At 41.2% G+C, this 257,312-nt stretch overlaps 4 protein-coding genes, 3 long non-coding RNA genes and 1 pseudogene across 10 annotated transcripts; 5 read left to right on the forward strand and 3 right to left on the reverse strand.

Annotated features, from left to right (window-relative positions):
* The first annotated feature begins 108,642 nt into the window (after positions 1-108,642).
* LOC119769434 lies at positions 108,643-109,225 on the forward strand. The gene is made up of 2 exons (XR_005278347.1): positions 108,643-108,828; positions 108,900-109,225. It is a non-coding gene; the product is annotated as an uncharacterized LOC119769434 (long non-coding RNA).
* Positions 109,226-113,401: 4,176 nt separating this feature from the next.
* Positions 113,402-116,332, reverse strand: LOC119769030 (annotated as a pseudogene).
* Positions 116,333-118,671: 2,339 nt separating this feature from the next.
* Positions 118,672-127,643, forward strand: LOC119769031 (poly(A) polymerase type 3-like). The gene is made up of 5 exons (XM_038260911.1): positions 118,672-118,692; positions 123,862-124,203; positions 124,256-124,633; positions 124,760-124,871; positions 127,591-127,643. Exons 1-5 carry the CDS (start codon positions 118,672-118,674, stop codon positions 127,641-127,643), a joined length of 906 nt encoding a protein of 301 aa, XP_038116839.1.
* Positions 127,644-130,669: 3,026 nt separating this feature from the next.
* On the reverse strand, positions 130,670-243,450 carry LOC119769430 (innexin inx1). Of its 3 annotated transcripts, XM_038261829.1 has the most exons (6): positions 243,329-243,450; positions 187,853-188,196; positions 144,088-144,195; positions 132,065-132,220; positions 131,653-132,005; positions 130,683-131,595 (listed from the first exon to the last, which is right to left on the reverse strand). In XM_038261829.1, the coding sequence occupies exons 2-6, from the start codon at positions 188,099-188,101 to the stop codon at positions 131,373-131,375; spliced, it is 1,089 nt and encodes a 362-aa protein (XP_038117757.1). In that variant the 5' UTR covers positions 188,102-188,196; positions 243,329-243,450; the 3' UTR covers positions 130,683-131,372. The 3 variants fall into 3 exon arrangements, with proteins under 3 accessions (XP_038117759.1, XP_038117758.1, XP_038117757.1); XM_038261831.1 differs by lacking the exon at positions 144,088-144,195 and having other exon boundaries at positions 130,670-131,595; XM_038261830.1 differs by lacking the exon at positions 243,329-243,450 and having other exon boundaries at positions 130,682-131,595.
* Positions 153,275-155,273, reverse strand: LOC119769433. The gene is made up of 3 exons (XR_005278346.1): positions 154,891-155,273; positions 154,586-154,823; positions 153,275-154,512 (listed from the first exon to the last, which is right to left on the reverse strand). It is a non-coding gene; the product is annotated as an uncharacterized LOC119769433 (long non-coding RNA).
* Positions 165,876-166,502, forward strand: LOC119769431. The gene is made up of 2 exons (XM_038261832.1): positions 165,876-166,109; positions 166,175-166,502. Exons 1-2 carry the CDS (start codon positions 166,038-166,040, stop codon positions 166,445-166,447), a joined length of 345 nt encoding a protein of 114 aa, XP_038117760.1. The 5' UTR covers positions 165,876-166,037; the 3' UTR covers positions 166,448-166,502.
* Positions 210,244-212,436, forward strand: LOC119769032. Its single transcript, XM_038260912.1, has 3 exons — positions 210,244-211,199; positions 211,276-211,786; positions 212,167-212,436. The coding sequence occupies exons 1-3, from the start codon at positions 210,244-210,246 to the stop codon at positions 212,434-212,436; spliced, it is 1,737 nt and encodes a 578-aa protein (XP_038116840.1).
* Positions 240,283-242,199, forward strand: LOC119769435. 2 transcript variants are annotated; one of them, XR_005278349.1, is made up of 6 exons: positions 240,283-240,501; positions 240,589-240,660; positions 240,732-240,832; positions 240,900-240,985; positions 241,041-241,121; positions 241,180-242,199. It is a non-coding gene; the product is annotated as an uncharacterized LOC119769435 (long non-coding RNA). The 2 variants fall into 2 exon arrangements; XR_005278350.1 differs by having other exon boundaries at positions 240,592-240,660.
* Positions 243,451-257,312: the final 13,862 nt, after the last annotated feature.

Genomic DNA, 257,312 nt, shown 5'->3' on the forward strand with positions numbered 1-257,312 from the left:
AGGAATTTGAACTTTAAATATGAACAAAACGAAAATGAATCAGGTGGGATTCGAACTCGCACCTCTGGATTGGTGGTCTGGGACTGCTAAGCAGTCGGCCATCAGAAGGTTTACACTCTAGCAGTGAATTTATACGTAGTGTTGAAACATGTTATCTTCTCATATTAAATGCGCGTTGATCCCTGATTTGCCTGACGGGATTGGAAGTCTAAATATAGATCGAGTTTCCTTCAGATGCTTGCTTCTATGTTTAGGCGGGGCCGAACAATGCCCAGCGATCTCGGAATTGGACCGCAAGGAGCTCTGTCATTCTGAAACGGGTCGCTGAAAGCAGCGCGAGAGCTATCACCACCTAATACCCGGGACTGAGATAAGTTGTATCAGCATTCGGCATATACAAAGCCTGATACAAACTATACTTTCCCATAATATCGCTACCGGTTAGCGGGTATTGGATTGGATCACACACTCACACACACACTCCTAGTTCAAAATATTCTAGCATAAATGGATCTAAGATCGTTAAAAAATATAAGCATGATCCATTTCTAAACGTTTCAAAAGTTAAACTAGATTTATTCAATGAAAAGTTCTTAAATGTTGAGATAGTTGCAATAACTTAACTATTCAATAATATCATTTTGAGTAAGAATCTGTTTTATCTGAAAATCTGTACAAATCAGTACGGTGACCCAAATATCTGTCATCTGTACGTACAGATTCTGTACTCAGATCTTTGCTGAAAATCTGTACCATGACAGATAAATCTGTACATGTGGCAACGCTGGCGCAACCAAAGCCGAACGTTCAATCTTCAATCTTCTATCTCTTTCATTCTCCCCCAAAATGAAATGTCATACCCACTCAAGCGCCACAGTGTTGTCAGAATCACGTTAGACAATTAAAATGTCTGTACACTCAACATAAAATACCTTCTACAGTATTATTACAAATTACCTAAAAGTCCGTTTGAAGTTTATGTTACCAAATTATTATCAAATCAACTGTATTCTCCACATGGACTTTATTGCATAAACTACTACTTTGATTGTTTTTTGGAGACGCGTTGTTCCGCGATCGGGAAGGAAATCGTTCGATTTTCGGTGTAAAACCTGACCGATTCGGGTTTAATACGTGCTTGTCGACGCGCCGTGGAGTGTTCTTTCGAAATAGTGTCGAGTATTGCGTGAAATTAATAAAATAGGGTGTTTTTGGGCCATTTTAGTGTTGGCTGTGTTTAATTTTGTTGCTTTGGTCGGCCATTGTGCAAATGTTTTGGTGCTCAGCGGGTAGAGAGAGTGAGAGGGGACATTTGCCAAGAGAATGACTTCTCTGAGTGCTTTTTTTTGTGCTTATACTGGTTATGGTGATAGTGGTTGTCTTTGGCCGGAGGATGACCGCGAATTGGCAGAGGAGGGAATCAAGAAGGAATGTTGACGTGACCCTGGTGCGGAGGAAAGCAGGAATGGCCTGCTGCCCTGGAGGAGATTTCAATCGGGTGAGTGCGTTCCTTGACGGAAAAAGTGACACTCTCGCCGCGAGAGATGTCATTTGGCTTATGTGTGTATGTGTAGGAACCCTGGTGGCAGATTTAACGTCTGGCATCTGACGTCTGACAGATTGGAGTAAGTGTTGCCAAAATACCAGCAAAAACATTGAATCTGCAGGCTTACAGACTTGTGGTGTTTAGGATTGTAGAGATGATAACGATAGTATTTAAATCCAACGTTGTTTATGTTTTGTTCTACGTTTGAATGACTTCAAATAAAGTGAAGAAAAATCAGGATTGTGCCTGCAAGAATGGTGGGTGAAGGGACGTGTTGGTTGGGGAAATTATTCAATTATGTTCCACCAGTGCAAGCGGATGGTTGTGTTTGTGTGCAAAGTGAAAAAAAAAGAAAAAAATGAAAGAAAAAACAAATCAGGATTGTGAGATGGACTTTTGCGGTGTTCGTTTTGTGCTGTTTTCGGGATCGTGAAAATCAGGAGTGAGTCGCGCTGTAGTTATAAAACAAAGTCGATCTTGAAAATTATTTATATTAATCGGTGAGTTATTTTGTGCTTCAAGCCCTTTCTTCATCATCGCTGATTGGATGGCAAGTTGACGATTGAGTTCGTTAGGTTTATCGTGTAACAAAATTATTTTGATTCATCAAGAACGTCGTGTGGTGCGCGAGTCTTTTTTTGTGTTGAAAAGACCTTCCCATAGCTCCGTAGCTCGGAGGGCTCGACGCACGGGGTGGTCACTATACATATATAGCATATTTCGCATGTATTTACTACGGTAAATCCGTATGTGCATCCATATTCACGAGATAGAAAAAAACACGAAATTCTACTTTACGATTTATTTCAGTGGTGCAGGTTGTCAGTTGTCGTCGTCGCGCGCTGCATATTGTTTACAAACAAGAAAAAAGGAAAACGCACACGAAAAGTAGCGATTGCGTTCCCGGTCCTGCTACAGACGGCGTTCAAGACAGCGCACCCGGTTCCATCGCCGCCACTAGCATTCCAAGGAACCGGCAAATAAAACCGGGACCGAGTTCTTTATCAAGTATCAAGCTGGTTCGCAGTCCCAACAGACGGAAGTCACAATCACTTTCCGGTAAAATTAAGATGCACCCCAGGAAAATTTCCTGTAGCCGGAGTTGAACCTGCTTGAGTGGATTCCGGAACAGTGGCCCAGAAATGGTTCTTCGACAAGCAAGTGACTGCCGGATACAACCTATCTATGGAATGGGAGCTGCCACGGAACGGGACGTGTGGGTGAGTACAAGGAGAAACGAATAAAAGCTATAGGTTATGTTTTTCAAATTCTTTCTTTTCCGTGAATTTTCAGGGCCAAGGAACGAACAGGAATCTTTACTAAAGTAGATCCAGACCAAGGAAGAGTCAATTTTGTCGCAATAGGATGATTTAGGGTTTGCTATGGTGACAACAACGGTCAAGAAGTTCGATCCGGCCTCGATGCGCCGCGGAAACCAACCTGCAGGGAACATTTCGTCACCAGGTAGACTACGACTTAGTTTCAACGACGTAACAGTAGTCCCTGCTGCTGCTCGTGCAAGGATTATCAACCGCCGGGACGCTATCTACGCAGCCGCCGCCACCTAAGGAACAGCGCTCCCTGTCGCTGATGGCCCGCTTCTTGTCAATGCTGATCGAGCACCGGCGGCAAGACGTTAGCGACCAAGCCATGAAGAAGGCGGATGCTGGAAGTGAGTTTCACGATTGAGTTATTCAAATTAAGCTTAAAATAAAACTAAATTTGTAATGTTTGCAGAAAATGGATCGGGTCTGGGCCGGTGAATACGTCGTCATAAGCATCGCGAGAAGAACGAGCTAAGTACTGTGCGAAGTACTCGTACATTCTGACCCTAGTGATAACACCTGTGGCAATTTAATTCAATTTAACATGTATTAATCAGTACCAAATAAAAAGGCTGGTCAGGGTGTTTTTTTTGCTCGGAGAGTCCAACTCTTTTCGCTACGCCTCCAATCGACGGCACCTTTTTTGTCGGTGAACAGGTTATGGCGAAAACGATAAGACATCAGCATTCGCTTTAGAAAAATTAGTCCCCAGGTTGATGTTCTGCAACTTGATAATCGCGAGGCGGACATGATCTGACGGTTGTGCACGGATAACGTAACCGACAATACAAGAGTGCCAAGTCCCACAGACGCAAGCGTGGTGATTATTGCATTCGATCGTAATATTACGATCGTAATTTCTCGACTCACGAACGAGATTTCTCGATAGTAAGATTACGACTTACCATCGACAAATCTCGATCTACTATCGACAAATTACGACTTACCATCGAGAAATTACGATCGTAATTTGACTGTTGAGAAATCTCGATCGTGGATCGAGAAATTACGATCGTAATTTGTAATACCGTTTTTTTGAATATTTTTCTATTTAAACAAAATATTTAAAAAAAATCTAAGTTCAATTTTTTAATATGAAAAATAAGAAAAATTAAGAAAAATCAAATTTCAAAAATTTCAAAAATTTCATAAATTTCAAAAATTTCAAAATCTTTAAAAATTTCAAAAGTTTTAAAAATTTCAAAAATTTCAAAAATTTAAAAAATTTCGAAAATTTAAAAAATTTCGAAAATTTCAAAAATTTCAGAAATTTCAAAAATTTCAAAAATTTCAAAAATATCAAAAATTTCAAAAATTTTAAAAATTTCAAAAATTTTAAAAATTTCAAAAATTTCAAAAATTTCAGAAATTTCAGAAATTTCAAAAATTTCAAGAATTTTAAAAATTTTAATTTTTTTTTAAATTTTTTTTTTAATTTTAAATTTTTGAAATTTTTGAAATTTTTGAAATTTTTGAAATTTTTGAAATTTTTGAAATTTTTGAAATTTTTGAAATTTTGAAATTTTTGAAATTTTTGAAATTTTTGAAATTTTTGAAATTTTTGAAATTTTTGAAATTTTTGAAATTTTTGAAATTTTTGAAATTTTTAAAATTTTTGAAATTTTTAAAGATTTTGAATTTTTTGAATTTTTTAATTTTTTGAAATTTTTGTTTTTTTTTTGAAAATCATGAATTAAATAAAAACATTTTCAAAACGAGCTTCGAACCCATATCGAGATTTTCTCGATCGTCGGTCGTAATTTGTCGATGGTAGATCGAGAAATTACGATCGAATGATCTCAATCTACTATCGACTAATTACGACTTACCATCGACAAATTACGACTTACCATTGACAAATTACGATCGTAATATTACGATCGAGAAATCTCGATCGTGAGTCGAGAAATTACGATCGAAATATTACGATCGAATGCAATAATCACCACGAAGGCCTTGTCCCAAGAGCCGGACAGGGCGTAGTTACCGCAAGAGCACTACGTCGCTGATGATGTGCGAAAGACCGTACAAGCGCTTCTTCGATACTTTAGTCGGGGTCGTCCCGGGTAAGCTTCGACACGATCAGCGGGGATGCTAGGTGCTACTTCGTGGGGGGAGGGGTTTGTTCCGGTTTTATAGGTGTCGAACACAGCATGCCAATTTTTTACCGTACACAACTGGATCAACGACAACCCAGTTCCATCACTAGGTAAACGACACCTTCGCCTTTGCCGCTCTATTCAGCAGGTGTTGTTTGACCAAAAATGATTTGGCCACATTCCTCAGCTTCCGGCTCCAGTCCGGGTAGTTCTAGTTTTTCTAGTTCCATCCGAATCTTCTTCGAAATACAAAACTAATCTAGGTGACAGTTGCCAATGACGTTTAGAAACGTCACAGCCCACACTGATCGAAATTTTCTCTCAAATGTTTAAGTTCATCCTCGTGAATCCGTATTTACCATTATTTACCATTATTTACTGGATTTGCTCCAAATGCCATACGGATCAAGCATGTGCCCAACCCCTTGGCTCGACGTCGGTTGTTTGTGTGCTAAGTCCTCTCCATAGCATCGTAGCTCGAGAGGCAACGAAAATCAATACCTTATCTAGCTAAAAGAAATAAGATCGGAAGGCACTTGATGGTTGAGTTCGTCGCGTCTATTCCGTAACAAATTTGTGAACTAAATGATTATATAATTAAAAATCAGACTACGCTATCATTGCAGCATTGCGTTTAACAACTCATTTTATAAATAAATATTATTTGGTTTTATCTTTCCACAGCCGGCTGTCTAAGATTAAACACATTTAATTAAAAAATTAACAACAGTTAAACGGGAAATGTCTCATCCGCAGCATCCGATTGTTTGCCTTGAGAATAATATATAACACCTTTTAACAAACACTATGATTTTGGGTCGCATCATAATCTTCTATGATGAATCCTGACCAAACACCCTATCCTACTACTCCATAGCATCGTAGCTCGAGAGGCAACGAAAATCAATACCTTATCTAGCTAAAAGAAATAAGATCGGAAGGCACTTGATGGTTGAGTTCGTCGCGTCTATTCCGTAACAAATTTGTGAACTAAATGATTATATAATTAAAAATCAGACTACGCTATCATTGCAGCATTGCGTTTAACAACTCATTTTATAAATAAATATTATTTGGTTTTATCTTTCCACAGCCGGCTGTCTAAGATTAAACACATTTAATTAAAAAATTAACAACAGTTAAACGGGAAATGTCTCATCCGCAGCATCCGATTGTTTGCCTTGAGAATAATATATAACACCTTTTAACAAACACTATGATTTTGGGTCGCATCATAATCTTCTATGATGAATCCTGACCAAACACCCTATCCTACTAACAAGTTTTCAGGCTCTACTGCGCACTGCGAATCATCGAGACCATGCCACCTGACCACTACTTCATCTTCACCGATAGCTTAGCTCTGTTGAGGCTATCCGGTCTCTGAAGCCGACCAGGAGTCTGCGTTTTCCTCACGGAAATACGCAAGACTTTAAACAACCTGGCGGCTCAGTCCTTCAGCATCACGGTGGTGTGGGTCCGCGCTCATTGCTCGATTCCGGGTAATGAGAAGGCGGACTTGCTCGCCAAGAAGGGTGCTGAGAGTGGAGACATTTTGAAAGGCCAATTAGCCTACAAGAATGCTACGGTTTTCCGAGGCAGCGTGCGCTTCTGGATTGGCAAAAACAATGGGACGACGACACCAAGGGACGTTGGATGTATTCCATACGACCTAAGGTGCAAAGAAAAGCCTGGTTCAAGGGAATGGACTTGACGCGTGGATTCATCAGAACGATGTCGCGCCTTATGTCGAACCATTACTCGTCCAAGGCTCATCTGTACCGTATCAACATGAGTGATACAAACTTATGCGACTGTGGGCAGGGTTATCAGGACATCGACCATCTCGTATGGGCGTGTCCAGATCACCAGGCTCACAGAATTAAGTTGAAAGATACCCTCAGGGCCCGAGGAAGACCACCAGAAATTCCGATGCGAGACGCGTTATTTCAACAAGACCTTGATGTTCTCTATCCGATCTATCAGTTCCTCTTAGATTCCAATATATCTATTTAGTTTTTCTTCCAGTTAGTTTTCCTTCAGTTAGTTTTCCTTCAGTTAGTATAACTCGCCTTCACACAAAGCCGTCGTTTCTGGTTGCACCGGAAGCAAAGCAAGAACGCCCCAGCAGCTGGACACCGAGTTGCGGCTGAGGACCAAACGCAAAGGCCAGCAGAGCCAACCAAGACCCCTACACAATCCCCCTTCCCTTCCCACGCCTTGTCTTTAACATCAATCCCTTCCCTACTAACCCCGAGTAGGCCGCGGGTAATCGGCTCCCCTTCCACTAACATTTACACACAAGATCCTCTGTAATTATTAAGTCAAATGTAATTACAAAAGCCGACTCGGTCCTAACCAGGTCCCAGTACCGAAAAGGACCTAATAAAAATAATTTTATGAAAAAAAAGTTTTCAGGCTCCTGGCGCTTGTGGGGTGTAAGCACAGAGTAAATCAGCTGCCCTAGTAGCAACCTGCGCTAACTAACATTCCCGTCCCTTAAAATCGAGGTCTACAAACTGACATGGCGGGCGCCGTTGGTGGCCAATGACTGTTACCTATTCGCAACTGATCTTGTTTTGGCAATCATGGTGTTTTATCTTTTCAGCGCATTCATACATGCTGTTGATAAGGGAAACACCACTTGATAGTCGAAGCCTATGATCAGTAGTGCTGAAAGGATATTACGGTTCTGTTCAGCAACGGAGAAGGACAACCATGGGTGGTCTCTCATGCTCATGCTCATGCTAAACTACTACTTTGATTGTTTTTTGTTGATTTTTTTCTGTTTGAGTATTAGATGTTTATTGTTTAGATGTTTATTGTTTATTCGTCAAGCTTATGTAGACTACTTACAATTTTCTTACATACACTCAACCCCCGGTGGTTGGTCACTTTTTCGTTTGACACTTTTTTAGTTTGTACCCCGTTGGTTGGTCAAAGTCAAACTAAAAAGTGACGAACTGTCGCTTTTTACACAGCGCTCTCGCATACTATCAAAACAAACGTTTGGTAGTGTGTGTGAACTCCGTGTAAAAGGGGTGTCAAACTAAAAAGTGACCCCGTTCGTTTGACAACAGTTGGTGTCAAACCATCGGGGTTTGAGTGTACTAGATATTATTTCTATTGTACAGATTTTTTCGTAGTTCCGGTTTAGACATGTCGAAATGTATGTACTGTGAATTTTCATTTTAAAAGCGCATCATTTGATTTAATGGCGAATTTTTTAAATAATTTGTCGTGTATGCAGTTATTCTAAAAAGTTGTGAATGTCTAAGAGTACGGCTTGGTTCATGAATACTATTGCGTATTACTGAAAATAATGCTGCTGACTGTATGCGTTGAGAAATAATGTCGTTGATGAAAGAGAGCATGGCAAATTTACGACGTTCTTGTAATGATTGTATGTTTATGAGCATGCAGCGTGCTTCATACAATGGGAGAGGAAATGCAGTCCAGTTAAGTTTACGTAGTGCGTACAGTAAGAATTGTTTTTGGACAGATTCAATACGTGCTTGGTGTACGGCATTAAGACACGGAATCCTGATTACAAGGACTATTGTATCATGTTACCCATTTTTACTGTTATTAAGCATTTCCAGATCTATAACACAGTTCCTGAGAGGAAAAGTACTGTTCCATTTTTTTTTTTCTTCACAACTTATTTTTATTAGGTCCTTTTAGGTGCTGCGACCAGGTTAGGACCGAGGATCAAAAGTACAACAAATAATAAATAATAAAAAAAAAAAAACCGTAACTGAATTAGATGATCATTTTCTCGTGCCATGGGTCAGCAAGTGTGCGATCACGTCAATCTGTTCTTCGGGTGTCTTGCACTGCCTCAAGCGAACTCTGTATTCTCGGTAAATGGCCCACAACTCCGACTCGCTGTACAGTATCCGTTCACCTTGTTGCTCCTTCGGGGTTGCACCGGCGTCGGCGCCAGTATTTCCTTGACTTCTTCCGGGACGAGGATGTTTCTCTTCCGGTACCGCTCCAGGTAGCGGAGGAAAATCCGCCGCGGTAAACACAGCTCCTGCCGGAGTCTGTTTGTCCTTCTTCCATGCTGGCTGCTTCGGCTTGGACGCCTGCTGCCTCGACTGGATGAACTGCGCACGTTTGGGACAGCTGCGGTCCAGACCCTCGTGGGATCCAGAACAGTTGACACATTTCTTGGCTTGGGTTTCTTCTGCTTTGCACTTTTCTGTGTTGTGGGGACCCCCACAGCTGCTGCACCTGGGCTTGAGATGGCAGTTACTGGTTCCGTGACCGAACTGCAAGCAGTTCTTGCACTGGGTCACGTGCGGTTCTTTGTTCCGGTAGGCCACCCACCGGACGATTACTGGTCCCACTTTCTTCACCTTCATACTCAACTCCTTGATACTGGTGTGCCCCTTGGGGAAGAGCACGATGAAAGGCGTCTCATCGATGGTGGGAAGCTGCTGCTTCCGCCTGATGGCGTGTACTGCCAAGACGTCCAGCTGATGTTCCGTCTTGAGCAGCTCCTTGACGTAATCCGGTTCCACGTTCGGGAGACCTCGCATTACTACCCGGTGCGGTCTCGCACTGCGCATTCCGTGCGTGTAGAACTGCACCTTGTTCTTCTTCAGGTGAGCTTGCACCGTGTCGAAGTCGTCGCTCGAGAAGCACGTAATTTTTGTGCCGTACCGCGTCAGTTTGTGTTCCGGCTGGACATCACATGACGACATCACCTTCGCAAGGCGGGCGAAGCTCGTTTCTTTCACCACCAGCGGCGGCTGCTTCTTCTCCCCGGCCGACTTGCCGGTTGCTGGTACCACGGGGATGGTTTTTTTCTGCTGCTGGGTTCGCATTGTTGTTGTTGTTGCTCTCCTCCGCTAGCGGGCTGAACTTGTTGTTGCTGAGCAGTTTCTCCACATCGCCGTCGTTGCCGCCATCGCCGACGTTGATCTCCTCCTTAGCCTTCCTGCGGCGAACCTTGACCACGGGACGAAATTCGCCCCCGTCCTCTTTTCCTCCTTCGGAGTCTTCCACCTCCATTCCCGTCGCCGCCTGCGTCTTGGGTTGAAACCCGTCCGGTTTCTCCCACACACTTTTCCTCAAGGCCGCGTTCCAGTAGAACGTCCTTCCATTCTCAGCCCTGTGCTCCGTCCACTCACTCTCCACCGTCGCGGCCGCCGCCATGGCCGTCGGCGAAAGTTAACAAAACACCGTCAAAAACGCGCTAAGCTAGCTCTAAAGACGACCAAACCCAACGAAAGTTGAACAGGGAGTGTGAAGTACTGTTCCATCCAGATGCTGTAAACTCCATTTCTTGTGCCTTGTGCGCTATGTATCGCTAGAACCGCGGTGACTATTTTTTATCGTCATTTTTCAAGCTCTTCCCAGCAGCTATTATTTGCCGCGCGGGGTCTTGTAAAGACAATTGTCTTTTTGCGGTGCTACTTTTGCGGTGTTCCCTTTGCTCTGATCTGGACAATGCAACTGGACTGCAGTGCAATACCGATCGGCTGGGCATTATTTACATGCGAAAACACGAGGAAAGTATTTTGGGAAAGAGGCGCAAAGGAATATCCCAAGATCGATCTTTGCCCTCTGATTTTTCAGACTATTTTTGAAAAGAAGGGCGACATAAACTATGAAACATATTTGCATCGACCTTTGTGATAGAATGTTAGCTAAAAAATAGGTAAATTTTATTTTGGAGTGTAACTATTTTTTCGTAATTGTCCTAACCAATTCGATTGATCAGAAATTTTCTTTAAAAGATACAGATTTTAGAAAATTTGCATACCATTTTTGAATGGATAGCTCCAGAAAATGTATGTGAATATCTCCATAAAGTTTTAGCCAAATAAAAAAAAATATTAATGAAATCGATTCCCAGTTCCTCTTGTGCTTTGGATGCATTCACTTTCTTGATGACAATCACGATGAACACTAGTATGCTTAGGAGTGAAGGAGGAGTGGTAAAATTTTACGTACATATGTAAAATATTATTTTCGTTTAGGTAAAATTTTATATACTTGCACGCAACAAAACGAAACTTGGACGCAAGATGTTACTCATGACACCTAAATGCTGGCGCAGTCGTGTTTTATTTCCAAAAAATAAATTGATTTAAAAAAATGTCAACGCAGTGCACGCGATTCAATAAATAAATTAAAAAAATTGTAACTAACCTGACAAATATTGAACAATGAATATGTTCATAAATTATATAAAATATATTGATAACTCCGACTCCAGCTCCAACTCCGGGTCTATCAGAAATTTACGACTCCGGCTCCGACTCCGACTCCAGCTCATAAAATTTAGCCAGCTCCGACTCCGACTCCGACTCCAGCTATTCGAGTTTTGACGACTCCGACTCCGACTCCATAGCCCTGGTAAAATCAAATTTGCAATCAAAAAGTACTTTAGTGAAATTTTGATGAAGTGCACCGTTTTCAAGTTAAAGCCATTTTTACATATGTTTCATGTTTTAAAATTGTAAATTGGTTGCTGAGATATCGACATTAGAAAATGGTGGGTCATCAATTTTCCTGTTTCTAAACACAATTTTGTACAGCAGTATTGAATTATTTGTATTTATTTATTGCTACAAGAGGACAATTTTAAATTAATTCAAACAATTATGAAAAAACACGACTGCGCCAGCATTAAGGTGTCATGAGTAACATCTTGCGTCCAAGTTTCGTTTTGTTGCGTGCAAGTATATAAAATTTTACCTAAACGAAAATAATATTTTACATATGTACGTAAAATTTTACCACTCCTACATAAAATTTTACCGCGATCTTTCTTGATCTTTCTTAAGTGAGGAAAATTGCTCTGCCCAGTTTTCTCACTCAATCACAGAAACATGTTTCTTTTAAGTTCAATCGTTTGTGTTATAACATTAATTTTTTGATTTGCTGTAATTAATTAACAAATTAAAACCGTTTGGACTTATTATATCCGTGCGATTATATACAATGGAAGAAACCCAAATCACGGAAACTTTTTCTACAAGTGACAATATTTTGCAGCATTATCCCGTTATGCCAATTTCATTATTTTATCCAGATGGACTTTATACACCAGAAAGTAATCTTCATATAAGTGGAAATAGTCAGTACGCCGATAGAAGTGATTGTGGATCAAAGAATGAAACAGTTTTTCCAAGTTGCTGTGAAGAAAACATAACTAATTCTGATCAAAATGCAAAATGCTCGGCAACAAAAAATACTGAAAACTTTAAACGCTTTTCTGTTGATAACATATTGCAAATAGCAGATCTAAGCAGCGGAAAAAAATCAACAGGTAAGTTTTGCACTAGAAAGCTATCCGATAAAAAATTACGATTACCCGAAACTGTGTAATCTCATTAACTTTATGGCGCATTTTGCACTTTACTACAGTCTTGCGCAATTATTTTCATCACAGTGATTTTTCATCACATTCATGACGAAGAACCCAGTTACCGAGGCAGGCTGTTTGTTTATTTATTTTGCGAAAGTTTTAAAAACGAATGGATTCTACAGTGCAGAGATAGTGACTCGGTCCGGTTAGTCCCAGGACTGGCAAGATACTAGGGTTTTTTTTTAAATAAGACGACTGCTTGTTCCGGCTGTGGAATTTAGGTCTTCGTACCGGCATCATGGCTTACGGCGGTTCTTAGTTGTTCCTGTGGAGTTTTGCAACCACGCGGTGTTGTTGTCATCTCGATGAACACTGAAAAAATCTGACATAGAAAATTCAAATGCTTTTTCACGTGAGCTGCTCAAAAAATCATTACGATGATTTGCCATGTTTTTCTTTTGACATAGATGTGGTTTTCATGTGACATTTAAATGATAATCATTAGAAATCAGCTGATTAAAAGCGAGATTTTTTCATTCTTTTATCGCGTGGTATTCACTTTGGAGTCAATAGAATTTCACTCAGATTTGCCCCATTTGACTTCTCCTTTCATTTCGAAGTGAAAATCACATGACATTGAAATGTGTTGGTTTCAAAGGTGGTTGATGAAAAAATACTTATTCGTAAGATGGCGACGGACGAAGACAGTCCAATTAGCTTTTTCTTTATCGAATAAAGTATTTTATAGTAAAACTCATATTTTTTAGAGTAAAATAAATTGTGCTAGAACTTTTTGGTAAGTATTTGATAGAAAAAGAGTGAATATTGACAAATGTACAAAAATACTAACAATGTCAATGAATTGGCAGGATTTCAAACTCCGGTGAAGGGTTGACTCCTGAACTCGTTTTTCCCGGACCGACACTGTATTGGCCGATTAATCCGGCAACTTCGGCATCTGGCTGCAGTATGACTTGCGTTCCGGAACGAACAAAATGTGCACCCGGCGGCAGTTCCGTGATGCGGTGCTGGGCGACACTTCTTCCCATACCCGTCCGTGGCAACTCCAGATCCAGATCAAGGTTGAGTCGATGGAGGCCTCCAAGAACCGTTGTCAAGCAGTTTGACGACTTCAAGAACCGGTTCCCGTTACCGGAAGCTATTCTCGTTCCGTCGCCCAGACATCTACTAGCTGTAAAATGTGCCGTTGCCTCCGGGTCGGGAAAGTAAGAAGTGAAAAATATATATAAAAAAAAGAAAGATCGTTGCCCGGTTGTTTTTGTGCGACAATTTGTATTTATTTCATGGGATACATATAATAAAAAGTTCTTTTTCAATAAAATTGATTTTTAATATTAATAAAAAAATTGAGATAATCATAAAACTGTATGCAATATTCAGTACACATGAATATCGCTGGAAAACCTTCAATTTACACTACAAAACCATTTGGAATGCATGTGCACTCCATTCCAATGTCATGTGAGCTTTCACTCAAGATTAACGTGTTTTGCATTTGGATTTGCAGGGTCGCTCGATGGATTCTTTCAAGTGATTTACACGTGAAGTTCACATGCTAAGTCGTATAGGGCAGATTCATGTGTGAAACATGTGATATTGCTATGTTGGTTTCTTTCAGTGAAAATGTTCAGAAGTTCTTGTGGTCACTACTGCCTTCATCCGTTGATGCTGGTTGGTTTTCTCTCGGTTGCTGACTGAAGCCAGGAGATGTTGTATTCTCTGCATTTTTTGCCGCTGATTCAACGGCAATGGCTGCAGATTTGGAACCACTCGAACAGATCCCGCTCCTGGTGACACCAAAGCAAGAAAATCTACGTCCGTGAAAGCTGATGGCGTCTTACGACGATTTGTGTTGGTGCCTCGTCGTCGCTTGCTGTCGAATTTTTACAAACTCAGCCCGTTTTGGGCAGCTCCGATTCTTGGTCTAATGGTCGCCGCCGCAATTGAAGTATTTGGCTTCGATGTTCTCGTTGATTGTTTCGCATGCTTAAGTTTTGTGCTCACCTCCGCAGGTTGCACAACGACTCTTGATGAAACAGTTCCTTCCACCATGTCCAAACTGCAAATGCAAACAGTTCGAACATTGGGTCACGTCACGGTGCACTGGACGATAACGTTCCCAAAACACGATGATGTTGAAAATTGCCCGAACTGCTTTCAGCTCAGACAGCGTTGTTGGCGTTGTTCTCAAGATGAACTTCTTGAAGACTTCGATCACGTTCAACTTAAAAGTTTTGAGCACACTCACATCCATGTCGTACTGGCCGCGGAGGACCTAAAATTTTAACTTTTTGTACTAATTTGTTTTTTTTGCAAGTTATTAAATTACTGTTAAAAAGCATAAAAACTAACTTTTAAACTGTTATTATAAAACATGTTAAGTTTGATTAATGTTTTAAAAAATTATATTAAACAAAGCATATTACAAATTTTGTTAAACATATTTAAAAAAGATTTCTCGTGAATTCCTTAAAAATAGAAACTGAGCAAAATGTTCACCAAATTTTAAGATTATATTTTTATTATGTTGTATAAAATTACTTACCATCACTGTGAGATCATCCGATAAGTCATCATCATCTACAACGGTCTCAGGTTTAGTTATTTTTCTTGTGGCTGGACACAGAATTTACACCAAAGCGAACCCTTTGCTTCAAAAAGACTTATGAAAATTATTAGTAATTTTATACAAAATTCTTAATTTCGGCTATAAACTGATAAAAGGAACGTAAATAAATGTAGTTATAATGAGGAAAGAAGAAATATCAATAATGTAGAGCAAGTTGTGGCGCTATAACCACGGCAAATAGTGTCCAGGGCATTTGTGGAAATACAATGTCCCATCCCCAAGGGTCCCTGAGCACCAAAACTCCTTAGCATGGTGCTTCCAACTAGAGGTGGGCAAAAAAAAGAGCGAGCCGCTCAAAGAGCCGGATCGTTTAAAAGAACGAACGAACCATGGCTCACAAAAAAAGAACCGCGGTTCTTTTTTAACTTCCGGTCTTTTGAAAGAATCGTTCCAAGATGAAATATTTTTTAAACTTGTTATAAATATAGTTTATTAAACCAACAAATTGTAATATTTAAATTGTTTTTGAGAATTTTAAATACAATTTCAAATATTTCAAAAAAAAAAAATAAAAGCTAAGCAATCCACTTTAACGACCCCGGGTCTTTAATGGTCTCTGTTGCAAGTTTCTGCTCATTTCTAGGCGTCCGAAGGTAATGTGTAGTGAGTCACCCAAAACCTCTTTTACGCAAATATTTAAATGCTAGTTAAAAAATACACCCAGCATTGGTCTCTTGGTGTACTTTCTCATCAATATACATTGAAAGACTCTCAAAAGCAATTGATGTTAATATTCGAAAACAACTTAATAGTTTTCAAGCTCATATTTTCAATTTCTTACTTTTTAAATTCCAAAAGTAAATGATTTCCTAAACAAAGTGAAGGAACTTTTCAGTGTACTGACCTTGATGTACGGTTTTAACCGAATAAAAATTTTAGCATTTCAAATTGTTTGTGAGCAATTCTCTACCAAAACCGGAAATGGATTTTATTTGTATTTTTGATTTGGCTCAAACTTTGTGGGGCCTTCCTATGACCAAATAAGCTATTTTGCGTCATTGGTTCACCCATACAAGTCTCCATACAATTTTGGCAGCTGTCCATACAAAAATGGTATGTAAATATTCAAACAGCTGTAACTTTTGAGTGAATTTTCTGATCAATTTGGTCTTCGGCAAAGTTGTAGGTATTGTTGAGGACTTTTGAGAAAAAATAGGTACACGGTAAAAAAATTGCAGATTTTTTTATCAACTTTTTTTTCACTAAAACTCAATTTCCCAAAATACGTATTTTTTGATTTTCGAGATTTTTTGATATGTTTTAGGGGACAAAATTCCGCAACTTTTGAGCCATAGAGAAACATGGTCAAAAAATCTGCCGCCGAGTTATGATTTTTTGAAAAAATAGTGATTTTTGGAAAAAATCGAAGTTTTATGCAAAAACAAGTTTGACATTATTTTTGTTCTAGGGGACAAAAATCCGCAACTTTTGAGCCATAGAGAAACATGGTCAAAAAATCTGCCGCCGAGTTATGATTTTTTGAAAAAATAGTGATTTTTGGAAAAAATCGAAGTTTTATGCAAAAACAAGTTTGACATTATTTTTTAATGCAAAATTGAATTTGCAATCGAAAAGTACTTTACAGATTTTTTGATAAAGGGCTCCGTTTTCAAGATATAGCCACCGAAAGTTTAATTTTAGCGAAATATTTGCAGTTTTTCAATTTTTAAAAATAGTGACCATGAGTCTAAGAGACATTGAAGATTGGACCTCGGGTTGCTGAGATACAGCGGCTTAAAGAAAGAGAAACAGGAAAATTGAAGTTTTCTAAGTCTCACCCAAACAGCCCACCATTTTCTTATGACGATATCTCAGCAATCAAAGGTCCGATTTTCAATTTTAATACATTAAACATTCGTGAAATTTTTTGATCTTTTCGAAAAAATATTTTGAATTTTTTAAAATCAAGACTAACATTTTTAAAGGGCCAAACATTGAATATTACGCCAATTTAAAATGCTAGTTTTGATTTAAAAATTTTCAAGAGATTTTTTTTCGAAAAGATCGGAAAGTTTCACGAATGTTTCATGTATTAACATTGAAAATCGGATCATTAGTTGCTGAGATATCGTCATTAGAAAATGGTGTGTTTTTTTGGTGATATTAAGAAAACTTCAATTTTCGTGTTTCTTTTTCTTAAAGCGGCTCTATCTCAGCAACCCGAGGTCCAATCTTCAATGTCTCTTAAACAATTTTATAGCAAATTTTCTTAACCTTTCAAAAAAAAAAAAAAATTAGGAATGGTCATTCATGGTCACTATTTTTTAAAATTGAAAAACTGCAAATATTTCGCAAAAATCAAACTTTCGGTGGCTATATCTTGAGAACGGAGCCCTTTAACAAAAAATCTGTAAAGTACTTTTCGATTGCAAATTCAACTTTGCATTAAAAAGTAATGTCAAACTTGTTTTTGCATGAAACTTCGATTTTTTCCAAAAATCACTATTTTTTCAAAAATTCATAACTCGGCGGCAGATTTTTTGACCATGTTTCTCTATGGCTCAAAAGTTGCGGATTTTTGTCCCCTAGAACATATCAAAAAATCTCGAAAATCAAAAAATACGTATTTTGGGAAATTGAGTTTTAGTGAAAAAAAAGTTGATAAAAAAATCTGCAAATTTTTTTACCGTGTACCTATTTTTTTCTCAAAAGTCCTTAACAATACCTACAACTTTGCCAAAGACACCAAATTGATCAGAAAATTCACTCAAAAGTTACAGCTGTTTGAATATTTACATATCATTTTTGTATGGACAGCAGCCAAAATTGTATGGAGACTTTTATGGGTGAACCAATGACGCAAAATAGCTTATTTGGTCATAGGGAAGGCCCCCACAAAGTTTGAGTCAAATCAAAAAATACAAAAAATAAAAATGGTCGAAATCGGCCGATTTCGTAGAGAGTTGCTCATGTAAATTATTACCAAAAAGCTACTAAGTAGCTGAAAGACTTTGTAAAAAAATTAAATCCTCTGGCCCGAATAAATTTCAGCGTTTATAGACTTTATCGATAGAATCAGAATGTAGATAAGAGTTAACAGAATATTTTCTCTAGATAAAATATCAGCATAAGTACAATTTTGGCAGTAATAAACGCAATTTAAATATGGAGGACCCGATTCGAGTGGTAGAAAAGATAGTTCTCCCATAATGAATACATTGTAGAAAAAAGCAAAAACTGCTGGAATGGAAGTGCTCCATTAAAAGAAATTTATCCAAAATCCTAGATTAAAGTTTGGATGTCATTCAATTATTCGAACGTTTAGGCTCGAGTAGAAATGTTGACACAGAGACCGCCAAGACCTATGGTTTTCAGGGCATCTTCTCGTTTTTGGTATTTTTTTTTCAAATAATTCATATCATTCCAATGCGAAATAGTTTTATTTTTAAAAAGAGCGAAAGAGCCGTTCAAAAGAGCGGCTCTTTTTAATGAGCGAACGAAAATGAGCGGCTCCTAAAAAAGAGCGATTTTGCCCACCTCTACTTCCAACGATTAATTGCCTAAACAAACAGGAACGTGAGCGGGGGATCCCCACGTTTCCTCCTCCCCTGTAGATTCAGAAATGTATTGTTGTTTGAACACTCGTGCTCAAACTCAATGCAATTCAACGAATCATCTTTGCGGTAAACTTTATGTTTGTGATGTTTCAATACAATTTATTGCATTGGGGCACTGCAATTGTTAATAATGACAAGAGGATGCTAGGCGTTAATCAACCTAAGGCATTATCCAGGATGCCCTCGAAAGACTGGCTGCGCTAGGGTTAGATTAGATTAGATTAGGAAAGAAGAAATATCAATAATGCTACTTACCAAGCTTGCATTAATTTAACAACTACTTTTGGCAACAAACTTTTATTGCATTTGATTCAATTTATTCAGCGTACTCCGATTCCTGAAAATCAATATTTTGAGTTTAACTTACCAGTTTATTGAGCAGTCTTCTTTAAACCGCATTTTTCAAATATTGATATATTCTTTTGTATATCTCTTATAAATTTTATTTATTGGATATATTCCATCATCGAATTTTTATGTTGATATTATGTGTACGCATATTCATGTATTTTATGGTTGATGATTCTGAAAAAATAATTGTTCATTAAAATTGTATCTATCGTAAGCACGAAGGTTTTTGATGATTCAGTTTTCTAATTAAAATCACAATAGATAAATTATTGTGCAAGAATAAACCCATACTTACTTAGATTAACCAACATTTTGTTAAATTTGCCCCCGTGCAAGTATTGTCGTGCAAGAGTTCGCCCGCATCTTCCTTTCACTGCCCTTCCCTTTCCTTCAAACATTGTCATGAAGTCCCCTCGCATCAGAGGTTCTCATTGCGAATGGCCTCGTCTTGCTCTTCATAGTTTATCACCTGCAAAGAAATCATCAACAAGCTTACTCACCAATTGCACTTCCACAGTTGCAACAGTGTGCACTTCGATTTGTCACCTCAACATTAGCCAAATAGTGTGATTTTCATCTTTCACACCCGCTCACTTCACAATTAACAACACAAACTCAACAAATCGACCGCTCTTGTTCGAATCCTGACTCCAAACGACAGACGTAAACAAACCCAAGTTCATCTTTTAAATATTCAACCAATTGTTAATTATATTCAACCAACAAAATTTTTGATTTTCCTAAAAACAAAGCTAACTGTCGAGCACGTTCATTCGAGTTCGGGAAATCTGTTAGCTTTTTGCCTTTAGCATTTTCAACAAACAGGTTATTAAATTAATACTGAATTTTGGTTAATTTAACTGAATATTGGCAGTAACAAGAACGTTTTTGTTAAAATTTACGAAAGTAAAATCAACAATTTTGATTTTAAAAATGTCTGGGCACAGTCTCTCCGTGCATTTGATTTTGTTGGGGTCAATTTTTCGAAAAAATGACAAACTTTGAAGGTCTGTATCATGCTCCAGAGTGTTCCAAATTTCAATGTTATATAAACCACAAAATTCGCAAAGATCTGGCCCACACGCCAATGATGTTGAAAATAAACGCTTCAGTGGCCAAATGCCTCAAAAGTGATTTTTTGAAAAATCTCTTTTTATGGGTTAACATCATTTAAAGTTCAAATGCAAAGCGCCAGCTCCGGTTACGTCCAATCAAGCTTATATTTTGGATTTGGGCTTAGTATGCCCACCGGAACAAACTGAGAGACCGGTTTGTGCTGTCATCGAGTGCGGTTCGTTGCGTCTCGCGCGCGCGTTTTTTGTTTGTTTTTACGAGTTTGTTGTTCCGTGTTTGGATGAATCGATCCGAGATTGATCGAGGATTGGTTTTCCGGTCGAGCTTTTAGGAAATTGTGTTTGATTCCAATAAGTTCGCCTTTAAAAAAAAAAAAAAAAATTGTCCATGTTGATGGTTTGCAAGGCGCTCGTTCTGTTCGGCTCGATATTGTTTGTGTTGGTGCCGGCGAAAAGGCACGCTGAATGCGTTCGGTTGTCTGAATGCGTGTGTGGTTCTCCGATGACACGGAGGTTACAGTGGGTTACAGCGTGTGTGGTTACGATGGTGTAAGTGCACACAGTTGTACCGACGACACGACAAGACACTCGGTGCAAAATCTGAGTAAAAAGAGGTCTCACCGTGAATCCCGTGAAATCGCCGTGATTGACAAAAGTCACGGTAAATTGAAAGACCCCTTGGGTTTTGCTTAAATTTAAATCAACACGCAACACTGTTTGAATGTAAATATTTACATTGGTCATAACCTCATTCATTCTTCTTTCGAAAATTCGCAGGTTTAGGATTCGTTCCCGGCGTTCCTAACGCCGGAATTCGGTCTCATTTGGGCATCGGCCGGTGCCCTGGCCAAGACGCGAAGAGGACGAAAATTCTGCATGGCAAATAACACGCATAGCGCAAAAAAGCATCCCTCCAGTGACTTTCACGGCCTCTTAAGAAACATTTCCGTTTTTAACAGCGACCACTCGGCTTGCAAGGAGGTGATTCCAGAAAACGTTGGAGGCCAAGGTACCAAAAAGCTTGGAGCAGCTCAGGCTGTACGAAGTTTCGGAACCTTTCCGAAGAAATATCAATTTTTGTCGTAATATTCTAGCTTTCTGCTGCCAGAACTAGAACTTATCAACAGCGTAACGGTTCGTTGAGGCTGGCGTAACCGGCTACGGGTACTGAAGCAGATCTAACACGAAAATCTGTACGGCGTTTATCGAGACTGGCCCTTGGAAGCTAGGAAGAGGAACGACTGTGGCGCGTCAGCTGTCGGAAGCCGTGGATAATTCACAGGATATTTGCTTCAGATAAACTAGCTATGCTACACCCAAACGAAAAATATATCTCAAAATCTGCAACAGTGGATTTGCTGCAGAAAATGTTATATTTTATTACATTTTTTGCAGCAAGCCCATCGATCATTTTTGCCCGCGTGTAAACACGTCAGCGATCTGCATTTCTCACCAACACATAGAATGCTAGCGCGTCCCCGAGCAACACTCTAGAGAGAACATTATGTTCGCGCTCTGTCCCTCACCATTCATCAAGCGTCCATGGCGCGGTGGTAGCGTGTCGGATCAGCATACTAGAAGTTGATGGTTCAATCCTCATTCTGTTAAGATTTTTTTTCTGCAATACAATCAATCTGCCGTCGGTAATGTCGATAATTGTCGGTAACGGGCAAAAATGTCATACCCCTATATCGCAAAAAATGCATGAGGACCTTGATGAGGACAGATTTCATGCAGATTCTGATATACTTTCATGCCGCCATGTATCACAATCATGCGACCGCCAGTTGGGTGTAGCAAAACTTTTTTCCCCGGAACGGTCAAGATTATGGGGGATTAGTTGATACTGCACCCAAACGAAAAATATATCTCAAAATCTGCAACAGTGGATTTGCTGCAGAAAATGTTATATTTTATTACATTTTTTGCAGCAAGCCCATAGATCATTTTTGCCCGCGTGTAAACACGTCAGCGATCTGCAGTTCTCACCAACACATCGAATGCTGGCGCGTCCCCGAGCAACACTCTAGAGAGAACATTATGTTCGCGCTCTGTCCCTCACCATTCATCAAGCGTCCATGGCGCGGTGGTAGCGTGTCGGATCAGCAACCTAGAAGTTGATGGTTCAATCCTCGTTCTGTTAAGATTTTATTTCTGCAATACAATCAATCTGCCGTCGGTAATGTCGATAATTGTCGGTAACGGGCAAAAATGTCATACCCCAATATCGCAAAAAATGCATGAGGACAGTTTTCATGCAGATTCTGATATACTTTCATGCTGCCATGCATCAAAATCATGCGACCGCCGGTTGGGTGTAGAGTCCTTTTGTCTATCACTCAGATTGCAGCTTCCATTTAGGGTATTGAGATCATTTGCTATCCCACACACATATGAGCACCAGTGGTGTCACGGTTCGCTCACTCGAATCGTGGTTCAAACGATACGTCATGACGCTCAAGTGTGGTTCGCTCATGATTGCGAACCAAGCACGAGCGAACCACGATCCGAACGCCTGCCGTGGTTCGCATGAACCCTTGCTCTCTCATCGCGAATGAGAGTGAGAGGGACCATCAATGAGCGGTTCGCAAGAAGAGCTAAAAAACAGCACTTAGAGAAAAATATTTCATGATTTTGGCAACAGAAGGTGACTATGGAGGGCTACAGAGCATGGCTTCAACAACTCATTGGGATGTCCTGGGTCTTCCAATGACTCCCTGGATTTATTATCCCTGGATTTATTATCGTAACAAGCAAGAGGTCTGCGGTTTATGACTGCAGATCATACCCGCATAGTGAGTATGGTAGACTTTTATTATATTCTGTTGTTATGTCCTGGATCAACAGAGGACTCCCTGGTTCCTTGGGGACCATCCACAAACGTGGACACTTTTTGGAAATCTCAACACCCCGCCCCCTCCCCGTCGTGGACAATTTCCATTCAAATTAATTTTTTTTCTATGGAGCGTGGTTAATCGCCATAGCCCCCCCTCCTCACCCCAAGGTTTCTACGTAGTTTATGGATGGTCCCTTGATAACTTTATCGTTAACAAATTTGAACAATTTTATGGGAGTGAAGAATAAAAACAAATAAGTTTTTCTATCAGTGCCTACATTCTCCGTTGGCGAACCGTTCGCTGAACGCTCTCTTTACTCCGTTCAGAGCGGAGCGGCAAGCGAGCAGAGAAATGATGATCGAAATTTTGGTTCGCGAACCGTTCAAACCCGCCGCTCTGAGCGTTCGATAAGCGCTCACCCGATAGGTTCGTCGATTGAGTGGCTATGATACGCTCAAAAGCGAACCGTGACACCACTGATGAGCACATAGGGTTAGAACCGCGCCCAGATTCGCGTTACTTTTGATCAAGCTTACATCATATGAGGCCCAAAGTGATCCCATGCGACATGTACACAGTAAAAAATCCGATGGTAAAATCGCATGCAAAAGCATGCACATCACCTTCGTCAAAATAAACACTTAATATTACACACTGCATGTACAATTTTTGCAAATACAAAAAAAAAGTTGCAACCGACGGGATTCAAACCCAGCACCAACAGTAAGGACTGGCGCCTTAGCCCACTCGGCCATCAGACCGATAAAAAGTTGTAAGGATAAACGCATATATGAACTTGACATTTCGGTCAAGTAGGTTTCCCATACTGATGGGCTACATATTTCAAGGTGTAAAATCACAAAACATTGCATAAAATAATGCAATATTTATTTTACACCCTGTGTGTGCGTGTGTGTGTGTGTGTGGTCCAATCCAATACCCGCTAACCGGTAGCGATATTATGGGAAAGTATAGTTTGTATCAGACTTTGTATATGCCGAATGCTGATACAACTTATCTCAGTCCCGGGTATTAGGTGGTGATAGCCCTCGCGCTGCTTCCAACGACCCGTTTCAGAATGACAGAGCTCCTTGCGGTCCAATTCCGAGGTCGCTGGGCATTGTTCGGCCCCGCCTAAACATAGAAGCAAGCATCTGAAGGAAACTCGATCTATATTTAGACTTCCAATCCCGTCAGGCAAATCAGGGATCAGCGCGTATTTAATATGAGAAGATAACATGTTTCAACACTACGGATCATTTCACTGCTAGAGTGTAAACCTTCTGATGGCCGACTGCTTAGCGTCCCAGACCACCAATCCAAAGGCATGAGTTCGAATCCTACCTAATTCATTTTCGTTTTTGTTCATATTCAAAGTTCAAATTTCTGATTCCAAATTTCAAAGATACCGACCGGGATTTGATCCCTAAACCTTCTGCTTGTGAGGCAGAAGCCGTAACCATTAAGCCACGGAGTCGGTCAATATTTATTTTACACCCTGGCCTTTTACACGCAGCTGGATTACTACTTTTTTAGCTGTGTACCGATAATGAAGATGGCCGGCCGTCATAACATGCTCTTCCTCACAGTACCGTCGTGGTTCACTTTTACTCCATCGGTCGTTGACGCACGAAATTCTTACACAAGTTTTTGAACTCGTTGATGTTCCTTGTGTTCTTTGCTGCTTCCGGTATCTGGTTGTACATGCTGTATCCTTTGTAGAACAGTGAATTCTGCGTACACGCCTTCCTGCACATCTGCAATCTGATATTTTCAGCTCCTCTGGTGTCGTGCTGATGGATATCCCTCCCGTATACCACCGTACCTGTCAAGTATTTCGGCGCCATCCCTTTAGTTACACGAAACACAAAAATTAACGTATTGTACTCGATCCTTTGACGAACAGACATCCATTGTAAACAATCCAGCATATTTTGCCTTGGTGTTAAACGATCACATTTCAAAATTAGTCGCATCACTTTGCTCTGCAGGACCTGCATTCTTTTCAGTTGTTGACGAGTTGCTAAAAACAGGATAGAGGCACAGTAGTCGAAGTGAGGAGCAATCAGGGATTTGTACACGTCTATTTTGGCTTCAGTCGTCAGGTAACGGTTAATTCTGCAGAGTACTCCAAATTTTCGGGCTGCTTTCCGTATTGTGTAGTCAATGTGGTCATTAAAGTTCAATTTTTCGTCCAGCATCACTCCGAGGTATTTGATCGTCTCGACCCTTTCGATTTCCTCGCCATCTATCCGAACCGCTCTGCTTACGCCGTCGCTTGGTCGTGTGGTCACTATCATGCATTTTGTTTTGCTAACATTCAGCTGTAGTTTCTTCCATCTCAGCCATTCGGTAAAACTGGCAAGCTCAGTATTCATCACGTTAAAGCACTCTTCAAAGCTAGTTCCGGTCAGAAACAGTACAGTATCATCAGCGAAAAGGTTTACTTGAACTCGTCTCAGTGCTTGCTTCAGGTCGTTGATATATAAAATAAAGAGAAGCGGTCCAAGCACACTGCCTTGAGGAACTCCAAGATCTACTGCCGTGGCTGCTGACGTGGAGCCGTTGTAACGAGTCACCTGCGTTCTGCTGTCCAAGTAGCTGCTAAACCATTTGAGCGCTGAACCGCGAACACCGTAGCGACGCAGTACTGCTTTCAGTTTGGTTCGGTCAATGGTCTCGAAAGCTCGCTTCAGGTCTACGAACACCGATAGGACAATTTTCCCTTCTTCAATTGCTGGTTTCCATTTCAGCAGTAACAGGTTGAGCGCTGACTCACAGGAGTGATGCTTTCGGAAACCAGACTGCTCTTCGAGTAAAACTTTCGTCCGATCCACAAACGCCAGGAGCTGCCCCTTTACTATGGTTTCCAAAACCTTTTCATAGAGTGGCAAAATGTTGATTGGTCTGTGATCTTCCGGGCGCGTCGATTTCGGTACCTTATAGGTATCGGTATCACCAAAGTCCGCTTCCAAGGTTGTGGGAATTCTCCGCTTTCCAGGGATCTGTTGACAATCGCCAATAGCTGCTCTCCAACAACGTCAAATGAATCCGTCATGACCCGTTTTGTCACGCTATCAACACCAGCGCAGTCTTTTAACGAGTAGACTGTTTCTTTCAGTTTCGTCAAGGTGATTGGTTGAAGCTCCGTTAATAAGTCCTCGCTGCCATCTTCGTTTAGCCTTACTTCTGTTGGTACTACTGCTGGTTCCACCTGGGCTGGTGGGATGTTTCTATGGATTGTCTCTACACTTTTCACGAAGAACTGATTCAAGCGTTCCGCCGTTTCCCTATCGCTTCGCGCTCCCTCGAAAACAATTTCCATTGGAGGTTCTCCACCAGGCCGAATCAGCGATTTCAGGCTTCTCCAAAGCTTCTTGGGATTTCCGTGACAACTTCGAATTTCCTCTTCTACTGCCAGATTCTTTGATGATCTCAATCCTCGGACGTAGCGGTTTCGAAGCACTTTATAAAGGTTCCAATTATCCAGCCTTTTTGTATGTGTTCGAGCCTGACAAGGTCAGCTCGAAGAAAATTTTGGTTTGATTTTGGCAGCACTGTGCCTGCTGCGACGAGAACGGAAAAGAAAGTGGCAACCCAGCCTGCGTTGTTGCCAACAACAACAAGAAGCGCGCGCAACGACTTGCGCGAGTTAGCACGACGACGCCCGAAAGGGAGAAAGAAGCGCACAAACGATGTGCGCGGCAACATCGCGCCGTTGATGACGACGGTGCTAGAAAGAGAGCGACAACCCGAACGACGACGAAGAGTGGAGAGTTTTTTGGCGCGCAACGGACGAGTTTGCGCGATCGTTCGGAGAAGCAGCAAGTCTATCGCAAGCAGCCGAACCGGTCGGACATCAAGTCGAGCGCGTCGCGATCGTCGGAGGAGACACTAGTTTTATTCACTTAATTTAGTTATAGTTATTAAATAGAAAGTAGTGAGAGAAAATCTAGTGTTTTGTTTGCTTGCGGTAATTCCAACCCTCCCAACTGGTTCCCCAAGTCCGCCTGAAGTGAAATGAATTACAGTCCGCTCCGGACATGGTCCAAACGAGCCGGATCTGGTGAACCGGAAGTGTGGAGACAAAAAAGGCGGAGGGTCGTTTCCATAGCGGCAAGTGGGCACAAGGCCCACAGAGTGAAAAGAGACGCCACGAAGGAAAAAGTGTGAAGTAGACGCCATCTTGGCTGAAAAAGTGTGCTCGTGGTGAACAAAAGGACGCCATTTGGGAAAAGTGCCCAGTGCAAAAAAGTCGACGCCATTTTGGAAACGTCCAGAATGCGTCCGAAGAACAAAGTGGAACGTTCCAGCAAGTGGAACGAGAAGTGAAGTTCCGGCCAAGAGGTCACAAAAGTTCCCCCAAGTACCGTGATTTCAGAACCCAAAAGTGTAGTGAAGGCGAACGGTTCCAGCAGCCGTTCCGAAACAGTGCCCTGTCACTGAAGCAACGGTGGTCGAAGAGCTTCGCCCGAAGAATTCACCGGAGAGGCTGGTGAACTCGGAGAAGGCGGCCACACCGAAGAAGACAAGTGAAGAAGACCGGCGGAAAAAGCCCTGTTGCTACGTGCACTGAGTGTTCCCCTGCGGAGCAAGCAGTGCAAAGGAGATGGCGGAGATAAAGCGGTTCAGCGACGTCGTCCACCAGCGTGAGCTGGCTCAAGGTAAGCTCGTTATCATTCTAGACAGCTTGAAAGATGCCACGACGCTCACATGGGCAGCGTTGAAGACGTGCCAGAAGGAGGTAGAAGCCGCGTACGATGCGTACCACACGGCGTACGGGCAGATCCTTGGCATGGTTCCGTCAACATCACGGGACGAGCAAGATGCCCTCTACGACGCCTTCGACGACCTGCACACAGAGGTCCTGACGGTCATCGAAGAGAAGCTGCTAGAAGTGAGCGAGCCCACACGACGAAGAAACGCGTACACGCCTGGTGTACCACAATGGGTGGACGAGACAACGAACCCAACAACCGCTAAGATCGTCGGATGCGCCAACGAGGCGGCCATCGACGAACCCCAGAAGCGTCCCGGGAAGCTGCTGGCAGAGCAGCTGGACACGGAAGATCGGGTACGACCGGAGTTTACCATCCCGCATGGTGAACGGTCCGAGAACAACCACCATATTGAGAAGCCCAAGACCGTCATCGAGACGAACAAGAACGCTGACGAGAAAGACTCGTCACAACTTTCCGAGAAGACACCCGGACAAACCGCAACGGACAACCCGGGCCAGCAGCAAATGGCCATGACCGCCGGAAGAGAGCCGGCACAGACGTGCGACGTGTGCGTACTAGGCCAGCACAAGAGCTGGAAGTGTCCGCAGTTCCTAGCGATGACAGCCCCCCAGCGGCTGATCAAGACGAAGGAGAAGCAACTCTGCTTCAATTGCCTCCGGACGGGACATACCTCGGCGCAGTGTGTCCACCGGAGCGTGCGCGACGTGCGAGGAGCGGCACCACACCCTGCTGCACGCCGAGTACCAGAGAAACTCAAAGCAATCGACAACACAAACGAAGGTGGAGCAACCTGGTGCTCCACAACAAGCCGACACGAGTACAGTGACGTCAGAGGCCAGCTCCTCTGGACAAGGACAACTAGCGCCCGACGCGCTGTTAGCCGTCGCGGACTTTCGGAATAAACCCTGCAGCCCACACCCCTGCCGTGGTTTATTAATAACAGCAACCAAGAATGAAGCACATTTGACGAAGGACACTCTGGACGGACACAACGCGAACGAGATGGCTGGCGTCGAGCAGATGCAGCCACGTTCCGACACATCGATGATTCCTGCTGGAGTTCAACTCGCCGTCAGAGTCAACTTGGTGGCTCTGCGCGAGACGAGCTTCAGCCAGGTCTTGGACGGCACGATTGGAAGTGGCGCAGCACACGAAGAAGCGGTCCTGATTCAAGGTACGGAGTTTGAGGATCGACCCAACTTGGAGCAGCACACCGAAGCCTGCGCACGAGAAGTTGGAATTTACAAGGAAGCAAGTGAGGTGAGTGATCCAGCGAATTTGAAGCAAGTTTACCTGCCGTTCCACGTGATACTGCGAACATTGGAAGACGACGCTGGCTTTTCAAGCCAAGCGATTCCTGACCAAGGACACAAGGTTCAAGGTCCCACGACGCAGCGCTCTGCTGCACTCAGCGTACTTGAGAAGACTACAAACCCATGTGGAGGAGTAACGGAGCGTATAAGGGCGGCCTCGGCGCCGCACAAGGCTGCTGCAGTTGACACACAGCTAAGCGATGAGCGATCGAAATATCCAGCAGCTGCAGCACCAGCATGGAAGAAGCAAAGGAGTGACACTGAAGGATTCGTTCCACACAAGCGGTCGGTAGACGCCGATCCACTAAAGCGAGCATCAGCTGGAGGCACTGGAGATGGTCCAAGTGGAAGCAGAACAAGATGCCGGTTTCCTACAATCGGCAAGCATCAACAAGCACTGGAGCACATCCCACGAGTCGGCCAGGCCTTTTGGCAGCCCCTGCGACTGTTAACTGCGCTGACCGGCGCATCCTGTAAGAACGCAACGAAGATTAGCCCGGTTCTGTACAACAGGGCGAAAGGGGTTCGCATCGACTTGCGGATCCCAAGAGCGCCCGGCGAAGAATTGAAAGAACACACACCTGGTCAAAGTACGGCCACACCTGGGAGGAGAAAGAATGACCTCTGGATCGCCTGGATATCAACGGCAGTTCTTCGCGGGTGGAGGATGTTCGAGCCTGACAAGGTCAGCTCGAAGAAAATTTTGGTTTGATTTTGGCAGCACTGTGCCTGCTGCGACGAGAACGGAAAAGAAGGTGGCAACCCAGCCTGCGTTGTTGCCAACAACAACAAGCGCGCGCAACGACTTGCGCGAGTTAGCACGACGACGCCCGAAAGGGAGAAAGAAGCGCACAAACGATGTGCGCGGCAACATCGCGCCGTTGATGACGACGGTGCTAGAAAGAGAGCGACAACCCGAACGACGACGAAGAGTGGAAAGTTTTTTGGCGCGCAACGGACGAGTTTGCGCGATCGTTCGGAGAAGCAGCAAGTCTATCGCAAGCAGCCGAACCGGTCGGACGTCAAGTCGAGCGCGTCGCGATCGTCGGAAGCAACACTAAATTATTCACTTAAGCTAAGTTTTAGTCGTAAAATAGAAAGTAGTGAGAGAAATTCTAGTGTTGTGTTTGTGTTTGCGATACTTCCGACCCTCCCAAACTGGTTCCCCAAGTCCGCCGGCAGTTAAGTGCAATAAATACAGTCCGCTCCGAACAGTATGTTTGAAGGTCCTGTAGGCATCATCCCGCTCGGTTTTCAGGTTTCTCAGCTGTTCTCCATACCACGCGTTTGAGACTTTCCGGTCATTGCTGCATAGATCGGTCAGCTCCGCAACCGCCGTCGCCAGTGTTGAGCCAAAAGTTTGTACAGCTTCTCCAACGGTCACTCCAGCGTCAACTCTCCTCAGTTTTGCTCGTAGCGCAGCTTGCAGTCGTTCCTTCGTATACCGTTTCCAGCTAACGTAACTCTTTTTCTGCTCCGGTAGGTTAATCGTGGTTTCTCCGACGTGAATACAGATGGTCTCGTGTTCAGTTATCTTAAGCTCTTCAGTGACGCGCGCCTCCACCCCCTCCAGGTTTGTAAAGACAAGGTCAATAATTGTACTGCTACTGGGACCCACACGCGTCGGTTCTGATACAATCTGCTTCATCCCTAAGGCTTCGGTAACGTTCTTCAGCTCACGTGCGTATCCCGGTTCGTTCCATCGGATGTTGAAGTCGCCAACGAGTAGATTTGTCCTGCAGTCCTGGTAGACCGTCCTCAGCCAACTCTCAAAGCTGTCTATGAAACCAACTTCACTGCTGCTGGGAGAATGGTAGATTCCTCCATAGATTCCATTGAGCGTTGTACTTTTCACGGCGATCGCCAAGAACCAGTTATCTCCTGCCACCGTATTCGAGACAATCTCATACTCCAAGCGGTCGTCTACATACACCATCACCCCACCCGTGTGTGCTGATCTGGACAGACAGCAACTGCATCGGTAATTCTGGATCTCAAATTAGTCTAGGTCGTGCTTTTCTGTCAAGTGTGTTTCCGTCAAAAATACTATTTTAGGTTTTGTGTTCTGCATCATCAGTTTCAGCTCGTCAAGATGTGATTTTATTCCAGCAATGTTCAGGTACAGTATTTCTCCGCGTTGTTTTGGTTGCTAGATTGTGAAATCCACCAATTTGTTCCGTTTTTCCTGCTCTTTGATGAATACTGGACATTCGCTGCTCCAAGCCGAGTGGTTGACATCAATGTTGAGTTTGCGTTGCACGCGTAGTTTCTCGCAGTTGGCACACTTCTCTGTTTCAGCGTTACAGTCCTTCCATTCGTGGTCTTCACTGCAGATTGGGCACACTAAAGTCTCGGCCTTGCAGTCCGCTCCCTTATGGCCGTATCCATTGCATTTGTAGCACCTTGTCGCTTGAATCCCGTCGAAAACACGACAACGATTCCAACCACAGTTGACTTTTCCCTGCTCCAAAACTTTGAAGAATGTCTCCGCGTCAAGCTCAACGAATGCAGCATGGTTGTTAAAGCGCCACTTCTCGATCTGGAAAGTTTTGCGCAACTTGAAGTGTTTCAGGTTCGCAAAGACGTCATTCTGCTCCACCAACGACGCTCTCAGCTCCTCTTCACTAAACTCGTCACTCATTCCGATGATTTTGATCGACGGCTTCATGCTTTCCCGTAAGCGAGCCTCAAAGCGACCTCCTAGCTGAGCATCCACGCTTGCTTTTAGCACTCCGACTGACGCTTCATCCTTCAGCTCGACGATAACTGAACCATTTTTGCTGCTGGTGACGCGTTGAACATTCAAGTTCTTGGCGCTGATTTTCTTCTGCACCTCTGCTCGCGCGTCTTCCACCTGTACCCCTTCTTTTGGCTTGATGACAACAACTGGATCTGGTTTTCTTGCCTGTTTCTTTTTGACCTCCTCCTCCGTGACTTTCACCCGCTTTCGAAGCGCTTCAGCAAAGCTTGTTTTCGGCGTCACAAATCCTATTCCGGTTTCCTCGACATCCTCTGCCCTGTCTTCCGCTTTCCGCTTGCCTGGCTGCTGCTTTTGCTGCCGATCGAGTAAGGATTTTACGCGCTACTTCCGGTTTTTCCTCCGTCACTGTTTTTTTCACATTCGCACGCACTAACTCTTCACGCACTATTTTTTTTGACAGCCGAATCAAAGTTTTTCACGAAATCAATCACGCTCGTCATATTGTTCAATTTCGCGTCAATATCTTGCAACATTTTCTCACAGTGTCTGTCGTCATAGTCTTGCAAAGCCAGACACGTATCGCACACAAATACTGCGTTAGGCATCTGGCGAAATATTGCTATCCCTTCTGCTGGTGCCCTAGGCAAGCATCTCACATGAATAGAGAGTCTGCACTTCCCAAAACAATCGACAGACTCGTCACCGTCCGCGATCGGTGCTGCGCATTGTCCACACGGGTACGAGGATACGTTTCTCTCTCCTCCTTCCCCTCGCCCGTGTCTATCGCCTCGGACATCGCGCCGGGGCAAAATAAACACACAATAGACGATCGTGATACTTAGCTTTGGGTTGCAGGTGAAAACTATTCGGCCAAGTAATCCACAGTATAGACCATTAGTCGATTAAACTCCGCCGTCCACTTGAAGCATTCACTTAATTCGTCACTTTGTACAAAAAATCTAGTCCTTCAGCGGAACAGAACACCCAGAAAATTATAATTAACGATCGGGCATTAAAACTGCAACTGTTGCTGAGTAACACAATGGCACAAAGTTTTCTTTTTCTGTTTCCGTTAACCGATTTAGCGTTCAAACGCTTCACCGACGTAACGACCAAATCTTCAGAAGATTTGCGTTTACCTTTGTTTTGACGCATTTTGCAAGCAAAGTTCTCTTAAAAAGATGGCTTCGTCTGTAAAATACAACAAAATTTCAGGTGGGGTTAGTCTTGAAAAGACTGTTTAGAATTTTGGAAAATAACACAGGTAGTCTTTAAAAAGACTGAATTTTGTTTGAAATAACTCTGAGCTTAGGTAGTAAATACCGCAGCTCTAGTGTCCGTTCACCCCGAAGGTTTGCAAGACACTGAGGAACAACGCAACGCAATAAATAATGTTCCAACAAATTCAACTGACAAACGAATTGCTCCAAATAAACAACAAGATTTTCCGCATTTATACCGGTTGTTGCGTTTGAAACGAAATTCGTATATGATGTGAATCGAACCAATTCAATTTTAGGTGATATACACAGAAAAAAAATATTTCTGTAAATTTACAGTATGGCCCATAAAAAAATGCGACATTGTTATTAGGTGAAAATGGGACCTTTTTTACAATTATGATGTATGTAATGCTTTTTTCTGCATTGATAATTATATTTCGCTTGTTTGGGCTCGTTTAAAGTTCAAAATATTTTTGATGAAATTACAATGTTAAGCACCGCTAAAACTTTTTTCTCACAAAAATAAAATTTATTTAGAAAGTTTGGCAACTTGTGATTGCAAAACAACTGGACAGGTGTATGATACATTTTAAAACACTTTTTGCCTTCCTCACCTTACTGAGGAAAGGCTTCTGGACATTCGGACCGCCACCATCGATGGCGGTGACATTTATTCTCGCTCCTTTTCTTATCAGCACCGCTAGCCCCCTTCGCTGGTTTCCTCGAGTCTTTCCCAAGTGCCACTGGTAATGTTCGGTGGACGTCCTAGAACAGCACAGGTTGACTTCCTGAAGGGCGGCAACGTGTATTCGGTTCGAGCTTAGGTAAAGGTCTATCGCATTGCGTTTAGCTGGCAACCGACAACCGTTGACGTTTAGGGTGGCAAAGCGCAGACCTGTTGTCTCCTCGATGGTAATCACTTCCGGTACAGGTTTTGGCGAAGAGTGGGTCTCGTTCTGGTGCACAGCTTGAGCAATGTCGTACGGATCAGGTTGGAGGGATTCTGGTTCTTCGATGAAGTTAATGCTTAGGTATCGGTAAGGGATCGTACTTTTGTCCTCAAGAATGTGAGCAAAAGATAGATGTCCACCTTGAGTAGGGTCGTAGCGCAGTGCGCTGCCGTCTATACTATGAGAGAATATCCGCACCTTGAGAAGCGCTGCAAGAGAGATGTAGGTCGCTGGGCCACCATCGATACGGCCAAGTCGCATCCGTAGCGTGTAATTATCCTGTTCGAGTTCATGAATGCCACAGTTGGTTAAGAATGAGGCTGGTCGTTTCTCGATATCTTCGGCGATGAGCCACCGCAGGATATTAACTTCGGTGGGGGGAAGGTACGGATCCGGTTATTTGCTGGAGCACGGACTGAATCTGTGTAGTCTCCTCCTGGCCGGGATTCTGAGCGTAAAAGGTTCTGGAACTGGCTCGAATCGCTATGTAGTCATTGTGGTTTTGTGGCATAGCTGCCGGTCGAACACATATGATACTATCATAATGGTTTCGATTCTGGGTACTGCCGCGGTAAAAGATTCGGTAGACTGCGGTCGGTTCGATGTCGGGCACAATTGAAATTGTGCCGTTGGTCTGATGAATGTCTATTCGCACAGCAAACAGGTTGGAAATGGCAGTAAGGCATTCTTCGCCCCCCCCCAGTATCCGGAAGTTTCAAGGCGGTCCAGATACACTCCCACTTTGCCCTGGATAGGAATCTCACCTTCAACCAGTTCAGCGGCAAAGGCTTCAAGATGGTGATTAAACTGCTCCAGGTGGGTCCGTAAGTGGCGAACAGCTAGTTTCCGTAGACTAGTGTTGTAGGCGTCGAAAAGCGGATTTGACGGAGTCACCCCGTGTCTTTGGTGAGTCAAAGCTCCGAAAAGACAATTCCCATCGCGAGGTATGTTGAGAAGCCAGTGAAGGTTCCCAGCACTGTCCTGCACAGAATCCGTATGGGTCTAGAAAGAAATCCGTTAGATCTGCTCGTAAAAGAACCTGGTTAAGAAAACTCACGTCGGTCATCGTGGTCGGAAGAACGGGAAACGGTCGCACAAATCGGTCAGGAAATTTTGGTTCGCGTGAACAGTCGAGAAAAACGAATGGAATTCACCGGTCCGCGCAAGTAGAAGCTCGAAATCGATCCGGGAACGGCGGTCAGCGTCAAAACGCAGCGTTTTTTAACTTCGGCGTGGCGCGTTTTAAAAATGCGTGTGTTTGTAAAAATGATTGACTACAGAACGGGAGTGATGATTCAAAAACACACCAACACATGTCCAAGCACAAACGCTTTGTTTTAAATTGAACGTTACAGAAACGCATAGTTTAGTGAAGGTTGAAGTTTTAGTTTGGATCAGTTAAACGCTTGAATAAATGTTTCAAAAAAAAAGGAAATCTAATTCTTGTTTTGTTTTAAGTAAAACCTCACTCTATAAATAACCCTCACAATTACAGTATTGCTCATTAAAACTTAAAAACTTAATATCAAAGAATATAAAAATCTCTTTCTAAATACACACTATGTTGGTCTCATTTTTCCGCAGCCGGCTGTCTAAGATTGAACCATTTCATTATTAAACAAACAACAGATAAACGGGAAATATCTCATCCGCAGCAACCGACTGCTTGCCTTGAGAATAAAATATAATACCTTTCAACAAACACTATGATTTTGGGTCGCATCATCATCTTCTATGATGAATCCTGACCAAACACCCTATCCTACTAACAAGTTTTCAGGTTCCTGGCGCTCGTGGGGTGTAAGCACAGAGTAAATCAGCTGCCCTAGTAGCAACCTGCGCTAACTAACATTCCCGTCCCTTAAAATCGAGGTCTACAAACTGACATGGCGAGCGCCGTTGGTGGCCAATGACTGTTACCTATTCGCAATTGATCTAGCTTTAGCAATCATGGTGTTTTATCTTTTCGGCGCATTCATACATGCTGTTGATAAGGGAAACACTACTAGATCGTCGAAGCTTATGATCAGTAGTGCTGAAAGGATATTACGGTTCTGTTCAGCAACGGAGGGGCAACCATGGGTGATCTCTCATGCTCATGCTCATGCTCATGCTCATGCTCATGCTCATGCTCATGCTCATGCTCCTCACCTTACTGAGGAAAGGCTATAAAATCACTCGAAAAATTAACTTCCTAGTCCAACCGTAGACCCACCTTCACGTATACCTATCAACTCAGAATCATAATCTGAACATATGTCTGTGCGTGTGTCTGGATGAGTGTTCGTGTACAAAAAAATGCACTCGACTATCTCCGGACTGGCTGAACCGATTTGGACCGTTTTGGTCTCATTTGATTAGTCTTGGGGTCCCGTAAGACCCTAGTTAATATTATGAAGTTTAGAAAAGTTCTTCGAAAGTTATGCTAAAAAACGATTTTAACAAGAGTCAGGAAGATTGTAAAAAGGTTGGTTATACATGTTATACAGTTTTAGAAAGGCATTCAAAAGACCTTTCCAACGAGTTCAAAAGATTGAAAATCTGACAACCCTATCAAAAGTTATTAGCACTTATGTGTTGTTTATTCACTCGTTTGAAGCCGGATCTCAGATTTTTCGATGAAAATTACTTGGAAAATGATGTCCGGGTCCATCGTTTAACAGGTCGTTATTTAGATAATTGAAAGACCTTTCGAATAAGCCTAAAAAATCGAAGATCTGATATAACCCTATCAAAAGTTATGATCACTTAAGTGTTGTTTATACACTCTTTTTCAGATTTTTCGATGAAAGTGATGTCCGGATTAATCATGCGACCTATCGTTGGATGCGTAATCTTAATACCTATCCAACGAGTCCAAAAAGATTAAATATCTGACAGCCCTATAAGGATTTATTTAGAGAATTTGCATTTGCAGGTAGAAATTTTTATTTTAATAAAAATAAAAACTATACTAATGTGAGGCAGGCATCAACCACGGTGGATTAAGCAACGTTTTCATCCAAATATTGAAACCGTTGCCTGTAATTTCTTTATTTAAACTTTTAATTTTTTTATTTTTTGTAGAGAAAAGAATGTTTTTTCATCATGCGAGAATGACAGTAATAGTAATTAGTTTCAAAACGGAATTGCAAAACACAATTAACTCCTCCATTGAAATAAAATTTTGTTCATATTTACTTGATTTTTTCATCACATTGCTTCGATTTGATATGTGAGCAACTCTCTACGAAATCGGCCGATTTCGACCATTTTTATTTTTGTATTTTTGATTTGGCTCAAACTTTGTGGGAGCCTTCCCCATGACCAAATAAGCTATTTTGCGTCATTGGTTAACCTATGCAAGTCTCCATACAATTTTGGCTGCTGTCCATACAAAAATGGTATGTAAATATTCAAACAGCTGTAACTTTTGAGTGAATTTTCTGATCAATTTGGTGTCTTCGGCAAAGTTGTAGGTATTGTTGAGGACTTTTGAGAAAACAATAGGTACACGGAAAAAAAAAATTGCAAATTTTTTAATCAACTTTTTTGCCTTCCTCACTGAGGTAAGGCTATAATCCTGCTCTAAAAATGAACTTTGTATAAAAACGTCGTAGACCCACCTTCATGTATACATATCGACTCAGAATCGAAAACTGAACAAATGTCTGTGTGTATGTGTGTGTGTATGTGTGTGTGTATGTGTGTGTGTATGTGTGTGTGTATGTATGTATGTGACCAACAAACTAGCTCATGTTTCTCGGCACTGGCTGAACCGATTTGATCCGAACCTGTTGCATTCGACATGGGTAAGGGTCCCATAGATCGAGTTTTATAAAGATTGAAGTTTCGATAAGTAGTTCAAAAGTTATGTATAAAAATGTGTTTTCACATATATCTGGATCTCACTTAAATGTATGTAAACTATGTCCGGATCCACCATCCGACCCATCGTTGGATAGGTTATCAAAAAATCTTTCCAACGAGTCCAAAACATTGAAGATCTGGCAACCCTGTCTCGAGATATGTCCACTTAAGTGATATTTATGTACTTTTTGTAGCCGGGTCTCATTTAAATGTATGTAAACTATGTTCGGATCCACCATCCGACCCATCGTTGGTTAGGTTATCAAAAGACCTTTCCAACGAGTCTAAAACATTGAAGATCTGGCAACCCTGTTTCGAGATATGTCCACTTAAGTGATATTTATGCATTTTTTGGAAGCCGGATCTCACTTAAATGTATGTAAACTATGTCCGGATCCACCATCCGACCCATCGTTGGTTAGGTTATCAAAAAATCTTTCCAACGAGTCCAAAACATTGAAGATCTGGCAACCCTGTCTCGAGATATGTCCACTTAAGTGATATTTATGTACTTTTTTGAAGCCGGATCTCACTTAAATGTATGTAAACTATGTCCGGATCCACCATCCGACCCATCGTTGGATAGGTTATCAAAAGACCTTTCCAACCAGTCTAAAACATTGAAGATCTGGCAACCCTGTCTCGAGATATGGTCACTTAAGTGATGTTTATGTACTTTTTTGTAGCCGGGTCTCATTTAAATGTATGTAAACTATGTTCGGATCCACCATCCGACCCATCGTTGGATAGGTTATCAAAAGACCTTTCCAACCAGTCTAAAACATTGAAGATCTGGTAACCCTGTCTCGAGATATGTCCACTTAAGTGATATTTATGCACTTTTTGGAAGCCGGATCTCACTTAAATGTATGTAAACTATGTCCGGATCCACCATCCGACCCATCGTTGGTTAGGTTATCAAAAGACCTTTCCAACGAGTCCTAAACATTGAAGATCTGGCAACCCTGTCTCGAGATATGGCCATTTAAGCGATATTTATGTACTTTTTTGAAGCCGGATCTCACTTAAATGTATGTAAACTATGTCTGGATCCACCATCCGACCCATCGTTGGATAGGTTATCAAAAGACCTTTCTAACGAGTTCAAAACATTGAAGATCTGGCAACCCTGTCTCGAGATATGGTCACTTAAGTGATGTTTATGTACTTTTTTGTAGCCGGGTCTCATTTAAATGTATGTAAACTATGTTCGGATCCACCATCCGACCCATCGTTGGATAGGTTATCAAAAGACCTTTCCAACCAGTCTAAAACATTGAAGATCTGGCAACCCTGTCTCGAGATATGTCCACTTAAGTGATATTTATGCACTTTTTGGAAGCCGGATCTCACTTAAATGTATGTAAACTATGCCCGGATTCACCATCCGACCCATCGTTAGATAGGTTATCAAAAGACCTTTCCAACCAGTCCAAAACATTGAAGATCTGGCAACCCTGTCTCGAGATATGTCCACTTAAGTGATATTTATGCACTTTTTGGAAGCCGGATCTCACTTAAATGTATGTAAACTATGTCCGGATCCACCATCTGACCCATCGTTGGGTAGGTTGTCAAAAGACCTTTCCAACGAGTCCAAAACATTGAAGATCTGGCAACCCTGTCTCGAGATATGCCCATTTTAGTGATATTTATGTACTTTTTTGTAGCCGGATCTCACTTAAATGTATGTAAACTATGTCCGGATCCATCATCCGACCCATCGTTGGATAGGTTATCAAAAGACCTTTCCAACAAGTCCAAAACATTGAAGATCTGGCAACCCTGTCTCGAGATATGGCCATTTAAGGGATATTTATGTACTTTCTTAATCCGAATCTAAAAAATAGATGAAATTTGTGTACAACCCCATCAAATCAACCATTGTTGGTAATGAGTGAGGAAGGCTCCAACCACATAGGTGGATCAAGTTAGTTTTTTTACTAAAACTCAATTTCCCAAAATACGTATTTTTGGATTTTCAAGATTTTTTGATATGTTTAAGGGACAAAAATCCGCAACTTTTGAGCCATAGAGAAACATGGTCAAAAAATCTGCCGCCGAGTTATGATCTTTTGAAAAAATAGTGATTTTTGGAAAAAATCGAAGTTTTATGCAAAAACAAATTTGACATTATTTTTTAATGCAAAATTGAATTTGCAATCGAAAAGTACTTTACAGATTTCTTGATAAAGGGATCCGTTTTCAAGATATAGTCACCGAATGTTTGATTTTAGCGAAATATTTGCTGTTTTTAGATTTTTAAAAATAGTGACCATGAGTGACCATTTCTAAAAATATTGTTTTTGAAAAGTTCAGAAAATTTGCTATGAAATTGTCTAAGAGACATTGACATTTTTCCAAAAATCACTATTTTTTCAAAAGATCATAACTCGGCGGCAGATTTTTTGACCATGTTTCTCTATGGCTCAAAAGTTGCGGATTTTTGTCCCCTAAAACATATCAAAAAATCTTGAAAATCCAAAAATACGTATTTTGGGAAATTGAGTTTTAGTAAAAAAAAAGTTGATTAAAAAATTTGCAAAAAATTTTTCCGTGTACCTATTTTTTTCTCAAAAGTCCTCAACAATACCTACAACTTTGCCGAAGACACCAAATTGATCAGAAAATTCACTCTAAAGTTACAGCTGTTTGAATATTTACATACCATTTTTGTATGGACAGCAGCCAAAATTGTATGGAGACTTGTATGGGTGAACCAATGACGCAAAATAGCTTATTTGGTCATAAGAAAGGCCCTCACAAAGTTTGAGCCAAATCAAAAAATACAAATAAAATCCATTTCCGGTTTTGGTAGAGAATTGCTCATGTTTTAGTAACTGCCATGCGCTTCGACAATTAAGAGCATTGAAGTAAATTGTGGTATCATGTTTCAAACTGAAATCGATACAGTCAAGTGATTTTAAAACGTATTTGTTTCAACCACATGAGTTCAAAAGAAATGCAGAATGGAAGGGTTCATAAGAAAAGAGAGAATTCAAAGAACAAAACAGAAACGTAAAGAGAGAGATTTTTTTGGTTTGGATGACATACAACATAATTTATTCTTTTGTTGCTTTGGACACATCTGTCGGCACTAAGATTTGTTCAGCCAATTTTATAGAATTTCCAAGAAACTTGGAACGTTTTCTTGGCAAAGAATTTACCGATAATTGTGTAAATTGGAGTGGCGCTGACTAGTCCAAAATGTTGAAGGGGCACGGTTGTTTTCCGAAATCGATAGATAAGAGTGGCGATTAGATGTTTAAAAGTTTTTGTACGTCACGAATTTTGCCGATTTGAATATCACGATGTGATACGAATTTTTTTTTTCATGCGGAATCGGATAAGATGCGGAAAAGATAATTAGATAAAACATGATTTAGAATGTTATTCGGAAGGATTTTTTATATGTTTGGAAGGCGAATTCCTTCTAATTGGGTACTAAAATTAAGCTCTAATTTGTGATATTATAGTTCAAAACGGTTAAGCTCATTAAGAATTTAAGAGTTTAAGAATTTAAGAATTTAAGAATTTAAGAATTTAAGAATTTAAGAATTTAAGAATTTAAGAATTTAAGAATTTAAGAATTTAAGAATTTAAGAATTTAAGAATTTAAGAATTTAAGAATTTAAGAATTTAAGAATTTAAGAATTTAAGAATTTAAGAATTTAAGAATTTAAGAATTTAAGAATTTAAGAATTTAAGAATTTAAGAATTTAAGAATTTAAGAATTTAAGAATTTAAGAATTTAAGAATTTAAGAATTTAAGAATTTAAGAATTTAAGAATTTAAGAATTTAAGAATTTAAGAATTTAAGAATTTAAGAATTTAAGAATTTAAGAATTTAAGAATTTAAGAATTTAAGAATTTAAGAATTTAAGAATTTAAGAATTTAAGAATTTAAGAATTTAAGAATTTAAGAATTTAAGAATTTAAGAATTTAAGAATTTAAGAATTTAAGAATTTAAGAATTTAAGAATTTAAGAATTTAAGAATTTAAGAATTTAAGAATTTAAGAATTTAAGAATTTAAGAATTTAAGAATTTAAGAATTTAAGAATTTAAGAATTTAAGAATTTAAGAATTTAAGAATTTAAGAATTTAAGAATTTAAGAATTTAAGAATTTAAGAATTTAAGAATTTAAGAATTTAAGAATTTAAGAATTTAAGAATTTAAGAATTTAAGAATTTAAGAATTTAAGAATTTAAGAATTTAAGAATTTAAGAATTTAAGAATTTAAGAATTTAAGAATTTAAGAATTTAAGAATTTAAGAATTTAAGAATTTAAGAATTTAAGAATTTAAGAATTTAAAATTTAAGAATTTAAGAATTTAAGAATTTAAGAATTTAAGAATTTAAGAATTTAAGAATTTAAGAATTTAAGAATTTAAGAATTTAAGAATTTAAGAATTTAAGAATTTAAGAATTTAAGAATTTAAGAATTTAAGAATTTAAGAATTTAAGAATTTAAGAATTTAAGAATTTAAGAATTTAAGAATTTAAGAATTTAAGAATTTAAGAATTTAAGAATTTAAGAATTTAAGAATTTAAGAATTTAAGAATTTAAGAATTTAAGAATTTAAGAATTTAAGAATTTAAAATTTAAGAATTTAAGAATTTAAGAATTTAAGAATTTAAGAATTTAAGAATTTAAGAATTTAAGAATTTAAGAATTTAAGAATTTAAGAATTTAAGAATTTAAGAATTTAAGAATTTAAGAATTTAAGAATTTAAGAATTTAAGAATTTAAGAATTTAAGAATTTAAGAATTTAAGAATTTAAGAATTTAAGAATTTAAGAATTTAAGAATTTAAGAATTTAAGAATTTAAGAATTTAAGAATTTAAGAATTTAAGAATTTAAGAATTTAAGAATTTAAGAATTTAAGAATTTAAGAATTTAAGAATTTAAGAATTTAAGAATTTAAGAATTTAAGAATTTAAGAATTTAAGAATTTAAGAATTTAAGAATTTAAGAATTTAAGAATTTAAGAATTTAAGAATTTAAGAATTTAAGAATTTAAGAATTTAAGAATTTAAGAATTTAAGAATTTAAGAATTTAAGAATTTAAGAATTTAAGAATTTAAGAATTTAAGAATTTAAGAATTTAAGAATTTAAGAATTTAAGAATTTAAGAATTTAAGAATTTAAGAATTTAAGAATTTAAGAATTTAAGAATTTAAGAATTTAAGAATTTAAGAATTTAAGAATTTAAGAATTTAAGAATTTAAGAATTTAAGAATTTAAGAATTTAAGAATTTAAGAATTTAAGAATTTAAGAATTTAAGAATTTAAGAATTTAAGAATTTAAGAATTTAAGAATTTAAGAATTTAAGAATTTAAGAATTTAAGAATTTAAGAATTTAAGAATTTAAGAATTTAAGAATTTAAGAATTTAAGAATTTAAAATTTAAGAATTTAAGAATTTAAGAATTTAAGAATTTAAGAATTTAAGAATTTAAGAATTTAAGAATTTAAGAATTTAAGAATTTAAGAATTTAAGAATTTAAGAATTTAAGAATTTAAGAATTTAAGAATTTAAGAATTTAAGAATTTAAGAATTTAAGAATTTAAGAATTTAAGAATTTAAGAATTTAAGAATTTAAGAATTTAAAATTTAAGAATTTAAGAATTTAAAAATTTAAGAATTTAAGAATTTAAGAATTTAAGAATTTAAGAATTTAAGAATTTAAGAATTTAAGAATTTAAAAATTTAAAAATTTAAGAATTTAAGAATTTAAGAATTTAAGAATTTAAGAATTTAAGAATTTAAGAATTTAAGAATTTAAGAATTTTAGAATTTAAGAATTTAAGAATTTAAGAATTTAAGAATTTGAGAATTTAAGAATTTAAGAATTTAAGAATTTAAGAATTTAAGAATTTAAGAATTTAAGAATTTAAGAATTTAAGAATTTAAGAATTTAAGAATTTAAGAATTTAAGAATTTAAGAATTTAAGAATTTAAGGGTTACATACATGTAAATCATCAAAAATGTCAGAGGTTGGTATGAGCACACATTTAACCTATTTTTAAATTTTTTGCAGGGCATTCAAATATACCGTAAAACGGGGTGACTTTAATAGCCGGGGTGACTTTGATAGGTTTGCGATTTTTCCGCAAAATGAAGAGTACAATTAAAATTCGTACGGAATGATTTAGATTCATACTGACCGTGGTAGATAAGTGTTCAAAGTACCTCAAAAAGAACTTTTCATAAAATTTTTGAAAGTTTAAAAAGTTAGTTAACTATAGTTAAGAAAATGTTGATGAAAGTCATTATTTTAAACTTCTCAAAGTGTCATGATTTTCTCAATGAACATGATTTTGAATCGGAAAACGGAAAGCATTTTCGGATTCTTTGGACAATTTTCCACTAGGAGAAGGTTAAATAAGTTTGGAAATAATAAATAATATGTGTTTTTGAAACACAATTAACAAAAATTCTCTAAATTTATAGGCAATTTCGGTTAAACAAATTTCATGTAAAATTTAAAAACTTGTGATTCGTGCTTCGAATTCAGTATGAAATGCAATTTAAATCGATAGTGTTATAAACAAAACTAGTTTTAACAAATTTCTGGCAAAATTCCGACTTTTAAGCAATTTTACTTAAAATTTATATGTATTTTATTAAAAAGCTTATTAACTTAGTTAACTAAATATAAACATGTTTTTTTTTCTTAAGACTATATCAGCTACTTTTGTGATGGTACATTTAACGTAAAAATAAAGTTTGAACATCTTTAATATGATTTTAATAAGAAAAACTATGACTATCAAAGTCACCCCGGAATTTAAACTAAGAATTTTTAACGTAACTATTTTTCTAAACACTATTGAAAAAAACTTTTTTCCAAAATAGTGCATGGACTTGGTGTGGCGTACCCCAGTACATGTTTTAGAAATAATAATCTTGAGAAAAACCTTTCCTGTTGGAAAACATTCCAAAAACAAATTGAAATCCTATCAAAGTCACCCCAGTTTACGGTACATTTTCATCTATTAACAAAATAAATATGAAGACATTTGGATATACCTTTGCCGAGATATAACTATTTTAAGTTAGCAGTTTCAAAAAACGGGTGCCACGATATCTCAACACTGCTTTGACCAAATCGGCTCTAAATTTTGGTGAATTTTGTTGAACCGGTCCTGTGTGCATGACGAAGACCGATTTTCAAAAACTTAATTCTAAAAAAAGATAAAAATATATAAATATATAATAAAATAAAATATATATAAAAAATCGTCAGTTTTGATTTTTGTATTTTTTAAAAAAGCAAGATTACAAAATCGGGATTCGTCATGCACACGGAATATGTCTCCAGAGTCTTCACCCCAAATTTCTTGCCTAGGTATTTAAAAACGTGGGTTTTATAGAAAACCTAGATGTATGGGTATCAAAAGATCGGAAATGTTATGCCCTTTCCGATGCCACATAGGTTGACTTGTGAATTGTGGACCGGTTCGGATGCCGGCGGATTTCCGACGACGAAATTCCGGGATGGTACGAAATTCCAACGAAAAATCTATTCTAGCGATACAAAGACCCCGAAAACGGTGTTATACCCACTCCAGAAGGTTTATTTAGCAATTCTATGGTAATATATTGACATTTAGCTAAATTGAAAGTTTGCAAAATTAAGTTTAGATAAGTTTTAGAATTCCCAGAGTTATATAAACTTTTATACGAAGTAATTAGTAAACTTTATATTCAATCCAATTTATATTTTTAATCAGTCAAGGATGCCTATTTGGAGTTGGAAGACTGGATTTATGGTGATTTGTCAACAAATAACTTTATTTATGTTAATTTTTCGAAAGGTGCACAATCTTTTTTTGCACCTTTTTTGATTTTGGTAATAGTATTTGTTATATAACTTTTTATACAAAACATCTTTTCATGAGCTTTTTGTAGCAAAATGTTGGCATGAGTTTCTGAACAAAACGTAGTACTAGGTTTCTGTCAATTTTTAAATTGTTACATGTTTCATCACAAAATGTGCATAGTGCTCAAGGGATGTAAATACTTTTTTTACATACTTTTTAGTATTTTTTCAAATTTCAAATGTTGGGACCAGATATCCAAAAAAGTGTATCCAAAAAAGGGTTCCCTCAACCAGGGCTGCGGAGTCGGGTCTTATTTCAGACGACTCCGACTTCAACTCCGACTCCGGCTTTCTGAGATTAGTAGACTCAGACTCCGACTCCGGCTCCGGCTCCGGCTTTCAGCTCCAACCGACTCCGTCTCCGACTCCAACTCTAGCTCACCAACTCTGGCCGACTCCGACTCCAGCTTTCAACAAATGATTGGCTCCGACTCCGACTCCATCTATTTTTAAATGTTTCAAAAGTTAGTTTACTATTATTTTGAAAACATTAATGGATAGGATTATTTAAATACTCTCTAAGCGGCATGTTTTTCTCAAGGGAAATAAGTTCGAATCACAAAACAGAAAAAAAGTTTCTAGGTTACAAGTTGTATACGTTATTGAAACAGAAATTTAAAAATATCTGTAGTTTTGAAAGCATTTTCAGAAGAACAGTTTTGTCAGTAAATTTGAATTTATTTACTTATCCGGGACCCGTGGTGTAGGAGTAAGCGTGATTGCCTCTCACCCAGTTGGCCTGCACGGAGAAAAATGAGTTCTCAAAATCGTGAACAAGCGTTCATAAAATTCGAAACCACGAACAAAGTGTTCAAATTTCATGGTACGTTTTTCAAAATCGTACCATGGAATTTGAACACTTTGTTCGTGGTTCCGAATTTCATGAACGCTTGTTCACGATTTTGGGAACTCTTTTTTCTCCGTGTGGGTTTGATCCCAGAAAGTCCCGGTGACATTTTTCGAGACGAGATTTGTCTGATCACGCCTTCCATCGAACGGGGAAGTAAATGTTGGCCCCGGACTAATCTTAAAAAAAAGGTTAGGTCGTTAGCTCAGTCCAGGTGTAGGAGTCGTCTCCCTGGGTCCTGTCTCGGTGGAGTCACTGGTAGGCAGTTGGACTCACAATCCAAAGGTCGTCAGTTCGAATCCCGGGGTGGATGGAAGCTTAGATGTAAAAAGAGGTTTGCAATTGCCTCAACAATCAAGGCTTCGGACATCTAAGTTCTCGCAATCGAGAACGCTATGCTGTAGAGCGAATAATTTGATTCGATTTTTTTTACTTAACCTCAAATTGAAATTTATTAAAATCTAATAAATTTAAATATCAAATTGTTTTTTTTTTAATGAATCATTAAAAGAATCCTGGCCTTAAAGAACGATTTATAAATTCAAAAGACGAAGCTTTATGAATGATCGTGCGCCTCCATCAAAATATATGAAGAAACTTAAAATTGGATAATAAATCAAAATCCACAGGTAACATATTTTCTAGGCCACGGATATTTCAAAATCACCCTTAAGCTACCTTTCCAAGAATATTTTGTTTAGGTACATTGATTTGCAATGATAATCACCTTCCGCCATTTTGGCGTGAAACGTTAAGTATGAGAAAATTCTGACCGATTTATTTTGATTTTTTTTAATAATATTTCAAAAATAAATCTAAATAAATCTTTTTGGTACTGAAATCTTGAGATTATTTGAACGATAAGTTGCAACGATATCAAAATAATTTGCCTAAAGGTCAACATTCTCAGATTTTACTAGAGATATACAGCAATTCCCCACGAAAACAGCATGATTTGAAAAAAAAGTTCTCCGATCGAGCTGAAATTTTTTATGGGGATCCTTGGCCGAAATAATTAGACCCGTATTTTTTTGTTTGGCCATTAGGGTGACCAAAATTTTCGTAATTAAAAGACGCAACTTTTGGTACCATAACAACTATAGGTCATCGCTGAAATTTTAAAGTTATCGCAGTTTTAGTGAAAAAAGTCGATTTTTTCCCGTTTTCGTCTTTTTTCCATTTTTGCGCGTGGGGCGTCGAAAATCCAGTTTTTATTTTCAAAAATCGTATCTCAGAGAATCGAAAACATAACTTCACCATTTTTTGATATGTTATGTAAAATTTTCCGAGGAATCTGATAAAAATATTTTCAGACATAGGCTTTTTGGTCCCGAGACCTTCAAAACAGCATTTTAAGCTTTCATACGACCTTTTCAAATGATAAACTAGATTTTTGAAACTTCTTACTATTTTTTCCCAAATAGCCAAACTAATCACCTTTCTTTTGCGTCTAGGACAGCTAAAATCGGATGAAATGGTGCGGAGATATGATTTTTTGAAAAAGTGGTTTTTGTGAAAATCGACGAAAATTGCCTTTTTTCGAACCACCCTAACACGGCGTAGGTCACCCTAATGGCCAAACAAAAAATACGGGTCTAATTATTTCGGCTAAGGATCCCCAGAAAAATTTTGAGCCCGATCGGAGATCTTTTTTTCGAATCATGCTGTTTTCGTGGGGAATTGCTGTATAGTAATCTTTAAGATAATCGATATATTTAACATATTCAATGAATATTTAAAAATTAGTTGCACTTTTTTTTTGTCCGATTCAATTATTTAAATTGCAACACTTTGATTTGCCAGTGATTATTATTTATAATCCTTTTATATACCTCGTAACTTTTTTTTCTGAAAATGATTTACTTAAAACCTCCAAGACAGTCGCTATCAGGGTAAAAGATGACTGGGTGTTAGGGTGCAATTAAACAAATCGACATCAGGGATACCGTCTGTTTCGATTCCTTAGGCAAAAATAAGTATGTGTACCAATTTTGAGCAAAATCGGTTAAAGGTTAAGGGTAGCTTTTATCGTTGAAGTTTATAAGGGAAAATCGCAAATATGTATGCACAAAAACATAGTTTCAGTATTTTTCTGCCAGGTGGCGCGGGTCTCGCTCAAAATTGTCTAATTGTGAAATTCCTGTAGGAAATTCAATTCCCTACAACTTTGCCGAAGGGTGCAAAACGATTCGAGTTGATCCTGATTTTTGGTAATTCTTTTTAGTAAAAAGCAAATTTAATTTTAAATCTCAAAAAAATTACAACTTAGTGCATGTGACTTAAGAAACAATTGATAATATAAAAAAGTTTTGTAAATTAAGCTGTTTATAGCAAATACAGAACAAAAAAAAAAACAATATTTTTTGTTGAATTTAAGTTAGCTCCGACTCCGACTCCGGGTTACCAGAAATTTTCGGCTCCGACTCTGACTCCGACTCCAGCTCATAAAATTTAGCCGACTCCGGCTCCGACTCCGACTCCAGCTGTTCGAGTTTTGACGACTCCAACTCCAGGACCCCAAAAAGACCCGACTCCACCGACTCCGGCTCCGAATCCGACTCTACAGCCCTGCCTCAACATTAAAACTTTAAATTTCTTTTGCATTTTTCATTCATCAACAATGTACTGAATGCTGTGACTCATTTTCATTGCTAGGTACTTAAATTTAATTGAGTATTGATTTTTATGGAACTTCTTTCAATTTGGGAGATTTGTAACAAATTAAGATATTTTTAGTTATTTATGTTCGCAACCAATAATGTTGCAAATGAGTGATAGAAGAAGCGATCATTTGATAATCTCTGCATCAAAACATCAGAGAGTATAGCGACCGTCACTATTAGGGAAATGAAATGTTCTGAATATTGAATAAACATGTGTTTTGTATTCATCCGGATGTTTGATAAATTACCGTAAATCGACTCAAATATTATTATGTTAATTGTTATACATCGTTGGTAAGGTAATCAATTAGGGCTAATGATTTTTCGCGATTTCGCGGAAGCCGGAAAATGGCAGTGTTTTTAAAACTTTGTTAGTGTTTTTTTTTCGATGAAAAATACGTTTTTTTCGGAATTCTGAGTACGCCATCAAATCGGGCGTCTAATATTACAAAAAAGTCCCATTGACACTAAATTTCTATCTCCTCACAGTTTCAGGCTGCCAATTTTTGAAAAACACCTTTTTTTTCGCATGCTCAAAAATGAAAGGGGTCGTATCGCCCCTCCGTCACGAGATATCAAAAAACGGACCTCGGATTCGTGATCAGGGACAAAAGTTACCCCTTAGGACAACGTTTCACGCAAATTTAAGAGGGGTCGGGGCAACTACGTCTGCCTGTGTGGATCAATCGGACCGCGCACTGGACTCACAATCCAGAGGTCGCCGGTTCGAATCCCGAGGCAGACATAAAAATTCTAAGTGTTATTATAGGTATTCGGTGCCCTCTCCCCGTGCCATACCTTCACACTTCACACTTAGGAGAATCGGGAGGCGGAGTTTTGTCGCAAAAAGAACGATACACGCCTGTGGATCCGTTGACGAAACCGCAAGGTTTGAGAGGGCCACATTATAAGGTGTTACGTCGATTCCGTCGTCCGTCGGGGCAACTTTTCTCGATTTCGTGTGAGTTGGTAGAGAGTTACCCCTATACTAAATGAATATTTAGGTCATTAATGATTTTTTTCATTCAATTTGATTTTAAAAACAATACGTCCTGTAAGAAAAAAGCAGTCTGTGCTAAAGCTGTTTGTTGAGTCGCGGGGGGATGCCGAACCGGGCACCGGTTCCGTGAGCGGAGTGGCGGAATAAAAACACTTATTTTCCACTCGCTACAGAACTGTAAGTGTTTATTCTATTAATTAATCACATTCACAGTTCACAATAATCTAAGACAACTTACAAATTCGGTGTTTTATCACAGCTGACCTGTCCAGCTGCGCCCGTGCTCCCGCTAACTCAATTTTATTTGTTCTGTTTTGACTTCTTAGCGACAGCACGGGCACCACATAAACAATAACAATCACTGACACTACGAAACCCAGGGGGTTGCTTCAGCGCCGTACGAGGGACGCGCTCCGTCGCAACACTCCCCCCCCTAAAACTACTGCTTTGCCGAAGCCGGAGTTTTACGCCCCGTCATCGCGGAGCGTCCCGATGATGCACCGCTGGTTCTGCTGCTGCTGACGACGTCTGCAACGTGAAGTGGATGAGCGCGTTTTGTCCAAAGTTTGTCTTTTGACCTCCGTCTCCCACCCGTGCCCGACCTCTTTAGGCTCGATTTATGGGCCACGGGTGGTCACATCGTCGCAACCTCCTTCGGACTTCTCTGCCTCACCGACTCCATTTTGTCGCACTCTTTCAGCCGCCATTGCACCAAATCCAAACGGTAGGTCACCGGAACTCGCTCCGGACGAAGATACGTCCTGCCACTTTCGCCGCGCCAGTTCCAGCCTACGGCCATGGGCTCAGGACCCCGGACTTCGGCACACCGTGTCGAATTTTTCTGTAGTGTTGAGTCGCGGGGGGATGCCGAACCGGGCACCGGTTCCGTGAGCGGAGTGGCGGAATAAAAACGCTTATTTTCCACTCGCTACAGAACTGTAAGTGTTTATTCTATTAATTAATCACATTCACAGTTCACAATAATCTAAGACAACTTACAAATTCGGTGTTTTATCACAGCTGACCTGTCCAGCTGCGCCCGTGCTCCCGCTAACTCAATTTTATTTGTTCTGTTTTGACTTCTTAGCGACAGCACGGGCACCACATAAACAATAACAATCACTGACACTACGAAACCCAGGGGTTGCTTCAGCGCCGTACGAGGACGCGCTCCGTCGCAACACTGTTCTAAAATGAAATTTTGCCTAATTTTTTTGAAATACTTAAATTTTGTATATTATTTTTATTTACAGCAAACAAAATTTTATTTCGCTTATTTTACTGATACTACTTTGGTGAATTCTTCGATTAAAATGTGCTTTGTTTAGAGATATTTTAACAAATTAAATTTCTAAAATCTAAATTTCACAAAAATGAGCTCATTTTTTTGTCAGAAATATTTTGTGTCAGGGGGTTATATTGTGTATCTTAAACTACTGTACCCTTAAATTACACATATTTGCGCTGATTTTGAGCAGATTTTGGAGAACCGAGAAATTACCGTGAAATTGTTTTGAAAATGGCATGCCACGTAATTTCAATTATTTTGCCGTGAAAAATCACTAGCCCTGGTAATCCAGAAACCTTTCCAACGAGTCCAAAACATTGAAGATCTGGCAACCCTGTCTCAAGTTAAGACAACTTTTGTGATATGTACGTACTTTTTTGGAGCCGAATCTCTCTTAAATGTATTTAAACTATGTCCGGATCCATTTCCGACCCACCGTTGGTTATGTAAACGAAAGAGTTTGAAACATTGAAGATCTTGCCACCCTGTCTCGAGTTTTGACCTCTCAAGTGATATTTGTGTACATTTTTATTGCGGATTTAAAAAAATAGGTGCAATTTGTGTTTAAACCGATCGAATCATCAATTGTTGATAAAGAGTGAGGAAGGTACCAACCACATAGGTGGATTAAGTTAGTTTTTATTTTGTGTTTTTATAACAGCTAAGCTGGGTGTTTTAATAGCTAATTCTGACCTCCTGTCAATAACAGAATTTGACTTTCCATCTGCTTGGGTGATAAATTTGCCTCATGTGTCCCGATTAGGCCTAGTTAACGGCATGCAAACTGCAAAAATATTTATTTTGAATGAATTGTAAGCAGTTTTTTTACACCAGTATATATAAACCGGATGTCTAGTCACCTAACATGCACTTGCTTCTAGATTGTCAATGTCTATTACAATTGAAATCAATCTGAAGTTTTACGCGTTCCCGATGCTCGTATGCCTTACTTACTGTGACATACGAAGTAAAAAAATACTTACGAAGAGCTAGACAATTCACAACATCTGGTGTCGTCTACGAGTTGTAAAATGGTCCTTCGCTTACAAATGAGATAATTTGAAATTTGAATTTTAGCTTGCATCAATGAGTAAGTTTTTCAGTCTGTAAAAATGTAATATTGCTGGAGCAACATTTGAAAAAGGCGCATAAGCATTTTGACAGCTGGAACTATTTTGCTAATTCTGGGACAATCGGTAACTATTTAACAAAACCCGCAATGTTGAAAGGTAGCTGAGGAGGCCCGCTATTGTTTTACACTTCAAGTTTTGTGGAAAAGTTACCGGTTGTCTAGGAATTCGCAAAATCGTTCCAGCTTTCAAAATGCTTATCCGCCCTTTTCAAATGATGCTCCAGATTTGAAATAAAAATTCATGGACTTTTTAATGATGCAGTCGCAGTCGGTAAAATACTAGTCGAAAATCATTAGTTAAATGGACCCACATACATTCCCACACTCAAGTAAGGCAGGAAGACTCATCTCGAAAAACGTTTAAAACAAATGAAAATCAAAGAGTAATTTAAAATTAACTCCCATGAAGCCTGTTGTGGTGAATTCTATGGAAATACATATTTACGCTTTTAATCTTTCTGTTGGTGATGTTACGTTTCTTTTTGCGACTATCTAAAAACCACCTGGTCGGAAACGGCGGGCGCATTTCTCGCGTTCGCCTGGAGTCTAGAGCTATCTAAGCCCGATCTCACGCACACTAGTTTACCATTTGTTTTTGCTGGCGGGTACAAATTTCAACCTAAAAACCCTTCGTGTACAAACACGCAATAGATGCGCACGTAGATAACTCTCTTGCGCCTGCCATCTGGCAGAATTTCCTCCAGATTTGCCCAACATTTCTGGCGAATATGCAACAAACCGGTCGTGCACGGTTCAACCGTTTGAACCGATTGATTTGTTTCCAGACAGCTGCAAATTTTGAATGCTGATTTCTCTGTAATAAATAATTATTATTTGGCTTAGTGATTGTTCACACTAAAAAATGCAAATATTACGGGGACCTTAATTTCAAAACACCACATTTCACGGAAAAATCGCGGAACGTGAAAAATGTAGAAATAACTCTGAAAATCATATAATAAAATAACAGAAACTACAAGTCCAATTCTAAATAATGACACTAAATTTCCATACTGTTAATGAACACCTCCCATTTTCGAGTACACAGAAAAAAAATGATGGTAATATTCATCAGGAAATGGTGACAGATTTTGTGGTAAAAAAAAATGATAAATTTTACCCCAGAAAATGATGAATTTTCATCACATTTTGATGAATATTCATCAGGTTCACATTTTTACACATTTTTTATGTAATATTACTTAAAAATAGAGGTAATATTCAACCTACCAAATTTTCAACATTCCAAAATCCAACTTTTTTTTTCTGTGTATGTAACGTGAAATTGTCCAAAAAACCCGATAAAAATATTTTCAGACATAGGCTCTTCGGTCCAGACACCGTCGAAACGGCATTTTAATGTTTCATTCGATCTTTTCAAATGTTAGGCTGGATTTTTAGGCCTTTAGACTAGAAAGAACAACTCATCATTTGCGTCCAAGACAACTGAAATCGGTTGACCTTCTGCAATTTCGGTTGACCTCCTGCAATTTGTTTGATTTTATCTTTGGATCTTTTATAACCTCCTGTTGTTTCTTCCTTGACTTGATATAAAGTGTTATGCTAACAAGTTGACGTGCCCAATAAAACAACAAATTACAATTGAAATGGCGTGGAGTTATGATTTTTTTGAAAAATGTGGTATTTGCTAAAAATTACGAAAATGGCAATTTTTGGGACCACCAACAAAAAAAAACAAATTATTCGCTCTACAGCATTGCCTTGGCGATCTCGATTACGAGATTCTTACTCGAAACTAGGTGTCCGAAGGCTTGATTGTTGAGGCAATTGCAAACCTCTTTTTACACCTCTGCTTCCATCCACCCCGGGATTCGAACTGACGACCTTTGGATTGTTAGTCCACCTGCCTACCAGCGACTCCACCAAGACAGGACCCAGGGATACGACGACTCCTACACCTGGACTGAGCTATCGACCTAACCTCTAGGTTAGACCGGGGCCAACATTTACTTCCCTGTCCGACGGAAGGCGTGATCAGACAAATCTCGTCTCAAAATTTGCCACCGAGACCTTCTGGGATCAAACCCAGGCCGACTGGTTGAGAGGCAATCACGCTTACCCCTACACCACGGTCCCGGCACACCAAACAAAAAAATACGGGTTTAATTATTTTGGAACCACAAGAATTTTGTTTAGCCCGATCGGCAACTTTTTTTCCGGTTTAGGCTTTTTCAAATGGAATTGCTGAAATTTAGTTAGTTTCCTAAGAAAACTTATAAACTATTATGGATACTCTAAATAGTCTAAATAGCAATCTATTTTTTCAATATTTTCTCTTTTTCAATGGAATTCATTTTTTCATTCTATCTTCTTATTGCTTACTCCTCCGATCAATGATACAGTGAAACCTCTTTTCACGCGGTGGCGTTACGCTCCAATTTCCCGGGGTTTCAAAATTCCCGGGAAACGGGAAATTTTCAACAAATTTCTCGGGAATTCCCGGGATATTTTAAATTTAACGAAAATTATTCTGATCCTGTTTCTGATTAATATTTTTCAACAGAATTGTCTAGAACAGCAACTTTAATGGTCAAAATGAGTGTGAGGATCAATTAATAACTTGACTGCTTGTAAAAAAATCATGCAACTTTGAGAAAATATATAAATTTTAAAATTTTTTGCTGTCTTTCACATGTCCACGCGGACTGACGAGAAGCTGGTAAATTTTTTAACATAAAAAAATCGAACAATTTAAAAAAAACTTGCGTCTCCTCCCAACTATATGAGCCATTAGGGTGTAATATCAAAATCGATTTTCCAGCACAGCAATTTTTCAGTTCCTTTTGGGGTCCTAAACAACTCCCCAAAGTTTGGGAACGATTGGTTTAGTCCTCACTTTGCGCAAAGCGATTCAATTTTCCATATAAATTTGTATGGGAAAAACAATTTTTTTGGATTTTAATATTTATAAAATTCACGTTTCACGCTGTACTAAAACCGGATTCATATTCGGATGCTCTAGAATGTGCTCTACAACTTTCCCGAAGAGAGTATGGTGCTAGCTTGTCCCTGAAAGAAGATACAGCGTCCTCAAAACTCGTCTAAAACGTGTTTTTTGCTCGAAAATCACGTTTTAGACGAGTTTTGAGGACACTGTATCTTCTTTCAGGGACAAGCTAGCACCATACTCTCTTCGGGAAAGTTGTAGAGCACATTCTAGAGCATCCGAATATGAATCCGGTTTTAGTACAGCGTGAAACGTGGATTTTATAAATATCAAAATCCAAAAAAATGGGTTTTCCCATACAAATTTATATGGAAAATTGAATCGTTTTGCGCAAAGTGAGGACTAAACCAATCGTTCCCAAACTTTGGGGGGTTGTTTAGGACCCCAAAAGGAACTGAAAAATGGTTGTGCTCGCTAAATTTGGACAACTTTATTTTTTTCCATACAACCATATTACACCCTAATGAGCCATCTACAAAAATATGGAGGCGCCTGGTGCATAGCCATTTCCTTTAAGCACAACGGAAACAACCAATACAAATGTATAAAAAAGTTGTCAAGTTCGGGGGGTCCACAGCTAGCATTTTTTGTACGATTATAAAAATAAATATTAAAAGTTTAAAATTAAAATATTTGAAAAACATTTTTTTTAAATATATTTGTTTACTAAAATTTTATGTTTCTCAAAGGTCTATGGGTACTTCGGGATGTCCATGGTAATCCAAGGACTCCCTGGAGTTAAGATCTACGAGTCTACCGCCGTAACAAGCAAGAGGTCGTCGGATTTTGACCCCGGATCATGTGCGTATAGCACCAGTGGATATGGTAGACTACTATATGAATGTAATGGGATGTCCATGGTCATCCAAGGACTCCCTGGAGTTAAGATCTATGAGTCTACCGCCGTAACAAGCAAGAGGTCGTCGGATTTTGACCCCGGATCATGTGCGTATAGCATCAGTGGATATGGTAGACTACTATATGAATGTAATGGGATGTACATGGTCATCCAAGGACTCCCTGGAGTTAAGATCTACGAGTCTACCGCCGTAACAAGCAAGAGGTCGTCGGATTTTGACCCCGGATCATGTGCGTATAGCACCAGTGGATATGGTAGACTACTATATGAATGTAATGGGATGTCCATGGTCATCCAAGGACTCCCTGGAGTTAAGATCTATGAGTCTACCGCCGTAACAAGCAAGAGGTCGTCGGATTTTGACCCCGGATCATGTGCGTATAGCATCAGTGGATATGGTAGACTACTATATGAATGTAATGGGATGTACATGGTCATCCAAGGACTCCCTGGAGTTAAGATCTACGAGTCTACCGCCGTAACAAGCAAGAGGTCGTCGGATTTTGACCCCGGATCATGTGCGTATAGCACCAGTGTATATGGTAGACTACTATATGAATGTAATGGGATGTCCATGGTCATCTAAGCACTCCCTGGAGTTAAGATCTATGAGTCTACCGCCGTAACAAGCAAGAGGTCGTCGGATTTTGACCCCGGATCATGTGCATATAGCACCAATGGATATGGTAGACTACTATATGAATGTAATGGGATGTCCATGGTCATCCAAGGACTCCCTGGAGTTAAGATCTATGAGTCTACCGCCGTAACAAGCAAGAGGTCGTCGGATTTTGACCCCGGATCATGTGAGTATAGCATCAGTGGATATGGTAGACTACTATATGAATGTAATGGGATGTACATGGTCATCCAAGGACTCCCTGGAGTTAAGATCTACGAGTCTACCGCCGTAACAAGCAAGAGGTCGTCGGATTTTGACCCCGGATCATGTGCGTATAGCATCAGTGGATATGGTAGACTACTATATGAATGTAATGGGATGTACATGGTCATCTAAGGACTACCTGGAGTTAAGATCTACGAGTCTACCGCCGTAACAAGCAAGAGGTCGTCGGATTTTGACCCCGGATTATGTGCGTATAGCATCAGTGGATATGGTAGACTACTATATGAATGTAATGGGATGTCCATGGTCATCTAAGGACTCCCTGGAGTTAAGATCTACGAGTCTACCGCCGTAACAAGCAAGAGGTCGTCGGATTTTGACCCCGGATCATGTGCGTATAGCACCAGTGGATATGGTAGACTACTATATGAATGTAATGGGATGTCCATGGTCACCCAAGGACTCCCTGGAGTTAAGATCTATGAGTCTACCGCCGTAACAAGCAAGAGGTCGTCGGATTTTGACCCCGGATCATGTGCGTATAGCATCAGTGGATATGGTAGACTACTATATGAATGTAATAGGATGTCCATGGTCACCCAAGGACTCCCTGGAGTTAAGATCTACGAGTCTACCGCCGTAACAAGCAAGAGGTCGTCGGATTTTGACCCCGGATCATGTGCGTATAGCATCAGTGGATATGGTAGACTACTATATGAATGTAATGTACATGGTCATCCAAGGACTCCCTGGAGTTAAGATCTACAATCGATGTAAAGTTATCGAAATATTTAAGTTTTAACGATGAACAAAAGTCCTTGCTTACCACTTTAGCCAAACGGCGACCTCTTTTTTGTTACGGCGGTAGACTCGTAGATCTTAACTCCAGGGAGCCCAACACATTTATATAGTAGTCTACCATATCCACTGATGCTATACGCACATGATCCGGGGTCAAAAGCCGATGACCTCTTGTTTGTTACGGCTGTAGACTCGTAGATCTTAACTCCAGGGAGTCCTTGGATGACCATGGACATCCCATTACATTCATATAGTAGTCTACCATATCCACTGATGCTATACGCACATAATCCGGGGTCAAAATCCGACGACCTATTGCTTGTTACGCCGGTAGACTCGTAGATCTTAACTCCAGGGAGTCCTTATATGACCATGTACATCCCATTACATTCATATAGTAGTCTACCATATCCACTGATGCTATACGCACATGATCCGGGGTCAAAATCCGACGACCTCTTGCTTGTTACGGCGGTAGACTCGTAGATCTTAACTCCAGGGAGTCCTTGGATGACCATGTACATCCCATTACATTCATATAGTAGTCTACCATATCCACTGATGCTATACGCACGTAATCCGGGGTCAAAATCCGACGACTTCGTGCTTGTTACGGCGGTAGACTCGTAGATCTTAACTCCAGGGAGTGCTTAGATGACCATGGACATCCCATTACATTCATATAGTAGTCTACCATATCCACTGGTGCTATACGCACATGATCCGGGGTCAAAATCCGACGACCTCTTGCTTGTTACGGCGGTAGGCTCGTAGATCTTAACTCCAGGGAGTCCTTGGATGACCATGTACATCCCATTACATTCATATAGTAGTCTACCATATCCACTGATGCTATACGCACATGATCCGGGGTCAAAATCCGACGACCTCTTGCTTGTTACGGCGGTAGACTCATAGATCTTAACTCCAGGGAGTCCTTGGATGACCATGGACATCCCATTACATTCATATAGTAGTCTACCATATCCATTGGTGCTATATGCACATGATCCGGGGTCAAAATCCGACGACCTCTTGCTTGTTACGGCGGTAGACTCATAGATCTTAACTCCAGGGAGTGCTTAGATGACCATAGACATCCCATTACATTCATATAGTAGTCTACCATATACACTGGTGCTATACGCACATGATCCGGGGTCAAAATCCGACGACCTCTTGCTTGTTACGGCGGTAGACTCGTAGATCTTAACTCCAGGGAGTCCTTGGATGACCATGTACATCCCATTACATTCATATAGTAGTCTACCATATCCACTGATGCTATACGCACATGATCCGGGGTCAAAATCCGACGACCTCTTGCTTGTTACGGCGGTAGACTCATAGATCTTAACTCCAGGGAGTCCTTGGATGACCATGGACATCCCATTACATTCATATAGTAGTCTACCATATCCACTGGTGCTATACGCACATGATCCGGGGTCAAAATCCGACGACCTCTTGCTTGTTACGGCGGTAGACTCGTAGATCTTAACTCCAGGGAGTCCTTGGATTACCATGGACATCCCGAAGTACCCATAGACCTTTGAGAAACATAAAATTTTAGTAAACAAATATATTTAAAAAAAATGTTTTTCAAATATTTTAATTTTAAACTTTTAATATTTATTTTTATAATCGTACAAAAAATGCTAGCTGTGGACCCCCCGAACTTGACAACTTTTTTATACAGTTGTATTGGTTGTTTCCGTTGTGCTTAAAGGAAATGGCTATGCACCAGGCGCCTCCATATTTTTGTAGATGGCTCATATAGTTGGGAGGAGACGCAAGTTTTTTTTAAATTGTTCGATTTTTTTATGTTAAAAAATTTACCAGCTTCTCGTCAGTCCGCGTGGACATAAAAGCAAATTCTGTCGATTGCATCGGATTCGGGGATGCCTTTTCTCTGAGGAACCGATGAGATATCGTCAATCCCTTGACACAAGTTTTGTTTTGTCGAAAGATAGTAATTTATGAAGTAGATAAAGAAATTAAAAATGGTTAATAAATAGAGGTAACAAACAAGCTTAGATTGTATTCAGGGTGAAAAGGCACATGATAAACAAAATTGACGAAAACGAAACGAAACTATTGGCACTACGCCCCCCGGGGCATGGCCTTCCTCTAACGTGGGATTTCTGCTCCAGCGCCTCTGACGAGACAGGAGAAACCGGGACCGACGTTTTACTTCACCATCCGATAGAAGCTCAGTGGATAAGGCGGGAATCGAACCCGCGTCTCATAGCATCATCGGGATCGGCTATGAGACGCGGGTTGACAATCGCTGCCAAATTAAGGGAAAGCAGACAGTTTGTTACAGCAGCATCAATTGGTAAAATAGAGTGGAAAAGCGTTGAGAAATAAGAGAATCAAATAAGTAAAATCGAAATCAAATAGAGGATAGTAAACAGAAGCCGTTTTAGAAAATCAGTGAAACAAAAATAAACCGAAAATAGCTGTTAGCTGAAATGGAAAGAAGAGAAACCCCGTTCTGCGATGCTCAGGTACATCCACAGCAGTTGACTCAACATACTGCGAATCAAAACAATACCGTCTACAATCACAAATTACTTCCCTTTCCCACATTGTCGCGCCCCTTTCTTTTAGCCGTCTCTACTCTGACCCTCGCTGGTCAAAGGTTTACGAGTCGTTTCCACAGGCCACCAGCTAGGTTACACCTTGTCATCATGATGACTAAACCAAGCCAACGTGGAGGTAAGAAAATAGGACACTTGCAAGGAACCAGAGCCATGCTGTTTTGTCCAAACAGCACTACGGATGTAGTTGGGCTCCTTACGGGATGTTCCTCGCCTAGGTGTGTCAACCGACGAGTATCATCAGTATCATGCACCCTTGGCCTGCATTTACCTCAGTGACCATAAAATTGAAATGGAAAAAAATCATGCAGAAATAATGTTTTTCATGACAAATAACTTATTCCAGAACAAGTATTTTCAACTAGTGAAAAAATAGATAATCATTGAATTTGCCTTAAAATCTAATTTCAATCGCTATTTAACTTGAAACACTATTTCATGAAATCACAACTCAAAGTTTTCAAATATTTGAAGCGAGTTTTGAAATATGGTTGCATTCATTGGGTAAATTTCATATGATACGAAGTTGTTTTTTAATGATTTTTCATGATTCCATTTATGGTATGATTTAAGTTAATTGGTTATATGGCCAAATAAATTGATTAGATTGAAATAATTTTCATAGTGTTAAAGTGGTTCAAAATAAACAATATTTTTCCATATTTAGCTCTCTTACGCCCTTGGTAGCTCACGTGCTTCATAAATTTATAACTTCAAGCAGTAATTTCTCGAACTCTTCTCGAACAACCCTTTTTGAAAAAAATCATTATATTAATTCAATTTTCATCCAATTTAGATAAAGTAAACAACAATGTTCAAATCTCAATTTTGATCTTGACCGGAAGATGTGAATATTTTATTTTCAAATGAAAAAAATCGTTCAACAGGTAGTCGAAAACAAAATAGTTAACATTAATTGCATAATAGCGTAATTTTTGTTGCCCAACATATAAGCAAACAATACTCCTAGTTGTGAATGCTTCAGAAATAAAAATTATCTGAATTAAACCCTGGGTGCAGAATAGTTGTCCGCAAAGCGGCCTCAATTTAGAACTGTCAAAGCGGAACCAATTTACTGTTCGCATAATTATACCAAGAAGTGGCAGGTATTGTGATCGATCTAAAATTTATTTAGTCAGGAATAAAAAAAAATCGATGGCTATTGAGGTATTCGAAGTCAAAACCTCTTAATAAGAGGGTTGAAATCGAGATTGGCATAATTCGTCGCTAAAATTTTATAATCGCTATGTCTCACGCAAAACCTATGTTTATGACGCTTTTTTAAATGTTAGCGACGAATTATCAATAACTATGAATAGTACTTTCCAAATAATATTGGATAATCTTACTCCGATATTATCACTACACATCAAAGATACATAATCTCGGAACTTCCATTCGGTTGCTCTTCTGATTCACGAAATTCCACCCACTTTTGACACAATTTTTCATCTCGTGGAAAACAAAAAAGGCCTCTTTTGGCCGCCCATCGTTTAGTCTACAAAGAAAAAAGTGCGAAGCACCTTATTTTTCATCGAAAACATCAACATCAACAGATCCAAAATGTTTCATAATAATTCACTTCAGCAGCAAAAAATATGTCACGCTTGAGCTTGAACATAGCCTTCTACTTTGTTTATGTTTATAGCTGTAGTGCAGTTGTATTAGTGGGGAGCAGTGGGGAGCTTTCGAAAATCACGTTACGCATTCTGTCTTTTCAGCACCCAGATTAAACCTTGACATTTACAGAAAAGCTAATTAGTTCAATATGAACAGTACAGTCTTCCCACATATTCGGAACACCCACAAATTCGGAACACTTTTGTGATAATTTGTCAATAGCAGCTTTTCTCTCGACCCTACTATTTTTAGTACTTTTATTTGGACATTTTCTTGCTATTTCACTAGTAAAAGTAGTACTATTTGAACAAAAAACTTCACTTAAAGACTTTTTTATCCAGAGCAGCAAAACACTGCCTCCAAATTGCCTGTTCCATGATTGTGGATAACATCCCACAATTGCCTCCCACAATTGTGGAACACCTGAATTTAACTGATATTTTCACAAAAAAAGTTATCAGACCATGGATAAAACATCACTAAGCTTGAGTTTCACTGGTTGCAGTGTGTGAAGTCATTATTTTGTTACAAATATGTACTCCTGGAGAGATCCAAAGTTTGTTTACATCCGTAAGAAAAAAGTGTTCCGAATTTGTGGATTTCAAGGGTCAAAGTTTTTCTTCAAAGACTTGATATAAATGTAAAAATTGCGGTTATTCGATACAGCATTCGAAAGTTCGCATGAAAGGCTTTCAAATGATGGTAAATCATTAAGTTCAATTACCGATTTGCTATGATTTTTTGAACATTGGCCGATCTGTAAACTGTTCCGAATATGAGGGATGACTGTAGATTGAAATGAATAAAATCAAATCAGTTTCTCTAATTATTATTTTTTGTATAATTTCAAAACATTGGTGCCAAAAAGGTAGGGAAATGTATACTTCCCACGGCGTCTTTTTCAGGGGGGTAGTATTTTTTGAGAAATAGCAAGAAAACTGTCATATACATATGAAAGTGTGGAACATCCCCGTTCATTTGCGGGGTGAACGAAAATCTTTGGTCGGGAAAAAACAAAGTTATCCTCATTTGAAGTTTTTGAACTTTTTTCCTATGGGGCGAAATTTCGTCTATTTCAATTTAGTATTGTTATATTGTGGATTTAGCTCGTAGCTGGATTTTCTGGCATCTTCTCACGGTCATTGGAAACGGTCGTGAATAGACCTAGGGGCTCCCAGTTGGAGTGAAAAAAATCAATTTATAGAAAAATTATGGATCAACATTTTGCTTTTTTATCACTTCTCCGACATCAGGAATAATTGTTTGAACATGCTCGCAATTTTTTTATTCGGTCGGAAAAATATTATTTTTCTTTAAAAAACTTTCATTTTTAATCACATGATCACCCCTAATTCTGGCTCGATGCCGCCATCATGCGACCGCGTGCTCCGTTTGTTTGTCAACAAATCTGCAGCTGGATGGTGAGACGAAGTGAGGGGGGAAGAGATTTTGACATTTTTATGCCCGCATCTGGCCCGCCGACTACTTCGTCGGTCACTGAGTCGCCGGTCGTTTCCAGTGACCGAGTCCAGCTAGGTACTGATCGCACAATAAGTCTACATGGGCATGATTTATGGTTCAGATCATATAATTTCTTATGGGAAATGATGCAAGGAACATTTTTCCAGAAGCACGCAAAGTGATTGAAAATAAGGGAAAAAAGTTATAAAGGTTTTATTGGAAATTTGGGAGATTTTCTGATAAAATGGCACACCCCTTTCCCAAAAACCGCTATGTTTTTGATATTCAGATCATTATTTTGATGAATTCTTTTTTGCGAAATATTTCTGTGCCCATTGAGTATATAAATCACTACAGAAAAGTGTAATTGGTTGGGTTTATGCTCAACTGTAAGTCACATTTATGAATTTTGGATTTCAACCGAATCAACATATTTTTGTGTGTTTTGGTTACACTCAAAAAAATGAGTTCGCGTAAACGTGAACAGCATTCATGACAACGGGAACCAGGAAGAAAACTGTTCACTTTCATGGTGCAATGCACTATACAACTTGATCAGTTTTCTTCCTGGTTCCCGGTGACATACACGCTGTTCACGTTTACGCGAACTCATTTTTTTGAGTGTATGAAATGTACCGTTTACAATAAATTGTCACTTTGTGAGTACATGGCCACAAAAAAAAAAAAAAAACCATCCACATTAACGACCCCCGGGTCTTTTGTGGTCTCTATTGCAAGTTTCTGCTCGAACCTAGGAGTCCGAAGGCTTGAATGGGGAGAGCACCCAAACCTCTTTCTACTCCAAGGAACCTTCCACCCCAGTGTTTGAACTGACGACCTTTGGATTGCGAGTCCAACCGCCGCCAGCGATTCCACCGGAGTAGGCTTGGTTTGGTGTGTTGTTTGTACTTATGGTATGGAGACGACTCCTACACCTGGATTGACTTAACGGCCTAACAACCGAGGCCGGGACCGACATTTTACTTCGTCATCCGATAGAAGGTTGGAGCAGATGGGAATCGAACCCAGAATCATCCGCTTACAGAGAGTACATGGCCACATGATTTTTTTTTATCTAATTGAGACATGCAGTGTAAATATAATCCCAGGGTTTCTATTTCTATGCCTTTTGTTAATTTGTATATCCATTTGGGCTATATTATTTGTATTGAAACTACAGTGTTGAACTTGCAATTATTGGTAATAACATAAACATTGCGTAAAAATCATTAAAAAGTTAAAATGTATGTAAATCTATTAATTTAATCTCAAATAATTGAGCTTAACATACTAAACAAGCACGGGACCGTGGTGTAGGGGTAAGCGTGGTTGCCTCTCACCCAGTCGGCCTGGGTTTGATCCCAGAAGGTCCCGGTGGCAAATTTTGAGACGAGATTTGTCTGATCACGCCTTCCGTCGGACAGGGAAGTAAATGTTGGCCCTGGACTAACCAAGAGGTTAGGTCGTTAGCTCAGTCCAGGTGTAGGAGTCGTCTCCCTGGGTCCTGCCTCAGGGTAGGAGTCGTCTCCCTGGGTCCTGCCTCAGGGGAGTCGCTGGTAGACAGTTGGACTCACAATCCAAAGGTTGTCAGTTCGAATCCCGGGGTGGATGGAAGCTTAGGTGTAAAAAGAGGTTTGCAATTGCCTCAACAATCAAGCCTTCGGACATCTATACAACAATTAAATTGTTTTGCTAAAAAAACATACAAATAATTGATCTTTTTATTTACAGTGGCAGTGCGTGGCCGAATGGTTACGCTGACCGCTTTGTAAGCGGATGATTCTGGGTTCGATTCCCATCTGCTCCAACCTTCGATCGGATGAGGAAGTAAAATGCCGGCCTTGGTTGTTAGGCCGTTAAGTCATTCCAGGTGTAGGAGTCGTCTCCATGCCATAAGTACAAACAACACACCAAACCAAGCCTACTCCGGTGGAATCGCTGGCGGCGGTTGGACTCGCAATCCAAAGGTCGTCAGTTCAAACACTGGGGTGGAAGGTTCCTTGGAGTAAAAAGAGGTTTAGGTCCCAAGTAACATTTTTTGTTGCGGATCCTTAAATGCAACTATTTCGTAACACCCAAAATGTGCTATCACAACATAATTAGAACACTCGTGGTGCCCTAAAAAGCGCACGAAAATGTGATATTGGCAACATTTAGTCGCTTGTTTCAACTTTGTTACGACGAAGTTCCAGAAACAATTTGTTTGTCTAAATATGTCGGTAAAGCAGTTTGTTGTGCTGTCATGATGTTGCCATAGGGGGATGGCGTCGCTATTTTTAGACCACGTTTTCCACTTTTTCTCATCGAAACCGACTACTTTATCGACTTCATTTTGCTGGGCGAGATAGGACGCCGTCTATTTTTAGACGATGACTCAGCACTTTTACACTCTTGCGCTTTAAAAAACCAGGTGGCAGCACGATGTAACGCCACGTCCCTATTATGTTGTCGTTTAATTTGCGCGAAACAAAAAAACTATTTAAAAAACTAAAGTGCCCCTGTTCGGGATTCTGGACTGGTACCTTCAGATCATCACACCTTACCTCTACCACTGAGTCACGGATGAATTGATGAAAGGGCAAACGGTTGGGCTGAACTGTATCTAAGGATTTTGATTTCAATATTATTCTTACCACACAAATCGGGCTAAGTCTCATGTTGCAACAATGGAACCAATAAGTTTTCAATATGTTTCGATTACAAAACGAAATGGATTGTTGCAAAGTTGTTTTCAATTCGAAACGTTTGCAACATTGCAACGTATTGTTTCTAAAATGTCATTTATATGTTTCTACAGCAAAACAAAACAAAAACTGGACTTAGTCAAATTTATCATGTTGCCAAATGCTACTTGGGGTGCTCTCCCATTCAAGCCTTCGGACTCCTAGGTTCGAGCAGAAACTTGCAATAGAGACCACAAAAGACCCGGGGGTCGTTAATGTGGATGGTTTGATTTGATTTACAATATTATCACCTGACCTCAAAATAAGTACGAGATCTCTTGTGAGTTTTAATATTTTTTTAAATTCATAAAAGTGATTTACAGTTGAGCATAAACCCAACAAATTACACTTTTCTGTAGTGATTTGTATACTCAATGGGCCCAGAAACATTTCTCAAAAAAGAATTCATCAAAATAATGATCTGAATATCAAAAACATTGCGGTTTTTGGGAAAGGGGTGTCCCATTATATCAGAAAATCTCCCAAATTTCCAATAAAACCTTTATAACTTTTTTCCCTTATTTTCAATCACTTTGCGTGCTTCTGGAAAAATGTTCCTTGCATCATTTCTCATTAGAAATTATATGATCTGAACCATAAATCATGCCCATGTAGACTTATAACAATACTAAATTGAAATAGACGAAATTTCGCCCCATAGGAAAAAAGTTCAAAAACTTCAAATGAGGATAACTTTCATTTGTTTTCCGTTTAATGTAAAAGTTGGGAAGTGTTCGCGTGTCAAGTGTTTTGTCTCCGGTAAACGACCCAGCAAGTGACGTCCACCAAGAACGCAGCCAGCAGAAGCTTCCGAAACCGACCACCAGAGGACCTCGTCGAAAGTGGGCGGTAGAGAGGTGACATGACGGTAGGTTGGAAGGTCAGGGAAAAGGCGCGGAAAGAGGAGGGGAAAGACGAAGACCGTCAACCGCCAAGGACTCCTCAAGACTCGTCCAATTGCCCGGAAAGAGTCATAGCGAACAGTTGGACCGCTACAACTCCACTGTTTCGCCAAGAAGTGTCAGTGCACGGCCACGGCCGTGAGTGATAGTGCCAGCGGGAACCAGGAGTGTTTGGGACCGCTGAAGGACATCAGGTATGTCCACAAAACCCGCCAGTTTGCCAACCCGACCCCATCCGCCTAACCAACAAATCTAACCGTCATGGCTCACCTAACCTCAACCATCACCTCCAGGACCCCTCGTACCTTACGTTATGTGCCAGTTCGACACCGCCTCGTAACAACCGTGTCGAGAACACCAACCGGGGACTCGCCGCAACCATCGAGTCACCCCCAGAATCAAGTCCGCCGCCGGACGTAGACTAAGACCTGCGCCTCGTCCGGGTATTCCGGACACCCTAGATGGTGCTCCGAAGGTCGTAGGACGCAACCAACCACGACAGAGGGCAGGACGACAAGAACCGGAACGACCCTTGTACGACCGCAACCGGTCGAGTACGCCACGAAGACCACAACTAGGAGGCTGCGCCGTGATTCGGCGAGTACCAGAACAACAACAAGCAGTTGCACCGCGTAGCGGCGAGTAGCTGAAGCAACAGGAGAGGAGGTAGCGACGTCACCGGAAGCCGTGTCGGAGTACGGGGCCCGAGAAGAAGGAAGAGCAGAGAGAAGGTCAGATAGCTTTAAGAAAGTGGGAGGAAATAGAGAAGAGTTCGATCGAAGTTGTGGAGTTTTCACTGGATTCCGACGCATTTCCCAGCTTACCGCGATTCAGGACCGCAAGCATGCCGACCCTGAGGCTACATGAGGGAGTCTCGGTAGCGCTCGTGAGCCGGTGGTAACCCGATAGTTACAGAACTTTTCATTTCGCAGGAGAGTGAATCTGTGGTCAATAACCTTTTGCAAATCTTTTGAATTCGCTTCAGTGCAGGATCACGAGAACGTTGATACTGTCTTCGGCGAACATTTTCAGACGAATCAGAAGCTGAAGATCGTCATCAATAATGGGAGAATCAAATTTGACTTGGACTTTAGGAATAGCAATATTCCTAGCATCCAAAATTGCATTAGTTAAAGATTCCAAGGCTGAATCAATATCAACTTTGGTTTCTAAAACAAAATCATGATTTAAATTATTCTCAATATGATGCTGATACCTGTCCCAATTAGCTTTGTGATAATTAAACACAGAACTATTGGGTCTGGTAACTGCTTCATGAGAAAGTGAAAAAGTTACTGGAGAAGATGACAGTGAGTTTTGCAAAAAAGTCCTTTTTTCAAACGTAACATCGCCGAGATCAGAAGATCCCAAAGCGTTGCCAGCAGAAAAATTTTCAAATGAAATTTGAGGTACCTGCCCAATTTGAAGATTGGTAGAGGATTTAAAATTCGTGGATGAACCCGAACCCGAAACGACGTTGGCATAAGAAATACCATTGCTGTTACCTAACTTTTCCATGGTAGGGGTATTGTTCGAGTGAGACAGCACGAACGTTTGATTTAAAGATGCAGGTACAACCTGACTTTGAGAAAATTTCGGTTTGGTTTTCGGCTGATGCTTAGCACGAGAATCCAAAACCTTTTTTCTGATGGGGCAATCCCAGAAATTTGATTTGTGATTTCCACCACAATTTGCACATTTAAATTGGGTGACTTCTTTCACGGGACAATTGTCCTTGTCGTGAGAAGAATCCCCGCAAACCATGCATTTTGGAACCATGGAGCAATGATCAGTACCGTGACCGAATGCCTGGCAACGCCGGCACTGGGTCAGATTCTGGCCATTACCGCCATGTTTCTTAAAATGCTCCCACTTTACCCGTACATGGAACAAAAACTGAACTTTGTCCAAAAGTTTCAAATTGTTGATTTCATTTCTGTTGAAATGAATCAGATAAAATTGTGAAGTCAAACCAAAGCGAGAAATATTCCCGTTTGATTTTTTCTTCATTGGTATTACTTGGGATGGGGCAAAGCCAAGCAACACCTTAAGTTCGTTTTTGATCTCATCAACCGACATGTCGTTCGAGAGACCTTTCAGGACCGCCTTGAATGGACGAGCATTCTTGGTCTCATACGTGTAGAAAGTGTGTTTGTGGTTTTTCAAATAACCAACAAAAGTTTGGGGATCTTGTAAAGATTCCGTCAACAAGCGACATTCTCCTCTTCGACCAAGCTGGAACGAAACCTTCAAATTGCAAGTTTCCTTGCAATTCTTCAGTTGCGTTCGAAAGCTGGCCAAATCGGAGACGGAAGTCACTACAATTGGCGGAGCCTTTACTCGTTTCTCGACGGCAGAAGGCTCAGTACGAGGAGAAGGATCCTTGTCCACAGTTTCGGATAAAACACCGAAACCGTTTGCCAATGGAATTGGAGAATTGACCTCACTTTCAGAATCAGAATCAGACCTCGGATGAGGCTGTTTTCTTTTTCTGTTTCCGTTAGCCGATTTAGCGTTCAAACGCTTCACCGACGTAACGACCAAATCTTCAGAAAATTTGCGTTTACCTTTGTTTTGACGCATTTTGCAAGCAAAGTTCTCTTAAAAAGATGGCTTCGTTTGTAAAATACAACAAAATTTCAGGTGGGGTTAGTCTTGAAAAGACTGTTTAGAATTTTGGAATGTAACTCAGGTAGTCTTTAAAAAGACTGTGAATTTTGTTTGAAATAACTCTGAGCTTAGGTAGTAAAAAATACCGCAGCTCTAGTGTCCGTTCACCACGAAGGTTCGCAAGACACTTGACGGCGGACGAGATGAGGCCCTTCATCGTGAGCGTTCTTGATAGGGTGTCCAGGGCCTGCCACAGGACAAAACGAAACCCTCCTCTCCCTTTTTCGGTGGTTTATCAATAAAAAGCGGAAACACAACTATATTTACAACAAAAAAAAAACGCAAATTAAAGAATTATACAAAAAAATTAAAACAAAGAGTTTGAGTTCTTTGTTGGCATGTATCCCGCGAACCGTTTGAAGGTCTGGTTGAAAAAGTGCAGCAACTGGGACGAAACGATTTAGCACCTCCGCGTTCCGCTTATAAGCGGAAGTTCTATAGAACTTCCGCAATCAAGTGCCGAAACAATGTAAATTGTGTTGTTGGTTCCCGGAATCTTCCGACCGCCGCCGCTGGATTGAATCTGGTACCGTAAAACGGGGTGACTTTGATAGCCGGGGTGACTTTGATAGGTTTGCGATTTTTCCGCAAAATGAAGAGAACAATTAAAATACGTACGGAATTGTTGAGAATCATACTAGTACCTCAAAAAGCACTTTTCATAAAATTTTGAAAAGTTGAAAAATAAGTTAATTATAGTTAAGAAAATGTTGATGATAGTCATTATTTTAAACTTCTCAAAGTGTCATGATTTTCTCAATGAACATGATTTTGAATCGGAAAACGGAATGCATTTTCGGATTCTTTGGACAATTTTCCATTAGGAGAAGGTTAAATAAGTTTGCAAACAATAAAAAATATGTGTTTTTGAAACTCAATTTAAAAAAATCTCCAAATTTATAGGCAATTTCAGTTGAACAAATTTTATGTAAAATGTGAAAACTTGTGATTAATGCTTCGAATTTAGTTTAAAACGCAATATAAATCGATAATTTTATAAACAAAACTTGTTTTAACAAATTTCAGGCAAAATTCCTACTTTTAAACAATTTTACCTGGAATTTATATGTATTTTGTTAAAAAGCTTATAAACTTAGTTAACTAAATATAAACATTGATTTTTTTCCTAAAAACTTTATCAACTACTTTAGTGATGATATATTTAACGTACAAAAAAAGTTTGAACATCTTAAATATGATTTTAGCAAGAAAAACTATGGGTAATTCTCTACCAACTCACACGAAATCGGGAAAAGTTGCCCCGACCCCTCTTCGATTTGCGTGAAACTTTGTCCTAAGGGGTAACTTTTGTCCCTGATCACGAATCCGAGGTCCGTTTTTTGATATCTCGTGACGGAGGGGCGGTACGACCCCTTCCATTTTTGAACATGCGAAAAAAGAGGTGTTTTTCAATAATTTGCAGCCTGAAACGGTGATGAGATAGAAATTTGGTGTCAAAGGGACTTTTATGTAAAATTAGACGCCCGATTTGATGGCGTACTCAGAATTCCGAAAAAAAACGTATTTTTCATCGAAAAAAACACTAAAAAAGTTTAAAAAATTCTCGTGATTTTACGAAAAAAAGTTTTGAAAAAGTTACTTTTTGCGTTTCTCTTTGTTTCGTCGTCCGTGTCTGTCGCGGGTGACCATGAACGGCCATGATCGATGACGACCAACTTTTTCAAAACTTTTTTTCGTAAAATCGCGATAACTCGTGATGTTTATAAGCAAACCCCTTATGTCTATATATTAAAATTTTTGTAATTGTCTGCTCTACAACTTTGTAGAACATTGTTACACCCTAAAAAATAACCCTGCAAAGTTAGAAAAAACACGAAATTTTAAAATGAAAAATTTTGTTCTAAATGAAAAAATGACCCTTCCGGGTCAATGTAGATTCGAAAAGTACATTAAATTTCCCATAATATGACATGTTCCAAAAATTTTTACAGTCGAGTAACGGAAAATGGGAGAATTTTTAAAACTTTTTCAGTGTTTTTTTCGATGATGTTTGGGACTAAGACAAGGGATATTTGGGTCCAATTTAGGTCACATTACCCTACCCTAGGAATTGGTGCGTATTGGTCATTGCAGCACTGTCCACTGTGCTGGTGATCTTTAACCCCTTTAAACCAACACAATCTACACAGCCTATACGGAATGTAATGGAAGAGATACTACAATTAGGGAGAGTGAGAACTCTCGGGAGAAGGGCTCGGGATGAACCTTCTTGAGGGTCATCTCCAAATGGAGGCAACATTTTACTATTTTGACCCACTTTTAGTTTAGTTAGGTCCAGGGGACCGGCCTGGAAGGCCACGGGCTCTGCCCGTACACTTTTGTATATTTGTACAGCAATAAATGTTAAGTGTTAAATACAGTTCGTTTCAACCTTAACCGCGAGTTTTACTGTGCACCGGGATATTCTGGAGTAATCCCATACCGGCCGGGTAGGCCGTCGAGGCGATGCATGGCGTAATCTGGACCTGAGGCAGCTTCCATCCGGGTCTCTACCCTGGCGTGTTGGAGGTGGCTGCCGTCTTACAGTCCACGGCATCGAAGACGACCCAGGTTCGAAGCCATCCCCCAACAGATGGAAAATACGTTTTTTCGGAATTCTGAGTACGCCATCAAATCGGGCGTTTAATTTTACATAAAATTCCCTTTGACACCAAATTTCTATCTCATCACCGTTTCAGGCTGCAAATTATTGAAAAACACCTCTTTTTTCGCATGTTCAAAAATGGAAGGGGTCGTACCGCCCCTCCGTCACGAGATATCAAAAAACGGACCTCGGATTCGTGATCAGGGACAAAAGTTACCCCTTAGGACAAAGTTTCACGCAAATCGAAGAGGGGTCGGGGCAACTGCTGTGTGAGTTGGCGGAGAATTACCCCTATGACTATCAAAGTCACCCCGGAATTTAAACTAAGAATAACGTAACTATTTTTCTTAACACTATTGAAAAAACTTTTTTTTCCAAAATAGTGCATGGACTTTGTGTGGCCTACCCCAGTACATGTTTTAAAAATAATGATCTTGAGAAAAACCTTACCTGTTCGAAAATATTCCAAAAACAAATTGAAATCCTATCAAAGTCAACCCCGGATTACGGTAATGGCGATCGTACCGGATGCGCTTGAACGAGCAAAGCTCGCCGAGGTTGTTTAGAACCGGAAAAGAATCTGAGGGAGGAAGTCGATTGGATTTTTTGATGTTAAACCATCCAGCTTACTAACCTCCTCAATCGCTTCAGTTCAACCCTTCCTCGCTCCTGTCCCGCTTCTTCAACAACATTCGATCGGACCGGACCGAAATCTGCACGTCCAACTTCCACTGGCATCCGCTCACTCGAACCCGCTCAAACACGTCCATCGGCTCGACTCCGCATCAGTTGATCTGGTTCACCGTAACGAGACTATGTCCTATGATTTCGAGCCGATTTGGGGTGAAAACAGGTCGCCACTTTCCATGTAGAACAGCGCCGAAACGCTTGGTTTTCTGGAACGACGTCGGGACTGTAACCGAAACCGGTGAAATTTGTTTTGTTTTGATTTGAATATGACATTTCAACTCACCAAGGTTCCTATAGGCATGGTGGGAATTCGTTAATATATTGACGAAATGTCGATATGCTGACCAATTATTTTAATGCGTTGATAATGTATTGACCGATCTGTCGGACCCCTAGGATTTTCTTAAATTTTATGCATTTTTTTTATCAATTACAATTACCTGAATGCTAAGAATCAGTTCTAAAGTAAACAGTACACACCAAACAACACCGAAGTAGCAGTTTCTAGTAGTAGGCAGTGAAAAATTGAAAATTTGTGCTTGAGATTATTTTAGATTTCTTCCAAACTATCAAAATCTGTGCAATGTGATTGGCAAAAATGCAGCCGCCGTTGACTCACGCCAAGTTGCCCAAAAAATCTGGCCAAGAGACTTCCGGCGGATGCTCCAGTCCGTTCTCGGGATGTTGGCCAACTTTTCATCGTATTCCTCGGCCAATTTCACATAAGAATAACTTATCGACAGAAAGGAATATGTTTCCACGGTGCTCAAAATACCTGTTTGGGACTAAGGCAAGGATATTGGGTCCAATTTAGGTCACTTAACCCTACCCTAGGAATAGGCGCGTATTGGTCACTGTAGCACTGTTGACCACTGTGCTGGTGATCTTTAACCCCATCAAACCAACACAATCTACACAGCCTTTACGGTATGGAATGGAAGAGATGACACGATTAGGGAGAGTGAGTACTCTCGGGAGATGGATTTGGGATGAACCTTCTTAAGGGTCATCTCCAAATGGAGGTATTATTTTACTATTTGACCCACTCTAGATTTAGTTAGGTCCAGGGACCGGCCTGGAAACCACGGGCGCTGCCCGTACACTTGTGTATATTTGTTGTACAGTAGAATAAACGTTGTTAAATATATCTAGTTGGTTTCAACACTTTAACCGCGAGTTTGATTGTGCGACGGAGAAATCCCATACCGGCCAGGTAGGCCGTCGGGCGATGCATGGCGTAATCTGGACCTGAGGCAGGTTCCATCCGGGTCTCTACCCTGGCGTGTTGGAGGTGGCTGCCGTCTTACAGTCCACGGCATCGAAGACGACCCAGGTTCGAAGCCATCCCCCAACATTTGGTCCTTCGAACCGGATGAAGGAGCCGGGTAGGACAGATGTTGGACCGTAGATGGACCTGCCGGAGAACCAAGGACTTCGGAGTACACGCGGCGTTCGGCGAATGGAGGTCGCCATCGCTGATTACGTCATCGCCATCGGGAAGGTGGACAAAAGGCTTTGTGTAATGGATTTGCACTTAGCAACGGTACGTGTTGGCACCAATCATCGGCAACAATAGAGCAGTCGCTGGGGGCGACTGTCTGGACGGTTTCTGGACCGAACCGTGACTCACGGGAGAGCCGCGGTGGATTCAACCGGGAAGGAGAGCATCACCAGACCCAACGGAGGGTTCGATCGTACGGAGACGACAACTGATCCAGCACAGCCAGTTCTTGTCCAGGTAAGGCTACATGATCAGTGTGTATGTCTGGTCGAAGCATAGGTCATTATGTTTCTAACACCAACTCTCACTTCAACTCCAAACCACATCGAGCACAACCGTACCAGGAACCAGGATCGGATGATCGCCTAGGAGGTATCATCCCGAGGACGCACCCAATGCGTTTAACCACCATTTTGGAAACGGACACCCACCAACCCCATGTGCACGGAGCACACAATGGAACATTTAGTGCAGGCTACCACGGACTGAATCGTCACCAAAGGATGGACATCGGTGCCCAATCCTCATCGGGCAGATCAACCAGCCGAGGAGGAGGCACGATCGTGAGATAACCGGGAAGCTGACACCAGCTCAGCGACACATACACACGGATCGGACATCGTACAATTGGGTGCTTTGTCTGACGTCATCGGATCTCTGACCAGGTGGACGGTCAGACCTGGGGGAAATTCGGCCCATTGATGATCGCTGGTACGCGATCGTTAATCACCATCGAGCGGCGAGAGGATCAACCTGCTCTGTTTACTTCTTCGATCACGTCCATATGATCACTCGGGTTTTGTGACAGCTTGCCATGTGACCACTCGGATTTCGCCGTGCTCCTCTGCTCGGAACCCACACATGCAGCGAAGGAAGTCACAACCAAAACGGATTAAGCGAAATCGCAGTTCGGCGCAACTGCAACCTACCAAACAATAGGTGGATGGAATGCAACGGTGCCACTCCTGGCATCGTTCACTCAACACGGGATCGGCTCGGGACTGGCTCGAGTAACAGCAACACATCCTAAGAGGTAGCTGATCACCAGGCTTTGTGAGGTAAGCAATACACTGTGTATATGTCCGCCGAAGCGGGACGACAGATCTACACACCCTTACATGCCTTTTTATCCTCTTCTGGATGCTGCTGACCTATCAACATCCTCAATGACTACGGTCTGTTTGAGGTCGCTGGGACTTTGGAGGACCTCAACCGTGCTCTGGTGTCAATGGGACGCCAGCGAGGACACTGTGGTGACGTCATCGGGACGTTACTGGATAACAGCACAGCATCAGCCTTCACCCACACATGGATGACGTCATGGGATATCATCAGCTGATTGGAAGGTTTCGGTATCGGTTTCGGCGAACGGTCGCCTTGAGACAACCACACGGCAACCACTACAACCATCCATGCCGTAATTGGGACGTCATCTACCAACATTACCAAAGCGGAACGTGCACGGTACGCATGCGACCACGTGGACAATCGTTGATCTGGGCCAGATCAGCTGATCAAGATTTCATCTACCATCGCCGAAGGATCGGCAATCGTCTTCGCATGTCGGTGCACAACCGATGGACCTATCCACGGGTCATGGGCTCCGGTTTCGACCACGCAAGGCTGCTGATCAAATGGGATGCACGGACCGAGTTGCAGTCGGTGAACTGCACTCCATGGAAACAACCACGCGTATGAAGAGGCAGCATACCACCAGGTTCTATCAGGTAAAAAATAATTACACGTATATGTCCGCCGAGGCAGGACATCGGACACTACACCTCCTCATGAACCTTTATCCTCTTCTATGACGTCGACTTGTTCATTCATACATCGTTCGGTGAGGATCACTGAATGCATCCAGCTTGGATGGTACACCTACGCAACGCCGACAGGACGCATTGGTCATGGTGGTCTAGGACAGACTGCGGTTTCCACAGAGCAAGGGCTCTGGTTTCAACAACTCTGGTTCGGCCTGACAAGCGGTATCAATCTGGATCGGCGGAGTATGGGCTCCCATTCCAAAGGGCAGCTGAAGGATCGCTGCAACAGCCCAAGCCAAGTGACAACGAATACATCCACGGCGTCAACCGACGTCGACTTCCACACCTTCCGGTGACGTCAGAGGGGCGTCAAGGTAAACTCGGTTTTGCGGACTGAATGAACCACCACACCGGAACTCTGGCATCAATGGGATCAGGATGCCTACCACGGAGGTTCAGCGAGGGCTGACCAACACCAACAAAGACGTGCTCGGCATGTACGTGACGTCACTGGAGACGTCGGCAAGGGCAGCTTAACCGTGACGTAGGAGGTCACAAGCTGCAAGAAGGGACTCCAAGGCGGCGATCAACCGTGTCGCCATCTACCAACCCAACTACGGTGTGACGTCACTGGGGCGTTACAATTTCGACGGTAAATCGGCATTTTGGAGATGCACTCAACCAACCTATCAACCCACATCAACGCGTGACGTCACTGGGACGTTGCCGGTTGCGGTTTTACCTGGGGCGACAGTTGGTACACTGTCAACCATTGATCGGTTTCCGGACTTCAGGTGTCAAGGAAGCACACCTCGGAGTAAGCCATCCGGAGCAAGGGCTCCAATGGGGGACCACAGTTGGAACACTGTTGGTCATTATTCAACCACTCCAACCCTCAAGTGTCATGGACGCACACTTCGAGGCCACATACGGAGCGAGGGCTCCACTCGGGGAATTCAGTTGGCACACTGTTTTCTAATCCCACCCACGCCTTTAGAGTGTCAAGGACGCACACTTTGGAGCGAAGGCAATCGGAACAGGGTTCCATGCCAGGTGACAGTTGGTACACTGTCAATGATCGCACACTACCCAAGGGTCACGGACGCACCCTACAGAGCGATCACCATCCGGAGCAGGGCTCCATCCAAGGGAAGATAGTTGGCACACTTTCTTCAAACCCGGAGGCGGCGGTTGGAACACCGTCGTGGACTCAAGGTGAACTTCACACGATCTTCAAGGGCCAAGGACGCGCACTTGTCGAAACCATCGATGGGACCAACCATCGTGGGCAGAGGCTGCAACCAACCCAGGGTTGGCGGTTGGAACACCGTCAGCTGGTCTACGGAGTATCAGGGAGCATATTTCGCAGAATAACCAAACGAAGGAAGACTTACACACAACAACGGTTTGTCGGTAGTACACACCGTACACACCCATGCACACTCGTAGGAATTGTAACACACAAGCAACAACACAGGGCAGTTCGGATACTGCGGTAGGAACAAAACAACCAAGGGTAGATCACTTGAGTTTGGACAGCTAAGTCGATCAGATACTTTCCAACATTTTTATACAAAACAATAATCAATTCTTCTTCAGAAATGGGACATTTCAGGGTCGGGGAGAATGTTTGGGACTAAGGCAAGGATATTGGGTCCAATTTAGGTCACTTAACCCTACCCTAGGAATAGGCGCGTATTGGTCACTGTAGCACTGTTGACCACTGTGCTGGTGATCTTTAACCCCATCAAACCAACACAATCTACACAGCCTTTACGGTATGGAATGGAAGAGATGACACGATTAGGGAGAGTGAGTACTCTCGGGAGATGGATTTGGGATGAACCTTCTTAAGGGTCATCTCCAAATGGAGGTATTATTTTACTATTTGACCCACTCTAGATTTAGTTAGGTCCAGGGGACCGGCCTGGAAGGCCACGGGCGCTGCCCGTACACTTGTGTATATTTGTTGTACAGTAGAATAAATGTTGTTAAATATATCTAGTTGGTTTCAACACTTTAACCGCGAGTTTGATTGTGCGACGGAGAAATCCCATACCGGCCAGGTAGGCCGTCGGGCGATGCATGGCGTAATCTGGACCTGAGGCAGGTTCCATCCGGGTCTCTACCCTGGCGTGTTGGAGGTGGCTGCCGTCTTACAGTCCACGGCATCGAAGACGACCCAGGTTCGAAGCCATCCCCCAACAATACCGTTATTATGAAAAAAATATGCACTCCGAGATTTTGGGGTCTATCGATTCCTTACACCATAGCGCATCTCTGTGCAAAAAATAAAAACATTCGCTGATGTAGTTTTCGACATACAGCCCTTTTAAGATGTTACATTCGATTTTTAATAAGAAAACCAAAACAATCAATACAATTTCAGCACTTTAAAGAATATGCATTTCGAGATAATGATGTTTTTTGCTTCATATGACTGTCAAATATCTCTGGGCCAAGTTTCAGAAGGTTTGCTGATGTAGTTCTCGAGATACAGCCATTTTAAAATATTATTTTCGATTTTTTCAAAGAAAATCCATAAAATCAATACAATTTCAGCACTTTAAAGAATATGTACTTCGAGATAAAGGTGTTTTTTGCTTCATATGACTGTCAAGTATCTCTGGGCCAAGTTTCAGAAGGTTTGCTGATGTAGTTCTCGAGATACAGCCATTTTAAAATGTTATTTCCGATTTTTCAAAGAAAATCCATAAAATCAATACAATTTCAGCACTTTAAAGAATATGCATTTCGAGATAATGATGTTTTTTGCTTCATATGACTGTCAAGCATCTCTGGGCCAAGTTTCAGAAGGTTTGCTGATGTAGTTCTCGAGATATAGCCATTTTAAAATGTTATTTCCGACTTTTTCAAAGAAAATCCATTTAATCGGCGTTAAAAGTCGGAAATAGCAAATTAATTCCGCTGTTCCTCAAAAACAACATCGGCAAACCTTCTGAAACTTATCCCAGAGATGCTTGACAGTCATATTAAGCAAAATTCATCATTATCTCGGATTGCATATTCTTACAAATGCTGAAATTGTATTGATTTTATAGATTTTCTTTGAAAAAATCGGAAATAACATTTTAAAATGGCTGTATCTCGAGAACTACATCAGCAAACCTTCTGAAACTTGGCCCAGAGATGCTTGACAGTCATATGAAGCAAAAAACATCATTATCTCGAAATGCATATTCTTTAAAATGCTGAAATTAAATTGATTTCATGGATTTTCTTTGAAAAATCGGAAATAACATTTTAAAATGGCTGTATCTCGAGAGCTACATCAGCAAACCTTCTGAAACTTGGCCCAGAGATACTTGACAGTCATATGAAGCAAAAAACATCATTATCTCGAAATGCATATCCTTTAAAATGCTGAAATTAAATTGATTTCATGGATTTTCTCTGAAAAAATCGGAAATAACATTTTAAAATGGCTGTATCTCGAGAACTACATCAGCAAACCTTCTGAAACTTGGCCCAGAGATACTTGACAGTCATATGAAGCAAAAAACACCTTTATCTAGAAATGCATATTCTTTAAAGTGCTGAAATTGTATTGATTTTATGGATTTTCTTTGAAAAAATCGAAAATAATATTTTAAAATGGCTGTATCTCGAGAACTACATCAGCAAACCTTCTGAAACTTGGCCCAGAGATATTTGACAGTCATATGAAGCAAAAAACATCATTATCTCGAAATGCATATTCTTTAAAGTGCTGAAATTGTATTGATTGTTTTGGTTTTCTTATGTAAAATTGGCCGGGAATACGATGGCGAGGTCAAATTTACAAAATTAATAGGGCTGTTTTGAGATACGGCTATTTAAAGTTTTCAACAGCGCAATACAGGTAGAAACACATATCTTAATCTAAATGTTTATCACCGAAATGGATTCTACGTCCAATTTCCTTCAAAATTGAGTCTAAGACCGACCCTCTAAGATTTGTGGTTCCTGAGTTATCGTTTGAAGATAGGGTTCCGCTCAAAAATCGCCAAAAGTCGATTTTTGGGAGGGTACAAAAATGGAGGGGGTGGTCCGATTTGGATGCAATTCGGGATTTTTGCATGTTTTGATAGTCTCAACAGCTCAGCCAAATTGGAGCTGAATCGGAAATGGTAATTTTCAAATGCTGTTTCGCTTCAGATGGAATGACCCATATACAATTTCATGTCATCTGCATATAAAAGTACGTTATTTTTTTTTAAGAATGGAGGAAATGTCGTTTATAAACAAGATGAAAAGAAGAGGTCCTAAATGGGATCCTTGTAGAACCCCAGAGGTGACGTGAATTGATTCCGATAGTACATTTTGGAAGCGAACAATTTGTTCGCGCTTAGTCAAATATGACTTAAGCCATTTCAAAAGATTCGGTTGAATTCCAATTTTCTGCATTTTGAAGATTAATAATGGTATGTCGATTCTGTTTCTACGAAATTGCGATTATGCATTGCATTCAGTGTAAAATTTACAAATTCTAAAAGTGTGGTGCTAGTAGAGCGGCCTTTGAAAAATCCGTTCTGTTTACATGTGATGCGGTTATTTACTTGCTAATAAAGGACAAAAAGAGTGCTAGGCGTAATTTAACCTAAGGCCAGGATCCCTTCGAAAGATTTGCTGCGCTAGGGTCTGATTAGCTTAGATTAGATAACATAAACTGTTTTTGAGCCCTTATGTAAAAATGGATTTTCCAAGAAGATTCCATGACACTTTCTATTATTTTAACAGTATTTGTTATTGAAATGGCATGAATTTTGTTATTACCGTCTGGGCGTCATCCATAAAGTATGTCACGCTAAAATCGCCCAAAATTAACCCCCCCTCCCCCCTATGTCACACTTTGTCACGCTGGCTCTGACCCCCTCAGAAAGTACGTCACGTTTTGTCGGACCCTCCCCCACCGCACTATCTTGTTTTTGTACAATTTTACACAGTAAAAATCATGGTAATATTACATCTCCATCTACATCTAGTGGCAGTTCGTGGCCGAATGGTTACGCTGTCCGCTTTGTAAGCAGATGATTCTGGGTTCGATTCCCATCTGCTCCAACCTTCCATCGGATGAGGAAGTAAAATGTCGGTCCCGGCCTTGGTTGTTGTTAGGCCGTTAAGTCATTCCAGGTGTAGGAGTCGTCTCCATGCCATAAGTACAAACAACACACCAAACCAAGCCTACTTCGGTGGAATCGCTGGCGGCGGTTGGACTCGCAATCCAAAGGTCGTCAGTTCAAACACTGGGGTGGAAGGTTCCTTGGAGTAGAAAGAGGTTTGGGTGCTCTCCCCATTCAAGCCTTCGGACTCCTAGGTTCGAGCAGAAACTTGCAATAGAGACCACAAAAGACCCGGGGGTCGTTAATGTGGATGGTTTGATTTTTGATTACATCTGGGAAGGGGTACACCTTTTATGTCCGAAAAAATGTATAATTTTACCTCTGAAAATGAGTAATTTTACCACTTTTTTTAATGACACTTTTTGAGTCTAAATTGAGGTAAATTTACATCAATAAATCTGTAAAATTCAACCTTCAGAAATCACAGCTTCGAAATTTACACATTTTTTACAGTGTGGCATGATTTATAAAAAGGATGATTGTGAAATTCGGAATTCATTCGAGAATGTTTTCAATTTTTACAGGTTGCGCTTGGATTTTTTAAATTTTGTTCAATGTTGTAGTGATAAAAATCACCATCACAGTTTTTTGAAGCATATTAAATCTATCATCAAAAACTCTGTTTCATAAAGCCTTGAATCGTGTTTGATTTATGAGTAAAAGTTATCAAACATTAAATTGTTAAAGCTATATTTAAAAAAAAGTTCAATATTAGATAAATAGTCTAGCGTGACGTCACAGTCTCACGAACCCCCCCCCCCCTCTCCCCCTTGTCACACTTTGTCACACTTGCGACAACCCCCCCTCCCCCCCCCCCTAGAGCGTGACGTACTTTATGGATGACGCCCTGCCTGGGAACATATGAAACACAATAGCTTATAGGACCTATTAAAAAACTCTAGAAATGTTTTATTCCGAAGAAACGAGAAACTCTAACATTTTTTTTTTACATTTTTTCAGATTCTATCCCGTGCGAATCACAAACAGATTTAAACAGTGCTTTTAGCTCAGATCCAGAGGTATCAAATAAAAAACTTCGTCGCAATCGCACCACTTTTACAACAAATCAGTTGTCAGCTCTTGAGCAAATATTTGAACGGACGCATTATCCTGACGCTTTTTTAAGAGAAGAAATTGCAAATAAAGTAGGATTAAGCGAGGCTCGAGTTCAGGTACATTTCTTTTAAATATGTGTAAGGTGAAATGTGGTGAAACTGTCTATCATTTTGAAGGAAAATTGACCACCACTATTAATATGTTCTGAATTCAATTAAATTTATTGAAATTCGGCACCAATCGGATCTTTCCTTCTCGAAGGCTGTGCACAATGGGATTAAATCGAGAAAACGTCCACATCTCGGAACGCGGCTGGTTCCCCAATTCCTGCCAAGATTTTTTTATGTAAAAAAGTCCTGGATATCGATTGGGGCTGGATTTATCCTGGGTGGACCACGGGGAACCGAGATATGGCCGGATTTTCACCGGAACCTTTATCCCGACAGTACAGAATTGGCCACAGGAATCATGTTACGGGACCCCGGTGGAAGATTGACCAGAAAGGTCCAGTAATTTTGGCATGTTTCATTTCAAACGTCATGATTTAAACAGTGTAGTCTGCTACTAGTGTTTAATTAGTAAAGCAATCAATTCTGACCTACTGTGACCGGTTCCAGGTGCCCCGGGGAAAGTATTGGCCACTTTGATCCAGTAAAAGGGCAAGATGCATGTCAAACTTAACGATTAGTCAAAAACAATGCATATGATACGTTGCTCCGATCGATTTCCAAGACTTTTTTTTACAGAAGAAAAGTCCTGGCAGGACTTGAGAACCAACCGCGTTGGGAGAGGATTTTGTAGGCCGCGTTGATAAGCGTAATGCCGCGGTAGTTGCCGCAGTCCAGCTTATCGCCCTTTTTGTAGATTCGCTTCAAGCTGCTGCGCGTAACTGTGGGCCACATCTCCGTTCTGCAGACACGCGATGTTGAACGGAGGGGTCCGCTGGCATAAATTAAAATTAATTTTATCAAAGTTCATATTCATAGCTGTGAACGTGACATTTTTTTGACATATACATTCGAATGAAAGAAGTTCATTTATATAAAAAAACTTATTTTTCTGAAAATAGTTACCCATACGAGCTTTAAATGTTAAAATACAGTACTTATAAATATTTCGTTTACGTCACTTTGTGAGAAAATTTCATGTTTTTTCAATGAAATGTTATGAAAAATATCGTTTTTAATGAGCAAAATAAAAATGGGCCACGGATCGTGGTGTAGGGGTAAGCGTGATTGCCTCTCACCAGGCCCGTATCCAGGATTCTTCAATGGGGGTGTTTCCCCATAAGGCGTTAGGGTGTGTGTGTTATAGGAAGGGCGTATACAGTCAACAAATGCGTACCAAACAAAAACGTGAAATTTGATTTATATATTGTAGCAGTAATGCTAAAAAAATATCTAAACATCAATAAGTTCATGAAAATATTGTTATTCTTGCATATATTATTGATGTGATATATGTGATAGAAAATATTGAAATAACGTTATTGAATCCTTGATAGTTTAGATTGTTTTGTTTTCAATTAATTTTTTTCTCTTCAGTAATTTGTTTTGCCCCTAAATTTTTGGAGAAAATTTTACAGGACGGCATTTTTTATCTTTACACAGCTTAAGCCAGATTGGTAACGAACTCGAGCATCTCAAGCCAAATTAATTCAAAATGGAAATCAACTCGTTTTATCTATGCGTTTTGGTTTTCGCCGTTTTATTTTATTCTTCAAACATATCATGAGCTTATAGTTTGTGTTTTAAGGAACAAGTTTGCCGAAGACATCAGCGAGATTTGCTTTGGCACAAACAATAATCCCTTAGTTTGATTTTAGTTTGAAAAAAAAATTAAGGCGATGTATCTCTTTGATGTTTTCAGCAAAGTTGTTATTTAAAACCCAAACTATAAGCTCATAAAGTTTTTGGAAAATCAAAATCAACAAACAGTTTTCGTACCAAACTTACCAGATTTCTAGCTTTCTTTGATAGAACACAAACCTCAAAGCTGACGGATTTTTTTTTCTTGTCAAATGTGGTATGTTACATGTACCAACTTTTATTTTCAATCCTCAGTCATATCACACAAAAACATTTTTAAACATTTTCGAATCAATCACATTTAGATAATATCGTCAAAAAAACATTGATTTGTCCGTACAAGTTTCCATAGAAGTTTGACAGCTGCCCATACAATTGCTTACGAGGCCATTTCACGCCACTCGAAATTGACTTTTTCTGAACATGCCTAAAATTTAGCGGAGCTGTTTATCCTATCGAAACATGCAAAATCCCATCTTTTTGGCACCGCCCCAAAGTTTTACGATTTTCATCTATTTTTTTTAAATTATAGTTTTCAAATGGCCATGTCGTGGATACAAAAAAGCAAAAATCGACTGCTTTTTTTAAAAAAAAAAACGCTGAATTCTATGGCGTCATCAAATTGTTTATTCGAATCGAACTTTACTTGTTAGGGCAAGTTGAAATCTCTTGAGAATTTCAAATTTGTAAGCTTAAAGTAGCAGAATTTACCTACATCCATCCCTGCATCATTTATTCTAATTGCTCAAAATGCTGCCATGTTTGATATTAATCAAAATGATGACGCTAAATTGAATCAGCGTAAAGTTTCTTTCAAAAATTGCAGTCGAATATTCGTTGTCGAATGTATAATTTTTTTTCCAAAATATTTGACATTTTTTTAACTGGCGAAAATCGTAAAACTTTGGAGCAGTGCCAAAAAATAGAAGATTTTTTCATGTTTTTATATGATAAACAGTTTCGCCAAATTTCAGCAGGATCAGTAAATGTAGATTTCGAATTTGTACTTTTTTGTTTCCAGTTTTTTTTTTTTAATAATTATAATTTATTTTCCAATTACTTTCTTACATTGTTACAATTTACTGTAATCATAAAACCATGGACAAGATATCTTTTATTCCTTTTAATTCCTCTGAACTTAATAGCTTCGACTTTTCGTCAGTCCTTCCCTTAACTTTTAACTGTTTCTTTTGATTCTTCTGCTTGCTGTGATCTTCGTTGGTTTTGTTGTTAAGCTGGTTTGTTTTCCCATTTCCTCCTGTTACTGCACCATTTTCTTTTGCGATTACGTTCAACGTACTTTGTTGCACAATGTCCAAGCTTTCCAGATTCGTGCTGTGTTGCGCAACTAGATGGGAATCTGGTTGAACTACTGCTGAATCAAAAATACCATCGAAAGAGCAACCATTTTCGTTAACAGAAGATGGTTGTCTATTGTTCTTCGGTCGACGTTCCAAACAATCCCTTCTCTGATGGTCTTTTGAACCGCACACAAAGCATGACTTGCACTGTCCCTCGTAAAATATCCGTGCACTCACCCCATGAATTTCAACAATCCGTGGCATTTCCGAGGTCAACTCCATGTGAACCCCTCTGTTCCCATTCCAAATAGGATAACCTGTGTCGATCGAATACTTTTCCCGAACTACCTGTTGTACATTCCCAAACTTCGATAGCGCCAATTCAATGTCCACATTGCCTATTTCAGGTGGAAGTCCGAATAACCGTACATAAGTACTTTTCACATTAGCATCATTAGCGTAAACCCGTTCCTTTCTACCATCAGCATAATCAAACATAAAAACACTTCCAATATCCTTCAAAGCCCTGTTCATAATTCCTTGATTTTTGAATCTAACAAATATAAAATGTTCTTCACGATAAAACGCACTTAATTCACAACATTTCCATTTCTGCTTCCGAAATAGGTCAAACATTTCTTTATCAGTAGGCTTTCTAGCACCAGCTACGAAATTTAGTCGCAAAGTAAATTCACGTGTCAACTCCATTTTCCAAAATCCCTTTGTTTAAGTTCCAATGTAACCTTGATCCAAACAATGAGCTCAACGTTCTTCGCTGCAGAAACACGTCTGCTTTCCTTGAGTTTCAGATCCAAGTTGGGGAGAAATGACCCTATTAAAAAAAAACTTTGACGTACATAGTCAAAGTTCGATTTGGATCTGGCTGATAACGATCTAAGTATTTTACTAACAAAATCAAGGAGGGCCTATCCAGTTCATCAAAGGCTTTATAATAAAAATAGCTGGCCGATTTTAGTGCGATTTCGATTTTTCGAGATTATAATGAGGCCTTATTAAGCTAAACTTCAGTTTTTTTCAAGGCGTCAACGATCAAAGTTTTTATTTTTTAAATAATTCATATGAAGGCGTATTAAGCGAGGGTTTAGTTTTTATCAAGGGGTCAGCGATCAAAGCTTTTGCCTTTCTTACAAAAGAAAGGTTTAAGGTTTGCTTTTGGAAAAACGCTTTTCTTAGAAATCTTAAAAAAAATCGTGCACGGCGAGGATTCGTCACAGAAAAAAAAATCTATGTCTAGTTTGTAGGTTTAGATGCGTTCTTTCGATTGAATTTTGGCCCGAAACCCGGAACTCAAAGTCTGATTTTTTAGAGCTCTTTTTCTGAAATACTTGAGCGATGTCTGTATCCGCTCTTAAAAATTTGTGTCTTCCATCATTGGAAAACCGCTCGTAAAACCCACAATTTTTATATTTCAGATTTGTAGCCGTGGGGTCGGAGACGAACATTTTATTTTTCGATTCACAATTTTCGACCAGTAAATGTGGTCAAAGCCATTTTTAGAGGTATTTTTTGGACTATTTTACAGATAACACTATCAAATTAAAAGAATTCAGTTTCAAATAAAAATCCATTCGAAAACATGCGCCATAAACTGCTTCGGCCTAAAGCTTTTCCAAAATGTATTTCCAGAGATATAGCCATATAAGTGTTTTACGTCTTATGTTTACCCTATTTTTTTCCTATTACATTTCTGGGTTTATACGGAATCATAAACTGAACATAAAATTTGAAGTCCCGGCTCGTCCTCGCTCAAAAGATCGACAAGTCGTCAAGTCGAAGCATAAACGCCAGCACATTTACGCTTGCGCGTTTTACGCTGCGCGTAAAGGTGTTCTTTCTGGCTTCTCATTATAGATCGACAAAGTGCAATAACGATACATATTTTTTAAGTTAATCATAGAGTAACATTAAAGACTGAGTACCCTTTATTTTTTTCTAATAATGTCAGTCAAATAAGTTTTTCTTAATTAAATATAATTAGGACCCATAATGTACCTCTGAAAAAAAATGCATTCGAGGTTTAGTCTAAAAAAGATTCGAAGCTTTAGGTCAAATTCTCACTGGGTGGTATCATTATGTTTCTGAAAACTTAATTGCACCAATATATTTTTCGGAAATTCATCATTTTGCAAGAAAGGCTCGATTTCACCTCTGGTGATATTAAATGGGGTTTTTTATATTTTCTTGAGGGCGTATTAGTGACAGTTGATTTTTTTCAAGCCGTCAGCGATAAGAGTTTTTTTGAAATAATTTCTTGGAGGCGTATTTAGTGAAAAAAATTTCAATGCGTCAACGATCAAAGTTTTTTTTTTAAATAATTTTAATGAAGGCGTATTAAGCGAGAGTTTAGTTTTTTTTTCAAGGCGTCAGCGACCAAAGCTTTTTTTATATTTTCTTGAGGGCGTATTTAATGACAGTTGAATTTTTTTTCAAGCCGTCAACGATCAAAGTTTTTTTTTAATATTTTCTTGAGGGCGTATTTAGTGCAAGTTTTTGTGCAAGGCGTCAACGATCAAAGTTTTTTTTAAATTATTTTAATGAAGGCGTATTAAGCGAGAGTTTAGTTTTTTTCAAGGCGTCAGCGATCAAAGCTTTTTTTATATTTTCTTGAGGGCGTATTTAGTGACAGTTGATTTTTTTTCAAGGCGTCAACGATCAAAGTTTGTTTTAAATATTTTCTTGAGGGCGTATTTAGTGGATGTTTTTTGCAAGGCGTCAACGATCAAAGTTTTTTTTATAATTTCTTGAGGGCGTATTTAGTGAAAGTTTTTTTAAGGCGTCAGCGATCAAAGCTTTTTTTTATATTTTCTTGTTGGCGTATTTAGTGAAAGTTTTTTTTTGCAAGGTGTCAACGATCAAAGTTTTTTTAAATTATTTTAATGAAGGCGTATTAAGCCAGAGTTTAGTTTTTTTCAAGGCGTCAACGATCAAAGCTTTTTTTATATCTATATTTTCTTGGGGGCGTATTTAGTGACAGTTGATTTTTTTTCAAGCCGTCAACGATCAAAATTTTTTTAAATATTTTCTTGAGGGCCTATTTAGTGAAAGTTTTTTTTTTTCAAGGCGTCAACAATCAAAGTTTTTTTTTTTATTATTTTATGTAGGTAAATACGCCTTTATAAAATAATTAAGAGTGAAGTTTTGTTTCAAGGCGTCAATGATACAAGTTTTTTCAAAATATATTCTTGAGGGCGTATTTAGTGCAAGTTGAGTTTTTTTTCAAGCCGACAACGATCAAAGTTTTTTTTAAATATTTTCTTGAGAGCCTATTTAGTGAAAGTTTTTTTTTCAAGGCGTCAACAATCAAAGTTTTTTTTTATTATTTTATGTAGGTAAATACGCCTTTATAAAATAATTAAGACTGAAGTTTTGTTTCAAGGCGTCAATGATACAAGTTTTTTCAAAATATATTCTTGAGGGCGTATTTAGTGCAAGTTGAGTTTTTTTTCAAGCCGACAACGATCAAAGTTTTTTTTAAATATTTTCTTGAGAGCCTATTTAGTGAAAGTTTTTTTTTTCAAGGCGTCAACAATCAAAGTTTTTTTTTATTATTTTATGTAGGTAAATACGCCTTTATAAAATAATTAAGAGTGAAGTTTTGTTTCAAGGCGTCAATGATACAAGTTTTTTCAAAATATATTCTTGAGGGCGTATTTAGTGCAAGTTGAGTTTTTTTTCAAGGCGTCAATGATAAAAGATTTTTTTAAATATTTCATTGAGGGCGTATTGAGTGAAAGTTGAGTTTTTCAAGGGGTCAGCGATCAAAGTTGTTTTTTAAATAATTTTTATGAAGGCGTATTAAGCGAGACTTTAGTTTTTCTCAAGGCGTCAACGATCAAAGTTTTTTTTTTAATTTTCTTGAGGGCGTATTTAGTGAAAGTTGGGTTTTTTTGCAAATATTTTCATGAGGGCGTATTTAGTAAGAGTTTTTCTCTTTGGCGTCAACGAACATAGAACATTTTTAGAAGGGCGTGTTTTGTGAAAGTGGAGTTTTTTCTTAGCGTCAAATGTTTTTATGAGGGCGTATATACTGAGAGTTGAGTTTTCACTTGATGGCGTATCTAGTGAGAGTGAAGATTTTCCCTGGTTTTCAAACTTTGATAGTCATAAAAAATGGCCTCTTAGTCGGGACGTTAAGGGTGTAAGCCATTTTTTTTTTCCAAGGGGGGTTTTGAACACCCATAACACCCCCCTTAGATACGGCCCTGCCTCTCACCCAATCGGCCTGGGTTCAATCCCAGATGGTCCCGGTGGCAAATTTTGAGACGAGATTTGTCTGATCACGCCTTTCGTCGGACGGGGAAGTAATTGTTGGCCCCGGTCTAACCTAGAGGTTAGGTCGTTAGCTCAGTCCAGGTGTAGGAGTCGTCTCCCTGGGTCCTGCCTCGGTGGAGTCGCTGGTAGGCAGTTGGACTAACAATCCAAAGGTCGTCAGTTCGAATCCCGGGGTGGATAGAAGCTGAGGTGTAAAAAGAGGTTTGCAATTGCCTCAACAATCAATCTCTCAATCGAAAACGCCAAGGCAATGCTGTAGAGCGAATAATTTGATTTGATTGAAAAAAATGGGATATTTTTGTTGTATGGAAACATTGTTCCTGACATCCTAATCTATCATTCTAGGGGTGAGTACCAAAGATTTGACAACTTTTCATTTTTTTAGGACGGCCTAGTGTCCAATCACAATCGATGACTTTTCACCTCAATTTTGAATACTAGCAACTTTCATTTATTCATGAAATATTGTAGCTTTCGCAAATTAGTGATTTCACATGTAGGAGGTCCTACATGTACAAAAGGAAAAGGGATACCTTAAAACTAACTTACAAACTATATAAAAAGCGAATCAATGCAGCTGAAGACTGCAATGATTTTTTCAAAATGCATCAATTATCTTATTGGACATAACATCCAAAGTGTCACACGGCGTCTTTTTCAGGGGGGTAAGGTAAGCTAAGAAATAGCAAGAAATTTGTCATATACATATGAAAGAGTGGAACATCCCCGTTCATTTGGAGGGCGAACGAAAATCTTTGGTCGGGAAAAATCAAAGTTATCCTCATTCGAGGGGAATGTCACTCCGCGATAACACACTAAAACGCACAAAAACTAGCTCGAAAATCCTTAACGCTACTCATCGTGCCGAGTTTTCACAAAACGCCACCCTAAAGCAAGTTATCGCAAGTTATCGCGCGTTAAAGCGAGTTAAAGCGGTCAGCGTCTGCTCGATTTTTGAACTGAACGAATCGATCTTGCAACCTTGCCGTCTCAAATCGAGTAGTTTTTGGCAACTCTTTTTTTGTTTTGATTCTGTTCCTGCAGTTTTGGTAAAAAAAAAAACGTGGCAATCTATGAGATTTATTTTTGTTTGTGCTCGGAAAAGTGTACACAGGAGCGAACGGATCGAGCCCACTCGGTGGCAAAATCGTTGAAGTTTTTTGCCGCTCTGCTGTTAGTCCCCACGAAGCAGATGGCGCGTACGACGTGAGGAACTTGTGTCGAGTCGAGGCCGAATGGGACCAAGCGGACTGAGATCGAGGAGACGATGGTCAAGAAGCTGCGTCGGAACCGCGTGGCTAAGGATAATCCGATCGATGAGAAGTACGTAGACCTCGTCGATCATCATTGTCCATCGTTTCTGCGTCCGCCGCTCGTTGTCGGGAACAAAAGTGATGCCCCCGACTGGTGCTTCCTTCCGAAGGCTCACGTCCACCTGGACCGGCTACACCAAGACATTTCCGACATCCGGTGGTTTCCCAAATTAGCCCTTCTTCTGCTGTCCTGCACCACGAATCAAGATCTGCTTAAGAACCTACTCGAGCCACCAGCCGGCCGTGCGGAACATGAGCATTAAAAATTGCGGCGGTAAGTTCGTGTTGGCCGAGTACGATCCCTACCTCAAGCTCTTTGACACCGAAAAGGGCGACGTCGCGTCACGCTTTAGCTCCCGGAAGATTCAGTCAAGTTCTACACGGATCATTTGCCTGATTAGATTGAACTAACCTCAAATTATGTTCTCTTACAGTGGGACACCCGCAGTGGTGAAATCATTCAGAATTATGACCGCCATCTGGGCACCGACCGATCACCATCGTTGACGAAAGCTGGTACTTCGTGACGACCTCCGACGACAAAAGCTTGTGCGTCTAGGAGTGGGACATTCCGGAGGACATAAAGAACATCGCCGATCCAATGATGCACTCGATGCCCGCAGTCAACCTATTCCCGAAGCGGCAAGTGGTCTCCAGTTATGCTTGTAATTTGGACTTTTCCCGCGACATGAGCAACCTCTTGTCGTGCGATTATGCGGCAAAGTCTACATCTGTTTAACGGCATGTACGAGCAGCTGAGTGTTTTCGTAAGTCGGTCGGTGATCGTCCACCTGAACGGGATGTCTTCGAAGGTGCCGCCGACCGCAGGCCATCAAGAAATGGTGGAAGAGGCTCATGAGGTCAAGATCATCAAAATCCGGTTGAGCTGAAGGTTGGAGGATGGACAAGGCTATTATACCGATTATAGACCTCTAGTCACTGGCCACGTAGTCACCCATCGAAGAGACCATTCCGGGCCGCGAAATGACCGATTAAGACTGGCGCAAGCAAGACAAAACTTCGATTTCTCGGAACGAGTTCACCCGATTCCTTCGCACCTGAACCACCGCGGCCACTTACTGGCTCGTTGCATTTCTTTTGTAAAGGGAATTAAAATATACAAAAACATTTTTAAAACTGAGTTTATTTCACTTCAACGGAAGATTTATTTATTAAAACAAAACGCATCACATTACAATTTCACAATCGCTGCTGCAATTGAATAACTTTTCGCAATAGTGTTGCATCTTAATAAAAGTTTACGTTCCACTCGCATTATCCCGGATGGCCACACACTACCGATGCTACTTCATCTAGTTGCGGGGCGGCGTGTTGTCCGTGACTTTCTTCTGCGCAAACTTTCGTAACCGCAACAGTTCTTGGAATTATGGGAGCTTCTATGAAGCACCAGATGCTGCTGTTGTTGTCCTCCGAGCTGGTCTGGTTTGTCCACGATCACTTTGCCTCCTGGGACGACATGAAGGAATCGTCTGTATCGTTCAGTATCACGTGGCACTAGTCAGTTCTGTAGTAGTTCGCCGGCCCAATTTTTTTTCCAGCGCCGGACTGATCAGAGGTCAAGTCATCCGGTAACAGCTGCCGAATCGATTTTGCTAGCTCGCTGTCTATCGTGCTAAGCTCCAAAACCACAAAAATCACCGCAAGTTGGAACGTACTTTCCACCGGAGGCCTCTTCTGCTTGCAAATGACCAGGTTCTGCAGGAGAATGGTCGTTACGGATTCGGTCGCACACAAATGATCGCAGACGGGTGTACGGCAAGACGGGTTTCTGAGCTGGAAAATTGAATACTATAAAAGACTTGTTTCGGGGTAACATAAAGTTGTATAACTTACACGGTTTGGTCAGCTGCTTCAGCTCAGGATAGCGGCGTTAGGGAAGGTTCAGGCCCGGAAGTACACGTGGAGAAGGCCCGCGGCTCTTCGTTGTTGGGCGTGCATTTTGGGGCCCGCTTCTGGTCACTGTTTTGCCAAATTCTCAACTTGAAAAACGCTTTTCCACCGCCAAATTGATGAAAGATAAAATTATCGGTAGAGCCGTCTCAAGTCCTTGGAACAGGAACCAGTGGCAGGCGCAGGAAACGGTTCTGGCGGCTAATCTCTCCTTCACACTTTGTTTCTAGAGAATAACAAAATGCTCGAATGATTTGACAACGAGAACTGTCATTTGCTCTTGACAGTTCTCGCTGTCAAAAAAAAATCGAGCAGTTTGATGCGTGAACGCAAGAAAAGGTAAACCAAAAGCGAGTTATCGCGGTTAACGCGAATTAAAGCAAGTTAAAGCGGAAAAGTAAAAGTTAGCGCTGCAAAGGTTTGAAAGGGGAGCTTTAACGCTCGGTGAACGCAGGAGTGACGTCCCCCTCGATGTTTTCCACGCTTCCACAAACGTCAAAGTCCAAGACTGGTGGCGACACCCAACGGCAACTTTGATGAAGCTGGCAAAAGTTTACACTCAAAATCAAAAAAAAGGGTTCTATCTACCCTTTATCTGTCATCCCAAGTTACTTCCATTTTTCAAGTTTACCGGTAGTAACCGGGTAACCCTAAAAAAAAGGGTGGAAGTAACCCTCAAAAGCTTTGGGATGACAGATAAAGGGTAGATAGAACCCTTTTGACAGATGATTTTGAGTGTACACATTGGATGGCTTTTTGAGCAAAAACCAGCGCAATGTGTAGAATTGACACATCGATTTCTAAAAAAAAACAACGCGGTTAAACCATCCAATGTGTACCATCGACACATTTTGGTCGTAATTTTTATCTTCAGTGTACACAGTAAAAAAAGTTGAATTTTGGAATGTTGAAAATTTCGTAGGTTAAATATTACCTTTTTTTATGAGTAATATTACACAACAAATGTGTAAAAATGTGAACCTGATGAATATTCATCATAAACTGATGAAAATTCATAATTTTCTGGGGTGAAATTAATCATTTTTTTTTTGCCGCAAAATCTGTCACCATTTCCTGATGAATATAACCATCATTTTTTTTCGGTGTCTAAATGGTGTGGTTGTCTAAGGCACTGCAATAGTGTTTTAAAGGTTCTTGGTTCGAATCTCAACAGTTATTATTTTATTTTTTTGAATGTTTTTTTATTTGTTTAGAATAATTCTTTGGGAATAGAATTTCGTAGTGCCATGAAATATAGACTCTAACTTCTGAATCCTGAGATGAAATAATCCTGAAATAGGCATTTTCACTCAAACCTGCCTGCATAATACGGAACGTTTTCTCTATTCCACTACAAAAATCCATTTACTTTTTTAACCCTTTGACTAAAGCGTCGCAGGTTCGAAGCAGATAATAAAGAAGTATAATTATAATCAGTAATTTTGATTTGAATAAAAATCTAAAATATTAATTGAACATAGGATCGAACAGGGAACCTCGTGATTACAGATATACAACCACTAGGCCACCCCGAAGATGTAAACAACGATTGACAAACCTCAATCAAAACAATGTCGCCTCCGGTTTACTTCCATCATATTAAAAAAATAAGCCGGGTTATTATTTATCCCTTTTCCAAATTTCTTTTTAGGTTTGGTTCCAGAATCGAAGAGCCAAGTTTCGACGAAATGAACGTAGTATTCCAAATTCTGGACAAATGACACACTACGATACAATTGGATCTGACAAACAAAACAAAACTGTCGGCAAAATGCGTAACGTAGGAACGGATTTCACGAATCCTTATCCATTCAATCTGCAGAATCTCAGTGCAATGCTGTCCAGCACAGCTCGTATTGGAAATCTTAATTACGGAGAGACCCTCACTGATATTGCCCAATATAGTTATAATTCATCAAATTATCCTAATTACCAATTACAATCATTTAAATATTGAGAATTATAGCAGCATTATAAAGAACGACGAGGCCAAATTGTTTTTCCTCAATCAAATCTACTTCTACTGCTTCAAATGATTTCCGCCGGCGTAAACTACTCAGCTATTGCTAGAGCAAATTGGCAAAAAAAGCTATACCCAATTGTACAATTAAATAACCAAACAATAAAAAGAGGAGTTATTGCACTTAATCAATTATGAGGAAGAATGCACTTGGAGTCTCCAAAATCACTTATTTTCCCTTCGAAATTGAGATGGCCTTCCAAATCTGTATGGTCGATAATTGCTGCTGCATAGAAGTAGAGAAATAGTATTCAGATCATAAATCAAATCAAATTTAGAGGGTGAATATTCTCGAGATTTTCAATTTCCCGGGAGTCGAGAGTTGAATTTCCCAGAAATTCCCGGAACCCTGTAGTTTTTTTTTACTATGCCAATAGTGACAACATTTAAAAAGAAAAGTTATAAATTTGTTTCGTTTCAATGATTTCAGTTACCATTAGTTCATACTTTTTCTATGAAACGTTAATTTAAGTATCCTTATTACTTTGAGAAACTATATAGTTTACTACACTGCCGTTCTACGCATAATTGTCCCATGTTCAAAAAAGTGCAACTGAGAAAAACGCAATTGAAATTTTTCGACCGAGTTCTGTGTTTCTACGCATAATTGTCCCGTGGGTTCCTATTCGTCCTATGTGTCCCTAATCGCCCCAGTTAGCAGTTTATCACCCTTATTTGTGATCCTCTTGCTATACAACAGGTAAACAAGGCATAATGCTTAGTAAAACTAATGATTCCATGTAAGAAAATACTTGGTGGGACAATTATGCGTAGAAGTTCAACGATGGGACAAACAGACTTGGTGTTGTTTTTGATGAGTTTCCGAACAAAGTATACCAGATTCTATGTGTTTTTCTTAAAGTACACATCAAACTAAACTTAAAAATGGCCTAAAGTCAAAATTTGGTCAAAATCGTCAAAAACTGACATGGGACAATTATGCGTAGAACGGCAGTACAGTAGTTTAAAATATTTACGAATCTTAATTTGCACTGAGTGCAATTTTTGCAATTTTTGTGAAGCAGAAACATGCCTAATATATAATTTCCCAGTATCGAGATTTTTGCAATATGATAAATAACGACTCAAAAGTTTAAACTTGTTTTTATTTATCTTTAAAAAGCATAGGAAAGAAAAACTCTATAATTTTTGGAAAATTTTAGTGTTGGAAGTTTGACTTGTTTTATTGACTTTGCCAATGTATTTAAAAATGTTATTTTTCAGGGGTCAACTTTGGCTGTATTTTTTACTAACATTTCCTCTATATTATGTGAAAATTAGTATGCAGTATTTTTTGTAGTGTCCCAGACTATGCCTCTGCGAATTTTTTTACAATTAAAATGATAATAGTGCCATTCTACAGCAGAAAATGTGAAAAACAAGCAAAAAATGAAAAAGTGACTGTAAAAACATGAAAAAATAGGTAGGCGAAAAGTAATAAAAGCAGGTGGTAGTATAGGCCAAACACTACCAAAAACAAACATAAACAAAACAGGATAAATGCAAAATAAAATACTAAAAATAAAACAAGAAAAACATAAAACATGAGAAGTAAAGTTTTTCGTAGAACAAAAGGTGCTCAAAATGACTTTCTAATAAACAAGGGAAAAATAAAAATTTTCGAAAAAAATATGGACAGTAGAGGGTTAAGGTCAACTGTAAACATTCATTGAAGAAATATTGAAAGTTATCAGGAAAACCGGAATGTTCACAATTGGCGGACATTAACTTTAAAGATTGCCACTGTCAGAGTTTTTTTTGCCAAAATATAATTTAATATTGAGGTTGACGTGAAACATAAAATGCCTTATTGACATCAAAAAAAGAAACAGCAAAATCAACTTCGGTATACCTAAAATTAAAAAAAAATCTGCGGATTGGTTTGCTCGAGAAAGGATATGGAAATTGAACTTTTCTTTAAAAAGCTTTTCCCTCTTAAATAATAATAAAAAAACATTAGATTTCATTTCTGGATGTAACTACTAAGTATGCTTTAAGTTAAATTTTGAGTTATTGGAATATTTAAAAAGTTAAAATTTACAGTTTCTGAATGTTTATTCAAACATGAACATCGAACATTGAACATCCAATATTCCAAACAATTTAAAAAAAATTAAATAATTTTCGGATTAGTTTATATAATTTAGCTTCAGTATTTATATGTTTGAAATTTCCCGGGAGGCTCGACCGAATTTCCCGGGAATCGAGAGATCCAAAAATTGTCGATTTCCCGGGAATTGGGTCCTAAAATGAAGCTTAGATTGCTGATATTATTGTTTACAGCGATAAAGCTTTTTTTCTGAGTACAATGACCCTTTGTACGACCACAAAGAGTTTAAAATGGATTTTAAATCAATTTGGAAAAATTAACCTCGCGGTCCTTCTTGACAGAAAAGTTCCTACTTGACAGCTCGTTCCAAGGGGACCATAGTTGATCCATCGAAAAATGTTGCCTTGTCAAAAAAATTGCATTAAAATGAAAAAAGTGATCAGAAATGGTTTTTAATCGTGTTTTTACCGTTTTATGTTTTATGTTTTATATGAGGGAAAAGCCCGTTTGAGTGGAACGCCTATCGATGGGTCCTTCTCAAATAGACACAAAACCTCTTATTTTTTATACAATCAAACTTAAGCTAACAAACTAAACTAGCACAATGTAAAAAATAAATAAATAAATAAATAAAACTAACTAAAAATAAACCGGTCTAAACCTTTGTCAAAACACATATGATTCCCTGAGAAAATTAAAAATATCGTGCTTCAGACGGGGACGAGACAAATGGAAATCGAAAAAGGGGTAACAACTTTCAAAAACCCTGCACATACTAGAAACAGGTTCATTGAAGGCATAATTTGTACGGGCTCCAGGTATAACGAGAAAAGAGTGTGAGCGAAGCACCCGGCGTCTAATGTTGACGTTCAGTTCACTCGTAAGAAAAGGACAGTTGATGTTTGATCGGAAAAGGTCAGCAACAAAAAAGGCTTTAGCAGCTTCTCTACGAACACTCAAAGGATCAAGGTGGAGCATAGAGCAACGAGTTTCGTAATTGGGTACTAAAGCCCTATGTAAATTTTTATGTACAACGGTAAAAAACACGATTAAAAACCATTTGTAATCACTTTTTTTCATTTTAATGCAAAAAAAAATATTTACAAGACAACATTTTTTCGATGGATTAACTATGGTCCCCTTGGAACGAGCTGTCAAGTAGGAGCTTTTCTGTCAAGAAGGACCGCGAGGATAATTTTTCAAAATTGATTTAAAAATCAATTTTAAACTCTTTGTGGTCGTACAAAGAGTCATTGTACTCAGAAAAATAAGCTTTATCGCTGTAATCAATAATATCAGCAATCTAAGCTTCATTTTAGGACCCAATTTTAACACTCACCAAGATGTCTTAAAGCAAATCTTGTAAATTTACGTTGAATCGCTTCGATTCGTCCAATGTCATTATGATAATATGGAGCCCACACAACTGAACCGTACTCTAGGGTGGAGCGAACTAAGGAAAGATAGAGAATTTTTAGGCAATTGACGTCGCGAAAATATTTGGTCATTCTAAAAATCATTCCTAGCTGTTTAGAAGCCTTCGAGCACAAATAGGAAATGTGATTTTTAAAAGAAAGCTTCGAATCCAACAACACGCCTAAATCCTTGAAAAAGGAGTCACGAGTACATAAAAATTGACATAGGGCTTTTTTTCCCCCGCTCGTCACCCTCTAATCAAATTGTTTGATCTGCAGCATTGCTTTGGCGTTCTCGAATGCGAGATCCTTACTCGAAACTACACGCAAAACAAACAATGCGAATTCTTTGACCATTGGTATCGAAATTTTGAACATTGAATAGTCATAAACGATCATGCACATTCGATGCTCAAAGCGCGTTGACCATCCGATGTTCATCTTGCTTTGAGTGGGATTTGACAGTTCGTTTGATTGTGTGCGTGTCGTCACGCGCAGCTTTTTGGCGTTTACTCTTCAACGCTGCACTATGGTACATTGGGTGGCCAAGTTTCAAAAAGTTACCTTCTCCAAATATTTTTTGGTATTTTTTTCTCGAATGTAAACATTCTAACTAAGAAAAATCCAAATTTTTAAAGCTCTAAGTTTGTTCATTACGGAGATACGCAAGCTGAAAGTCAAAAAATGGAGTAAAAAACTAGCGTTTTTTCATAAAAAAAAGGCTGATTGTTTAATTTTAACATAGCTCAGCCATATTAAATATTTTATTAGGACAACTATACATCGTTGGAAAGGCAATGAGATAAGCTTTGAGACTATTAATAGATAAAATGTTGTTTCCAAACCAAAAACTGAAGTTTTCATCGAATAACTGAAGCATTTTTTTGACAAAACTTATTTCTTGTGTTGTGTGAGTACCGTCAACTGGGGCGAATTGGGACACATGGGGCGAATTGGGACAGCAGTTTTAACCATGTCAGAGCACAATATTTTTATTTTTCTGGTTGGTTTCGGATAGAACAGACTCAGGCCAACAAAATGTGTACACCCATTTCCAAATTTAAAACCTTCAAGAGCTCTAAACACTGTTGTCCCTATTCAGACTGTAGTCCTGATTCGCCCCAGATGACGGTACTTTTTTTGCTTACCGATGCTAAACATGAAACTAAGATCACTTGAAAGATTGGATCATGATCTAACATTGCTGAAATTTCCAGCCTGCGATTTTTTGCGTTTTCGGAGATATGCCATTTAGAACATTTACGTTTTATCAAAATTTGCTGCAATCTACATATGCGCCCGTTTTTTTTTTTAAATTTATATTTATTCAGATTTTTTCTTCCATGTAAATTCATTCAGTTAAAATAATATTGAGTGTCCAATCACAATCGATGACTTTTCACCTCAATTTTAAATACTAGCAATTTTCATTTATTCATGAAATATTGTAGCTTTCGCTATTCAGTGATTTCAAATGTAGGAGGTCCTACATGTACAAAAGGGAAAAGGGATAACTTAAAACTAACTTATAAACTATATAAAGAGCGGATCAATGCAGCTGAAGACTGCAATGATTTTTGTCGAAATGCATCAATTATCTTATTGGACATAACATCCAAAGTGTCAACTTCGGCTAATTGATGAAGTTCACTGGTGCTGAACCAGGGAGGAAGTTTCAGAATCATTTTCAGAATTTTGTTCTGAATCCTCTGAAGTTTTTCTTCCTGGTTAAGCAACAGCTTGTCCAGATCGGCACAGCATAAAGCATGGCAGGTCTGAAAATTTGTTTATAAATTAACAGTTTATTCTTGAGACAAAGTCTAGAATTCCTGTTTATAAGTGGATAATATGCGCCCGTTTATTTCACGTGCTTTGCTACCTACTTCGTGGGCATCGTCGCTTCAAAAATCAATACCTGGTTTCAAGAAGTTCGAAATGACTTTATTGGAATTTTCTGTTGCCTACATTTAAAATTGAGTACCTTAGTCAAAATAAGGTATTCGTACCGAAGTTTCTCAAGCGAAACAGGAGAATCTCAGTTTGATACCGAAAAAAGTATTCAGCAAAATATTGACTCAGCATGACGAATTTCTGCGATCAATCCATGAAACTGATCCACATTTAAGTTCTATGTTGGTTAGTACAAAACATCATAAAAAGTACCTTTAACATATCCTGAAGCCGTCAGAAACTCTATCATCAAATTAATTTTCATGAACAAGAACATTAGGATTAGTAAGAATATGTTTTGTATTTTATCGTTTTACTTCATAATCAATATTTTGAATAAAATTATTTTTAAATTTTGTTAGAGGGGAGGAGGGGGGGGGGTGAAAGAAAGAGGAGGGAGGGGTTGTGTCCTTAAAGTGGGGATGTATTAGCTTATCCATATTCTAACCCACCGGAGGTCGCGTACGTGTACTTTGTACACAGTTTGTAAGGGGGCGGAAGAAAGGCGAAAACATGCGACTTCCCGAAGGTTAATAACTGGGTGCTGAATAGACAGAATGCGTAACGTGATTTTCGAAAGCTCCCCATTGCTCCCCACTTATACAAATGCACTACAGCTGTAACCATAAACAAATTAGAAGGCTATGTTCAAGCTCAAGCGTGACATATTTTTTGCTGCTAAAGTGAATTGTTTTGAAACATTGTGGATCTGTTAATGTTAAAGTTTTCGCTAAAAAATTAAGTGATTCGCACTTTTTTTGTTTGTAGACTTAACGATGGGCGGCCAAAAGAGGCCTTTTTGTTTTCCACAAGATGAAAAATTATGTGAGAAGTGGGTGGAATTTTGTGAATCAGAAGAGCAACCGAATAGAAGTTCCGAGGTTATGTATCTTTTAATGATAGTGATAATATCGGAGTAAAATTATTCAATAGTATTTGGCAGGTGCCATTCATAGTTATTGATAATTCGTCCCTTACATTTCAAAACGCGTCATTGAAAAAGGTTTTGCGTGAGACATACACAGAAAAAAATATGTGAATTTACTCGACACGGAAAAAATGAATCACATGTAAACTCAGTTGATGTAAACTTGAGATTCGACGTAAACGGTTGAATCACACGTAAAATCATGTTTTTACGTATAATTTGTTGTAAATTTACAACAAATTACATTTAAATTTAAATGTTTAATGACGTGCAAAAGTGTTACATCATAAATGATGTAACATTCGGAAATATTTTTTGTGTGTAGCGCTTATTGAAATGTAAGCGACGAATTACGCCAAACTTTATTTTAACCCTGTTCTTGAAATATTTTGACTTCGAATACCTCAAAAGCTCGACGCCATCGACTTTTTTTATTCCTCAAAATAAATTATGGATCGTACACAATACTTGCCACTTCTTGCTATCATTTCGCGAACAGTAAATTGGTTCCGCTTTGACAGTTCTAAATTGAGGCCGTTTTGCGAACCACTATTCTGCACCCAGGTTAATAATATAAACTTGCAATACAATATATACGCAATTCTGTTGCACTTGCAAATGTATGTAAAGACTATTTATTATAAACAATCAACTATTGAAAGACATGAAAAGTCATAAAAATGGACGTATATCATTTCAATACCATACAATTACCCAAATTTGTATGAAAAAAACATTTAAAAAGCAAAAAATAATAATTTGGCCGCCTGTTTGTATGGAGATGGCCCATAGTGCGTGGTGGCGCTACCGTACCACTATGGGGTATCAGGCGGCCATAAATCAAAAAAAAACGACACACTCTAATTATTTGTTTGGAATTTTTTTTCGATAATATACATTCTAACTAAGAAATATTCGGAGTTTGAATGTTGTAAGTTCAAAATTCACTGAATGGCAGGCCTTCAAAGGCGAAAATGGAAAGACAAAAAAAAAATGATTATTTTTCATAGTTGTACTGTGTAGCTGTTTATGTTTTTTTTCCTGCATCATTATATATATTCAGAAAGGGAATTGATTCATCTTTTTAATAACATTTAACAAAGCATGCTTTTACAGGCTTAAAAAATACCGTCAGTGGGGGTGACTATGGGTAAAAAACGATACACCTCTCGAAATTTCTTAATAACAAAAACAATTTAAATAACATCGAAAATCTTTCAACGTAGATTTGTTCTTAGATAGTTTACTAACATTTTCCCAAAATATGGTGGATTTTGATGAACACTACCTTAAATGCCAATAGTTTGAAAATTGACCCAATCTCACCCCTTAGAGGGGGTGACATTGGGTCAAATGAAACTAAAATGATGCTCAAATACAACGATATGGTAAAAACAAGTCATCCAACAGCGTTTCTTGTTCGAGGGAATCGTATTGACACGCTACAATGTTTGAAGTGGAGATTTTCAAACATTTGGGTAGTTTTCGAGCAATTCTAACAAAAATATTAGAAAAATGATTTTTCAAGAGGTCATTTTTGGCCAAAAACGTACTTTAGACATCTGCCAAAATAACAGGATTTGTTCTAGGAACGAGATTTTTTCAGCGAAGTCATCTTAAGATGTCCCCTACACAACCTTTTTAACAGAATTCAGTTTCATTGAAAATAACCTGAAAAATGGTAAAAATCACTTTGACCCAATCTCACCCCCCATACCCAATGTCACCCCCACTGACGGTACTAAAAATTAAAAAAAGATGGATTTTTATTCAAAAATTATTTTTTTTCAACTTTGTTTATGAAGTATTTTTTTTTGTGTACATTTGTGCGATCTGAAAATTTCCCAGCTTAAAATTTGAACCATGTCCTAACTAACTCAAAGGGGCGTTTCCCCACCTCCAAATAAAAAACTTGTCACCAAATTTCAAAGTGCACAAATGTGCACTTTTTAAGTTATGCCATTTTAAACATTTTGATTCATGCGAAAACATAATGATTTCGCGTATACGCTTGGTTAAAAGCACATTATTTTACCTGCGGAGGCAGAAATAACGTACCTGTTATGCATGTTTTGAAATTGATTTGATATCATGACTTTTGGTACTTAGATACCTACGTTTTATAAAATTAGAAATTCCTATTCTAAGTATTTTACAGAAACGATTCATATCAGTTCGTTGTTGTGTTCTTTTGAAAGTATGGATAATAATACCGTAGTGTCCCTGTACGATGTAACGAAGCACTATTCTGAAAACGTGAGAACTGCTTTCGAGTATATTTGTAAGAATTACAACATTGCAGTACAATCACATGATCAACTCAGGGAAAAACCACAGAGGAAAAACTACGCATGTTGTTCTGTAGCTTCAAAACGAGGTATACAAAAGCCCATAGAAGAAGTTCATATTTTGAGTAATCTAACGACAATCGTTTACATAGTGATTTTGATTTAGAAGAATTTATCGTGGAAAACGTGAATTTAGCAAGTGGATCAACAAAAACGTGGACGAGAACCCATAAAATGTTCCATAAAATAAACCGTCTAAAATTCTAAAACACCGCAAAAATCGAATTTTATTTGGAGGGGGAGGGTCTCCAAAGAGAGGTGGATTTTAACTCAAGAAGAAGGGGAGGGGGGTTGAACGTTAATCAGAAACTTTAACATAGTATAAACCGCCATTCCGTGCATCAAATAGACAGAGCAAGAATATTAAAATTCACCACTTTAATGCATGTGGCCTCAAGTATATGAAAAAATCGAAAATCAAACTTTTTTTTCGAAAAAATATCAAATTTCATTTGTTTTCATTATAGTAAGTACAAACAACAACAAAAAGTCACAAAAAAGCAAAAAAAAAATACTTTTGGCCGCTCGCTTCTACACGCAGAAAAATGTTTTGTAGAATCAGCCTGTACGAGGTTTGAATCAACAAAAATTTTGTTGAATATAATCAACGCCGATTTTGCGTTGAAACAAACCTTGATTTTCTCAATTCAACAAAATTCTTTTGCTGTTTTGAAAAAGCTGCTTTGACGTTTAGCGTTGAGTCAACAAAAATCATTATTTTCAAATCAACAAAACGTTTTGTTGATTCAAATTTCCTTATTTTTCTGCGTGTATGGAAATACCCCACAGTGCACCTGTGCCTGCTGGGCCGTTTCACGCACCCGATGCTCCACGTCGGTGGACAGATTCCCGTACAGGCGGGGCCAGAACGAGAGGACCACTTTTACGACGTCCAGCTCCTAGTCCTTTTGAGCATCTTCTTCAGCACGATCTGAATGGTGTTGAACAGGTTCGTGGCGATGTCCTTGCCGCCGTGGGTTTCGATCTGGACAAAATTCGATACTTGCTGCTGTCCAGCGTTGTGAATCCGAACAACGTCGGAACGGTGCTGCCCAACATTTCCGCAATCCGGTCACTGCTAGAAGGCTAGAAGGAACAGAGGAAAAAAACAGAATCAACATTGCGAAATCGATAAATCAAGAGAATGGAAAAGTGGAGAAATTGATTGACTTATTCGGAACTGTAATGCGCCTCACTCGTCGTCGTGCTGAGGGAATTGAAAAATAAGCCTCCGGTCCAGATTTTCACCGCTGAGCCCGAATCTACGCCAGCTTTGTTGTCTAAGAAGAACGAGAAGAATCTTTCGCTACTTTAAGAAAGAAGAGGAAGTCATCGTGAGCAACTGGTGTGAAACGCAACCACGCTTACCACTGCATCACCTATCCCTCCAATTTTTGTTACGAAAAATTCAAAGCACTCGTGATTCAGGGGACACTCTAGTGTTTAGTTTCCATTAAAAGAAAACGTGGAACAAAATTGTTGTTTGGTGTTATTTTTGCATTATTATGACGATTTGAGTCAAGTGCTCAGTGCTCCATCGTTTTTCGATTTTTTTTCGCCGTAAATTAACGTGATTACCCGCGAGTTTGCTCCTGCAGCATGCCAAAGGCCGGCCGTGGCCGTGGCAGTTCGAGTGCGGCCTCGAAAAACCCGCGAAGTTCGTCTACCGGCCGTGTGCAAAAAGGTAAACAAACCAACGCCGTGTCGACCGCCATCGCGCAGGGGAGCGTGAGCGCAGAAGGCATCGACAAAAAGTTGCTACATCCCGGATATGTTTCGAGATCACCAGTGCGAACCCGTTCCGGTACCTCCGGTGCCCCAACCAGTGGCACATCAACATCCGCCAACATCCCCATCAGGAACGAGTTCCAGATGCTGAGCGACGACGAAGAAAACAACAACACCGACGGTAGCAGCACTACCGACGACGACGACGACGATCGTCGTGCACGGAAAAAAGTGCCGACGCCAAAAACGAACAATTCCCCAAAGGAACGTAGACCACCTCCAATTTTTGTTTTGGACACGTTGGTGGACGATATTGACGAGTTGCTGGAAGGCCTCGGATATTGTCTGAAAATCGGTAAGTCGTCAGTGCAAGTCTACACATTTGACAACAAGAACTTCGACCTGGTTGTGGAGAAATTGAAGGGTAAAAACTTCAAGTTCTACACATTCGACCTAGAGATCATAAATAGGGAGACTGGACGAAGTGAATTTGACGTACCCAAACAGACGCGAGTTTGACGTATCCAAACGAGCATTCGCCTTCACGCCCAGCAAAACTTATCAGTGTTGCCAAGCTCAAATCATACGTTGCCAGATCGATTTAGCATGCTTAGACCAGTCTCCCTATTTAGGGTCTCTAATTCGACCCCGTGCAGAAGACAGCCGTTAAGGTCGTCTTGCAGGGGTACCAAGACCGCCCGATCTCCAACCTCAAGAAGGACCTCTCGGGTGCTGGAATAACGCCGCGTGACATAAAAGTCCTCTCGCGGAAGACAACAGTCACAGGTACACACACACTGTACCTGTTGTACTTCGACCGCGGCACCGTCAAGACTCAAGACCTGCGGCGAACTAAGGCGTTGGACGGGTTTTGGGTAAACTGGCGGTTCTACTCAAAGAACCCGTCGGACGCAGCACAATGCCACCGTTGCCAGAAATTCGGCCACGGCTCGCGGAACTGCAACCTCCCGCCCCGCTGTGTGAAGTGCGGTGAAACACACCTCTCTGAGGCGTGTGCACTGCCGTGCAAGGCGGACCTGGGGACAAGGCAGAGCAAACAAAGGCGCGCATCAAGTGCGCCAACTGTGGCGCCAACCATACCAGCAACTACCGTGGATGCAGTGCATGAAAAAATTACCTCGAGGAACAGGAAAAGAGGAAGAAGAAAGCAGCAGCATCCCACCCTCCTCAGCGAAGTACGAGCGTAACCGTGCCGGCTGCTGGGCAGCGTACGGTTCCAGCGGACAACTCAGCATTCCCCCCTGGCTGGGGCGATCGTTTGCCAGCGTGGTTGCTGCCGGTAGCGGCAATGCGGCCCAGCAAGAAGTCACCGGGGAAGATCTCTTCACCCTGCCAGAGTTCTTTGCTCTCGCGGGGGAGCTGATGTCGAGGTTTCGGACCTGCCGTAACAAGGCGGAGCAATTTCTAGCCCTTGGGGAATTAATGATCAAGCACATCTACAAAGGATAAAATACTGTGATTTAGTTGTAAGCTTTTTCTCTTTCTTTCCCTTTTACTTTGCAATTTTAGCAAGTTTTTTTTTTAATTTTTCTTGCTCTTGTTAGTGCCATAGTTATAGAAATAATTGTTCCAAAATGGATTATGATGCAACACACAGCTGAAAGGAACTCCAAAACTCTGTTATGAACTGCAAAAGAACTGATTGTATCTTGATTATTCACCAATAAAGCCGAATTGAAAAAAATTATGACGATTTATAACAATCATTACCGGGACCGTGGTGTAGGGGTAAGCGTGATTGCTTCTCACCCAGTCGGCCTGGGTTCGATCCCAGACGGTCTCGGTGGCATTTTTCGAGACGAGATTTGTCTGATCACGCCTTCCGTCGGAAGGGAAGTAAATGTTGGCCCCGGACTAACCTAAAAAAAAAGGTTAGGTCGTTAGCTCAGTCCAGGAGTAGGAGTCGTCTCCCTGGGTCCTGTCTCGGTGGAGTCGCTGGTAGGCAGTTGGACTAACAATCCAAAGGTCGTCAGTTCGAATCCCGGGGTGGATGGAAGCTAAGGTGTAAAAAGAGGTTTGCAATTGCCTCAACAATCAAGCCTTCGAATACCTACCCAGTTAACTCAATCCGAATTCTGAAACGGAATCTAGAGTGTCCAATTTCCCGGGGTTACAAAATTCCCGGGAAACGGGAAATTTTTAACAAATTTCCCGGGAATTCCCGGGAAATTTGAAATTTATCGAAAATTGATCTTATCCTGCTTCTGATTGATATTTTGCAACAAAATTGTATAGAACTGCAACTTTAATGTTCAAAATGAGTGTAGGGGTCGAATCATGGCTTGACTGCTTATAACAATCATACAACTTTGTAAAAAAAAATCTTAATATATCAATTGATTTTTTTTTGTTAAGAAGTATTATTTGTTTAAATCAAATATTGAATCAGTGAGTAAAATCCATGCTTCTTAACCATACAAATGCTTTTAAATTTGTCTCTGTTACCATTTCAAAGGAATACACACTAAAAAATTGTGAATATTACACCTGACGTAATCATAAACTCAACCGACATAAAAAGAACGTATCGTATTATTTAACCTAATTTTACATCTGATAAAACGTAATCGGGACCAGAATCGTCTAAATTGAAATATTGTGATTTTACATTGACCACTCTGGTTGATTTGATGTAATATTCAGTCTTATATGATGCACATAGTTGGAGCGTCAAAAGAAATGTAATTTTACAGCAAATGAAACACAATTTTAGAGACTGACAGCTCTCACCAGGGTTACCAGGTCTGAAGAGTAAAAAATCTGGCAAAAAATCTGGGAAAAATCTGGCAAGCCACTTTTCTCAAAGTAATAAGTAATTTTTTGTTCAAAAACTGTGTATTTTAACTTTTTATACATTATAGCTTTACAAAATAAAAAAAATACGTCAATAAAACAATGTGAGGAAGAAATAGAAAATTATTTTTTTCTAATTGGCGCGAAAAAAATCTGGCAATGCCAGATTTATCTGGCAACCTGGCACCCCTGGCTCTCACAATCATCGATCGCAGCAGGCTTTGTCAAACGTCAGCCATCTTTCAACAGTTTGCCGAGCAAAGTGCAAAACTGATTGTTTGTGTGTCGTCGTTTTGCGCGCCCCAAAAATGAAGGCAAAGGAAAACGTTGCCGGATGAATCACGGTGTAGATTCCGGAACCAATTCCGCTGGCCTTATCGCAGGTGGTCAACAAGGTAAGCCGTTTTAGAAAGTGCAACTGAGAAAATTACTGAAAAATGTGTTTCGTGTTTATTTTCTTTGCCAGGTTTGATTACATCGTCGGTCGTCATCCAGCCAAATCCAGAGTTGAAGGGTTTAATTGCAAGTAAGAGACTGCGGTTAAAAGTTGCCTACAAAACGAGCCATGGCCACACTGATCCAGCTGAACCATGTAACCCGTTCCGTCTCTAGTGCTTTGTTCGAGCAATTCAAGGCCACCAATTCCTGCCAGTTTGTGTTTTCCTGGGACGGGAACAAAAGGACAGTGAACAGCGAATATTTTAAGTTATTAGTGTTAATAGTTCAGTGCAGGTGATCATGGTGAAGAAAACTTTCAATTTATTGTGAAATAAAAAAAAAACAAACTATGAATCGGACTCTTTTCATTTCTAACCTCAAAATCACTGGTCAGGCAGCCGCAGCCCAATCAAATTACATCAATTCCAAGATTACATCATCCGATATTCCGTTAATGTAAAATTCAATGCACGAGCGAGTGTCAGAAAACGAGCGTGTAATTTTCAAATTTGATGTAATTTTCCGTCAAATGTAACGCTCCAGTTATGTGCATCAAATATGACTGAAAATTACACGATAATTTTTAAGTGTGTATGTTTAAGAATAACGTTGACTCTTAAAACAAAAAAAAACATGCAGAAATTATGTTTTTCATGGCAAATAACTTGTTCTAGACCGTAATTTTCTCAACAAAACTCATTTTAAGGATTTTTAGGCAAAATTCTGACTTTTTATCAATTTCACCAAAGATTTATAAGTATATTGTTAAAAAACTTATAAACTATGTTAAGTAAAATTTACACATTGATTTTCTTTTTCTTCTTAAAAACTTATCAGCAACATGTGCAGGATTCCAAGACGCCGAAGGGTATTCTGGACGCCTTGATCGGAATCTTCGAGCGCAAAAGCGTCGCTGGTCGCATGGCCGCGCAGCGGAAACTGTTGGCCCACCGCTATGTTTCCGGTCCGCTGAGGGATTTCTTCCTCGAGCACGATCGGCTGGTGCGACAGCTCCGGGGAACGGGAGCGGTGATCGCCGAGATTGATGTCGTCTGCAACCTGCTGCTCAATATGGGGTCGACCTATGCGACAGTGGTCACGACGTTGGAGTCGATGGAGGAGAAGAATCTAACCCTGCAAACGGTAAAGTTCCGTCTTCTCGATGTGGAGGTCAAGCGATCAACGATAGGTGTCGAGTTGGTCACCCCAAATGCTGAGTCGGCGGCTCTTGCCGGTGCCAAGGAGTCGCGACTGACGAAGAAGATTAAGTGCTTTGGGTGTCAACAAGAGGGGCACAAGATCGCTGATTGCCCGAAGAAGATGCAGGAACAGAAGGAGCCGAAGCCATCGTCCGGAAGAACATCGAAGGCGAACGCTGCTGAAAGCAGTGGTGGCGAGATTTGTTTTGCCGCTGAGAAGGGTGCAGGATACCCACCGGAGAAGTCGAAGGTGCGGTGGATTGTGGACTCCGGTTGGGGATCCGGATGGAGTGTACAGTGCCTTACACCCCCGAACAAAACGGCACCAGTGAGAGGATGAACCACACAGTCGTCGAGAAAGGACGTGCCATGCTGGAAGATGCTGCGATTGATAAGAGTTTCTGGGTCCAAGCTATTCAGGCTGCAGCCTACTTAACGAATCGCAGTCCAACGAACGCCAACGAAGGAAACAAAACACCGTTCGAAGTGTGGGAAGAACGGCGGCCGGACGTTTCGAACCTTCGTGTGTTCGGCTCCAAGGTGTACGTGCACGTTCCCAAAGAGCGCCACAAGAAGCTGGACGCAAAGGCCTGGAAGGGGATCTTCATCGGCTATTCCAACAACGGATATCGGGTGTGGAATCCGGAAACGAAGCAGGAGAGCGTCGCAAGAGATGTCGACTTCGTGGAGAATCCGGATGCAGTGGAAGTTGCCGAGGGTGTGATCCAGTCAACGGAAGAAAGTGATGTGCCAATGATTCTGATTCGTCGAGACGAAGAAGAAAGTGTTGTGGAACACGACGAAGTCGTTGAAGAAGACGAAGACTTTGAAAGCTGCACCGAGCCGGACGAAGATGTTCCTGCTACTGAGCCAGCACCTGTGCCGATCGACGGCGCTCCTGCTCCAGCCGCCAGACCGGACCGGAATCGAAATCCTCCAGCGTGGCACAAAGACTACGAGGTGGGGTACGGTCATTCTGCTTCGAGTGCTCTGTCCTACGTTGACTATACGCTTGAATTGCTGGACGAGCTAAGGGAGCGACCGGACCGTGAGAAACGGAGGATTCTGACCAGTGTTGATGTACCGGATTGCTGTGTTTGAGCGGGCGTATTGAGTGTGCAACCCAAGGGGGTTGACACATCGAATATTTTCATTCGAATCATTCCGTTCATTCCAGAATTATTCCAGAATGATGGAGGAATGATTCCTTTTTTCCAAAATTATTCTTAATTTAATTTTTGCGTGTTAGCGCTTCTCTTCTGTCAAACTGCGACAAAACGTAAACATGCTTCTTAAATCAAATCGTGTGTCGCTGAAAAATTTAATTGTCCGCAAAACTTCGAGGTAAAATCCCGCCGGAATCTTCAACTGACCGAAGTAGCCAACCCGGAACCGGAAAATGTCAGAATCCCGTGCTCGGTGGTGCTGATGAGCAGGGAGGTGCTGCTCATGCTCGGCTGCTAGCGGACCTAGGAAGGTAGGAAGGCTGCTGCGAGAGGCAAGAAGAATCTGACCGCTGCCCCAAGACCGAACTGGCCAAGAAGGGAGAGGCGGAAAAGGCTGCTGATGCCGAGCCCAGACCAAAAAGACTGCGGTCGGCGCCAAGAAACCAAACCCGGTGCCACTGGGACTGCTACTGCCAAGAAGAAGGGAGGGTCACCGCCACCAAGGGTGACAAGGAGGTCATCAATTCTAAGATGCAGATGGGTGTTGCTAAGGGTCTTGCCGCCGCTCTGAACTGTACCGTACCAAGACCAATGTGGTCAAAGGACCGTTTGGAACTGCGCTGCGCAAGATCCGCACTACGGTCATGTTCCATTGTTCGCATACTCTGCGTCTGTCCCGCAACTCCATGTTCCCACGACAATCGATGCCAACACGCTGGTGGTCCTGATCTATATGCTTAACTACGATTTCTCTTTCAGGACTTGAACAAAACATCTCCGGCACGTCCGCCATCTCCTTTGTCGAAGGAACAACAATCCGCCTCGCCAACAAGATGGCTCTTCTGACGGAGAACCCACCATGCAGCAGGCCTCCCAGGAAACCAGGAAGGGTCCTAACAGCGCCCTGTCGTGCATCGTCCCAAGACACCCCGGCAGCAAACTGGCCGTCGTACCAGCTTACACACGAGAAGGTAAACACGGGCAAGAACCGACCGAAATATCTAAGCCAGTGGAAGACCCGAGAAAGGCCGCAAAGCTCAGTTTAAGACGCCGATCAAAACCGTCGAACTGCAGGACAAAAATTTAAACTGCCGGACGACAACCGGCGATGCTGAGTGTTCTACGATCCGAGCACGCGACGGAACGCGAATGGACGAAACACGTGAGCTGACCTCAAGAACTGCGAACCGGGAGCCCCACGGGATACACGCCTACACGGGACAACTTACATCCTCGGTGTATCAGACTTGGCGCATTTGGAAAATGTCTAGACGCTCCCAACATTTCCAGGCTTGCCGGCCTGAACCCAAAAAGTATTGAGAATTGTAAAAATGCGCTAATGTGAAGAACAATGTCCGACGTCGTCTCTTGGTGAAACGGTCCGACGAGGACCTCCTTCGACACGTAGTGGTCGTGTTTCGGGACATCGGAGCGGTGACCGGAGAGATGCGTCTGCTGGTTCTGGTGGGGAGGTCTCGCTGAAAACGGTGAAGATGACGTTCTACTGCAGGGGGCGGGGTGAACCTGGTAAGAATCGGAAGGCTGCAGCAAATGTAGGTTGGCTGGATTATAGTTGAAATTTGTGTACTTTCCTTACAGTGAGTAGTGCTTAAGCGAGAAACACCTAACCAACGACATTCGAGGGATGGACCCCCAAAGATGGACTTCGGTTTCTCTGATAGCCTCGTTCCATCTGTGTGTTCTATCGCGTGCAGCCCCCAGCCGCTGAACTGTCGATCATCATCCCCGCGATCCAGGAATCAGGCAGGAACTCGTTTATGACTGCAGGATTCAGCACCGGTCCTTCCAGGTTGTGATGCCACTGATTCCACGAAGCTTTCGCCGGTCAGCAAATGCATCCGCTAACATTCACGTGAACGAAATTGACATCCAAGGGAGTACCAGACGTTTAAAAAGTACCTTTCATAATGCGAGCAGGAGCTGTCGTAGGTCACATCGCGGAAACAGATCAAGATCAGAAGTTTGTGAATCCTCGAATTCATTTTTACACAGATGTTTATATTTCTTTAGTTTATTGTACCTAAATTGAACTATTTTCTATGTTTAAGCTCACTAACAGCTTTGGATGTTAGAGGGTTGACAAATAAAATAACATTTATTCAAAGTATACATTTATTGCTTCAAAAATCAAATTTATTGCAAATTTATAAGATGAGTAATAAGAAAATGATCGCGCTGCGCTCCATCGCGTCCAAGATCTTGGCCGTCTTGCTCGCCCCGGCCAACTCCCGCACCAGCGCGAAGATCTTGTTTTGGGGGCTGAGAATAGAAAAAAAAAATGTTGATACGGTTGTCATTTATAAAGTTACTTACTAAGTGGTCTTCTGGTCGGTTTGGTTCAGCGAATCCTTGGACATTTTCAGTAGACGGAGGGCCTTCTGCACGTCATCTTTGAAGACTTCGTCGGCCAGACGGGGTAGGGAAAGGGCGGAAAGAGCGGTGCAAAATTCCCAGCAAGTTTCGGGTCGAGTCGTGGTTGCTGTGTGCATCGCGGGGCATTTTGACGTACGCGTTGACGATGCACTCGGACAGTTCCGTCGTAATGACAGGCATTTTGCTCTTGCACAGTGTGATGTACCGTCGGATCAACGACATGTCTAGAGTTTTGATGTGCGATGGCGGCTGCTTTCCGTGGCTGTGGACGAAGATGATGTGTTTGGCCAGACGAAGATCGTTGTCACGGTCCGGTTTGTCTTGAATGAGCCAGAGATGGTCGAAACGGGAAAGCAGAGCGGCTGGCAGTTGGATGTTCTGCTCGTTGGTACGACGTAGGTTCCAAAGGCCGTACGGTGGATGGGGAGTGGCAGGAATCTACACACAAGCGTCTAGACAAGAAATGACGCCTGCCGTGGCGATAGAAATCTTTTGACGTTCCATGACCTCGTGGGTGGCTTCGATCGGTATCGGCCACCGTGACGAACTCGTCGATGCAGCAAATGTCCTGAATGCCGGTAAGCGGATCCTTCGAGACGGCGGCAGTCAAACCAACTTTGGAAGAACCACGGGCTCATTGGGTACTGATCACGCACCGACAATCGATCGATGTAGCCCAACATCGCAACCGGGATCTCCCATCAGGCAGATGTTGATGTTGCTACGAATTTTCAAGTCACTCGGGCTGTGATTGACTCCACCAACCACTAGCAACAGCAGGAGCCTTCTTCACGTCCAAATGGCCTTAAATATCCGGCGCCAAACTGCTCCCGTGTAAAATTCATCCTTGATCAATTCGGTCAGCTCGTCCGGAGTCAGCTTGTTGCTCGTCTTGCCAACCTCGGACGGAATGTGTCCCACGGGAGCCTGATGGCTGTGCTCCTGCATCTTATTCTCCTTTAACTTTATAAACTTGGAATCACGCGTCTGCAAATACAAACGGCCACTGGATTTGTTCACCCGGCAATTCATTGACTTAAATCGATATTTGGCATGATGCATGAAGTTCTTCCAGCTCACCGGTTGCTACGTCTGGGAATCATAACGGTCACACGTGGCCACCGTCATCATGTGCTACTCCTCGTTGCAACAGGTAACAATTCTTCGAACCGTGACCAACTTGCCGATGCTCTCCGCCCTATCTCCCGGATCGAAACCGCCTTCGACACGCTCAGTGCACTCAAGTATACTTAGTAACTTAGTAAACTTAGACACACTTGACCAGCTCGGTTGGAATCATGTCCCGCGCATCATGCGTCTCGATTGGATTCCGCGCCCGAGAATGCATCGTCAGTTTAACAGTAAACGCGATCAAATCTTTGCCGGTGACACTGCCATCCTTGACGGATTAGTTCACCACGAGACAGTCCTCCGCCGAGACCGTCTAATGGTGGAGAAGATCTTCGTGATGGAGTTGATGACTGCGATAGGGGCTTGTTGGTTAACACGACCTCTTCCACTGGCAAATTCCACGAGGTCCACTTCCAGGTGCGTGGTGCACGTTGGGAGGCGACCAGTTTTCAGTAGTAGGAAACACAACTTCTTCCGTCCGGGACGGACCGTCCCTGCAGTGATTTGGTCTCTTTTTCTAGCAGGATTAGCTCCGGAACCTGCTGGGCGCCGAACACCTCTGACGGAACCGGTTTCAAATTTCAAAACCGTGACTTGCTTTTGGAAACAAAAAAGCAACCACGCAAAAAAAACTTGTTGTTTATGTTGCCGATGTTTTGACGTTTACACGCTTATGTGGAAATACTCATGAAATAGAACAATCATCCTCATCATTCCAATTATTCCGGAATGATCCTGGAATTATTCCAGAATGATCGAGTGTCAACCCCCTTGGTGCAACCCCTTGCAACCCGTGTGCCCCCACTTTAGTGCGCCGCCAGTGCACGCGCTAGCTGTCAAACGCTGTTTGGAGGGAAGCTTAACTCCGCCTCACTTCTTGAAAAGTTACCGAAGTAAAAACACGCGCTTTATATTAAGTAAATCTAAATCGCGTTTTATTGACCGCGTCGGTCAAGGGCATTTCAGTGAGCAAAAGAGTTCCTAAATTTTGCCAAGAGTAACGAGAGTTTCTCAATGTTCCTCCGAGTGACTCCGGTTTGTTTCTCAGCATTTCCACCTACATATTTGAACCTTGTGTTTGAAATAAATAACAAGAGGCCGTTGCCGTTGCTAGGATTGTCAAGGAGGTTGTTTGTTTGGAATATTACTTTTTAGAGGATCTGTCCGCTCATTGCATTTCGATTGCCAAACATGGCAAGAAAAAGGACTTTCCGAGCCAAAATGGTTCCTCGCGTTTTGTGGAGACTGACTATTTAAGTGCACCGTTGGAAAAATCTCGTCTCGTAGCGATGTTCCGTTGTCAGGTTGGCCCTTCAGAAGTAGCCGGTTAACCGCATCTACCTGACCAACGAAAGTTCGCCTAGACAAGATGGCAGAAGCGTGCTAGGGTCAAGTTCGACGGTCACTGCCCGAAAAGACGTCGTTTCTGTGTACTGAAGGAAGAGTGTCTGAAAATCTGAACTTCCAGAATGACCGCGACAGCAACGATCGAGACAACTGGTACGACACAGCGCAAATGTAGCGAAGTCCTGTCTAAGCAGATTGCCAAACCTGCAACAAACCTGAATCATCGGCACTCCTAGCTTTTTATATATGTTTGAAAACAGCAAAATTTATAAATATATTTTTATTGGATTTCTGTACATGTTTATCATATGAAAGATCTTCGCTGGTTGCAATCCTCATCTTCTCATCTTCGCTCTTCGCTCAGTAGCTTGTAAATCCTTCGGAAGTACAACTCAAGTCCTCGTGCGGTTGGCTGATTTTTTTCGATGACATTCTCCAGCACCTTCCGGTGAACTAAAACAGCGTTACAGGGGAGCTCGAACCAATCGGATAACGGATTCCGATAGTGTTGCTTCTAATCAGGGCAATGTTCCGGAGAGCAAGCTTGAATTTGTTGTGCGCAAAGTAGACGGCCGAACTAGAAATAATTTTTCAGTAATGAAATGACCAATTCAAGTGAATTCACCCCAAATACTAAATGATACGGCAATTCCTTTCCGGCAGAATATGTTCGCGCTTTTTCCGTCCATTGCTTTTTACTTCCGGTTACCATCGGCGCGCAAAGCAAACATTTGCCCGATTTCGTCGTTGGAAGTTACTGCTCCTCTCGATGGCCCGTGAGTCCTTACATTTGGCATCGACAATCGGCTTCAGCTCCACACGCTGTGAACTCAGATTTAGCACAGGCCGCTGCATGAGTCAAAAGAACACGGTGCCGGAACGCCCACCGGTGGCCACAAATTTGTTTGGGAGACGCAAAAACTACAGCACCTGAACTGAATATCACAGAGTCGGAAAAACATAAACAAACAACAACAACGTTGTCATAGTTTCATAAACCAAGGTATCGATAATTTGGTGGGAACTGAAAATTCTCGGGAGTAAGCTGAGTAACGGGAGAAACTCGGAGTTACTCCCAGAGTTTCTCACTGAATTGCCCTTGGCGTCGGTCGCCCTTCCGCCGTAACACTTTAGTGTGGCCTACCCCAGTACATGTTTTACAAAATAATAATCTTGAGACAAACCTTACCAGTTGGAAAAAAAATATAAAATCAGAATGAAATCCTATCAATTATACCCCGTTTTTCTTATAAGTTCAATATGCACAGTAGATTAAAATGAATAAAATTAAGTTAGGTTCTCTCATCAATATTTTTCCAAATTAAAAAAAAATTAGGACCAAAAAGTAAGGAAAATGTATACTTCCGCAAGAATTTCGGGAATTCCCGGGAAATTAAAAAATTTCCCGGGAAACGGGAAATATTATTTTTCGGGAAATCCCGGGAATTCCCGGGATTTTTTTTGCCGGGACGGGAAATTGGACGCTCTAACGGAATCTAATTAGAATCGTATACAAATTCCGTTTCAAACGCAACAACCGGTTGTTGCGTTTGAAACGGAATTTGTGTAAGATTCTAATTAGATTCCGTTTCAGAATTCGGATTGATTTGACTGGGTAGTTTCGAGTAGGAATCTCGCAATCGAGAACGCCAAGGCGATGCTGTAGAGCGAATAATTTGTTTTTTTTTATAACAATCATTGTGTATTTTAGACTTTGAAAAAATAATACCAATACATTTACATATGTTATGCTGTTATGCAAATAAATTATGAAACATATTTTATCCTACACTGAAATAAAAAAAGTACCAAATACCTAAATTCTAAGAATTTTGGCTCCTTTCCTAATTTAGTAATAGGGTTTTTTGGATTTCCTAATACAAAATAAAGGCAAAATTCCTAGAATTAAGGAATTTGGTACTTTTTTTTTATTTCAGTGTATAGTTCTGAATTTATCCCGAAAAAGGCCTTTCACACAATCTGTAAAAAAAAACAAAACCAAAAACCGTGTAATGCTTGAATGCGATTTATTGTTCTCATTACAAATGTGATTACAAGATCATATAAACATGCAGTTTTAACAAATATGTATATAAATCGTTTTTTTTTTGTTGTTGTAAATAGTGTCATATAAAAAACAATTGTACAAATCGAGTACCGAAAAGGAAAGTGAAGATTCTAAATATACTACAATTATCTTGTTGGGTGTGTAAATGCAACTGCAACATATAGCAAATGTAGGTAGGAGGCATTCATAAACCACGTGGACACTATTGGGAAGGGGTGGTTGGGCAATTGTCCACGATCCATACAAGACAGCTGTCTTCGAGGGGAATACGATTTTCAAAAAAGTGTCCATGTGATTTATGGATAGTTCCTAGTCACGGTCTGATTACATTGATCTTAAAAGGTTAAAAAAGAGATAACTTTAACAAAACATCCGCATGATCTAAAGCTTAAAAGTAGTGTTATTTTTGGCCTACGGCAAAATTGGCATGAAATTGTTGAGATTTTTTAATGTTCCAGATTAAAGTCTGTGATAAAATATATATGAATGTACTCAATGGTGGTCCTAGTTCGGGAAGTAGCCGACAGCTATAAAGTCAACTTCGTTTTTTCGATGGGTCAATCTTTGATTTCAGGAGGTAGCAGTACTGATTGTCAAGAGAAATAGATTGGTCGATGCAAAATAAATCGGCACTGGCAACGTATGTTTTTGGCTTGCAACCCTGCCAGTTTTTCTGGGCGTAAAGAGCAGGTGGTGTGAATTAAATGTAACGGATCGACATTTTTTTCAGATAACAGTATTCGATCATAAATCATTTGATTGAAAATTAATGAAATTTTCTGTAATATTACACCCTGAAATACATATGTAGCCCATCAGTATGGGAAACCTACAAGACCAATGTCAATCTCATATATGCGTTTATCCTTTCCATTCTTCGGTCTGATGGCCGAGTTGGCTAAGGCGCCAGTCCTTACTTTTGGTGCTGGATTTGAATCCCGTCTGTTGCATCTTTTTTTTGTGTTTACAAAAATTGTACATGAGGTTTGTTTTGACGAAGGTGATGTGCATGCTATTGAATTCGATTTTACCATCGGATTTTTTACTGTGTAGTTGGTTTAAAATGTTACTTGGGATATTACAAAAAAGCAACAAAGGTGGAGCATGAGCATGAGCATGAGAGACCACCCATGGTTGTCCTCTCCGTTGCATTACAAAAAAGCAACAAAGGTGGAGTCTGTTAAGTCGGGAGTAAAAATTGGATCAAAAACTATCCGACTCCAGAGATTGTTGTTGTTGTTGTTGATTTTATTAGGGGAACTTTAACCCTATGGGTCATTCGCTCCCGGACTCCAGAAATTTAACCTGGGTGCTGAATCGTGGTTTGCAAAACGGCCTCAATTTTGAACTGTCAATGTGGAACCAATTTACTGTTCGCCAAAAGTAGAGAGTATTGTTATCGATCATGAAAAATTGTGGCTTTGAGGACCTGAAGCTGAAGTCAAGATATCTTCATTTTTTTAAATTATGAATGGAAGTTGTTTATGGAGTCGTTGCGGTTGTATTCAACTAGAAGCTGGCTTAATTGTTTGATTCCGTTTGAAAATGTGCTGGTTCAGTGAAAATCTTCTATGTTTGTTGGATCAGCTTCAGTCAGGGAATTTATCTGCGACATCGCAGGATGACACTCTTGCCGCAGTTCTTCGTCACCCGTAAAAAGAAAAACCACTTCTAAACAATCGAAGCATGAAAACATACACAATTTTTCAGCAAAAATGTCAAAAACTAGACAAAATAAAACACACCACTGAATAAAAAACAGCTAATTTAGCAGTAAGAAATAATTCATACTTGTGCTTGAACAGCCTTATACTTTGTAGATGTAAACAAAGTGGGATCATTCGAAAATCACGTTACGCATTTACAAAGCGGATTCAATTTCTTTTTCTTGACAAAATAGTAACATGTTAAGGTTAATGTCAACATTCCATAGGTTGCCTTCCCTAAAGTTGCGTGATAGGGTCCAACCTGTGATGATACATTACCTTCCCTTTACTAAGCAATCGAATCCAGCAATATCACCAGTTGTGTTGGTTCGAGCTAGGATTTGAACCCCGCTCTGCCGCTTACGAGGCGGAAGCGCTACCACTACCCGCATAGTCAACAACCATACAGTCACCATTTGTCGAATGATTTTTCCTAAATGATCTTGATAATACACCAAATAGGGTGCAACCGTACATTTTCCATTCCCCAAACAATCCTACAATTTATTAAATAGGTCGTTAGGTTATGTTACAATACATTTTTACAAGGGATTTTTTTCGTGGATCATAGTCGTACCCTGCCCCAAACTGTTCCCCAACTGTTCAATTCTCATTTTATGTGAACCGTACCACAAATTAATAAAATATGATTTTAAATGGTGAACTGCTTTACCGACACTTACCGACACCATTTGAAAAGGAGAAGCCAAAAATAAACTTTACAAATGTTCTGGGAACTGTGGATTTAACGGGAATGGTAAGTATATGATTATTAATGGTTAGCGTTTTTTTGTAATGTCCGGGATTTGTTACCGCTTGATGATGATGTCTCCTGTTGATTCTTCCGTGGTGCTGCCGCCTTATCTAATTGAGCTATCTCAGTTACATTACGTTTGGCGGTTTAAAATGCATTTTATTATGAAATGTGGCCTCGAAATTTATCGTAAATATATCGTAACATGTATGGTAGAACCATACAAATAAATTATAGACCAATCACATGGCGAACAGTTATCGTTCTGATAATGGTCAATCAATTGTTTAATTATTTGGACTTATAAAAATTATCACGAAAATAATTTAGCTGTACATACAAACTATATGGCAAACAGGTATATCGATCCATGAATTGTTGAACAATGGTTTGAATTGTTGGGACTTAGAAAAATTTTCGCTGACGTATAACGTTCCATGAATTGGGTCCTAAAATGAAGCTTAGATTGCTGATATTATTGTTTACAGCGATAAAGCTTATTTTTCTGAGTACAATGACCCTTTGTACGACCACAAAGAGTTTAAAATGGATTTTTAAATCAATTTTGAAAAATTTACCTCGCGGTCCTTTTTGACAGAAAAGCTCCTACTTGACAGCTCGTTCCAAGGGGACCATAGTTGATCCATCGAAAAAATGTAGTCTTGTCAAAAAAAAAATTTGCGTTAAAATGAAAAAAAGTGATCAGAAATGGTTTTTAATCGTGTTTTTTACCGTTGTACATAAAAATTGACATAGGGCTTTAGTACTCAATTGTTGAACAATGGTATGAATTGTTGGGACTTAAGAAAATTTTCGCCATAATTCAGGTATATCGTTCCATGAATTGTTGAACAATGGTATGAATTGTTGGGACTTAAGAAAATTTTCGCCATAATTCAGGTATATCGTTCCATGAATTGTTGAACAATGGTATGAATTGTTGGGACTTAGGAAAATTTTCGCTGGATGAGTTCAGGTATATCGTTCCATGAATTGTTGAACAATGGTATGAATTGTTGGGACTTAAGAAAATTTTCGCTGGATGAGTTCAGGTATATCGTTCCATGAATTGTTGAACAATGGTATGAATTGTTGGGACTTAAGAAAATTTTCGCTGGATGAGTTCAGGTATATCGTTCCATGAATTGTTGTACAATTGTTTGGATTATTGGGACTTAAGAGTTTTTCGCTGAACTTCAAGGTGGAAGTACTACGTCGTCTATGGTACCCTTATCCCGGATAAACGAAAACTATATCGATTGCAGTGTGGAACTTAAAAAAACCTTATGAAATATGGTCACCATTTGTAATAATGTTATTTGGCGGACCTCGATAACTATTTGTTAAATGGTTACCATACGTAATAGAGTTATTTTAATGTTCATAATGGTCAAAAATTTTCTTGATAACTTTGAACAACTATTTCTGGATGTTTTCTGAAATGGTTACCCTAAATCATAAAGTAATTTTAAAATTCAAATGGTTCAACTGGCGGACTTGGATGATTATTTGTCAAATAGTTACCGTTATTATTAGGGTTTTTAAAAAGTTTGTAATGGTGATTTTTTTCTGAATGACTTTGAAAAACTTTTTGAGGATGTTTACTGAAATAGTTATCCTAAATCAAAAGGTTATTTTAAAGTTCAAATGGTTAACTTCAATACGCGATATTATATATCTGTTTGAAATATTGTAATGATTTTCTAATATGTTTCACCAAATTCAACCAGGTTTTATTATTATTTTGAATAAAAATTGTGCCTCGGAGCGTAATCCCCATTTTGGCGCCCATAATGCAAAAAATAAAAATAAAGTGATGTTAACAATACGGGGTGCACTTTCTTGAAAAATCTTTCCAATCATTTGAAGAATCTCGAATTTGAATTTTGGTAGTCACGTAGCCACGTTGTTTATGCACGAGCCCTATCCGAACTATCCGAAGAGATTTTCCACAAGCGGCACCCAATCACACAATCAAAAACCTGATTTTTTTTCGGATGGGGACAGTAAACATTTTTGATGGGCTGAAAAATAAGATTACCTCAGCCTCGGCCAGGAGAGAGCAAGCACCACGTTGATACCACCATTTAGCAATGCGCGGTGGAAGTAAAACCAGAAAAATTCTTTGTCCCTGCAAATCTTTTCTTGATCCAGGTGGAGCACCCATTCGGCCAGTTTCCCCACAAATGGAAGCAACCCGTTTGCCGTGCTTTAAAACGCAGGCGATTCCCGACAGCGGCCCAATGTTTGGATCTACCATGATGCAAAAATGGTACAAACAAAGCAATAGTCCAAATAAACCATTAAAAATCCGCTATCGGCGTTCATCTGTCCTCCCTGCAACAACTTTCCTTGCAAATCCGACCAATCGTGGTTGACCACCTTTATTCCCATCCAGCCAACTGAAATCGAACCGATTAAACACCAGCATCGATAGCCACACCAGGCAAACGATCCGCCGCTCTGTTCTCCAAATATAAAATACAAACCCAATACGAAGCCTAGTTTCCGAGAAGAATTTCACTAAAAGTTTTGTTAAACCTGTTTAACATAACTTTTTTAAACAGGACTTGCGACGACAGATTTGTTGTTGTTGTTTGTTTTGGTTGCGCCGGTTGCTCACAGATGAATCAGCGTGAGCCCAGTCACGAAATATTCTAGCACAGCTGGTTCTGCCAGAATCCTGCAAAAATAGTAGCACATTTCTGCTAGAATGCTGTTAGAATATCCACCTCTGTGAGAACTCTTCCAGAACGCCGTGACTGGGAGGACGTTTGCGAAGAAGGAGAGAAATGTCAAAACTGGGCGATACACGCAAAATGTGAGTTGATCATTATGAGGAATTGCCGGAGATTACCACAGTTTATTTTGGGAGGTGTACACTGTAACTGAAAATCACATATTGCTAATGCGTTTCGCACTTTTTCATACGAATTTTTCAGTTCGACTACGTTTACCAAAAAAATGTAATCGCAGTTGAACTGAAAAATTAGTACACGGTCAGCTGGAGGTACTCAAAATCAAGTTCAAATCCAAAAAGACACTGTCAACTTGGTGTTGCATTTGGTGCAGTGCAACGATCGTTGGAGGAGGAAAGTTTGTTTTGATTTTTTATCTTCCCTGTGCCGGCAACGTTTTTTTTTTTTGATAGGATTTTTTTCGTTGAGCCCGCGGCGGTCGCAGCAGCAGCATCGGCTGGCAGCAACAAAACTCTGGACAGTTTAGCGGAACCTAACGAATATAGACGCGCTGTGCGTGACGCCGCGCAACATCGAACGGCAGGACTACTTTGGGTCGTTCTTCGAGCTGCTGAAGAAACTGCCCGAGGTAACGGGGAGCCGCGCCGTCGAGGAGGCGCTTGTGCCGGTCGTCAAGATGAACTTTGACGGCATCAAGATTGATTTGCTGTTTGCGCGGTTGGCGCTGAAGGAGCTTCCGCACAACTTTGACCAGCGCGACGATATGCTGCTGAAAAATCTGGACCCCAAGTTAGTGCGCAGTCTGAACGGGTGCCGCGCCACGGACGAGATCCTCCGGCTGATGCCCAACATTGACAACTTTCGGCTGGCGATTAATATTTGGGTTTTCTTCTTTTCACTGTATTTATCTGTTTTCAGAGCATGGAATCTACTCCAACTCTTTGGGTTACTTTGGGGGTGTGTCGTGGGCTATGCTTATGGCCAGGACGTGTCAGCTCCCGAATGTCGTCGCGGCCACGCAGGTGCACAAGTTCTTTATGGTGTTTTCGCGCTGGAAGTGGCCCCAGTCGGTTTTCCTGAAGTGGCCGGACACCGTGAATCTGGGCTTTCAAGTGTGGGATCCGCTGGTGAACGTGCAGGACCGGTTCCACCTGATGTCGATCATCACGCCGGCATATCCGCAGCAAAACTCGACCTTCCACGTCAACACGAAGTGCTTCGAGCAGCAGGAGCAAAACCAAAAGGACGACGGCGGCGAGGGCGCAGACAACACTCTGGTCACTCTGGTTCCTGTGGCTGTAGTTTGAGCGGTCAGAGAACCTGAACGTGGACCTGACCGAAAGCATCCAGAACTTTATCGATGCCGTGCACAAACATTCTACAGACAAAAAAAACGCGTCTCAAACCGAGTTGTTTTCTTTCAGGTGCACATCAAGGTCCTCGAGACGACACGCAACGGCATGAAGATAGAGGCGCGGCAATTCCAGCGGAAGCAGCTTAACCAGTACTTCGACCCGAACCTGCTCAAGCGGGAGCGCAAAAACCAGCGACTCCGTCGCCGTCGCAAATGCGCAAACGACCTGCTCAGAAAAAACAGGAATCCGATTTTAAACACGCATAAGTTTTCGAAATGTAGCCGTAACCTTGTGCGTCCACTGAGTTTACTTAAGAAGTTTGCTCGATTTTTTCACTGGGGATAAAAATGCTGGGGCAAAACAATGCTAATCATTTGTTGCGTCGTAAATGCAAGCTTCCGGCGGGATGCCCACGTCACAACCGCAGCAACCCAGCGTCGGGATTCCTCCGGGAAAATTTTACAGGGTCCGCCACCGGGCAAACGCTGATACAGGGGACGGATCCAAACACAAACCCGATGCAGACTGGTCCGCCGTTCCCGCCTCCAAACGCTGGAGTCTCTTCGAAATCAGCAACATGGAATCAAAACATTCCTGCTCCGGGATTTGGACCTGCTGACGATGAGATTTTTTTTGTTCGAGACGACGGTAGGAGGTGTACAGGTTGCTAGTCAAACCGATGCGGGAACATCATGTAACTGACCTGAACGAGGGGCAGAACAGCAGCGAGATAGTGTCGACAGAAAATGTTAATTGTGTAAGCTTTGCAAAAGTTCTATTTTTTTATTGTTTTTTTTTTTTTTCATTTCCCATCTCTAGAACCAGGGTCACATCAGACGACGATTGGAATCTGATTCAAGAAGCGGATCAGGATGTTTTTTTAACGGTGGCGATGGCCGGAGGTGAAGACGATTAGCAGATTCAACTGCACTTGCAGCAACCGAAGGTCGTCACAAGCACCAGCATATCGAGAGCATCGGTAATCAGTGACTTGCGTCGGATGATGACAGCATTGAAGGATTTTTCAATCAAGTAAGTTTAGCAGTTCCAAATTCTTAAAGGGTAGAAAACATAGTTTTTGCATCTTTTTATTTTGTTCTTTTGTAACTTTGTCTCTCCGTTAAATCTTGAATTTTAATTTTTATATCAATCAATCATTGTAGTGTTGAATATTCAAATTTAATCGTTAAAAAAACTCAAAATCATTCATGAAATCGACATACAAAAGCTATTGAAATTTACATCGGATTGAAGATTCAACTGAGTATTTTTTTTTTCCTGTTCGGTAAATTTACGTCAGTTTCATTGGATATTTACGTTTGTCGGCAACGTGTTGCTGAAGTACCAAGGTAGGTGGACATCACTTGACTTACTTGGCCCTTACCCCCATTTCGAGCTTCCAAAGAAAGCCAATCCGACGTTTACCAATTTTAATTGGCAGAATCTATATCAACCAAAAAGCAAACAAATTGAGGAGCACAAGAACAAAAAGGCTCGAAATTCATAAATAATTTTAAACATCTCATGTTTCTGATGTTTGTTACTTTATTTCAATTGTTTGAGCGAATCATTTTTTAATATAGTTAATTATAATAATATTAAAAATAACGGATTTAACGCATAATTGTGAGAGCAAGTATCGAGCGTAGCAAGAGAAAAAAATGAGAGAGAGCGCAAGCCAGAGTATTATTGTGGTTTTTGAAATAAATCGAAATAACAGCGCGAGTATTTTTCATCTCGCGAAGCAATTTTCTGTTGTTTCTTTTCTGAGTGTACCTCAAATGTCACACGCGAAACCAAAACAAAATTTCGCCGCGGCACCAAACTGAAATGTCGCCAGTTGAGCTGCGACAAGACTCGCGCCGCGTCTTACACGGAGCATGGAATCGATCACGAAAATCTACCGGAAATCGTTCTGTGAGCGTGGATTCGATCATCCGGATAGACCATTTCATGATGTCTAGCTTGGAGAGTACAATTACGGCGCTTTTGATTTTCAAATTGGTGGCTGGGCCTTCCCATTTTGACGCTATAGAGCTTATTCAATCGACACCCGCAACATCCCGCATCGGCAAAACTCTCCCGGTGAGAGGACACAACGGACCGGATTGAGGTCCCTCGACAATGAGGCCACTTATTTTTGTTTTATTCAGACGGTAATCGATCCGTAATCAGCAACTTAACCAAGACTTTTTCCCTTTTGCGTCTTTTCCTGGAGCTGGAAACTGACTGAACTTCATAAATTACCCCAAATGAAACAGTTCTAGTGGTAGTAGTACTGAAAACCAAGATTTGAAACAATAATTTAATCTAAAGCATTCCATTTCCTTGGCAGACCAGAAAAGACCAGCCACGTTTTTCTCATCATCCAAAGCCGTCAAAACAAAAAAAGCAAACACACTGATTCAAAATCACTTAATCATGCTTGACAGATATTTCGCGACAGAAAATATTCGCGAGAGTTAAACTTGCTCAATTCGGTTTAGTGCCGCGGCGACAATAATAATCTGCCTTGCGCGCTCTCTCGTTTCTCTTCTCTCGCTATGCTCGTTACCTGCACTCGTTCCAGGCAGGCCAGGCAAAAACAGTCTGAAGTGAAACGTTTGTGCGGCTGGTTGTTGTCTACGTTTTGTGCGCAGGTATAATTTTCAAACAAATCATTTGATTTACCAGATACTTTGTTTATATTTTTCTTGTTGATCATTTCAGCGCCGTGGAGAACTTGAAACAATGGAACAGCTGGTGATGGAGGATTCGGCGGCAGCCGACCGACAAAACAAAATCGAAGCGAACGCACGATTGGCATTAATCAAGGAAATCATCTGAATCATCAGATAAGTACACATATTTGAATGTTACATTCTGCTCGATACTTTGTGATTTTTTTTCTTTTTTTTCAGGTTTGGACGACTTTGGCAGTATGATCAACCGAACAGAATCGGCAATCAACTAGAATTAAAGCCAAAAACGTTTTAATATTATTGGTGTGAACCATCCGTCAAAAAGTGAACAATTCTGTAAAAATTAGGTAGGTAAAAAATGCTAGAAAAACTTTTAAAAACCATTTGAAAACTATTTCTCAAATAGTGGAACTGGGAGAAAATTATAGAATTAACCTTAAATAACCATGTGAAAACTATTTCTAAAATAGTAGCGCTCGGTAAAAATAGCAAGAAAAACCCGAAAAAACCATTTACGAACCATTTGTAAAACAGTAGCAGCAAGGTTAAAAATTGTATGAAAAACCTTAAAATACCATTTAAAAACCATTTCTGAAACAGTAAAAACCGGAGGAAAAAGGTCGCTTCTACGCGAAAATTAACTTTATTTTTACCATTACACAAATGGTAATCTGACGAAACGTTGTTCGGAGATTTTTAAGGTTACCGTTGCTAACCACCCTCAATTCAGATGGTCAAACTTTATGATAAATGGTAGGGTACCATTTCCGATATGGTATTTTTAAGGTTTTGCTACCATTTTTCAAATTGTGGTTACGATCTCTGAAATGGTGACAAAACTATTTAACAAAAAGTTCTTTTAAGGTTCTCGTTTATGCGGGTTCTCGTTTATGCGGGATGTTTTAATAATAGCTGTTCCGAAGAATCTCAACCATAAGGCGAAAAGTTATATTTTTCCATGAATTGTTAAACTATTGTTTGAATCATTGGGACTTAAGCAAATTTTCGCTAAAATTTATTTTTGGCTCAATCATACAAAAACTGTTTGAAATAATACCAAAATCTGAGGAATAATTATATCTTACCATTAATTGTTGTGCAATTGTTTGAATTACTAGGACTTATGAAATTTTCCGCTTAGGTTTCTTTGACTCAATCATACCGAGTATCATAACTTTTATCATACCAGCTACAGTACTATTATGTTCTAACAATAGCTGTTTCGAACCATCCTAATCGTATGACGAATAGATACCGTTCATTGAATTGTAGGAAAAAAAATCAACTATTCGAATATGTTAAAAAAAAGTGTAACCATTCGGGAAATAGTACCATTTTAATTTTGTTCTATGGTCGTGACATTATATCAACAATATCACAAATGGTAACCATACCAGAAATAATTTTCTTATGATTTCGACAGTTTCACCTTTGGTATTTGATTATGCGGGTAGGCTATGTGGCGTGGTCAGTTAAAAAGATTGCTTGGAAATATTGAGCTCGTTTTCTACTTCTTCATGGAATTCTATCCAAATGTTTCATCAGAACTCATGAAAAAACAGTGCATTATGCCCTGGGTGCTGAAAAGACAGAATGCGTAACGTGATTTTCGAAAGCTTCCCACTGCTCCCCACTAATACATCTGCACTACAGCTGTAAACATAAACCAGGCCCGTGATACTGACGTAGCTTGCTGAAGCCGCCACCAAATGTTTGGTGGCGCTGTTTCGGGAATAACATTTCAGAGGGTCACAAATCAAAATATAAGCCAAATTTTTTTTTTTGAAGATAATCCTGTAGCTGCTCAGAATGATTCTTTTCATTAAAATAAACCATAAATGCCGCCAACAACAATTTACGTTTAGCATCAGGTCTCAGGCAAAGCTTCCCAGCAGGTGTCTTTTTCAAATCCTCTGAAATGTCTTCCGCAAATTCTTATTTGGCCAATGAACTTACAGATCATCATAATGTTAATTTAAATCTACAATTTGAGGCGGTTAAACCAATATGTGAGCTCATCCATGTTGTTTGGAAACCTTAAGAGCGAGTCCACGAACAGGGACATTGTTAGGGACATTGTGGAGCTCACCAATCTGCCCGAATTTCAGGGGTTGTTTGAACTTATATAACTAACATCTGGGCTAAATATGAGCACTATGAAGCATCCCAATTGTTAAAATCTAACGGAAGTTATAAGCATTTCAGTTAAAAGAATTGCAATTTTCGACATTTCGAACTGAAGCTCATTGTAAGAACTAAAAAGTTGATTTTCATCCATTTATGCCTACTCTTTAAAAATTAAAGTAAAAAGAAAATAAGAATCTGCTCTTGTCGGTTGACATTGCGTATTGTTGGATATGAACCTAGTTTCCAATAAATGTGAATCGGTGATTTCTTTAAATTTTAGTTTAGTAAAGAGTGTAAATGGATAAATATAAACATTTTAATACATGTTATTTTGAAATTGGCTCAGGAACTAGAATTTGATAAATCCATCTCCAAAAATGGGATATCCGAGCAAAAGTTTCCACCTGAAACAATTCATCGTACCATTAAGTTTAAAGCTAGATAATACTTAAATCATCATACACTGAAAGCCCAATCACGGTTTTTGCTACCATATTGTGGAGTTGAATTGAGGCACACACCGATGTATTTTGCTAAAAACAAACCGTACAAACTTGATTTGAATGTGTTGTTAAATTTTCGACAAGAAAGCCTTCTATAAACAGCTGTTTTTAGATATAAAAGTTCAAATTTAGAAACTAATTTTGTTGTTTTATTCCTACTGAAACAAATAAAAAATATTCAAATATTGTGCAAAAACATTGCTAAAATCACTTCTCAATTCACCCCATGTGTCTCGATTTGCCCCGGATAATGGTACACATTTAATTTCATTTTAACTAGCGAAACAAAAATAAAGAAAAAAAATTTTTTTCGTACTTTCGATTTTGCGCCCTTTTCGTCATGTTACTTCCCATAATTTTGACACTAGACACCAAAACTTTGGTACTTTTTAGGCTTCAGTGACATTGTATGCAGATGACAGCCGAAGCATCCCCGTGACATAAACAAAGTAGAAGGCTATGTTCAAGCTCAAGCGTGACATATTTTTTGCTGCTGAAGTGAATTATTATAAAACATTTTGGATCTGTTGATGTTGATGTTTTCGATGAAAATTATTTCGCACTTTTTCTTCGTAGACTAAACGATGGGCGGCCAAAAGAGGCCTTTTTGTTTTCCACGTGATGAAAAATTGTGTCAAAAGTGGGTGGAATTTCGTGAATCAGAAGAGCAACCGAATGGAAGTTCCGAGATTATGTATCTTTGATGTGTAGTGATAATATCGGAGTATCCAATATTATTTGGAAAGTACTATTGATAGTTATTGATAATTCGTCGCTAACATTTAAAAAAGCGTCATAAACATAGATTTTGTAGACATAGCGATTATGAAATTTTAGCGACGAATTATGCCAAACTCGATTTCAAACCTCTTATTAAGATGTTTTGACTTCGAATACCTCAATAGTCATCGATTTTTTTTTATTCCTGACTAAATAAATTTAAGATCGATCACAATACTTGCCACTTCTTGGTATAATTATGCGAACAGTAAATTGGTTCCGCTTTGACAGTTCTAAATTGAGGCCGCTTTGCGGACAACTATTCTGCACCCAGATTATGCCCATCAACTGACCCTGTAAATGACTGTGTAGGGTGATGGCGTCGCTATTTTTAGACCACGTTTTCCACCGTTTCTCCATCGAAACCGACTACTTTATCGACTTCAGGGATTCGAGATAGGACGCCGTCTATTTTTAGACGATGACTCAGCACTTTTCCACTCTTGTACTTAAAAAAAAACAGATGGCAGCACGATGTAACGCTACGTCCCTATGCAGTGCTTGTTTACATTGTGCTTTTATGAAATATGTTGCTGGAAAAATGGCAGTTTTATGTCTTGTTGCTATAACTAGTATCGGCTTGAAAAAAAATCAAAGTTTTCCATTTCTTTTAGGTGGTTCAATCTGCTTAGCGAGTTCAGCTACAACGTCTTTGAAAATTGGAGGATCTAAATTGCCACCTAGCATATAAATAACCCACCAATCCCCTAGATCTGTCTTCTGAGCAATTCCTTGAGCTGCTTCTCGAGGAACACTTCTGTTAATTGTTTTCAACAATTGTACTCGAACAGATGGCATAAAAATGATCATCAACCTAAAAAAAAAACTTAATAATTTTTGATGAATAGTCGAACTGGTGAAACCTACAAACCTGTAAATTACTAACCCAACAAGCATTACAGCCAATATTATAAACCAGAACCATATGAAAATATAAGTTTTCTCGTTAACTATGTTCAATGGAAGTATGCAAAGAGAATCGTGTTTTTGGATACTTCCAGATGCACCAAATTTATGAAAAATACATTTCGTTACTCTAGGGAAGACGTACACCATTGGATCAAAACGCTGTTCTTGTGGGGTGTCGGAAAACTTCATTACTCTCCAACCATAAGAAAAGAATTCACCATCGAAGAATCGATTCATCATCCAGAGTTGAATCACTATGTTTACTAAACACAATGCTTCACAGGCAAAGTATCGAAGCACGTACAATTTATGTCTCTGTTAAGATAATCATGATTTAGTATGTTAATTATTTTAAATGTAAAAGAGATACTAACCCTTAATCTTTTTAAAACATATCCTATCATAGCTTGTTTCTTTGCACATTTTTCATCTTCTCTACAAATTCCAACATTTAGACCCATTACAAGTGTTCGAATCAGACCTCCCTCAATGGCATCCCATAAGAATTTTGGTAAATAACATGCCGCTGCCTGTAAACATTTGATTTTTATTATTGTTCTGCCTTATTCTTTTTCGCCTTAGTGGTTCAATAGGACCACGCACTGGAATCACAATCCAGAGGTCGCCGGTTTGAATAATATAACTTAAACCAAGGGTCCTGATCGAAGGATGGTTCTTTTCCGCCTTGACCGAGCGATAAAGCTGTGCGTGGCCGAATGGTTACGCTGTCCGCTTTGTAAGCGGATGATTCTGGGTTCGATTCCCATCTGCTCCAACCTTCCATCGGATGAGGAAGTAAAATGTCGGTCCCGGCCTTGGTTGTTAGGCCGTTAAGTCATTCCAGGTGTAGGAGTCGTCTCCATGCCATAAGTACAAACCAAGGGAATGAAGGAAAGAGAGGAATCACAAATCCGTATAAATAATTTCAAGATTGTTCAGGTGTAAACCGAAAACGCGATCAAAAATTAAAGTGGAAGAATAAGGCTTTTAACTGATTATTTAATTGTCGGTGTACAGGACGCCGCACTGTTTAATCATTTTCTGACGTACATTCAATTTTGCAGTCCAAAACAAGTCATTGAATTGGAAAAATGAAATACTTTTTCAAATTTTCTTTTCTTGATTTGTGTGCACCTACGTTGAAGACCAAGATTGTTTACTTTTTGCTCTTTGGTCTGACAGTCTTGGTCTGACAGATTTGGTCTGACAGCTTTATCATGGATTTTGGTCTGGTCTAGGCGAGGGATAGGACACAGCACCTTCCTGGTACAAACAACAAACCAAACCAAGCCTACTCCGGTGGAATCGCTGGCGGCGGTTGGACTCGCAATCCAAATTTCGTCAGTTCAAACACTCGGGTGGAAGGTTCCTTGGAGTAAAAAGAGGTTTGGGTGCTCTTCCCATTCAAGCCTTCGGACTCCTAGGTTCGAGCAGAAACTTGCAATCGAGACCACAAAAGACCCAGGGGTCGTTAATGTGGATGGTTTGATTTTTGACAAGACCCTTCAGTGTTCGTTTTACTTATTTCGCCTTCTCTGACCTTTTCTATTTCTAACGCGCGTTAGACTACTTGCAACGCGGCTCTACTTTACTCTAGCTGTTTCATTTTTCAAATAGAACTGAAACCTAGACTGAAACAGACCACCCGCAACGCGGAGTAGCAGTTTTATTTTTCTAGCAGTATTTTCAATCAAAAATAAAACTGCTCGACGAGTTTGTTTCAAACGTGTGACAATTTGGAACTGGAGAAGAACTCTGTTTCAAACAAAATCAGATATGTTTCACGGTTTCTAACACGCACACCATGATGCTATGTTGATAATCATACGGTCACAATCAAATGAATTTATTTGAAACAACATTTAGATCAGCGCGTTGCGATCATCGTGTTCTAGTTTCATTTTCACCAGTTCTAAATATTTAAAACTGCTCGCAAATTAAAACAATTATAAAACTTTGCGTTGCAGGTAGTCTTAGCTCGCCTTTTCTGTTTCTTTTGGTCATTTTTTCCCTTTTTTGATTTTTTGACAACGAGAACTGTCAAGTGCAACTGACTGCGGTTCACCAAGCGCCTTTACCCAAGAGCCCTCGCACGGGATCGCTTATATTTCATCGCAGAAGGCTAACACATTTCCGCTGACCGTAAATGGGTGATGCCGGAGGAAAACTTTACGATTCTGAACGGAACCAACTCTTACATCTCCGTGTTCTTGATCTGTAATAGCGCAAGTTCCACAAATACGACTTCCTGACCGATCTGAACGGGTCGTTGAACGCGATAATAACGTCCAGGGCAACTTGGAAAAAACAGAAATTCTACAAATTGATGCTGTTTTATCTAAAATATTTACCCTCCACCATAGTTATCACCACCAGCATCATCCCGCGAGGGCCCCACGTCTTGGTGTGCTGTTACTATCAGCTGCTCCAAGTCGGATGTGTGGCCATTACCCAGACGCGAGGATTTCTTACAGAATTGGTTCTGCTAGAATCCTGCTAGAATGATTCTAGCAAGCCTGTCAGATTTCTGCTAGAATTTTGCCAGAATGTTCTAGCAGAACAAAATCTGTCGAAAATGACGTCATTTTGCAGAACCGCTTTGTGGCAAATGTGTTTGCCGCCAAAACCATCGGCGAACTTGTTCGATCAAGTTAAGTTTTATTTTTCAGTTGAAGAATGATGCCGCGTTTTCCAGCACCGCCTGTTTTTGGTAAGTTAATTTGTGCAAGAGAATGAATCATCTACATTATTAAACATTCCACCTTTTATTTTAACAGGACATTGCGATTCTAATGCTGGGAACCTGGTGAAAATCAACTCCGTTGGCCGGAGCGTCCCCGGGAAAGGTGAGGCACTCCACCATTTGTCATTTGCCAGATGCAGCTCACCAGAATTGGCAAGAAAATCACGGCAGGACGGCGGGAGAAAACGACAACCCATGGCAGCTAGTTTCGATTGTCCTACCGTCCGTAAGAAGAATCAAAGTGCCACAATGAAACAGTAAAAAAAAACATTGTTGTAATTTAAATGTTATAACCTTCTTTACTTTACAATAAATAAATGTTTCTACTAATTTTATTTGGTAAACAAAATCTAGCAAAACTCCAAAATCATAAAAAAATCATTTCTGGTAATTTCTAGCGAAATTCTAGCAGGATTCTACCAGAAAATTTTTCTATCTCATTCTAGCAAAATTCGTACAGAATTCTAGCAGGAGGCCTGTCAGAATAGTTCTAGCAAAATTCTAGCAGGATTCTAACAGAACCAGTTGATTTCGCCTGCTCCTGCTGGAACCGGTTATTGCATTTGAGCTAGAATTCTTTGAGAATTCTTGCTAAGTTCTAGCAGGATGATGGCAAAGTTCTAGTAAGAATATTTTCGCTTTGCTAGAATTCTGTAAGAATCCTGTGAGAACGCCGTGACTGGGAATTAAAGTTATCGGGGACGACAGTGTATTGTCCGTTTCTTTCAAAGGTACACGCCGCGCGGCATTTCAGAATATGTCATAGACATTGTTGCCAGCGATTTTCTGCACTTTTGGTGCAATATAAAATATACCTGTCAACAATGCCAGGCGATTCGAAGAAGAATATCAACAAAAACAAACGCGAAAGATTGGACTGGTTGGCGTGTACTTCGGGAGGGTTTCCATACTGCGAAGGTGATGGATTCTGCAGAAAGCACCTCGCTCAATCCGTGTTCAGGTACACCTCGACTGAGAGTGTTCATGGGTTCCGGGAATGCTGTGACAGCCGGTCCCGTGGCGCTCCGCCGACTTTGGTGTGTTACTTTGTATGAGTTCAGTCGAGCTTGTGGTTCAGTTTCAGGAGGTGGTGTATTTGAGATGGGGGTATAGTTTTCGTCATTTGATTCTTCACTCGAGGAGGAGGTCACACCAGGTCTGGGTTGGGAATGTTGGAATATTGGTTTTTTTTTAGAGGAATGGGTTTATTGTCCGGTGGCGCAGTGGTTAGCGTGGTAGCCTCTCACCCAGTATGGCCTAGGTTCAATCCCAGACGGACCCGGTGGGATTTTTCGAGACGAGATTTGCCTGATCACGCTTTCTATCGGATTGGGAGGTAAAACGTCGGTCCATTAGTGTAAAAGATGTTTTGAGTGACTCACCACACATAACCTTCGGACGCATAGAAATGAGCAGAAACTTGCAACAGAGACCACAAAAGACCCGGGGGTCGTTAAAGTGGATTGATTTGCTTTTTTTTTTTTTGGTTTTATTGTTGAAGAAGGATATTGTTTGAGGAAGGATAGCTTAGAACTGGCGCAAGGAGAGAGGGGTAGTGAGTGGTTTTTATATGTCGTCCATTTCGTGATCAGTGTTGAGATTTAATGGAGTATCTGTGATGGTGTCCGACGTTGTCGGATCGGAGGAGTCGTTTTTTGGGACGTTTTGGGTTGTCGACGTCGTCTGGCGAGTTCGAACGGTTCGTCTTTTTGTTTTTGTCCTATATTAAAGGTCGTTGTTCCATCGGAGTTATTTCGGGTTTCGTTTGCTCCTGTTGTTGGTTAGTATCCTGGAGTGCTGCAGCCTGTATGCGATGTTGTAGTTGTTGTTGCAGGCGTTGTAGTTTTTGCAGCTTTTTAAGCTGCGTTTTGGTGAGAATTTTTGATCCTCTTGGGTTCACGAGCGTTTTGATTTGTCCGGCTATGTAGGTATCTGGAGATGGTGATGTCGACTGCGATGTACTTTCCTTGCAGCATACTTAGTCAATAGTCTTTTGCAGACTTGTGATGGTATCTAGCAGTTTACCGTTTTCTGCCGCAAGATCAGCGATTTTGGCATCCTTTTGACTTAAATCTTGAAAAACCTGGTCCAACTCAGCCAAGAGTCGCTCGTCCTCGTAGTGATTCACATCGGTGCAAAACACCGTGCATTTGGTGAAGTTCAGTGTTGACCCGGAGGCCACATGCGATTCCGTCGGAGAGCAACGTCATGTTCTTCAGCTATATAGAGAAGTCAACAATATCACAGTATGAAGGCTGTCGACGTGTCGATTCTAACTAATTTCGGGCCGCTGAACCCGAATATGACCATGAATATCGGTCATGGCGACCCAGGAGCGTGTAATCCATGATGGCGTCCAATATGGCGAAGAGAAAATCTTCAAGTATTTTTAAACAATATGTAACAGGCTTGTGACCGATCAAATTTAACTAATTGGGGGTCGCTGAACCCGAATATGACCATGAAAATCGGTCGCTGCGACCCAGGAGTGTGTAATCCATGATGGCGTCCAATATGGCGAAGAGAAAATCTTCAAGTATCTTTAAACAACATGTAACAGGCTTGTGACCGATCAAATTAAACTAATTGGGGGTCGCTGAACCCGAATATGACCATGAAAATCGGTCATGGTGATCCAGAAGCGTGTAACCCAAGATGGCGTCCTATATGGCGAAGAGAAAATCTTCAAGTATTTTTAAACAAGATGTAACAGGCTTGTGACCGATCACATTTAACTAATTTGGGGTCACTGAACCCGAACATGACCATGAACATCGGTCGCGGTGACCCAGGAGCGTGTAATCCAAGATGGCGTCCTATATGGCGAAGAAAAATTCTTCAAGTATTTTTAAACAAGATGTAACAGGCTTGTGACCGATAAAATTTAACTAATTTGGGGTCGCTGAACCCGAATATGACCATGAATATCGGTCATGGCGACCCAGGAGCGTGTAATCCAAGATGGCGTCCAATATGGCGAAGAGAAAATCTTCAAGTATTTTTAAACAACATGTAACAGGCTTGTGACCGATCAAATTTAACTAATTGGGGGTCGCTTAACCCGAATATGACCATGAAAATCGGTCGCGGCGACCCAGCAGCGTGTAATACATGATGGCGTCCAATATGGCGAAGAGAAAATCTTCAAGTATTTTTAAACAAGATGTAACAGGCTTGTGACCGATCACATTTAACTAATTTGGGGTCACTGAACCCGAACATGACCATGAACATCGGTCTCGGTGACCCAGGAGCGTGTAATCTAAGATGGCGTCCTATATGGCGAAGAGAAAATCTTCAAGTATTTTTAAACAAGATGTAACAGGCTTGTGACCGATCAAATTTAACTAATTGGGGGTCGCTGAACCCGAATATGACCATGAAAATCGGTCACGGCGACCCAGGAGCGTGTAATCCAAGATGGCGTCAAATATGGCGAAGAGAGAATCTTCAAGTATTTTTAAACAACATGTAACAGCCTTGTGACCGATCAAATTTTACTAATTTGGGGTTGCTGAACCCGAATATGACCATGAAAATTGGTCACGGTGATCCAGAAGCGTGTAATCCAAGATGGCGTCCAATATGGCGAAGAGAAAATCTTCAAGTATTTTTAAACAACATGTAACAGGCTTGTGACCGATCAAATTTAACTAATTGGGGGTCGCTGAATCCGAATATGACCATGAAAATCAGTCACGGCGACCCAGGAGCGTGTAATCCAAGATGGCGTCCTATATGGCGAAAGGAGAATCTTCAAGTATTTTTAAACAACATGTAACAGGCTTGTGACCGATCAAATTTAACTAATTTGGGGTCGCTGAACCCGAACATGACCATGAATATCGGTCGCGGTGACCCAGGAGCGTGTAATCCAAGATGGCGAAGAGAAAATCTTCAAGTATTTTTAAATAAGATGTAACAGGCTTGTAACCGATCAAATTTAACTAATTTGGGGTCGCTGAACCCGAATATGACCATGAATATCGGTCGCGGTGACCCAGGAGCGTGAAATCCAAGATGGCGCACTCCTGGGTCACCGCGACCGATATTCATGGTCATGTTCGGGTTTAGCGACCCCAATTAGTTAAATTTGATCGGTCACAAGCCTGTTACATCTTGTTTAAAAATACTTGAAGATTTTTTCTTCGCCATATTGGACGCCATCTTGGATTACACGCTTTTGGGTCGCCGATTTTTATGATCATATTCGGGTTAAGAGACCCCAAATTAGTTAAATTTGATCGGTAACAAGCCTGTTACATCTTGTTTAAAAATACTTGAAGATTTTCTCTTCGCCATATTGGACGCCATCTTGGGTTACACGCTTCTGGGTCACCGTGACCGATTTTCATAGTCATATTCGGGTTAAGCGACCCCCAATTAGTTAAATGTGATCGGTCACAAGCCTGTTACATCTTGTTTAAAAATACTTGAAGATTTTCTCTTCGCCATATTGGACGCCATCTTGGATTACACGCTTTTGGGTCGCCGATTTTTATGGTCATATTCGGGTTAAGCGACCCCAAATTAGTTAAATTTGATCGGTCACAAGCCTGTTACATATTGTTTAAAAATACTTGAAGATTCTCTTTATAGGACGCCATCTTGATTACACGCTCCTGGGTCACCGCGACCGATATTCATGGTCATGTTCGGGTTCAGCGACCCCAAATTAGTAAAATTTGATCGGTCACAAGCCTGTTACATCTTGTTTAAAAATACTTGAAGAATTTTTCTTCGCCATATTGGACGCCATCTTGGATTACACGCTCCTGGGTCGCCGATTTTTATGGTCATATTCGGGTTAAGCGACCCCAAATTAGTTAAATTTGATCGGTCACAAGCCTGTTACATATTGTTTAAAAATACTTGAAGATTTTCTTCGCCATATTAGACGCCATCTTGAATTACACGCTCCTGGGTCTTCGCGACTGATATTCATGGTCATATTCGGGTTCAGCGACCCCAAATTAATTAAATTTGATCGGTTACAAGCCTGTTACATCTTGTTTAAAAATACTTGAAGATTCTCTTCGCCGCCATTGACGCCATCTTGCGCTCCTGGGTCACCGCGACCGATATTCATGGTCATGTTCGGGTTCAGTGACCCCAAATTAGTTAAATTTGATCGGTTTCAAGCCTGTTACATCTTGTTTAAAAATACTTGAAGATTTTCTCTTCGCCATATTGGACGCCATCTTGGGTTACACGCTTCTGGGTCACCGTGACCGATTTTCATGTTCATATTCGGGTTCTGCGACCCCCAATTAGTTAAATTTGATCGGTCACAAGCCTGTTACATGTTATTTATAAATACTTGAAGATTTTCTCTTCGCCATATTGACGCCATCTTGGATTACACGCTCCTGGGTCACCGCGACCGATGTTCATGGTCATATTCGGGTTCAGCGACCCCAAATTTGTTAAATTTGATCGGTCACAAGCCTGTTACATCTTGTTTAAAAATACTTGAAGATTTTCTCTTCGCCATATTGGACGCCATCTTGGATTACACGCTCCTGGGTCACCGCGACCGATATTCATGGTCATGTTCGGGTTAAGTGACCCCAAATTAGTTAAATTTGATCGGTTACAAGCCTGTTACATCTTGTTTAAAAATACTTGAAGATTTTCTCTTCGCCATATTGGATGCCATCTTGGGTTACACGCTTCTGGGTCGCCGTGACCGATTTTCATGGTCATATTCGGGTTCAGCGACCCCCAATTAGTTAAATTTGATCGGTCACAAGCCTGTTACATGTTGTTTAAAAATACTTGAAGATTTTCTCTTCGCTATATTGGACGCCATCATGGATTACACGCTCCTGGGTCGCCATGACCGATATTCATGGTTATATTCGGGTTCAGCGGCCCGAAATTAGTTAAAATCGACACGTCGACAGCCTTCATACCACAGAGAACAGATGTATATCATTGAACATACAGCATTGAAAAACGTGTGTAAAAATTCAAACCAAAATACGTTGAAAAGAGCTAGGGTGTGCACCATCCGCCTAGATAGCGCCACTTCCAAAATCATGATGGCGGACAGTAGCAGAACGTTGGACCATCTAATCACTGCATAAAACATTCCGTACGAACGACATAAGACCAATGTCTGACTGTCCTTCATCAGAGGGTTGCAATTTTACGCGCCAAAGAAGGTAAACAAAACGAAATCGGACATAACATGTTTAAAGGTACTATTTTAAGTTGTCGCTTGAAAAATAATTCTTGAATGAATTTTCTGTTATGTTTTCGTTAATGTTAATGCCTTTTAGCATTATTTTTATTCATGTGGAATTATACAGAAGTGAATTTTATATTTAAACGAGGTTAACATTTATTTTCTTTCAAGATTTTTGAGCCTTTTTCATTGCTAATTCAAATGTTCTCAGCCGCGACGGTGGCGCCGCCAAGCGTATCCTGCACACTCTAATTTCTTTGATGCAAGATTGTATGCAACGCATTTTTTTTAGTGCAACAGTGTTAACACACAAGTTAGAGCTTAGATCACAGAGAACAGATGTACATCTAAGCTCTAACTTGTGTGTAAACACTGTTGCACTAAAAAAATGCGTTGCATACAATCTTGCATCAAAGAAATTAGAGTGTGCAGGATACGCTTGGCGGCGCCACCGTCGCGGCTGAGAACATTTGAATTAGCAATGAAAAAGGCTCAAAAATCTTGAAAGAAAATAAATGTTAACCTCGTTTAAATATAAAATTCACTTCTGTATAATTCCACATGAATAAAAATAATGCTAAAAGGCATTAACATTAACGAAAACATAACAGAAAATTCATTCAAGAATTATTTTTCAAGCGACAATGTCCCATCCCAGAGGGTCCCGGAGTACCAAACCTTCTTAGCATGGTGCTCCCAACGAATACAACCAAAAATCACGGAGCGTATGGTGGTGTGTCCCCACGCTTCTTCCTCCCCTGTCGATTCAGAATTGTGTTGTTGTTCGAACACTCAGTGCTCAAACTCAACCCAATTACGATTCATCTCTGCGATACGGTTTTACGCAGTAGGCCTGGCCGGTTTAACGCTTGTGATGTTTCAATGCATTCCGATGCAATGGCGCACTACAAATGTTAATAAATGACAAGAAGAGTGCTAGGCGTCATCTAACCTAAGGCACTCTCCAGGATCCCTTCGAAAGATTGGCTGCGCTAGGGTCTGATTAGATTAGATTAGATTAGAACTTAGGAGTCCGAAGGCTTGAATGGGGAGAGCACCCAAACCTCTTTCTGCTCCAAGAAACCTTCCACCCCAGTGTTTGAACTGACGACCTTTGGATTGCGAGTCCAACCGCCGCCAGCGATTCCACCGGAGTAGGCTTGGTTTGATGTGTTGTTTTTTTGTACTTGAGCAATTCTCTACGAAATCGGTCTTTTTTCTTCAATTTTAATTTTTGTATTTTTTAATCCGACTGAAACTTTTTTGGTGCCTTCGGTATGCCCAAAGAAGCCATTTTGCATCATTAGTTTGTCCATATAATTTTCCATACAAATTTGGCAGCTGTCCATACAAAAATGATGTATGAAAATTCAAAAATCTGTATCTTTTGAAGGAATTTTTGATCGATTTGGTGTCTTCGGCAAAGTTGTAGGTATGGATACGGACTACACTGGAAAAATAATACACGGTAAAAAAATTGGTGATTTTTTATTTAACTTTATCACTAAAACTTGATTTACAAAAAACACTATTTTTAATTTTTTTATTTTTTGATATGTTTTAGAGGACATAAAATGCCAACTTTTCAGAAATTTCCAGGTTGTGCAAAAAATCATTGACCGAGTTATGAATTTTTTAATCAATATTGATTTTTTCAAAAAATCGAAATTTTGGTCGTAAAATTTTTCAACTTCATTTTTCGATGTAAAATCAAATTTGCAATCAAAAAGTACTTTAGTGAAATTTTGATAAAGAGCACCGTTTTCAAGTTATAGCCATATTTAAGTGACTTTTTTGAAAATAGTCGCAGTTTTTTTATTTTTTAAAATTAGTGCACATGTTTGCCCAGTTTTGAAAAAAATATTTTTGAAAAGCTGAGAAAATTCTCTATATTTTGCTTATTCGGACTTTGTTGATACGACCTTTAGTTGCTGAGATATTGCAATGCAAAGGTTTAAAAACAGGAAAATTGATGTTTTCTAAGTTTCACCCAAACAACCCACCATTTTCTATCGTCAATATCTCAGCAATTAATGGTCCGATTTTCAATGTTAATATATGAAACAATTGTGAAATTTTCCGATCTTTTCGAAAAAATATTTTCAAAATTTTCAAATCAAGACTAACATTTTAAAAGGGCGTAATATTGAATGTTTGGCCTTTTGAAATGTTAGTCTTGATTTGAAAATTTTGAAAATATTTTTTTCGAAAAGATCGGAAAATTTCACAAATGTTTCATATATTAACATTGAAAATCGGACCATTAGTTGCTAAGATATTGACGATAGAAAATGGTGGGTTGTTTGGGTGAGACTTAGAAATCATCAATTTTCCTGTTTTTAAACCTTTGCATTGCAATATCTCAGCAACTAAAGGTCGTATCAACAAAGTCCGAATAAGCAAAATATAGAGAATTTTCTCAGCTTTTCAAAATATTTTTTTAAAACTGGGCAAACATGTGCACTAATTTTAAAATGAAAACTGCGACTATTTTCAAAAAAGTCACTTAAATATGGCTATAACTTGAAAACGGTGCACTTTATCAAAATTTCACTAAAGTACTTTTTGATTGCAAATTTAATTTTAAATCGAAAAATGAAGTTGAAAAATTTTTACGACCAAAATTTCGATTTTTTGAAAAAATCAGTATTGATTAAAATTCATAACTCGGTCAATGATTTTTGCACAACCTGAAATTTCTGAAAAGTTGGCATTTTATGTCCTCTAAAACATATCAAAAAAAAAAAAAAAATAGTGTTTTTTTAAATCAAGTTTTAGGGACAAAGTTAAATAAAAAATCACCAAATTTTTTTACCGTGTATTATTTTTAGTGTAGTCCGTATCCATACCTACAACTTTGCCGAAGACACCAAATCGATCAAAAATTCCTTCAAAAGATACAGATTTTTGAATTTTCATACATCATTTTTGTATGGACAGCTGCCAAATTTGTATGGAAAATTATATGGACAAACTAATGATGCAAAATGGCTTCTTTGGGCATACCGAAGGCACCAAAAAAGTTTCAGTCGGATTAAAAAATACAAAAAAAAATCGAATGACCGAAATCCTAGAGAACTGCTCACTTATGGCATGGAGACGACTCCTACACCTGGAATGACTTAACGGCCTAACAACAACCAAGGCAGGGACCGACATTTTACTTCCTCATCCGATGGAAGGTTGGAGCAGATGGAAATCGAACTCAGAATCATCCGCTTACAAAGCGGACAGCGTAACCATTCGGCCACGCACTGCCAGGAAGAAACTGTTCAACTTTTATTGTTTTGTTTTGAACGTTGCACCATGAAAGTTGAACAGATTTTTCTTGGCATAATCTTTGTTTACGGTCACGCGAACTCATTTTTGCGAGTATTGAACAATCATGATCATTCGTCCATACTTAGGGGGAAACCATTATGCTTCCTGCCTTTGCTTCTAGACTTATCAACTTATGTAATTACCTGGAAGAACAAAACAAAGCAAACCCACTGGTAATATGTGTAGTATTTTTTAGCATCCTCATCATTGAAATCATTGGCAACGCCTGGATGGGCTACTTCGCGTCCAACCTATTGAAGATCAAATGGTATAAGTTATTTAAAAGGCATTTCAATTATATTTTTTGTAGAAGTTTAATTGGACCATCCATAAATAACGTGGACACTTTTTTGGAAATGTCAACAACCCCTTATCGTGGACAATTTTCATACAAATAAAATCTTTTTGGTATGGAGTGTGGACAACAAGCAAATTCCCAAGGGCTTTTGTTAATTTGAGTGCGGTTAACCGCGGTGGATTTTCTTGAAATACTTCATGCGACGCGCGGGTGTCGCATGACACATTTCAGAATATTTCAAATGAAACATTTCTCTGCTGAAATTCCACCAAAACATTGACCAGGCTCACCACACAAAAAGCTTGGTGCAGCGACTCACCAAAGCGGTGGATTTTGAATTTTGACAGTTGTTTGTTTTTATTTTTCGTCGGTGTTCAAGTGCACCAAAGTTTTGTGTTAATGATTTTCATTGAAAAGGTCAAGGAAAATGGTGTTTATTTTAAACTGCTCCCGCCGGGTATATTTTCTAATAGGAGCGAACTCATGCTTGGCTTCAGCCTTCTGATGACGAATAAACTCGATGCGATGGTTGGTGCTGGAAAACAATTTAAAAGTGAATGCAGTATTTAATGTTAATAGAAGAATGTTTTTCTTTCAGTTTGTGCTACGAGTGTGGAAATCGTGTAAAGCGATTGTGTTCTTCTGCCGGAACTGCGAGCGTTTCCTGATTCCTCCGAGCGAGTGGGACCAGTACAGTCTGGAGCCGAAGGAACTTCTGTCGGTTTATCTGAAGCTGTTCTAACGGTTGAAAGAGGTGAAGCTTATGGATGTGTGGTTTAACTGGACGGAACCGCATTCGAAGTGTATTAAGCAAGTAAAGCTGACCGTGCACGGCGAGGTCATGGATGAAAAAGTTCGCCCGCCGGGGCCGTGAAAGCGTCCGAACTGGGCATCAACGAGAACACGATCCACACCCGGTCCCACCTGGGTCACTTCTTCAAAGTGGGGGATTCCGAACTCGGGTACGACCTGGCCTAGGCTAACATCAACAACGGCAACTTTTAGAAACTCAAGCAGGACGCGATTCCGGAGCTGCTGCTGTTCAAAAATTACTACGACAAATCCCTGCGCAGACAGTGCCGCAACTGGAAGCTCAAGCACCTCACCGAGGAGGACGCGTTGGACACGGACATTAAGGAGGACTGCAACGAGTTCCTCGAGGACCTCGAGGAGGATCCGGAAATGCGACAGAACGTCGACATCTTCAAGGACGCCGCCAGGCAGCAGTCTGTGCCGGTGGACGTCAACGATATGGCCGACCCGTCGGTGCCGCGCATCACCCTGGAGGAGTTGCTCGACGATCTGTTGCTGACGGTCGCCCAATATGGTCAAGCTCTCCGAGATACAGTTAGTGTTAAACAACCACATAGCAAGTTGTCGAACTTGCGTCGTGAGTACATCAAACAGGTTCACAAGGTTCGACTCAGTTTTGACGATCCTCCCCAAATGAACCTGGGGTATCCTTATCAAACGGAGTCATCAACTACTCGCAGATAACTTTGAGGTGAATTAAATGAAATTTTTCATGTTGTTATTAACGAAAATTAAAAATAAATGAGTGGTCAAAACTAACAATAGCTTTTTTTGCGTTCTTTTTTTATATTGAAACAGCAAAAGTACTTTCTACTTGGGTTTAGTAACGGGAAACAGGATCGTATATAAGTATAGTCCAGACTCGATTATCGGAAGCCTCGACCAGACATGCATCATCACTAAGAGCTCTTCTTAACGGCACCCAGCTTGTTCTAGTTGGCATTTACGTTTAAAGTAATGTTATGCTTGAATAATGTGTAGAAAACATTGGTTCATTGGAAAACCCGACTTTAGGTATATTTTCATGTGACTGTGCTCAGAGCGAGTTGTGGCGCTATAACCACGGCAAATAGTGTCCAGGGCATTCGTGGAAATACAATGTCCCATCCCAGAGGGTCCCGGAGTACCAAACCTTCTTAGCATGGTGCTCCCAACGAATACAACCAAAAATATCGGAGCGTATGGTGGTGTGTCCCCACGCTTCTTCCTCCCCTGTCGATTCAGAATTGTGTTGTTGTTCGAACACTCAGTGCTCAAACTCAAACCAACTACGAGTCATCTCTGCGATACGGCTTTACGCAGTAGGCCTGGCCGGTTTAACGCTTGTGATGTTTCAATGCATTCTGATGCAATGGCGCACTACGAATGTTAATAAATGACAAGAAGAGTGCTAGGCGTCATCTAACCTAAGGCACTCTCCAGGATCCCTTCGAAAGATTGGCTGCGCTAGGGTCTGATTAGATTAGATTAGATTTTCATGTGACTGTGCTCATAAGCTCTCAAGAAGAACTTCTCAAAAGCTCTTTGAGTGCACTCTAAAAGAAGAGTTAGAGCGGATGCACGTCTGGCCTCGACCAGGGCCCATCAATAATTCATGTGGACACTTTTTTGGAAAATTTCATTTTGAGATTTTTTGTTCTACAAAAAAAACCTAATTCTCATGTTTGTTTTTGTACTAGAATCTTTCTAGTATTCTTATTTGCATTTATAATGATTTGTTAATGTTTTTATTTTCAGTCTGAGGCTAATTCTACAACCTCTTGCTAATGTGCGATTTTCAAAATTTTCCGGTCACCTTTTCATTTTTTTTTAAATGAGCAATTCTCTACGAAATCGGTCTTTTTTCTTCAATTTTAATTTTTGTATTTTTTAATCCGGCTGAAACTTTTTTGGTGCCATCGGTATGCCCAAAGAAGCCATTTTGCATCATTAGTTTGTCCGTATAATTTTCCATACAAATTTAGCAGCTGTCCATACAAAAATGATGTATGAAAATTCAAAAATCTGTATCTTTTGAAGGAATTTTTTGATCGATTTGGTGTCTTCGGCAAAGTTGTAGGTATGGACACTGGAAAAAAATGATACACGGTAAAACAAATTTGGTGATTTTTTTATTTAACTTTTTATCACTAAAACTTGATTTGCAAAAAAACACTATTTTTATTTATTTTTATTTTTTGATATGTTTTAGAGGACATAAAATGCCAACTTTTCAGAAATTTGCAGGTTGTGCAAAAAATCATTGACCGAGTTATAAATTTTTGAATCAATACTGATTTTTTCAAAAACTCGAAATATTGGTCGCAAAAATTTTTCAACTTCATTTTTCGATGTGAAATCAAATTTGCAATCAAAAAGTACTTTAGTGAAATTTCGATAAAGTGCACCGTTTTCATGTTAAATCCATTTTTAGATGACTGTTTTGAAAATAGTCGCTGTTTTTAATTTTTTTAAATTAGTGCACATGTTTGCCCACTTTTGAAAAAAATATTTTTGAAAAGCTGAGAAAATTCTCTATATTTTGCTTCAAAAAGGCTAAACATTCAATATTACTCCTTTTTAAATGTTAGTCTTGATTTGAAAATTTTGAAAATATTGTTTTCAAAAAGATCAGAAAATTTCACAAATGTTTCATATTTTAACATTGAAAATCGAACCATTAATTGCTGAGATATCAACATTGAAAAATTGTGGGCTGTTTGGGTTAGACTTAGAAAACATCAATTTTCCTTCTTTTAAACCTTTGCATTGCAATAGAGTTATCTACGCGCGCATGTATTGCGTGTACGTACACGAAAAAGATTGAGGTTAAATTTTGTACCAGCCAGCAAAACAAATGGCGTGCTAGTGTGCGTGAGAGCGGGCTTAGATAACTCTATATCTCAGCAACTAAAGGTCGTATCAACAAAGTCTGAAGAAGCAAAATATAGAGAATTTTCTCAGCTTTTCAAAAATATTTTTTTAAAGGTGGGCAAACATGTGCACTAATTTAAAAAAATGAAAAACTGCGACTATTTTCAAAAAAGTCATCTAAAAATGGATTTAACATGAAAACGGTGCACTTTATCGAAATTTCACTAAAGTACTTTTTGATTGCAAATTTTTTTTATTTTATTTTTTTTTATTTTTTTTTTTATTTGTTTTTTTTTTTTTTTTTTTTTATCTAATAATAATAATAATAACGTATATTTCATCATTCATTTCGTTCCGCAATTACTTCCCTAATGAACAGAGTTGTTCCTTTAAAGGGTTGTAATCTTAGTTACTGGTAACACATTACTGGTAATTCAATGCAAAAGATAATTATTAATATTACTTCTAATGTAAGCAGTAAGCTTACTTTTGACTTCGCTTAGAGATCGTGATTGCTTGATTTCATCTGGGAGAGAATTGTAAACGGTTGGTCCTGCTACTACAAAGCGTCTTCTTCCTGTTTCCGTTCTAAAATCCGATCTTCTGAGGTGGTGTGCTTGTCGTGTATAGTGCTGATGGATTGCTGTTCTGAATTCAAAGTTGTGGTGTAAGTTTACATTGTTTAGTGTTCTGTACATAATTACTGCAATACGGTGCATAAAGATACCTCTAATTGGTAGTACAGTGTGTTGGCGCATCAGGTACAGTTCACGCGTAGGGTGCAGAAAAGGTAACTTGAAAATAGCTTTTAAACATCTATTCTGTTGGACTTGCAAGTCACTAAGGTGCGTTTTGCTGCATCCTCCCCAGACTGCTACAGCGTATTGGTATCGACTGTGTATGAAAGCTAGATACATTTTTAAGAGGACATGTTGAGGGACTGTTGTTGAGAGTTTCCTTAAAATACCACAAAGAGACGCACATTTAGACACAATTTCTCTTGTTTGGACGTCCCAACACAAACGATTGTCTATATGGACGCCTAGGTACTTGTAACTAGTCACTTCTTCGATAGTTTGGTTCCGAACAGTTAGGGCTGGATGTGGCGGTAGGACATGTTTAGGATACCTAAAATGCATTAGCTTGGTTTTCCCTAGGTTAAGCGAGAGGAGATTGTTATCTAGATAATTCATTACAAGTTCCATGTCTTCACGCATAAATTCAGTCACTTGGTTTGGAGACGATCCATAGTACGATATGGCGGTATCGTCGGCAAACAGACGAGGTTTCCCTCTCAGCACAAGATTTGGCAGGTCGTTTACGTAAAGGAGAAACAGAAGAGGTCCTAGGGCACTTCCTTGGGGCACCCCACAACGTACAAACTTACTGTTTCCGCGTACTCCTGAGACTGTCACTTGTTGTCGCCGGTCCGATAAATAGCTACGTAGGAGAGCGTTTGGCAAGCCCTGAATGCCGTACACTTCTAACTTCCTCAATAGCATCTCATGGTTGATGGTGTCAAACGCCTTGGAGAGATCCAGAAATATTGTTCCTGCGGACATTTTCTGGTCCAGCTTCTTGGTGATTTCATCCATCATCTCGAGTACAGCGATTTCCGTTGAAGATCCTTTTCGGAAACCAAATTGGTGGGCGTAGAACCGTTCTGTGGCAACCAGGAAGTTGCTCAGACGAGCATAGATCAGTTTTTCAAAGACTTTGTTGATCACAGGTAACACGGAGATTGGTCGGTAGTTGGTAGGGTCCCTCGGGTTTCCGTTTTTGTAAATTGGGTGTACTACTGCTTTTTTAAGGCAGGGTGGGTATGTTCCTAGACTAACACATTGGTTGAAACAGTTGCAAATGATGGCAGAGAGAAGATTTCGATGTTTTTTGAGCGCGGACACCGGAAATCCATCATAACCGGAAGCTTTCTTCGTGTCGAGTTCGTGAATCAGGTTGGAGATTTCAAGTATGCTTGCGAGTCGGAGGAATATAGATATGTTCGAGCGTTTCATGGTGTTGAAACGGTTGATGTTGCCATCCGATGTGAGCTGACTGGCAAGGTTATCTCCCACCGACACAAAGTGATCGTTGAATAAGTTGGCAACCGTAACAGGATCATGTTCGATGTTCTGGTTCACTTCAAGGGAAGGGGCAGAGTTTGTTCTCGACTTACCACCCATCAGCTCGTTGATACGTCCCCAAAGAAGCTTCGCATTCCCGTTGTTAAACAGCTTTGTGTGGTACTGTTTCTTCGCTCTTTTTTTCGCTTCAGACAGGTTGTAGTTTGCACGTGCTAGAAGTTCACTCAAGTGTTGGTCCTGCCGGTTGCGTTTCCATCTTTTCAGAATACTGTCTCTGATGTTGCCGAGTTTCCAGATGTCGAAGTTATACCATGGGCAGCAGTCGTTTTTCACCTTAACTTCAACCGTTCTTGTTCTGGAGTTTGCTTGAATCAGCTGGGAGTAGGTACCGGTTATAGATTGTAGACACTCATCAACTGGAAGCGAGTTCTGGTTAAAATTCTCCAGAAACCGTTGAAACTCAGCATCTACCAAAGCATAGTTCACCCAGGTTTTAGTTAAAACTTTACGTTGGTGGTCAGCTTTCAACTTGAAAACAGTTAAAACGTAGCTATGATCACTGAGTTCGCATGGCATGGTGTAGTTAGAAACACGAGTTGAGTCAGCAATACTGCACACCACGTGATCAAGAAGGTTGTTGCTAATCGGTCTGGTGATGATCGTGTTGGAAACTGTCGCGCTGAAGGCGTTCAGCAACTGGTTGTATCTTCGTACGTTCACATTATGAGGCTGGTTTACAGGTACATTGACATCACCGACTATGAAGCATGGGGACGCAGGATCCGAATTGGCAAGAATTTCCTCAATCGCCGAAAACAATCGCGATGTGTCGTCACTAGGTGGGCGGTACAGACCGTGGACGAATACCGAGGACGGGCTTTTGTCAACCTTTACGGAAATGTGGTGGAATCCTCCATCAGCGACGTTAGTCTTAGCTTCAAAGTTGAGATCGTTCCGTACGAAGATCGCCAAACCACCAGCTGAGGTTTTGCGGCAGGAAAAAGCGCTGTGGTAGCCGGGGATGTTGTAGTACTGCGATCTGCCTTGTTTAATCCACGTTTCTCCTATAACGATGACGTCTATGCTGGCATTCATGTTGTGCAGGTAAACGCACAGAGAGTCGAGTTTTTCCATTCGGTTGAGTCCTCTAATGTTGATCTGAAGTATTTTGAAGACGGTAGAATCTGATTTTACATCGAAAAATTAAGTTGAAAAATTTTTGCGACCAATATTTCGAGTTTTTGAAAAAATCAGTATTGATTCAAAAATTCATAACTCGCTCAATGATTTTTTGCACAACCTGAAAATTTCTGAAAAGTTCGCATTTTATGTCCTCTACAACAAAACGAAACTATTGGCACTACGCCCCACGGGGCATGGCCTTCCTCTAACGTGGGATTTCTGCTCCAGCGCCTCTGACGAGACAGGAGAAACCGGGACCGACGTTTTACTTCACCATCCGATAGAAGCTCAGTGGATAAGGCGGGAATTGAACCCGCGTCTCATAGCATCATCGGGATCGGCAGTCCTCTACAACATATCAAAAAAAAAAAAAATAAAAATAGTGTTTTTTGCAAATCAAGTTTTAGTGATAAAAAGTTAAATAAAAAAATCACCAATTTTTTTTTACCGTGTATCATTTTTTTCCAGTGTAGTCCGTATCCATACCTACAACTTTGCCGAAGACACCAAATCGATCAAAAAATTCCTTCAAAAGATACAGATTTTTGAATTTTCATACATCATTTTTGTATGGACAGCTGCCAAATTTGTATGGAAAATTATATGGACATACTAATGATGCAAAATGGCTTCTTTGGGCATACCGAAGGCACCAAAAAAGTTTCAGCCGGATTAAAAAATACAAAAAAAAATCGAATGACCGAAATCCTAGAGAACTGCTCAAATATGCAATTAGTGATTAAAAATATATATTTAAACTACTTGCTGTAAATCGTTACAAAATGTGTCAGAATCGAGGTCAGAATATAATTTTATTTTTCACAGTTAAAAAATGCACTTGCACGGGGTCATGGCACAAGGAGGGATACCCATCATACGTAGGAAGTTTGTCGATTTTATTGTTTTCTGCTTTGTTTGTTTTGTTTTGGTTATGTTTTCTATTTCTCGTTTTTTTGTTTCCAGTTTTTTGTTTTTAAATTTTCTGTTTTTTGTTTTTGTTCAAATTTTTCTGTTTTTTCGTTTTCTTTCTACTGTACTTTATTGTTTTCTGTTTTGGTTTTTGCTTATTATGTTTCCTTTCTCGTTTTTTTTGTTTCCTGTTTTTTTTGTTTTCATGTTTCTGTTTTTTTGTTTTCAATTTTCTGTTTATTTGTTTTCTTTTTTTCGTTTTTTTTTCGTTTTCTTTTTACTGTTTTATTATTTTCTGTTTTGGTTTTCGCTTTTCATGTTACCTATTTTTTGTTTCTCGTTTTATTGTTTTTTTATTTCTGTTCAATTTTGTTTGTTTTCTTTTTGTCTTTGTTTTCTGCTTTTTAATTTTGTTTTTTTTTATTTCTGTTTTTTTTTTATTTATGTTTTATGTTTCATTGCTTTCTCTTTTTTCTTTCTTTGTAATTTAGTTTTGTTTTTTTTCTGTTTGCTGTTTTTTATTTTTGTTTTCATGTTTCTTTGTTTCCTTTCTTTTTTTGTTTCTTTGCTTTTTGATTTTGTTTTCTGTTTCCTGTTTTTTTTTTTGGTTTTTGTTATTGGGTTTTTTTGTTTTCTGTTTTTTTTAACTGTAATTTTCGATTTTTGTTTTTGGTTTTTGTTTGATGTTTTTTTTTTGTTTTCTGTGCATTTTTGTTATCTATTTTTTGTTTTTTTTTCTTGTTTTATTTTCTTTGTTTTATGTTCTGTTCTTGTTTTTTTTTCTTTTAGTTTTTTTCTTTTAGTTTTTTTCTGTTTTTTTTTCACAGCAAAAAATCCGATGGTAAAATCGCATGCAAAAGCATGCACATCACCTTCGTCAAAATAAACACTTAATATTACACAATGCATGTACAATTTTTGTAAACACAAAAAAAAAGTTGCAACCGACGGGATTCAAACCCAGCACCAACAGTGAGGACTGGCGCCTTAGCCCGCTTGGCCATCAGACCGATGTAAAATGGAGAGGATAAACGTATATATGAGCTTGACATTTCGACCAAGTAGGTTTTCCATACTGATGGGTTACATATTTCAGGGTGTAATATTACACAGAATTTCACAAAATAATGCAAAATTTATTTTACACCCAGGCCTTTTACACGCAGCTGAATTACTACTTTTTTAGCTGTGTTGTTTTCTGTCTCATAAAAATAGATCCTTGTTTTGAGACAGCAACAACAATAAACATTTCTAGGGAATGACAAATTACATTTTCAGCCAAACGATGCCAAAGACGGTTATTTTACTCGTTAAAAAACTGGTTTTAAAAAATTGCTACACAATCTTCTGTCAAACTGAAGTTTTTTTTGAGTATCGTAAATTTGGTGAATCGGGACTACAGTCTGAATAGGGACTGCAGTTTTTAAATCATTAAAGTCTATAAATTAGAAAATCGAAGTTCTAACTAATTGATCTGTATCTGTTCTAACCGAAATAAATAAAAAAATATCAAAAGATAGAGCAAGAACCTGGCTAAACAGCTGTTCCAATTCGCCACAGATAACGGTAATTATGTAGAAACAGCAAAAAAAACTTGGAACTTTATGTCCATTTGACATATCGATCAAAGGGATAAAGGGATGAGTACAAACATTTAAAAACTACAAAAGAAAGTTTAAAAATAGAAATATAATATATATTTTTTACATTAAAAGTTTGAAAAAACTCAACTTTTTCTTGAAAGTTCCTCCGTACCGAATCGCAAAATATCGACCAACTAGCCTGTCCCGGGTCGCACACCAAGAGGGTCACAAATCGGAAGATTGTTATTCATTGCCTTGTCTGGTACGATGGGCACGCAAAAATGTTTAAAAATTGTGGTGTACGCTCGTTCATGGATGACGTCATCGTGTTTGGACCAGACCGGAAATCGCACGCAGTTTCACTCAAGCAGTTGCTCCATCGTCCCAAGGATTACGGGTTCCACGCCAAGGGCGAGAAGCGCAGTTTTTCCAGCTGCAAATTCGGTACCATCCGCCTCGATCCCGAGAATCTTAAGACGATTGCCGCCATTCCCACACCAACCAGCGTGTTCGAACTGCGATCGTTCTTAGGCGCGGTGAACTTCTACGAAAGATTCATTCGCAACCTTCACGAGGTACGCCGCTCTATGGATCAGCTGCTCAAGAAGGCCACTAAGTGGCGTTGGACATCCGAGTGCCAGCATGATGCTTTCGAGAAGTTCAAGGTGCTCCAGTCAAGCCTGCTGCTAACAGACTTCGATCCTAAGCTGCCGATCATCGTTGCAGCGGACGCGTCGAGCACCGGCATCGGGGCCGTCATTTTACGTCAGTTCCCTGATGGCTGACTCAAGGCAGTTTATCACGCGTCAAGGTCGCTCACACTCGCTGAGCGCAATTACGGACAACCTGAAAAGGAAGTGCTCGCGTTAGTCTATGCGGTAACGAAGTTCTACAGGTACCTTCTGGGACGACATTTTACACTGCAGACTGACCACAAGCCGCTTCTGTCCATCTTCCGCTCGAAGAAGGGAAATCCACTGCACACCGCGAATCGACTCCAACGCTGGGCACTTGAGGAAGCACTGCAGACGCTTTTGCAAGTGTACCGCTTGATCCCAATCGGCGACCTCGGTGGCAAGTCTCTGGCGGAAAAGATGTTCGGCCGGCCAGTCCGGACCATCTCTGCTCTCCTCCAGTCGACCAAGGACGCTTCAGCGCTGGGTGGAGAAGGACACATCATTTACCTACTCAGGAAAATATAAAAAAGAATTTCAAAATACTCACCGAATCTGGTGGCGCAAACAAAACCCCCGATTGGAAAACAAAACATCAAAATCCAGTTGTCAAGATGACATTTCTGGGATACGTTCACTGGTGACCATTTGTCAAACTGACATTTCTGGGGTGCGTTCACAAAGTGCTGCAACAACGGCAGCACTGAACGCACCCACCGCGTGACAAAACATGCTACACAAAAATGTATCTGGAAATGTCAAAATGAAGTATTTCATTTACCGCGGTAGACACCGGTGGATAATATTCAAATTAACAAAAGCCCTCCAGTCACGGCGTTCTCGCAGGATTCTTATAGAAATCTTACAGAGCGAAAATATTCTTACTAGAAAGCTGCCATAATCCTTCAAGATTTTCTAAAAAAAATCTTCGAGAATTCTAGCTCAAATGCAATAACCGGTTCTAGCAGGAGCCGGCGAAATCCACCGGGTTTGTAAGAATCCTGCTAGAATGCTGCTAGAATGAACTCACAGCCCACTCCTGCTATACTGAACTGACAGGAAAGGAAAATGGGCGGATTTGGTCCAAGGATGTACACGAACGGGACCAACTTTTTTCGAAAGATCTCGCCGAGACATGAAAAAAGTCTTCTGGACCAACTACCTAAACTCCGGGGTTCAAATGTTACAAACTTTTGAAGTTTAAGCATTTTGGGTAAAAACACGCAGAAAAATAAGGCATATTTGAATCAACAAAACGTTTTGTTGATTTGAAAATCATGATTTTTGTTGAATCAACGCTAAACGTCAAAGCAGCTTTTTCAAAACAACAAAAGTCTTTTGTGGAACTTAGAAAATCAAGGTTTGATTCAACGCAAAATCGACGTTGATTATATTCAACAAAAATTTTGTTGTTTCAAACCTCGTACAGGCTAATTCTACAAAACATTTTTCTGCGTTAATGTATTTTAAATCGTATTTTTGCTATTTCTAAAATTATTCATAAAATCTCTATTTTATTATGGATTTCGATCATCTTGACTTCATTCGAGGCGTATCAGCAAAAACTATGAGTTCTGATATGAAACTAAGAAAACTATGAAACATGACTTCTCTAGAGTTATCTAAGCCCGAGCTCACGCACACTAGCACCCCATTTGTTTTGCTGGTGGGTACAAAATTTAACCTCAATCTTTTTCGTGTACGTACACGCAATACATACGCACGTAGATAACTCTCTTGTTTCTAACCGTTTGAACCGTTACACGCAGAAAAAAGATTTATCAATTCAATAAATTTCTGCCATCAATTCGATAAATAAAATTATCGATTGGCAACCAATAATTTATTTTATCAAATTTAATAAGTTTCTTTATCAATTTGATAATAATTATTTATCAATTTGACAAAATAAATTATCGATTGATAAACGTGATTTATGAAACGTCAAAAGCTAAATTTATCAAATCGATAAAAATATTAATCACGTTGACAAAATATTTTATTGAAGCAATAAACGTTTTTATCAGTAATTTTATTTATCGTCGTTTTGCAGGTTGTTCTTTTGTATTTTGTTATATAAATTAAAATCAAACAAATCACGTTACATTTTTTTATTAATTCACATTTACAATTGTGAGTTTACACCACGAAAATTATGTTAACTTCTACCCAGTCAAATCAATCCGAATCCTGAAACGGAATCTAATTAGAATCGTATACAAATTCCGTTTCAAACGCAACAACCGGTTCCGTGATCGAACCGGTTGTTGCGTTTGAAACGGAATTTGAATAAGATTCTAATTAGATTCCGTTTCAGAATTCGGATTGATTTGACTGGGTACCTGCACTGGTTCAGCAGCAACGTTGTGTACACCGTACTAGGTGAATGGTCATCGGATGTTTTCTGGTCACTTCCACAGTTTGCGAAGGGATGTTTCAACTTTCCAGGCTGCAGATCAAGCTGCAGATCGGATGAGCTGAGAGACACATCTGAAAAAAGAATAGCAATGCTTAGAACTATACCAGCCTAAAAATACTTTTTTCATCGCAGTGCAAACTTACCACTATAAATTTCTGCCTCCATGGGAAACGACAGCCTCTTCCCTACTTGCTGGGCGACTGTTGCCATTTTCCTTAGCTCCGGTTCTGGTGCTGCCGGACTTAAACGTTGTTCCCGGACTAGGATGTTGCTACCGGAAGTTTGAAGGATGCCTTTTCCGACGCTTCAAGGGATCCAGCGGCGTTACTTCGGTTCTAAAGGGTGAGGGCGATTGGTTAACCGTGCGGCTGCGACTTATCCGTTGGATTTTATACGGGATCCGGGGCCACATTCTCTGGATACAGCGGCTTTTTGTGGAAACAAGCTCACTTCCCCGCTCAGTTGTTTTTGTTTATGTTTTAGATGACAGGAAGAAACGTGCATGCGAAAAAATTAAGCGATAATTTGATTTATCAAAACAACAATATAGATTATCGTCTTGATAATTAAAATTTATCAAATCGATAAATCTACGTTATCAAAACAATAACTCAAACTTATTAATGTTGATAATGTGATTTATCAAATTGATAAGGCTTAATTTTTCTGCGTGTAGTGCAAGAGGCATACCATAGAAACAAGACAAAACTGTTTACTGCATCAGAAACTGTGGAAAGCTACAGTCCAATGTTGTAACAACTTATTGGGATGTTCTGAGTCATCCGAGAGCTCCTTGGAGTAAAGACCGGTGAATCTATCACCGTAACAAGCAAAAGGTCGGCGGTTTTTGACCCCGAATCATACCTGCATAGCTTCAGTGAGTATGGTAGACTACTTTGCAAATGTTTTGAAATGTCTTGAGTTTTCCTAGGACTCCCTGGAGTTAAGATCTGTGGGTCCATTACCGTAACAAGCAAGAGGGTAGTGATTTTTTACCACTGATCATACCCGCATAGCTTAAGTGTGTGTAGCAGACTATTTTGCTAATGTGTTGACATGTCTTGGGTCATCCAAGGACTCCCTGTAGTTAAGATCTGTAAGTCTACTACCGTAACAAGGAAGTTTTCGACCGGTTTTAACCACGGATCATCAGAGCTTCAGAGTATTTTAGACAACTTTTTTAATGGCTTGGGATGTCTTGTTACAGTGTGCCCCAAATATCTTAATTCCAGGGAGTCCTAGGATGACCCAAGACATCCCAACACATGACCAAGGCAATCTACCATACTGACTGAAGATATGCAGGTCAAAAACCGTCGACCTATTGCTTGTCATGGCGGTAGATCCAAAGCAAGGCAATCCACTTTAACGACCCCGGGTCTTTTGTGGACTCTGTTGCAAGTTTCTGCTCATTTCTAGGCGTCCGAAGGTTATGTGTGGTGAGTCACCCAAAACCTCTTTTACGCAAATAGACCGACGTTTTACTTCCCCATCCGATTGAAGGCCAGGAGGATAAAACGGAAATCGAACCCGTGCCCCATAGTAACTTAAGGATCGGCAGTCGAAGCCGCTAACCACCGCGCCACGAGACGGTATATCCACAAATCTTAATTCCAGGGAGTCCTTGGATGACCCATGACATCTCAACACATCAGCAAAGTAGTCTACCACACTCACTGAAGCTACCCAGATCAAAAGTCCGTAAACCCACGATGTTTTGTAAGGCAACGATGTTTTTCGAAAAATTCGATGAACTGTATGTTGCACGTTAGAGTGAAAGAGAAAGCAAGTTTAGTGTTTTCATCGAAGTTTCGCTAAGCATGCCATCTCGTTCTTTCGCGATTGCGAAAATTCGACAGAACTGTCAAACTGCCAAACAACCGAGGGGCATGACATTGGCCTTAATATATTAATTTTTCGCATTTAATACTTGTTTAATACATTAAGGAATTAAATTCCTCACGTTATTTCATATTTGACAGCACCACACCTGCTTTGAAAACATTGATTTGCCTCGTGTCATTTTCGCTCGCGAAACTGTCAAGTGTTTGTGTTTTGATTTAGTTTTGGGAAATAAATGCATCGTTGAGTTTTTACGGAAAATTTTAATTTGAATTCGAGGTCGCTGCCACAATTCTTTGGCTTCTACACGCATCTTCAAGTGGATCGGCGCTAGGTTGCAGCTGGACCTGAGCGTGTGGATGATGCCGAGCACGCCGGACCGCAGCATCCGGTGATGCACAGTAGCACACGAGGTGGTCACTCCAAATATATTGTATTTATTTCATAAGTTAATCCGTATGTGCATCCATATTTACGTGCATACACCATTCCTCTATGAATTTTATTTCAGTGTTCACAGCTGTCATCGCAAACGCGCGCACTGTTTACAAACAACAAAAAAATCAATCTGTTTCTATTACATTTTCCGGCCGAGCGATTCGCTGGCGCTCATCCGACAATTTCATGGGCCAGCAGCTTCGTCGTAGTAAATCCGGATTTTCCATTGTTTTGTGTTGAATTTAGTGCGTGTTTGGACTCAGTAAGGCACCAGCAATCGAGATGTGGTGGTAACCCAGGAGGACAAGTCGATCGAGCTGCTGGACGTGGACCCTCAGGAGACGGAGGACGACGGGGCGGTGGTGGTGCTGGACTCCAAGCGGAAAGGCAAGCGCATCGTAATCAAGACTTTGACACGGCAGACGTACTTTTTGCCCGTGTTTGGCCTGGTTGATCCAGAGAAACTCAAGCCGGGCGATTTGGTGGGCGTAAACAAGGACTCGTACCTCATCCTGGAGACACTTCCGACCGACCGAGCAGTATTCGGACATTGGCGGGTTGGACAGGCAAATCCAGAAATTGATTGAAGCCGTCGTGCTGCCGACGACGCACAAGGACAAGTTCGAGAACCTGAGAATTCATTCACCGAAGTCGACCTACCTGAAGCTGGCCGGCCAGTAGCTGGTGCAGATGTTCATCGGAGACGGTGCCAAGCTCGTCTGGGACGCGTCCGCACTGACCAAGGAAAAGTCGCCGGTGGTTTAATTTCTTTTTATTTGTGAAATCAGTTTTTTGTATATTGTTAGATATGATGAAAAAACGATATTGACCGCCCCTCCTCTCCCTTCTTCCCCATGCGACAACTCGTTGGGTTGCGAACAGGTGCGCGTACTTTTTCAACTTGCTATTTGGCCCCACGATGAACGTAAAGATCCGTTCCTGCTTCAACCACTTTGGTATCTCTCGATCCCAGTTGTCCACCAAACTGCTCGGAGTCACGATCAGAACCCGCTTCACAACCGGCTGCCCGTAAGGTCCCTAATTCTTCAAGGTGTAGATCAACGCCAACGTCTGCAACGTCTTCCCCAGTCCCATCTCGTCGGCCAAAATCGCTCCCAACTGTTTCGAGTCTTCGCGTTTCATTCCCAAAACCCTTCCCGCTGGTGCGGCCGCACATGCTTAGCCACGCAGTACGGAACGCAACCCTTTGTTATACTTCCACTGATCGAGCGAAAGCTCCCGCATCATCAACGGAACAAAGTCCTCCGCAATCGCTTTTTCCCCACAGTCCCAACCAGCTCGACACCCGTGTCGACACCACAATCGGACTCCCGGCGCACATCGACTCCGCCGGCGGCCTAAACCCTCCTCTCGCCTCGAATCGAACCATCTTCACCGGCACATCATTCTCCTTGGCCACCTCCCCATCAATCCGCTCCACCAGTTCAATCTCCTTGCTCAACCGCGAACCTTTTTCCAGCTCCTCTCCCTTCACCAACCCGGAGCTCTCAATCACCTTGCCGTCCTCGTCGCCCAACGTGACGCTCTTCCCGCCCACGATGGTCAACGTTCCGTCGCCCTCCCACGTTTTGTGCTTTTTGGTCGTTATTTTGCCCCAGCACACTTGCGTCGTCGTTGTGACAGTTCTGAACTGTCACTATCCACACTGAACAAAATTCAATTCCGAATATCGTGCAGATAAATAATATTTACGCTTGTATTTACGATATTTACGCAATATTTACGGAAGTAAATCCAATGCGCTACGGATCAACCATGTGCCCAACCCCGTGCAGTAGCACCATCAGAGGATAGGCGGAGAGCCAAGAAAGGAGAGGATTTTTGTACGAACAGAAGGCGCAGCAATCGATGCATCCGCCACCGGAGGTTCCCCAGCAGTTACCTTACCGCCATTTTATCATCTAGGTAAAGGACTACCTTGTCCGCTACCTGTATTTTCCGGCATTATGAACCAGCCGCCGTTGACAACCCAGTGATTTTTTCTCCACCGTTGAACATGGTTCCCTCGTTGCACCTGCTCCAGGCGAACGTTCAGTCTCCAATTCCAATGAATGTGCTGTCGCCGAACCTCCCAGGTTCTGACCAGCGGCTGGTTCAGGAGGTTCAGCAAAATCATCCGCCAGCATCAGGGTCAGAATCGCAGCAGCAGCACAAAAGCCGCAAAATTGCCAAAAGAATCAGCAACAGATGCAGCACGTACGACGCAGCAGCAGCACAAAAGCCGCAAAATTGCCAAAAGAATCAGCAACAGATGCAACCGTACGACGTCGCACGACAATGTCGTGCGACATTCGCACGAATGTCATACGTTTTTGCACCAAAATGTCGTATTTGTCGTGCGATCGATCATCGAAATTGTTCGACATTGTCGTACGACATTCGACCGACGTCGCACGGTTTTGTTATTTAGGTTTTCGTGCCTTTGTCGTGTGCTGTTTTTTCGGCTTTTTAGGTTATGTTGCAGTAAAAATAAACATTTTTTTTTATTTTTAAATAGTTTTTAGATGTGTTTATTCTGTAAATAAATCTAAGTTGCGATCTTAACGTGGTTTTTGGCGTTGTCTTCCGGTTGGCCTTTTAGCTCATCTCGTCGCTTCGGCATCTTGGCCGGATTTTGTCAGCCATCTTTTCGAACCGACGCCAGCGTGTAGATACGGCACTGAAGCGGCTCTTTCGTTTATTTCCCACGGATTGATGGCCACCGGAGTACGGGACAACGTCGGTTTACGCACTTCCGGTGCGATCGTTACAGCTTTCGTTCCGTGGGACAACACGGAAACGCTGGGTTGTCAGCAGCAGGATTCGATTGGAATATTTTTGGTTACCTGAAAAAAGATTACTTCATTCGGCTAAATCATCCAAAACATAACTAGAAATATAAAATTTAACTTTCAATGTAAAATTTAAAAAATGTAGCCAATTTACATTTGTAAATTTATAGGAAAAAAGACAAAAAATGTTTAACACAACAAAAATTTTTGAACATTTTAAATTTCATGTAAAAAATCGTTGATGTTGATTTTTTATCAACAATTTGTATGAAGAATTTTGTTTTTTTTTTAATTTAAAGCGTGTGTTTCTTGGGATTCTGAAGCTTTAAAGAAGCAATGAACTTTAAAGTTTTTAAATTATTTTGAAATGTTCGAATGTTAGATTCGTAAAAAATTAAAATATCTAAATAATTAAAAAAAAGATTTAGAAAATATCAATAATTTTAAGAATAATACAATTTAAAATTTCTAGAGTTCATGAATTTTAGAGTTTTGATAATTCAAGCAAATATTAAAAATTTATTTGAAAAAAAATTAAAATCATTTTTTTTTTAATCTTAGAATTTTAAGAAATAAAAAAAATATAAATTTTGAAAATTTTAAATTTAATTTTTTTTAATTATATTTTTTTTTAATTATAAAATGATGAGCTTATGAACCCCAAAATATTTTTTTTTAATTTCTGATTGTTTGATTTTTTTTATTACTTCAAAAACATGACTCACCAGTTCCATTGATAACAACTTCTGTCGGATCAGAAACGCCGCCGGGAGTATATTATTCCGTCCTCCTCCTCCTTTTCATTCACCCAGAACAGTGAACAACTCCCTAGGAATTGGAAGTTCCGTTTCTCTCTTTATGTTCCCTTGGGCGGAACTTGGTATTTCATCCTTCTTCTCCTTTGGGAATACTCCGCAACCTCCCGCGGAAAGTAAAACATCCGTCTACTTGACCACAGAACGGTTCCTCCCGTCTTCCAGCATGGCCGCCGGGTTATCTCTATTTCCCATCCTCCTTCGCCTCTACCACCACGATGACCGAAATCAGGAAACCTGGAACACAGGACACTATGATTTGGCCGCTCGCCCACTCCGGCTGAATCTTTCCGGCAGAAAAAAATAACGCAACTCACCTACCAACCGGCCAAAATCCTTGCGAAGCTCAACAGCAACGAAAACTGCAATCAAGTTAAAACAAGACCAACTGAAAAGAACTGTCAAACTGCTTGCGTCGACGAAAATCGTGACGTCAAATTGAAGCAAAATCGATAGGAGAAACAATGTCGGGCTTGTCGAGTGTTTGTCGCACGTTTGTCGTCCTTTCGACCAATCGATATCGAAACGGTAAAATCAAAACTAGAGGTGGGCAAAACCGCTCTTTTTAGGAGCCGCTCATTTTCGTTCGCTCATTATAAAGAGCCGCTCTTTTGAACGGCTCTTTCGCTCTTTTTCAAAATTAGAATGAAAAGAGTTTTTGAAGAATCGAGTGATTTTATAAGTTATTTCACATTGGACTTTTATAAATTATTCAATAAAACAAATCAAAACTGCAAACGAGAAGATGCCCTTGAAAACCATAAGTATTGGTGGTCTTTTTGTCAAGATTTCTACTCGAACCTAAACATTCGAGTTATTGAATGGCATCCAAACTAAAATCTAAGATGCTGGAAAAATTGTTTTTAATTTTAAAATTGCGTTTATTTCTGCATTTGAATTAATTGAACTAAAGCTGATATTTTATTTGGAGGAAATATTCTGTGAACTCTTTTCTACATTTTGATTAACGCTAAAGTTTGATCGAACCAAAGGGTTCTTTTTTCAAAATCTCTAAACTATTCAGTAGATTTTTGGTGATATCTTACAAATTATGCAATTTGAAATGCTTAAATTTGTATTACCGATCATGGAAAGAGCTGCGTGATACTGAGCACCCAAAAACGCCTAAATTCCGGAAGAATCTCCGGAACCGGTTCCATGGAACACATGTCCAACATCCGTGTAATAATATATTTCTTCTCGTTTAACAGGATGATTCCGTCTGGAACAGGAGGACCGGGTCCTCAACAGCTGCATGCTCCGTTACCGTTACCAGCAGCGAGACCAGCTCCAGGAACACGACTATCACCGGCGGGAGTCTTCGTCTGCGGCGGCTTCGTTCATGGAGCCGGAGATTTTCGTTCAGCGGCTCACCATTGATCGTCAGTCAACCGTCACCGCCCTCGCAAAGAATGACTACGCCGGCATCGGAGGTCGTGGACTGGATTCCGAGGCCAAGGAACGTGGCAAGTTGCTTCGCGAGGACGACCAGCGAAGTGAAATGGAATACAAGCATGCCGCGGCCAGGAAGCTGCAGGAGCTGGAGCAAAAGCAGATGCACAATAGGGATGAAGACAGAGGACCGGGGTCTTCACCAGCCAAACTAATCTACCTCCGAGGTTCCGTAAGCTAGAGCAAAATCCTTCCGGAAACAGTATACATACAAGTCAACCGCAGGGTAGTGATTACGGTGTTCGGAATCAAAGCAATGGTACTGCCAGCAACCATGTTCCACCTGCCTAGAAGGAGCAGCAGGGTGACGGCAAGAGAATGGATCGTGGCGATCGTGACGATCGTGACCGCGGTGACATGGTCCCATGAGAGATCATGAAGCGTCGCATTGACTCCTAGGAGGACGATCCCTTCAGCAGTGGTGCCCGGAGTCGTCCAACAAGATGAGCGGTGGCGGTGGCCGCGTTGAGTTTCGGAATCGTTAGCGCTTTCGGAGAGCGCGCCTAAGCAGATACTCCGGTCAAGCTGGAGTCATCAAAGGAAAAGGACCAAAAGGCCAGCGAACCTGTTCGGCTGCTGCCGAAGCTTTGGGAAGATTTGGTAGAAGCCACTTAATGTGTGCGCCACCTCGTTGGACTGGATGACGACAAAAGGACACATCCGGGTCGGATGCTGACAAAAACGACAGCGACGTGCCTACGGACCGTTCAGGTGCACTCGGTTGAGCTCACGAACAACGATTCTATCTGACGGTTCGATTTTAGAAACGCAAAAACTTGAACGCCCCGCGGTCAACTCCGAGCTCCATGTCCCTGGAAGTTCTTCCCACAAGAAGTTCCTGGAATTTTGTTCCAGCTGCTTTCTGGAAATGCCACTCGGGACGGCCATGATCTTGTAAGATACGACAAAAGTAAAGCTGCACGGACCTGGTCCGGTCACCGCCATGATAGTGCCCTCTGAACGAAGGATGAAATGCTGCACGTACGCGTCCAGGGCCAGATCAAACGGATCCGGTCCACGATCCTGGCCTATTGTTTTAAAATTTCGGTAATTTATTCGTAACTTTTGCTTGTTTCTGTTGTCAAATTGTTTATTTTCTTTTCTAACAGGTGCAAGGAACAGGCTTGCCGGACGGTCAATGCAACCTTCAAAGTTGGCCAACCAGCAGCAGCGAGACCAGCACTAAGACACGGGTATGAATCTTCAAGCAATTTCAATATGGCGACTTGTATCAGAAGAAAGTGAGGCATTTTGCTAATTTTCACTGTTCCGTGTTCTGCGTGCACGTCCGCAAACATCGACCACACACATACTAACACAAAGCGCCACCAAGAGCCAAAAGGTAATTACGAATATTTTTGGCACTTTTGTTAAAAAAATAAGCGGTTTTGCAAAACCAAATAACAAAACCAACTTTTAAGTGTAGTTCAACTATCAAACTTATAATTCGTTGCTGATTTGTTCGGAAATTTGCTAAAAATAATTTTTTTCCTAGGCACCCCTTTTGGACGGAAATTTCTGTTGTCACCTTTTGGTTCCTTGGATTAACCATGGATAATTTCACAGTGTAATAAACAGGGCAGCTACCACCACGCGGCGCCACCGTTTTGAAGGAAAAAATGATACAGGTTTTTTAGACGAGATTCAATCCCGTGACTAAGATCACGACGATGATCGGCGAAACTCTTCGTCGGCGGCGGCTCCGTCCATGGAGCCGGAGATTGTCGTTCAGCGGCCAGTCATCGACCGTCAGTCAACCGCCGCCTCCCTCTCAACAGAATGGCCACGCCGGCGGAGGTCGTGGTCTGGACGCCGAGGCCAAGGAACGTCTTGCGAGGAGTACCAGCGAAGGGAGCTGGAACAAAAGTAGGCCGCGGCCAGAAAGTTGCAGGAGCTGGAGCAAAAGTTGCAAGCAACGTTGCACGGAACTCGCCCGGTCATGGCCCTGCAAGTATCCTTGGAACAGCGCTGTCCTCGGAACGACGGCTGGTCTATTGGCTTAAAAATTTCGGTAATTTGTCTTGTAAATTTTGCATTATTCAGTTCACTAATGGTTCATTTTTCTTTTCTAAATAGGTTCATGCAATCTTCGTCGAGGCTTCGTCGAAAATTAACAGGCTTGCCGGGCGGTCACCAACCTGCAAGTGCCCTCGGAAAGATGCTGGACGGAATAGGCTCGACGTTCATGGCCCGATGCGTGGATCAGACTCGGTGGACGGTCGCCGCCCTGCAACTGCCCTCGGAACGACGGATAAAATGCTGCACGAACTAGTCCAGATCCAGATCAACCGGAGCTCGTCCTCATGTGCCTGGAGCTGTCCCTCGAAGACTGTTCGACCGGTGAATTGATGCTTGTAAGATTCAATTAGCTTATTGATTAAGTTTTTTTTAAATAAACAAATAAAAACGCGAAAATTAGTTTTAATGGCAACAAATCCAATGACAGATGGCAAAAGAAGAAGAAGAAGAGAAACACAAAAACAGGTTGATGAGCGTCCGATTTTTCACCACTACGTCGTTCTTACATCGCCCCCGCACGTAGGCCTCTCGCGATGTTCGAACAAGGTTGACAGGTTTACGTTTCGGGTGCAAAATACCTTGATTCGGGTCTGATGCATGTCTCAAAATCAGACCCGCATCGGCCCCTGTAGGTCTGATCGTCGTTCTTACGATCAGACCCGATCGGCCCTGTATTTCTTACTGGGATGCGGGTATGCTCCGTTGTCAATACCGGTCGACATTTTGCTTGTTACGGTAATTGAAACACAGATTTTAACTCCAGGGATTCCTAGGAGAACCCAGGACATTTCAAAACATTTATAAAGTAGCCTACCATACTCACTGAAGCTATGCGGGTATGAAAACCATCGACCTCTTGCTTGTTACAGCAATCCAAGGTCTTAATCCAAGGAGCTCTCGGATGACTCAGAACATCCCAATAAGTTGTTACAACATTGCACTGTAGCTTTCCATACACTCTGATGCAGTCTGGGTAGAATCCGGTTTAAACATCTTGAAGTTTCGTCTTGTTTCTATGGTATGCCTCTTGCACAAATGGTTCAAACGGATATTGCGCGTTTTCCCGAGAAAGACACGCGGCAAACCAGCCTCGAAACGACGCGCCGCACTTTCGGCAAATGCGTGCTGTCAAATCCCATACTGCGCGTTTTGTTTTTGTTGATATTCTTCTTCGAATCGCCTGGCATTGTTGACAGGTATATTTTATATTGCACCAAAAGTGCAGAAAATCGCTGGCAACAATGTCTATGGCATATTCTGAAATGCCGCGCGGCGTGTACCTTTGAAAGAAACGGACAGTAGTGTTCGGGAGTAAGGTCTCCTAGAGTTACATCCCTGGATGGTTTGAACTTTGGTCATTTGCGTTTTTTTTTTATCATTCCATTCTTCTCGCAATACCACTGCACTGATTTGAATACGCTGGACTGGCCAGCAGCTGTGATCTTCTTCTTTAGTCGTGGTCAGTGGTAATGCACAAGAGATAAGCCGATAAGAGAGAACGATCTCTCTCTCCGATCGGTTGAGGTTCATCCCGATTGGAAGGGATCTGGGCCAAGTAGGGAGCAAATTAGGGAAAGCAATTTAAGTAGTCCTAGAACCAAGGGACGGTACGGGTCGGACACCCGTCCGTCATAACGCGACTGTACATATTTGTATATATCTTGACGAATAAATGATTCACTGTTAAGTGTGGTTTGTAATCGCGAGTGTGGTGTTCTTATTTGGAATCCGGATGGCGTTCATGGATCACCGGGCGTTGGAGTACCTGCGCTGGAATCGCAGTACGATCTGCTGGTCTGCGGGTAATACCCCCCCCCCTCCTGGCGTCGTGGTTTCTATCGTGTTGGGACTTGGCTCCGAACCCATACCCCAACAGATAAAAACAAGAGAAGTCATGTTTCAATCATGTTAAGACATATCAGAACTCATAGTTTTTGCTGATACGCGTCGAATGATGTCAAGATGATCGAAATCCATAATAAAATAAATAGAGATTTTTACATAATTTTAGAAATAACAAAAATACAGCCGAATCCTAAGATGACAGTTTTCGTGAGTTGCGCGTATTCACCGACAGATGGCTAGTGGGCCTCGTAGGAGTCCGCCCATGAAATACGCAACTCGAAATTTGCATGGGAAACTTTTTTTTCGTGATGGATTTCACGGCACGCTCACTTCAACTGTTCCAGAGTAATATTTGAACGTGACGTATCTCTAAACAAGTTTTTTTTATGAAAATGATTCCAAACTGCTTATTTTGTCGTTTTAAACCGAAACAAGGCAAAACCTATATTTTTTAAAACTATTCACCATTTTCAAAATTTTGGCTAGACAGTATCGAAGGCCGCCATCTTAGGCCGACTGAGCCCACAAAAAGGGGTACGCTCAGTTTGTATGGGAGCTGTCAACATGCTCCCGGGTTGCAAAAATACATTATACAAGTTATAAAGATCCCATTATGAAAGGGGGGAAGTTTCGAAATAAATAACGCCGACGCGTTGTGTTAGACTGTCCAAAACGTTCTGATTTTATTGTGATCGAAAAGTCCCCCAGAGCCTCACACACGAGGTACTGAGGTTTTGCTTGCAAAGCATTAATCGAGCTACTTGCTTTAATCGCGGCGAGGTAAACGAAGTTTAGCTTTGTTCGCAGTTTGGGTTACTGTTGCCGGCTGTGCTGACGATGTTGGTGGCGTCGATCAATTATTTTTTTTTCTTCACAACTTATTTTTATTAGGTCCTTTTAGGTACTGCGACCAGGTTAGGACCGAGGATCAAGAGTACAACAAATCTATATATATAAAAAATTTCGGCGGTTTTGTTCGAACGCGAATCAATTCAACACGGAACGTCGGATCGAGGTGCTCTTTGTTGCGTTGGGTTCGTATAAGTCCAAGGAAGGTTCTTACGCCAAAAAGTTACAACTTTGGCCACTCTGGAACCGGTTCCGGAAAATCTGCAGATTGTATGGGAAAAGTTACGTAAAACCAAATTTTGATCACAGGAGGCTGAATAAGCAAACAAGCTAAAAACGTCAAGAAACCTGAAAAGGGCAGGACGAAGTTTGCCGGGTAAGGCTTGTAATAAATAATAATAAAAAAAACTGTAACTGAATTAGATGATCATTTTCTCGTGCCATGTGTCAGCAAGTGTGCGATAACGTCAATCTGTTCCTCGGGTGTCTTGCACTGCCTCAAGCGAACTCTGTAGTCTCGGTAAATGGCCCACAGCTCCGACTCGCTGTACAGCATCCGTTCACCTTGTTGCTCCTTCGGGGTTGCACCGGCGCCGGCGCCAGTACTTTCGCTACTTCTTCCTGCGGGACGAGGATGTTTCTCTTCCGGTACCGCTCCAGGTAGCGGAGGAAAATCTGCCGCGGTAAACACAGCTCCTGCCGGAGTCTGTTTGTCTTTCTTCCATGCTGGCGGCTTCGGCTTGGACGCCTGGTGCCTCGACTGGATGAACTGCGCACGTTTGGGACAGCTGCGGTCCAGACCCTCGTGGGATCCAGAACAGTTGACACACTTCTTGGCTTGCGTTTCTTCTGCTTTGCACTTTTCTGTGCTGTGGGGACCCCCACAGCTACTGCACCTGGGCTTGAGATGGCAGTTACTTGTTCCGTGACCGAACTGCAAGCAGTTCTTGCACTGGGTCACGTGCGGTTCTTTGTTCCGGTAGGCTACCCACCGGACGACGACTGGTCCCACTTTCTTCACCTTGCTACTCAACCGTCGATCAATTATGCGGAAAACAATTTCCGTAACTTACATTTTTACCCAAAAAACTTAAACTTCAACAACTTGTAATTTTTGAACCCCCGGGTTTAGAGAGTTGATCCAGAAGCCTTTTTTCATGTCTCGGCGAGATCTTTCGAAAAAAGTTGATCCCTCTCAGGTACATCCTTGGACCAGCTCCCATGCAAATTTGCCCATTCTCCTTTCTGCAAGAATCCAGCTAGAATTTTGCTAGAAGCTGTTAGTAAGATGTTTTTCTTATTAATTTTTAAAATAAAACGGGTGTCAAAATCGAATTTATTCACATAAATAATTTTGTAATCACAATAAATGAAAACTGGAACACTAGCACTAGTTTTCTAAATGATACACTTTCACATTGCGGCACATTTTTATTCTATCAAAATTTTCTTCCTGGACAAATCTTGGGACAACCTGCAAATAAAAAAAACTGCTTCAGAGCTTACCTTTTTTGAAATGTTTCCGCGTAGCATACGGCCACTTTCCGTTTATGATGACTCTGGTGCTGCACCACCGAGCCGGCATCGTGTTTTTTGCTATTTGTTTTTTTCTTTTTTTTAATTAATAAGTTGTTTGGGCACACAACTAACTTGTTTGAATAACTTACCAAAAATAGAAAATAAAAACGAAAAATGTGAACTTGTGTAAACAAGTCGGATGACAGAACTATTTTGGCGGAAGTCAAGTTCAGTACAAAGCGGTTTCCGCGGAAATGGAGTAAGTTTTGACAGATTTCGCTCTGTCAGATTTTTCTAGCAAAATTCTCACAGAATTCTAGCTGATTTCGCTTTGCTAGAATATTCTGGTAAAATTCTTACCGAATTCTAACAGGTCTGTTAGAATCATTCCAAATTTTCAGGCATGAATTTCACGTGACATTTAGTTGTGTGAGTGTATGCTGCGTGAAAATCAAGAAGAGTTGACCTGAATGCATGGTGATTGTTGCATGACTCATGTAAAACATTGTTTAGGGACGAAAATTGGCTGCCACAGGAATTTTCATGCAACTATGTGGTGAAAGATTTTTGAGTGTCGGTCTGATGCCCGAGTGGGCTAAGGCGCCAGTCCTTACTGTTGGTGCTGGGTTTGATTCCCGTCGGATGCAACTTTTTTTGTGTTTGCATAAATTGTACATGCGGTGTGTAATATTAAGCGTTTATTTTAACGAAGGTGATGTGCATGCTTTTGCATGCGATTTTACCATCGGATTTTTTGCTGTGTATGTACAAACAACACAAAGAAAACCATTTTCTGATTGAACACATACCATTCCAATCAGCATAGGGCTCCGAGAGAAGTCCGTACTGTGACAAGGAGACGCCTCCATATTTCGCGATACTGGGCAGTTGAAACGACTCGAAGATTATCGTGCCACTCGTGTCAATGCCCGCTCTTCGTATAACACCGTCTAAGGCGATGTTGAACAGAAGACAAGATAAGCCATCACCCTGACGTAACCCTCACCGTGATTCAAAGGGTTCCGATAATTCCCCCGAAACACGCACATAGCATATTACTCGCTCCATGGTTGCCTTGACCAGCCGTGTCAGTTTGTCCGGGAAACCGTTGTCGTGCATAATCTGCCATACCTGCTCGCGGTCGACCATGTCATAGGCTGCCTTGAAGTCAATGAAAATGTGATGTGTGGGCACGTTGTACTCGCGGCATTTCTCAAGGATCTGCCGGAGGCAAAATATTTGGTCCGTGGTGGCTCGCGCGCACGTAAAGCCTGCTTGGTAGGGCCCCACAAACCTTTTTGCGTGGGGGATAGCTGACGGCAGAGGATCTGGGAGAGTACTCTTTATAGGCAGCATTGATAAGTGTTATGCCGCGGTAGTTACAGCAATCCAACTTATCGCCCTTTTTGTAGATGGGGCGTATAACCACAGAGTAATCCAGAGGGAGCACTGGCATTTCATTCATGGTTGCGTTACGCGGTACATCGTGGTACATCCCCCCTTCAGCAAAACTTTTGCTTGTCGTAACGCTCGAAGCAAACTGACATTTGAGGCGTTACTTTTTTCAAGCGTTCAGATCTAAGAGCTCTTAGGTTCAGACCCCGTAAAAAATTTGACAGTTCTCGACCTAACGAAACATCCTTCGAAATCGGGAGGAGTGTGAAGCAACTGCGGAAAAGTGTGTAAACTGCGAAAAACTACGAGTGCAACGTAAGGTGAACGTCGACGCAAACCATTCCGCTTGGAGTAGTGATTGCCCGGTCTTCCAGAAGGAGCAGGAGAAAAGGAACAGATTGGTGGACTTTACGACGTAGCAACCAAAACCGGACGGAGATATATTGTACCTGAACATTGCTGGCATGAAATCTCATTTTGACGAACTGAAGCTGATTATTCAGAAGACAACACCAAAAATAATTGTACTGACGGAGACACACTTGACAGAAAAACACGATCTTGACGAGTTTCAGATACAAACGTACAGCTGCAGTTTTTGTCTATCAAGGTCAGCACACACAGGTGGAGTTGCCGTGTACGTGGATGATCGCTTAAAATACGAGACGATTTCAAACATGGCTGTTGGAGATAACTGGTTTTTGGCAGTGGACGTGAAAAGCTCAGCACTCAACGGAATCTACGGAGGAATTTATCATTCACCTAGCAGCAGTGACACGGAGTTTATTGACAGCTACGAAGAATGGCTAAGAAGTGTGTTCGCGGATGAAAGAAGGAACGTATTCGTCGGTGACTTCAACATTCGATGGAATGAACCAGGGTGTTCCAGAGAGCTAAAGAACGTTGCAGATGCTATGGGAATGAGGCAGATTGTTTTGGAACCCACGCGCGTCGGACCGACAAGCAGCAACATCATTGATCTCGTCTTCACCAACATGGAGAATGCAGAAGCACGTGTTGTTGAAGAACTGAAAGTGTCTGACCATGAGACAATCAGTATCGCGATTGGGAATGGCACAATCAATCTTCCGGAGCGAGAGGAATCGTATGTAAGCTGGAAGCGGTACTCCAAGGACAAGCTGCAAGAAATTCTTCGAAGAAACAGGAGCAGTAACAGCAGGATAGATGAGACAATTGGAGAAGCATCGCGTAACTTCAGCACAAATCTGGTGTCCGCTGTTGAAAGTTTAGTCGATGTTCGCTGCTGTAGACGCACAGAAACAAGTGACTGGTACACTGATCATCTGAGGGCTATGAAAAATGAACGGGACAACGCGTACCGGCAATATAGGAGTACAAAATCTGTTCCAGCGCTGGAGAAGTACAAGCTGTTGAGGAACGCTTACGTCCGGGGTCTGAAACAGGCGAAAAATCAGTCGGTTGAGGAAGAAATCAGAAGCTGTCATGGAGATTCTAAGAAGCTATGGAGATGTTTGAAATCGCTGATTCAGCCCGGAGGAAAGCAGCATGCAGAAATCGTCTTTGGAACCGGCTGCAGCGATGCAGAAACAGCAAGGCGTCTAAACAACTTCTTTGTGGACAGCGTAGAAGAGATTCATGCGAAGATTCCGCCTCCAACAGTAGTTCCAGTAGCAGTAGCAGAATTCCAACAAGTCACCATGGCCAAACTCAAGGATACCGTTCGATCGCTAAAAGACTGTGCTGGCGTCGACAACGTGACAAAGCGTGTGATGTTGGATGCTCTGGATGTCGTAGGAGGAGAGTTGTTGGACATTGTGAACAGGTCTCTGAGCCAAGGTGAATTCCCACAACATTGGAAACAAACTTTGGTAATTCCAATTCCAAAGGTGCCGAAATCAACGCGTCCGGAAGATCACAGACCAATCAACATGTTGCCGCTGTACGAGAAGGTCATAGAAACGATTGTGAAAGAGCAGCTGACGGCGTTTGTGGATCGAGCGGGAGTACTAGTTGAGGAGCAATCTGGTTTTCGGAGACATCATTCTTGTGAGTCAGCTCTTAACCTCCTACTTGTGAAGTGGAAGCAGTACGTGGAAGAAGGAAAAATTATCTTGGCAGTATTCGTGGACTTGAAGCGCGCTTTTGAGACAATTGACCGATCCAAGTTGAAGGCAGTTTTGCGTCGTTGCGGAATACGTGGTACAGCTTTGAGGTGGTTAAGCAGCTATCTAAGCAGCCGAGTACAAGTGACAAGGTACAACAGCGCAACATCGCCCGCTACGGATGTGAATCTTGGAGTACCACAGGGAAGTGTACTAGGACCGCTGCTATTTATTCTGTACATGAACGACCTAAAACAAGCGTTACGGCAGGCACAAGTGAACTTGTTCGCCGACGACACAGTTCTGTTCGTAGTGGGAGATAGTCTGGACGAATGTTTTGACGTGATGAATGCTGAACTAGCAGGATTTGTTGATTGGCTGAGGTGGAAGAAACTTCAACTTAACGTCAGCAAAACGAAAAGCATGATTGTGACTACACGGCGGCTCAATGACATTAGCAGATCAGTTATGGTAGATGGCGAGGCAGTTGAACGGGTGGAAGCGATCAAATATCTTGGAGTAATGCTGGACGAAAAACTCAACTTTAACGAACACATTGACTACACGATACGGAAAGCAGCTCGCAAGTATGGAATTATGTGCAGAATCAGCCGATACCTGACCTCAGAAGCAAAGATACACGTCTACAACTCTTTGATTGCTCCCCATTTTGACTACTGTGCCTCAATTTTGTTTCTTGCAACCCGGACGCAGCTAAAACGAATGCAAGTGCTTCAAAGCCGAGTTATGCGTCTGACTTCAAGACAACTTATGCTAGAGTGCCTGCAGTGGATGTCCGTTAGGCAGCGCATCGAATACAACACCTTAGTTTTTGTGTTTAGGATTAGGAAAGGGATGGCCCCAAAATACTTGACGGAAACGGTGGTACACGGAAGTGACATTCATCAGTACAACACAAGACAAGCCGACGACCTCAGACTGCTGCAATGCAAGAAGACTTGCACCCAGAACTCCCTACTTTATAAAGGATACAACCTGTTTAATCAACTCCCCGACGAAGCTAAGCTCACCAGCAACATCAACGAGTTCAAGAGGCACTGCAAGACTTTCGTTTTACGAAGACCACTGGAGTAGGTACCCACGATTGTACTGTGAGGAAGAGCATGTTATGACGGCCGGCCATCTTCATTATCGGTACAAATCGCATGGGATTTACCTTGGGCCGCATATGAAAAAGTTTGATCAAAAGTAACGCGAATCTGGGCGCGGTTTTAACCCTATGTGCTCATATGTGTGAGATAGCAAATGATCTCAAATCCCTAAATAGGAGAAAAGGAAGCAGCAGCGAGTGACATAAAAGACTCAACATAGGATTTGTATGAGCGCCTTGAGGTGATGTAATGAGAGAAACGGATGGGCATACACGGAAGTCGAGTAAGATTTAAGGATACTCTCAAGCACTGGAATAGAATTATCGAAAGATATCTGCTCGTAAACCTTCCATACTACAAATAATGTGTATGGGCAAGAGGTGGGCCATCCAAGGATAAAAAAATCGGGTAATCAAAAACAACCAACCAGTTAGCCGATTTATTCGGGATTCGTCAGGAGTAAGATTTTTAATCGGCCTACGAATAGACCGATTAAATTGAGTTGAGTCAGATTTTATTTTATTCACAGACTAAATCGGTAAAAAATCGGTTGTTTTTGTAACCGATTTCGTCGGCCGATTTCGACAACCGATTTACCACCAGACGCTTATGTAAAGATTACACAGAAGTCTGTTGCCACCCGACTAGACCCGACTTAGTTATGCGAAAAGTCGGATTTTTTTTACGGGGGATGACTTCTATAAACTGTGGGTCTCGTGGCGCAGGGGTAGCGGCTTCGGCTGCCGATCCCGATGATGCTATGAGACGCGGGTTCGATTCCCGCCTTATCCACTGAGCTTCTATCGGATGGTGAAGTAAAACGTCGGTCCCGGTATCTCCTGTCTCGTCAGAGGCGCTGGAGCAGAAATCCCACGTTAGAGGAAGGCCATGCCCCGGGGGGCGTAGTGCCAATAGTTTCGTTTTTTTTTTCGACTTCTATAAACTGTCAAAGTTTTTCACATTTACAAAATCAACAATGTGCATTTTCTGAAGGCGATAAATTTAATCACAAAGAATGTATGTGATATTGCGTGCATATTTTGAACAAGATTTCTGGAGCTGCTGCGGTTCACCGATCCATTGAATTCGGAACTTAAAGTTTACCCTTGTGACCGACCGCTTTGTCGTGATTTCACGTGGACAGATAGAGCAAATAGTGTAATTTACCAATTTATTTTTATATCAATATTTTTGTTTTTTTTTTCTTCGAGGAGTGACCAGAAATATATGTGATGTTGAGTCGATAGAAGCTTTTGCTCTTAGTTTACTTCAATTTATTATTCTAATCCTGAGCTTAATTGATGCACTGACTTCCATCATTTGCGAAACTAGAACAAGGACTATACTCGTGTTGGCTTCCCGTAAATTCGGATGTTGGAAACGAAACAGCCTGCAGGTTTTCACCGCTGGCGTTCATGACCCCGCCCCACCGTTAATGTTCGCTTTGGCGGCCCAGTGCTGTTGGGATGGAAGCAAAATCCAACAGTTCTAGACCAATTTCAATCGAGTCGACTATTTTTGTTATAAACTTTTTTTCAACGTTCTGAGGAGGATCAATTTGGACCCTTGGACGTATGGCTCCAACTGATTCAAAGGTCAAATATCAAAAACTTCACTTAATGTGGTCGTCTTCTAAAAGTTGCTAGAAGTTTCCTGCTGTTGAATGTTCTAAAGAAACTTTAAACAGATGACATTTTTCACATCCAGCAGTTGTCAAAACAAAACAAAAATCGAAAAAAAACATGAGTTTACCATGATGAAAATTTTCAACGGGTAATCCATAACGCCGCTACGATTCCAAAGGGTAAAGTCGTAACGCAACCATAAGATTTGATTACTTTTGTTCGGACTGTTTTTCCTCACTTCAGATCATGGAAATTACCTTGTGGAACGCCCTAGCCAGCTTCTCTCCTCAATATTTGAAAAGCTCGCTCGGCAACCGATCTTTACCGGCGGCTCTGTTGTTCTTCAGCTCCTTGATCTCCTTATTAACCATCCAGAGATCAGGAGCCGGGAACTGGTCATCAGCCCCGGGAGCTCCAACCCATTTAACTCAATCGGAATTCTGAAACGGAATGCAATTCGAATCGTTTACGTATTCCGTTTCAAACGCAACAACCGGTACGTACACGGAATCGGTTGTTGCGTTTGAAACGGATTACGTAAACGATTCGAATTGCATTCCGTTTGAGAATTCCGATTGAGTTAACTGGAAGGTTAACTTCCATGCAGTCTCCGTCTGCTGTTTCGCCGTTGAGGTGTTCATTGAAGTACTGCTTCCACCTCGTTTCTGTTCACGAGAAGATTTCCTCTGCGTCCCGGCACTTCTCGGCTCGCGGCACGAAGCCTTTCCGGAACTGGTTTATCTTCCGGTAGAACTTCCACGTCTCGTTTTCAAGGAACAGCCGCTCCATCTCGTCGCGGTCTCGATCTTCTTGCTGGCGCTTCTTTATCTTGAAGACCGCGGTTTGTCGTTCCCTTGCCTGTTTGTATCGATCCTCGTCCTCTATCGTACTGGTCTGCAACTTTCTGTCGAAAAGCAGCTTTCTTCTCGCACGATAACGGTTGGCATTCGTCGTCGTACCAATCGTTTTTCCTGTGTCGTTCCACCCTACCTAATGAAGTTTCAGCGACACTACCGATGGCTGAGCAAATTTTACTCCAGCCGACCTCGAGAGAAGCAGCGCCTAATTCTTCCTCACTTGGCAGGTTCGCCTCCAGCTGATTGAAACATTCAGAATCAAGATTTGAATGTTTTTCTAAAACAAACATGGCCGTCAAATGGCCGATCATCGGAAATAATAGGTCTATTCCCGTACTAGCAGAATTGCAGAATTTCTGCAGCTTTTGCAGAATTCTGCAGCCAGCATAAGTCACTTTTTTGCAGCACGTTATTCCCGTACTTTTCAGCTCGCTCTCTCCCAGTCAAATCAATCCGAATTCTGAAACGGAATCTAATTAGAATCGTATACAAATTCCGTTTCAAACGCAACAACCGGTTCGAACACGGAACCGGTTGTTGCGTTTGAAACGGAATTTGTATGCGATTCTAATTAGATTCCGTTTCAGAATTCGGATTGATTTGACTGGGGAGTAGTCAGCAACCCAGACGGAAAAGGGGGGCGCCTGGCGGGCGTTTTGTCTTGGGCGCTGCACTTAGCTGCGCAAGACGTCTGGCAGATTTTCCCCCCGACTGGCCCAAGAATGTTGCCAGAATTCTGGCGAATATGCAACAAACCGGTCGTGCACGGTTCAACCGATTGAACCGATTGGTTTTTGTGCCAGACAGCTGTGAGTTATCCCACCAGATTTTCGCCAGATTCGTCGGGCGTCACGCAAAACCTGGCTAAAAGAAATGTGCCAAGTGTGTCTGAACTGCACGACAAACGTCCGCCTGCGCCAGACACTCAAATTTACCAGATTTTTTTCCGACCGGGAATGATGATCCAAAATTATCATCAGATACACGCACACAAATGATCTGCCACAGACACTGTAAAAGGAAGAGCTTCAACAGCGAGCTCTTAAAATTCGCCATCTCTATTCATTGTCTCCTCGAACATTTTCGACACGCTGCTTTCAAAATCAAGACATGTGTTTTTAACGTGACTTTCACTTCAGAATTGAAGGACTAGTCGATTGGGGCAAATCAAAGTGAAATTCATTTGGTTTTCACGTGTAGCATGAGCATGAGAGATCACCCATGGTTGCCCCTCCGTTGCTGAACAGAACCGTAATATCCTTTCAGCACTACTGATTATAGGCTTCGACCACGGGGTTGGGCACATGGTTGATCCGTAGCGCATTGGATTTACTTCCGTAAATATTTCGTAAATATCGTAAATACAAGCGTAAATATTATTTATCTGCACGATATTCGGAATTGAATTTTGTTCAGTGTGGATAGTGACAGTTCAGAACTGTCACTTGTTTGTTTCCTTCATTTACAAACTGTCACCGCTCTAATCCAGCTTGAGGTATATTTTGTCACCTTCAGGATTTCCGGTGCCCTACGAAGATTGGGACAGCGGGACCAGAAAACGTCAGCACTTCTACTTAAGAAGCAAATGCGGGTGATGACGGCAGGACCGTCGATGAAGCGGTCCTTGCCGGCCGAACTTCCACCACCCTCACAATCCGACCGCAGCCGTTACCGCAAGCCCAACCGGACCCGGGCATGCTGGAGCTGCTCACCAGCTCGGAGAACCATGCCCGCGTGTTGGAAGCCCGAGCCGTCGCAGTCAGAAAGCCGGCAGCGTTGCCCACCCCCGCAGAACCAACGACGACGCAAGTGTGCTGGGGCAAAATAACGACCAAAAAGCACAAAACGTGGGTGGGCGACGGAACGTTGACCATCGTGGGCGGGAAGAGCGTCACGTTGGGCGACGAGGACGGCAAGGTGATTGGGAGCTCCGGGTTGGTGAAGAGGAGGAGCTGGAGGAGGGTTCGCGGTTGAGCAAGGAGGTTGAACTGGTGGAGCGGATTGATGGGGAGGTGGCCAAGGAGAATGATGTGCCGGTGAAGAGGGTTCCATTCGAGGCGAGAGGAGGGCTTAGGCTGCCGGCGGAGTCGATGTGCGCCGGGAGTCCGATTGTGATGTCAACACGGGTGTCGAGCTGGTTGGGACTGTGGGGAGGAAGCGATTGCGGAGGATTTTGTTCCGTTGATGATGCGGGAGCCTTCGCTCGATCAGTGGAAGTATAACAAAGGGTTGCGTTCCGTACTGCGTGGCTAAGCATTTGCGGCCGCACCAGCGGGAAGGGTTTTGGGAATGAAACGCGAAGACTCGGAACAGTTGGGAGCGATTTTGGCCGACGAGATGGGACTGGGGAAGACGTTGCAGACGTTGGCGTTGATCTACACCTTGAAGAATCAGGGACCTTACGGGCAGCCGGTTGTGAAGCGGGTTCTGATCGTGACTCCGAGCAGTTTGGTGGACAACTGGGATCGAGAGATACCAAAGTGGTTGAAGCAGGAACGGATCTTTACGTTCATCGTGGGGCCGAATAGCAAGTTGAAAAAGTACGCGCACCTGTTCGCAACCCAACGAGTTGTCGCATGGGGGGAGAAGGGAGAGGAGGGGCGGTCAATATCGTTTTTTTCATCATATCTAACAATACAAAAACTGATTTCACAAATAAAAAGAAATTAAACCACCGGCGACTTTTCCTTGGTCAGTGCGGACGCGTCCCAGACGAGCTTAGCACCGTCTCCGATGAACATCTGCACCAGCTGCTGGCTGGCCATTTTCAGGTAGGTCGACTTCGGTGGATGAATTCTCAGGTTCTTGAACTTGTCCTTGTGCGTCGTCGGCAGCACGACGGCCTCAATCAATTTCTGGATTTGCCTGTCCAACCCGCCAATGTCCGAATACTGCTCGGTCGGCCGGAAGTGTCTCCAGGATGAGGTACGAGTCCTTGTTTACGCCCACCAAATCGTCCGGCTTGAGTTTCTCTGGATCAACCAGGCTAAACACGGGCAAAAAGTACGTCTGCCGTGTCAAAGTCTTGATTACGGTGCGCTTGCCCTTCCGCTTGAGTCCAGCACCTCCACCGCCCCGTCGTCCTCCGTCTCCTGAGGGTCCACGTCCAGCAGCTCGATCGACTTGTCCTCCTGGGTTACCACCATCTCGATTGCTGGTGCCTTACTGAGTCCAAACACGCACTAAATTCAACACAAAACAATGGAAAATCCGGATTTACTACGACGAAGCTGCTGGCCCATGAAATTGTCGGATGAGTGCCAGCGAATCGCTCGGCCGGAAAATGTAATAGAGACAGATTGATTTTTTGTTGTTGTTTGTAAACAGTGCGCGCGTTTGCGACGACAGCTGTGAACACTGAAATAAAATTCATAGAGGAATGGTGTATGCACGTAAATATGGATGCACATACGGATTAACTTATGAAAAAAATGCAATATATTTGGAGTGACCACCTCGTGGCTTCGACGATCTAGTGGTGTTTCCCTTATCAACAGCATGTATGAATGCGCTGAAAAAATAAAACACCATGATTGCTAAAGCTAAATCAGTTGCGAATAGGTAACAGTCATTGGCCACCAACGGCGCTCGCCATGTCAGTTTGTAGACCTCGATTTTAAGGGACGGGAATGTTAGTTAGCGCAGGTTGCTACTAGGGCAGCTGATTCACTCTGTGCTTACACCCTACGAGCGCCAGGAACCTGAAAACTTGTTAGTAGGATAGGGTGTTTGGTCAGGATTCATCATAGAAGATGATGATGCGACCCAAAATCATAGTGTTTGTTGAAAGATGTTATATATTATTCTCAAGACAAACAATCGGATGCTGCGGATGAGACATTTCTCGTTTATCGGTTGTTAAATTTTAAATGAAATGGTCTAGTCTTAGACAGCCGGCTGTGGAAAGATAGAACCAAAATCATTTGTAATTAAAGAATGAAGGATTAAACAATGCAACTTTTAACTTGAGATGATTTTACGAGTTTTAAATGATTGATGTTTAGTGAGGTACTGATTAACGGTGCGAACGACGATTTTCTATGTGTATCGAGCTGAAATGGTATGATAGGGTGTTGAAAGGGTCAAATCAAACTGGCTAGCTTAGAGATCCTAAATAGGGAGACTGGTCGAAGTGAATTTGACGTACCCAAACAGACACGAGTTTGACGTATCCAAACGAGCATTTGCCTTTACGCCCAGCAAAACTTGGCAGTGTTGGCAAGCTCAAAACATACGTTGCCAGATCGATTTAGCAAGCTTAGACCAGTCTCCCTATTTAGGGTCTCTAGGCTAGCTGTCATCGGGACAACCAAAGCCAGCCGCACCTTCACACGCACACACGCACGCGAGAAAAACGAAAAACACACCGACGGCGGACGCGAAAATTCTTACGACCCTATTGGTACGTTCGTTTGAACAGCCAGTGTGGCACTGAGTGCCGCACTCGTCGGTGCCAGTTTTGGTTCAAACGAACATTCTTTTTCAGTGTGCATGGAACTCGCATGAAACTGAAAAAATATCGAGTGCGGCACTAGAGTTTCAGTTCTAAGATGGCGGCGAAACTCGTGCGGAACTAGCGCGAGTTTCTTCAAAGAAACACTTTGACAGCTCTGAGTGCGGCACTCAGTGCCGAACTAGCCATCAAACGAACGTACCATATGGAAAGGAATCGCAAATCTGACTGTCTCAACTGTCATCGGGACAGCCAAAGCCAGCCGCACCTTCACACGCACACACGCACGCGAGAAAAACGAAAAACACACCGACGGCGGACGCGAAAATTCTTACGACCCTACGGAAAGGAATCGCAAATCTGACTGGCTCAACTGTCATCGGGACAGCCAAAGCCAGCCGCACCTTCACACGCACACATGCACGCCAAAAACGAAAACACACCGACGGCGGAAGCGAAAATTCTACGACCTTACGAAAAGGAATCGCAAATCTGACTCTCATTTGGTTTTCACGTGTAGTTCATGCAAAAAAAGAATGAAGGGCTTTTTGCTAGCGATCAGCTGGTTCCAGATGATTCCCACATTCATTTGAAGTGCAAAGCATGTGTGAGTCAAAGGAAAAGCATGTGAATTTATTGTGTTGGTTTTCGGAGTGGCTAACGTGAAAAAGCATTTGATTTTGCTATGTTGGTTTCTTTCAGTGTAGTATCAGTAAGTGAAAACGGAAAAATTCGAATCAGCGCAGTAGGGGAAATATACCCATTTTAGTCACTCTAAGCAATTCGACCGATTCTCATCACTTTTGCCGTTTTTCGCTATTAAATCAAAATTTTCAGATGTATTAACAATGGAGAGTTGCTAGCTCACTTTTATTTGAGCTATTTATTTCTTTGGAACAGTCAAAAACACTTTATTTATGGAAGCTGTAATTCATGATCAAAGTGCTGATAGGCCGATAATAGAAATAGGCTAAGAAAGGGTATAGTTCCCCTATGTCGATCACAGATTGATCTGTTTGAAATTGATGATGATTATTTTACTGGATCTGCCTGACATTGGTCAATCGGTTAATCTGTAACTAGACATTCTGTAATGAACAGCGATTTTGATGGAAATTAATTTTGTCTAACTATGAACCAACACAATAGAGAGACTTTGCGATGAAAACCTTTTAACCTTCTACAACCCAACATACCCCTCATAGAGTTCGATTTGGAGCGTCGTTCCGTCGGGTCGCTTGATTTTTCGCGATCGTCGTCGGAATATTTTGGTGTTTTTTGGGTGAGTATGTGCATGTGCGCGTGCGTCTGCGGCTGGATCTGGTTGCTTAGATGACAACCAGTTTGCCAGTTCGATTTGGAGCGTCGTTTCGTCGGGTCGCTTGATTTTTCGCGTTCGTCGTCGGAATATTTTGGTGTTTTTCGGGTGAGTGTGTGCGTCTGCGGCTGGCTCTGGTTGCTTCGATGACAACCAGTTTGCCAGTTCGATTTGGAGCGTCGTTCCGTCGGGTCGCTTGATTTTTCGCGTTCGTCGTCGGAATATTTTGGTGTTTTTTCGGGTGAGATACACATTACAGCCGGGGTTCTTTGTTTTATGTAATTGTTTAATGAGAAGATTCGTTTTAAATTTCGCGCTAGATATACATCACCTTACAACTCGACTTCCGCTTAGTAATTTAGCTCGTGAAGCATGGCAATGAATGTTAATTCAACGTGATTATTTAATTCCTGTTCATAACATCGTAACTTCTCAGTCATTTATTGGTTGCTTATTTTATAATAATTCAAAAATTTAAATCGTTTCTACTCCATGGTCGGTTTAGTCTATGTAAATGTTATGCTGAGTATAGCATTTCAACATTTAATTACATACTATTTTGATTCTTCTTTCCACAGCCGGCTGTCTAAGATTGAATCATTTATGCTTAATTCAACAGCAAATAAACGGGAATTGTCTCATCAGCAGCATCCGATTATTTGCCTTGAGAATAATACACCCTATAAACAAAACTTATTGATTTTTGGGTCACATCATCATCTTCTATGATGAATCCTGACCATTACCCTTACCAACTAACAAAATCCCAAGTAGAAGTAGTTTTTCCGGCACACGTGGGGGTGTGGATATCGTATAGAACCCACCCTTGGTAGCAACCTGTGCTAACTAACATTCCCGCCCCAATCCCCCGAGATCTACAAACTGACATGGCGGGCGCCGTTGGTGGCCAATGACTGTTACTTATTCGCACCTGCTCTAGTTTTGATGATCTTGTTGTTTTATCTTTTCAGCGCATTCATGCATGCTGTTGATAAGAGAAACATCATAGATCGTTGAATCCGTTGAGTGATAGTGCTGATAGGATAATACGGTCCTGTTCAGCAACGGAGAAGGACAACCATGGGTGGTCTCTCATGCTCATCAGTGGTGTCACGGTTCGCTTTTGAGCGTATCATAGCCACTCAATCGACGAACCTATCGGGTGAGCGCTTATCGATCGCTCAGAGCGGGGGGTTTGAACGGTTCGCGAACCAAAATTTCGATCATCATTTCTCTGCTCGCTTACCGCTCCGCTCTGAACGGAGTAAAGAGAGCGTTCAGCGAACGGTTCGCCAACGGAGAATGTAGGCACTGATAGAAAAACTTATTTGTTTTCATTCTTCACTCCCACAAAATTGTTCAAATTTTTTAACGATAAAGTTATCAAGGGACCATCCATAAACTACGTGGACACCTTACGGTAAGGGGGCTATGGCGATTAACCACGTTCCATAGAAAAAGATTTAATTTGAATGGAAATTGTCCACGAGGGGGTTGAGATTTCTAAAAAAGTGTCCACGTTTGCGGATGGTCCCCAAGGAACCAGGGAGTCCTCTGTTGACCCAGAACATAACAACGCAGACCTCTTGCTTGTTATGGTGGTGGACCCATCGATAATAAATCCAGGAGTCAGGACATCCCACTGAGTTGTTGCAGCCATGCTCTGTAGCTCTAGCCCTCGATAGTCACTTAAGCCGCCTGCCGTAGCCTTCTGTTGTCAAAATCATGACATGTTTTTCTCTGAGTGCTGTTTTTAGCTCTTCTTGCGAACCGCTCATTGATGGTCCCTCTCACTCTCATTCGCGATGAGAGAGCAAGGGTTCATGCGAACCACGGCAGGCGTTCGGATCGTGGTTCGCTCGTGCTTGGTTCGCAATCATGAGCGAACCACACTTGAGCGTCATGACGTATCGTTTGAACCACGATTCGAGTAAGCGAACCGTGACACCACTGATGCTCATGCTCTACAACCCAACATACCCCAACAGTTTGCAGATCGGCTAATGTTCAAAAATCATAGAAAATCGATAATTGAACATAATGATTCGAAGTTATTTTAATTTGAAAGCTTTTCTTGAGATTTTTCGATTAATGGAATGGCTGACTGCAAATTTGAAAGTTTTCATTTATGTTTTTGATAAAACACAGTGACCCTTGAAAACTACAAATTCGAAACCGCTTCCGGGAAATCCGGTTTGTTTTATTTTGATGTTAGGCCGTTGCAAATATTTTTTGAAGTTTATGTCCCTCGGCTCTGACCAAAGTCGAGGGGGCAAAAAAAAATAAAAATATATAAAAATTGAAATTACAAGCCTAGGTTTCAACATTTGGATGAAAAAAGTGTTTTAAAATGCATTTTACAGACGTACAGTTGCTTTCCAATCATAAGTTTTGAAAATATCGAGGTATTGACGGAATTTTTTTTCGCGAAAAAAAAAAACTTTTCGTGGGACTGTACATTGGTATTTCATGAAAATTTAAAATGTTTTCAAAGGAGTTCAAACATGCTGAATATGATTATAAACGCGGGAAAATGCATTTTACCTGGTTTTCAGTTGATTAAAATTTAATTTTCATTAAAATTTTGAAGTTTTTCGAAAAAATATTTTTTTTGCCTCCTGATTATTCAGGCCAGTGCTGTTAAACGTTTAGATTAACGACGTTTAACTTAACGGAATCGTTAAAAGTTAACATAAACGTGAACGCGAACGGAGCCTACGTTGATCTTAACTTTAACGCGAACGGAGCACGTTAATTAACGTCGTTAATTAACGCGTTGATTAACGCGTTAATCTTTGTGAGGCTCCGACTTTGAGGGCTTGTATCTCCCAAACGGTAACATCTAGCGGGTTACTTTCAGTTGCATTTTACGGGCATTAACTGTGACTATGAGTTCCCGGTGAGGTAATTTGTTCAAAGTGGCCACCGGTTCCGGCAACCCGGAACATCCGTCAAGCATGTTTTTTGAAGTTTTTGTCGTTCAATCGTCATTTGAGCCAATGTTATGAGACGTTGTTTGTATTACATAGGTACTGACTATATTGGGTCAGTTCAGGGTATCTGTGGCCACTCCGGAACCGATTCCATGGTACCACGCAAATGGTTCCGACGATTGTGATATTCAAAAGTCAACCTGTTGCTTATCAAACTTCGTCAAATTGAAATCATTAATCATCCATTATCATGCCGGTGCCCTTTGACCCGATCGGACCACTCCGGAACCGGTTACCGGTGGCCTCGGAGGAAGTGTACTGAGTATAGAAAAAGTCCTTTCATGTGACATATTAAACTTCATGAAATTGAAAGTTATGACCACTTAGATGCATGTCGGTGCCTTATGATTAAGTATGAAGATTTTTATATTATTTGGGAAATATTTCCGATGCACTTTTATTGGTTCCGGTTGACCCGTCTTTAAACTCCAGTGCGCTTGCAATTAGTAGGCTACAAGATGGTACGCAGTTGAAGTCCCATTGCACTGTATCCAAGTAGGCCAATTAACCAGCTGAATTGTACAGGTTTGACACTCTCGCCGGTTACCATGGACACCCGATCAGAGAGCCAGTAGTTGCTGTTTATTACGTCAATTGTGTTATGGAACCACTTCTGAATGTTCTGTCGATGATTTTAAAACAAGCCAACCAAACCAGTGTATAGCTAATATATATTTTTATTAACATAAAATTCTTCATAAGACGTCGGCACTTTCTCTATGATGCAGGAGAAGCGAGAGGAGGGAGGGGTAAGCACTGTAGCCTCCAGTGACCGATTCCGGAAGGATCAACCCTGAAGACGTCAGTTTGGCCTTCGTTGGTTATAATTTTCAGATTCATGAAGTTTGATATGTCACATGAAAGGATTTTTTCTATACTCAGTACACTTCCTCCGAGGCCACCGGTAACCGGTTCCGGAGTGGTCCGATCGGGTCAAAGGGCACCGGCATGATAATGGATGATTAATGATTTCAATTTGACGAAGTTTGATAAGCAACAGGTTGACTTTTGAATATCACAATCGTCGGAACCATTTGCGTGGTACCATGGAATCGGTTCCGGAGTGGCCACAGATACCCTGAACTGACCCAATATAGTCAGTACCTATGTAATACAAACAACGTCTCATAACATTGGCTTAAATGACGATTGAACGACAAAAACTTCAAAAAACATGCTTGACGGATGTTCCGGGTTGCCGGAACCGGTGGCCACTTTGAACAAATTACCTCACCGGGAACTCATAGTCACAGTTAATGCCCGTAAAATGCAACTGAAAGTAACCCGCTAGATGTTACCGTTTGGGAGATACAAGCCCTCAAAGTCGGAGCCTAACAAAGATTAACGCGTTAATCAACGCGTTAATTAACGACGTCAATTAACGTGCTCCGTTCGCGTTAAAGTTAAGATCAACGTAGGCTCCGTTCGCGTTCACGTTAATTTTAACGATTAACGGACGCGTTAACGTTAATTAACGTTTAACAGCACTGATTCAGGCCAACTTTGAAGGGGGAAGGGGGGGGGGGGGCGACATAAACTTTGAAAAATATTTGCAACGGCCTTACCTAATTCTTAAATTGCCCAAAAAATTGTTCTTCGTTTTTTTCCCGAAATATATTTTTTGTCAATAAAATGTCAATAGAAAAAGCTATAAACCATCCATGAACTAGTTAAATTCATAGTTACCTCTCTCCTGAATGCGTCTGGCATGGTAAAAGTGCTAGAAATCCAACAATATGTATTAACTACGTGTGTAGGAATTCCATTGACTATGCAACTGATTGGTTGTCCAACAAATTGTGTAGCAGTGATTACTAAACTACAAGCCAAGAGTAGCGCCGTTGTAAAGGAGTTGTGTAGACGGAAAATAACACTATCGGTGTAAATGTCCTGGCGCTTAAAGTAGTCCTTCAAACCGCTGAGTAACTTATACATGATGACAGAGATGTGTGATGCGCAATATTATTTTCAGTGAATCAAACTTTGCAGAGTTAAGAGGAGCATTTGAAACCATTTAAAACCACAGGAATCTGGAAGAAAAAAAAATTAGAGAAAAATATTTTATTGATTACACTGACCAATAAAAATTGACAAAAATGTCTGCGCAGGCTAAACTCGAGGGGAAGCATGAAGTTAGGAGAAAATTACAAAGCTGATCGAGGCACGCTCGTAATCAGCTCTTCTACCCAATCAAACGATTTTTTGCATGACGGGTTCATTCCGCTTCGAAAATTGTTTCGAAATTTTCTAAACGGAATCTCCGGTTGGACTCCGTTTCGATTCCGTTTAACCATTTTTGAACAAGGGCGACACCTACTGGTGTACGGTGGAACCTCGGTGACATTTCGCCGCGATTCGCCGAAACGGCTTTGGGATGGTTGTGTGAGTGCAAAGTGTCAAAAACCGCGCCACGACGGTGATGGATCTGGGCGTTCCGGGTTAATTTTGAACTTGTCGCATCAAGTTCGTCCGATTCTTGCGTAAAAATGGTAAGATTTCAAGAAGACTTAGTGACCGTATTGGAGGAAATGTAGTTATACTTTTACGACAATTGTGTAATTCATCTTTTGTTTCAGGTTCTCGTTTTACTGGCCCTTCACCCAAAATCCTCCTCCTGAGCCGTAGCAGATTCTTCTTCGCAGGAATTGTTGCTGCTGCTTCCTAGGAGGTAAGTAACAGGTCCGGATTTTATTGTTAGATGTTTGTAATGATGATTTTTTTGATCATCAAGCCAAAAACAATTGCTCTCTAGATTATTTAAACCTAACCTAATACCCCGTTCGCACGGGCGAGTTATAGCCGGTTTTAACGAAATGGTTATAAGTTATAACCAAGTTAAAACCGAACCGTTCGCACGGGCGCGACTGGTTTTAACGGTTTTAACTATTTTGGCAGTTTATAGCAGGCTGTGAATATTCTGTGTTGTCATTTATTTTCTATATTTTTCGGTGATTTGGATTTCTTGACCATCATGGCATAGATTATTAATTACCTAGATGTCTCACTTCAGGATTTTTCCATACATCGAGTTGGCGACACCCCTTCAGCGCTCCGAGCGCCACCACAGTCAAGTTACAGGTACTATTTTGGGTAAACAAAATCATAGCTCTCTATGACTTTCCGACCAAAATTTTGTAGTCAACGACAAATGTCACTCATTTCGATTTGCATGTTTGTTCAAGTGTTTGTTTGTGAGAAAAAAAACCCTGGTAGCGGCTGCGAGCGAGTTTTAGCGGTCGCAAAATATTTCCGAGATGCCCAAATATGGTCCAGCAATCATCACGATGGCGGCAATGGCTGGTGCGACTACCGGGCCGATGTTCTGGAGTTGGTCAACAAGCCAACTGATTAGACGGACACGGTCGAGTTTCATGATTTGACGATCCTTTGTCGGATGATGATCCGGACAGAAGTAACCGACGTCGGTTGGACGACTGCGCTGGCCCACGGAGACAGCACCTAGGTGCTTTTTATGGTTCGAGCAGTTTTGTAAATCTTTTTCTCTCTCTCCAGCTTGATCTCTGCACCGCTACACCGCAATCTTGAGAAGCTGCCGGTTGAGCCGATCGTAATGATTCACAGCGATGAAGAGTTGTTACGCTAAATGTAGGACCGGAAGTTGATGCAGAAATGACGATAGGGTTAATCTACCGATTTCCAGGTGGATAAGGCCGACTTCCGCGGTTCCCGTCCCCTCTATCGTGTCTCCAACAACCTCATCGACCCGTTCCTGGCGGAGAACTGTCCTACCCGAGGTCCTACCTCGCCAGTGGAGTATCACCTAGTTGAACTCTGATAATTGTTTAACAATCTGTACTTCAATAAAAACGATTATAAAGTATGTTAGTTTATTTTGTATTCCCAAAAATTTTAAATTATAAGATGTACATCTAAATTCATTGTTCCGTAAAACTGGTACACGACCGCATGGCGTCATGTACAGTTTCTTGCCAAGGACGTTAGACATCGAGGCAAAGAATCGACTTCATCCATGTGAGCGGCCAAACTGAATTCCACTTTGCCGCTTCCGAGTTCACCAGCCCCCTGGCACCACTGTAAACGTCTGGAACGTTTGACAGTCACCAAAACCTCGAAGAGCCCACGCATTAGTATGTGTGAAGAGCCCACCATAAACAATGCATTGGATAGAGAATGTGCATTAGTATGTGTGAAGAGCCCACCATCAACAAAGCTTTGGATGAAGTAGTATTGGTGTATTCTGATTGTTTATATCAAAATAGGGAAATGGCGAACGCGAAAGAGGTTACCAAAAATAATATTTTGGTGTAATTTTTTTACAAAATTCGATTGAAGTGGTCACGCGAGTGGTCCTGTTTATCTAGGGCAGATTTCCAGACATATTATGTGTGTGTATGAGGCCGGATTCAAAGGACCTCTTGAATCGGATGGCGGGATGAGCAGCCGGAGAAGCAGGAGTAGTTTTAACCAATTTAAATCGAAAATCCGCTTCGACCGGGAACATCTGGGACCGAGGATCAAAAATTTCCAACATTCCTTAAAGAGTCCTGGACATGCAGCAAGTGTAACGTGTGAAAAAGAACATAATTTAAAAAACGTCTCGACAATTTGTTTATTTTTCAAAATCTGCCAGTAGACACCGTGGTTTTCTTCTTTGTTTTCTTGATGTTCGTTTTCGAAAATTTTGGTTTCATAAACATGGCGGCAGTGACAGAGGGCTGGAGTTCACCGTCGTTCCGCTTTCACCATCACCACGGTCATAGCTTTCCGGAAAAACACGAAGCTGTGAAATTCAAAACAAGCTTTTTAATAGAGTTTTTTTTTGCTATAACTTTTTTTTTTCTCACCTGCTGGAACATTTCGGCCGCCAAAATCTGCTTGGTTGAAGTAGAAAACAGTGCAACCAGCAAGTTTCTAAAGCATGCGCGAAGCACAGTACGCTTTTGTTTTGTCATTTCTTGAAAACAGCAGTTGCTACTCGAAAGTTGCTTTGATATACCCACTGAGCATTGAACTGAAACTGGGGAGGATTTTTTTCAAACGTTCCCAAAGGGTAGGTTAGTACCTGTGAATTGTCACCAGGTGTAATTTTGGCGTGGCGGTAGTGTCGCCAGCCCCAACAGGGGAGTGGCGTATCTATATATATTTAGTCTATGATCATGGCCACTCTTTCCGGTGAACCATGAGGGCCAGATTTTTTTTGGGTTTTTTGCTCCCGGGTTAGGGCAGGATGGTAGGTATATCAAAATTTAATTTTTATAAGTTCAATGTATTTTGACTGAGCTCCTTTATAGGGATTTAGATTGTCGGCTGGTTGGAGTTGGTCTGCTGACTCCAAAGGTTCAAAGTTGATCACCAACTGGGATTTCACTTTTCAAGAAATCGCGTTGAAGCCGGACCATTCAGATCCGCGCGCTTGAACGTATTAATCGACTGAACATTCTGCTTGACCGTTGAACTAGGGGTGAAACGGGGCAGTGGTGACATGGCTGATATCGTTCTTGACGCAGAACTGCGGGAACTCGGCGCTGGTAAAGTGGATTCCGTTATCCGATACCAGCCTCTTCAGCTTTGCGAACAAGCTTCACGGATGGTAATCGTTGCGAAGCTTATGATCGGGCGCCACTTGGAGTAAGACCGGCAGAAAGTACTCGCCGTCGATCAGTTCGGCGTCGTCGACATGAACGTGTTGATTTTGGCCCGGAGACCAAGGGGGCGTGTGCCAGTGCCTTGACGGCACAGTATGGACACGTTCGCACGTAATCAGCGAAGGTACACATAAATGGGAGCCAAAGCTTTCACGCCGTCGATTCCAGAGTGGCCCTGATGGAGTTGTTCAAGACGTTGCTTGTGCAGGTCAGAAGGAACCATGAGACGGTCGCGGAACAGGATGCACCCTTGCAGGGTCATGAGCGAGTCGCTTTGGTTGTGGAACCTCTTGAGGTCACGGTCGGCGCTGGCAGGCAGTGCTTTTGGACAACCTTGGTCGTACCGGTAGACCTTATTTAGAAACAGATCCTTGAGGTTGCTATTTAGTACCTAGTATCTAGGGACAAAACGTAGAACGACACGAACGCTGCTGTTTTGACGTCATCCTCGAATGTGACGGGTTCGTCGGGTTTCTCGCGGCGGTTGATGAGCTGCGATGTCGGTATGCCAAAACTTGTCAGTAACCAAGAACATATGCTTAAGACCCTCCCGGAAGTACGCGCAACGAGGAAACATGAAGCTGAAGGAATGTGGGTTCTAGAAGGTCACCGAAGGCAAATTTAACGGCTATAGATTTCGTTTCAAGGTTGGTCTATTTTCAGCGATTACGATGATCTTTGCCACGGGGAAGGATTACGAACAAAGCTCACCCTGGAAATGAAAATTGTGCAGAAGTGAAGCAGGTTGAATTGCCCGATGGAATATCTATCGGAGTACCGCGCGGGAGGAAAACAAGAGTCATTATGTTGACATTTTTAAAGTGCAACCTTGCTGATGGCACCACCGTGGTCAACTTACGCCAAGAGATGATCCGAGACGCACGCGCTCCTGCAAGTTGTGACACAAGGCGATGGTTTCGAGTCACTCTAAGCACCATTGTTAAATCGTGTCACCCTAATAAATCTGCCACCCCCTCCCCCCCTTATGCCCCATAATTATCTTTTATTATAGAATTTAAAAAGTACATGCTTTAGAATCTCAGACCCCCATTGGAACTAGAACGCAGTGAACAAAAAAAAAAGCTGACCGCCACTCCAAACAAATTCAACAGGTCCTTGCATTAGCCCAAAACACTTTCAGGGCCGGGTGTCACTCATGGTGATCTCTTTGCTTGATTTTCTTGCATCATTCGTTTACCAGCTACGGTCACATCCGGAACAACATCACCAGCGGTTCACGTACGGTTTAGGTTTGTGAAAAAGGCAAAGATTCGTCTTGAGAAAGTCCAAGTGAAAGGAACAGTTGACCGATTTTCACGGTTTGTAGTCCATCAGATCCTCCTCAATCAGGGTGATATAATCAGGGTCGTCATTTCGAACCTGATCGATAATGCCGTTGTCGGTGCTCCGTTTGCTATTTCATTTTGGACGGGTCACTTCCGGCGGTGCTTCTTTGAGCGCGCCTGAGTAATTTGAGTGCGATTCGTAACTCCTCTCGAACGGGCTTTTGTTCAACTATCTGGAGTGTTGTTTATTAGAAACTGCAAAGCAAAATATTTTTTTTAAACTCACCAACTGCTACTTCTTAAGTTGTTGCGCTTGTGCAGTGTTTCCGCGGTCCGGTTCCTTCTGCTTGTGCTCTTCCTTGTAGGATTCAGCCAGACCGGTGCGATAGAGGACAGCAAACAAAATCCGCGCCTTTCGTCAGCTTCAAGGTACCGGAAACGAAACCATTTGATCTACAAGCAACAGGCTGTCAGAATCCACGTACCTACTCTGAGTTGTTAAAATGTGATCCTTCTCTGGGTTGATGAACCTTGAAAACTCTCTCAGTTTTCCGCTTAGTGCTTTGCAACCAGGGCACCTTGAGAGTAGAACTCGGCTTTGGCCTATCAGAACCGACCAGCTAATGAACCGTGCACGTCCGCCAGGGTCCGCAGAGAGTCCGTAGGACGTGACACTATCTCCTCCGAGACTCGAGAATCGATTGCCGACGAGAAACGAAACCAGCATCGCTGGTCCGCTGAGCCGTCCCCAAGGCCACGTGGTATTGTCCGTAGAGGTCTTCGTTTTCGATCTTGAGTCACTGGACCACTATCGACGTTCGTCAGCATCCAACCTATCCGGCGATCGACTCGCGACATGTAGCCGCAACAATAGCTCGACGCACGAATCCGTAGCGTACCCGCCAACGCACATGAGCCATTGGACCCTGCAGTTTCCAACCAGCATCACTGGCAAGCAATCCGACGTTGACCGGCAGGTGAGACGTCCGTAGGAGACGCGTCAAATCTCCTAAGCGTAGGAGTTCTGCACATGTGCAGCGTTTGTGCCAAGCGGCCTGAGAGCCTGCCCAGAAGCAACCGTAGCAGATCAGCACACGTGATCGCGAGTATCGGCCGGCAGCATAGTCTGCGTCGGCGTCCATCCGCCGAACAACAGCAGCAGCACCGTGAGTCACCAGCAACAGCTGTAGAGCATCGAGTACGTAGCGTGCCCCGCTAAAGCACGTAAGCCAGAGGACCCAGTCGTTTCCGCCAGGATGCGCCAAATCCTCAAGTCATTGGACCGTGCGAGACGCCCCAGGAAACGCCGACCTCAAGCTTCAGGTGCTAGCCTTTGTTGGGAATCAGAAACGGTCACCACGTTTTGTTAATAAACAATACACACAAAGCGATCGTCCAGACTCTAGAATGATTTTGCGCTGAATCCGCGGGTAATATCGATAAATTCCAGGGTAAAATCTGCAAGTGCGTATCGTATCAAAAAAATGCTATCGAACTGATTATCTCAATCAGAAAACTAAAATAAATCAAACCAATTATTTCAATCCTAAGTTCCTTGCCACGGCGCTCCGTCCGCTCCATGGAATTGGGACGTTCCGATAGGTTCCGATACGCTGGCGTATTTTTACAAATAAACAGAGTAAAAAAAGTTGTTTTATTCCTGTCAATGTCAAAAGTTTTGCAAGTTTTTCCAAAGGCTACTATGAGTATTCAAGTACTCGAGTTCCCTTTTCGAGCAGTTTTAACTTGGTTATAACTCTTAAAACCAGTTTTAATTTGACAGCTCGTTGTATGGGCAAAACCAGAGTTATAGCCGGTTTTAAGAGTTATAACCACTTTTGGTCTTATAACCGGTTATAACTCGTCCGTGCGAACGGGGTATAACCTAAGGACAACTTATTCTTTCAGATTTCGTTGACGAGCTCTCCTGGGCGACGACGAGCGGGAATCATCGGAAAGCTTACCCGTGTGTTGATGACCGCGGAGAAATGCAACCCAACCCGGCTAATGGAATCGACCAAGGTGGAGAAGATCGTCGGTATTGACCGGCACTTCGATTGGGCCACGTCGGGACTGGTTTGTGTACAACGCGTGGGTGACGGTCAAGCCGATCGAGACGCGTTTTGGAAGAACGCTGCTCTGGTGGAGGAATACCGCAACATGACCCGAAAGTGATAGCGACGTGGGGGTGATAAAATTCCTGCAAAATCAGCTGCCAAAACTCCGCGAACTGACCGTGAGCCAAAAAGGACGGAGTGTCCAAACCGAAGGTCGTGGAGCTGCGGGAGAAGGCCAATCGGTCAACTCGCGGTTGCGAGGTCGTGTAGATGACGAAGATTGGATCCGATGGTCGTGACCCGATTCTACGAACAGATTCCGGCCGGTGTCTCCGGAATGCTCCCGGGACGGCAGAAAAGATCGGCAAAACTTTGGTAACGGTGTACTTTTATTGTAAAACCTTTTTAAGAAATTAAAAATATTCATAAGGGTTTATGGGGTTTGGGGTTTGTTTTTATTGTTTATTTTGTAAATAAAATCTTTTTAACCTTAAAAACATACTCAGGCATTTTTTTTCTGGTTGAATACTAATTCAACCAAAGCAAAACAAAACCAGGAACAAAAAATAAGAAGAAGAAGCAGCTGTCAAAACTAACCCGTCCATTCCGTTTCGATTCCGTTTGAATTCCGCTTGAACCGATTTGCGGTGAAAACTCAAACGGAACCGGTTCACGGAAAGGGGATCGATCGCCAAACCAGCGACCGAATTTTGCTGGGTTGGTTATGCTGATATCAGCGAAATTTTTCTCTAAACCAGCGAAATTTTTCGCTGAAAAAGGTGGCTGCGCGAAATCAAATACAGCAACAAGGTTTCGCTGGATTGTTATTTCAGAAACGGTTTCTTTTCCAGCGAAAGTTTTCGCTGGTTTGATACACATCCTTCCGACAGCCGTCATAAATGTTTGTTATTGTTCACGTTTGGAAGCGATTTGTGGCAATCGAATTGCTTTAGGGGTTTTTTCAAAACAAAAAAGCATGAAAAAGTTCTGCATCAAGTGTTCAGCATTAAAATACATACTTAACAGGTGATGGTTCTTTTCAATGAATTCTGGTTCTCAAATCCTCTGGTTTATTTTGGCATAGGCTTCTGCCGCCAAAACAAAAAAACAAACGTCGGTGATAAAAAACGCTGATCCAGTGCAAAAAACCCGATTTAATCCCACCTGGGGTGAGATAGAGCCTTTCTTACTAAAGAATATAACGATGGTACTTCTTTCAATTCATAACATTGACTTTGTTTAGAAGAAGAAGAAAGTCTTATGATGAAAGCAAAGTATTATAAATGATATGATTTCCAAAAGAAACAAAAAACGCCATTTTCTCCAAAAGAATATTTTAAATCGTACATATTCTTAATCAAACAAGCGTTTATGACAAACGCGAGCATAGCAAGCTTCACATGCGCCAGTGACAACGCACACCGCGGTAGGCGCAAAGAAAACCCGAGGTATAAGTGAACCGCGTGTGCCGCACGGTGCAGGGAAGATAGCCATTCAGCTTCTACGAATGTGGCAGAGTCAGAGATAGCTATTTTTACAACCGCACTACTACACACTCGATCACGAGTACCTTAGGTAGAAAGCCATTGGCGTCGCCAGCATTGAAAACTTTGAAAACGATATAAACGATGAAAAGCTTAGAAAGCTCCTATTGGAATCAAATGAACCCTGTTAAATAAACTTACGAAATCACGAAAAAATTGAGTCTACTTTTAGGCGATTTTCGGAGCCCACGGAAAACAAATAGATTGTAGCCGGATGAATGTCCTATGTCACAAAAGTTTTTAAATAAACATTGGACAGTTATGCAAAAACAAACAGGGCAAAAGAAACCGAAAAGCTACGATATCTTACATGTTGTAGGAAACATCGGTAGACAAGCTACTACAAACGAGTATAAGTCGAGCCAGCAAATAAATGCGCCAGCATTCTCGCGCCAGCATTCGAAGCTCAACTTGACAACTTGTCGACTTGGCGACGAAGCGTCGAAAATCGATGCAGTGTGATTTTTTGACGATTTTTCCGATTAAAATTCATGCTGAATCGACATATTTACGAAGATGGAAAAGACGTCCTGGCTTAAAGTAAAACCTATACCTTTCTTTAGTAAGAAAGGCAAAAAGTAAATCGGTCTAAAAATTGATCGGGATTGCCGATCGATGTCGAATTTGTTTCAGGTGCTCACTCATGGTTTGTACTATGAATGTAGCAAGAAATTTTGAATAAAATCAGAAATGAAAAATGTTGGCGAAGGTCACCAGGTGGGCTTTTACCTTTTTTTAGGGATTTTTTTTCTTTTGGTAGGTTAATCAAACGGCTCTAACTCCAGAACCAGATTATGGATCTAGATGAAAATTTGAGAGGTTGTAGAGCTCGAAAAATGCAATTTTGAGATAAATAAAAATATGAAAATGATAAAAATTGACCATATTTTCATTTGAAAACTGTGTATTTTGTTGAAAAGTCTGGCCGCATCCGAAAACAGATGGATATTTCGAAATTTGCGAGGCAACTCGCCCAGGTTCAGCACACTAGCTTTCATCTGCATTTAGAAGAATCGAAATCGGATATATGGGAGCTGAGAACGGCGCGACACAAAATTTAGCAAAATTTTACCACATACGAACATCACTCGACCTCCACGGAATTTATTTTCTCAAAATTCGAGGGTGTGAGATAGACGAGTTCTGTCAAGGTGAATCGATAGAGCGTCGAAAATCGATGCAGTGTGATTTTTGACGATTTTTCCGATTAAAATTCATGCTGAATCGACATATTTACGAAGATGGAAATGACGTCCTGGCTTAAAGTAAAACCTATACCTTTCTTTAGTAAGAAAGGCAAAAGTAAATCGGTCTAAAAATTTATCGGGATTGCCGATCGATGTCGAATTTGTTTCAGGTGCTCACTCATGGTTTGTACTATGAATGTAGCAAGAAATTTTGAATAAAATCAGAAATGAAAAATGTTGGCGAAGGTCACCAGGTGGGCTTTTACCTTTTTAGGATTTTTTTCTTTTGGTAGGTTAATCAAACGGCTCTAACTCCAGAACCAGATTATGGATCTGGATGAAAATTTGGGAGGTTGTAGAGCTCGAAAAATGCAATTTTGAGATAAATAAAAATATAAAAATGATAAAAATTGACCATATTTTCATTTGAAAACTGTGTATTTTGTTGAAAAGTCTGGCCGCATCCGAAAACAGATGGATATTTCGAAATTTGCGAGACAACTCGCCCAGGTTCAGCACACTAGCTTTCATCTGCATTTAGAAGAATCGAAATCGGATATATGGGAGCTGAGAACGGCGCGACACAAAATTTAGCAAAATTTTACCACATACGAACATCACTCGACCTCCACGGAATTTATTTTCTCAAAATTCGAGGGTGTGAGATAGACGAGTTCTGTCAAGGTGAATCGATAGAGCGTCGAAAATCGATGCAGTGTGATTTTTTGACGATTTTTCCGATTAAAATTCATGCTGAATCGACATATTTACGAAGATGGAAATGACGTCCTGGCTTAAAGTAAAACCTATACCTTTCTTTAGTAAGAAAGGCAAAAAGTAAATCGGTCTAAAAATTGATCGGGATTGCCGATCGATGTCGAATTTGTTTCAGGTGCTCACTCATGGTTTGTACTATGAATGTAGCAAGAAATTTTGAATAAAATCAGAAATGAAAAATGTTGGCGAAGGTCACCAGGTGGGCTTTTACCTTTTTTTAGGGATTTTTTTTCTTTTGGTAGGTTAATCAAACGGCTCTAACTCCAGAACCAGATTATGGATCTAGATGAAAATTTGAGAGGTTGTAGAGCTCGAAAAATGCAATTTTTGAGATAAATAAAAAATATGAAAATGATAAAAATTGACCATATTTTCATTTGAAAACTGTGTATTTTGTTGAAAAGTCTGGCCGCATCCGAAAACAGATGGATATTTCGAAATTTGCGAGGCAACTCGCCCAGGTTCAGCACACTAGCTTTCATCTGCATTTAGAAGAATCGAAATCGGATATATGGGAGCTGAGAACGGCGCGACACAAAATTTAGCAAAATTTTACCACATACGAACATCACTCGACCTCCACGGAATTTATTTTCTCAAAATTCGAGGTGTGAGATAGACGAGTTCTGTCAAGGTGAATCGATAGAGCGTCGAAAATCGATGCAGTGTGATTTTTTGACGATTTTTCCGATTAAAATTCATGCTGAATCGACATATTTACGAAGATGGAAATGACGTCCTGGCTTAAAGTAAAACCTATACCTTTCTTTAGTAAGAAAGGCAAAAAGTAAATCGGTCTAAAAATTTATCGGGATTGCCGATCGATGTCGAATTTGTTTCAGGTGCTCACTCATGGTTTGTACTATGAATGTAGCAAGAAATTTTGAATAAAATCAGAAATGAAAAATGTTGGCGAAGGTCACCAGGTGGGCTTTTACCTTTTTTTAGGGATTTTTTTTCTTTTGGTAGGTTAATCAAACGGCTCTAACTCCAGAACCAGATTATGGATCTAGATGAAAATTTGGGAGGTTGTAGTGCTCGAAAAATGCAATTTTTGAGATAAATAAAAATATGAAAATGATAAAAATTGACCATATTTTCATTTGAAAACTGTGTATTTTGTTGAAAAGTCTGGCCGCATCCGAAAACAGATGGATATTTCGAAATTTGCGAGGCAACTCGCCCAGGTTCAGCACACTAGCTTTCATCTGCATTTAGAAGAATCGAAATCGGATATATGGGAGCTGAGAACGGCGCGACACAAAATTTAGCAAAATTTTACCACATACGAACATCACTCGACCTCCACGGAATTTATTTTCTCAAAATTCGAGGGTGTGAGATAGACGAGTTCTGTCAAGGTGAATCGATAGAGCGTCGAAAATCGATGCAGTGTGATTTTTGACGATTTTTCCGATTAAAATTCATGCTGAATCGACATATTTACGAAGATGGAAAAGACGTCCTGGCTTAAAGTAAAACCTATACCTTTCTTTAGTAAGAAAGGCAAAAGTAAATCGGTCTAAAAATTGATCGGGATTGCCGATCGATGTCGAATTTGTTTCAGGTGCTCACTCATGGTTTGTACTATGAATGTAGCAAGAAATTTTGAATAAAATCAGAAATGAAAAATGTTGGCGAAGGTCACCAGGTGGGCTTTTACCTTTTTAGGGATTTTTTCTTTTGGTAGGTTAATCAAACGGCTCTAACTCCAGAACCAGATTATGGATCTAGATGAAAATTTGAGAGGTTGTAGAGCTCGAAAATGCAATTTTGAGATAAATAAAAATATGAAAATGATAAAATTGACCATATTTTCATTTGAAAACTGTGTATTTTGTTGAAAAGTCTGGCCGCATCCGAAAACAGATGGATATTTCGAAATTTGCGAGGCAACTCGCCCAGGTTCAGCACACTAGCTTTCATCTGCATTTAGAAGAATCGAAATCGGATATATGGGAGCTGAGAACGGCGCGACACAAAATTTAGCAAAATTTTACCACATACGAACATCACTCGACCTCCACGGAATTTATTTTCTCAAAATTCGAGGGTGTGAGATAGACGAGTTCTGTCAAGGTGAATCGATAGAGCGTCGAAAATCGATGCAGTGTGATTTTTTGACGATTTTTCCGATTAAAATTCATGCTGAATCGACATATTTACGAAGATGGAAATGACGTCCTGGCTTAAAGTAAAACCTATACCTTTCTTTAGTAAGAAAGGCAAAAACACTGATCCAGTGGAAAAATTCGCTGAACCAGCGGATTTTTCGCCGAAACCAGTAGAATAATCTCCTGGTTGATTTTGGTACGAGCTGCTGCCGCCGGAAAAAAAACCCGGACGTCAGCGATAGAAAACGCTGATCCAGCGTAAAAGAACACTGGTCCAGTGAAGAAATCCGCTGGACCAGCGAATTGTTTCCCAAAACCAGTACAATAATCTCCTGGTTGATTTTGGTGCCCTGCCGCTTTTTCCAAACCAGCGAGAAAATTTTCTGATTCTAGCAAAACTGATCCCCCAAACAGCGACATTTTTCACCAAACCAGTGTTTTTTTTCACTGGTTTGGTAGAATTTCATCGGCTTCCAAACCAGCGAAAAAAATAAGCGATTCTAGGTAATTTTTGTGCAGGCTGAGAAATTAGCGACATTTTTCGCTAGTTTTAGCGAACTTTATCGCGATTTGGCGATGGATCCCCTTTCCGTGTTGTTGCGTTTGAAACGGAATACGTTTTAGAATCTAAAACGAATACTGTTTAGAATTCGAATCGAACTTTTTTCTCTCAAGCGGAATTCTAAACGGAATCCAAATGGAACGCGCTGAGTGGGTAGCTTTTTCACGTACTGCGACTAGAGAGCCTGGAGCTTATTAGAGAACGGCCATCTCAAAACAAAAGTACCAATCCCCAGTCAAATCAATCCGAATTCTGAAACGTATATTGCGCATTTTGCACTTTACTAGAGTCTTGCGCAATTATTTTCATCACATGATTTTTCTTCACAGTGATGACGAAAATATCCGTTGACCCGGATAAACGAAAACTATATCGATTCTGGTGAGGAACTTAAAAAAACCTTATGAGATAAGGTCACCATTTGTAATAATGTTATTTGGCGGACCTTGATGACTATTTGTCAAATGGTCACCATATGTAATAGAGTTATTTTAATGTTTGTAATGGTAAACAATTTTCTTGATAACTTTAAAAAACTATTTGCAGATGTTTTCTCAAATGGTTACCCAAAATCATAAGGTAATTTTAAAGTTCAAATGGTTCATATTGATTCACGAGTACCATATGGAAACATTAAATAACCACTTGAAAAATTGTTACCAAAATTGAATAAGTTTTGTTTTCAAATGAAAGAATTAAACTTTTATTGTGGGGTTGGGTTGGTACTGGAGTCGGATTTGGGCGAATTCGGAACTAGATTTTGTCTGACTATGTTGCCGGAAAAGTTTACGATCTACCCAACGATGGTGGGGCTAATTAAAGCGAAGATATTATATTATGCCATGTTTTTTATTAAATCTACATGAAGTATGTACATAATTTTAGTTGAAAAAAATAGTTTCATAGCATCCTACTTGGGCCAAAATTTGTTGGTGACATCAACATTCAACTACATGACCTTATTTTTTGTTTAATTATTTTTAACTAAACCGACAATTTTCGTCAATTTTCTTAGACTGCATTTTCAAAAAAAAAATTCACGTGTTTTAAAGTCGTTGGTTGCATCCAAGTTTTAATGCCCGCCAGCTTGTATCCAACATTGCATAATAAAGATCGACTTTATCAATCAGTCGACATAAATGGCCAAACCCCCTTTTCAACATCTGTCAAAACCGTCAAAACAAAAAGCTGTCGCTGCTGCGGCTGCGAAACTTTAGGTGGTGGTGCAAGTGGTGGCTGGTTCTGGCCAATTGTTTCGTTGCAGAATTCGATTTTCGTGTGATTCCCACTTCCGACATCGCCGACCGGAAACTCCCACAATAGAGTGACAGTTTGTGATCCTGCAGGTAAACTGCGAGCTGCTCAGCTCAGACAAGAACAACAATTGCGTGGGCGCGTTCTGAATTTGGGCGAAATTCCGAATGAGCTGAATGCGGCCTGGTCCGCCCTCAACAGTCATCCGTTCGGCATCTTTGACCACTTTGACGACAATATGGGCCAGCTGTCGGGAAAGACCCTGATGCGCGCGTACGATCTGCTGTTTATCGCAATTGACCGGTTCGGGACGAAGGTCTCGGATGAGCTGGTTCAGTCAGAACTGTCGCAGGCAGACCGTTTGCCGGCGCTGAATACGGTCAAAATTTTGATGTAGGGGAGAGTGGGGAGACTTGATCCCCTTTTTTTGTATCGCACATAACTCTGTCAATTTCTCACAAAACTATGATCTTTTTGTATGAATTGAAAGCTTAAACATTCATCTATGTTTGGCTAATACGGGTATTTCATCAGATGAACTCTTCGAGTCATGCCAAGCGTTTTAGAAAAATATTTTAAACCGGCATTTCAAAAATGTTAGGGGTAACTTGATCCCCCTTTCAACATTTTGAAGAAATCTTAAGCAAAATGTTTCTTATTCATCAAAACTTTTAATTTTCTATAAGTTACAGCAATTTCACATGAAACCTGTACGTTTGTGTTCAAAATATAACAAGTTTAGCATGCAAAATATTTAAAAACATAAAATTTCCTTTTTTAGACCAAAATTGAGCATGTTTACAAAAGCTGGAAATTTTTGTTTACAAAACTTTTGAAAAAAGGTTCAAACTGCAGTAAGTTATGTACAACTATACTAAAGGAAACTATGTACGCAAACCCAGCCCAATTATTTAATCTTGAGGCTGATTCCAGAGACTGTAAAAATGCAGGGATCAAGTCTCCCTAAACGCACTTTTTTAAACAATTGATTGTAAAAATAGTATGACGATAAATTTAACTTCAAATGCGTCAGGGTTTTGGAGTTGATATATTTATCAAACAATTCATGTATAAAATATATTTTTTGGAATAATTTTTCAGTGTTTTCTATACTTATCAAAACAAAGAAAAAAGATCTCTTGGGAGTTTTTTGCAGCACTTCTTAGAAAAATGTGTGTAACTCAATCTAAACATTTTTAAAAAAATTTCTTTGTTTTCTACAATGAGTTTTAGTCAATTTCGCACAACTTTCTAGAACAAAGCTAATTGTTTTACCCACATGCTGACGAGATACAGGCTTGGGATCAAGTCTCCCCGGGGATCAAGTCTCCCCACTCTCCCCTACTTGCTCGGCGGTCTCGTGAAGGCCATCAATGCTCACTTCAACGTGGCCAAGGTCAGCGTTGGTTGGTGAAGAAGTGTGAGGGAGAAGTAGAACGGACATTGAGCAGGATGAGGTGCTGGACTGGGACAACAAGTGGAACTGGGCATCGTGCAGCTGTACAATCTGTTCCGAGGAGTCGTTTGGTGAGTAAGTCGGAGCATATTTCGTTTAATTATTTTGTGACGATCACAAATTTTCGTTTTTAGCGTAATCTGCGACATTGCGCTGGAACAGTCGTACGTCAAGAACCGCAGCCTGGTGGACGGCATATTTTAAATTCCGGGTACGGCCATCAATCGCTACAATCACGCATTGTCCTTTCCGGTGCGAATCCTGCAGATTCTGGAGCACTGCGAAGCGTCTATTGCGCCGATCGCTGGCGGCGTGATGCTGCTATACGAAGAGATCTACCCGCTGTGTTCAAGGATCGAGGAACTGATCGAGCGGCTCAGCATGGACGCGGCCGACAGCCAAACGGCAAAGCAAGTTTTTGCTGGAGCTGGAATTGCTCGCTCCGAAGCTTATCATTCCACAATTATCCACGCTGAGCGACGAACTGTTGAACCTGGAATATTACGCGGTGTGCAACTGTGTCCTGCAGATAATGGGCAAAGTCATCGTGACCGATCTAACCTCGGAGGAACTGTCCGATAAGCGGAAAGAAACACTCAAACACATATGCACGCGTCCCTGTCTGTTTGCCAACGCATTTTTCCGCACTTTCTTAAGGATTTCTTCGTCCACCAGCACCGGAAACAGCTCGACCGGAACGTGCGCCACCCGAAGAAATCTAGGTGGACCAGTCGTGGCAGCGATTCCAAGTAGAAACCGACGGTAGAAACTGTGCAAACTCCAAAAAAGGACGTAAACGCGATGCCCCGTGTGTGACAGATTTAGACGTCAAACACGCTCAAAAAAAGTTATTTCACTTTTACCTCAAAATCAAAGGGTCTCGAAGTTCTGCCCAGTCATGACGTTCTAGCAGGATTCTAGCAGAGTTCTTACAGAGCTGTACATTTATATAGCTTTCTAGCAGAAATGTTCCATCGTTCTAGCAAGATTCTGAGAGAACCAGCTCTGCTAGAATATTTCGTGACTGGGTGGAAAGGTAGGTTTTGTTTAAGTAAGCCATTTTCTGGCAGTGAATACGGCATCAACGACGTCACAACGATGCTTGGGCTGCGCGAGGAGGACAAAACGAACCCGCTGGCAGGCGCTGCTCGAGTTCCTCCAGCACATCGAGTCGGACGAGTAAATACTAGAGATCCTAATTAGGGAGACTGGTCGAAGTGAATTTGACGTACCAAACGTATCCAAACGAGCATTTGCCTTTACGCCCAGCAAAACTTATCAGTGTTGCCAAGCTCAAAACATACGTTGCCAGATCGATTTAGCCAGCTTAACCAGTCTCCCTATTTAGGGTCTCTAGTAAATACATGGTGGATCTGACGGCATTTTGCAACTACATCAAGACGTGAGTTTTTCAGGGAATCTATCTAAACTGTTTCAATAACGTTGCTCTGTTGCAGCTTTGCGGACACGCCGACGCTGTGCAGTTACATCCGGCAGCTGGCGTACGATCCGTCGATGACGACGGACAAGCTTCAGAAGATGTACTTCCAGTCGATGATGCAGGTGCTGCTGGAGATTGTGGCGTCGTACGATCTGGGTGACGAGGTCGGTCGGGAGAATTGAAGAAAGGGCTGACGGAAATGTTGGCTTGCGGCGATCTTGGCGAGAACAACGTGAAGACGATTATGGCCATCTTGAACGGTTGGTGGGTGACGTCGGGGAGCGGTTCGGTTCTGTGTGGATTTGATCAACGCAATTTTGGGACCCTCGCGGGCGGACGTTTCCAACACGTCGCGACCGTTGGTGGATGAGTACTTGGAAAAGAACACGGACAAGAGTCTGCAGATGAAGATTTCCTCGCTTCGGTTGAACATAATGAACTTGAAGGAGCAGGATATGGACAAGTTCAACAAGAGCGTCGGACGAGTTGACCGCGACTATGACGTACACAAGTTCACTATCTGGTTCATGTACAAAAGGAACTAGCAGAAGTCTGCAAGCATCCAGTTCTACAACATTTTCTTCCAGCGAATTATGAAAGTGTTGAAGATTATAGAGATGGGGCGGAAGAACTTTGATCCGTCCGCGCCGAAGCTCATTCCGCAGAACCGGCTGGAAATCTGAATGGGGTAATGCGAGCGCCGCTGACGAGTACCAAGGTGGACTGATGTTCAATCTGGACGTTTCGCGTCGTGTTCTGTTGCAGATCACCGACATAAGGGCTTTTTTCTGCCTCGATCTGTACGAGATCATTCAAGTGGAAGACACAAAGGTAAGGATGATGACGATTTGAATGTCGCCATAGTGAAGAGAACGAGGTGGATGAAAAGAAGCCGGCGAGATTAAGTCGCAGGATCCGGTGTTAAGTGTTTCAGCTGTTTCGCCTTGGACTCGCGTTGTTTGAATAACAGCGGTGTTTTCGCAAGTGATTGTATCACTATGGCAGCGCTGGGTCCCGACTCTAGTCCCGATTCGCCCCAGATGACGGAATGTTCCGAGTGTGATGAGCGGAAGTTAGTAAATTCGTTTGAACTGCTCTCTGCCATCGAAAGACGATATTCGCAAAGGCACCCCTTTAGAGCTGCTGATTGCACAGTGTCAGATCGGTTAGATTGACCAGCGGAATTACGGTTCAGTTCTCTAGCATCAACGGAATCGATGATGTGGAGGTGTAGTGTGATCTTTTATACAAATAGGGCGTTTACCCCTACGAAATTGAGTTTCAGAACCTCCGTTATTCTTGGTTTCGTATAATTTACGCCAACCATCAAAGGAAGCGCAACTTTCACAAACGCAAGGGCTCGCCTTTCTTTGAATGCAGATTGCAAAATCTCATGTCTCAAATTATGGTTTATTAATTCCAATTCTTTAGGCAATATTTGTACTTCTAAATCAATTTAGTAGTTAACAACATTTTGGATTCAACGCAAAATTGAATTTGCCTTGCGCGCTCTCTCTTTTCTCTTCTCTCGCTACGCTCCGTTACCTGCTCTTTCGCAGGCAAGCGCACTGCGCAGTGCGCAGGCAAAAACAGTCTGATGTGAATCGTTTGTGCGGCTGGTTGTTGTTTACGTTTTGTACGCAGGTATAATTTTCAAACAAATCATTTGATTTACAAAATACTTTGTTTATATTTTTCTTGTTGATCATTTCAGCGCCGTGGAGAACTTGATAAAAACGGAACAGCTGGTGCTGGAGAACTCGATCGGTAATCAAAAGAGATTTTGCCGGCAGCCGGCCGACAATATTGTTCCGCCGAGGATGCGACCAAGCAAACAAACGATTGGCATCAAGCAATCTGAATAATCAGATAAGTACATATGATATTTGTTTGAATATTATATTCAACTTGATACTTTGTGATTTTTTTCTTCTTACTTTTTCAGGTTTGGACGATTTTGGCAGTATGATCAACTAAACAGAATCGACATCGCCGCTAAAGTTTAAATATTATTGTTGTGAACCATCCGTCAAAAAGTGAACAATACTGTAAAAAATAGGTAGGTAAAAAATGTAAGAAAAACTTTTAAAAACCATTTCAAAACTATTTCTAAAGTAGTAAATTTGTATGATAAACTTCAATTTACCATTTAAAAACTATTTCTCAAATAGTGAAACTGCGAAAAAATTTAGGATAAACCTTAAATAACCATATGAAAACTATTTCCAAAATAGTAGCGATAGGTAAAAATAGCAAGAAAACCCTAAAAACCATTTACAAACCCTTTCTAAAATAGTAGACGCAAGGTTAAATTTTTTAAGAAAAACCTTAAAATACCATTTAAAAACCATTTCTGAAACAGTAAAAACCGGGGAAAAAAGGTCGCTTTTACGCGAAAATTAACTTTATTTTTACCATTACACAAATGGTAATTTGACGAAACGTTGTTCGGAGATTTTTAAGGTTACCGTTGCTAACCACCCTCAATTCAGATGGTCGAACTTTATGATAAATGGTAGGGTACCATTTCCGATATGGTATTTTTAAGGTTTTGCTACCATTTTTCAAATTGTGGTTACGATCTCTGAAATGGTGACAAAACTATTTAACAAAAAGTTTTTAAGGTTCTCGTTTATGCGGGAGGCTGTTTATTTATTTATTTTTGAAGTTCAGAAAGCTCGTCCAGCCCAGAGAATGTGTTTCGGACCATCTAAGTGATTAAAGGGTCTACGACTTGTTCCGACTGTGGAAGCGTGGTCTTCGGTGCCGGGATGCAGTGGTGTTGCGCCGGCATCTTGGCTTACGGTGGATCTTTGGAGTCAAATGATGGCTGTTGTTGCTGCTTCGGACAAGATTTCGCTGCCGGATGTCGAGCGGGCGTTGCTAGACTTCCGCGCGGCAAGGCGTCTCCCCTCAGTGACGGTATCAGCCAACCCAGCACCTGGCTGATGCGGTTGAACCGAGAGGGGAACCTCCTTGACGATAATGGCGCGTTCCGCGCTGGAGGTGAAGATGGTCCGCCAGAGATGAAGATGGTCCGCCAGAGGTGGAGATTGATGGTGGACGTTTCGATGCAGTCAATGGCCCCTGCGCACTCACAGGCCTGGACCGACCAAAAACCGTGGGTTGCCGAGGTCCTGCGGATTATTGACTTCCGCCGAGGCACTTCCTCTTCCGGAATGCAGAGCGTGACCAGTACGAAAACGGGACTGACACTGGGACTCTCGACTAACCACACAGACGCCTGAATGGCAAAAAACCCCGATCTTTGGAATCGGCGATAAAATTTCACTTCTCCTTCCTAATCTTTTCCGGAGGGAAACTCCACCATTTTCCAATCCCACCCATTTTTGATGCGGTACGCAAACCCCTTCGCTGCTAGTGTAGGGTGTAGTGTTGTATGTTGAGGAATTATGTTTAAACGTAGAGGTTCGTTCAAGAACTGTGATCAACGGTTACAAGATGGCCGATATAATTATGCCCTCGAGCTCATTAGAAAAAATAACCCGTAAAAAAACCCAAAAGTGTCAACTAGGAGAATCGTGCCAGTAACCTTTAACAGACCATCTCAATGACTTAACTGCCTCGGCTACCATAGCTTGGTGACTAGATTGTGGTCAGAAGTCGATGCATTACACTTGTTTTGTTTGATGGTGTGATGGAAAATCAGTTTGCCAACTGTGATGAAAATTTTCCCGCAGCACTCTACTGAGGTGCAAAGTGCGCAAAGTTGACAGTTCTCAGTCCTGCAAAGCAGTGTGATGAAAAAATCTAGGCCTAGCACGATTGACACAAAACTCTAGGAATTGCTGCAAGGCGCAATACAAATTCCGTTTTTTTTTAATATACATTGTCCTGAGCACAGCGGTAGTCTCGACAGGTCCCACCAAAAGTTCGATTAACCGACGTAATCCGTGTCAGTGAGCCGCGAAGTTCGTTCAATCCGCGTGTGAACCAGTGCTCGATACGTGAACAGTGAAAACCCGGCGTTTTAATTGCCGCAATCGAGGCAAATTAGGAAATTAATTTCGCCAAAATCTCGGTTTCGAGCGGGCAGCAGAATTAAGACAAAAGAAGCGTGAAGGCATCGTCGTCGTCGTCAACGCTGTTTTCGTGTATGGTGTTGTGCTGTGTGCAGGAACGTGTACTGCAAACACGACAAAGCGAGGCCGGTGTCGTCGTCGTCGTCTGTGATGCGGGAACTGTGAGTGGAAGAGAAAGCGCAAAGAAGTGCACAGTGGGTCCAATCGGAACCGGAGGTGGTAAAAAAAAATAAAAGTGAAAAAGTTTTGCTAAAAAAAATAAAAATAAAAATAAAATAACAAAAGAAGTAAGCGGAAGAGTCCACCGTACCACGTACGCGCCAAAAGCACCCCCCCCCCCTTCTCCACCAAGCGTCTGTTCCCCAGGTTAGGGGCGGCCTGGAATTGTGGGTTGTTGATCCCATTCTCGCCACGTAAGCGTCTGTTCCCCACGTTAGGGGCGGCTCACCAAAGCGGTAAGTGTTGCCAACGACCCCCCCCCTTTCGAGCGTCTGTTCCCCAGGTTAGGGGCGGCTCGAAAACCCGGTGTCCAGCCTCCTCCCCCCTCATGAGCGTCTGTTCCCCATGTTAGGGGCGGCTCATTGCAGGTTATAGTTTGCTGACCCCCCCCCCTCCCGAGCGTCTGTTCCCCAGGTTAGGGGCGGCTCGAAACAGCGTCTGTACCCCAGGTTAGGGGCGGCTGAGTGAAAGTCCCTGTGTCGGCGTGGGACTCTAAACAGTACCGGCACGATGGTCCTCCGGCGAGACAGGGGGTTGGTGCAGGCCACACGAACCCGCCGTAAAACACCAGTGCAGGAAGCACACGATGCGAGCCGGACCAATCGGCACGGAACTGGACATCTTACGAGGTCCCACGATTGGAAGCTCGGGACGTGGAATTGCAGGTCTCTCAGATTTGACGGGAGTATCCGCATACTCTCCGACATATTGAGGGTCCGCAAGTTCAGCATCGTAGCGTTGCAGGAGGTTTGCTGGATAGGCGCGGAGGAGGTACGAGAGTACAAAAGATTGGGTTGTAGAATCTACCAGAGCCGCGGCAAGAAAAAGAGGCTCGGGACAGCCTTTATAGTGCTGGGCGAAATGCTCGATCGTGTGATTGGGTGGACCCCGGTCACCGACCGAATGTGCGTGTTGAGGGTTAAGGGCCGTTTCTTCAACATCAGCATCATAAATGTGCACAGCCCGCACTCAGGAAGCGAAGATGACGAGAAGGACGCATTTTACGAGCAGCTGAACTGGACGTACAACAGCTGCCCAAAACATGACGTCAAAATCGTCATCGGAGATTTTAACGCTCAGGTTGGCCAGGAGGAGGAATTCAGACCGGTGATAGGAAAGTTCAGCGCCCACGTACGCACGAACGAAAACGGCCTGCGACTGATCGACTTCGCCACCTCCAAAAATATGGCCGTACGAAGTACCTGCTTCCAGCATAACCTCCGAGATAAGTACACCTGGAGATCGCCACAAGGAACGGAATCGCAAATCGACCACGTCGTAATCGATGGTAGACACTTCTCCGACATCATCGACGTCAGGACCTATCGCGGCGCCAACGTCGACTCGGACCACTATCTGGTGATGGTGAAAATGCGCCAACGACTTTCCCTGGCGAAAAGCGTTCGGTACCGCCGCCCTCCTCGGCTGGATCTGGAGTGGCTTAAGTTACCGGAAGTCGCATCCCGGTACGCGCATTCGCTGGAGGCTGCGTTGCCAGGGAGGGTGAGCTGTTGGAAGCTCCCTCGAGGACTGCTGGAGGAGCGTCAAGGCAGCCATAACCAACGCAGCGGAAAGCACCATCGGATTTGTGGAACGAGGACGACGGAACGATTGGTTCGACGAGGAGTGTCGAGCGATTTTGGAGGAGAAGAATGCAGCACGGAGGGCAATGCTGCAGTATAATCTCCGTGATTACGAAGAGGCGTATGGACAGAAGCGAAGGCAGCAGCACCAGCTCTTCCGGGAGAAAGTGCGCCACCACGAAGAGTTGGAATTCGAGGACATGGAGCAGCTGCATCGCTCAAACGAGACGCGCAAGTTCTACAAAAAACTCAACGGATCCCGCCAAGGCTTCACGCCGCGAGTCGAAATGTGCCAGGATAAAGATGGAGTGATATTGACGGACGAGCGCGAGGTGATCGACAGGTGGAAGCAACACTTCGATGAACACCTGAATGGCGCAGAAGCAGAGGCAGGGGTCCAAGACGGCAGTAGAGAGGACTTCATCGGTGCAGCGGGAGAAGGAGAGGAGCCAGTTCCTACGATGAGGGAAGTTAAGGATGCCATCAAGAAGCTGAAGAACAACAAAGCAGTGGGTAAGGATGGTATCGGTGCTGAACTCATCAAGATGGGCCCGGAGAAGCTGGCGACCTGCCTGCACCGGCTGATAGTCAGGATCTGGGAGTCAGAACAGCTACCGGAGGAGTGGAAAGAGGGAGTGATATGCCCGATCTACAAAAAGGGGACAAGTTAGATTGTGAGAACTACCGTGCCATCACAATACTCAACGCGGCCTACAAAGTGTTCTCCCAGATCCTCTTCAGCCGTCTATCGCCGATAGCAGAGGATTTTGTTGGAAGCTATCAAGCCGGATTCGTCGTGGGGAGATCGACGACCGACCAAATCTTCACTGTGCGACAAATCCTCCAAAAGTGTCGCGAGTACCAAGTCCCCACGCACCACCTATTCATCGACTTCAAAGCCGCGTACGACTCAGTCGATCGCGAAGAGCTATGGAAAATAATGGACGAAAACGGCTTTCCCGGGAAGCTGATAAGACTGACCAGAATGACGATGGATGGTGCTAGGTGTTGTGTGAAGATATCGGGTGCGGAATCGGACTCGTTTCCTTCACTCGGGGGCTTCGGCAAGGCGATGGGATTTCTTGCCTCTGTTTCAATGTGGTACTGGAAGGTGTTATGAGACGAGCGGGCTTCAATATGCGGGGCACGATCTTCAGCAAGTCCAACCAATTCATCTGCTACGCCGACGATATGGACATCGTTGGCAGAACGCTCAAGGCGGTTGCTGATGCGTACACCGGCTTGCAGCGGGAAGCAGAAAAGGTTGGGCTAAGGGTGAATGTGGCGAAGACAAAGTACCTGCTGGCAGGAGGAACCGAGTCCCTTAGGGCTCGCATTGGACCGTGCGTTACGATCGACGGCGACGAATTCGAGGTGGTAGAGGAGTTTGTATACCTCGGATCGTTGGTGACGTCGGACAAGAGTCTCCACAAGAGCCTAAGGTCCCGGAAATTCCATCTACAAGTCGCTGATAAGACCGGTCGTCCTCTACGGGCACGAGACGTGGACAATGCTCGAGGAGGACCTACGAGCGCTAAGCGTCTTCGAACGTCGAGTGCTCAGGACGGCGGAGAATGAACCACGAGCTTGCGCAGCTCTACAACGAACCAAGCATCCGGAAGGTCGCGAAGGCTGGACGGTTGCAGTGGGCGGGTCATGTTGCTAGGATGCCGGAACGACCCGAGCAATTGAACCAGCGGAACCAGAGGATCAACCCTGCGAAGTTGGTGTTTGTGTCGGAGCCGGTAGGAACAAGACGTAGGGGGGTGCAACGCCGAGGTGGGTGGACCAAGTGGAGAACGATTTGGAGAGAGTGGGTGCCCCGCAAAACTGGAGACAAGCAGCCATGGACCGAGCTTGTTGGCGGAGAATCGTGCAGCAGGTCAAGCTAATGGTGTAGCGCCAACAAAAGTAAAGTAAAGTACAAATTCCGTTTAAAACGCAACAACCGGTTCCGTGTTCGATTCCGTTTCAGAATTCGGATTGATTTGACTGGGTCGAAGCACGAGAACTGTCAAACGGAGGTACCAATCGAGCAGAAGAAATTTCAGTTTGCCTTCAATCGATGGGAAGTATTATAATTTGGGTGATTTATATTTTATTCGAAAAAGTGCTAAACACAAATTAACAACAAAACAATTTAAATTTTCTTTTTCAATTTAAATTTTGATTTGATTCGTAAACTCATTATGTCGTTACGTGTTAATACCGCTCAAAAATGGTCAGTTTCCGGCGCTAATAACTTCGTGAGATTTTTTTTAAAATTTTTGCAAACGCAGCATCTCATTTTAGATTTACACCAACCATAAACCATGTTTAAACTCAGTTTGTTTTGGTTCATCAATTCGTCGATCAAAAGAGAATCTGAAAAAAATCACGCAGGTGCTTTGACATTTGCAGTGCTGCAAGCTATTTTGACTGATGTGCATGTAGTGGTGCCAGTTTCAATCGAGAAATTAAAAGTGAGAGTGTGTGCGTGCAACATGGAGTTAAACTTTTCAAAGTGCTATGGTAATCTTCACAGCAACTTCACAGAAAGTTTAACTCCATGTTGCACACACTCTCACTTTTAATTTCTCGATATTTTAAGATGTCCATTCTTTAATAAACTCCAGGCTCTCCCCAGTCACGAGAAATTCTAGCAGAGTTTGTTTTGCTAAAATCCTGCTGGAATAATTCTAGCAGGCCTGTCAGAATTTTGTAAGAATTTTGTCGGAATTTTCTGACAGAGCGAAATCTGCCAGAAATCTGTAAGAATTTAGTTAGAAGACTCTGACAGAGTAAAACCAGAGAAAATGACGTCATTTTTGCGGAACCGCTTCGCAATCCTGTATAGTTCCGGTGCCGTTCCTTCATCTACCCGTGCTGGGGTAAGATTTTTTTTTATATATTTTTTTTCTTGAAATTATGTCTTATTGCCTTCCTCACAGAAACTAGAACCGTGTGACATCGGAGAACATCCGGATCTAGTAGGAAAACGACGTCGATGTCTGCACGGTGGCCAAGAACATCGAAATTCGGTGCCGACGGCGAGGAAAAAAGGGCCGGATTCTTCGTACAGAAGAAATGACGCAAGCTGCCTATTCCGCTGCAAGAACAATCGGACCACAAACCACACGCCACAGGAATCCCTTCCGGGAGAGAAATCGATGCACTGCAGTCGTGAAATGTTTGTATTTTGTTATGCAGTGCATAAGTTATATTTAATTTATAAAAAGTATAAAGTGTAAATACTATCTTAAAATAAAGCTGCCTGATAAAATTGTCAAATGTCAAATCCATGTGAAAATTATTTGAAACCAGCTGATTGCTAGAGCAAAACCCTTCACGTTTTTTCATATGGTGTTCACGTGAGATTCAAATAGATTGCACTTTGATTTGCCCCATTTGACTTATCCCACGTGAGATTCGAAAGTTTTGGGTTTGTAGAGGTGGGCAACACCGCAATTTTTAGGAGCCGCTCATTTTCGTTCGCTCATTAAAAAGAGTCGCTCTTTTGAACGGCTCTTTTTCAAAATTTGAATGAAAAGAGTTTTTAAAGAATCGAGTGATTTTATAAGTTATTTCACATTGGACTTTTATAAACTATTCAATAAAACAAATCAAAACTGCAAACGAGAAGATGCCCTTGAAAACCATAGGTATTGGTGGTCTCTTTGTCAAGATTTCTACTCGAACTTAAACATTCGAGTTATTGAATGGCATCCAAACTAAAATCTAAGATGCTGGAAAAATTGTTTTTAATTTTAAAATTGCGTTTATTTCTGCATTTGAATTAATTGAACTAAAGCTGATATTTTATTTGGAGGAAATATTCTGTGAACTCTTTTCTACATTTTGATTAACGCTAAAGTTTGATCGAACCAAAGGGTTCTTTTTTCAAAATCTCTAAACTATTCAGTAGATTTTTGGTGATATCTTACAAATTATGCAATTTGAAATGCTCAAATTTGTATTACGGTAATACTTTAATGAACAATCAGTTGTACAATAAAAAGTTTTTTTTCAATTTGTTTAGAAAATAATTTACTTTCGGGATTAATTTTTATAATTAATGAAAATTTGAAATTGCATTTTCAATTCTCAAATTCAAATTCAATTCAATATTATTTTTTTTGGAAACGGAAACTTTTTTTATTTATAACATAAATCATGCCATCTTGAAACGGTACTTTCAAAAGACCGAAGTTTAAAAAAGAACCGCGGTTCTTTTTTTGTGAAGCACGGTTCGTTCGCTCTTTTCATTGAACCGGCTCTTTGAGCGGCTCACTCTTTTTTTGCCCACCTCTAGTTTTGAGTGCGTTTGGGGAAAACTCTTCATCATTAGTAAGATGGCCACAGACGATGGTGGCTGAAAACTTTCTATTCGGTTTAAAATGCCATTTTCAAGAAGAAATTTTGTGTTTATTGAATATTTGTTCTTAAATTAAAAATAAGCTGATGTTTTTTCGGTAAGTTTTATATAAAATAATCAAATATTTATATTGCATCGATTTTTTATTTCCAGAAAATAATGTTCCAGCCATTAAGCCGGCTACAGAATCCGTTCCTGATTCGGTGATCCGGACTGTGTTCAGGGCCGTATCTAAGGGGGGGTGTTATGGGTGTTCAACACCCCCCATGGAAAAAAATGGCTTACACAATTAACGCCCCGAAGGGCCGCCATTTTTTATGACTATCAAAATTTGACACCCAGAGAAAAACTTCACTCTCACTAGATACGCCATCAAGTGAAAACTCAACTCTCAGTAAATACGCCCTCATAAATACATTTGACGCTAAGAAAAAACTCCACTTTCACAAAACACGCCCTTTTAAAAATATTTAAAATAACTATGTTCGTTGACGCCAAGAGAAAAACTAAACTCTTACTCAATACGCCCTTCTAAAAATATTTAAAATAACTATGTTCGTTGACGCCAAGAGAAAAACTAAACTCTTACTCAATACGCCCTTATGAAAATATTTGCAAAAAAAACTGATCGTTGACGCCTTGAAAAAACACAACTTCCATTAAATACCCCCTCAAGAAAATATAAAAAAAACTTTGATTGTTGACGCCTTGAGAAAAACTAAAGTCTCGCTTAATACGCCTTCATAAAAATAATTAAAAAAAACTTTGATCGCTGACGCCTTGAAAAAACTCAACTTTCACTAAATACGCCCTCAATAAAACATTTAAAAAAATCTTTTATCATTGACGCCTTGAAAAAAAGGGCCTCGTGGCGCGGTGGTTAGCGGCTTCGGCTGCCGATCCCTAAGTTGCTATGGGGCGGGAGTTCGATTCCCGCCTTATCCTCTTGGCCTTCTATCGGATGGGGAAGTAAAACGTCGGTCCATTTGCGTAAAAGAAGTTTTGGGTGACTCACCACCTAGCTCACCAAACATATCCTTCGGACGCCTAGAAATGAGCAGAAACTTGCAACAGAGACCACAAAAGACCCGGGGGTCGTTAAAGTGGATTGCTTTGCTTTTTTTGCCTTGAAAAAAAAAAAAAAAAAACTCAACATGCACTAAATACGCCCTCAAGAATATATTTTGAAAAAAACATGTATCGTTGATGCCTTGAAACAAAACTTTACCTTCATAAAATAATTGAAAAAAAACTTTGATTGTTGACGCCATGAAAAAAAAACTTTCACTAAATACACCGTGTTGACGTTTTTGAGTGCGGCGGTAGCAGGGGGAGTCCATGAATAACGTATAAATGCCGAATGGTTTTGAAATGTAAATTCTGGCGTTTGTTTCAATGGAAAACGGACAATCAATTAAAAGTCAAAATCCATTGCGTCCAGCAATAAAAACCTAATTTTTATTATGCAATAGTTTTACCATCGATTTTTTTTTTAAAGTTTAGCAGTTAAATTACGTGAAACGTCATTTCGGGATGGCCTCTTTGAAAGATTTCGTTTTCCAACGTTCCCACCCCACCACCCACGACCGACGATGGCTTGCACTCAAAATAATCCACACGTTGATGCTACCTGAAAAATCACGTAACCCCGATTTTCCCCTCGCTAGGCTCGTTTTACGTGACACACGTAAAAATAATGTGAAAGTGTACTGGCAAAAAAAAGTTTTCACGTTGATGTTACGTGAAAAGCCTTATGGTATTTTTCCACTAGGGTTTTCCATGTAGTTTTTATGTGTTTTGAAATGTAACTTCAACGGAACTCGAGTGCGCCATTCGGCGAAATTTCTACGTGATTATTTTAGTATGAAAATTGATGGCGTCCGGCGAAGACCTGCTGCCGAACTTGTTCTCGCAAAATATCATCAAAAAAAGAACAGACGGTAAGTTAAATAAAGTTTTAATGATTTTATTTATAAATAATCATAGAAATATTTTTGCAGCGGCCGAATTCTGGAAGCAGCATACTTTTACCGGTGGCCACTTGGATTCTGGCCCGTTCTAATATAAGCGGCTGGTCGTGGTGAACGACGCAACCGAAAATGTCACGGACATTGCGGACACTTGCCTGGGTGCGAGGTTGCTTTGCGGCCATCTTCTCGTCGGCCTTGGCCAGTGTGGTGCCCGCGCCAAAGTTGTTCGAAGCAGCAAGTTGTATCCGGCAAGACCAACGAACCCGTGCACGGAATTCGAGAGCTGAACGTGGTCGCCCCAATCATCTTTAACATCTTCCTGGCAACGCCATCCTGGCCAACCATCCGAGCACCCAACTTGATCGGAAACTTTGCCTAGTTGCTCTCAAAGTACCTGCCCCTGGTGATGTGCAGCCACGTTAACGTGGCACAGACAGAAGTACCACAACTAACGACAACGACTTCGAAACGGGTTCCCGTGCGGCCACGAAGTATAGCGGAAACAGAAAGCTACGTACGAACGTCTTCCTGCTCGGTTTCATGAGAGACTGGACCATTCTTTATAAATGTTAGCAAAGGAAAATTGAATAAAACTATGATTTGAATTGAAACTAGAACTGCATTTCTTGTTTTTTCTGTTTGATAAAAAAATATCAGAAATTAGACCACATTAGTACTAGAAGGTTCCTATAATGTTTACTACAACAAACATGTAGAAATCATCAATTGATTCATTTAGCTTTTACGTGTGAAGCACGTAGAAACGACGTGAATTGATCTGGCCAAGCAAATTCCGTTTCTACTAGGGCCGCCTCGTAGAAGTTACGTGAAAACTCTAGTGGAAAAATACCACATAGCTTTTCACGTAACTTCAACGTGAATGTTTTTTTGAGTGTGCAGGAATGCCATATCTAAGGATTTCTCCGTCCCAGTCAAATCAATCCGAATTCTGAAATTGAATCTAATTAGAATCGTACACAAATTCCGTTTCAAACGCAACAACCGGTTCGAACACGGAACCGGTTGTTGCGTTTTAAACGGAATTTGTATACGATTCTAATTAGATTCCGTTTCAGAATTCGGATTGAGTTAACTGGGGTAGATCTACGGATTTCAGCTATTTCTACGGATCTACGGATTGATCTTCAAAATCTACGGATTTTCATACCGGCTGATAATTGTATGAAGAACGTGAAATTATATTTTGGATGATAAAAATGTTTTATGAAAACGTGTTGGTTGAACAATCTGTTTTACAAGAAGTTTTGTGGATCGTTAAATTGAAAAGTCGTATAGGAGAAATGAGGCGATGGCTTAAATCACGGGATTGAAACTTGTCTGAAAAACCTGTATCATTTTCTCATTCGAAACAGTGGCGCCACGTGGTGGTAGCTGCCCTGTTTATTACACTGTGGCCAATCCAAGGAACCAGAAGGTGACAACAGAAATGTCCGTCCAAAAGGGGTGCTGCAAAAAAACTTATTATTTTTAACAAATTTTCGACTATAGATAAGTAATCGATCTAGTGGGTTGAAGTCCCCAAGTCGATAAACGAAAAATAATCATGTTGGTGTAAATAAAACATCAATAAACCGTAACATAAGTTAAACTTGAGTTGAAAGGAAAATTTGAATTCAAATTAGAACATGTGGTGTATATTGGGCCCAAGAAACAGAAAAAAGGTACCGTCAGTGGGGGTGACTATGGGTCAAAAAACGATATACCTCTCGTAATTTCTTAATAACAAAAACAATTTGAATAACATCGAAAATCTTTTATCGTAGAATTGTTCTTAGATAGTTTACTAACATTTTCCCAAAATATGGTGTAATTTGATGGACTCTACACGGAGAAAAAAGAGTTCCCAAAATCGTGAACAAGCGTTCATGAAAATGGGAACCACGAACAAAGTGTTCAAATGCCATGGTACGTTTTTCAAAATCGTACCATGGGATTTGAACACTTTGTTCGTGAACGCTTGTTCATGAACTCTTTTTCTCCGTGTACCTTGAATGGCAATCGTTTGAAAATTGACCCAATCTCACCCTTTTAAGGGGTGACATTGGGTCAAATGAAACTAAAATGATGCTCAAATACAAACATATAGTAAAAACAAGTCATCCAACAGTGTTTCTTGTTCGAGGGAATCGTATTGACATGCTAAAATATTGGAAGTAGAGATTTTCAAACATTTGGGTACTTTTTGATCAATTCCAACAAAAAAATTAAAAAGTTGATTTTTCGAGAGGTCATTTTTAGCCAAAAACGTACCTCAACTTTAGACAGCTGCTGAAATGACAGGATTTGTTCTAGGAACGAGATTTTTTCAGAAAAGTCATCTTAAGATGTCCCTTGCACAACCCTTTTAATAGAATTTAGTTTCATTGAGAAGTACCTGAGAAATGGTAAAATTCGTAAAAAATACAACAAATGTTTGATAATGTGCGTGAGCTCCGTGGAAAAGGAGTGTCAAACTAAAAAGTGACCCCGTTCGTTTGACAACAGTTGGTGTCAAACTATCGGGGTTTGAGTGTATTTCTAAATTACTAAAAACAAATTTGAGACATTTGTATGCCCAGAGCATTAATATGGTAAATGAGCAATTCTCTGAGATTTCGGTCATTCGAATTTTTTTTTGTATTTTTTAATCCGGCTAAACCTTTTTTGGTGACCAGCTCACTATGGGGTATTTCCATATAAGCGAGCGGCCAAAAATATTTTTTTGATTTTTTGTGACTTTTTTGTGTTGTTTGTACTTAGTATAATGAAAACAAATGAATTTTGATATTTTTCCAAAAAAAAGTTAAATTTTCGATTTTTTCATATATTTGAGGCCACATGCATTAAAGTGGTGAATTTTAATATTCTTGCTCTGTCTATTTCAGCGATTCTCAACCTTCTTCTAGGCCGGTACCCCCTACCATGTAAATCAAGTAGGCCCGGTACCCCCGTTGAGAATCGCTGGTCTATTTGATGCCCGGAATGGCGGTTTATGCTATGTTAAAGTTTCTGATTTCCGTTAAATCTCCCATCCCTTCTTCTTGAGTTAAAATCCACCTCTCTTTGAAGACCCCCCCCCCCCCTCCCCTCCAATGAAAATTGGATTTTTGCGGTGTTTTAGAATTTTAGACGGTTTATTTTATGGAACATTGTATGGATTCTCGTCCACGTTTTTGTTGATCCACTTGCAAAATTCACGTTTTCCACGTTAAATTCTTCTAAATCAAAATCACTATGTAACCGATTGTCGTTAGATTACTTAAAATATGAACTTCTTCTATGGGCTTCTGTATACCTCGTTTTGAAGCTACAGAACAACATGCGTAGTTTTTCCTCTGTGGTTTTTCCCTGAGTTGATCATGTGATGGTTCTGCAATGTTGTAATTCTTACAAATATACTCGAAAGCAGTTCTCACGTTTTCAGAATAGTTCGACGAATCGTTTCTGAAAAAAACTTAGAATAGGAATTTCTAATTTTATTAAACGTACCTAAGCACCAACAAAGTCATGAATATCAAATCAATTCCAAAACATACATAGCAGGTACGTCATTTCTGCCTCCGCAGGTAAATAATGTGATTTTAACCAAGCATATACGCGAAATCATTCATTTTCTTGCATGAATCAAAATGTTCAAAATGGCATAACTCAAAAAGTGCACATAAGTGCACTTTGAAATTTGGAGACAAGTTAGGACATGGTTCAAATTTTAAGCTGCAAAATTTTCAGATCGCACAAATGCACACAAAAAAAGTACTCCATTAACAAAGTTGAAAAAAACTAAATTTTGAATAAAAATCCATCTTTTTTGATTTTTATTATTTTTTTTAGCCTGTAAAAGTGTGTTTTGTAGAATTTTATTGAAAAGTTGAATCAATTACCTTTCTGAATATACATAATGATGCAGGAAAAAATACATAAACAGCTACACAGTACAACTATGAAAAATAATCATTTTTTTGTCAAAAAACATGTTTTTTCTTACAATTTTCGCCTTTGAAGGTCTGCAATTCAGTGAATTTTGAACCTACAACTTTCAAACTCCGGATTTTTCTTAGTTAGAATGTTTATTTTTGAAAAAAAATACCAAAAAAAAATTAGAGTATGTCGGTTTTTCGATTAATGGCCGCCTGAAACCCCATAGTGGCAGCTGTACATACAAAAATGATATGTAAAAATTTAAAAATCTGTATCTTTTGAAGGAATTTTTTGATCCGTTTGGTGTCTTCGGGACAGTTGCAGATATGAATAAGGACTACACTAAAAAAATATGATCCACAGTAAAAAAATAGGGGATTTTTAATTTCACCTTTTGTCATTCAATATGTCAACTTAATTTTTCGATGTAAAATCAAATTTGCAATTAAAAAGTACTTTAGTGAAATTTTTATAAAGTGCACCGTTTTCAAGTTATAGCCATTTTCAGGTAACTTTTTTGAAAATAGTCACAGCTATTCATTTTTTAAAATTAGTGTCCATATTTGCCCACTCTTCAAAAAATATTTTGAAGAGCTGATAAAATTCTCTATATATTGCTTTTAGAACGACCAACTATGGCTGAGATATTGCCATGCAAAGATTTTAAAACAGGAAAATTGATTTTTTCTGAGTCTCACCCAAACAACTCACCATTTTCTCATGTTGATATCTAAGCAACCAATCCAATTTTTAATGTTAAAATTTGAAACATTTGTTAGATTTTCTGATCCTTAAAAAAATATTTTCAATTTTTTAAATCAAGACTAACATTTCAAAAGGACCAAACATTCAATATTACGCCCATTTGAAATATTAGTCTTGATTTAGAAAAAAATGAAAATATTGTTTTCGAAAAGATTGGAAAATTTCACAAATGTTTCATGTCAATTTTTGAAGGAAATGTCTATCTTGAATAAAAAAATAATGTTGCTGTTCGGGTGACATTTGAAAACTATTTTTTTAATCTTTATATTAATATCGCAGGAACAAAAAGACAAATCTATAATGTTTATGGGACGATTTTATAAAAAAAAATCTGTACTTGTAAATGAATGGATTTTGAAATACTTGTATAAATGAAATGGACACTTATAAAGAGAATTTTTTCCTTTAAAAGCTTTAATAAAATTTCTTTAACTGCTTTTCGATTGCAAGTTCGATTCTACCTCGGATTCTACTTTCAATAATGAAGTTTAAAATGTTTTGAACGAAAATTGTATAAGTCACGGCCAAACATACTTTTTTTTATTTGGGAATTCAAAAGTCAATTAGTCAATAGGTTGTTAGAGTTCAAAATTATATTTAGGATGTCTGCGACCGATTAAAAAATATTTTGATTTTTTTTTGTGAATTTCCGTTGTACAGTACTGCAAAAATGTTTTTTTTCTGCGAAAACAATATTCATCAGTACTTAGATATTTTTAAAACTTATGATTGCAAAACAACTGGGCAGGTGTAAAATGCATTTTAAAACACTATTAAAAAAATATTTGCAGTGGCCTTAAAAATACACTCAAACCCCGATGGTTTGACACCAACTGTTGTCAGTGACAGATCGTCACTTTTTAGTTTGAATTTGACCAACCAACGGGGTACAAACTAATAAAGTGTCAAACGAAAAAGTGACCAACCATCGGGGGTTGAGTGTATGAAAATCTTAGCCGAAAACACCAAGTCAATCGATGGTTCATTCTCAACATAAAATTTTTCGAATATTTACAAACGTTGTGTCATTTAAGTAATATTGTATGTAATATGTTGCAAAGTTGTGGTTAAATTTAATGTTAATGTTACCTTGCGTTGTTTAAGTAATATTGTATGTAATATGTTGCAAAGTTGTGGTTAAACTTAATGTTAATGTTACCTTTTCTTCTAAATAGGGTACCTAAAAGGTACCGTCAGTGGGGGTGACATTGGGTCTGGGGGTGAGATTGGGTAAAAGTGATTTTTTACGGATTTTATCATTCCTCAGGTTATTCTCAATGAAACTGAATTCTGTTAAAAGGGTTGTGTAGGGGACATCTTAGAATGACTTCGCTGAAAAAATCTCGTTCCTAGAACAAATCCTGTCATTTTGGTAGCTGTCTAAAGTTGAGGTACGTTTTGGCCAAAATGACCTCTCGAAAAATCATTTTTCTAATATTTTTGTTGGCATTGCTCGAAAACTACCCAAATGATTGAAAATCTCTAACCTCTCCATCCCGGGATTCGAACTGACGACCTTTGGATTGTTAGTCCAACTGCCTACAAAGGACTCCACCGAGGCAGGACCCCAGGGAGACGACTCCTACACCTGGACTGAGCTAACGACCTAACAGTTAGATTAGTCCGGGTCCAACATTTACTTCCCGTCTGACGGAAGGCGTGACCAGACAAATCTCGTCTCGAAAAATGCCACCGGGACCGTCTGGGATCGAACCCAGGCCGACTGGGTGAGAGGCAACCACGATTACCCCAACACCATGGTTCCCGGTAAAAATAATGCATTTCCCTGTGTTTATAAAACACATTCTCCGGGCTAGTCTGCGATCAGCAGAGCAGCGAGTCAGACGTGCGTCCCTCATACACCAATTAAGTGCTAAAAAGTGCAAAAATGCCTCAAGGCAAGAAAAAGAGACAGTCCTCACCAGCAGGATCGGCAGATTTGGAGAAGCTAAACAATGCCGAAGCGCTACCTGCAACGCCAGGCAGTTTGAGCAAGGACGCTCAAAATTCGTCTGGAAACCAGTTCGCTACCCTTCCTGTGGACGTGAGCGAGAAGGAAGAATTTGAACGACGGGAAAAGTTTCCACCCATTTTTGTGAAAACATCGTCATCGGATTCGGTGCGAAAGTGGCTGACCGGATTTATCAGATCTGGTGCTTTACGAGCTTCCATTCACTTGTGTGCTGATGGACTCAACATTCTGCTAAACACCCCATGAAACAGGTCCTCCGAGGCCTGTACGACATGGATGTGAGTGTGCTGAAAGAAGAGCTCAAAACTCTTAAGTTGAACGTGATCGAAGTCTTCAAGATGACGAGACACAACAAGGACATTAAGTATCGTGATCAACTGTACCTGGTTCATCTCGAGAAAGGATCGACAATGCCGTCTGAGCTGAAAGCAGTTCGGGCAATTTTCAACATCACCGTGTCTTGGGAACGTTATCGTCCAGTGCACCGTGACGTGACACAATGTTCGAACTTGCAGTTTGGACATGGTGGAAGGAACTGTTTCATCAAGAGTCGTTGTGCAACCTGCGGAGGTGAGCACAAAACTCAAGCTTGCGAAACAATCAACGAGAACATCGAAGCGAAATGCTTCAATTGCGGCGGCGACCATTCTACCAGGAATCAGAGCTGCTGAAAACGTGCTGAGTTTGTAAAATTCGGCAGCAAGCGACGACGAGGCACCAACCAAATCGTCGCAAAACACCACCAGCATACACGGAAGTGGATTTTCCTGCTTTGGCGTCACCAAGAGCGGGATCTGTTCGAGTGGCTCCAAATCTGCAGCCATTGCCGTTGAATCAGCGGCAAAAAGTTGCAGGGTGTTCGGGAGCTCGGGAGCCTCACTGTAGGTTAGAGTAGGACAGCAAAACAATAACTTGACCAGAACAAACATCCCACGGGTCCAGGGAATGATCTCTCTCGGGGAGAGGCGATCACTTCTCTGAGATAATACAATTGTACTCTTACTACGCAATCTACGACACTTTAGGGTAATTATCGGATCTTTGGGATAGGTCAGGATGAGTACAAACCGAACCATGGTCGGGTAACGAGGCCACGGGTGCCTCCGCGCGTTCCGCGCACCAGTCGGATACTGGAAACTTAATAACTACGATTAACTTAGAACTACTGTAAATATAGTGTGATTAAACTTAAATAAACGTGTTTGGTGTTATACGTGTGTTTTACTGGCTCTACGGTCGGACTAGAGCCTCGGACAACCCCAAGAAGTGACCAACCAAGTTCCCCAAGGATTTACGACCCGGACGAGGAACAGGACCACAGGAAACGACCCAGCGAACTCCTCGTTAACAATCTCTGTGTTGGGCAGGAAGGCTCGGCCCCAACATAATGGTCCTTCGAGCCGGATTCACGGATGGATCCGGCCCGGGGAGAACGCTGCGTCTATGGATGGAAGGACAAAAGGATTCGGCCATCGCGGATGGAATTGGCGCTAGTTGGAACCATCACCACCATTAGCAATCGGTTTGTACAAAGCCCGCTCTAGTACCACGTACTTGTTGGATTTGCGCCAAGGCAAATGGCGTTCTTTAACCCTACGGACCGCGACGGATTGTTACAAGCACCACACTGGCCGGTGGTCAACTCTACGCCAACGGATGGCTCACTTCTGGTCAGGGGCGCCGACTCTGGGGGGGCAATGTACTTTTTGCCCCCCCTAAAATTTGGCTGGGGGGGCAGCCCATACATTGTGCCCCCCCAGAAATTTTGGAAGAAAAATATTCTTATATCAAATATAAAAAAAAGGAAATAATTGAAAATAATATCTAAAACTTAAATGGAACATTGTTTGTACACACGGATAGAATTCTTGCAAGTTTTGAAAGAAATCGATTACAATTTTCTGGATTTAGATGCTTTTTTCTAAATCGACAACGTTTTATCTATACCAATGTGCTCTCTAGGAAAATCAGTAAGCTTAGAACAAGAGGCATCGGTGAATGATTTGAGAGATGTCGTCAACATAGATTTTACGGATTTGCTCATAAGATTTCTATCTGTGCATGTTGTTCCAAAAACAAAACCAATGTACTTTTCCCATAGCACTTCATCTACAATCAAACTTACGCAAACTCTTGCGAAAACAATCATCAAGTTTTCAAACGCAACATTCTAAAACTATACAATTCTAAGGTTCTAAAATTCTAAGGTTCTATAATTCTAAAATTCTTAAATTCTTAAATTCTTAAATTCTTAAATTCTTAAATTCTTAAATTCTTAAATTCTTAAATTCTTAAATTCTTAAATTCTTAAATTCTTAAATTCTTAAATTCTTAAATTCTTAAATTCTTAAATTCTTAAATTCTTAAATTCTTAAATTCTTAAATTCTTAAATTCTTAAATTCTTAAATTCTTAAATTCTTAAATTCTTAAATTCTTAAATTCTTAAATTCTTAAATTCTTAAATTCTTAAATTCTTAAATTCTTAAATTCTTAAATTCTTAAATTCTTAAATTCTTAAATTCTTAAATTCTTAAATTCTTAAATTCTTAAATTCTTAAATTCTTAAATTCTTAAATTCTTAAATTCTTAAATTCTTAAATTCTTAAATTCTTAAATTCTTAAATTCTTAAATTCTTAAATTCTTAAATTCTTAAATTCTTAAATTCTTAAATTCTTAAATTCTTAAATTCTTAAATTCTTAAATTCTTAAATTCTTAAATTCTTAAATTCTTAAATTCTTAAATTCTTAAATTCTTAAATTCTTAAATTCTTAAATTCTTAAATTCTTAAATTCTTAAATTCTTAAATTCTTAAATTCTTAAATTCTTAAATTCTTAAATTCTTAAATTCTTAAATTCTTAAATTCTTAAATTCTTAAATTCTTAAATTCTTAAATTCTTAAATTCTTAAATTCTTAAATTCTTAAATTCTTAAATTCTTAAATTCTTAAATTCTTAAATTCTTAAATTCTTAAATTCTTAAATTCTTAAATTCTTAAATTCTTAAATTCTTAAATTCTTAAATTCTTAAATTCTTAAATTCTTAAATTCTTAAATTCTTAAATTCTTAAATTCTTAAATTCTTAAATTCTTAAATTCTTAAATTCTTAAATTCTTAAATTCTTAAATTCTTAAATTCTTAAATTCTTAAATTCTTAAATTCTTAAATTCTTAAATTCTTAAATTCTTAAATTCTTAAATTCTTAAATTCTTAAATTCTTAAATTCTTAAATTCTTAAATTCTTAAATTCTTAAATTCTTAAATTCTTAAATTCTTAAATTCTTAAATTCTTAAATTCTTAAATTAAATTCTTAAATTCTTAAATTCTTAAATTCTTAAATTCTTAAATTCTTAAATTCTTAAATTCTTAAATTCTTAAATTCTTAAATTCTTAAATTCTTAAATTCTTAAATTCTTAAATTCTTAAATTCTTGAATTCTTGAATTCTTGAATTCTTGAATTCTTAAATTCTTAAATTCTTAAATTCTTAAATTCTTAAATTCTTAAATTCTTAAATTCTTAAATTCTTAAATTCTTAAATTCTTAAATTCTTAAATTCTTAAATTCTTAAATTCTTAAATTCTTAAATTCTTAAATTCTTAAATTCTTAAAAAAATATTTGTTGTCAAAAGCATTATTTTTAAATTTTCGATTTATTTAAACATTGAATTTTATTTTTATTTCTAAATTACTGATTGATTAAATTTCTGATTTCCTGCTTTTGATTTCTTAACATTTTCAGGCCATGAGTTTATTTAACCCTAGAATTTTTATACTATTATTTTTTTTTGTTGGAATATTGAATTTTGTGTTTTTTTTTCGAAATTGCAGATTTGAAAAATAGATGTTTTTTTAAATGTGTAGTTTTTTTTTTATTTCTGAAGAACTAAATTTTGGCTTTTTACTTTTATTTTTATTTTTAGAGTATTTGTATTGTTGAATTTCTAAATATCTGATTATTTTTATTATTGACTGCTACTTCTAGAAAATAAGTGACAATATGCCTATGAGAAGGAATTCGCCCTTCAAACATATAAAAAAATCCCCCTAATTAACATTCTCAATCACGTTTTAATAAATTATTATTTTCTAAAAAAAAATAATTCCGGATGAAAAAAAATCGTATCACATCGTAATAAAATTTCAAAATTCGTGATATACAAGAAACATTAACATCTAAAGCCACTCTTACTTATCGATTTCGGAAAACAACCGTGCCCCCCCAACATTTTGGACTAGTCGGCGCCCCTGCTTCTGGTCGATTTGCGGGATTTGGATTCCCCGTCGAACTTCAACTTATCATCTTGGACCAAACGAGATCGAGTTGAATCTGGGACAACACGGATTTGCTGCTTCTGGGACAGTTAATCGGGAGCTGTTACGGATCTGGAGGGAGGTCGTACTAAACCAACCCAACTCGGACAATACTGAAGCTGCGCGGTAGTCAGTTTTCCAGGTAAATATTAGTTCAGTATATGTCGCATGCCGAAGCAAGCAACTACTCGGTTCTAACACCAATTTTCATCTCGCAAAACACCACTACACGCCCGCATCGAGTGATCGTCGTCGATGTGGAATCGGTACGGAGGTTACGCGATCACGCAGATCATCAAGATCGTTTGGATTACCACCACTTGGAAGTTCATCGCATCACCATCACTACTCGGAAGGTTGCCGTATTGGTTACACGGCTCGGGATCTACATACAGTACACTGGTCTGGACATTGTGCACTACTACTCGTGTGCCAACCTACTGCAGCACGTGATCGTCATCGCATGATCGCAAGGGACTGCGAGAGTGTGACATCGTTTGGATAAGGAACGATCATCACTACACCAAGGCAGCTCGGTCACACACACTCAACGAGGGAAATCCTTTACTTCCAAAGGTAATTACTACAAATCGAGTGTATGTGTCTGGCCGAAGCATGAATGGCAATGTACTAACACCAACTTTTCCCAACTTTCTGCGGAAACAATACTCTACGATGTCCGAATTGCGCTGCTGAGGAATGGTCCTCACGTGGCCGCAAACACGGTTCAATGAATGGTCGCTGAATGGAGACGCAGATCTGGAATTCACGCTCATTGACGGACGGTCGATGGCTATGTTCTGCGCAACGGTGACTATTGGGTGTCCTGGGACAACGGACACACTTCGTGCAGCTGAAGGTTTCTCTGCTCGATTGCTGATGGACAGGAGGATCGGATTGGAGAGGTTGCAGCATAACATTTCTCGTCAGACTCAATCACTGGCTTAACTGGGACCGACTGTAAGAGCATCTCCACCGGTGCGCACATAACTGAGTGACTATTTTGTTCACCCACAGCGCTACTATTTTAGTTTAGTCACCCTTCCCACACCGGTCGTTGATAAAACGGGTTCTTAAAATAGTTACAGCCAACCCCACCGGGGGTGAGTATCAGCTTATTTTGACGTTTCGATATAAAATTTGTTTTAATTTATTGGCATGACCAATTTGCCAAAATCTTCAAAGCCAGAAGTAATTATTTTCAAAAAAAAACTTGATTGGCCGCAACCTGGATTGGTCCGGGTTCCCCGGGGGATGTTCCGTTGGAGGGACATTGGCGACACCGTATAAATATGGACAATATTGGTGACAAACTTCACGATTTTCAAAATCACATATGAAAATTACGAAAATGGACATTTGCAGCGAACTGGCCACAACCCGGATGGTTTCGGTTTCCCCGGAGGATGTTCCGTTGTAGGGACATAGGTGGCACCGTATGAATATGGGCAATATTGGTGTCAAAATTCACAATTTGCAAAAACTGACATTTTTAACGGACTGGCCAGAACCCGGACGGTTCCGGGTTCCCCGGGGGATGTTCCATTTGAGGGACATTGGCGGCACATATGAAAATAACGAAAATAAACATTTTCAGTGGATTGGCCACAACACGAATTGGTCCGGGTTCCCGCGGGGATGTTCCGTTGAGCGGACATTGGTGGCACAGTGTGAATATGGGCAATATTGGTGTCAAACTTCACGATTTTCAAAATCACATTTAAATTACGAAAACTGATATTTTGAGTGGACTGGCCACAACCCAGGTAGTTCCGGGTTTCCCGGGGGAAGTTTCATTGAAAGGATATGGCGGTATCATATGAACATGTTGATGTCAAACTTCACGATTTTCAAAATCACCTATCGAAATTACGAAAATGAACATATTAAGTTTATTCGTCACAAACTGCATCAGTCCGAGTTCCGCGGAGTATGTTTCGTTGAAGGGACATTATCGGCACAAATGAATAAACAAGCGACTCCACCAAGACAGGACCCAGGGAGACGACTCCTACACCTGGACTGAGCTATCGACCTAACCTCTAGGTTAAACCAGGGCCAACATTTACTTCCCGTCCGACGGAAGGCGTGATCAGACAAATCTCGTCTCGAAAAATGCCATCGGGACCGTCTGGGATCGAACCCAGGCCGACTGGGTGAGAGGCAACTACGCTTACCCCTACACCACGGGTCCCGGCATCCACTCACAATTTAAATTAATTCAAAAAAATAATTCCTTCAATGTCCCTTCAACCAAACATTGTCAGGGGAACCCGGAACCATCCGGGTTGTGGCCAGTTCGCTGCAAATGTCAATTTTCGTAATTTTCATATGTGATATTGAAAATCGTGAATTTTAACACCAATATTGCCCATATTCATTCGGTGTCGCCAATGTCCGCTCAGCGGAACATCCCCGGGGGAACTGGGACCAATTCGGGTTGTGGCAAGTCCACTCGCAATGTCCATTTTCGAAATGTTCATACGCGATTTGAAAAATCGGTGCCGCCAATCTCCGTGCAACGGAACATCCCTGCGGGAACCCAGATCAATTCGGGTTGTGGCCAGTCCACTCACAATGTCAATTTTCGTAATTTCCATATGTGATTTTGAAAATCTTGAAATTTAACACCAATATTGCCCATATTCATACGGTGCCATCAAAGTCCCTCCAACAGAACATCCCCCGGGGAACCCGAATCAATTCGGATTGTGGCCAGTCCACTCACAATGTCCATTTTCTTAATTTCCATATGTGATTTTGAAAGTCGTGAAATTTAACACCAATATTGCCCATATTCATCGGTGCCGCCAATGTCCCTCCAACGGAACATCTCCCGGGGAGCCCAGATCCATCCGGGTTGTGGCCAGTCCGTTTAAAATGTCAGTTTTCGTAATTTTCTTATGTGATTTTGAAAATCGTGAAGTTTGACACCAATATTGCCCATATTCATACGGTGCCGCCAATGTCCCTCCAACGGAACATCCCCCGGGGAGCCCAGAACCATCCGGCTTGTGGCCAGTTCGTTGAAAATATCCATTTTCATAAATTGTCATATGTGATTTTGAAAATTGTGAATTTGACACCAATATTGGCCATATTCATACGGTGCCGCTAATGTCCCTCCAACGGAACATCCTCCGGGGAACCCGGAACCATGCGGGTTGTGGCCAGTTCGTTGCAAATGTCCATTTTCGTAATTTTCATATGAGATTTTGAAAATCGTGAAGTTTGACACCAATATTGCCCATATTGATACGGTGCCGCCAATGTCCCTCCAACGGAACATCCCCCGGGGAACCCAGAACCATCCGGATTGTGGCCAGTTTGTTGAAAATATCCATTTTCATAAATTGTCATATGTGATTTTGTAAATTTTGAATTTGACACCAATATTGCCCATATTCATACGGTGCCGCCAATGTCCCTCCAACGGAACATCCTCCGGGGAACCCGGAACCATCCGGGTTGTGGCCAGTCCGTTTAAAATGTCAGTTTTCGTAATTTTCATATGTGATTTTGAAAACCGTGAAGTTTGACACCAATATTGCCCATATTCATTCGGTGTCGCCAATGTCCGCTCAGCGGAACATCCCCGGGGGAACTGGGACCAATTCGGGTTGTGGCAAGTCCACTCGCAATGTCCATTTTCGAAATGTTCATACGCGATTTGAAAAATCTTGAAGTTTGACACCAACATTGTTCATATTCATTGGTACCGCCAATGTAAGCTCAACGGAACATCCCCCGGGGAATCTGGGTCAATCCGGGTTGTGGCCAGCCCAATGAAAATGTCCATTATCAATGTCTAGTTCCGTGGTACCAAAAAAAGTCCATTTCAAAAAAAAAAAAATCTCGATTCTCCTTTCACTTCAAGCAGATGTCAAATATTTGTGCGCGCTACTAGCGGGTGACTAAATTTGGTCACCCGCTGTTCACCGAGGGTCGAGCTGCTATTTTATGAGCGCGTTTATGAGCGACCGGTGTGGGGATGAGTGATGGTGGAGCGCTTCCAAATCCTTACTGCGCGCGCCCGGTGGAGATGGTCTAAGAGATGGTCCACGTACTATTAACATCTGGACAAGGCTTGACGAGTCGCGTGGGAGTACAATTTTAATCTCTCGCCAAGTCTTGCAACCCAAGCTACCAGGAGTCCAGTCGGCGAGGATAACCATCAAGTCCGACTCAACACCTCGGGACCACACAATCAAACAACAGCTGCTTCAGATTGTTTACTTCTGGTCGGTCGCACCACGTGACTGATCGGAACGGGATCGGTTCGGGACGTCTCGCAGCACGAAGAGGAGGCACGCGCAAGTGTTTTATAAGGTAAAGATGGCTATTGTATATGTCCGCCGAAGCCGGACATCGGATCTACACACACTCAGATTCGTTTCTATCCTCTTCTACATGTTGCTGCTCGTCGACCGATTGAGAAATACGGAAAGGGCTCGCTGGACAGCGAGCACGTGAAACATCTGGAATCTGGAAGCTGTTTCTGGCAGGCGTCTATGGTGACGTCACACACCTCATTCATCTCAGTTGAAACGCCATTCAACAACTACCACGGCAGGGTCGTGGATGCGAATGTTGCCAGGAGCGACGTTTTAGAGCTATGCAGAATCCACACTACCAAGGTTTGTCGTAGCCAAGGACGGTTATGACAGGGCGCTACTCTGGGCAGGGTTCAGAGTTCGGAGCGCAGGCGTGGCTCAGGGAGGCTGAACCATGTTCACCAAAAGTGACGTCACTGGGACGTCATCAATCACGATCGGCGAACGGTCGCCACGTGGCATTGGATACAAGCGTGGCCACAAGGAATGCCACCACCCACTGACCGATCCAAGGCCAGGGTCCAGGATCCCACCTGGACTAGCGGAGCACTGGGCTCCCACCCCAAGCGGCCAAGGAAGCGCTGCACATTCCCAAAACAAGGGTTCAGGATCCCACCTGAACAAGCGGAGCACCCAGCTCCCATCCAAAGCAGCCGAGGACGCGCTGCACAATCCAACCAAGGGTTCAGGATCCCACCTGGACAAGCGGAGCACTGGGCTCCCATCCCAAAGCAGTCAGGAGCACTGCAATCTCTGGAGTGGTCACTCTAGAGGCGAGCTGACGTCACTGGGACGTCATCCAAAGGTTTCGGGAAACGGTCATCCCACCTACGCGAGTGCTGCGTCACTGAGACGTGCACACCAGCGTAGTCCAATGGAAGGATTTTGGACTCAGCCAACCTACCGGCGATCTGGTCACCAAGGACGATGCCAGATCATGTGACCACTGCAAGAGCAGCTGGTGAAGCATTCCCACGGGCGGAATCATAGGTCAAAGCGAACACCACGGAGCAAGGGTTCCGGTTCCTACGGATTCAATTATCGGGCCAGCGGAGCAACGGGCTCCCATCCCACGTGCAGTCCAGGACGAACTGTACGACCACGAAACTTATTATCGGTTACATTAGGGCAAGCGAAGAGTGGACTTCCGTCCTCCAAGCAGTCAACGGAGCACTGCGCATACACACCCACGACACTTCCTGTGTCCGGTTCCGATGTCAACCCAAGCAGTCGAGGATACACTGCAACTACCAGGGATTCAGCCTCGTCAAGGGGAAGGCTGTTCGCAAGGACGCGAGGTTATACAACGGTATTGGTTTCGTCGATCACTTCGCTTGGAGAATCTACAAACCACCACATCCACACGCGACGTCGCTGAGGGCTCGGCAATCAGTCGTCGACTGCTGAGACACAGCAAAGGGGAGCACACCTACGGAGTATGGGCTCCGGTTACATCGAAATGGATTCTTTCGGATGGCAGAGCAGGGGCTTTCACGGCACACCCGCAGCGGACGAGCTGCTTTCCAATGAACCCGGTTCTGGTGGCAGTGAAGGGGTCACTGCAAGATTCCAAGGACATCTGGCTGAGATGACGGCGTCAACCGACGTCGTACAACAACGGTGAATCAAGACACGCGGCGGGACTACAAGTGTTGAATAACATCTGCATCGGCGGTCAACGTCAACAGGCACATCCGGTCGAGGACTCGATGGTGCACTACCAACAGGAGCGTACATCGGCAGGACGAAGCTGATTATCAACGGATCTCACCTGCACGGCGTCTCTGGTGGGACGCTGTGAAGCAGTCACACGACTGGGACCATTTAATTGGAGGAGGAAAACTTTATGAATGAACTACTAGGAGGTCAACAAATTATCTTGAGTCACTCCACGTTACCAAACGGTGGGTGAGCAATTTAGTCAATCTAACTTAGACCAGGTTTAGATACACCAACTTTAGACACATTTTTTCAACATTTGTATCAGTTTTGACCATGATTGTTTACACTTTTTTGGATTTTAACTTTCGTAATAGGAGTTCAGAAATTTCAGGGGAAATTTCAGGGTGGGTGAGAATGTTCGGGAGCTCGGGAGCCTCACTGTAGGTTAGAGTAGGACAGCAAAACAATAACTTGACCAGAACAAACATCCCACGGGTCCAGGGAATGATCTCTCTCGGGAGAGGCGATCACTTCTCTGAGATAATACAATTGTACTCTTACTACGCAATCTACGACACTTTAGGGTAATTATCGGATCTTTGGGATAGGTCAGGATGAGTACAAACCGAACCATGGTCGGGTAACGAGGCCACGGGTGCCTCCGCGCGTTCCGCGCACCAGTCGGATACTGGAAACTTAATAACTACGATTAACTTAGAACTACTGTAAATATAGTGTGATTAAACTTAAATATACGTGTTCATTGGGGTCGTTACCCTGTTCGCAGCAACATCACCTGTGTTGATGCTCCGCGATTTTTTTTCGTTTTACGGTGAAAGTGCGTTGATTAATCGCGAGTTCTTCCCCGCACGATGGGCAGGAACACCCGCGGCCGTAGCAACTCGAGTGCACCTCGAGGACGTGGCCGTGCTAGTTCCTGCAGCAACATCGGGAAAACCTCCTCGTCCGGCTCCAAACGGTCAACAAACCTGCTGAAGCTGCCATCCAACTTCGTACCTGCCCGTAGCTTCATACGAACGCGTGGATCGGTGGCACTCGGTAAACCGGATCAACCTGGAACTAGTGGATTGTCCACCAACAAGCCGGGAACTTCTTCGACGGCGGTTCTAACCTCAAACGGATTCGCCGTGTTGTCTGATGACAACAATAAAGACGACGACGACGACGTCAGTGGTGGCGATGGTGTTACTACTACACCGTCGCAGGCTAAGGGCACCTTCACCGTGGGGGAGCAAGTGGAAAAAAATCGAACAAAAAAATGCCACCGATTACAGTGCCTGGTCGCCCGGCTGTTGAAATCGAGGGGGCATTAGCGGATGCCGACTGTCAATACCTCATGCGTATTAATAAGTCGTCCGTAAACATCATCACGCGAGATCGTCCGCGTTTCGAAAAAGTGCAGAAAACGCTGAAAGATGCAAACATTCTGTACTACACGCATGATTCGCCGGAAAACCTTCCGGTCAAGGTAGTGGTGACTGGGTTCTCCATCCTAGTGCCACCCAAGGAGTTCGTGGATGTAATTCTCGCGAAAAAAAATATTTATCCGCGAGAAGCTAAAGTGCTCTCGCATAAGGTAACCGAGGTCGGAGACCAGATTCTCTGGCTGCTGTACTTCGAACGCGGTTCCGTTAAGATCCAGGACCTGCGCAAAGTTAAATCGCTGGAAGGATTCATGGTGAGCTGGAGATACTTCAGTAAGCGGCCTTCCGATGCTGCCCAATGTCACCGATGCCAACGTTTTGGACACGGTTCCCGGAACTGCACTTTGGCGCCGAAGTGTGTCAAGTGCAGCGCAGCTCACCTCACGGCTACATACACGCTGCCCAAGAAAGCATCCCTGGGAAAGGACAACCAAGCCGAGCAGAACAAGCGAAAAATGAAGTGTGCTAACTGTGACGGTAACCACACTGCCAATTACCGCGGGTGCACCGCTAGGAAGACCTACCTCGAGGCGCTGGAAAAGAGGAAAAAGCCAGCACCACATTCCTCAAGGACTTCGCCAGGTCAACCCTCGACCGAACCCCGTCAAACGAATCCTCCTGGATTCGGGCGTACTTACGCCAGCGTGGCGGCTACCGCAAACGGTCCAACCCCGGACAGCAACAGTGATGGTGATTTATTCACCCTCACCGAATTCCTCTCCCTTGCGAGGGACATGTTTACGCGACTCAACACTTGCCGAAACAAGCTGGAGCAGTTCTTCGCGCTGCAAGAGCTGATGGGGAAGTACCTATGCCCTGCATAGGTGCAAGCTCACACACTGTGGAACAGTTTTCGCCTTCAGTAACGAACTGATTTTTTTTTCTGTGATATATATTTAAGCTTTCCTATCCTCCTTCTCTTTCCATAGTAATAGTAGCAGTTATTTTAGAAAGTTTTTTTCTGCTCTCGCTTAACCGTCTGAAACTGAATTTATTTCATCCAATTGATTATACTTGAATTTATTTGTAGTTGTAAGGATCTCCAAAACTCTGCATTCTGTTATTAGTTAAGCAAATTGTATTCTGATTAGCACAACAAATAAACATTGAATTGAATTGAATTGAATAAATATACGTGTTTGGTGTTATACGTGTGTTTTACTGGCTCTACGGTCGGACTAGAGCCTCGAACAACCCCAAGAAGTGACCAACCAAGTTCCCCAAGGATTTACGACCCGGACGAGGAACAGGACCACAGGAAACGACCCAGCGAACTCCTCGTTAACAATCTCTGTGTTGGGCAGGAAGGCTCGGCCCCAACACCTCCAGGCTTCAGTCAGCAGCCGAGGGCAAACCAACCAGCATCAACGGATGAAGGCAGTAGTAACTTGTTTTCACCACAAGAACTTTTGAACATTTTCATCGAGATGACCGGGTATCCCTGCTGTCATTGAGGGGGACGCTTTGTTATGATTCGCTTTTCTTCGCCAAATGTACATTGCGCTTTTTGCATGATGCTTTTTTTTCGTCACGAGGTTCTTTTGTTTGACAGGTTGATAGGGCTATATAAACAGGGACTGGCGGAGATTTTGTTTATGTTATTTTATTTAAAATCATCAGACTTTACTGAAGTAACTTTTGCTCATTTTTGGTCGAGAGGTAGCTTATTAGGAGTACTATCAGAATATGCAATAACCCAGAAAGTGCCAAATGTACATGATGCCTTTTGAAATGTTAAGGTCAAATAGTGCAACATGGAGCTAAACTTTCTGTCAAGCTTCTTTAAAATTTATCATGACAGCTCCGAAAGTTTAACTCCATGTTTTCGGCTATCATCCCTCTTTCTATCATTCCAGTTTGACAGCTCGCCCAGAGCAGACGTGTGTCCTTTGATTGGAGCTTAGCGCGTTTTTGACGGTGTTTTTTTTAACTTTCGCCGACGGCGGAGAGTGAGTGGACGGAGCATAGAACTGAGGATGGAAGGCCGTTCTACTGGAACGCGGCCATGAAGAAAAGTGTGTGGGAGAAACCGGACGGGTTCCAACCCAAAAAGCAGGCGGTGACGGGCATGGAGGTGGAAGACTCCGAAGGAGGAGGAGAGGACGGGGGCGAATTTCGTTCCGTGATCAAGGTTCGGCGCAGGAAGGCTAAGGAGGAGATCAACGACGGCAATGGCCAGGAAGTGGAGAAACTGCTCAGCAACAACAAGTTCAGCCCGCTAACGGAGAAGAGCAACAACAACAACAATGCGAACCCAGCAGCAGAAAAACCACCCATGTGGTACCAGCACCCGGCAAGTCGGCCGAGGAGAAGAAGCAGCTGCCGCTGGTGGTGAAAGAAACTAGCTTCGCCCGCCTTGCGAAGGTGATGTTGACTTGTGATGTCCAGCCGGAACACAAACGCGGAACGGCACCAAAATTACGTGCTTCTCGAGCGACGACTTCGACACGGTGCAAGCTCACCTGAAGAAGAACAAGGTGCAGTTCTACACGCACGGAAAGCGCAGTGCGAGACCGCACCGGGTAGTAATGCGAGGTCTCCCGAAAGTGGAACCGGATTACATCAAGGAGCTGCTCAAGACGTAACATCAGCTGACGTCTTGGCAGTACACGCCATCAGGCGGAAGCAGCAGCTTCCCGCCATCGATGAGACGCCTTTCATCGTGCTCTTCCCCAAGGGGCACACCAGTCTGAAGGAGTTGAGTAGCAAGGTAAAGAAAGTGGGACCAGTCGTCGTCCGGTGGGTGGCCTACCGGAACAAAGAACCGCACGTGACCCAGTGCAAGAACTGCTTGCAGTTCGGTCACGGAACCAGTAACTGCCATCTCAAGCCCAGGTGCAGCAGCTGTGGGGTGCCCACAGCACGGAAAAGTGCAAAGCAGAAGAAACGGAAGCCAAGAAGTGTGTCAACTGCTCTGGATCTCACGAGGGTCTGGACCCCAGCTGTCCCAAACGTGCGCAGTTCATCCAGTCGAGGCAGCAGGCGTCCACGCCGAAGCCGCCAGCATGGAAGAAGGACAAACAGACTACGGCAGGAGCCGCGTTCACCGCGGCGGATTTTCCTCCGCTGCCGTCCGTCGGGACGGAAGAAAAGCATCCTCGTCCCGCAGGAAGAAGTCCAGATAATACTGGCGCCGGCGCCGGTGCAACCCCGAAGGAGGATCAAGGCGAACCGAAGCTGTACAGCGAGTCGGAGCTATGGTCCATTTTCCGAGAGTACAGAGTTCGCTTGAGGCAGTGCAAGACATCCGAGGAACAGATTGATGTGATCGCACACTTGCTGACACATGGCACGAGAAAATGATCATCTAAGACGATATTTTTATTTTTTTTTAAATTATTTTTTGTACTTTTGATCCTCGGTCCTAACCTGGTCACAGCACCTGAAAGGACCTAATAAAAATAAGCTATGAAAAAAATCCTCTTTGTAATTTATCGTATTGAGATATCGACTCATTATCGCCAATTGCAACTGAAATAAATAAATTGTGGAATAAAAAAGCGATGACCTATGAACAGTTCTCTAGGATTTCGGTAATTCAATTTTTTGTATTTTTTAATCCGACTGAAACTTTTTGGTGCTTTTGGTATGCCCAAAGAAGCCATTTTGCATCATTAGTTTGTCCATATAATTTTCCATACAAATTTGGCACCTGTCCATACAAAAATGATGTATGAAAATTCAAAAATCTGTATATTTTGAAGGAATTTTTTGATCGATTTGATGTCTTCGGCAAAGTTGTAGGTATGGATACGGACTACACTGGAAAAAGATGATACACGGTAAAAAAAAATTGGTGATTTTTTATTGAACTTTTTATTACTAAAACTTGATTTGCAAAAACACTATTTTTAATTTTTTTATTTTTTGATATGTTTAAGAGGACATAAAATGCCAACTTTTCAGAAATTTCCAGGTTGTGCAAAAAATCTTTGAGCGAGTTATGAATTTTTGAATCAATACTGATTTTTTCAAAAAATCGAAATATTGGTCGCAAAAATTTTTCAACTTCATTTTTCGATGTAAAATCAAATTTTCAATCAAATAGTACTTTAGTGAAATTTTCATAAAGTGCACCGTTTTCAAGTTAAATCCATATTTAGGTGACTTTTTTGAAAATAGTCGCAGTCTTTTATTTTTTTCAAATAGTGCACATGTTTGCACACTTTTGGAAAAAATATTTTTGAAAAGCTGAGAAAATTTTCTATATTTTGCTTCTTCGGACTTTGTTACGACCTTTAGTTGTCGATTGAAAGTGTCATCGCATTGTGGTGAATTTCTTGACGTATAAGTGGCTCACTCACCTCCAGTTGGCAGCTTTCACAGTCGTTCGTAAACAATAAGTCCAGAAATCGATTGTTTTGATTTGGTATACCACACATCTGTAGCAAACATTGAGCCGCCATGTCATCGACAAAGACAGCCTCCTCTGGTAGGCGCACTTGGATTGGTAAGTAATGAAGATCCCGGTCATTTTCTTTAACCCACGATGTGTGTTTAAGATTGAAATCTCCAATAACGTACTTTGTTGTATCAGCAGGTAAAAGATCAGCAGCAAGACGGATATCTTCGGCGTAAGACGAATAACGCCGTAAATCTGAATCAGGAGGTATGTAAACACAGCAGAGTAAAATGCAAGTGCTTCCAACTACCACTTTGACCGATATAATTTCATTGCAGATTGATTCGCGAATAATATTGCTGTTAAACCGCCTGTGGACGGCGATCAAAACTCCTCCTCCAGACTTTTTGTCGGAATTGGCAACTGAGCGGTCGCAACGGTAAACTTTGAAACATTCAGGGAATACCATGGAATCCATAATTGATGTTTCCAAATTTATTTCACAGAAAGCATAGGCATCAAAATCAAGCTCCAACGAGGACATAAACACAGTGTGCATACGATCTGCACTACGAATACTGTTGACATTCTGGTAATATACATAAAAGCTAGTACTCTCGACGTTAGTGTTGACATAGCTCGTGCAGGTTGTATTTACAGGTTCACAATTCGTACTACGGGCACATTCAATAACCGGAACATACACGACATGTTTAGAAAGGGCAGAGGTAAGCGATTCGTTACTGGTTGCTAAAGCATTGCTAACAGAATCGCGGTTTGTTGCAGCTATTCGGACATTTTGGAGTCGTCGTCGCTGACCGGCTTCGTCAGATCCGTGGGTGACTTCTCTGGTGTTTCTTCGTCTGACTCCGACAAGTTGTCCTTGTCGCCTGGCTCCATCGGTGTCACTTCGACTTCCGGCGGCGCTGAGCCGTTCTGGTTCTGCAATCCAGGACTTTTCGGGGGGTCCACCGGTTTAAAATTAGTCGCAAAATCCGCAGAAGCAACACTACGTTCCTCGAACTCACGAAAATAAACACCCCTTGGCCAGGTTTCGGCCGACATTGCCTTATCCTTAAGCTCCGAAGCAATGCCCACCTTGAACGAGATTGTCCTCATTCTTGAAACATCAACCCCCTTTGCCACCAAAAGGAACACCTCAACCTCGTCTGTAGCCAATCGGGATTTGGCAAAAGCCGAGATTTGGTCCACTGTGACGTCGTTGGAAATTCTGGCCAAGTACAGCCAGAACTTCGACTTTCTGTTGCGACTAGGACCAGCTAACTTGTCACCGGGCCCATTGTCGAAGACGGTGAGTTTCCTTGGAGGAAGAGGTGGCAGCCTGTTCGACTTCGGAGTCATCGTACTTGAGTTAATGAGCCTGGAGAAGTTAGCCTGGATCTCCTTCTTCAACTCTGGCATGATCTCGGTCTTGAGAAGCTCGACAATTGTGGAGCGATCCTCCTGGTTTTGATCCTGACCAGCCTCACTGGCAAGCTTCACAGACTTACGGAACCGAATGTCATTCATCAAACGAGTGCATGAAGGACATAGCCAGAATGTTTGTTTGTTTTTTGCCATCTCTTTTAGCAGCGACTCAGTCGTGCTTGTACATTTGAGATGGAAAACTGCACTGCAAAAAACACGGCATTCAACTGTTCGGCCGGCTCCCAGTTCATTGGAGCAGCCATGACACAAAGCGCTCATTCTGCTGATCAAAAGATAGCAAAATTTGCTCCGCGAATTTCTTGTTAAGCTCCGAACAAATTAACTGCACTTTTCAATCCGGTTGGTAAACGGCACCCAAACAACCAGTTGTTGTGGAAATTGAGACTTAAAGCACAGTTTTACAATGTTAAAATCATCAATAAAAAAATGGTAAGAATATTAACTCAACTTTGTTTACAAACACCTTTTCATGGTATGAAAATCATAACTCGGTCAATGATTTACAACTTTGCCGAAGACACCAAATCGATCAAAAATTTCTTCAAAAGATACAGATTTTTGAATGTTCATACATCATTTTTGTATGGACAGCTGCCAAATTTGTATGGAAAATTATATGGACAAACTAATGATGCAAAATGGCTTCTTTGGGCATACCGAAGGCACCAAAAAAGTTTCAGTCGGATTAAAAAATACAAAAATTAAAATTCTAAAAAAAGACCGATTTCGTAGAGAATTGCTCCTATGCTTTTTTATAACTCAAAACGTAAAGTGTATGGACGGTAGACAATCGGCACAACCCAGCCTCTCTCGCTAAAGTGTTTACGAGGTTTTTGTAAGTCCCAAACACACGCACACTACTTATTTATGACCACAGGTCAATAGTACTACATGTTGAAAATAAATAAATGATTTTGCTTGCACTATTTCTAAAGAATCTAGTTATGATAAACAATAAGTTGAAGTAGGCATTTAAAAAACCCTCATACAGCGTTCATTTAAAAATATCGTATTGGCATGAAGCTAGTAGGGGAACAGCATCTAATTCCAGCGTGCCTCTAATGTTGGCAGGTCACAACTTTGACATTCAATTAAAGCTCATTAAAAGCGTTTTCAACTGAAATCGAGTGATAAATAGCTCAATAAAAAGTGAGCAAGCAAGTTTCTATCAAAAGTGTTGCAAAATTAGTTGTTTAAATAGTGAAAATCAGCAAATTGGATGGAGTTAGGAGCGAGTGCTTAACCTGCCAAAGATACGAGATTTTCCCCTAACATGCAAATAGTTTGAATTGTATTATTGTTGTTTTGCTGATTTCTGTCCTTTTGACCGCTATCCCGAACATTATTATCAATTAATCGTACTTATGGTGGTACCGCATTACACTGAAAATGTATCTAAAAATGTGATTGTTATAGTTACAATCTTACTATAATCATGCAACCAATTTAATTTTGTTAAGACACCAACTTATATTAACAAACTTACTAGTCTTTGAAAAGAGAAGCTTCCATTCGTGCACTAAAATTAAAGTGATCTTCTGTGCTCGCAGCATTCCACGTTTCAAATGATTATTGAGTTAACAAGCTCAATGTACACACACAATCGCACAATAAAATCTCATCGAAACCCCTCTACCGTCCATTTCTCAAGTAACAAAATATTTGATTTATCTGGCTTCCAAATCTTGACACAAATTTTAAAGGAAAAGGTTGAAACATATATTTTTTGAATAGTTTTCTGCACCTATTTCAAGAATTCTTTTCAATTTAAGAACAGACATGTAAAGAGGATTTTTTTTGTAATTTAAATTCAATTGTGTTTTTATTAGAATTTAACAGTTCTGCTCCAGGATGTTACATTTGCAATTCAGAGATTTGGAGAACCTTTCAACTGAGATCAATTCATAAGCCTTTACAGGGAGGGTACATGTTTCTAAGTTTAGATGTTGCTAGCTGCGTGCTCTTTTAGGGAAAATAAATTTTGAGAAAAAACCCTAGATCTATGATTTTTTTTTTGTAATTAGGCCGATGCAAATATTTAAAAAAGTTTTTGTCCCTCGGCCCTGGCCAAGGTCAAGGGGGCAAAAAATAAAAATATAAAAATTTTAATAACAAGCCATAGTCTTCACATTTCAATGAAAAAGTGTTTTAAAATGCATTTTACACTAGTTCAGTTGTTTTGCAATCATTAGTTTTCCAAAATCTAAGATCTGACAAAAACAAAAATTTTATCGAAAAAAGATTTTGCATCGAAAATTTTCAAAAATCTTAAGATTTTTAACAAACCCAAACATGCTAAAAATGATTTTAAACGCAGGAGAATGTATTTTAATTTGATTTCAGCTGGTTGCACTTGAATTTTCATTGAAATTTTGAAGTTTATTGTAAAAATATTTTTTTTGCCCCCTGATTTTTCCAAGGGAATGATGGAAAGAGAGGAATCACAAATCCGTATAAATAATTTCAAGATTGTTCAGGTGTAAACCGAAAACGCGATCCAAAATTAAATTGGAAGACTAAGGCTTTTAACTTCTTATTTAATTGTCGGTGTACAGGCCGCCGCACGGTTTAATAATTTTCTGACGTACATTCAATTTTGCAGTCCAAAACCAGTCACTGAAATGAAAAAATAAAATTCTTTTTCAAATTTTCTTTTCTTGATTTGTGTGCACCTACGTCGAAGACCAAGATTGTTTACTTTTTGCTCTTTGGTCTGACAGTCTTGGTCTGACAGATTTGGTCTGACAGCTTTATCATGGATTTTGGTCTGGTCTAGGCGAGGGATAGGACACAGCATCTTCCTGGATTTTTCGGGCCAATTTTGAAGGGGGGGGTGACAAAAACTTTTAAAAATATTTGTACCAGCCTTATTTTGTAATTTCATAGAGAATCTCAACTATGCTCTACCACAGAGTAAGACAGAGTAACCACTGCCACTTGATTTTTGGTTCCCCTTTGTGGTACATCGCAGGTACATCGCACGCCTGCTACCAACAAGCCAAAAAATAAAATGACATTTATTCGGACTTCTCACTCTGTGTTACTCTGTGGCTCTACCGTTTTGTATAAACTGTCGATTATTCAACATTTGGGTCATTCCTTCCCAAGTGACCACGCGTCCAACATCGACCTTCACCAATACTGCTCATATTTGGCATGGGGGTTGTTTTTGCCCCAAAAACAAAGAATCCCAAGTTTGGTGACATTTGGTCCACCCCCGCGCCCGTGGCACCCCCCTCTTTTTCCGAGATTTTTGAAAAACCTCATTTTTAAAATGCATTTTGCTAAGAGAAAAGTTTACAAAACGTGAACTTTTGGGTATGCATATTTGAAGATTTTTTGACGTAGAATCGAATGGCGTACTCAAAATTTACGTACAGTGTTGCCAGATATGAAAATTTTGCGCTTTAAGTTTTAAAATGCTTTTTTAACCCTTTGGACGAGCACTTACGGGAAAACTGACAATTGCATTCGATTGCTGAGAGTTTTTTACATTAAATTCATTCAAAACCTCAGGGTAAAATGAATATTTCTTGAGATATCACATTTTTAAGTTGGATAGCTCTGTATTGCACAGCAAATGTTTTACTTAACCATCAATTTTCAACAGTACATGGCGTGAGAGCATAGTAGGCCTTGAAATTTGAATATTCTTTTTTTCAATTTCTTAACGGAAGCAAGTGAATGTCCCAAAATTGAATTTATGTATGTATGTATTGTATACATGTATGTATTTGTGTATGTATGTATTGTAAGTATGCATTTGAACCCCCGTCTTGGCAGGACTTGGCGTGGTTCACGGATATAAGAAAATGACAAAATGTTTAATCACGAACGCTTCAACAGGAATTTTCTAGTTTTATGGCCCCAGAAGCAAGTTGCTATTGGATCCAGTTGGATGATCCATTTGAGATTTATTCAGTATTATATTGCAAGAATGACTGCACAGATAAAAAAATAAATAAATAAAAGTCAATGCATATAATCAAAGCGCTATGTAACAAGATAATATTGTTGATTTCCAGTTGGCCGACAACAGTCATCCACACTTGATATCACTAAAACTATCACAGTTGAACAGTATGACAATTGAATTCAATGCTATAGACTGATTTTTTATGCATATACCGTAGGGTGTCAAGGAAAAATGAACTCCGAGCCCACTACTTGGGCTCAGACAAAATTGGTTTTCTGTGCCTATATTTGCCAGATCTTTTACCAGATTAGGTTTTTGTTATCAATGAAAAGCTCTTCAATTTCAATTTCTTTCGATAGATTAAAGAATCAGCATTCGAATTTATGTACGTTCAGGTTTTACATTGATTTTTTGAACAGATATTTTATTACACTTTCCAATTAAAAAATGTTCTCTTTTTTCTGTCTGCGAAATACAATGCAAAAATTGCAAGTTACATAGATGAGGTTTCGTCAATGGTAAGGACCGGCTGCTGAAATGAGAGAGTAGGGGAAGGTGGGGCAAGACGACCATATGGGGCAAGAGGAACAATCGCTCGTACAGCCGTAATTTTTACAATTTTGCACGCAGAAAAATGTTTTGTAGAATTAGCCTGTACGAGGTTTGAATCAACAAAATTTTTGTTGAATATAATCAACGCCGATTTTGCGTTGAAACAAACCATGATTTTCTCAATTCCACAAAAGTCTTTTGTTGTTTCGAAAAAGCTGCTTTGACGTTTAGCGTTGATTCAACAAAAATAATGATTTTCAAATCAACAAAACGTTTTGTTGATTCAAATATGCCTTATTTTTCTGCGTGTGTTTATTTCCAGTATGAGGAATTGCTGCTAGCAATGCAATTAGCTGATTTTACTACCACATAACCGCCAAAAAGACGTAAACGCCACGGGACATAAGATTTAATGAAGTTTTTTCAAAACCTTTGTTTTCTTATAATATTTGGAATGTACAAAATAAGGTTTAGGGTTCGTTTTAAGGCTCATTTTATCAAAATGCTATTTTTCCTAGGTCAGTAGTGTCCCTACCAATGACTTGCACCTATTATAAAGTATGATTAAACTTTTGGTTATTTTTGTTGAGAGCTTTTAAAGAATCTTGTTCAGGTGGGGCAAGTGTACCATATGGATTTTTAGCATGGAAAAAATTACGAATTGCTGCAACAACATATTTTATTGGGAAATAAATACATGAAAGTACTTAAAAACTGATAAACAATTGTTAAAAAACATTGTCCATACAAAATATAGTGATATTATGAAAATTTACTATTTATCATCTAAGTAATATTTTTTTTTCGTAAAAACGATTTTTTTTTAGTAAACTATTATTATTTAATCTAAAATGAAAGAAACCTTTCAAATACATTCTTATCTGATGTATCTAAGTGATAACAGTTCAATTGTTAGCGAATTAACATGTTTTTTCATGCATTGTTCCTCTTGCCCCAACGGGTTGTTCGTCTTGCCCCACTAGTTGAGTAGAACGTACGGAAAATCAAAAATTTTAAAATCAATTTTTTACATTGAAAACCAGGATTTTTTTAAAAACTTGTTCTTACAAAGTCTTAGTAAAGACCTAGAATAAGATGATTATAATAAAATCCGGCAGATTTTTAACTTTTTATGGGTTATAACGAGCATTTCCTTAGCCTGTTACACTTGCCCCACTTTCCCCTAAAGAAGTTTGAGCATCACTGCCGCCCCGCACTCAAAATAATTCACACGTTGATGCTACGTGCAAAATCACGTAACCTCGATTTTCCCATCACCAGGCCCGTTTTAAGTGGCACACGTAAAAATAATGTGAAAGTGTTCTGGCAAAAAAATGTATTCACGTTGAATTTACGTGAAAAATCTTATAGTATTTTTCCACTAGGGTTTTTCATGTAGCACGTAGAAATTTAGCCGAATGGCTCACCCGAGTCTCGTTGAAGTTACATTGTAACTTCAACGAGACTCGGGTGAGCCATTCGGCTAAATTTCTACGTGATTATTTTAGTATGAAAATGGTTGGCGTACGGTGAAGATCTGCTGCCGGACTTGCGCTCGCAAAATTTTATTAAACATGGAAAAGACAGTACCGTCAGTGGGGGTGACATTGGGTCTGGGGGTGAGATTGGGTCAAAGTGATTTTTTACGGATTTTACCATTTTCCAGGTTATTTTCAATGAAACTGAATTCTGTTAAAAAGGTTGTGTAGGGGACATCTTAAGATGACTTCGCAGAAAAAATCTCGTTCCTAGAACAAATCCTGTTATTTTGGCAGATGTCTAAAGTTGGGGAACGTTTTTGGCCAAAAATGACCTCTCGAAAAATCATTTTTTTAATATTTTTGTTAGAATTGCTCGAAAACTACCCAAATGTTTGAAAATCTTCACTTCAAACATTGTAGTGTGTCAATACGATTCCCTCGAACAAGAAACGCTGTTGGATGACTTGTTTTTACCATATCGTTGTATTTGAGCATCATTTTAGTTTAATTTGACCCAATGTCACCCCCTCTAAGGGGTGAGATTGGGTCAATTTTCAAACTATTGGCATTTAAGGTAGTGTTCATCAAAATCCACCATATTTTGGGAAAATGTTAGTAAACTATCTAAAAACAAATCTACGTTGAAAGATTTTCGATGTTATTTAAATTTTTTTGTTATTAAGAAATTTCGAGAGGTGTATCGTCACCCCCCACTGACGGTACTTTGAACACTTTTCTACCATGGTCAGTATGATTCCATAGCATTCCGCACGGATTAAATTGGTACTCTTCATTTTGCGGAAAAATCTCAAACCTATCAAAGTCTCCCCGGCTATCAAAGTCACCCCGTTTTGCGGTATTAAAGATTGCAGAGTAGAGTAAGCCAAATATTCATTAACACTGGAGCGCCCAACGCATGTCCAACTTACACGGACGCCCAAGCCTCCCAAAAAAGTTGGAACGGTAACTTCAACTCGCTGGTTCTCGGGCATAACTCAACCAATTGGGACGAATCTTGTTTCCAGTAATTTGTAAGAATGTCTAGATGATCCTAGAACTTTGCAGAACTTAATTTGATCAAATTTGTAATTTCTGCGACCGAAAACATCGTTCCACCTTTTTTCAAAACGACTGCCTCCGCGGAATTTTTGGCGATTTTTTTTTTGTACGCGAAAAAAAAAGTTGGAACGATGGTTTTAATCGCAAAAATTACAGATTTGATCAAATTAAGTTCTGCAAAGTTCTAGAATCATCTAGACATCCTAACAAATCACTGGGAAGAAGAATCATCTTGATTGGTTGAGTTATGCCCGAGATCCATTGAGTTGAAGTTACCGTTCCAACTTTTTGGAGCCTTGGGCGTTGGAATGTTAAAAGATAAATAAGTATTAACCAGAAATCGAGGTTATCGTAGAGCAAAAAAAAAATGAACAAATGACTTCTTTAAAGCGATAATATTCGAATAAATAGAGTAATAGTGGGTTTTAAGAAATGAATTAATTTTAAATAAGTTAAATTAAGTATAATTAGATTTTGTTTTAATAATTGGGTACTAAAGCCCTATGTCAATTTTTATGTACAACGGAAAAAACACGATTAATAACCATTTCTGATCACTTTTTTTCATTTTAATGCAATTTTTTTTTTGAAGAGACAACATTTTTTCGATGGATTAACTATGGTCGAGCTGTCAAGTAGGAGCTTTTCTGTCAAGAAGGACCGCGAGGCTAATTTTTTAAAATTGATTTAAAAATCTATTTCAAACTCTTTGTGGTCGTACAAAGGGTCATTGTACTCAGAAAAATAAGCTTTATCGCTGTAAACTATAATATCAGCAATCTAAGCTTCATTTTAGGACCCAATTCATGTTTATTTTGCAGATCTTTTGAAGCAGTATCTTCTTTCCCGGTAACCATGGAATTCTGGCCATACCCCTCGAAAGTATTCCCAGGCGCAACTCTGCGATTTGGTCCGTCGGAATGACATTCATGGTCGAAGCCACCGTGGAGCGCGAGGCCACCGGAAATGTCACGAACATGGCCAACGGGTCGTCGACCTTTTTCCAGTGTGCCCCGGAGAAGTTCGAGTACGGATTACACAACTCGTTTCAGGTCATGGAGCTAGTGTCCGGCCTCGGTCCGAGCATCCACTCCGGGTTTTTTTTTGTGGTCACCCTCTCATTATCCGACTAGTTTTGCTACAACCGTAGGTTAAATTCGGGTTAAAGAGATTTTGACGTTGAAGTTACGTGAAAAGTCTAGTGGAAAAATACTACATAGCTTTTTACGTAACTTCGACGTGAATATTGTTTTGAGTGGCGCCTACAACAAATCCAACGAACGATCTTTTTTTAAATTTACAGTATTTTTTCTTTGTGTGTAGGCGGAGATTTTCTCACAATGTGACGTAAACGACAAATAATCATAAATCAAAAGTAATTTTATTAAAGTTCATATCTCCAAGCTGTGAACGTGATTTTTTTTGCAAAACAATATTTTTCTAGAGTTTTTTTTTTTGAGAGGTCCCAAGGGGAGGTCACTCCCAACAATGTTCATCGATATAAAATTCGATGCCATTTAAATGCAAGCAATGCGCATCGAAATTAATGTTTACGCATCTCAAGTCATCGATGTAGTCCGTTGGACATATTTGTCTAGAAAGCCTGGGTTAGAGACCCTCCACATTCTTAAACATGGCCCTCCCACGTTCCCTCCAAGCATCATTGTCCGGGTTCAACTATTACCAATTGATATCGAAGGTCGCAAGGCCTTGGATCCGCGGTAGCACGAGCTGGCAGTGCTTATTCATGTCATGGGTATGCGTAGTCAACGCTACCTACTGTCATGTTTGTTGCATACTTTCGGGGGCACGAAAATAGCATAAAAAAAAGGAACCCACTTACTCTCTCAACGACACGACGAGCACAACGTACCCGTCGAATCGGAGCAAACCATTCGAGCTCGAAAAGGCAACCTGAGCGGATCAAGGTATAACCTTTCACCAACTCGCAATTCCTTTCCTGAAACCACTGGCATTTGGGGCAAAAAAAAAGGCACGCCCTGCAGTGCAGAGCGTGCCTAGTTCACTAAGGCTTCGCATATCTGACGCGCTGTGAGATCCAATCGTCGGGATGCCAGCAGGGGAAGACTGTACTCATGCAGCGATAGAGTCGTAGAACTCTATCACCGGGAATCGAACCAACTGAAGCCGTACCTCTACTGCTTGGTTGAATTCGACTCGTTAGCGTTCAAATAGTACGTGCCTTAGCTTAGCATTTACGGTCTTTTCGCAGGGTAGCCATACGACTGCCTTCTGCTTTGCCATGGGTATGGTCAAACAAGAAACACTGTTTAATGGGTTGCACAGTATTGTGCGCGGATGATCAGCCGCACCGTACGTGAGTGTACGGACCACGCGAACCGGTGGTAGCGCATGTGGTACTGGGTACTCGACTGCTGGCGACGAAAGGAGGTAATTTCACAACGAACCCCTAGGGTTACTGTGCTCTGAGCAACCGATGTGGAATCAATCGTCAGTGGTAGCACAGCTGTGTTGCGTTCAATGCCGTGGCTCCACTCCTGGTGGTGCCCTTCCGTCAATTTCTTCAAGTTTCAACTTTGCAACCATACTTCCCCTGGAACCTAATTTTGGTTTCCCGGAAGCTACTGAGAGCACCATGATGTAGCGTCTCCCAATTGCTAATTGGCATAGTTTACGGTTAGAACCGGTGGTAGCGCATGTGGTACTGGGTACTCGACTGCTGGCGACGAAAGGAGGTAATTTCACAACGAACCCCTAGGGTTACTGTGCTCTGAGCAACCGATGTGGAATCAATCGTCAGTGGTAGCACAGCTGTGTTGCGTTCAATGCCGTGCCGTGTGATATGATCACTATTAGATCATTTCTTAACACGCCGAAGGCTTCGCGTGTCTGACGCGCTATGAGATCATTCGTCGGGATGCCAGCAGGGAACGAGTACTAGGTACTCGACTGCTGGCGACGAAAGGAGGTACATCTCACATGCTTTGTCAAACGACGAACCCTCAGGTACTGTGCTCTGAGCAACCGATGTGGAATCAATTGTCAGTGGTAGCACAGCTGTGTTGCGTTTAAAATCGACCATGAACCTGTAGTGCCTGAATGACAAACTCGTCACTCCAATGCTGCAACTACAAAGTTCACCTTACCTCTGACGTTATTACCGATGATTTGCTTCGCGTAACAGCACTGGTGTACTCATGCAGCGATAGAGTCGTAGGACTCTATCACTGGGAATCGAACCAACTGAAGCCGTACCTCTACTGCTTGGTTGAATTCGACTCGTTAGCGTTCAAATAGTACGTGCCTTAGCTTAGCATTTACGGTCTTTTCGCAGGGTAGCCATACGACTGCCTTCTGCTTTGCCATGGGTATGGTCAAACAAGAAACACTGTTTGATGGGTTGCACAGTATTGTGCGCGGATGATCAGCCGCACCGTACGTGAGTGTACGGACCACGCGAACCGGTGGTAGCGCATGTGGTATACGCGGACATAGGACGAACCTGCCGCACACGTTTGCGCTCGGTACCGCGATATAGACTGACCAGCCAAGTATCGTTCACCCGATTGATGAGTATGTGCCGAACTTGTCGACACTGGTGCTCTCGAATGGGTGATACAAAACAACACATCACGCTCCAGAGATACGTGAAGCTTTGTAATGATCCTTCCGCAGGTTCACCTACAGAAACCTTGTTACGGCTTTTACTTCCTCTAAATCATCTTGTTCGGTCAACTTCAGCGATTCAAATGTAATCCGGGAAGGACTAGCAAATGTTCACCTTCAAAGACCTCACTAAATAATCCATCGGTAGTAGCGACGGGCGGTGTGTACAAAGGGCAGGGACGTCATCAACGCTAGCTATTGACCAGCACTTACTGGGAAATCCAGGTTCATATGGACCATTTCAGTCCATAATCCCGACTAAATGAGCATTTCAATGATTTCCCGCGCCTTTCGGCGTAGGGTACACGCTGCTGCTCACATTGTAGCGCGCGTGCAGCCCAGGACATCTAAGGGCATCACGGATCGCTCAATCTCATTTTGCTCATCACAAGCAGATTATTAACCTCGATGAGTTGACGTATTATCAGGTCACACTACACCGCCGGTGGATGGATCGCGCACGACCGTGCGAACGGCCGACGTGTCCATCCGGCCGACGGGATCAACATCTGACTGCTGATAGCGTTCTATTTAATTTGATTGAGTCACCATGCACCACTACCCTTAATTTGGAGAAAGAGCTATTAATCTGTCTTACCTCAATAAGTTCGGACCTGGTAAGTTTTCCCGTGTTGAGTCAAATTAAGCCGCAGGCTCCACTCCTGGTGGTGCCCTTCCGTCAATTTCTTCAAGTTTCAACTTTGCAACCATACTTCCCCTGGAACCTAATTTTGGTTTCCCGGAAGCTACTGAAAGCACCATGATGTAGCGTCTCCCAATTGCTAATTGGCATAGTTTACGGTTAGAACTAGGGCGGTATCTTATCGCCTTCGATCCTCTAACTTTCGTTCTTGATTAATGAAAGCATTCATGGCAAATGCTTTCGCTTTAGTCAGTCTTACGACGGTCTACGAATTTCACCTCTCGCGCCGTAATACTAATGCCCCCAACTACTTCTGTTAATCATTACCTCTTGATCTGATTACAAACCAACGAAACGTAAGACCGAGGTCATATTCCATTATTCCATGCAAAAATATTCGCGGCCATTGATTGGCCTGCTTGAAGCACTCTAATTTGTTCAAGGTAATCTCAGCTGGGTTGGTGAAAACACTGTACCTGATAGGCAAGCGCCACCATATAGGCACCCAGTCTTAGAGTCGCAACAATCCAGTGACCTACTACCATCATTAGTCGTAGCACCCGTGTTGGACAATAATAAACTTCGAACGTTTAAACCGCAACAATTATAATATACGCTAGTGGAGCTGGAATTACCGCGGCTGCTGGCACCAGACTTGCCCTCCACTTGATCCTTACCGAAGGATGTATGCTCGGTTCATTCCAATTATAAAACATCTTAAAAGAGTCTTACATTGTTATTTCTCGTCACTACCTCCCCGTGCCGGGATTGGGTAATTTACGCGCCTGCTGCCTTCCTTGGATGTGGTAGCCATTTCTCAGGCTCCCTCTCCGGAATCGAACCCTGATTCCCCGTTACCCGTTGCAACCATGGTAGTCCTCTATACTACCATCAATAGTTGATAGGGCAGATATTTGAAAAATCTGTCGCCGGTGCGCATGGTCTCGATCAACAAAATTATCCAGATTTCAACTCAAGCGTCACGGAGGACGATCGGTTTGACTAATAATTGCACAGGTTCCGCGAGGTCCCTGTATATTGCATGTATTAGCTCTAGATTTTCCACAGTTATCCAAGTATCTTGTAAATTATAGCTGTTATACTGAGCCTTATGCGGTTTCACATTAAAACTGTTTGTACTTAGACATGCATGGCTTAACCTTTGAGACAAGCGTATACTACTGGTAGGATCAACCAGAATACGTCAACATTACATTAACACGCTAGCACGCTATGCGGGCATGAGGGTGGTCTGGGACCAGGCGTGGGTCCGCGCGCACCACCGTCTCATATAGTGTGTGTTGTGTGTAATGGAAATTACCTCACTCTTCCAACCACACCACAACGCTCTTTCATCGTAAGACGTTGTTCCTCGATGTCGTATCATGCGCGCAATACAATCGTCAAAAGATTCCCATTCGTTTAGTGAACGGCAAGCGCTGCAGGATTTGCAGCGCGCCTCCCCTTAAGAACACATAATACTCGCTATGATCGCCGACTGGCAGCGGGGTAGCCGTATGACGTTCATGTTAACAAAACACGGTCTCGCTCAAACATCACCTCACCTCACTCACGTCACGTCCACTCTCGCGTGCGCTCCCACCGAACAGCTCAACTTGTCGGTGTTCATGTGCCCTGCAGTTTACATTCTGACGCGCATTTAGCTGCGGTCTTCATGGATCCACGAGCCGAGTGATCGAGTTGTTCTCAAAGTTTAAAGAAGAAACACTGTTTTATCGGTTGGTTGGTTGGCCCGGTCGCGGCGGGTGTGTGGATGACCAGTCGTACCACGGAGTGAGTGCACGGACCACGCGCAACCGGTGGTAGCGCTGCGTGCATGTAGAATACACGGACATAGGACGAACCTGCCGCACACGCTTGCGCTCGGTACCGCGATCTAGACTGGCCAGCCCACCCCGCCAATCGGTCGGTCGGTCTCTCTCTCTTTCTCCGCTGCCGCTGCTGTTTGCGCAGCGTACCCACACGTACCGTGTGATCATCGCTCTCCCGCACACCCGAGGGACGAGCACGTGTGGTGTACTCAAACGGATGACACGGGCCGGACTGCTGGTGAAAACACTGGGGCAGTACGTGTGTTGTGTTGTGCGTGCGTGAAACTGCGACATTCAACGCGGAGAGCCGAGACGATGGCCGAGAGACCTTCCTTCCTCCTCTACTTTCCTCACAGGAACACATTACGTGTACGCTGTCATACTATGCGTGTGCTGTCATGGTATGAAGAGATACGGTAATGATCCTTCCGCAGGTTCACCTACGGAAACCTTGTTAGGGACCATCCATAAACCACGTGGACACTTTTTTGGGAATCTCGAACCCCCTCGTGGACAATTGCCCATACAAAAAAACTTTTTGTATGGATCGTGGACAATCGCCATACCCCCCCCCCCCTAAAGTGTCCACGTGGTTTATGGATGGTCCCTTACGACTTTTACTTCCTCTAAATCATCAAGTTCGGTCAACTTCAGCGATTCAAATGTAATCCGGGAAGGACTAGCAAATGTTCACCTTCAAAGACCTCACTAAATAATCCATCGGTAGTAGCGACGGGCGGTGTGTACAAAGGGCAGGGACGTAACCAACGCTAGCTAATGACCAGCACTTACTGGGAATTCCAGGTTCATATGGACCATTTCAATTCATAATCCCGACTAAATGAGCATTTCAGTGATTTCCCGCGCCTTTCGGCGTAGGGTACACGCTGCTGCTCACATTGTACCTAATTTTGGTTTCCCGGAAGCTACTGAGAGCACCATAATGTAGCGTCTCCCAATTGCTAATTGGCATAGTTTACGGTTAGAACTAGGGCGGTATCTAATCGCCTTCGATCCTCTAACTTTCGTTCTTGATCAATGAAAGCATCCATTGCAAATGCTTTTGCTTTAGTTAGTCTTACGACGGTCTACGAATTTCACCTCTCGCGCCGTAATACTAATGCCCCCAACTACTTCTGTTAATCATTACCTCTTGATCTGATTACAAACCAATGAATATTAAGACCGAGGTCATATTCCATTATTCCATGCAAGATTATTCTCGTATACTACTGGTAGGATCAACCAGAATTCGTCAACATTATCACGTCACGCACGCTATGCGGGCATGAGGGTGGTCCGGGACCAGGCGAGGGTCCGCGCGCGCCAGCGTCTCATATAGTGTGTGTTGTGTGTAATGGAAATTACCTCACTCTTCCAACCTCACCACAACGCTCTTCCATCGTAAGACGTTGTTTCTCGATGTCGTATCATGCGCGCAATACAATCGTCAAAAGATTCCCATTCGTTTCGTGTGCGGCAAGCGCTGCAGAACTTGCAGCGCGCCTCCCCTTAAGAACACATAATACTCGCTACGATCGCCGACTGGCAGCGGGGTAGCCGTATGACGTTCATGTTAACAAAACACGGTCTCGCTCAAACATCACCTCACAGCCGAACCTCTCCCATTCCTCTTTCCGTCGTGTCGCACCACCTCTCACCATAGCCACAGCGCCAAGCGCGCTCTCGGGGGTAGATACGTGCATGCATCTCCGAGTGCGCACCGCTCCGCATAACCGCGCATGATGCTCCTGGTTCGATGGTATAATTTCCATATACGCACATGAAAGACAAAAAATACACCTCTGTGCGCGCACACGACAGCCCTCATATCGACTCATGAGTCAGTCGAGCTAGGCAGCAAGTCCCTAGTCCCTCTCTCTAGAGGTAGAACCCGTGAGAGAGCGCGACGGCACACTCTCAAAGAGCGAGACCCGAACCCAGGCTCAGACTCAGCCAGGGCAGTCTCCGGCCAAGACGGAGTCATAGTCATAGTCCGCGTGTACGGTGGCCCCGTCTACGGGCACGAGAGAGGACGCGTACCGCACACCGCTGCCCGTCCTAGCGTACGCATGTATGGTACGGGCACGGAAGAGGACCCGCAGAGCATGCCTACCTTCGGGGGAAGCCATCTTCATCGGTTCCGGGCGGAAGAGGGCGTGGCCGGACTCCCGGGGGTCCGGGGACACTCGTCCAACATCGGTCCACACGTCCGCTGGCATGGTGGCCTGATTTGCCCCGACTTGCCATGGACGCGGTCGACGGATCATTTTTTTTCATGAAATTTTTTGGTCGACTGTTGTGCAACGCTCTGCTTTCTCGTACCTATTGGGAAGTCA

This window comes from Culex quinquefasciatus, chromosome 3 (genome assembly GCF_015732765.1).
Source record: "Culex quinquefasciatus strain JHB chromosome 3, VPISU_Cqui_1.0_pri_paternal, whole genome shotgun sequence".
Lineage (NCBI taxonomy): Eukaryota > Metazoa > Arthropoda > Insecta > Diptera > Culicidae > Culex > Culex quinquefasciatus.

Coding starts and splice junctions, on each gene's coding strand:
- LOC119769031 (XM_038260911.1), top strand. CDS start 118,672: ATGGTGGTCCTAGTTCGGGAA. Junction 118,693..123,861: donor TGGTGGTCCTAGTTCGGGAA/GTAGCCGACAGC, acceptor TGGACAGTTTAG/CGGAACCTAACGAATATAGA. Junction 124,872..127,590: donor GAACCTGCTCAAGCGGGAGC/GCAAAAACCAGC, acceptor CTTTTTTTTCAG/GTTTGGACGACTTTGGCAGT.
- LOC119769431 (XM_038261832.1), top strand. CDS start 166,038: ATGGCCCTGCAAGTATCCTTGGAACAGCGCTGTCCTCGGAACGACGGC. Junction 166,110..166,174: donor CTATTGGCTTAAAAATTTCG/GTAATTTGTCTT, acceptor TTTTCTAAATAG/GTTCATGCAATCTTCGTCGA.
- LOC119769430 (XM_038261830.1), bottom strand. CDS start 188,101: ATGTATAAGTTACTCAGCGGTTTGAAGGACTACTTTAAGCGCCAGGAC. Junction 144,196..187,852: donor CAGACGCATTCAGGAGAGAG/GTAACTATGAAT, acceptor GATCTTCAATAG/GTTGGACGCGAAGTAGCCCA. Junction 132,006..132,064: donor ATGTTTTAAAAAGATTAAGG/GTTAGTATCTCT, acceptor TTATCTTAACAG/AGACATAAATTGTACGTGCT.
- LOC119769032 (XM_038260912.1), top strand. CDS start 210,244: ATGGTCCTCCGGCGAGACAGGGGGTTGGTGCAGGCCACACGAACCCGC. Junction 211,200..211,275: donor TTACCGGAAGTCGCATCCCG/GTACGCGCATTC, acceptor CTGCTGGAGGAG/CGTCAAGGCAGCCATAACCA. Junction 211,787..212,166: donor CAGTTCCTACGATGAGGGAA/GTTAAGGATGCC, acceptor ATCCTCCAAAAG/TGTCGCGAGTACCAAGTCCC.